The 288,358-nt window shown below is 47.2% G+C and overlaps 3 protein-coding genes, 1 long non-coding RNA gene and 1 pseudogene across 11 annotated transcripts; 1 reads left to right on the top strand and 4 right to left on the bottom strand.

Annotated features, from left to right (window-relative positions):
* The first annotated feature begins 105,304 nt into the window (after positions 1-105,304).
* On the top strand, positions 105,305-212,446 carry LOC146170995 (uncharacterized). 6 transcript variants are annotated; one of them, XM_084586569.1, is made up of 4 exons: positions 105,305-105,882; positions 176,451-176,582; positions 211,210-211,249; positions 212,220-212,446. In XM_084586569.1, exons 1-4 carry the CDS (start codon positions 105,568-105,570, stop codon positions 212,342-212,344), a joined length of 612 nt encoding a protein of 203 aa, XP_084442695.1. In that variant the 5' UTR covers positions 105,305-105,567; the 3' UTR covers positions 212,345-212,446. The 6 variants fall into 6 exon arrangements, 4 of the variants coding, with proteins under 4 accessions (XP_084442695.1, XP_084442698.1, XP_084442696.1 ...); XM_084586572.1 differs by lacking the exon at positions 211,210-211,249 and having other exon boundaries at positions 212,220-212,442; XM_084586570.1 differs by lacking the exons at positions 211,210-211,249; positions 212,220-212,446 and adding an exon at positions 198,907-199,517.
* Positions 140,897-168,496, bottom strand: LOC146170998 (uncharacterized). Of its 2 annotated transcripts, none has more exons than XR_014702987.1 (4): positions 168,223-168,496; positions 166,180-166,332; positions 152,554-152,798; positions 140,897-141,274 (listed from the first exon to the last, which is right to left on the bottom strand). It is a non-coding gene; the product is annotated as an uncharacterized LOC146170998 (long non-coding RNA). The 2 variants fall into 2 exon arrangements; XR_014702986.1 differs by having other exon boundaries at positions 140,898-141,277; positions 168,223-168,493.
* LOC146170997 (uncharacterized) lies at positions 193,844-196,309 on the bottom strand (annotated as a pseudogene).
* Positions 199,752-210,081, bottom strand: LOC146170996 (uncharacterized). Of its 2 annotated transcripts, none has more exons than XM_084586574.1 (4): positions 209,952-210,081; positions 204,744-204,778; positions 200,699-200,838; positions 199,752-200,248 (listed from the first exon to the last, which is right to left on the bottom strand). In XM_084586574.1, the coding sequence occupies exons 1-4, from the start codon at positions 210,007-210,009 to the stop codon at positions 200,023-200,025; spliced, it is 459 nt and encodes a 152-aa protein (XP_084442700.1). In that variant the 5' UTR covers positions 210,010-210,081; the 3' UTR covers positions 199,752-200,022. The 2 variants fall into 2 exon arrangements, with proteins under 2 accessions (XP_084442700.1, XP_084442701.1); XM_084586575.1 differs by having other exon boundaries at positions 199,753-200,245; positions 209,952-210,079.
* Positions 212,447-217,529: 5,083 nt separating the features above from the next.
* LOC146170994 (uncharacterized) lies at positions 217,530-250,995 on the bottom strand. The gene is made up of 17 exons (XM_084586622.1): positions 250,980-250,995; positions 246,173-246,225; positions 245,661-245,708; positions 245,067-245,094; positions 244,856-244,988; positions 244,671-244,761; positions 244,434-244,579; positions 244,113-244,183; positions 242,770-242,843; positions 242,569-242,669; positions 238,663-238,780; positions 233,380-233,530; positions 232,264-232,300; positions 222,567-222,606; positions 222,372-222,464; positions 222,045-222,157; positions 217,530-217,733 (listed from the first exon to the last, which is right to left on the bottom strand). Exons 1-16 carry the CDS (start codon positions 250,993-250,995, stop codon positions 222,119-222,121), a joined length of 1,239 nt encoding a protein of 412 aa, XP_084442748.1. The 3' UTR covers positions 217,530-217,733; positions 222,045-222,118.
* Between the last annotated feature and the right edge of the window lie 37,363 nt (positions 250,996-288,358).

Genomic DNA, 288,358 nt, shown 5'->3' with positions numbered 1-288,358 from the left:
TATAGGCAAGGTAGGACTCCGTGGGGGATTGGGTGCGAGTGGAAAGTTACCCTTGAGGATATGCCCTATCTTGTCACTTTCTGGCATGGAGCGGTTCACCTTGCGGCACAACGAAAGGACGTCTTGACTATAGGCAAGGTAGGACTCCGTGGGGGATTGGGTGCGAGTGGAAAGTTACCCTTGAGGATATGCCCTATCTTGTCACTTTCTGGCATGGAGCTGTTCACCTTGCGGCACAACGAAAGGACGTCTTGAATATAGGCAAGGTAGGACTCCGTGGGGGATTTGGTGCGAGTGGAAAGTTACCCTTGAGGATATGCCCTATCTTGTCACTTTCTGGCATGGAGCGGTTCACCTTGCGGCACAACGAAAGGACGTCTTGACTATAGGCAAGGTAGGACTCCGCGGGGGATTGGGTGCGAGTGGAAAGTTACCCTTGAGGATATGCCCTATCTTGTCACTTTCTGGCATGGAGCACCTTGCGGCACAACGAAAGGACGTCTTGAATATAGGCAAGGTAGGACTCCGTGGGGGATTGGGTGCGAGTGGAAAGTAACCCTTGAGGATATGCCCTATCTTGTCACTTGCAGGCATGGAGCTGTTCACCTTGCGGCACAACGAAAGGACGTCTTGAATATAGGCAAGGTAGGACTCCGTGGGGGATTGGGTGTGAGTGGAAAGTTGCCCTTGAGGATATGCCCTATCTTGTCACTTTCTGGCATGGAGCTGTTCACCTTGCGGCACAACGAAAGAACGTCTTGACTATAGGCAAGGTAGGACTCCGTGGGGGATTGGGTGTGAGTGGAAAGTTACCCTTGAGGATATGCCCTATCTTGTCACTTTCTGGCATGGAGCTGTTCACCTTGCGGCACAACGAAAGGATGTCTTGAATATCGGCAAGGTAGGACTCCGTGGGGGATTGGGTGCGAGTGGAAAGTTACCCTTGAGGATATGCCCTATCTTGTCACTTTCTGGCATGGAGCTGTTCACCTTGCACCACAGCGAAAGGACGTCTTGAATATAGGCAAGGTAGGACTCCGTGGGGGATTGGGTGCGAGTGGAAGGTTACCCTTGAGGATATGCCCTATCTTGTCACTTTCTGGCATGGAGCTGTTCACCTTGCAGCACAACAAAAGGACGTCTTGACTATAGGCAAGGTAGGACTCCGTGGGGGATTGGGTGCGAGTGGAAAGTTACCCTTGAGGATATGCCCTATCTTGTCACTTTCTGGCATGGAGCTGTTCACCTTGCGGCACAACGAAAGGACCTCTTGACTATAGGCAAGGTAGGACTCCGTGGGGGATTGGGTGCGAGTGGAAAGTTACCCTTGAGGATATGCCCTATCTTGTCACTTTCTGGCATGGAGCGGTTCACCTTGCGGCACAACGAAAGGACGTCTTGAATATAGGCAAGGTAGGACTCCGTGGGGGATTGGGTGCGAGTGGAAAGTTACCCTTGAGGATATGCCCTATCTTGTCACTTTCTGGCATGGAGCTGTTCACCTTGCGGCACAACGAAAGGACGTCTTGAATATAGGCAAGGTAGGACTCCGTGGGGGATTGGGTGGGAGTGGAAAGTTACCCTTGAGGATATGCCCTATCTTGTCACTTTCTGCCATGGAGCTGTTCACCTTGCGGCACAACGAAAGGACGTCTTGACTATAGGCAAGGTAGGACTCCGTGGGGGATTGGGTGCGAGTGGAAAGCTACCCTTGAGGATATGCCCTATCTTGTCACTTTCTGGCATGGAGCTGTTCACCTTGCGGCACAACGAAAGGATGTCTTGTCTACAGGCAAGGTAGGACTCCGTGGGGGATTGGGTGCGAGTGGAAAGTTACCCTTGAGGATATGCCCTATTTTGTCACTTGCTGGCATGGAGCTGTTCACCTTGCGGCACAACGAAAGGACGTCTTGAATATAGGCAAGGTAGGACTCCGTGGGGGATTGGGTGCGAGTGGAAAGTTACCCTTGAGGATATGCCCTATCTTGTCACTTTCTGGCATGGAGCGGTTCACCTTGCGGCACAACGAAAGGACGTCTTGACTATAGGCAAGGTAGGACTCCGCGGGGGATTGGGTGCGAGTGGAAAGTTACCCTTGAGGATATGCCCTATCTTGTCACTTTCTGGCATGGAGCACCTTGCGGCACATTGAAAGGACGTCTTGAATATAGGCAAGGTAGGACTCCGTGGGGGAGTGGGTGCGAGTGGAAAGTTACCCTTGAGGATATGCCCTATCTTGTCACTTGCTGGCATGGAGCTGTTCACCTTGCGGCACAACGAAAGGACGTCTTGACTATAGGCAAGGTAGGACTCCGCGGGGGATTGGGTGCGAGTGGAAAGTTACCCTTGAGGATATGCCCTATCTTGTCACTTTCTGGCATGGAGCTTTTCACCTTGCAGCACAACGAAAGGACGTCTTGAATATAGGCAAGGTAGGACTCAGTGGGGGATTGGGTGCGAGTGGAAAGTTATCCTTGAGGATATGCCCTATCTTGTCACTTGCAGGCATGGAGCTGTTCACCTTGCGGCACAACGAAAGGACGTCTTGAATATAGGCAAGGTAGGACTCCGTGGGGGATTGGGTGTGAGTGGAAAGTTGCCCTTGAGGATATGCCCTATCTTGTCACTTTCTGGCATGGAGCTGTTCACCTTGCGGCACAACGAAAGGACGTCTTGACTATAGGCAAGGTAGGACTCCGTGGGGGATTGGGTGCGAGTGGAAAGTTACCCTTGAGGATATGCCCTATCTTGTCACTTTCTGGCATGGAGCTGTTCACCTTGCGGCACAACGAAAGGATGTCTTGAATATAGGCAAGGTAGGACTCCGTTGGGGATTGGGTGCGAGTGGAAAGTTACCCTTGAGGATATGCCCTATCTTGTCACTTTCTGGCATGGAGCTGTTCACCTTGCAGCACAACAAAAGGACGTCTTGACTATAGGCAAGGTAGGACTCCGTGGGGGATTGGGTGCGAGTGGAAAGTTACCCTTGAGGATATGCCCTATCTTGTCACTTTCTGGCATGGAGCTGTTCACCTTGCGGCACAACGAAAGGACGTCTTGAATATAGGCAAGGTAGGACTCCGTGGGGGATTGGGTGGGAGTGGAAAGTTACCCTTGAGGATATGCCCTATCTTGTCACTTTCTGCCATGGAGCTGTTCACCTTGCGGCACAACGAAAGGACGTCTTGACTATAGGCAAGGTAGGACTCCGTGGGGGATTGGGTGCGAGTGGAAAGTTACCCTTGAGGATATGCCCTATCTTGTCACTTTCTGGCATGGAGCTGTTCACCTTGCGGCACAACGAAAGGATGTCTTGTCTACAGGCAAGGTAGGACTCCGTGGGGGATTGGGTGCGAGTGGAAAGTTACCCTTGAGGATATGCCCTATTTTGTCACTTGCTGGCATGGAGCTGTTCACCTTGCGGCACAACGAAAGGACGTCTTGAATATAGGCAAGGTAGGACTCCGTGGGGGATTGGGTGCGAGTGGAAAGTTACCCTTGAGGATATGCCGTATCTTGTCACTTTCTGGCATGGAGCTGTTCACCTTGCGGCACAACGAAAGGACGTCTTGACTATAGGCAAGGTAGGACTCCGTGGGGGATTGGGTGCGAGTGGAAAGTTACCCTTGAGGATATGCCCTATCTTGTCACTTTCTGGCATGGAGTAGTTCACCTTGCGGCACAACGAAAGGACGTCTTGAATATAGGCAAGGTAGGACTCCGTGGGGGATTGGGTGCGAGTGGAAAGTTACCCTTGAGGATATGCCCTATCTTGTCACTTTCTGGCATGGAGCTGTTCACCTTGCGGCACAACGAAAGGACGTCTTGAATATAGGCAAGGTAGGACTCCGTGGGGGATTGGGTGCGAGTGAAAAGTTACCATTGAGGATATGCCCTATCTTGTCACTTTCTGGCATGGAGCACCTTGCGGCACAACGAAAGGACGTCTTGAATATAGGCAAGGTAGGACTCCGTGGGGGAGTGGGTGCGAGTGGAAAGTTACCCTAGAGGATATGCCCTATCTTGTCACTTTCTGGCATGGAGCTGTTCACCTTGCGGCACAACGAAAGGACGTCTTGACTATAGGCAAGGTAGGACTCCGTGGGGGATTGGGTGCGAGTGGAAAGTTACCCTTGAGGATATGCCCTATCTTGTCACTTTCTGGCATGGAGCGGTTCACCTTGCGGCACAACGAAAGGACGTCTTGAATATAGGCAAGGTAGGACTCCGTGGGGGATTGGGTGCGAGTGGAAAGTTACCCTTGAGGATATGCCCTATCTTGTCACTTTCTGGCATGGAGCTGTTCACCTTGCGGCACAACGAAAGGACGTCTTGAATATAGGCAAGGTAGGACTCCGTGGGGGATTGGGTGGGAGTGGAAAGTTACCCTTGAGGATATGCCCTATCTTGTCACTTTCTGCCATGGAGCTGTTCACCTTGCGGCACAACGAAAGGACGTCTTGACTATAGGCAAGGTAGGACTCCGTGGGGGATTGGGTGCGAGTGGAAAGTTACCCTTGAGGATATGCCCTATCTTGTCACTTTCTGGCATGGAGCTGTTCACCTTGCGGCACAACGAAAGGATGTCTTGTCTACAGGCAAGGTAGGACTCCGTGGGGGATTGGGTGCGAGTGGAAAGTTACCCTTGAGGATATGCCCTATTTTGTCACTTGCTGGCATGGAGCTGTTCACCTTGCGGCACAACGAAAGGACGTCTTGAATATAGGCAAGGTAGGACTCCGTGGGGGATTGGGTGCGAGTGGAAAGTTACCCTTGAGGATATGCCCTATCTTGTCACTTTCTGGCATGGAGCGGTTCACCTTGCGGCACAACGAAAGGACGTCTTGACTATAGGCAAGGTAGGACTCCGCGGGGGATTGGGTGCGAGTGGAAAGTTACCCTTGAGGATATGCCCTATCTTGTCACTTTCTGGCATGGAGCACCTTGCGGCACATTGAAAGGACGTCTTGAATATAGGCAAGGTAGGACTCCGTGGGGGAGTGGGTGCGAGTGGAAAGTTACCCTTGAGGATATGCCCTATCTTGTCACTTGCTGGCATGGAGCTGTTCACCTTGCGGCACAACGAAAGGACGTCTTGACTATAGGCAAGGTAGGACTCCGCGGGGGATTGGGTGCGAGTGGAAAGTTACCCTTGAGGATATGCCCTATCTTGTCACTTTCTGGCATGGAGCTTTTCACCTTGCAGCACAACGAAAGGACGTCTTGAATATAGGCAAGGTAGGACTCAGTGGGGGATTGGGTGCGAGTGGAAAGTTATCCTTGAGGATATGCCCTATCTTGTCACTTGCAGGCATGGAGCTGTTCACCTTGCGGCACAACGAAAGGACGTCTTGAATATAGGCAAGGTAGGACTCCGTGGGGGATTGGGTGTGAGTGGAAAGTTGCCCTTGAGGATATGCCCTATCTTGTCACTTTCTGGCATGGAGCTGTTCACCTTGCGGCACAACGAAAGGACGTCTTGACTATAGGCAAGGTAGGACTCCGTGGGGGATTGGGTGCGAGTGGAAAGTTACCCTTGAGGATATGCCCTATCTTGTCACTTTCTGGCATGGAGCTGTTCACCTTGCGGCACAACGAAAGGATGTCTTGAATATAGGCAAGGTAGGACTCCGTTGGGGATTGGGTGCGAGTGGAAAGTTACCCTTGAGGATATGCCCTATCTTGTCACTTTCTGGCATGGAGCTGTTCACCTTGCAGCACAACAAAAGGACGTCTTGACTATAGGCAAGGTAGGACTCCGTGGGGGATTGGGTGCGAGTGGAAAGTTACCCTTGAGGATATGCCCTATCTTGTCACTTTCTGGCATGGAGCTGTTCACCTTGCGGCACAACGAAAGGACGTCTTGAATATAGGCAAGGTAGGACTCCGTGGGGGATTGGGTGGGAGTGGAAAGTTACCCTTGAGGATATGCCCTATCTTGTCACTTTCTGCCATGGAGCTGTTCACCTTGCGGCACAACGAAAGGACGTCTTGACTATAGGCAAGGTAGGACTCCGTGGGGGATTGGGTGCGAGTGGAAAGTTACCCTTGAGGATATGCCCTATCTTGTCACTTTCTGGCATGGAGCTGTTCACCTTGCGGCACAACGAAAGGATGTCTTGTCTACAGGCAAGGTAGGACTCCGTGGGGGATTGGGTGCGAGTGGAAAGTTACCCTTGAGGATATGCCCTATTTTGTCACTGGCTGGCATGGAGCTGTTCACCTTGCGGCACAACGAAAGGACGTCTTGAATATAGGCAAGGTAGGACTCCGTGGGGGATTGGGTGCGAGTGGAAAGTTACCCTTGAGGATATGCCGTATCTTGTCACTTTCTGGCATGGAGCTGTTCACCTTGCGGCACAACGAAAGGACGTCTTGACTATAGGCAAGGTAGGACTCCGTGGGGGATTGGGTGCGAGTGGAAAGTTACCCTTGAGGATATGCCCTATCTTGTCACTTTCTGGCATGGAGTAGTTCACCTTGCGGCACAACGAAAGGACGTCTTGAATATAGGCAAGGTTTGACTCCGTGGGGGATTGGGTGCGAGTGGAAAGTTACCCTTGAGGATATGCCCTATCTTGTCACTTGCTGGCATGGAGCTGTTCACCTTGCGGCACAACGAAAGGACGTCTTGAATATATGCAAGGTAGGACTCCGTGGGGGATTGGGTGCGAGTGGAAAGTTACCCTTGAGGATATGCCCTATCTTGTCACTTTCTGGCATGGAGCTGTTCACCTTGCGGCACAGCGAAAGGACGTCTTGACTATAGGCAAGGCAGGACTCCGCGGGGGATTGGGTGCGAGTGGAAAGTTACCCTTGAGGATATGCCCTATCTTGTCACTTTCTGGCATGGAGCTGTTCACCTTGTGGCACAACGAAAGGACGTCTTGAATATAGGCAAGGTAGGACTCCGTGGGGGATTGGGTGCGAGTGGAAATTTACCCTTGAGGATATGCCCTATCTTGTCACTTTCTGGCATGGAGCTGTTCACCTTGCAGCGCAACGAAAGGACGTCTTGAATATAGGCAAGGTAGGACTCCGTGGGGGATTGGGTGCGAGTGGAAAGTTACCCTTGAGGATATGCCCTATCTTGTCACTTTCTGGCATGGAGCTGTTCACCTTGCGGCACAACGAAAGGACGTCTTGAATATAGGCAAGGTAGGACTCCGTGGGGGATTGGGTGCGAGTGAAAAGTTACCATTGAGGATATGCCCTATCTTGTCACTTTCTGGCATGGAGCACCTTGCGGCACAACGAAAGGACGTCTTGAATATAGGCAAGGTAGGACTCCGTGGGGGAGTGGGTGCGAGTGGAAAGTTACCCTAGAGGATATGCCCTATCTTGTCACTTTCTGGCATGGAGCTGTTCACCTTGCGGCACAACGAAAGGACGTCTTGACTATAGGCAAGGTAGGACTCCGTGGGGGATTGGGTGCGAGTGGAAAGTTACCCTTGAGGATATGCCCTATCTTGTCACTTTCTGGCATGGAGCGGTTCACCTTGCGGCACAACGAAAGGACGTCTTGAATATAGGCAAGGTAGGACTCCGTGGGGGATTGGGTGCGAGTGGAAAGTTACCCTTGAGGATATGCCGTATCTTGTCACTTTCTGGCATGGAGCTGTTCACCTTGCGGCACAACGAAAGGACGTCTTGACTATAGGCAAGGTAGGACTCCGTGGGGGATTGGGTGCGAGTGGAAAGTTACCCTTGAGGATATGCCCTATCTTGTCACTTTCTGGCATGGAGTAGTTCACCTTGCGGCACAACGAAAGGACGTCTTGAATATAGGCAAGGTAGGACTCCGTGGGGGATTGGGTGCGAGTGGAAAGTTACCCTTGAGGATATGCCCTATCTTGTCACTTTCTGGCATGGAGCTGTTCACCTTGCGGCACAACGAAAGGACGTCTTGAATATAGGCAAGGTAGGACTCCGTGGGGGATTGGGTGCGAGTGAAAAGTTACCATTGAGGATATGCCCTATCTTGTCACTTTCTGGCATGGAGCACCTTGCGGCACAACGAAAGGACGTCTTGAATATAGGCAAGGTAGGACTCCGTGGGGGAGTGGGTGCGAGTGGAAAGTTACCCTAGAGGATATGCCCTATCTTGTCACTTTCTGGCATGGAGCTGTTCACCTTGCGGCACAACGAAAGGACGTCTTGACTATAGGCAAGGTAGGACTCCGTGGGGGATTGGGTGCGAGTGGAAAGTTACCCTTGAGGATATGCCCTATCTTGTCACTTTCTGGCATGGAGCGGTTCACCTTGCGGCACAACGAAAGGACGTCTTGAATATAGGCAAGGTAGGACTCCGTGGGGGATTGGGTGCGAGTGGAAAGTTACCCTTGAGGATATGCCCTATCTTGTCACTTTCTGGCATGGAGCTGTTCACCTTGCGGCACAACGAAAGGACGTCTTGAATATAGGCAAGGTAGGACTCCGTGGGGGATTGGGTGGGAGTGGAAAGTTACCCTTGAGGATATGCCCTATCTTGTCACTTTCTGCCATGGAGCTGTTCACCTTGCGGCACAACGAAAGGACGTCTTGACTATAGGCAAGGTAGGACTCCGTGGGGGATTGGGTGCGAGTGGAAAGTTACCCTTGAGGATATGCCCTATCTTGTCACTTTCTGGCATGGAGCTGTTCACCTTGCGGCACAACGAAAGGATGTCTTGTCTACAGGCAAGGTAGGACTCCGTGGGGGATTGGGTGCGAGTGGAAAGTTACCCTTGAGGATATGCCCTATTTTGTCACTTGCTGGCATGGAGCTGTTCACCTTGCGGCACAACGAAAGGACGTCTTGAATATAGGCAAGGTAGGACTCCGTGGGGGATTGGGTGCGAGTGGAAAGTTACCCTTGAGGATATGCCCTATCTTGTCACTTTCTGGCATGGAGCGGTTCACCTTGCGGCACAACGAAAGGACGTCTTGACTATAGGCAAGGTAGGACTCCGCGGGGGATTGGGTGCGAGTGGAAAGTTACCCTTGAGGATATGCCCTATCTTGTCACTTTCTGGCATGGAGCACCTTGCGGCACATTGAAAGGACGTCTTGAATATAGGCAAGGTAGGACTCCGTGGGGGAGTGGGTGCGAGTGGAAAGTTACCCTTGAGGATATGCCCTATCTTGTCACTTGCTGGCATGGAGCTGTTCACCTTGCGGCACAACGAAAGGACGTCTTGACTATAGGCAAGGTAGGACTCCGCGGGGGATTGGGTGCGAGTGGAAAGTTACCCTTGAGGATATGCCCTATCTTGTCACTTTCTGGCATGGAGCTTTTCACCTTGCAGCACAACGAAAGGACGTCTTGAATATAGGCAAGGTAGGACTCAGTGGGGGATTGGGTGCGAGTGGAAAGTTATCCTTGAGGATATGCCCTATCTTGTCACTTGCAGGCATGGAGCTGTTCACCTTGCGGCACAACGAAAGGACGTCTTGAATATAGGCAAGGTAGGACTCCGTGGGGGATTGGGTGTGAGTGGAAAGTTGCCCTTGAGGATATGCCCTATCTTGTCACTTTCTGGCATGGAGCTGTTCACCTTGCGGCACAACGAAAGGACGTCTTGACTATAGGCAAGGTAGGACTCCGTGGGGGATTGGGTGCGAGTGGAAAGTTACCCTTGAGGATATGCCCTATCTTGTCACTTTCTGGCATGGAGCTGTTCACCTTGCGGCACAACGAAAGGATGTCTTGAATATAGGCAAGGTAGGACTCCGTTGGGGATTGGGTGCGAGTGGAAAGTTACCCTTGAGGATATGCCCTATCTTGTCACTTTCTGGCATGGAGCTGTTCACCTTGCAGCACAACAAAAGGACGTCTTGACTATAGGCAAGGTAGGACTCCGTGGGGGATTGGGTGCGAGTGGAAAGTTACCCTTGAGGATATGCCCTATCTTGTCACTTTCTGGCATGGAGCTGTTCACCTTGCGGCACAACGAAAGGACGTCTTGAATATAGGCAAGGTAGGACTCCGTGGGGGATTGGGTGGGAGTGGAAAGTTACCCTTGAGGATATGCCCTATCTTGTCACTTTCTGCCATGGAGCTGTTCACCTTGCGGCACAACGAAAGGACGTCTTGACTATAGGCAAGGTAGGACTCCGTGGGGGATTGGGTGCGAGTGGAAAGTTACCCTTGAGGATATGCCCTATCTTGTCACTTTCTGGCATGGAGCTGTTCACCTTGCGGCACAACGAAAGGATGTCTTGTCTACAGGCAAGGTAGGACTCCGTGGGGGATTGGGTGCGAGTGGAAAGTTACCCTTGAGGATATGCCCTATTTTGTCACTTGCTGGCATGGAGCTGTTCACCTTGCGGCACAACGAAAGGACGTCTTGAATATAGGCAAGGTAGGACTCCGTGGGGGATTGGGTGCGAGTGGAAAGTTACCCTTGAGGATATGCCGTATCTTGTCACTTTCTGGCATGGAGCTGTTCACCTTGCGGCACAACGAAAGGACGTCTTGACTATAGGCAAGGTAGGACTCCGTGGGGGATTGGGTGCGAGTGGAAAGTTACCCTTGAGGATATGCCCTATCTTGTCACTTTCTGGCATGGAGTAGTTCACCTTGCGGCACAACGAAAGGACGTCTTGAATATAGGCAAGGTTTGACTCCGTGGGGGATTGGGTGCGAGTGGAAAGTTACCCTTGAGGATATGCCCTATCTTGTCACTTGCTGGCATGGAGCTGTTCACCTTGCGGCACAACGAAAGGACGTCTTGAATATATGCAAGGTAGGACTCCGTGGGGGATTGGGTGCGAGTGGAAAGTTACCCTTGAGGATATGCCCTATCTTGTCACTTTCTGGCATGGAGCTGTTCACCTTGCGGCACAGCGAAAGGACGTCTTGACTATAGGCAAGGCAGGACTCCGCGGGGGATTGGGTGCGAGTGGAAAGTTACCCTTGAGGATATGCCCTATCTTGTCACTTTCTGGCATGGAGCTGTTCACCTTGTGGCACAACGAAAGGACGTCTTGAATATAGGCAAGGTAGGACTCCGTGGGGGATTGGGTGCGAGTGGAAATTTACCCTTGAGGATATGCCCTATCTTGTCACTTTCTGGCATGGAGCTGTTCACCTTGCAGCGCAACGAAAGGACGTCTTGAATATAGGCAAGGTAGGACTCCGTGGGGGATTGGGTGCGAGTGGAAAGTTACCCTTGAGGATATGCCCTATCTTGTCACTTTCTGGCATGGAGCTGTTCACCTTGCGGCACAACGAAAGGACGTCTTGAATATAGGCAAGGTAGGACTCCGTGGGGGATTGGGTGCGAGTGAAAAGTTACCATTGAGGATATGCCCTATCTTGTCACTTTCTGGCATGGAGCACCTTGCGGCACAACGAAAGGACGTCTTGAATATAGGCAAGGTAGGACTCCGTGGGGGAGTGGGTGCGAGTGGAAAGTTACCCTAGAGGATATGCCCTATCTTGTCACTTTCTGGCATGGAGCTGTTCACCTTGCGGCACAACGAAAGGACGTCTTGACTATAGGCAAGGTAGGACTCCGTGGGGGATTGGGTGCGAGTGGAAAGTTACCCTTGAGGATATGCCCTATCTTGTCACTTTCTGGCATGGAGCGGTTCACCTTGCGGCACAACGAAAGGACGTCTTGAATATAGGCAAGGTAGGACTCCGTGGGGGATTGGGTGCGAGTGGAAAGTTACCCTTGAGGATATGCCCTATCTTGTCACTTTCTGGCATGGAGCTGTTCACCTTGCGGCACAACGAAAGGACGTCTTGAATATAGGCAAGGTAGGACTCCGTGGGGGATTGGGTGGGAGTGGAAAGTTACCCTTGAGGATATGCCCTATCTTGTCACTTTCTGCCATGGAGCTGTTCACCTTGCGGCACAACGAAAGGACGTCTTGACTATAGGCAAGGTAGGACTTAGTGGGGGATTGGGTGCGAGTGGAAAGTTACCCTTGAGGATATGCCCTATCTTGTCACTTTCTGGCATGGAGCTGTTCACCTTGCGGCACAACGAAAGGATGTCTTGTCTACAGGCAAGGTAGGACTCCGTGGGGGATTGGGTGCGAGTGGAAAGTTACCCTTGAGGATATGCCCTATTTTGTCACTTGCTGGCATGGAGCTGTTCACCTTGCGGCACAACGAAAGGACGTCTTGAATATAGGCAAGGTAGGACTCCGTGGGGGATTGGGTGCGAGTGGAAAGTTACCCTTGAGGATATGCCCTATCTTGTCACTTTCTGGCATGGAGCGGTTCACCTTGCGGCACAACGAAAGGACGTCTTGACTATAGGCAAGGTAGGACTCCGCGGGGGATTGGGTGCGAGTGGAAAGTTACCCTTGAGGATATGCCCTATCTTGTCACTTTCTGGCATGGAGCACCTTGCGGCACATTGAAAGGACGTCTTGAATATAGGCAAGGTAGGACTCCGTGGGGGAGTGGGTGCGAGTGGAAAGTTACCCTTGAGGATATGCCCTATCTTGTCACTTGCTGGCATGGAGCTGTTCACCTTGCGGCACAACGAAAGGACGTCTTGACTATAGGCAAGGTAGGACTCCGCGGGGGATTGGGTGCGAGTGGAAAGTTACCCTTGAGGATATGCCCTATCTTGTCACTTTCTGGCATGGAGCTTTTCACCTTGCAGCACAACGAAAGGACGTCTTGAATATAGGCAAGGTAGGACTCAGTGGGGGATTGGGTGCGAGTGGAAAGTTATCCTTGAGGATATGCCCTATCTTGTCACTTGCAGGCATGGAGCTGTTCACCTTGCGGCACAACGAAAGGACGTCTTGAATATAGGCAAGGTAGGACTCCGTGGGGGATTGGGTGTGAGTGGAAAGTTGCCCTTGAGGATATGCCCTATCTTGTCACTTTCTGGCATGGAGCTGTTCACCTTGCGGCACAACGAAAGGACGTCTTGACTATAGGCAAGGTAGGACTCCGTGGGGGATTGGGTGCGAGTGGAAAGTTACCCTTGAGGATATGCCCTATCTTGTCACTTTCTGGCATGGAGCTGTTCACCTTGCGGCACAACGAAAGGATGTCTTGAATATAGGCAAGGTAGGACTCCGTTGGGGATTGGGTGCGAGTGGAAAGTTACCCTTGAGGATATGCCCTATCTTGTCACTTTCTGGCATGGAGCTGTTCACCTTGCAGCACAACAAAAGGACGTCTTGACTATAGGCAAGGTAGGACTCCGTGGGGGATTGGGTGCGAGTGGAAAGTTACCCTTGAGGATATGCCCTATCTTGTCACTTTCTGGCATGGAGCTGTTCACCTTGCGGCACAACGAAAGGACGTCTTGAATATAGGCAAGGTAGGACTCCGTGGGGGATTGGGTGCGAGTGGAAAGTTACCCTTGAGGATATGCCCTATCTTGTAACTTTCTGGCATGGAGCACCTTGCGGCACAACGAAAGGATGTCTTGAATATAGGCAAGGTAGGACTCCGTGGGGGATTGGGTGCGAGTGGAAAGTTACCCTTGAGGATATGCCCTATCTTGTCACTTTCTGGCATGGAGCTGTTCACCTTGCGGCACAACGAAAGGACGTCTTGACTATAGGCAAGGTAGGACTCCGTGGGGGATTGGGTGCGAGTGGAAAGTTACCCTTGAGGATATGCCCTATCTTGTCACTTTCTGGCATGGAGCTGTTCACCTTGCGGCACAACGAAAGGACGTCTTGAATATAGGCAAGGTAGGACTCCGTGGGGGATTGGGTGCGAGTGGAAAGTTACCCTTGAGGATATGCCCTATCTTGTCACTTTCTGGCATGGAGCTGTTCACCTTGCGGCACAACGAAAGGACGTCTTGAATATAGGCAAGGTAGGACTTTGTGGGGGATTTGGTGCGAGTGGAAAGTTACCCTTGAGCATATGCCCTATCTTGTCACTTTCTGGCATGGAGCTGTTCACCTTGCGGCACAACGAAAGGACGTCTTGACTATAGGCAAGGTAGGACTCCGTGGGGGATTGGGTGCGAGTGGAAAGTTACCCTTGAGGATATGCCCTATCTTGTCACTTTCTGCCATGGAGCTGTTCACCTTGCGGCGCAACGAAAGGACGTCTTGACTATAGGCAAGGTAGGACTCCGTGGGGGATTGGGTGCGAGTGGAAAGTTACCCTTGAGGATATGCCCTATCTTGTCACTTTCTGGCATGGAGCTGTTCACCTTGCGGCACAACGAAAGGACGTCTTGTCTACAGGCAAGGTAGGACTCCGTGGGGGATTGGGTGCGAGTGGAAAGTTACCCTTGAGGATATGCCCTATTTTGTCACTTGCTGGCATGGAGCTGTTCACCTTGCGGCACAACGAAAGGACGTCTTGAATATAGGCAAGGTAGGACTCCGTGTGGGATTGGGTGCGAGTGGAAAGTTACCCTTGAGGATATGCCCTATCTTGTCACTTTCTGGCATGGAGCGGTTCACCTTGCGGCACAACGAAAGGACGTCTTGACTATAGGCAAGGTAGGACTCCGCGGGGGATTGGGTGCGAGTGGAAAGTTACCCTTGAGGATATGCCCTATCTTGTCACTTTCTGGCATGGAGCACCTTGCGGCACAACGAAAGGACGTCTTGAATATAGGCAAGGTAGGACTCCGTGGGGGAGTGGGTGCGAGTGGAAAGTTATCCTTGAGGATATGCCCTATCTTGTCACTTGCTGGCATGGAGCTGTTCACCTTGTGGCACAACGAAAGGACGTCTTGAATATAGGCAAGGTAGGACTCCGTGGGGGATTGGGTGCGAGTGGAAAGTAACCCTTGAGGATATGCCCTATCTTGTCACTTTCTGGCATGGAGCTGTTCACCTTGCGGCACAACGAAAGGACGTCTTGACTATAGGCAAGGTAGGACTCCGCGGGGGATTGGGTGCGAATGGAAAGTTACCCTTGAGGATATGCCCTATCTTGTCACTTGCTGGCATGGAGCTGTTCACCTTGCGGCACGACGAAAGGACGTCTTGAATATAGGCAAGGTAGGACTCCGTGGGGGATTGGGTGCGAGTGGAAAGTTACCCTTGAGGATATGCCCTATCTTGTCACTTTCTGGCATGGAGCTGTTCACCTTGCGGCACAGCGAAAGGACGTCTTGACTATAGGCAAGGCAGGACTCCGCGGGGGATTGGGTGCGAGTGGAAAGTTACCCTTGAGGATATGCCCTATCTTGTCACTTTCTGGCATGGAGCTGTTCACCTTGTGGCACAACGAAAGGACGTCTTGAATATAGGCAAGGTAGGACTCCGTGGGGGATTGGGTGCGAGTGGAAAGTTACCCTTGAGGATATGCCCTATCTTGTCACTTTCTGGCATGGAGCTGTTCACCTTGCAGCACAACGAAAGGACGTCTTGAATATAGGCAAGGTAGGACTCTGTGGGGGATTGGGTGCGAGTGGAAAGTTACCCTTGAGGATATGCCCTATCTTGTCACTTTCTGGCATGGAGCTGTTCACCTTGCGGCACAACGAAAGGACGTCTTGAATCTAGGCAAGGTAGGACTCCGTGGGGGATTGGGTGCGAGTGGAAAGTTACCCTTGAGGATATGCCCTATCTTGTCACTTGCAGGCATGGAGCTGTTCACCTTGCGGCACAACGAAAGGACGTCTTGAATATAGGCAAGGTAGTACTCCTTGGGGGATTGGGTGCGAGTGGAAAGTTACCCTTGAGGATATGCCCTATCTTGTCACTTTCTGCCATGGAGCACCTTGCGGCACAACGAAAGGACGTCTTGAATATAGGCAAGGTAGGACTCAGTGGGGGATTGGGTGCGAGTGGAAAGTTATCCTTGAGGATATGCCCTATCTTGTCACTTGCAGGCATGGAGCTGTTCACCTTGCGGCACAACGAAAGGACGTCTTGAATATAGGCAAGGTAGGACTCCGTGGGGGATTGGGTGTGAGTGGAAAGTTGCCCTTGAGGATATGCCCTATCTTGTCACTTTCTGGCATGGAGCTGTTCACCTTGCGGCACAACGAAAGGACGTCTTGACTATAGGCAAGGTAGGACTCCGTGGGGGATTGGGTGCGAGTGGAAAGTTACCCTTGAGGATATGCCCTATCTTGTCACTTTCTGGCATGGAGCTGTTCACCTTGCGGCACAACGAAAGGATGTCTTGAATATAGGCAAGGTAGGACTCCGTTGGGGATTGGGTGCGAGTGGAAAGTTACCCTTGAGGATATGCCCTATCTTGTCACTTTCTGGCATGGAGCTGTTCACCTTGCAGCACAACAAAAGGACGTCTTGACTATAGGCAAGGTAGGACTCCGTGGGGGATTGGGTGCGAGTGGAAAGTTACCCTTGAGGATATGCCCTATCTTGTCACTTTCTGGCATGGAGCTGTTCACCTTGCGGCACAACGAAAGGACGTCTTGAATATAGGCAAGGTAGGACTCCGTGGGGGATTGGGTGCGAGTGGAAAGTTACCCTTGAGGATATGCCCTATCTTGTAACTTTCTGGCATGGAGCACCTTGCGGCACAACGAAAGGATGTCTTGAATATAGGCAAGGTAGGACTCCGTGGGGGATTGGGTGCGAGTGGAAAGTTACCCTTGAGGATATGCCCTATCTTGTCACTTTCTGGCATGGAGCTGTTCACCTTGCGGCACAACGAAAGGACGTCTTGACTATAGGCAAGGTAGGACTCCGTGGGGGATTGGGTGCGAGTGGAAAGTTACCCTTGAGGATATGCCCTATCTTGTCACTTTCTGGCATGGAGCTGTTCACCTTGCGGCACAACGAAAGGACGTCTTGAATATAGGCAAGGTAGGACTCCGTGGGGGATTGGGTGCGAGTGGAAAGTTACCCTTGAGGATATGCCCTATCTTGTCACTTTCTGGCATGGAGCTGTTCACCTTGCGGCACAACGAAAGGACGTCTTGAATATAGGCAAGGTAGGACTTTGTGGGGGATTTGGTGCGAGTGGAAAGTTACCCTTGAGCATATGCCCTATCTTGTCACTTTCTGGCATGGAGCTGTTCACCTTGCGGCACAACGAAAGGACGTCTTGACTATAGGCAAGGTAGGACTCCGTGGGGGATTGGGTGCGAGTGGAAAGTTACCCTTGAGGATATGCCCTATCTTGTCACTTTCTGCCATGGAGCTGTTCACCTTGCGGCGCAACGAAAGGACGTCTTGACTATAGGCAAGGTAGGACTCCGTGGGGGATTGGGTGCGAGTGGAAAGTTACCCTTGAGGATATGCCCTATCTTGTCACTTTCTGGCATGGAGCTGTTCACCTTGCGGCACAACGAAAGGACGTCTTGTCTACAGGCAAGGTAGGACTCCGTGGGGGATTGGGTGCGAGTGGAAAGTTACCCTTGAGGATATGCCCTATTTTGTCACTTGCTGGCATGGAGCTGTTCACCTTGCGGCACAACGAAAGGACGTCTTGAATATAGGCAAGGTAGGACTCCGTGTGGGATTGGGTGCGAGTGGAAAGTTACCCTTGAGGATATGCCCTATCTTGTCACTTTCTGGCATGGAGCGGTTCACCTTGCGGCACAACGAAAGGACGTCTTGACTATAGGCAAGGTAGGACTCCGCGGGGGATTGGGTGCGAGTGGAAAGTTACCCTTGAGGATATGCCCTATCTTGTCACTTTCTGGCATGGAGCACCTTGCGGCACAACGAAAGGACGTCTTGAATATAGGCAAGGTAGGACTCCGTGGGGGAGTGGGTGCGAGTGGAAAGTTATCCTTGAGGATATGCCCTATCTTGTCACTTGCTGGCATGGAGCTGTTCACCTTGTGGCACAACGAAAGGACGTCTTGAATATAGGCAAGGTAGGACTCCGTGGGGGATTGGGTGCGAGTGGAAAGTAACCCTTGAGGATATGCCCTATCTTGTCACTTTCTGGCATGGAGCTGTTCACCTTGCGGCACAACGAAAGGACGTCTTGACTATAGGCAAGGTAGGACTCCGCGGGGGATTGGGTGCGAATGGAAAGTTACCCTTGAGGATATGCCCTATCTTGTCACTTGCTGGCATGGAGCTGTTCACCTTGCGGCACGACGAAAGGACGTCTTGAATATAGGCAAGGTAGGACTCCGTGGGGGATTGGGTGCGAGTGGAAAGTTACCCTTGAGGATATGCCCTATCTTGTCACTTTCTGGCATGGAGCTGTTCACCTTGCGGCACAGCGAAAGGACGTCTTGACTATAGGCAAGGCAGGACTCCGCGGGGGATTGGGTGCGAGTGGAAAGTTACCCTTGAGGATATGCCCTATCTTGTCACTTTCTGGCATGGAGCTGTTCACCTTGTGGCACAACGAAAGGACGTCTTGAATATAGGCAAGGTAGGACTCCGTGGGGGATTGGGTGCGAGTGGAAAGTTACCCTTGAGGATATGCCCTATCTTGTCACTTTCTGGCATGGAGCTGTTCACCTTGCAGCACAACGAAAGGACGTCTTGAATATAGGCAAGGTAGGACTCTGTGGGGGATTGGGTGCGAGTGGAAAGTTACCCTTGAGGATATGCCCTATCTTGTCACTTTCTGGCATGGAGCTGTTCACCTTGCGGCACAACGAAAGGACGTCTTGAATCTAGGCAAGGTAGGACTCCGTGGGGGATTGGGTGCGAGTGGAAAGTTACCCTTGAGGATATGCCCTATCTTGTCACTTGCAGGCATGGAGCTGTTCACCTTGCGGCACAACGAAAGGACGTCTTGAATATAGGCAAGGTAGTACTCCTTGGGGGATTGGGTGCGAGTGGAAAGTTACCCTTGAGGATATGCCCTATCTTGTCACTTTCTGCCATGGAGCACCTTGCGGCACAACGAAAGGACGTCTTGAATATAGGCAAGGTAGGACTCCGTGGGGGAGTGGGTGCGAGTGGAAAGTTACCCTTGAGGATATGCCCTATCTTGTCACTTTCTGGCATGGAGCTGTTCACCTTGCGGCACAACGAAAGGACGTCTTGACTATAGGCAAGGTAGGACTCCGTGGGGGATTGGGTGCGAGCGGAAAGTTACCCTTGAGGATATGCCCTATCTTGTCACTTTCTGGCATGGAGCTGTTCACCTTGCGGCACAACGAAAGGACGTCTTGAATATATGCAAGGTAGGACTCCGTGGGGGATTGGGTGCGAGTGGAAAGTTACCCTTGAGGATATGCCCTATCTTTTCACTTTCTGGCATGGAGCTGTTCACCTTGCGGCACAGCGAAAGGACGTCTTGACTATAGGCAAGGCAGGACTCCGCGGGGGATTGGGTGCGAGTGGAAAGTTACCCTTGAGGATATGCCCTATCTTGTCACTTTCTGGCATGGAGCTGTTCACCTTGTGGCACAACGAAAGGACGTCTTGAATATAGGCAAGGTAGGACTCCGTGGGGGATTGGGTGCGAGTGGAAATTTACCCTTGAGGATATGCCCTATCTTGTCACTTTCTGGCATGGAGCTGTTCACCTTGCAGCGCAACGAAAGGACGTCTTGAATATAGGCAAGGTAGGACTCCGTGGGGGATTGGGTGCGAGTGGAAAGTTACCCTTGAGGATATGCCCTATCTTGTCACTTTCTGGCATGGAGCTGTTCACCTTGCGGCACAACGAAAGGACGTCTTGAATATAGGCAAGGTAGGACTCCGTGGGGGATTGGGTGCGAGTGAAAAGTTACCATTGAGGATATGCCCTATCTTGTCACTTTCTGGCATGGAGCACCTTGCGGCACAACGAAAGGACGTCTTGAATATAGGCAAGGTAGGACTCCGTGGGGGAGTGGGTGCGAGTGGAAAGTTACCCTAGAGGATATGCCCTATCTTGTCACTTTCTGGCATGGAGCTGTTCACCTTGCGGCACAACGAAAGGACGTCTTGACTATAGGCAAGGTAGGACTCCGTGGGGGATTGGGTGCGAGTGGAAAGTTACCCTTGAGGATATGCCCTATCTTGTCACTTTCTGGCATGGAGCGGTTCACCTTGCGGCACAACGAAAGGACGTCTTGAATATAGGCAAGGTAGGACTCCGTGGGGGATTGGGTGCGAGTGGAAAGTTACCCTTGAGGATATGCCCTATCTTGTCACTTTCTGGCATGGAGCTGTTCACCTTGCGGCACAACGAAAGGACGTCTTGAATATAGGCAAGGTAGGACTCCGTGGGGGATTGGGTGGGAGTGGAAAGTTACCCTTGAGGATATGCCCTATCTTGTCACTTTCTGCCATGGAGCTGTTCACCTTGCGGCACAACGAAAGGACGTCTTGACTATAGGCAAGGTAGGACTTAGTGGGGGATTGGGTGCGAGTGGAAAGTTACCCTTGAGGATATGCCCTATCTTGTCACTTTCTGGCATGGAGCTGTTCACCTTGCGGCACAACGAAAGGATGTCTTGTCTACAGGCAAGGTAGGACTCCGTGGGGGATTGGGTGCGAGTGGAAAGTTACCCTTGAGGATATGCCCTATTTTGTCACTTGCTGGCATGGAGCTGTTCACCTTGCGGCACAACGAAAGGACGTCTTGAATATAGGCAAGGTAGGACTCCGTGGGGGATTGGGTGCGAGTGGAAAGTTACCCTTGAGGATATGCCCTATCTTGTCACTTTCTGGCATGGAGCGGTTCACCTTGCGGCACAACGAAAGGACGTCTTGACTATAGGCAAGGTAGGACTCCGCGGGGGATTGGGTGCGAGTGGAAAGTTACCCTTGAGGATATGCCCTATCTTGTCACTTTCTGGCATGGAGCACCTTGCGGCACATTGAAAGGACGTCTTGAATATAGGCAAGGTAGGACTCCGTGGGGGAGTGGGTGCGAGTGGAAAGTTACCCTTGAGGATATGCCCTATCTTGTCACTTGCTGGCATGGAGCTGTTCACCTTGCGGCACAACGAAAGGACGTCTTGACTATAGGCAAGGTAGGACTCCGCGGGGGATTGGGTGCGAGTGGAAAGTTACCCTTGAGGATATGCCCTATCTTGTCACTTTCTGGCATGGAGCTTTTCACCTTGCAGCACAACGAAAGGACGTCTTGAATATAGGCAAGGTAGGACTCAGTGGGGGATTGGGTGCGAGTGGAAAGTTATCCTTGAGGATATGCCCTATCTTGTCACTTGCAGGCATGGAGCTGTTCACCTTGCGGCACAACGAAAGGACGTCTTGAATATAGGCAAGGTAGGACTCCGTGGGGGATTGGGTGTGAGTGGAAAGTTGCCCTTGAGGATATGCCCTATCTTGTCACTTTCTGGCATGGAGCTGTTCACCTTGCGGCACAACGAAAGGACGTCTTGACTATAGGCAAGGTAGGACTCCGTGGGGGATTGGGTGCGAGTGGAAAGTTACCCTTGAGGATATGCCCTATCTTGTCACTTTCTGGCATGGAGCTGTTCACCTTGCGGCACAACGAAAGGATGTCTTGAATATAGGCAAGGTAGGACTCCGTTGGGGATTGGGTGCGAGTGGAAAGTTACCCTTGAGGATATGCCCTATCTTGTCACTTTCTGGCATGGAGCTGTTCACCTTGCAGCACAACAAAAGGACGTCTTGACTATAGGCAAGGTAGGACTCCGTGGGGGATTGGGTGCGAGTGGAAAGTTACCCTTGAGGATATGCCCTATCTTGTCACTTTCTGGCATGGAGCTGTTCACCTTGCGGCACAACGAAAGGACGTCTTGAATATAGGCAAGGTAGGACTCCGTGGGGGATTGGGTGCGAGTGGAAAGTTACCCTTGAGGATATGCCCTATCTTGTAACTTTCTGGCATGGAGCACCTTGCGGCACAACGAAAGGATGTCTTGAATATAGGCAAGGTAGGACTCCGTGGGGGATTGGGTGCGAGTGGAAAGTTACCCTTGAGGATATGCCCTATCTTGTCACTTTCTGGCATGGAGCTGTTCACCTTGCGGCACAACGAAAGGACGTCTTGACTATAGGCAAGGTAGGACTCCGTGGGGGATTGGGTGCGAGTGGAAAGTTACCCTTGAGGATATGCCCTATCTTGTCACTTTCTGGCATGGAGCTGTTCACCTTGCGGCACAACGAAAGGACGTCTTGAATATAGGCAAGGTAGGACTCCGTGGGGGATTGGGTGCGAGTGGAAAGTTACCCTTGAGGATATGCCCTATCTTGTCACTTTCTGGCATGGAGCTGTTCACCTTGCGGCACAACGAAAGGACGTCTTGAATATAGGCAAGGTAGGACTCTGTGGGGGATTTGGTGCGAGTGGAAAGTTACCCTTGAGCATATGCCCTATCTTGTCACTTTCTGGCATGGAGCTGTTCACCTTGCGGCACAACGAAAGGACGTCTTGACTATAGGCAAGGTAGGACTCCGTGGGGGATTGGGTGCGAGTGGAAAGTTACCCTTGAGGATATGCCCTATCTTGTCACTTTCTGCCATGGAGCTGTTCACCTTGCGGCGCAACGAAAGGACGTCTTGACTATAGGCAAGGTAGGACTCCGTGGGGGATTGGGTGCGAGTGGAAAGTTACCCTTGAGGATATGCCCTATCTTGTCACTTTCTGGCATGGAGCTGTTCACCTTGCGGCACAACGAAAGGACGTCTTGTCTTCAGGCAAGGTAGGACTCCGTGGGGGATTGGGTGCGAGTGGAAAGTTACCCTTGAGGATATGCCCTATTTTGTCACTTGCTGGCATGGAGCTGTTCACCTTGCGGCACAACGAAAGGACGTCTTGAATATAGGCAAGGTAGGACTCCGTGTGGGATTGGGTGCGAGTGGAAAGTTACCCTTGAGGATATGCCCTATCTTGTCACTTTCTGGCATGGAGCGGTTCACCTTGCGGCACAACGAAAGGACGTCTTGACTATAGGCAAGGTAGGACTCCGCGGGGGATTGGGTGCGAGTGGAAAGTTACCCTTGAGGATATGCCCTATCTTGTCACTTTCTGGCATGGAGCACCTTGCGGCACAACGAAAGGACGTCTTGAATATAGGCAAGGTAGGACTCCGTGGGGGAGTGGGTGCGAGTGGAAAGTTACCCTTGAGGATATGCCCTATCTTGTCACTTGCTGGCATGGAGCTGTTCACCTTGTGGCACAACGAAAGGACGTCTTGAATATAGGCAAGGTAGGACTCCGTGGGGGATTGGGTGCGAGTGGAAAGTAACCCTTGAGGATATGCCCTATCTTGTCACTTTCTGGCATGGAGCTGTTCACCTTGCGGCACAACGAAAGGACGTCTTGACTATAGGCAAGGTAGGACTCCGCGGGGGATTGGGTGCGAATGGAAAGTTACCCTTGAGGATATGCCCTATCTTGTCACTTGCTGGCATGGAGCTGTTCACCTTGCGGCACGACGAAAGGACGTCTTGAATATAGGCAAGGTAGGACTCCGTGGGGGATTGGGTGCGAGTGGAAAGTTACCCTTGAGGATATGCCCTATCTTGTCACTTTCTGGCATGGAGCTGTTCACCTTGCGGCACAGCGAAAGGACGTCTTGACTATAGGCAAGGCAGGACTCCGCGGGGGATTGGGTGCGAGTGGAAAGTTACCCTTGAGGATATGCCCTATCTTGTCACTTTCTGGCATGGAGCTGTTCACCTTGTGGCACAACGAAAGGACGTCTTGAATATAGGCAAGGTAGGACTCCGTGGGGGATTGGGTGCGAGTGGAAAGTTACCCTTGAGGATATGCCCTATCTTGTCACTTTCTGGCATGGAGCTGTTCACCTTGCAGCACAACGAAAGGACGTCTTGAATATAGGCAAGGTAGGACTCTGTGGGGGATTGGGTGCGAGTGGAAAGTTACCCTTGAGGATATGCCCTATCTTGTCACTTTCTGGCATGGAGCTGTTCACCTTGCGGCACAACGAAAGGACGTCTTGAATCTAGGCAAGGTAGGACTCCGTGGGGGATTGGGTGCGAGTGGAAAGTTACCCTTGAGGATATGCCCTATCTTGTCACTTGCAGGCATGGAGCTGTTCACCTTGCGGCACAACGAAAGGACGTCTTGAATATAGGCAAGGTAGTACTCCTTGGGGGATTGGGTGCGAGTGGAAAGTTACCCTTGAGGATATGCCCTATCTTGTCACTTTCTGCCATGGAGCACCTTGCGGCACAACGAAAGGACGTCTTGAATATAGGCAAGGTAGGACTCCGTGGGGGAGTGGGTGCGAGTGGAAAGTTACCCTTGAGGATATGCCCTATCTTGTCACTTTCTGGCATGGAGCTGTTCACCTTGCGGCACAACGAAAGGACGTCTTGACTATAGGCAAGGTAGGACTCCGTGGGGGATTGGGTGCGAGTGGAAAGTTACCCTTGAGGATATGCCCTATCTTGTCACTTTCTGGCATGGAGCGGTTCACCTTGCGGCACAACGAAAGGACGTCTTGACTATAGGCAAGGTAGGACTCCGTGGGGGATTGGGTGCGAGTGGAAAGTTACCCTTGAGGATATGCCCTATCTTGTCACTTTCTGGCACGGAGCTGTTCACCTTGCGGCACAACGAAAGGACGTCTTGAATATAGGCAAGGTAGGACTCCGTGGGGGATTTGGTGCGAGTGGAAAGTTACCCTTGAGCATATGCCCTATCTTGTCACTTTCTGGCATGGAGCTGTTCACCTTGCGGCACAACGAAAGGACGTCTTGACTATAGGCAAGGTAGGACTCCGTGGGGGATTGGGTGCGAGTGGAAAGTTACCCTTGAGGATATGCCCTATCTTGTCACATTCTGCCATGGAGCTGTTCACCTTGCGGCACAACGAAAGGACGTCTTGACTATAGGCAAGGTAGGACTCCGTGGGGGATTGGGTGCGAGTGGAAAGTTACCCTTGAGGATATGCCCTATCTTGTCACTTTCTGGCATGGAGCTGTTCACCTTGCGGCACAACGAAAGGACGTCTTGTCTACAGGCAAGGTAGGACTCCGTGGGGGATTGGGTGCGAGTGGAAAGTTACCCTTTAGGATATGCCCTATTTTGTCACTTGCTGGCATGGAGCTTTTCACCTTGCGGCACAACGAAAGGACGTCTTGAATATAGGCAAGGTAGGACTCCGTGGGGAATTGGGTGCGAGTGGAAAGTTACCCTTGAGGATATGCCCTATCTTGTCACTTTCTGGCATGGAGCGGTTCACCTTGCGGCACAACGAAAGGACGTCTTGACTATAGGCAAGGTAGGACTCCGCGGGGGATTGGGTGCGAGTGGAAAGTTACCCTTGAGGATATGCCCTATCTTGTCACTTTCTGGCATGGAGCACCTTGCGGCACAACGAAAGGACGTCTTGAATATAGGCAAGGTAGGACTCCGTGGGGGATTGGGTGCGAGTGGAAAGTAACCCTTGAGGATATGCCCTATCTTGTCACTTGCAGGCATGGAGCTGTTCACCTTGCGGCACAACGAAAGGACGTCTTGAATATAGGCAAGGTAGGACTCCGTGGGGGATTGGGTGTGAGTGGAAAGTTGCCCTTGAGGATATGCCCTATCTTGTCACTTTCTGGCATGGAGCTGTTCACCTTGCGGCACAACGAAAGAACGTCTTGACTATAGGCAAGGTAGGACTCCGTGGGGGATTGGGTGCGAGTGGAAAGTTACCCTTGAGGATATGCCCTATCTTGTCACTTTCTGGCATGGAGCTGTTCACCTTGCGGCACAACGAAAGGATGTCTTGAATATAGGCAAGGTAGGACTCCGTGGGGGATTGGGTGCGAGTGGAAAGTTACCCTTGAGGATATGCCCTATCTTGTCACTTTCTGGCATGGAGCTGTTCACCTTGCACCACAGCGAAAGGACGTCTTGAATATAGGCAAGGTAGGACTCCGTGGGGGATTGGGTGCGAGTGGAAGGTTACCCTTGAGGATATGCCCTATCTTGTCACTTTCTGGCATGGAGCTGTTCACCTTGCAGCACAACAAAAGGACGTCTTGACTATAGGCAAGGTAGGACTCCGTGGGGGATTGGGTGCGAGTGGAAAGTTACCCTTGAGGATATGCCCTATCTTGTCACTTTCTGGCATGGAGCTGTTCACCTTGCGGCACAACGAAAGGACCTCTTGACTATAGGCAAGGTAGGACTCCGTGGGGGATTGGGTGCGAGTGGAAAGTTACCCTTGAGGATATGCCCTATCTTGTCACTTTCTGGCATGGAGCTGTTCACCTTGCGGCACAACGAAAGGACGTCGTGAATATAGGCAAGGTAGGACTCCGTGGGGGATTGGGTGCGAGTGGAAAGTTACCCTTGAGGATATGCCCTATCTTGTCACTTTCTGGCATGGAGCACCTTGCGGCACAACGAAAGGATGTCTTGAATATAGGCAAGGTAGGACTCCGTGGGGGATTGGGTGCGAGTGGAAAGTTACCCTTGAGGATTTGCCCTATCTTGTCACTTTCTGGCATGGAGCTGTTCACCTTGCGGCACAACGAAAGGACGTCTTGACTATAGGCAAGGTAGGACTCCGTGGGGGTATGGGTTCGAGTGGAAAGTTACCCTTGAGGATATGCCCTATCTTGTCACTTTCTGGCATGGAGCTGTTCACCTTGCGGCACAACGAAAGGACGTCTTGAATATAGGCAAGGTAGGACTCCGTGGGGGAGTGGGTGCGAGTGGAAAGTTACCCTTGAGGATATGCCCTATCTTGTCACTTGCTGGCATGGAGCTGTTCACCTTGTGGCACAACGAAAGGACGTCTTGAATATAGGCAAGGTAGGACTCTGTGGGGGATTGGGTGTGAGTGGAAAGTAACCCTTGAGGATATGCCCTATCTTGTCACTTGCAGGCATGGAGCTGTTCACCTTGCGGCACAACGAAAGGACGTCTTGAATATAGGCAAGGTAGGACTCCGTGGGGGATTGGGTGTGAGTGGAAAGTTGCCCTTGAGGATATGCCCTATCTTGTCACTTTCTGGCATGGAGCTGTTCACCTTGCGGCACAACGAAAGGACGTCTTGACTATAGGCAAGGTAGGACTCCGTGGGGGATTGGGTGCGAGTGGAAAGTTACCCTTGAGGATATGCCCTATCTTGTCACTTTCTGGCATGGAGCTGTTCACCTTGCGGCACAACGAAAGGATGTCTTGAATATAGGCAAGGTAGGACTCCGTGGGGGATTGGGTGCGAGTGGAAAGTTACCCTTGAGGATATGCCCTATCTTGTCACTTTCTGGCATGGAGCTGTTCACCTTGCACCACAGCGAAAGGACGTCTTGAATATAGGCAAGGTAGGACTCCGTGGGGGATTGGGTGCGAGTGGAAGGTTACCCTTGAGGATATGCCCTATCTTGTCACTTTCTGGCATGGAGCTGTTCACCTTGCAGCACAACAAAAGGACGTCTTGACTATAGGCAAGGTAGGACTCCGTGGGGGATTGGGTGCGAGTGGAAAGTTACCCTTGAGGATATGCCCTATCTTGTCACTTTCTGGCATGGAGCTGTTCACCTTGCGGCACAACGAAAGGACGTCTTGACTATAGGCAAGGTAGGACTCTGTGGGGGATTGGGTGCGAGTGGAAAGTTACCCTTGAGGATATGCCCTATCTTGTCACTTTCTGGCATGGAGCTGTTCACCTTGCAGCACAACGAAAGGACGTCTTGAATATAGGCAAGGTAGGACTCCGTGGGGGATTGGGTGCGAGTGGAAAGTTACCCTTGAGGATATGCCCTATCTTGTCACTTTCTGGCATGGAGCACCTTGCGGCACAACGAAAGGATGTCTTGAATATAGGCAAGGTAGGACTCCGTGGGGGATTGGGTGCGAGTGGAAAGTTACCCTTGAGGATATGCCCTATCTTGTCACTTTCTGGCATGGAGCTGTTCACCTTGCGGCACAACGAAAGGACGTCTTGACTATAGGCAAGGTAGGACTCCGTGGGGGATTGGGTGCGAGTGGAAAGTTACCCTTGAGGATATGCCCTATCTTGTCACTTTCTGGCATGGAGCTGTTCACCTTGCGGCACAACGAAAGGACGTCTTGAATATAGGCAAGGTAGGACTCCATGGGGGATTGGGTGCGAGTGGAAAGTTACCCTTGAGGATATGCCCTATCTTGTCACTTTCTGGCATGGAGCTGTTCACCTTGCGGCACAACGAAAGGACGTCTTGAATATAGGCAAGGTAGGACTCTGTGGGGGATTTGGTGCGAGTGGAAAGTTACCCTTGAGCATATGCCCTATCTTGTCACTTTCTGGCATGGAGCTGTTCACCTTGCGGCACAACGAAAGGACGTCTTGACTATAGGCAAGGTAGGACTCCGTGGGGGATTGGGTGCGAGTGGAAAGTTACCCTTGAGGATATGCCCTATCTTGTCACTTTCTGCCATGGAGCTGTTCACCTTGCGGCGCAACGAAAGGACGTCTTGACTATAGGCAAGGTAGGACTCCGTGGGGGATTGGGTGCGAGTGGAAAGTTACCCTTGAGGATATGCCCTATCTTGTCACTTTCTGGCATGGAGCTGTTCACCTTGCGGCACAACGAAAGGACGTCTTGAATATAGGCAAGGTAGGACTCCGTGGGGGATTGGGTGCGAGTGGAAAGTTACCCTTGAGGATATGCCCTATCTTGTCACTTTCTGGCATGGAGCGGTTCACCTTGCGGCACAACGAAAGGACGTCTTGACTATAGGCAAGGTAGGACTCCGCGGGGGATTGGGTGCGAGTGGAAAGTTACCCTTGAGGATATGCCCTATCTTGTCACTTTCTGGCATGGAGCACCTTGCGGCACAACGAAAGGACGTCTTGAATATAGGCAAGGTGGGACTCCGTGGGGGAGTGGGTGCGAGTGGAAAGTTACCCTTGAGGATATGCCCTATCTTGTCACTTGCTGGCATGGAGCTGTTCACCTTGTGGCACAACGAAAGGACGTCTTGAATATAGGCAAGGTAGGACTCCGTGGGGGATTGGGTGCGAGTGGAAAGTAACCCTTGAGGATATGCCCTATCTTGTCACTTTCTGGCATGGAGCTGTTCACCTTGCGGCACAACGAAAGGACGTCTTGACTATAGGCAAGGTAGGACTCCGCGGGGATTGGGTGCGAATGGAAAGTTACCCTTGAGGATATGCCCTATCTTGTCACTTGCTGGCATGGAGCTGTTCACCTTGCGGCACAACGAAAGGACGTCTTGAATATAGGCAAGGTAGGACTCGGTGGGGTATTGGTGCGAGTGGAAAGTTACCCTTGAGGATATGCCCTATCTTGTCACTTTCTGGCATGGAGCTGTTCACCTTGCGGCACAGCGAAAGGACGTCTTGACTATAGGCAAGGCAGGACTCCGCGGGGGATTGGGTGCGAGTGGAAAGTTACCCTTGAGGATATGCCCTATCTTGTCACTTTCTGGAATGGAGCTGTTCACCTTGTGGCACAACGAAAGGACGTCTTGAATATAGGCAAGGTAGGACTCCGTGGGGGATTGGGTGCGAGTGGAAAGTTACCCTTGAGGATATGCCCTATCTTGTCACTTTCTGGCATGGAGCTGTTCACCTTGCAGCACAACGAAAGGACGTCTTGAATATAGGCAAGGTAGGACTCTGTGGGGGATTGGGTGCGAGTGGAAAGTTACCCTTGAGGATATGCCCTATCTTGTCACTTTCTGGCATGGAGATGTTCACCTTGCGGCACAACGAAAGGACGTCTTGAATCTAGGCAAGGTAGGACTCCGTGGGGGATTGGGTGCGAGTGGAAAGTTACCCTTGAGGATATGCCCTATCTTGTCACTTGCAGGCATGGAGCTGTTCACCTTGCGGCACAACGAAAGGACGTCTTGAATATAGGCAAGGTAGTACTCCGTGGGGGATTGGGTGCGAGTGGAAAGTTACCATTGAGGATATGCCCTATCTTGTCACTTTCTGGCATGGAACACCTTGCGGCACAACGAAAGGACGTCTTGAATATAGGCAAGGTAGGACTCCGTGGGGGAGTGGGTGCGAGTGGAAAGTTACCCTTGAGGATATGCCCTATCTTGTCACTTTCTGGCATGGAGCTGTTCACCTTGCGGCACAACGAAAGGACGTCTTGACTATAGGCAAGGTAGGACTCCGTGGGGGATTGGGTGCGAGTGGAAAGTTACCCTTGAGGATATGCCCTATCTTGTCACTTTCTGGCATGGAGCGGTTCACCTTGCAGCACAACGAAAGGACGTCTTGAATATAGGCAAGGTAGGACTCCGTGGGGGATTGGGTGCGAGTGGAAAGTTACCCTTGAGGATATGCCCTATCTTGTCACTTTCTGGCATGGAGCTGTTCACCCTGCGGCACAACGAAAGGACGTCTTGAATATAGGCAAGGTAGGACTCCGTGGGGGATTTGGTGCGAGTGGAAAGTTACCCTTGAGCATATGCCCTATCTTGTCACTTTCTGGCATGGAGCTGTTCACCTTGCGGCACAACGAAAGGACGTCTTGAATATAGGCAAGGTAGGACTCCGTGGGGGATTGGGTGCGAGTGGAAAGTTACCCTTGAGGATATGCCCTATCTTGTCACTTTCTGGCATGGAGCACCTTGCGGCACAACGAAAGGACGTCTTGAATATAGGCAAGGTAGGACTCCGTGGGGGAGTGGGTGCGAGTGGAAAGTTACCCTTGAGGATATGCCCTATCTTGTCACTTGCTGGCATGGAGCTGTTCCCCTTGTGGCACAACGAAAGGACGTCTTGACTATAGGCAAGGTAGGACTCCGTGGGGGATTGGGTGCGAGTGGAAAGTTACCCTTGAGGATATGCCCTATCTTGTCACTTTCTGGCATGGAGCTGTTCACCTTGCGGCACAACGAAAGGACGTCTTGTCTACAGGCAAGGTAGGACTCCGTGGGGGATTGGGTGCGAGTGGAAAGTTACCCTTTAGGATATGCCCTATTTTGTCACTTGCTGGCATGGAGCTTTTCACCTTGCGGCACAACGAAAGGACGTCTTGAATATAGGCAAGGTAGGACTCCGTGGGGAATTGGGTGCGAGTGGAAAGTTACCCTTGAGGATATGCCCTATCTTGTCACTTTCTGGCATGGAGCGGTTCACCTTGCGGCACAACGAAAGGACGTCTTGACTATAGGCAAGGTAGGACTCCGCGGGGGATTGGGTGCGAGTGGAAAGTTACCCTTGAGGATATGCCCTATCTTGTCACTTTCTGGCATGGAGCACCTTGCGGCACAACGAAAGGACGTCTTGAATATAGGCAAGGTGGGACTCCGTGGGGGATTGGGTGCGAGTGGAAAGTAACCCTTGAGGATATGCCCTATCTTGTCACTTGCAGGCATGGAGCTGTTCACCTTGCGGCACAACGAAAGGACGTCTTGAATATAGGCAAGGTAGGACTCCGTGGGGGATTGGGTGTGAGTGGAAAGTTGCCCTTGAGGATATGCCCTATCTTGTCACTTTCTGGCATGGAGCTGTTCACCTTGCGGCACAACGAAAGAACGTCTTGACTATAGGCAAGGTAGGACTCCGTGGGGGATTGGGTGCGAGTGGAAAGTTACCCTTGAGGATATGCCCTATCTTGTCACTTTCTGGCATGGAGCTGTTCACCTTGCGGCACAACGAAAGGATGTCTTGAATATAGGCAAGGTAGGACTCCGTGGGGGATTGGGTGCGAGTGGAAAGTTACCCTTGAGGATATGCCCTATCTTGTCACTTTCTGGCATGGAGCTGTTCACCTTGCACCACAGCGAAAGGACGTCTTGAATATAGGCAAGGTAGGACTCCGTGGGGGATTGGGTGCGAGTGGAAGGTTACCCTTGAGGATATGCCCTATCTTGTCACTTTCTGGCATGGAGCTGTTCACCTTGCAGCACAACAAAAGGACGTCTTGACTATAGGCAAGGTAGGACTCCGTGGGGGATTGGGTGCGAGTGGAAAGTTACCCTTGAGGATATGCCCTATCTTGTCACTTTCTGGCATGGAGCTGTTCACCTTGCGGCACAACGAAAGGACCTCTTGACTATAGGCAAGGTAGGACTCCGTGGGGGATTGGGTGCGAGTGGAAAGTTACCCTTGAGGATATGCCCTATCTTGTCACTTTCTGGCATGGAGCTGTTCACCTTGCGGCACAACGAAAGGACGTCGTGAATATAGGCAAGGTAGGACTCCGTGGGGGATTGGGTGCGAGTGGAAAGTTACCCTTGAGGATATGCCCTATCTTGTCACTTTCTGGCATGGAGCACCTTGCGGCACAACGAAAGGATGTCTTGAATATAGGCAAGGTAGGACTCCGTGGGGGATTGGGTGCGAGTGGAAAGTTACCCTTGAGGATATGCCCTATCTTGTCACTTTCTGGCATGGAGCTGTTCACCTTGCGGCACAACGAAAGGACGTCTTGACTATAGGCAAGGTAGGACTCCGTGGGGGTATGGGTTCGAGTGGAAAGTTACCCTTGAGGATATGCCCTATCTTGTCACTTTCTGGCATGGAGCTGTTCACCTTGCGGCACAACGAAAGGACGTCTTGAATATAGGCAAGGTAGGACTCCGTGGGGGAGTGGGTGCGAGTGGAAAGTTACCCTTGAGGATATGCCCTATCTTGTCACTTGCTGGCATGGAGCTGTTCACCTTGTGGCACAACGAAAGGACGTCTTGAATATAGGCAAGGTAGGACTCTGTGGGGGATTGGGTGTGAGTGGAAAGTAACCCTTGAGGATATGCCCTATCTTGTCACTTGCAGGCATGGAGCTGTTCACCTTGCGGCACAACGAAAGGACGTCTTGAATATAGGCAAGGTAGGACTCCGTGGGGGATTGGGTGTGAGTGGAAAGTTGCCCTTGAGGATATGCCCTATCTTGTCACTTTCTGGCATGGAGCTGTTCACCTTGCGGCACAACGAAAGGACGTCTTGACTATAGGCAAGGTAGGACTCCGTGGGGGATTGGGTGCGAGTGGAAAGTTACCCTTGAGGATATGCCCTATCTTGTCACTTTCTGGCATGGAGCTGTTCACCTTGCGGCACAACGAAAGGATGTCTTGAATATAGGCAAGGTAGGACTCCGTGGGGGATTGGGTGCGAGTGGAAAGTTACCCTTGAGGATATGCCCTATCTTGTCACTTTCTGGCATGGAGCTGTTCACCTTGCACCACAGCGAAAGGACGTCTTGAATATAGGCAAGGTAGGACTCCGTGGGGGATTGGGTGCGAGTGGAAGGTTACCCTTGAGGATATGCCCTATCTTGTCACTTTCTGGCATGGAGCTGTTCACCTTGCAGCACAACAAAAGGACGTCTTGACTATAGGCAAGGTAGGACTCCGTGGGGGATTGGGTGCGAGTGGAAAGTTACCCTTGAGGATATGCCCTATCTTGTCACTTTCTGGCATGGAGCTGTTCACCTTGCGGCACAACGAAAGGACGTCTTGACTATAGGCAAGGTAGGACTCTGTGGGGGATTGGGTGCGAGTGGAAAGTTACCCTTGAGGATATGCCCTATCTTGTCACTTTCTGGCATGGAGCTGTTCACCTTGCAGCACAACGAAAGGACGTCTTGAATATAGGCAAGGTAGGACTCCGTGGGGGATTGGGTGCGAGTGGAAAGTTACCCTTGAGGATATGCCCTATCTTGTCACTTTCTGGCATGGAGCACCTTGCGGCACAACGAAAGGATGTCTTGAATATAGGCAAGGTAGGACTCCGCGGGGGATTGGGTGCGAGTGGAAAGTTACCCTTGAGGATATGCCCTATCTTGTCACTTTCTGGCATGGAGCTGTTCACCTTGCGGCACAACGAAAGGACGTCTTGACTATAGGCAAGGTAGGACTCCGTGGGGGATTGGGTGCGAGTGGAAAGTTACCCTTGAGGATATGCCCTATCTTGTCACTTTCTGGCATGGAGCTGTTCACCTTGCGGCACAACGAAAGGACGTCTTGAATATAGGCAAGGTAGGACTCCATGGGGGATTGGGTGCGAGTGGAAAGTTACCCTTGAGGATATGCCCTATCTTGTCACTTTCTGGCATGTAGCTGTTCACCTTGCGGCACAACGAAAGGACGTCTTGAATATAGGCAAGGTAGGACTCTGTGGGGGATTTGGTGCGAGTGGAAAGTTACCCTTGAGCATATGCCCTATCTTGTCACTTTCTGGCATGGAGCTGTTCACCTTGCGGCACAACGAAAGGACGTCTTGACTATAGGCAAGGTAGGACTCCGTGGGGGATTGGGTGCGAGTGGAAAGTTACCCTTGAGGATATGCCCTATCTTGTCACTTTCTGCCATGGAGCTGTTCACCTTGCGGCGCAACGAAAGGACGTCTTGACTATAGGCAAGGTAGGACTCCGTGGGGGATTGGGTGCGAGTGGAAAGTTACCCTTGAGGATATGCCCTATCTTGTCACTTTCTGGCATGGAGCTGTTCACCTTGCGGCACAACGAAAGGACGTCTTGAATATAGGCAAGGTAGGACTCCGTGGGGGATTGGGTGCGAGTGGAAAGTTACCCTTGAGGATATGCCCTATCTTGTCACTTTCTGGCATGGAGCGGTTCACCTTGCGGCACAACGAAAGGACGTCTTGACTATAGGCAAGGTAGGACTCCGCGGGGGATTGGGTGCGAGTGGAAAGTTACCCTTGAGGATATGCCCTATCTTGTCACTTTCTGGCATGGAGCACCTTGCGGCACAACGAAAGGACGTCTTGAATATAGGCAAGGTGGGACTCCGTGGGGGAGTGGGTGCGAGTGGAAAGTTACCCTTGAGGATATGCCCTATCTTGTCACTTGCTGGCATGGAGCTGTTCACCTTGTGGCACAACGAAAGGACGTCTTGAATATAGGCAAGGTAGGACTCCGTGGGGGATTGGGTGCGAGTGGAAAGTAACCCTTGAGGATATGCCCTATCTTGTCACTTTCTGGCATGGAGCTGTTCACCTTGCGGCACAACGAAAGGACGTCTTGACTATAGGCAAGGTAGGACTCCGCGGGGATTGGGTGCGAATGGAAAGTTACCCTTGAGGATATGCCCTATCTTGTCACTTGCTGGCATGGAGCTGTTCACCTTGCGGCACAACGAAAGGACGTCTTGAATATAGGCAAGGTAGGACTCGGTGGGGTATTGGTGCGAGTGGAAAGTTACCCTTGAGGATATGCCCTATCTTGTCACTTTCTGGCATGGAGCTGTTCACCTTGCGGCACAGCGAAAGGACGTCTTGACTATAGGCAAGGCAGGACTCCGCGGGGGATTGGGTGCGAGTGGAAAGTTACCCTTGAGGATATGCCCTATCTTGTCACTTTCTGGAATGGAGCTGTTCACCTTGTGGCACAACGAAAGGACGTCTTGAATATAGGCAAGGTAGGACTCCGTGGGGGATTGGGTGCGAGTGGAAAGTTACCCTTGAGGATATGCCCTATCTTGTCACTTTCTGGCATGGAGCTGTTCACCTTGCAGCACAACGAAAGGACGTCTTGAATATAGGCAAGGGAGGACTCTGTGGGGGATTGGGTGCGAGTGGAAAGTTACCCTTGAGGATATGCCCTATCTTGTCACTTTCTGGCATGGAGATGTTCACCTTGCGGCACAACGAAAGGACGTCTTGAATCTAGGCAAGGTAGGACTCCGTGGGGGATTGGGTGCGAGTGGAAAGTTACCCTTGAGGATATGCCCTATCTTGTCACTTGCAGGCATGGAGCTGTTCACCTTGCGGCACAACGAAAGGACGTCTTGAATATAGGCAAGGTAGTACTCCGTGGGGGATTGGGTGCGAGTGGAAAGTTACCATTGAGGATATGCCCTATCTTGTCACTTTCTGGCATGGAACACCTTGCGGCACAACGAAAGGACGTCTTGAATATAGGCAAGGTAGGACTCCGTGGGGGAGTGGGTGCGAGTGGAAAGTTACCCTTGAGGATATGCCCTATCTTGTCACTTTCTGGCATGGAGCTGTTCACCTTGCGGCACAACGAAAGGACGTCTTGACTATAGGCAATCTAGGACTCCGTGGGGGATTGGGTGCGAGTGGAAAGTTACCCTTGAGGATATGCCCTATCTTGTCACTTTCTGGCATGGAGCGGTTCACCTTGCAGCACAACGAAAGGACGTCTTGAATATAGGCAAGGTAGGACTCCGTGGGGGATTGGGTGCGAGTGGAAAGTTACCCTTGAGGATATGCCCTATCTTGTCACTTTCTGGCATGGAGCTGTTCACCTTGCGGCACAACGAAAGGACGTCTTGAATATAGGCAAGGTAGGACTCCGTGGGGGATTGGGTGCGAGTGGAAAGTTACCCTTGAGGATATGCCCTATCTTGTCACTTTCTGGCATGGAGCACCTTGCGGCACAACGAAAGGATGTCTTGAATATAGGCAAGGTAGGACTCCGTGGGGGATTGGGTGCGAGTGGAAAGTTACCCTTGAGGATATGCCCTATCTTGTCACTTTCTGGCATGGAGCTGTTCACCTTGCGGCACAACGAAAGGACGTCTTGACTATAGGCAAGGTAGGACTCCGTGGGGGATTGGGTGCGAGTGGAAAGTTACCCTTGAGGATATGCCCTATCTTGTCACTTTCTGGCATGGAGCTGTTCACCTTGCGGCACAACGAAAGGACGTCTTGAATATAGGCAAGGTAGGACTCCGTGGGGGGTGGGTGCGAGTGGAAAGTTACCCTTGAGGATATGCCCTATCTTGTCACTTGCTGGCATGGAGCTGTTCACCTTGTGGCACAACGAAAGGACGTCTTGAATATAGGCAAGGTAGGACTCCGTGGGGGAGTGGGTGCGAGTGGAAAGTTACCCTTGAGGATATGCCCTATCTTGTCACTTTCTGGCATGGAGCTGTTCACCTTGCGGCACAACGAAAGGACGTCTTGACTATAGGCAAGGTAGGACTCCGTGGGGGATTGGGTGCGAGTGGAAAGTTACCCTTGAGGATATGCCCTATCTTGTCACTTTCTGGCATGGAGCGGTTCACCTTGCGGCACAACGAAAGGACGTCTTGAATATAGGCAAGGTAGGACTCCGTGGGGGATTGTGTGCGAGTGGAAAGTTACCCTTGAGGATATGCCCTATCTTGTCACTTTCTGGCATGGAGCTGTTCACCTTGCGGTACAACGAAAGGACGTCTTGAATATAGGCAAGGTAGGACTCCGTGGGGGATTTGGTGCGAGTGGAAAGTTACCCTTGAGCATATGCCCTATCTTGTCACTTTCTGGCATGGAGCTGTTCACCTTGCGGCACAACGAAAGGACGTCTTGAATATAGGCAAGGTAGGACTCCGTGGGGGATTGGGTGCGAGTGGAAAGTTACCCTTGAGGATATGCCCTATCTTGTCACTTTCTGGCATGGAGCACCTTGCGGCACAACGAAAGGACGTCTTGAATATAGGCAAGGTAGGACTCCGTGGGGGAGTGGGTGCGAGTGGAAAGTTACCCTTGAGGATATGCCCTATCTTGTCACTTGCTGGCATGGAGCTGTTCACCTTGTGGCACAACGAAAGGACGTCTTGAATATAGGCAAGGTAGGACTCCGTGGGGGATTGGGTGCGAGTGGAAAGTAACCCTTGAGGATATGCCCTATCTTGTCACTTTCTGGCATGGAGCTGTTCACCTTGCGGCACAACGAAAGGACGTCTTGACTATAGGCAAGGTAGGACTCCGCGGGGGATTGGGTGCGAATGGAAAGTTACCCTTGAGGATATGCCCTATCTTGTCACTTGCTGGCATGGAGCTGTTCACCTTGCGGCACAACGAAAGGACGTCTTGAATATAGGCAAGGTAGGACTCCGTGGGGGATTGGGTGCGAGTGGAAAGTTACCCTTGAGGATATGCCCTATCTTGTCACTTTCTGGCATGGAGCTGTTCACCTTGCGGCACAGCGAAAGGACGTCTTGACTATAGGCAAGTCAGGACTCCGCGGGGGATTGGGTGCGAGTGGAAAGTTACCCTTGAGGATATGCCCTATCTTGTCACTTTCTGGCATGGAGCTGTTCACCTTGTGGCACAACGAAAGGACGTCTTGAATATAGGCAAGGTAGGACTCCGTGGGGGATTGGGTGCGAGTGGAAAGTTACCCTTGAGGATATGCCCTATCTTGTCACTTTCTGGCATGGAGCTGTTCACCTTGCAGCACAACGAAAGGACGTCTTGAATATAGGCAAGGTAGGACTCTGTGGGGGATTGGGTGCGAGTGGAAAGTTACCCTTGAGGATATGCCCTATCTTGTCACTTTCTGGCATGGAGCTGTTCACCTTGCGGCACAACGAAAGGACGTCTTGAATCTAGGCAAGGTAGGACTCCGTGGGGGATTGGGTGCGAGTGGAAAGTTACCCTTGAGGATATGCCCTATCTTGTCACTTGCAGGCATGGAGCTGTTCACCTTGCGGCACAACGAAAGGACATCTTGAATATAGGCAAGGTAGTACTCCGTGGGGGAATGGGTGCGAGTGGAAAGTTACCATTGAGGATATGCCCTATCTTGTCACTTTCTGGCATGGAACACCTTGCGGCACAACGAAAGGACGTCTTGAATATAGGCAAGGTAGGACTCCGTGGGGGAGTGGGTGCGAGTGGAAAGTTACCCTTGAGGATATGCCCTATCTTGTCACTTTCTGGCATGGAGCTGTTCACCTTGCGGCAAAACGAAAGGACGTCTTGACTATAGGCAAGGTAGGACTCCGTGGGGGATTGGGTGCGAGTGGAAAGTTACCCTTGAGGATATGCCCTATCTTGTCACTTTCTGGCATGGAGCGGTTCACCTTGCGGCACAACGAAAGGACGTCTTGAATATAGGCAAGGTAGGACTCCGTGGGGGATTGGGTGCGAGTGGAAAGTTACCCTTGAGGATATGCCCTATCTTGTCACTTTCTGGCATGGAGCTGTTCACCTTGCGGCACAACGAAAGGACGTCTTGACTATAGGCAAGGTAGGACTCCGTGGGGGATTGGGTGCGAGTGGAAAGTTACCCTTGAGGATATGCCCTATCTTGTCACTTTCTGGCATGGAGCTGTTCACCTTGCGGCACAACGAAAGGACGTCTTGAATATAGGCAAGGTAGGACTCCGTGGGGGATTGGGTGCGAGTGGAAAGTTACCCTTGAGGATATGCCCTATCTTGTCACTTTCTGGTATGGAGCACCTTGCGGCACAACGAAAGGATGTCTTGAATATAGGCAAGGTAGGACTCCGTGGGGGATTGGGTGCGAGTGGAAAGTTACCCTTGAGGATATGCCCTATCTTGTCACTTTCTGGCATGGAGCTGTTCACCTTGCGGCACAACGAAAGGACGTCTTGACTATAGGCAAGGTAGGACTCCGTGGGGGATTGGGTGCGAGTGGAAAGTTACCCTTGAGGATATGCCCTATCTTGTCACTTTCTGGCATGGAGCTGTTCACCTTGCGGCACAACGAAAGGACGTCTTGAATATAGGCAAGGTAGGACTCCGTGGGGGGTGGGTGAGAGTGGAAAGTTACCCTTGAGGATATGCCCTATCTTGTCACTTGCTGGCATGGAGCTGTTCACCTTGCGGCACAACGAAAGGACGTCTTGAATATAGGCAAGGTAGGACTCCGTGGGGGATTGGGTGCGAGTGGAAAGTTACCCTTGAGGATATGCCCTATCTTGTCACTTTCTGGCATGGAGCTGTTCACCTTGCGGCACAGCGAAAGGACGTCTTGACTATAGGCAAGGCAGGACTCCGCGGGGGATTGGGTGCGAGTGGAAAGTTACCCTTGAGGATATGCCCTATCTTGTCACTTTCTGGCATGGAGCTGTTCACCTTGTGGCACAACGAAAGGACGTCTTGAATATAGGCAAGGTAGGACTCCGTGGGGGATTGGGTGCGAGTGGAAAGTTACCCTTGAGGATATGCCCTATCTTGTCACTTGCTGGCATGGAGCTGTTCACCTTGCAGCACAACGAAAGGACGTCTTGAATATAGGCAAGGTAGGACTCTGTGGGGGATTGGGTGCGAGTGGAAAGTTACCCTTGAGGATATGCCCTATCTTGTCACTTTCTGGCATGGAGCTGTTCACCTTGCGGCACAACGAAAGGACGTCTTGAATCTAGGCAAGGTAGGACTCCGTGGGGGATTGGGTGCGAGTGGAAAGTTACCCTTGAGGATATGCCCTATCTTGTCACTTGCAGGCATGGAGCTGTTCACCTTGCGGCACAACGAAAGGACATCTTGAATATAGGCAAGGTAGTACTCCGTGGGGGAATGGGTGCGAGTGGAAAGTTACCATTGAGGATATGCCCTATCTTGTCACTTTCTAGCATGGAACACCTTGCGGCACAACGAAAGGACGTCTTGAATATAGGCAAGGTAGGACTCCATGGGGGAGTGGGTGCGAGTGGAAAGTTACCCTTGAGGATATGCCCTATCTTGTCACTTTCTGGCATGGAGCTGTTCACCTTGCGGCACAACGAAAGGACGTCTTGACTATAGGCAAGGTAGGACTCCGTGGGGGATTGGGTGCGAGTGGAAAGTTACCCTTGAGGATATGCCCTATCTTGTCACTTTCTGGCATGGAGCGGTTCACCTTGCGGCACAACGAAAGGACGTCTTGAATATAGGCAAGGTAGGACTCCGTGGGGGATTGGGTGCGAGTGGAAAGTTACCCTTGAGGATATGCCCTATCTTGTCACTTTCTGGCACGGAGCTGTTCACCTTGCGGCACAACGAAAGGACGTCTTGACTATAGGCAAGGTAGGACTCCGTGGGGGATTGGGTGCGAGTGGAAAGTTACCCTTGAGGATATGCCCTATCTTGTCACTTTCTGGCATGGAGCTGTTCACCTTGCGGCACAACGAAAGGACGTCTTGAATATAGGCAAGGTAGGACTCCGTGGGGGATTGGGTGCGAGTGGAAAGTTACCCTTGAGGATATGCCCTATCTTGTCACTTTCTGGCATGGAGCACCTTGCGGCACAACGAAAGGATGTCTTGAATATAGGCAAGGTAGGACTCCGTGGGGGATTGGGTGCGAGTGGAAAGTTACCCTTGAGGATATGCCCTATCTTGTCACTTTCTGGCATGGAGCTGTTCACCTTGCGGCACAACGAAAGGACGTCTTGAATATAGGCAAGGTAGGACTCCGTGGGGGGTGGGTGCGAGTGGAAAGTTACCCTTGAGGATATGCCCTATCTTGTCACTTGCTGGCATGGAGCTGTTCACCTTGTGGCACAACGAAAGGACGTCTTGAATATAGGCAAGGTAGGACTCCGTGGGGGATTGGGTGCGAGTGGAAAGTAACCCTTGAGGATATGCCCTATCTTGTCACTTGCAGGCATGGAGCTGTTCACCTTGCGGCACAACGAAAGGACGTCTTGAATATAGGCAAGGTAGGACTCTGTGGGGGATTGGGTGTGAGTGGAAAGTTGCCCTTGAAGATATGCCCTATCTTGTCACTTTCTGGCATGGAGCTGTTCACCTTGCGGCACAACGAAAGTACGTCTTGACTATAGGCAAGGTAGGACTCCGTGGGGGATTGGGTGCGAGTGGAAAGTTACCCTTGAGGATATGCCCTATCTTGTCACTTTCTGGCATGGAGCTGTTCACCTTGCGGCACAACGAAAGGATGTCTTGAATATAGGCAAGGTAGGACTCCGTGGGGGATTGGGTGCGAGTGGAAAGTTACCCTTGAGGATATGCCCTATCTTGTCACTTTCTGGCATGGAGCTGTTCACCTTGCACCACAGCGAAAGGACGTCTTGAATATAGGCAAGGTAGGACTCCGTGGGGGATTGGGTGCGAGTGGAAGGTTACCCTTGAGGATATGCCCTATCTTGTCACTTTCTGGCATGGAGCTGTTCACCTTGCAGCACAACAAAAGGACGTCTTGACTATAGGCAAGGTAGGACTCCGTGGGGGATTGGGTGCGAGTGGAAAGTTACCCTTGAGGATATGCCCTATCTTGTCACTTTCTGGCATGGAGCTGTTCACCTTGCGGCACAACGAAAGGACGTCTTGACTATAGGCAAGGTAGGACTCTGTGGGGGATTGGGTGCGAGTGGAAAGTTACCCTTGAGGATATGCCCTATCTTGTCACTTTCTGGCATGGAGCTGTTCACCTTGCGGCACAACGAAAGGACGTCTTGAATATAGGCAAGGTAGGACTCCGTGGGGGATTGGGTGCGAGTGGAAAGTTACCCTTGAGGATATGCCCTATCTTGTCACTTTCTGGCATGGAGCACCTTGCGGCACAACGAAAGGATGTCTTGAATATAGGCAAGGTAGGACTCCGTGGGGGATTGGGTGCGAGTGGAAAGTTACCCTTGAGGATATGCCCTATCTTGTCACTTTCTGGCATGGAGCTGTTCACCTTGCGGCACAACGAAAGGACGTCTTGAATATAGGCAAGGTAGGACTCCATGGGGGATTGGGTGCGAGTGGAAAGTTACCCTTGAGGATATGCCCTATCTTGTCACTTTCTGGCATGGAGCTGTTCACCTTGCGGCAGAACGAAAGGACGTCTTGAATATAGGCAAGGTAGGACTCTGTGGGGGATTTGGTGCGAGTGGAAAGTTACCCTTGAGCATATGCCCTATCTTGTCACTTTCTGGCATGGAGCTGTTCACCTTGCGGCACAACGAAAGGATGTCTTGACTATAGGCAAGGTAGGACTCCGTGGGGGATTGGGTGCGAGTGGAAAGTTACCCTTGAGGATATGCCCTATCTTGTCACTTTCTGCCATGGAGCTGTTCACCTTGCGGCGCAACGAAAGGACGTCTTGACTATAGGCAAGGTAGGACTCCGTGGGGGATTGGGTGCGAGTGGAAAGTTACCCTTGAGGATATGCCCTATCTTGTCACTTTCTGGCATGGAGCTGTTCACCTTGCGGCACAACGAAAGGACGTCTTGTCTACAGGCAAGGTAGGACTCCGTGGGGGATTGGGTGCGAGTGGAAAGTTACCCTTGAGGATATGCCCTATTTTGTCACTTGCTGGCATGGAGCTGTTCACCTTGCGGCACAACGAAAGGACGTCTCTAATATAGGCAAGGTAGGACTCCGTGGGGGATTGGGTGCGAGTGGAAAGTTACCCTTGAGGATATGCCCTATCTTGTCACTTTCTGGCATGGAGCGGTTCACCTTGCGGCACAACGAAAGGACGTCTTGACTATAGGCAAGGTAGGACTCCGCGGGGGATTGGGTGCGAGTGGAAAGTTACCCTTGAGGATATGCCCTATCTTGTCACTTGCTGGCATGGAGCTGTTCACCTTGTGGCACAACGAAAGGACGTCTTGAATATAGGCAAGGTAGGACTCCGTGGGGGATTGGGTGCGAGTGGAAAGTAACCCTTGAGGATATGCCCTATCTTGTCACTTTCTGGCATGGAGCTGTTCACCTTGCGGCACAACGAAAGGACGTCTTGACTATAGGCAAGGTAGGACTCCGCCGGGGATTGGGTGCGAATGGAAAGTTACCCTTGAGGATATGCCCTATCTTGTCACTTGCTGGCATGGAGCTGTTCACCTTGCGGCACAACGAAAGGACGTCTTGAATATAGGCAAGGTAGGACTCCGTGGGGGATTGGGTGCGAGTGGAAAGTTACCCTTGAGGATATGCCCTATCTTGTCACTTTCTGGCATGGAGCTGTTCACCTTGCGGCACAGCGAAAGGACGTCTTGACTATAGGCAAGGCAGGACTCCGCGGGGGATTGGGTGCGAGTGGAAAGTTACCCTTGAGGATATGCCCTATCTTGTCACTTTCTGGCATGGAGCTGTTCACCTTGTGGCACAACGAAAGGACGTCTTGAATATAGGCAAGGTAGGACTCCGTGGGGGATTGGGTGCGAGTGGAAAGTTACCCTTGAGGATATGCCCTATCTTGTCACTTTCTGGCATGGAGCTGTTCACCTTGCAGCACAACGAAAGGACGTCTTGAATATAGGCAAGGTAGGACTCTGTGGGGGATTGGGTGCGAGTGGAAAGTTACCCTTGAGGATATGCCCTATCTTGTCACTTTCTGGCATGGAGCTGTTCACCTTGCGGCACAACGAAAGGACGTCTTGAATCTAGGCAAGGTAGGACTCCGTGGGGGATTGGGTGCGAGTGGAAAGTTACCCTTGAGGATATGCCCTATCTTGTCACTTGCAGGCATGGAGCTGTTCACCTTGCGGCACAACGAAAGGACGTCTTGAATATAGGCAAGGTAGTACTCCGTGGGGGATTGGGTGCGAGTGGAAAGTTACCATTGAGGATATGCCCTATCTTGTCACTTTCTGGCATGGAACACCTTGCGGCACAACGAAAGGACGTCTTGAATATAGGCAAGGTAGGACTCCGTGGGGGAGTGGGTGCGAGTGGAAAGTTACCCTTGAGGATATGCCCTATCTTGTCACTTTCTGGCATGGAGCTGTTCACCTTGCGGCACAACGAAAGGACGTCTTGACTATAGGCAAGGTAGGACTCCGTGGGGGTATGGGTTCGAGTGGAAAGTTACCCTTGAGGATATGCCCTATCTTGTCACTTTCTGGCATGGAGCTGTTCACCTTGCGGCACAACGAAAGGACGTCTTGAATATAGGCAAGGTAGGACTCCGTGGGGGAGTGGGTGCGAGTGGAAAGTTACCCTTGAGGATATGCCCTATCTTGTCACTTGCTGGCATGGAGCTGTTCACCTTGTGGCACAACGAAAGGACGTCTTGAATATAGGCAAGGTAGGACTCTGTGGGGGATTGGGTGTGAGTGGAAAGTAACCCTTGAGGATATGCCCTATCTTGTCACTTGCAGGCATGGAGCTGTTCACCTTGCGGCACAACGAAAGGACGTCTTGAATATAGGCAAGGTAGGACTCCGTGGGGGATTGGGTGTGAGTGGAAAGTTGCCCTTGAGGATATGCCCTATCTTGTCACTTTCTGGCATGGAGCTGTTCACCTTGCGGCACAACGAAAGGACGTCTTGACTATAGGCAAGGTAGGACTCCGTGGGGGATTGGGTGCGAGTGGAAAGTTACCCTTGAGGATATGCCCTATCTTGTCACTTTCTGGCATGGAGCTGTTCACCTTGCGGCACAACGAAAGGATGTCTTGAATATAGGCAAGGTAGGACTCCGTGGGGGATTGGGTGCGAGTGGAAAGTTACCCTTGAGGATATGCCCTATCTTGTCACTTTCTGGCATGGAGCTGTTCACCTTGCACCACAGCGAAAGGACGTCTTGAATATAGGCAAGGTAGGACTCCGTGGGGGATTGGGTGCGAGTGGAAGGTTACCCTTGAGGATATGCCCTATCTTGTCACTTTCTGGCATGGAGCTGTTCACCTTGCAGCACAACAAAAGGACGTCTTGACTATAGGCAAGGTAGGACTCCGTGGGGGATTGGGTGCGAGTGGAAAGTTACCCTTGAGGATATGCCCTATCTTGTCACTTTCTGGCATGGAGCTGTTCACCTTGCGGCACAACGAAAGGACGTCTTGACTATAGGCAAGGTAGGACTCTGTGGGGGATTGGGTGCGAGTGGAAAGTTACCCTTGAGGATATGCCCTATCTTGTCACTTTCTGGCATGGAGCTGTTCACCTTGCAGCACAACGAAAGGACGTCTTGAATATAGGCAAGGTAGGACTCCGTGGGGGATTGGGTGCGAGTGGAAAGTTACCCTTGAGGATATGCCCTATCTTGTCACTTTCTGGCATGGAGCACCTTGCGGCACAACGAAAGGATGTCTTGAATATAGGCAAGGTAGGACTCCGTGGGGGATTGGGTGCGAGTGGAAAGTTACCCTTGAGGATATGCCCTATCTTGTCACTTTCTGGCATGGAGCTGTTCACCTTGCGGCACAACGAAAGGACGTCTTGACTATAGGCAAGGTAGGACTCCGTGGGGGATTGGGTGCGAGTGGAAAGTTACCCTTGAGGATATGCCCTATCTTGTCACTTTCTGGCATGGAGCTGTTCACCTTGCGGCACAACGAAAGGACGTCTTGAATATAGGCAAGGTAGGACTCCATGGGGGATTGGGTGCGAGTGGAAAGTTACCCTTGAGGATATGCCCTATCTTGTCACTTTCTGGCATGTAGCTGTTCACCTTGCGGCACAACGAAAGGACGTCTTGAATATAGGCAAGGTAGGACTCTGTGGGGGATTTGGTGCGAGTGGAAAGTTACCCTTGAGCATATGCCCTATCTTGTCACTTTCTGGCATGGAGCTGTTCACCTTGCGGCACAACGAAAGGACGTCTTGACTATAGGCAAGGTAGGACTCCGTGGGGGATTGGGTGCGAGTGGAAAGTTACCCTTGAGGATATGCCCTATCTTGTCACTTTCTGCCATGGAGCTGTTCACCTTGCGGCGCAACGAAAGGACGTCTTGACTATAGGCAAGGTAGGACTCCGTGGGGGATTGGGTGCGAGTGGAAAGTTACCCTTGAGGATATGCCCTATCTTGTCACTTTCTGGCATGGAGCTGTTCACCTTGCGGCACAACGAAAGGACGTCTTGAATATAGGCAAGGTAGGACTCCGTGGGGGATTGGGTGCGAGTGGAAAGTTACCCTTGAGGATATGCCCTATCTTGTCACTTTCTGGCATGGAGCGGTTCACCTTGCGGCACAACGAAAGGACGTCTTGACTATAGGCAAGGTAGGACTCCGCGGGGGATTGGGTGCGAGTGGAAAGTTACCCTTGAGGATATGCCCTATCTTGTCACTTTCTGGCATGGAGCACCTTGCGGCACAACGAAAGGACGTCTTGAATATAGGCAAGGTGGGACTCCGTGGGGGAGTGGGTGCGAGTGGAAAGTTACCCTTGAGGATATGCCCTATCTTGTCACTTGCTGGCATGGAGCTGTTCACCTTGTGGCACAACGAAAGGACGTCTTGAATATAGGCAAGGTAGGACTCCGTGGGGGATTGGGTGCGAGTGGAAAGTAACCCTTGAGGATATGCCCTATCTTGTCACTTTCTGGCATGGAGCTGTTCACCTTGCGGCACAACGAAAGGACGTCTTGACTATAGGCAAGGTAGGACTCCGCGGGGATTGGGTGCGAATGGAAAGTTACCCTTGAGGATATGCCCTATCTTGTCACTTGCTGGCATGGAGCTGTTCACCTTGCGGCACAACGAAAGGACGTCTTGAATATAGGCAAGGTAGGACTCGGTGGGGTATTGGTGCGAGTGGAAAGTTACCCTTGAGGATATGCCCTATCTTGTCACTTTCTGGCATGGAGCTGTTCACCTTGCGGCACAGCGAAAGGACGTCTTGACTATAGGCAAGGCAGGACTCCGCGGGGGATTGGGTGCGAGTGGAAAGTTACCCTTGAGGATATGCCCTATCTTGTCACTTTCTGGAATGGAGCTGTTCACCTTGTGGCACAACGAAAGGACGTCTTGAATATAGGCAAGGTAGGACTCCGTGGGGGATTGGGTGCGAGTGGAAAGTTACCCTTGAGGATATGCCCTATCTTGTCACTTTCTGGCATGGAGCTGTTCACCTTGCAGCACAACGAAAGGACGTCTTGAATATAGGCAAGGGAGGACTCTGTGGGGGATTGGGTGCGAGTGGAAAGTTACCCTTGAGGATATGCCCTATCTTGTCACTTTCTGGCATGGAGATGTTCACCTTGCGGCACAACGAAAGGACGTCTTGAATCTAGGCAAGGTAGGACTCCGTGGGGGATTGGGTGCGAGTGGAAAGTTACCCTTGAGGATATGCCCTATCTTGTCACTTGCAGGCATGGAGCTGTTCACCTTGCGGCACAACGAAAGGACGTCTTGAATATAGGCAAGGTAGTACTCCGTGGGGGATTGGGTGCGAGTGGAAAGTTACCATTGAGGATATGCCCTATCTTGTCACTTTCTGGCATGGAACACCTTGCGGCACAACGAAAGGACGTCTTGAATATAGGCAAGGTAGGACTCCGTGGGGGAGTGGGTGCGAGTGGAAAGTTACCCTTGAGGATATGCCCTATCTTGTCACTTTCTGGCATGGAGCTGTTCACCTTGCGGCACAACGAAAGGACGTCTTGACTATAGGCAATCTAGGACTCCGTGGGGGATTGGGTGCGAGTGGAAAGTTACCCTTGAGGATATGCCCTATCTTGTCACTTTCTGGCATGGAGCGGTTCACCTTGCAGCACAACGAAAGGACGTCTTGAATATAGGCAAGGTAGGACTCCGTGGGGGATTGGGTGCGAGTGGAAAGTTACCCTTGAGGATATGCCCTATCTTGTCACTTTCTGGCATGGAGCTGTTCACCTTGCGGCACAACGAAAGGACGTCTTGAATATAGGCAAGGTAGGACTCCGTGGGGGATTGGGTGCGAGTGGAAAGTTACCCTTGAGGATATGCCCTATCTTGTCACTTTCTGGCATGGAGCACCTTGCGGCACAACGAAAGGATGTCTTGAATATAGGCAAGGTAGGACTCCGTGGGGGATTGGGTGCGAGTGGAAAGTTACCCTTGAGGATATGCCCTATCTTGTCACTTTCTGGCATGGAGCTGTTCACCTTGCGGCACAACGAAAGGACGTCTTGACTATAGGCAAGGTAGGACTCCGTGGGGGATTGGGTGCGAGTGGAAAGTTACCCTTGAGGATATGCCCTATCTTGTCACTTTCTGGCATGGAGCTGTTCACCTTGCGGCACAACGAAAGGACGTCTTGAATATAGGCAAGGTAGGACTCCGTGGGGGGTGGGTGCGAGTGGAAAGTTACCCTTGAGGATATGCCCTATCTTGTCACTTGCTGGCATGGAGCTGTTCACCTTGTGGCACAACGAAAGGACGTCTTGAATATAGGCAAGGTAGGACTCCGTGGGGGAGTGGGTGCGAGTGGAAAGTTACCCTTGAGGATATGCCCTATCTTGTCACTTTCTGGCATGGAGCTGTTCACCTTGCGGCACAACGAAAGGACGTCTTGACTATAGGCAAGGTAGGACTCCGTGGGGGATTGGGTGCGAGTGGAAAGTTACCCTTGAGGATATGCCCTATCTTGTCACTTTCTGGCATGGAGCGGTTCACCTTGCGGCACAACGAAAGGACGTCTTGAATATAGGCAAGGTAGGACTCCGTGGGGGATTGTGTGCGAGTGGAAAGTTACCCTTGAGGATATGCCCTATCTTGTCACTTTCTGGCATGGAGCTGTTCACCTTGCGGTACAACGAAAGGACGTCTTGAATATAGGCAAGGTAGGACTCCGTGGGGGATTTGGTGCGAGTGGAAAGTTACCCTTGAGCATATGCCCTATCTTGTCACTTTCTGGCATGGAGCTGTTCACCTTGCGGCACAACGAAAGGACGTCTTGAATATAGGCAAGGTAGGACTCCGTGGGGGATTGGGTGCGAGTGGAAAGTTACCCTTGAGGATATGCCCTATCTTGTCACTTTCTGGCATGGAGCACCTTGCGGCACAACGAAAGGACGTCTTGAATATAGGCAAGGTAGGACTCCGTGGGGGAGTGGGTGCGAGTGGAAAGTTACCCTTGAGGATATGCCCTATCTTGTCACTTGCTGGCATGGAGCTGTTCACCTTGTGGCACAACGAAAGGACGTCTTGAATATAGGCAAGGTAGGACTCCGTGGGGGATTGGGTGCGAGTGGAAAGTAACCCTTGAGGATATGCCCTATCTTGTCACTTTCTGGCATGGAGCTGTTCACCTTGCGGCACAACGAAAGGACGTCTTGACTATAGGCAAGGTAGGACTCCGCGGGGGATTGGGTGCGAATGGAAAGTTACCCTTGAGGATATGCCCTATCTTGTCACTTGCTGGCATGGAGCTGTTCACCTTGCGGCACAACGAAAGGACGTCTTGAATATAGGCAAGGTAGGACTCCGTGGGGGATTGGGTGCGAGTGGAAAGTTACCCTTGAGGATATGCCCTATCTTGTCACTTTCTGGCATGGAGCTGTTCACCTTGCGGCACAGCGAAAGGACGTCTTGACTATAGGCAAGGCAGGACTCCGCGGGGGATTGGGTGCGAGTGGAAAGTTACCCTTGAGGATATGCCCTATCTTGTCACTTTCTGGCATGGAGCTGTTCACCTTGTGGCACAACGAAAGGACGTCTTGAATATAGGCAAGGTAGGACTCCGTGGGGGATTGGGTGCGAGTGGAAAGTTACCCTTGAGGATATGCCCTATCTTGTCACTTTCTGGCATGAAGCTGTTCACCTTGCAGCACAACGAAAGGACGTCTTGAATATAGGCAAGGTAGGACTCTGTGGGGGATTGGGTGCGAGTGGAAAGTTACCCTTGAGGATATGCCCTATCTTGTCACTTTCTGGCATGGAGCTGTTCACCTTGCGGCACAACGAAAGGACGTCTTGAATCTAGGCAAGGTAGGACTCCGTGGGGGATTGGGTGCGAGTGGAAAGTTACCCTTGAGGATATGCCCTATCTTGTCACTTGCAGGCATGGAGCTGTTCACCTTGCGGCACAACGAAAGGACATCTTGAATATAGGCAAGGTAGTACTCCGTGGGGGAATGGGTGCGAGTGGAAAGTTACCATTGAGGATATGCCCTATCTTGTCACTTTCTGGCATGGAACACCTTGCGGCACAACGAAAGGACGTCTTGAATATAGGCAAGGTAGGACTCCGTGGGGGAGTGGGTGCGAGTGGAAAGTTACCCTTGAGGATATGCCCTATCTTGTCACTTTCTGGCATGGAGCTGTTCACCTTGCGGCAAAACGAAAGGACGTCTTGACTATAGGCAAGGTAGGACTCCGTGGGGGATTGGGTGCGAGTGGAAAGTTACCCTTGAGGATATGCCCTATCTTGTCACTTTCTGGCATGGAGCGGTTCACCTTGCGGCACAACGAAAGGACGTCTTGAATATAGGCAAGGTAGGACTCCGTGGGGGATTGGGTGCGAGTGGAAAGTTACCCTTGAGGATATGCCCTATCTTGTCACTTTCTGGCATGGAGCTGTTCACCTTGCGGCACAACGAAAGGACGTCTTGACTATAGGCAAGGTAGGACTCCGTGGGGGATTGGGTGCGAGTGGAAAGTTACCCTTGAGGATATGCCCTATCTTGTCACTTTCTGGCATGGAGCTGTTCACCTTGCGGCACAACGAAAGGACGTCTTGAATATAGGCAAGGTAGGACTCCGTGGGGGATTGGGTGCGAGTGGAAAGTTACCCTTGAGGATATGCCCTATCTTGTCACTTTCTGGCATGGAGCACCTTGCGGCACAACGAAAGGATGTCTTGAATATAGGCAAGGTAGGACTCCGTGGGGGATTGGGTGCGAGTGGAAAGTTACCCTTGAGGATATGCCCTATCTTGTCACTTTCTGGCATGGAGCTGTTCACCTTGCGGCACAACGAAAGGACGTCTTGACTATAGGCAAGGTAGGACTCCGTGGGGGATTGGGTGCGAGTGGAAAGTTACCCTTGAGGATATGCCCTATCTTGTCACTTTCTGGCATGGAGCTGTTCACCTTGCGGCACAACGAAAGGACGTCTTGAATATAGGCAAGGTAGGACTCCGTGGGGGGTGGGTGCGAGTGGAAAGTTACCCTTGAGGATATGCCCTATCTTGTCACTTGCTGGCATGGAGCTGTTCACCTTGCGGCACAACGAAAGGACGTCTTGAATATAGGCAAGGTAGGACTCCGTGGGGGATTGGGTGCGAGTGGAAAGTTACCCTTGAGGATATGCCCTATCTTGTCACTTTCTGGCATGGAGCTGTTCACCTTGCGGCACAGCGAAAGGACGTCTTGACTATAGGCAAGGCAGGACTCCGCGGGGGATTGGGTGCGAGTGGAAAGTTACCCTTGAGGATATGCCCTATCTTGTCACTTTCTGGCATGGAGCTGTTCACCTTGTGGCACAACGAAAGGACGTCTTGAATATAGGCAAGGTAGGACTCCGTGGGGGATTGGGTGCGAGTGGAAAGTTACCCTTGAGGATATGCCCTATCTTGTCACTTGCTGGCATGGAGCTGTTCACCTTGCAGCACAACGAAAGGACGTCTTGAATATAGGCAAGGTAGGACTCTGTGGGGGATTGGGTGCGAGTGGAAAGTTACCCTTGAGGATATGCCCTATCTTGTCACTTTCTGGCATGGAGCTGTTCACCTTGCGGCACAACGAAAGGACGTCTTGAATCTAGGCAAGGTAGGACTCCGTGGGGGATTGGGTGCGAGTGGAAAGTTACCCTTGAGGATATGCCCTATCTTGTCACTTGCAGGCATGGAGCTGTTCACCTTGCGGCACAACGAAAGGACATCTTGAATATAGGCAAGGTAGTACTCCGTGGGGGAATGGGTGCGAGTGGAAAGTTACCATTGAGGATATGCCCTATCTTGTCACTTTCTGGCATGGAACACCTTGCGGCACAACGAAAGGACGTCTTGAATATAGGCAAGGTAGGACTCCATGGGGGAGTGGGTGCGAGTGGAAAGTTACCCTTGAGGATATGCCCTATCTTGTCACTTTCTGGCATGGAGCTGTTCACCTTGCGGCACAACGAAAGGACGTCTTGACTATAGGCAAGGTAGGACTCCGTGGGGGATTGGGTGCGAGTGGAAAGTTACCCTTGAGGATATGCCCTATCTTGTCACTTTCTGGCATGGAGCGGTTCACCTTGCGGCACAACGAAAGGACGTCTTGAATATAGGCAAGGTAGGACTCCGTGGGGGATTGGGTGCGAGTGGAAAGTTACCCTTGAGGATATGCCCTATCTTGTCACTTTCTGGCACGGAGCTGTTCACCTTGCGGCACAACGAAAGGACGTCTTGACTATAGGCAAGGTAGGACTCCGTGGGGGATTGGGTGCGAGTGGAAAGTTACCCTTGAGGATATGCCCTATCTTGTCACTTTCTGGCATGGAGCTGTTCACCTTGCGGCACAACGAAAGGACGTCTTGAATATAGGCAAGGTAGGACTCCGTGGGGGATTGGGTGCGAGTGGAAAGTTACCCTTGAGGATATGCCCTATCTTGTCACTTTCTGGCATGGAGCACCTTGCGGCACAACGAAAGGATGTCTTGAATATAGGCAAGGTAGGACTCCGTGGGGGATTGGGTGCGAGTGGAAAGTTACCCTTGAGGATATGCCCTATCTTGTCACTTTCTGGCATGGAGCTGTTCACCTTGCGGCACAACGAAAGGACGTCTTGACTATAGGCAAGGTAGGACTCCGTGGGGGATTGGGTGCGAGTGGAAAGTTACCCTTGAGGATATGCCCTATCTTGTCACTTTCTGGCATGGAGCTGTTCACCTTGCGGCACAACGAAAGGACGTCTTGAATATAGGCAAGGTAGGACTCCGTGGGGGGTGGGTGCGAGTGGAAAGTTACCCTTGAGGATATGCCCTATCTTGTCACTTGCTGGCATGGAGCTGTTCACCTTGTGGCACAACGAAAGGACGTCTTGAATATAGGCAAGGTAGGACTCCGTGGGGGATTGGGTGCGAGTGGAAAGTAACCCTTGAGGATATGCCCTATCTTGTCACTTGCAGGCATGGAGCTGTTCACCTTGCGGCACAACGAAAGGACGTCTTGAATATAGGCAAGGTAGGACTCTGTGGGGGATTGGGTGTGAGTGGAAAGTTGCCCTTGAAGATATGCCCTATCTTGTCACTTTCTGGCATGGAGCTGTTCACCTTGCGGCACAACGAAAGTACGTCTTGACTATAGGCAAGGTAGGACTCCGTGGGGGATTGGGTGCGAGTGGAAAGTTACCCTTGAGGATATGCCCTATCTTGTCACTTTCTGGCATGGAGCTGTTCACCTTGCGGCACAACGAAAGGATGTCTTGAATATAGGCAAGGTAGGACTCCGTGGGGGATTGGGTGCGAGTGGAAAGTTACCCTTGAGGATATGCCCTATCTTGTCACTTTCTGGCATGGAGCTGTTCACCTTGCACCACAGCGAAAGGACGTCTTGAATATAGGCAAGGTAGGACTCCGTGGGGGATTGGGTGCGAGTGGAAGGTTACCCTTGAGGATATGCCCTATCTTGTCACTTTCTGGCATGGAGCTGTTCACCTTGCAGCACAACAAAAGGACGTCTTGACTATAGGCAAGGTAGGACTCCGTGGGGGATTGGGTGCGAGTGGAAAGTTACCCTTGAGGATATGCCCTATCTTGTCACTTTCTGGCATGGAGCTGTTCACCTTGCGGCACAACGAAAGGACGTCTTGACTATAGGCAAGGTAGGACTCTGTGGGGGATTGGGTGCGAGTGGAAAGTTACCCTTGAGGATATGCCCTATCTTGTCACTTTCTGGCATGGAGCTGTTCACCTTGCGGCACAACGAAAGGACGTCTTGAATATAGGCAAGGTAGGACTCCGTGGGGGATTGGGTGCGAGTGGAAAGTTACCCTTGAGGATATGCCCTATCTTGTCACTTTCTGGCATGGAGCACCTTGCGGCACAACGAAAGGATGTCTTGAATATAGGCAAGGTAGGACTCCGTGGGGGATTGGGTGCGAGTGGAAAGTTACCCTTGAGGATATGCCCTATCTTGTCACTTTCTGGCATGGAGCTGTTCACCTTGCGGCACAACGAAAGGACGTCTTGAATATAGGCAAGGTAGGACTCCATGGGGGATTGGGTGCGAGTGGAAAGTTACCCTTGAGGATATGCCCTATCTTGTCACTTTCTGGCATGGAGCTGTTCACCTTGCGGCAGAACGAAAGGACGTCTTGAATATAGGCAAGGTAGGACTCTGTGGGGGATTTGGTGCGAGTGGAAAGTTACCCTTGAGCATATGCCCTATCTTGTCACTTTCTGGCATGGAGCTGTTCACCTTGCGGCACAACGAAAGGATGTCTTGACTATAGGCAAGGTAGGACTCCGTGGGGGATTGGGTGCGAGTGGAAAGTTACCCTTGAGGATATGCCCTATCTTGTCACTTTCTGCCATGGAGCTGTTCACCTTGCGGCGCAACGAAAGGACGTCTTGACTATAGGCAAGGTAGGACTCCGTGGGGGATTGGGTGCGAGTGGAAAGTTACCCTTGAGGATATGCCCTATCTTGTCACTTTCTGGCATGGAGCTGTTCACCTTGCGGCCACAACGAAAGGACGTCTTGTCTACAGGCAAGGTAGGACTCCGTGGGGATTGGGTGCGAGTGGAAAGTTACCCTTGAGGATATGCCCTATTTTGTCACTTGCTGGCATGGAGCTGTTCACCTTGCGGCACAACGAAAGGACGTCTCTAATATAGGCAAGGTAGGACTCCGTGGGGGATTGGGTGCGAGTGGAAAGTTACCCCTTGAGGATATGCCCTATCTTGTCACTTTCTGGCATGGAGCGGTTCACCTTGCGGCACAACGAAAGGACGTCTTGACTATAGGCAAGGTAGGACTCCGCGGGGGATTGGGTGCGAGTGGAAAGTTACCCTTGAGGATATGCCCTATCTTGTCACTTGCTGGCATGGAGCTGTTCACCTTGTGGCACAACGAAAGGACGTCTTGAATATAGGCAAGGTAGGACTCCGTGGGGGATTGGGTGCGAGTGGAAAGTAACCCTTGAGGATATGCCCTATCTTGTCACTTTCTGGCATGGAGCTGTTCACCTTGCGGCACAACGAAAGGACGTCTTGACTATAGGCAAGGTAGGACTCCGCCGGGGATTGGGTGCGAATGGAAAGTTACCCTTGAGGATATGCCCTATCTTGTCACTTGCTGGCATGGAGCTGTTCACCTTGCGGCACAACGAAAGGACGTCTTGAATATAGGCAAGGTAGGACTCCGTGGGGGATTGGGTGCGAGTGGAAAGTTACCCTTGAGGATATGCCCTATCTTGTCACTTTCTGGCATGGAGCTGTTCACCTTGCGGCACAGCGAAAGGACGTCTTGACTATAGGCAAGGCAGGACTCCGCGGGGGATTGGGTGCGAGTGGAAAGTTACCCTTGAGGATATGCCCTATCTTGTCACTTTCTGGCATGGAGCTGTTCACCTTGTGGCACAACGAAAGGACGTCTTGAATATAGGCAAGGGTAGGACTCCGTGGGGGATTGGGTGCGAGTGGAAAGTTACCCTTGAGGATATGCCCTATCTTGTCACTTTCTGGCATGGAGCTGTTCACCTTGCAGCACAACGAAAGGACGTCTTGAATATAGGCAAGGTAGGACTCTGTGGGGGATTGGGTGCGAGTGGAAAGTTACCCTTGAGGATATGCCCTATCTTGTCACTTTCTGGCATGGAGCTGTTCACCTTGCGGCACAACGAAAGGACGTCTTGAATCTAGGCAAGGTAGGACTCCGTGGGGGATTGGGTGCGAGTGGAAAGTTACCCTTGAGGATATGCCCTATCTTGTCACTTGCAGGCATGGAGCTGTTCACCTTGCGGCACAACGAAAGGACGTCTTGAATATAGGCAAGGTAGTACTCCGTGGGGGATTGGGTGCGAGTGGAAAGTTACCATTGAGGATATGCCCTATCTTGTCACTTTCTGGCATGGAACACCTTGCGGCACAACGAAAGGACGTCTTGAATATAGGCAAGGTAGGACTCCGTGGGGGAGTGGGTGCGAGTGGAAAGTTACCCTTGAGGATATGCCCTATCTTGTCACTTTCTGGCATGGAGCTGTTCACCTTGCGGCACAACGAAAGGACGTCTTGACTATAGGCAAGGTAGGACTCCGTGGGGGATTGGGTGCGAGTGGAAAGTTACCCTTGAGGATATGCCCTATCTTGTCACTTTCTGGCATGGAGCGGTTCACCTTGCGGCACAACGAAAGGACGTCTTGAATATAGGCAAGGTAGGACTCCGTGGGGGATTGGGTGCGAGTGGAAAGTTACCCTTGAGGATATGCCCTATCTTGTCACTTTCTGGCATGGAGCTGTTCACCTTGCGGCACAACGAAAGGACGTCTTGAATATAGGCAAGGTAGGACTCCGTGGGGGATTTGGTGCGAGTGGAAAGTTACCCTTGAGCATATGCCCTATCTTGTCACTTTCTGGCATGGAGCTGTTCACCTTGCGGCACAACGAAAGGACGTCTTGACTATAGGCAAGGTAGGACTCCATGGGGGATTGGGTGCGAGTGGAAAGTTACCCTTGAGGATATGCCCTATCTTGTCACTTTCTGCCATGGAGCTGTTCACCTTGCGGCACAACGAAAGGACGTCTTGACTATAGGAGAGGTAGGACTCCGTGGGGGATTGGGTGCGAGTGGAAAGTTACCCTTGAGGATATGCCCTATCTTGTCACTTTCTGGCATGGAGCTGTTCACCTTGCGGCACAACGAAAGGACGTCTTGTCTACAGGCAAGGTAGGACTCCGTGGGGGATTGGGTGCGAGTGGAAAGTTACCCTTTAGGATATGCCCTATTTTGTCACTTGCTGGCATGGAGCTTTTCACCTTGCGGCACAACGAAAGGACGTCTTGAATATAGGCAAGGTAGGACTCCGTGGGGGATTGGGTGCGAGTGGAAAGTTACCCTTGAGGATATGCCCTATCTTGTCACTTTCTGGCATGGAGCGGTTCACCTTGCGGCACAACGAAAGGACGTCTTGACTATAGGCAAGGTAGGACTCCGCGGGGGATTCGGTGCGAGTGGAAAGTTACCCTTGAGGATATGCCCTATCTTGTCACTTTCTGGCATGGAGCACCTTGCGGCACAACGAAAGGACGTCTTGAATATAGGCAAGGTAGGACTCCGTGGGGGAGTGGGTGCGAGTGGAAAGTTACCCTTGAGGATATGCCCTATCTTGTCACTTGCTGGCATGGAGCTGTTCACCTTGCGGCACAACGAAAGGACGTCTTGACTATAGGCAAGGTAGGACTCCGCGGGGGATTGGGTGCGAGTGGAAAGTTACCTTTGAGGATATGCCCTATCTTGTCACTTTCTGGCATGGAGCTTTTCACCTTGCGGCACAACGAAAGGACGTCTTGAATATAGGCAAGGTAGGACTCAGTGGGGGATTGGGTGCGAGTGGAAAGTTATCCTTGAGGATATGCCCTATCTTGTCACTTGCAGGCATGGAGCTGTTCACCTTGCGGCAGAACGAAAGGACGTCTTGAATATAGGCAAGGTAGGACTCCGTGGGGGATTGGGTGTGAGTGGAAAGTTACCCTTGAGGATATGCCCTATCTTGTCACTTGCTGGCATGGAGCTGTTCACCTTGCGGCACAACGAAAGGACGTCTTGACTATAGGCAAGGTAGGACTCCGCGGGGGATTGGGTGCGAGTGGAAAGTTACCCTTGAGGATATGCCCTATCTTGTCACTTTCTGGCATGGAGCTTTTCACCTTGCGGCACAACGAAAGGACGTCTTGAATATAGGCAAGGTAGGACTCAGTGGGGGATTGGGTGCGAGTGGAAAGTTATCCTTGAGGATATGCCCTATCTTGTCACTTGCAGGCATGAAGCTGTTCACCTTGCGGCACAACGAAAGGACGTCTTGAATATAGGCAAGGTAGGACTCCGTGGGGGATTGGGTGTGAGTGGAAAGTTGCCCTTGAGGATATGCCCTATCTTGTCACTTTCTGGCATGGAGCTGTTCACCTTGCGGCACAACGAAAGGACGTCTTGAATCTAGGCAAGGTAGGACTCCGTGGGGGATTGGGTGCGAGTGGAAAGTTACCCTTGAGGATATGCCCTATCTTGTCACTTGCAGGCATGGAGCTGTTCACCTTGCGGCACAACGAAAGGACGTCTTGAATATAGGCAAGGTAGTACTCCGTGGGGGATTGGGTGCGAGTGGAAAGTTACCATTGAGGATATGCCCTATCTTGTCACTTTCTGGCATGGAGCTGTTCACCTTGCGGCACAGCGAAAGGACGTCTTGACTATAGGCAAGGCAGGACTCCGCGGGGGATTGGGTGCGAGTGGAAAGTTACCCTTGAGGATATGCCCTATCTTGTCACTTTCTGGCATGGAGCTGTTCAACTTGTGGCACAACGAAAGGACGTCTTGAATATAGGCAAGGTAGGACTCCGTGGGGGATTGGGTGCGAGTGGAAAGTTACCCTTGAGGATATGCCCTATCTTGTCACTTTCTGGCATGGAGCTGTTCACCTTGCAGCACAACGAAAGGACGTCTTGAATATAGGCAAGGTAGGACTCTGTGGGGGATTGGGTGCGAGTGGAAAGTTACCCTTGAGGATATGCCCTATCTTGTCACTTTCTGGCATGGAGCTGTTCACCTTGCGGCACAACGAAAGGACGTCTTGAATCTAGGCAAGGTAGGACTCCGTGGGGGATTGGGTGCGAGTGGAAAGTTACCCTTGAGGATATGCCCTATCTTGTCACTTGCAGGCATGGAGCTGTTCACCTTGCGGCACAACGAAAGGACGTCTTGAATATAGGCAAGGTAGTACTCCGTGGGGGATTGGGTGCGAGTGGAAAGTTACCATTGAGGATATGCCCTATCTTGTCACTTTCTGGCATGGAACACCTTGCGGCACAACGAAAGGACGTCTTGAATATAGGCAAGGTAGGACTCCGTGGGGGAGTGGGTGCGAGTGGAAAGTTACCCTTGAGGATATGCCCTATCTTGTCACTTTCTGGCATGGAGCTGTTCACCTTGCGGCACAACGAAAGGACGTCTTGACTATAGGCAAGGTAGGACTCCGTGGGGGATTGGGTGCGAGTGGAAAGTTACCCTTGAGGATATGCCCTATCTTGTCACTTTCTGGCATGGAGCGGTTCACCTTGCGGCACAACGAAAGGACGTCTTGAATATAGGCAAGGTAGGACTCCGTGGGGGATTGGGTGCGAGTGGAAAGTTACCCTTGAGGATATGCCCTATCTTGTCACTTTCTGGCATGGAGCTGTTCACCTTGCGGCACAACGAAAGGACGTCTTGAATATAGGCAAGGTAGGACTCCGTGGGGGATTTGGTGCGAGTGGAAAGTTACCCTTGAGCATATGCCCTATCTTGTCACTTTCTGGCATGGAGCTGTTCACCTTGCGGCACAACGAAAGGACGTCTTGACTATAGGCAAGGTAGGACTCCGTGGGGGATTGGGTGCGAGTGGAAAGTTACCCTTGAGGATATGCCCTATCTTGTCACTTTCTGCCATGGAGCTGTTCACCTTGCGGCACAACGAAAGGACGTCTTGACTATAGGAGAGGTAGGACTCCGTGGGGGATTGGGTGCGAGTGGAAAGTTACCCTTGAGGATATGCCCTATCTTGTCACTTTCTGGCATGGAGCTGTTCACCTTGCGGCACAACGAAAGGACGTCTTGTCTACAGGCAAGGTAGGACTCCGTGGGGGATTGGGTGCGAGTGGAAAGTTACCCTTTAGGATATGCCCTATTTTGTCACTTGCTGGCATGGAGCTTTTCACCTTGCGGCACAACGAAAGGACGTCTTGAATATAGGCAAGGTAGGACTCCGTGGGGGATTGGGTGCGAGTGGAAAGTTACCCTTGAGGATATGCCCTATCTTGTCACTTTCTGGCATGGAGCGGTTCACCTTGCGGCACAACGAAAGGACGTCTTGACTATAGGCAAGGTAGGACTCCGCGGGGGATTCGGTGCGAGTGGAAAGTTACCCTTGAGGATATGCCCTATCTTGTCACTTTCTGGCATGGAGCACCTTGCGGCACAACGAAAGGACGTCTTGAATATTGGCAAGGTAGGACTCCGTGGGGGAGTGGGTGCGAGTGGAAAGTTACCCTTGAGGATATGCCCTATCTTGTCACTTGCTGGCATGGAGCTGTTCACCTTGCGGCACAACGAAAGGACGTCTTGACTATAGGCAAGGTAGGACTCCGCGGGGGATTGGGTGCGAGTGGAAAGTTACCTTTGAGGATATGCCCTATCTTGTCACTTTCTGGCATGGAGCTTTTCACCTTGCGGCACAACGAAAGGACGTCTTGAATATAGGCAAGGTAGGACTCAGTGGGGGATTGGGTGCGAGTGGAAAGTTATCCTTGAGGATATGCCCTATCTTGTCACTTGCAGGCATGGAGCTGTTCACCTTGCGGCAGAACGAAAGGACGTCTTGAATATAGGCAAGGTAGGACTCCGTGGGGGATTGGGTGTGAGTGGAAAGTTACCCTTGAGGATATGCCCTATCTTGTCACTTGCTGGCATGGAGCTGTTCACCTTGCGGCACAACGAAAGGACGTCTTGACTATAGGCAAGGTAGGACTCCGCGGGGGATTGGGTGCGAGTGGAAAGTTACCCTTGAGGATATGCCCTATCTTGTCACTTTCTGGCATGGAGCTTTTCACCTTGCGGCACAACGAAAGGACGTCTTGAATATAGGCAAGGTAGGACTCAGTGGGGGATTGGGTGCGAGTGGAAAGTTATCCTTGAGGATATGCCCTATCTTGTCACTTGCAGGCATGAAGCTGTTCACCTTGCGGCACAACGAAAGGACGTCTTGAATATAGGCAAGGTAGGACTCCGTGGGGGATTGGGTGTGAGTGGAAAGTTGCCCTTGAGGATATGCCCTATCTTGTCACTTTCTGGCATGGAGCTGTTCACCTTGCGGCACAACGAAAGGACGTCTTGACTATAGGCAAGGTAGGACTCCGTGGGGGATTGGGTGCGAGTGGAAAGTTACCCTTGAGGATATGCCCTATCTTGTCACTTTCTGGCATGGAGCTGTTCACCTTGCGGCACAACGAAAGGATGTCTTGAATATAGGCAAGGTAGGACTCCGTGGGGGATTGGGTGCGAGTGGAAAGTTACCCTAGAGGACATGCCCTATCTTTTCACTTTCTGGCATGCAGCTGTTCACCTTGCAGCACAGCGAAAGGACGTCTTGAATATAGGCAAGGTAGGACTCCGTGGGGGATTGGGTGCGAGTGGAAGGTTACCCTTGAGGATATGCCCTATCTTGTCACTTTCTGGCATGGAGCTGTTCACCTTGCAGCACAACGAAAGGACGTCTTGACTATAGGCAAGGTAGGACTCCGTGGGGGATTGGGTGCGAGTGGAAAGTTACCCTTGAGGATATGCCCTATCTTGTCACTTTCTGGCATGGAGCACCTTGCGGCACAACGAAAGGATGTCTTGAATATAGGCAAGGTAGGACTCCGTGGGGGATTGGGTGCGAGTGGAAAGTTACCCTTGAGGATATGCCCTATCTTGTCACTTTCTGGCATGGAGCTGTTCACCTTGCGGCGCAACGAAAGGACGTCTTGACTATAGGCAAGGTAGGACTCCGTGGGGGATTGGGTGCGAGTGGAAAGTTACCCTTGAGGATATGCCCTATCTTGTCACTTTCTGGCATGGAGCTGTTCACCTTGCGGCACAACGAAAGGACGTCTTGAATATAGGCAAGGTAGGACTCCGTGGGGGATTGGGTGCGAGTGGAAAGTTACCCTTGAGGATATGCCCTATCTTGTCACTTTCTGGCATGGAGCTGTTCACCTTGCGGCACAACAAAAGGACGTCTTGAATATAGGCAAGGTAGGACTCTGTGGGGGATTTGGTGCGAGTGGAAAGTTACCCTTGAGCATATGCCCTATCTTGTCACTTTCTGGCATGGAGCTGTTCACCTTGCGGCACAACGAAAGGACGTCTTGACTATAGGCAAGGTAGGACTCCATGGGGGATTGGGTGCGAGTGGAAAGTTACCCTTGAGGATATGCCCTATCTTGTCACTTTCTGCCATGGAGCTGTTCACCTTGCGGCACAACGAAAGGACGTCTTGACTATAGGCAAGGTAGGACTCCGTGGGGGATTGGGTGCGAGTGGAAAGTTACCCTTGAGGATATGCCCTATCTTGTCACTTTCTGGCATGGAGCTGTTCACCTTGCGGCACAACGAAAGGACGTCTTGTCTACAGGCAAGGTAGGACTCCGTGGGGGATTGGGTGCGAGTGGAAAGTTACCCTTGAGGATATGCCCTATTTTGTCACTTGCTGGCATGGAGCTGTTCACCTTGCGGCACAACGAAAGGACGTCTTGAATATAGGCAAGGTAGGACTCCGTGGGGGATTGGGTGCGAGTGGAAAGTTACCCTTGAGGATATGCCCTATCTTGTCACTTTCTGGCATGGAGCGGTTCACCTTGCGGCACAACGAAAGGACGTCTTGACTATAGGCAAGGTAGGACTCCGCGGGGGATTGGGTGCGAGTGGAAAGTTACCCTTGAGGATATGCCCTATCTTGTCACTTTCTGGCATGGAGCACCTTGCGGCACAACGAAAGGACGTCTTGAATATAGGCAAGGTAGGACTCCGTGGGGGAGTGGGTGCGAGTGGAAAGTTACCCTTGAGGATATGCCCTATCTTGTCACTTGCTGGCATGGAGCTGTTCACCTTGTGGCACAACGAAAGGACGTCTTGAATATAGGCAAGGTAGGACTCCGTGGGGGATTGGGTGCGAGTGGAAAGTAACCCTTGAGGATATGCCCTATCTTGTCACTTTCTGGCATGGAGCTGTTCACCTTGCAGCACAACGAAAGGACGTCTTGACTATAGGCAAGGTAAGACTCCGCGGGGGATTGGGTGCGAGTGGAAAGTTACCCTTGAGGATATGCCCTATCTTGTCACTTTCTGGCATGGAGCTTTTCACCTTGCGGCACAACGAAAGGACGTCTTGAATATAGGCAAGGTAGGACTCAGTGGGGGATTGGGTGCGAGTGGAAAGTTATCCTTGAGGATATGCCCTATCTTGTCACTTGCAGGCATGGAGCTGTTCAGCTTGCGGCACAAAGAAAGGACGTTTTGAATATAGGCAAGGTAGGACTCCGTGGGGGATTGGGTGTGAGTGGAAAGTTGCCCTTGAGGATATGCCCTATCTTGTCACTTTCTGGCATGGAGCTGTTCACCTTGCGGCACAACGAAAGGACGTCTTGACTATAGGCAAGGTAGGACTCCGTGGGGGATTGGGTGCGAGTGGAAAGTTACCCTTGAGGATATGCCCTATCTTGTCACTTTCTGGCATGGAGCTGTTCACCATGCGGCACAACGAAAGGATGTCTTGAATATAGGCAAGGTAGGACTCCGTGGGGGATTGGGTGCGAGTGGAAAGTTACCCTTGAGGATATGCCCTATCTTGTCACTTTCTGGCATGGAGCTGTTCACCTTGCAGCACAGCGAAAGGACGTCTTGAATATAGGCAAGGTAGGACTCCGTGGGGGATTGGGTGCGAGTGGAAGGTTACCCTAGAGGATATGCCCTATCTTGTCACTTTCTGGCATGGAGCTGTTCACCTTGCAGCACAACGAAAGGACGTCTTGACTATAGGCAAGGTAGGACTCCGTGGGGGATTGGGTGCGAGTGGAAAGTTACCCTTGAGGATATGCCCTATCTTGTCACTTTCTGGCATGGAGCTGTTCACCTTGCGGCACAACGAAAGGACGTCTTGACTATAGGCAAGGTAGGACTCCGTGGGGGATTGGGTGCGAGTGGAAAGTTACCCTTTAGGATATGCCCTATCTTGTCACTTTCTGGCATGGAGCTGTTCACCTTGCGGCACAACGAAAGGACGTCTTGAATATAGGCAAGGTAGGACTCCGTGGGAGATTGGGTGCGAGTGGAAAGTTACCCTTGAGGATATGCCCTATCTTGTCACTTTCTGGCATGGAGCACCTTGCGGCACAACGAAAGGACGTCTTGAATATAGGCAAGGTAGGACTCCGTGGGGGATTGGGTGCGAGTGGAAAGTAACCCTTGAGGATATGCCCTATCTTGTCACTTTCTGGCATGGAGCTGTTCACCTTGCGGCACAACGAAAGGACGTCTTGACTATAGGCAAGGTAGGACTCCGTGGGGGATTGGGTGCGAGTGGAAAGTTACCCTTGAGGATATGCCCTATCTTGTCACTTTCTGGCATGGAGCGGTTCACCTTGCGGCACAACGAAAGGACGTCTTGAATATAGGCAAGGTAGGACTCCGTGGGGGATTGGGTGCGAGTGGAAAGTTACCCTGAGGATATGCCCTATCTTGTCACTTTCTGGCATGGAGCTGTTCACCTTGCGGCACAACGAAAGGACGTCTTGACTATAGGCAAGGTAGGACTCCGTGGGGGATTGGGTGCGAGTGGAAAGTTACCCTTGAGGATATGCCCTATCTTGTCACTTTCTGGCATGGAGCTGTTCACCTTGCGGCACAACGAAAGGACGTCTTGAATATAGGCAAGGTAGGACTCCGTGGGGGATTGGGTGCGAGTGGAAAGTTACCCTTGAGGATATGCCCTATCTTGTCACTTTCTGGCATGGAGCACCTTGCGGCACAACGAAAGGACGTCTTGAATATAGGCAAGGTAGGACTCCGTGGGGGGTGGGTGCGAGTGGAAAGTTACCCTTGAGGATATGCCCTATCTTGTCACTTGCTGGCATGGAGCTGTTCACATTGTGGCACAACGAAAGGACGTCTTGAATATAGGCAAGGTAGGACTCTGTGGGGGATTGGGTGCGAGTGGAAAGTAACCCTTGAGGATATGCCCTATCTTGTCACTTGCAGGCATGGAGCTGTTCACCTTGCGGCACAACGAAAGGACGTCTTGAATATAGGCAAGGTAGGACTCTGTGGGGGATTGGGTGTGAGTGGAAAGTTGCCCTTGAAGATATGCCCTATCTTGTCACTTTCTGGCATGGAGCTGTTCACCTTGCGGCACAACGAAAGGACGTCTTGACTATAGGCAAGGTAGGACTCCGTGGGGGATTGGGTGCGAGTGGAAAGTTACAGTTGAGGATATGCCCTATCTTGTCACTTTCTGGCATGGAGCTGTTCACCTTGCGGCACAACGAAAGGATGTCTTGAATATAGGCAAGGTAGGACTCCGTGGGGGATTGGGTGCGAGTGGAAAGTTACCCTTGAGGATATGCCCTATCTTGTCACTTTCTGGCATGGAGCTGTTCACCTTGCACCACAGCGAAAGGACGTCTTGAATATAGGCAAGGTAGGACTCCGTGGGGGATTGGGTGCGAGTGGAAGGTTACCCTTGAGGATATGCCCTATCTTGTCACTTTCTGGCATGGAGCTGTTCACCTTGCAGCACAACAAAAGGACGTCTTGACTATAGGCAAGGTAGGACTCCGTGGGGGATTGGGTGCGAGTGGAAAGTTACCCTTGAGGATATGCCCTATCTTGTCACTTTCTGGCATGGAGCTGTTCACCTTGCGGCACAACGAAAGGACGTCTTGACTATAGGCAAGGTAGGACTCTGTGGGGGATTGGGTGCGAGTGGAAAGTTACCCTTGAGGATATGCCCTATCTTGTCACTTTCTGGCATGGAGCTGTTCACCTTGCGGCACAACGAAAGGACGTCTTGAATATAGGCAAGGTAGGACTCCGTGGGGGATTGGGTGCGAGTGGAAAGTTACCCTTGAGGATATGCCCTATCTTGTCACTTTCTGGCATGGAGCACCTTGCGGCACAACGAAAGGATGTCTTGAATATAGGCAAGGTAGGACTCCGTGGGGGATTGGGTGCGAGTGGAAAGTTACCCTTGAGGATATGCCCTATCTTGTCACTTTCTGGCATGGAGCTGTTCACCTTGCGGCACAACGAAAGGACGTCTTGAATATAGGCAAGGTAGGACTCCATGGGGGATTGGGTGCGAGTGGAAAGTTACCCTTGAGGATATGCCCTATCTTGTCACTTTCTGGCATGGAGCTGTTCACCTTGCGGCAGAACGAAAGGACGTCTTGAATATAGGCAAGGTAGGACTCTGTGGGGGATTTGGTGCGAGTGGAAAGTTACCCTTGAGCATATGCCCTATCTTGTCACTTTCTGGCATGGAGCTGTTCACCTTGCGGCACAACGAAAGGACGTCTTGACTATAGGCAAGGTAGGACTCCGTGGGGGATTGGGTGCGAGTGGAAAGTTACCCTTGAGGATATGCCCTATCTTGTCACTTTCTGCCATGGAGCTGTTCACCTTGCGGCGCAACGAAAGGACGTCTTGACTATAGGCAAGGTAGGACTCCGTGGGGGATTGGGTGCGAGTGGAAAGTTACCCTTGAGGATATGCCCTATCTTGTCACTTTCTGGCATGGAGCTGTTCACCTTGCGGCACAACGAAAGGACGTCTTGTCTACAGGCAAGGTAGGACTCCGTGGGGGATTGGGTGCGAGTGGAAAGTTACCCTTGAGGATATGCCCTATTTTGTCACTTGCTGGCATGGAGCTGTTCACCTTGCGGCACAACGAAAGGACGTCTCTAATATAGGCAAGGTAGGACTCCGTGGGGGATTGGGTGCGAGTGGAAAGTTACCCTTGAGGATATGCCCTATCTTGTCACTTTCTGGCATGGAGCGGTTCACCTTGCGGCACAACGAAAGGACGTCTTGACTATAGGCAAGGTAGGACTCCGCGGGGGATTGGGTGCGAGTGGAAAGTTACCCTTGAGGATATGCCCTATCTTGTCACTTGCTGGCATGGAGCTGTTCACCTTGTGGCACAACGAAAGGACGTCTTGAATATAGGCAAGGTAGGACTCCGTGGGGGATTGGGTGCGAGTGGAAAGTAACCCTTGAGGATATGCCCTATCTTGTCACTTTCTGGCATGGAGCTGTTCACCTTGCGGCACAACGAAAGGACGTCTTGACTATAGGCAAGGTAGGACTCCGCGGGGGATTGGGTGCGAATGGAAAGTTACCCTTGAGGATATGCCCTATCTTGTCACTTGCTGGCATGGAGCTGTTCACCTTGCGGCACAACGAAAGGACGTCTTGAATATAGGCAAGGTAGGACTCCGTGGGGGATTGGGTGCGAGTGGAAAGTTACCCTTGAGGATATGCCCTATCTTGTCACTTTCTGGCATGGAGCTGTTCACCTTGCGGCACAGCGAAAGGACGTCTTGACTATAGGCAAGGCAGGACTCCGCGGGGGATTGGGTGCGAGTGGAAAGTTACCCTTGAGGATATGCCCTATCTTGTCACTTTCTGGCATGGAGCTGTTCACCTTGTGGCACAACGAAAGGACGTCTTGAATATAGGCAAGGTAGGACTCCGTGGGGGATTGGGTGCGAGTGGAAAGTTACCCTTGAGGATATGCCCTATCTTGTCACTTTCTGGCATGGAGCTGTTCACCTTGCAGCACAACGAAAGGACGTCTTGAATATAGGCAAGGTAGGACTCTGTGGGGGATTGGGTGCGAGTGGAAAGTTACCCTTGAGGATATGCCCTATCTTGTCACTTTCTGGCATGGAGCTGTTCACCTTGCGGCACAACGAAAGGACGTCTTGAATCTAGGCAAGGTAGGACTCCGTGGGGGATTGGGTGCGAGTGGAAAGTTACCCTTGAGGATATGCCCTATCTTGTCACTTGCAGGCATGGAGCTGTTCACCTTGCGGCACAACGAAAGGACGTCTTGAATATAGGCAAGGTAGTACTCCGTGGGGGATTGGGTGCGAGTGGAAAGTTACCATTGAGGATATGCCCTATCTTGTCACTTTCTGGCATGGAACACCTTGCGGCACAACGAAAGGACGTCTTGAATATAGGCAAGGTAGGACTCCGTGGGGGAGTGGGTGCGAGTGGAAAGTTACCCTTGAGGATATGCCCTATCTTGTCACTTTCTGGCATGGAGCTGTTCACCTTGCGGCACAACGAAAGGACGTCTTGACTATAGGCAAGGTAGGACTCCGTGGGGGATTGGGTGCGAGTGGAAAGTTACCCTTGAGGATATGCCCTATCTTGTCACTTTCTGGCATGGAGCGGTTCACCTTGCGGCACAACGAAAGAACGTCTTGAATATAGGCAAGGTAGGACTCCGTGGGGATTGGGTGCGAGTGGAAAGTTAACCCTTGAGGATATGCCCTATCTTGTCACTTTCTGGCATGGAGCTGTTCACCTTGCGGCACAACGAAAGGACGTCTTGACTATAGGCAAGGTAGGACTCCGTGGGGGATTGGGTGCGAGTGGAAAGTTACCCTTGAGGATATGCCCTATCTTGTCACTTTCTGGCATGGAGCTGTTCACCTTGCGGCACAACGAAAGGACGTCTTGAATATAGGCAAGGTAGGACTCCGTGGGGGATTGGGTGCGAGTGGAAAGTTACCCTTGAGGATATGCCCTATCTTGTCACTTTCTGGCATGGAGCACCTTGCGGCACAACAAAAGGATGTCTTGAATATAGTCAAGGTAGGACTCCGTGGGGATTGGGTGCGAGTGGAAAGTTACCCTTGAGGATATGCCCTATCTTGTCACTTTCTGGCATGGAGCTGTTCACCTTGCGGCACAACGAAAGGACGTCTTGACTATAGGCAAGGTAGGACTCCGTGGGGGATTGGGTGCGAGGTGGAAAGTTACCCTTGAGGATATGCCCTATCTTGTCACTTTCTGGCATGGAGCTGTTCACCTTGCGGCACAACGAAAGGACGTCTTGAATATAGGCAAGGTAGGACTCCGTGGGGGGTGGGTGCGAGTGGAAAGTTACCCTTGAGGATATGCCCTATCTTGTCACTTGCTGGCATGGAGCTGTTCACCTTGTGGCACAACGAAAGGACGTCTTGAATATAGGCAAGGTAGGACTCCGTGGGGGATTGGGTGCGAGTGGAAAGTAACCCTTGAGGATATGCCCTATCTTGTCACTTGCAGGCATGGAGCTGTTCACCTTGCGGCACAACGAAAGGACGTCTTGAATATAGGCAAGGTAGGACTCTGTGGGGGATTGGGTGTGAGTGGAAAGTTGCCCTTGAAGATATGCCCTATCTTGTCACTTTCTGGCATGGAGCTGTTCACCTTGCGGCACAACGAAAGGACGTCTTGACTATAGGCAAGGTAGGACTCCGTGGGGGATTGGGTGCGAGTGGAAAGTTACCCTTGAGGATATGCCCTATCTTGTCACTTTCTGGCATGGAGCTGTTCACCTTGCGGCACAACGAAAGGATGTCTTGAATATAGGCAAGGTAGGACTCCGTGGGGGATTGGGTGCGAGTGGAAAGTTACCCTTGAGGATATGCCCTATCTTGTCACTTTCTGGCATGGAGCTGTTCACCTTGCACCACAGCGAAAGGACGTCTTGAATATAGGCAAGGTAGGACTCCGTGGGGGATTGGGTGCGAGTGGAAGGTTACCCTTGAGGATATGCCCTATCTTGTCACTTTCTGGCATGGAGCTGTTCACCTTGCAGCACAACAAAAGGACGTCTTGACTATAGGCAAGGTAGGACTCCGTGGGGGATTGGGTGCGAGTGGAAAGTTACCCTTGAGGATATGCCCTATCTTGTCACTTTCTGGCATGGAGCTGTTCACCTTGCGGCACAACGAAAGGACGTCTTGACTATAGGCAAGGTAGGACTCCGTGGGGGATTGGGTGCGAGTGGAAAGTTACCCTTGAGGATATGCCCTATCTTGTCACTTTCTGGGATGGAGCTGTTCACCTTGCGGCACAACGAAAGGACGTCTTGACTATAGGCAAGGTAGGACTCCGCGGGGGATTGGGTGCGAATGGAAAGTTACCCTTGAGGATATGCCCTATCTTGTCACTTGCTGGCATGGAGCTGTTCACCTTGCGGCACAACGAAAGGACGTCTTGAATATAGGCAAGGTAGGACTCCGTGGGGGATTGGGTGCGAGTGGAAAGTTACCCTTGAGGATATGCCCTATCTTGTCACTTTCTGGCATGGAGCTGTTCACCTTGCGGCACAGCGAAAGGACGTCTTGACTATAGGCAAGGCAGGACTCCGCGGGGGATTGGGTGCGAGTGGAAAGTTACCCTTGAGGATATGCCCTATCTTGTCACTTTCTGGCATGGAGCTGTTCACCTTGTGGCACAACGAAAGGACGTCTTGAATATAGGCAAGGTAGGACTCCGTGGGGGATTGGGTGCGAGTGGAAAGTTACCCTTGAGGATATGCCCTATCTTGTCACTTTCTGGCATGGAGCTGTTCACCTTGCAGCACAACGAAAGGACGTCTTGAATATAGGCAAGGTAGGACTCTGTGGGGGATTGGGTGCGAGTGGAAAGTTACCCTTGAGGATATGCCCTATCTTGTCACTTTCTGGCATGGAGCTGTTCACCTTGCGGCACAACGAAAGGACGTCTTGAATCTAGGCAAGGTAGGACTCCGTGGGGGATTGGGTGCGAGTGGAAAGTTACCCTTGAGGATATGCCCTATCTTGTCACTTGCAGGCATGGAGCTGTTCACCTTGCGGCACAACGAAAGGACGTCTTGAATATAGGCAAGGTAGTACTCCGTGGGGGATTGGGTGCGAGTGGAAAGTTACCATTGAGGATATGCCCTATCTTGTCACTTTCTGGCATGGAACACCTTGCGGCACAACGAAAGGACGTCTTGAATATAGGCAAGGTAGGACTCCGTGGGGGAGTGGGTGCGAGTGGAAAGTTACCCTTGAGGATATGCCCTATCTTGTCACTTTCTGGCATGGAGCTGTTCACCTTGCGGCACAACGAAAGGACGTCTTGACTATAGGCAAGGTAGGACTCCGTGGGGGATTGGGTGCGAGTGGAAAGTTACCCTTGAGGATATGCCCTATCTTGTCACTTTCTGGCATGGAGCGGTTCACCTTGCGGCACAACGAAAGGACGTCTTGAATATAGGCAAGGTAGGACTCCGTGGGGGATTGGGTGCGAGTGGAAAGTTACCCTTGAGGATATGCCCTATCTTGTCACTTTCTGGCATGGAGCTGTTCACCTTGCGGCACAACGAAAGGACGTCTTGACTATAGGCAAGGTAGGACTCCGTGGGGGATTGGGTGCGAGTGGAAAGTTACCCTTGAGGATATGCCCTATCTTGTCACTTTCTGGCATGGAGCTGTTCACCTTGCGGCACAACGAAAGGACGTCTTGAATATAGGCAAGGTAGGACTCCGTGGGGGATTGGGTGCGAGTGGAAAGTTACCCTTGAGGATATGCCCTATCTTGTCACTTTCTGGCATGGAGCACCTTGCGGCACAACGAAAGGATGTCTTGAATATAGGCAAGGTAGGACTCCGTGGGGGATTGGGTGCGAGTGGAAAGTTACCCTTGAGGATATGCCCTATCTTGTCACTTTCTGGCATGGAGCTGTTCACCTTGCGGCACAACGAAAGGACGTCTTGACTATAGGCAAGGTAGGACTCCGTGGGGGATTGGGTGCGAGTGGAAAGTTACCCTTGAGGATATGCCCTATCTTGTCACTTTCTGGCATGGAGCTGTTCACCTTGCGGCACAACGAAAGGACGTCTTGAATATAGGCAAGGTAGGACTCCGTGGGGGGTGGGTGCGAGTGGAAAGTTACCCTTGAGGATATGCCCTATCTTGTCACTTGCTGGCATGGAGCTGTTCACCTTGTGGCACAACGAAAGGACGTCTTGAATATAGGCAAGGTAGGACTCCGTGGGGGATTGGGTGCGAGTGGAAAGTAACCCTTGAGGATATGCCCTATCTTGTCACTTGCAGGCATGGAGCTGTTCACCTTGCGGCACAACGAAAGGACGTCTTGAATATAGGCAAGGTAGGACTCTGTGGGGGATTGGGTGTGAGTGGAAAGTTGCCCTTGAAGATATGCCCTATCTTGTCACTTTCTGGCATGGAGCTGTTCACCTTGCGGCACAACGAAAGGACGTCTTGACTATAGGCAAGGTAGGACTCCGTGGGGGATTGGGTGCGAGTGGAAAGTTACCCTTGAGGATATGCCCTATCTTGTCACTTTCTGGCATGGAGCTGTTCACCTTGCGGCACAACGAAAGGATGTCTTGAATATAGGCAAGGTAGGACTCCGTGGGGGATTGGGTGCGAGTGGAAAGTTACCCTTGAGGATATGCCCTATCTTGTCACTTTCTGGCATGGAGCTGTTCACCTTGCACCACAGCGAAAGGACGTCTTGAATATAGGCAAGGTAGGACTCCGTGGGGGATTGGGTGCGAGTGGAAGGTTACCCTTGAGGATATGCCCTATCTTGTCACTTTCTGGCATGGAGCTGTTCACCTTGCAGCACAACAAAAGGACGTCTTGACTATAGGCAAGGTAGGACTCCGTGGGGGATTGGGTGCGAGTGGAAAGTTACCCTTGAGGATATGCCCTATCTTGTCACTTTCTGGCATGGAGCTGTTCACCTTGCGGCACAACGAAAGGACGTCTTGACTATAGGCAAGGTAGGACTCTGTGGGGGATTGGGTGCGAGTGGAAAGTTACCCTTGAGGATATGCCCTATCTTGTCACTTTCTGGCATGGAGCTGTTCACCTTGCGGCACAACGAAAGGACGTCTTGAATATAGGCAAGGTAGGACTCCGTGGGGGATTGGGTGCGAGTGGAAAGTTACCCTTGAGGATATGCCCTATCTTGTCACTTTCTGGCATGGAGCACCTTGCGGCACAACGAAAGGATGTCTTGAATATAGGCAAGGTAGGACTCCGTGGGGGATTGGGTGCGAGTGGAAAGTAACCCTTGAGGATATGCCCTATCTTGTCACTTTCTGGCATGGAGCTGTTCACCTTGCGGCACAACGAAAGGACGTCTTGAATATAGGCAAGGTAGGACTCCATGGGGGATTGGGTGCGAGTGGAAAGTTACCCTTGAGGATATGCCCTATCTTGTCACTTTCTGGCATGGAGCTGTTCACCTTGCGGCAGAACGAAAGGACGTCTTGAATATAGGCAAGGTAGGACTCTGTGGGGGATTTGGTGCGAGTGGAAAGTTACCCTTGAGCATATGCCCTATCTTGTCACTTTCTGGCATGGAGCTGTTCACCTTGCGGCACAACGAAAGGACGTCTTGAATATAGGCAAGGTAGGACTCCGTGGGGGATTGGGTGCGAGTGGAAAGTTACCCTTGAGGATATGCCCTATCTTGTCACTTTCTGCCATGGAGCTGTTCACCTTGCGGCGCAACGAAAGGACGTCTTGACTATAGGCAAGGTAGGACTCCGTGGGGGATTGGGTGCGAGTGGAAAGTTACCCTTGAGGATATGCCCTATCTTGTCACTTTCTGGCATGGAGCTGTTCACCTTGCGGCACAACGAAAGGACGTCTTGTCTACAGGCAAGGTAGGACTCCGTGGGGGATTGGGTGCGAGTGGAAAGTTACCCTTGAGGATATGCCCTATTTTGTCACTTGCTGGCATGGAGCTGTTCACCTTGCGGCACAACGAAAGGACGTCTCTAATATAGGCAAGGTAGGACTCCGTGGGGGATTGGGTGCGAGTGGAAAGTTACCCTTGAGGATATGCCCTATCTTGTCACTTTCTGGCATGGAGCGGTTCACCTTGCGGCACAACGAAAGGACGTCTTGACTATAGGCAAGGTAGGACTCCGCGGGGGATTGGGTGCGAGTGGAAAGTTACCCTTGAGGATATGCCCTATCTTGTCACTTGCTGGCATGGAGCTGTTCACCTTGTGGCACAACGAAAGGACGTCTTGAATATAGGCAAGGTAGGACTCCGTGGGGGATTGGGTGCGAGTGGAAAGTAACCCTTGAGGATATGCCCTATCTTGTCACTTTCTGGCATGGAGCTGTTCACCTTGCGGCACAACGAAAGGACGTCTTGACTATAGGCAAGGTAGGACTCCGCCGGGGATTGGGTGCGAATCGAAAGTTACCCTTGAGGATATGCCCTATCTTGTCACTTGCTGGCATGGAGCTGTTCACCTTGCGGCACAACGAAAGGACGTCTTGAATATAGGCAAGGTAGGACTCCGTGGGGGATTGGGTGCGAGTGGAAAGTTACCCTTGAGGATATGCCCTATCTTGTCACTTTCTGGCATGGAGCTGTTCACCTTGCGGCACAGCGAAAGGACGTCTTGACTATAGGCAAGGCAGGACTCCGCGGGGGATTGGGTGCGAGTGGAAAGTTACCCTTGAGGATATGCCCTATCTTGTCACTTTCTGGCATGGAGCTGTTCACCTTGTGGCACAACGAAAGGACGTCTTGAATATAGGCAAGGTAGGACTCCGTGGGGGATTGGGTGCGAGTGGAAAGTTACCCTTGAGGATATGCCCTATCTTGTCACTTTCTGGCATGGAGCTGTTCACCTTGCAGCACAACGAAAGGACGTCTTGAATATAGGCAAGGTAGGACTCTGTGGGGGATTGGGTGCGAGTGGAAAGTTACCCTTGAGGATATGCCCTATCTTGTCACTTTCTGGCATGGAGCTGTTCACCTTGCGGCACAACGAAAGGACGTCTTGAATCTAGGCAAGGTAGGACTCCGTGGGGGATTGGGTGCGAGTGGAAAGTTACCCTTGAGGATATGCCCTATCTTGTCACTTGCAGGCATGGAGCTGTTCACCTTGCGGCACAACGAAAGGACGTCTTGAATATAGGCAAGGTAGTACTCCGTTGGGGATTGGGTGCGAGTGGAAAGTTACCATTGAGGATATGCCCTATCTTGTCACTTTCTGGCATGGAACACCTTGCGGCACAACGAAAGGACGTCTTGAATATAGGCAAGGTAGGACTCCGTGGGGGAGTGGGTGCGAGTGGAAAGTTACCCTTGAGGATATGCCCTATCTTGTCACTTTCTGGCATGGAGCTGTTCACCTTGCGGCACAACGAAAGGACGTCTTGACTATAGGCAAGGTAGGACTCCGTGGGGGATTGGGTGCGAGTGGAAAGTTACCCTTGAGGATATGCCCTATCTTGTCACTTTCTGGCATGGAGCGGTTCACCTTGCGGCACAACGAAAGGACGTCTTGAATATAGGCAAGGTAGGACTCCGTGGGGGATTGGGTGCGAGTGGAAAGTTACCCTTGAGGATATGCCCTATCTTGTCACTTTCTGGCATGGAGCTGTTCACCTTGCGGCACAACGAAAGGACGTCTTGAATATAGGCAAGGTAGGACTCCGTGGGGGATTTGGTGCGAGTGGAAAGTTACCCTTGAGCATATGCCCTATCTTGTCACTTTCTGGCATGGAGCTGTTCACCTTGCGGCACAACGAAAGGACGTCTTGACTATAGGCAAGGTAGGACTCCGTGGGGGATTGGGTGCGAGTGGAAAGTTACCCTTGAGGATATGCCCTATCTTGTCACTTTCTGCCATGGAGCTGTTCACCTTGCGGCACAACGAAAGGACGTCTTGACTATAGGCAAGGTAGGACTCCGTGGGGGATTGGGTGCGAGTGGAAAGTTACCCTTGAGGATATGCCCTATCTTGTCACTTTCTGGCATGGAGCTGTTCACCTTGCGGCACAACGAAAGGACGTCTTGTCTACAGGCAAGGTAGGACTCCGTGGGGGATTGGGTGCGAGTGGAAAGTTACCCTTGAGGATATGCCCTATCTTGTCACTTTCTGGCATGGAGCTGTTCACCTTGCGGCACAACGAAAGGACGTCTTGAATATAGGCAAGGTAGGACTCCGTGGGGGGTGGGTGCGAGTGGAAAGTTACCCTTGAGGATATGCCCTATCTTGTCACTTGCTGGCATGGAGCTGTTCACCTTGTGGCACAACGAAAGGACGTCTTGAATATAGGCAAGGTAGGACTCCGTGGGGGATTGGGTGCGAGTGGAAAGTAACCCTTGAGGATATGCCCTATCTTGTCACTTGCAGGCATGGAGCTGTTCACCTTGCGGCACAACGAAAGGACGTCTTGAATATAGGCAAGGTAGGACTCTGTGGGGGATTGGGTGTGAGTGGAAAGTTGCCCTTGAAGATATGCCCTATCTTGTCACTTTCTGGCATGGAGCTGTTCACCTTGCGGCACAACGAAAGGACGTCTTGACTATAGGCAAGGTAGGACTCCGTGGGGGATTGGGTGCGAGTGGAAAGTTACCCTTGAGGATATGCCCTATCTTGTCACTTTCTGGCATGGAGCTGTTCACCTTGCGGCACAACGAAAGGATGTCTTGAATATAGGCAAGGTAGGACTCCGTGGGGGATTGGGTGCGAGTGGAAAGTTACCCTTGAGGATATGCCCTATCTTGTCACTTTCTGGCATGGAGCTGTTCACCTTGCACCACAGCGAAAGGACGTCTTGAATATAGGCAAGGTAGGACTCCGTGGGGGATTGGGTGCGAGTGGAAGGTTACCCTTGAGGATATGCCCTATCTTGTCACTTTCTGGCATGGAGCTGTTCACCTTGCAGCACAACAAAAGGACGTCTTGACTATAGGCAAGGTAGGACTCCGTGGGGGATTGGGTGCGAGTGGAAAGTTACCCTTGAGGATATGCCCTATCTTGTCACTTTCTGGCATGGAGCTGTTCACCTTGCGGCACAACGAAAGGACGTCTTGACTATAGGCAAGGTAGGACTCCGTGGGGGATTGGGTGCGAGTGGAAAGTTACCCTTGAGGATATGCCCTATCTTGTCACTTTCTGGCATGGAGCTGTTCACCTTGCGGCACAACGAAAGGACGTCTTGACTATAGGCAAGGTAGGACTCCGCGGGGGATTGGGTGCGAATGGAAAGTTACCCTTGAGGATATGCCCTATCTTGTCACTTGCTGGCATGGAGCTGTTCACCTTGCGGCACAACGAAAGGACGTCTTGAATATAGGCAAGGTAGGACTCCGTGGGGGATTGGGTGCGAGTGGAAAGTTACCCTTGAGGATATGCCCTATCTTGTCACTTTCTGGCATGGAGCTGTTCACCTTGCGGCACAGCGAAAGGACGTCTTGACTATAGGCAAGGCAGGACTCCGCGGGGGATTGGGTGCGAGTGGAAAGTTACCCTTGAGGATATGCCCTATCTTGTCACTTTCTGGCATGGAGCTGTTCACCTTGTGGCACAACGAAAGGACGTCTTGAATATAGGCAAGGTAGGACTCCGTGGGGGATTGGGTGCGAGTGGAAAGTTACCCTTGAGGATATGCCCTATCTTGTCACTTTCTGGCATGGAGCTGTTCACCTTGCAGCACAACGAAAGGACGTCTTGAATATAGGCAAGGTAGGACTCTGTGGGGGATTGGGTGCGAGTGGAAAGTTACCCTTGAGGATATGCCCTATCTTGTCACTTTCTGGCATGGAGCTGTTCACCTTGCGGCACAACGAAAGGACGTCTTGAATCTAGGCAAGGTAGGACTCCGTGGGGGATTGGGTGCGAGTGGAAAGTTACCCTTGAGGATATGCCCTATCTTGTCACTTGCAGGCATGGAGCTGTTCACCTTGCGGCACAACGAAAGGACGTCTTGAATATAGGCAAGGTAGTACTCCGTGGGGGATTGGGTGCGAGTGGAAAGTTACCATTGAGGATATGCCCTATCTTGTCACTTTCTGGCATGGAACACCTTGCGGCACAACGAAAGGACGTCTTGAATATAGGCAAGGTAGGACTCCGTGGGGGAGTGGGTGCGAGTGGAAAGTTACCCTTGAGGATATGCCCTATCTTGTCACTTTCTGGCATGGAGCTGTTCACCTTGCGGCACAACGAAAGGACGTCTTGACTATAGGCAAGGTAGGACTCCGTGGGGGATTGGGTGCGAGTGGAAAGTTACCCTTGAGGATATGCCCTATCTTGTCACTTTCTGGCATGGAGCGGTTCACCTTGCGGCACAACGAAAGGACGTCTTGAATATAGGCAAGGTAGGACTCCGTGGGGGATTGGGTGCGAGTGGAAAGTTACCCTTGAGGATATGCCCTATCTTGTCACTTTCTGGCATGGAGCTGTTCACCTTGCGGCACAACGAAAGGACGTCTTGACTATAGGCAAGGTAGGACTCCGTGGGGGATTGGGTGCGAGTGGAAAGTTACCCTTGAGGATATGCCCTATCTTGTCACTTTCTGGCATGGAGCTGTTCACCTTGCGGCACAACGAAAGGACGTCTTGAATATAGGCAAGGTAGGACTCCGTGGGGGATTGGGTGCGAGTGGAAAGTTACCCTTGAGGATATGCCCTATCTTGTCACTTTCTGGCATGGAGCACCTTGCGGCACAACGAAAGGATGTCTTGAATATAGGCAAGGTAGGACTCCGTGGGGGATTGGGTGCGAGTGGAAAGTTACCCTTGAGGATATGCCCTATCTTGTCACTTTCTGGCATGGAGCTGTTCACCTTGCGGCACAACGAAAGGACGTCTTGACTATAGGCAAGGTAGGACTCCGTGGGGGATTGGGTGCGAGTGGAAAGTTACCCTTGAGGATATGCCCTATCTTGTCACTTTCTGGCATGGAGCTGTTCACCTTGCGGCACAACGAAAGGACGTCTTGAATATAGGCAAGGTAGGACTCCGTGGGGGGTGGGTGCGAGTGGAAAGTTACCCTTGAGGATATGCCCTATCTTGTCACTTGCTGGCATGGAGCTGTTCACCTTGTGGCACAACGAAAGGACGTCTTGAATATAGGCAAGGTAGGACTCCGTGGGGGATTGGGTGCGAGTGGAAAGTAACCCTTGAGGATATGCCCTATCTTGTCACTTGCAGGCATGGAGCTGTTCACCTTGCGGCACAACGAAAGGACGTCTTGAATATAGGCAAGGTAGGACTCTGTGGGGGATTGGGTGTGAGTGGAAAGTTGCCCTTGAAGATATGCCCTATCTTGTCACTTTCTGGCATGGAGCTGTTCACCTTGCGGCACAACGAAAGGACGTCTTGACTATAGGCAAGGTAGGACTCCGTGGGGGATTGGGTGCGAGTGGAAAGTTACCCTTGAGGATATGCCCTATCTTGTCACTTTCTGGCATGGAGCTGTTCACCTTGCGGCACAACGAAAGGATGTCTTGAATATAGGCAAGGTAGGACTCCGTGGGGGATTGGGTGCGAGTGGAAAGTTACCCTTGAGGATATGCCCTATCTTGTCACTTTCTGGCATGGAGCTGTTCACCTTGCACCACAGCGAAAGGACGTCTTGAATATAGGCAAGGTAGGACTCCGTGGGGGATTGGGTGCGAGTGGAAGGTTACCCTTGAGGATATGCCCTATCTTGTCACTTTCTGGCATGGAGCTGTTCACCTTGCAGCACAACAAAAGGACGTCTTGACTATAGGCAAGGTAGGACTCCGTGGGGGATTGGGTGCGAGTGGAAAGTTACCCTTGAGGATATGCCCTATCTTGTCACTTTCTGGCATGGAGCTGTTCACCTTGCGGCACAACGAAAGGACGTCTTGACTATAGGCAAGGTAGGACTCTGTGGGGGATTGGGTGCGAGTGGAAAGTTACCCTTGAGGATATGCCCTATCTTGTCACTTTCTGGCATGGAGCTGTTCACCTTGCGGCACAACGAAAGGACGTCTTGAATATAGGCAAGGTAGGACTCCGTGGGGGATTGGGTGCGAGTGGAAAGTTACCCTTGAGGATATGCCCTATCTTGTCACTTTCTGGCATGGAGCACCTTGCGGCACAACGAAAGGATGTCTTGAATATAGGCAAGGTAGGACTCCGTGGGGGATTGGGTGCGAGTGGAAAGTAACCCTTGAGGATATGCCCTATCTTGTCACTTTCTGGCATGGAGCTGTTCACCTTGCGGCACAACGAAAGGACGTCTTGAATATAGGCAAGGTAGGACTCCATGGGGGATTGGGTGCGAGTGGAAAGTTACCCTTGAGGATATGCCCTATCTTGTCACTTTCTGGCATGGAGCTGTTCACCTTGCGGCAGAACGAAAGGACGTCTTGAATATAGGCAAGGTAGGACTCTGTGGGGGATTTGGTGCGAGTGGAAAGTTACCCTTGAGCATATGCCCTATCTTGTCACTTTCTGGCATGGAGCTGTTCACCTTGCGGCACAACGAAAGGACGTCTTGAATATAGGCAAGGTAGGACTCCGTGGGGGATTGGGTGCGAGTGGAAAGTTACCCTTGAGGATATGCCCTATCTTGTCACTTTCTGCCATGGAGCTGTTCACCTTGCGGCGCAACGAAAGGACGTCTTGACTATAGGCAAGGTAGGACTCCGTGGGGGATTGGGTGCGAGTGGAAAGTTACCCTTGAGGATATGCCCTATCTTGTCACTTTCTGGCATGGAGCTGTTCACCTTGCGGCACAACGAAAGGGCGTCTTGTCTACAGGCAAGGTAGGACTCCGTGGGGGATTGGGTGCGAGTGGAAAGTTACCCTTGAGGATATGCCCTATTTTGTCACTTGCTGGCATGGAGCTGTTCACCTTGCGGCACAACGAAAGGACGTCTCTAATATAGGCAAGGTAGGACTCCGTGGGGGATTGGGTGCGAGTGGAAAGTTACCCTTGAGGATATGCCCTATCTTGTCACTTTCTGGCATGGAGCGGTTCACCTTGCGGCACAACGAAAGGACGTCTTGACTATAGGCAAGGTAGGACTCCGCGGGGGATTGGGTGCGAGTGGAAAGTTACCCTTGAGGATATGCCCTATCTTGTCACTTGCTGGCATGGAGCTGTTCACCTTGTGGCACAACGAAAGGACGTCTTGAATATAGGCAAGGTAGGACTCCGTGGGGGATTGGGTGCGAGTGGAAAGTAACCCTTGAGGATATGCCCTATCTTGTCACTTTCTGGCATGGAGCTGTTCACCTTGCGGCACAACGAAAGGACGTCTTGACTATAGGCAAGGTAGGACTCCGCCGGGGATTGGGTGCGAATCGAAAGTTACCCTTGAGGATATGCCCTATCTTGTCACTTGCTGGCATGGAGCTGTTCACCTTGCGGCACAACGAAAGGACGTCTTGAATATAGGCAAGGTAGGACTCCGTGGGGGATTGGGTGCGAGTGGAAAGTTACCCTTGAGGATATGCCCTATCTTGTCACTTTCTGGCATGGAGCTGTTCACCTTGCGGCACAGCGAAAGGACGTCTTGACTATAGGCAAGGCAGGACTCCGCGGGGGATTGGGTGCGAGTGGAAAGTTACCCTTGAGGATATGCCCTATCTTGTCACTTTCTGGCATGGAGCTGTTCACCTTGTGGCACAACGAAAGGACGTCTTGAATATAGGCAAGGTAGGACTCCGTGGGGGATTGGGTGCGAGTGGAAAGTTACCCTTGAGGATATGCCCTATCTTGTCACTTTCTGGCATGGAGCTGTTCACCTTGCAGCACAACGAAAGGACGTCTTGAATATAGGCAAGGTAGGACTCTGTGGGGGATTGGGTGCGAGTGGAAAGTTACCCTTGAGGATATGCCCTATCTTGTCACTTTCTGGCATGGAGCTGTTCACCTTGCGGCACAACGAAAGGACGTCTTGAATCTAGGCAAGGTAGGACTCCGTGGGGGATTGGGTGCGAGTGGAAAGTTACCCTTGAGGATATGCCCTATCTTGTCACTTGCAGGCATGGAGCTGTTCACCTTGCGGCACAACGAAAGGACGTCTTGAATATAGGCAAGGTAGTACTCCGTTGGGGATTGGGTGCGAGTGGAAAGTTACCATTGAGGATATGCCCTATCTTGTCACTTTCTGGCATGGAACACCTTGCGGCACAACGAAAGGACGTCTTGAATATAGGCAAGGTAGGACTCCGTGGGGGAGTGGGTGCGAGTGGAAAGTTACCCTTGAGGATATGCCCTATCTTGTCACTTTCTGGCATGGAGCTGTTCACCTTGCGGCACAACGAAAGGACGTCTTGACTATAGGCAAGGTAGGACTCCGTGGGGGATTGGGTGCGAGTGGAAAGTTACCCTTGAGGATATGCCCTATCTTGTCACTTTCTGGCATGGAGCGGTTCACCTTGCGGCACAACGAAAGGACGTCTTGAATATAGGCAAGGTAGGACTCCGTGGGGGATTGGGTGCGAGTGGAAAGTTACCCTTGAGGATATGCCCTATCTTGTCACTTTCTGGCATGGAGCTGTTCACCTTGCGGCACAACGAAAGGACGTCTTGAATATAGGCAAGGTAGGACTCCGTGGGGGATTTGGTGCGAGTGGAAAGTTACCCTTGAGCATATGCCCTATCTTGTCACTTTCTGGCATGGAGCTGTTCACCTTGCGGCACAACGAAAGGACGTCTTGACTATAGGCAAGGTAGGACTCCGTGGGGGATTGGGTGCGAGTGGAAAGTTACCCTTGAGGATATGCCCTATCTTGTCACTTTCTGCCATGGAGCTGTTCACCTTGCGGCACAACGAAAGGACGTCTTGACTATAGGCAAGGTAGGACTCCGTGGGGGATTGGGTGCGAGTGGAAAGTTACCCTTGAGGATATGCCCTATCTTGTCACTTTCTGGCATGGAGCTGTTCACCTTGCGGCACAACGAAAGGACGTCTTGTCTACAGGCAAGGTAGGACTCCGTGGGGGATTGGGTGCGAGTGGAAAGTTACCCTTTAGGATATGCCCTATTTTGTCACTTGCTGGCATGGAGCTTTTCACCTTGCGGCACAACGAAAGGACGTCTTGAATATAGGCAAGGTAGGACTCCGTGGGGGATTGGGTGCGAGTGGAAAGTTACCCTTGAGGATATGCCCTATCTTGTCACTTTCTGGCATGGAGCGGTTCACCTTGCGGCACAACGAAAGGACGTCTTGACTATAGGCAAGGTAGGACTCCGCGGGGGATTCGGTGCGAGTGGAAAGTTACCCTTGAGGATATGCCCTATCTTGTCACTTTCTGGCATGGAGCACCTTGCGGCACAACGAAAGGACGTCTTGAATATAGGCAAGGTAGGACTCCGTGGGGGAGTGGGTGCGAGTGGAAAGTTACCCTTGAGGATATGCCCTATCTTGTCACTTGCTGGCATGGAGCTGTTCACCTTGCGGCACAACGAAAGGACGTCTTGACTATAGGCAAGGTAGGACTCCGCGGGGGATTGGGTGCGAGTGGAAAGTTACCTTTGAGGATATGCCCTATCTTGTCACTTTCTGGCATGGAGCTTTTCACCTTGCGGCACAACGAAAGGACGTCTTGAATATAGGCAAGGTAGGACTCAGTGGGGGATTGGGTGCGAGTGGAAAGTTATCCTTGAGGATATGCCCTATCTTGTCACTTGCAGGCATGGAGCTGTTCACCTTGCGGCAGAACGAAAGGACGTCTTGAATATAGGCAAGGTAGGACTCCGTGGGGGATTGGGTGTGAGTGGAAAGTTACCCTTGAGGATATGCCCTATCTTGTCACTTGCTGGCATGGAGCTGTTCACCTTGCGGCACAACGAAAGGACGTCTTGACTATAGGCAAGGTAGGACTCCGCGGGGGATTGGGTGCGAGTGGAAAGTTACCCTTGAGGATATGCCCTATCTTGTCACTTTCTGGCATGGAGCTTTTCACCTTGCGGCACAACGAAAGGACGTCTTGAATATAGGCAAGGTAGGACTCAGTGGGGGATTGGGTGCGAGTGGAAAGTTATCCTTGAGGATATGCCCTATCTTGTCACTTGCAGGCATGAAGCTGTTCACCTTGCGGCACAACGAAAGGACGTCTTGAATATAGGCAAGGTAGGACTCCGTGGGGGATTGGGTGTGAGTGGAAAGTTGCCCTTGAGGATATGCCCTATCTTGTCACTTTCTGGCATGGAGCTGTTCACCTTGCGGCACAACGAAAGGACGTCTTGACTATAGGCAAGGTAGGACTCCGTGGGGGATTGGGTGCGAGTGGAAAGTTACCCTTGAGGATATGCCCTATCTTGTCACTTTCTGGCATGGAGCTGTTCACCTTGCGGCACAACGAAAGGATGTCTTGAATATAGGCAAGGTAGGACTCCGTGGGGGATTGGGTGCGAGTGGAAAGTTACCCTAGAGGACATGCCCTATCTTTTCACTTTCTGGCATGCAGCTGTTCACCTTGCAGCACAGCGAAAGGACGTCTTGAATATAGGCAAGGTAGGACTCCGTGGGGGATTGGGTGCGAGTGGAAGGTTACCCTTGAGGATATGCCCTATCTTGTCACTTTCTGGCATGGAGCTGTTCACCTTGCAGCACAACGAAAGGACGTCTTGACTATAGGCAAGGTAGGACTCCGTGGGGGATTGGGTGCGAGTGGAAAGTTACCCTTGAGGATATGCCCTATCTTGTCACTTTCTGGCATGGAGCACCTTGCGGCACAACGAAAGGATGTCTTGAATATAGGCAAGGTAGGACTCCGTGGGGGATTGGGTGCGAGTGGAAAGTTACACTTGAGGATATGCCCTATCTTGTCACTTTCTGGCATGGAGCTGTTCACCTTGCGGCGCAACGAAAGGACGTCTTGACTATAGGCAAGGTAGGACTCCGTGGGGGATTGGGTGCGAGTGGAAAGTTACCCTTGAGGATATGCCCTATCTTGTCACTTTCTGGCATGGAGCTGTTCACCTTGCGGCACAACGAAAGGACGTCTTGAATATAGGCAAGGTAGGACTCCGTGGGGGATTGGGTGCGAGTGGAAAGTTACCCTTGAGGATATGCCCTATCTTGTCACTTTCTGGCATGGAGCTGTTCACCTTGCGGCACAACGAAAGGACGTCTTGAATATAGGCAAGGTAGGACTCTGTGGGGGATTTGGTGCGAGTGGAAAGTTACCCTTGAGCATATGCCCTATCTTGTCACTTTCTGGCATGGAGCTGTTCACCTTGCGGCACAACGAAAGGACGTCTTGACTATAGGCAAGGTAGGACTCCATGGGGGATTGGGTGCGAGTGGAAAGTTACCCTTGAGGATATGCCCTATCTTGTCACTTTCTGCCATGGAGCTGTTCACCTTGCGGCACAACGAAAGGACGTCTTGACTATAGGCAAGGTAGGACTCCGTGGGGGATTGGGTGCGAGTGGAAAGTTACCCTTGAGGATATGCCCTATCTTGTCACTTTCTGGCATGGAGCTGTTCACCTTGCGGCACAACGAAAGGACGTCTTGTCTACAGGCAAGGTAGGCAAGCGGTGGCCTTGTGGTAGAGCATCCGCCTCGCATTCGGGAGGTACCGGGTTCGATCCCTGGTGCCGCCGGGTACCCACCGGTTTTTAAATGGGTACAAGCTATCCCCCGGTCTGGTGCTCGGCTCTTCTGGGGTGAAATGCTTGGGAAAAGGGGTCACGGCCCAAATAGTTTCGATCCCTAGTGCCGCCGGGCACCCACCGGTTATAAAATGGGTACAAGCTATCCCCCGGCCTGGTGCTCGGCTCTTCTGGGGTGAAATGCTTGGGAAAAGGGGTCACGGCCCAAATAGTTGCGCCGATGTGGCAGTGATTCGTTCCGCCATCGGCCAACAATAAGTCCGCCTTGCGCGGCAACAGCCCATTATGTGGCCCTTTAAGACCGAAGCGGTGGCCTTGTGGTAGAGCATCCGCCTCGCATTCGGGAGGTACCGGGTTCGATCCCTGGTGCCGCCGGTTACCCACCGGTTTTTAAATGGGTACAAGCTTTCCCCCGGCCTGGTGCTCGGCTCTTCTGGGGTGAAATGCTTGGGAAAAGGGGTCACGGCCCAAATAGTTGCGCCGATGTGGCAGTGATTCGTTCCGCCATCGGACAACAATAAGTCCGCCTTGCGCGGCAACAGCCCATTATGTGGCCCTTTTTAAACCGAAGCGGTGGCCTTGTGGTAGAGCATCCGCCTCGCATTCGGGAGGTACCGGGTTCGATCCCTGGTGCCGCCGGTTACCCACCGGTTTTTCAATGGGTACAAGCTTTCCTCCGGCCTGGTGCTCGGCTCTTCTGGGGTGAAATGCTTGGAAAAAGGGTCACATAATGGACTTATTGTCCGATTGCGAGTGGAAGGTTTGCGAGTGGAAGGTTCCACTCGCACCCAATCCCCCACTCCGTGGGGGATTGGGTGCGAGTGGAAAGTTACCCTTGAGGATATGCCCTATTTTGTCACTTGCTGGCATGGAGCTGTTCACCTTGCGGCACAACGAAAGGACGTCTTGAATATAGGCAAGGTAGGACTCCGTGGGGGATTGGGTGCGAGTGGAAAGTTACCCTTGAGGATATGCCCTATCTTGTCACTTTCTGGCATGGAGCGGTTCACCTTGCGGCACAACGAAAGGACGTCTTGACTATAGGCAAGGTAGGACTCCGCGGGGGATTGGGTGCGAGTGGAAAGTTACCCTTGAGGATATGCCCTATCTTGTCACTTTCTGGCATGGAGCACCTTGCGGCACAACGAAAGGACGTCTTGAATATAGGCAAGGTAGGACTCCGTGGGGGAGTGGGTGCGAGTGGAAAGTTACCCTTGAGGATATGCCCTATCTTGTCACTTGCTGGCATGGAGCTGTTCACCTTGTGGCACAACGAAAGGACGTCTTGAATATAGGCAAGGTAGGACTCCGTGGGGGATTGGGTGCGAGTGGAAAGTAACCCTTGAGGATATGCCCTATCTTGTCACTTTCTGGCATGGAGCTGTTCACCTTGCAGCACAACGAAAGGACGTCTTGACTATAGGCAAGGTAAGACTCCGCGGGGGATTGGGTGCGAGTGGAAAGTTACCCTTGAGGATATGCCCTATCTTGTCACTTTCTGGCATGGAGCTTTTCACCTTGCGGCACAACGAAAGGACGTCTTGAATATAGGCAAGGTAGGACTCAGTGGGGGATTGGGTGCGAGTGGAAAGTTATCCTTGAGGATATGCCCTATCTTGTCACTTGCAGGCATGGAGCTGTTCAGCTTGCGGCACAACGAAAGGACGTCTTGAATATAGGCAAGGTAGGACTCCGTGGGGGATTGGGTGTGAGTGGAAAGTTGCCCTTGAGGATATGCCCTATCTTGTCACTTTCTGGCATGGAGCTGTTCACCTTGCGGCACAACGAAAGGACGTCTTGACTATAGGCAAGGTAGGACTCCGTGGGGGATTGGGTGCGAGTGGAAAGTTATCCTTGAGGATATGCCCTATCTTGTCACTTTCTGGCATGGAGCTGTTCACCATGCGGCACAACGAAAGGATGTCTTGAATATAGGCAAGGTAGGACTCCGTGGGGGATTGGGTGCGAGTGGAAAGTTACCCTTGAGGATATGCCCTATCTTGTCACTTTCTGGCATGGAGCTGTTCACCTTGCAGCACAGCGAAAGGACGTCTTGAATATAGGCAAGGTAGGACTCCGTGGGGGATTGGGTGCGAGTGGAAGGTTACCCTAGAGGATATGCCCTATCTTGTCACTTTCTGGCATGGAGCTGTTCACCTTGCAGCACAACGAAAGGACGTCTTGACTATAGGCAAGGTAGGACTCCGTGGGGGATTGGGTGCGAGTGGAAAGTTACCCTTGAGGATATGCCCTATCTTGTCACTTTCTGGCATGGAGCTGTTCACCTTGCGGCACAACGAAAGGACGTCTTGACTATAGGCAAGGTAGGACTCCGTGGGGGATTGGGTGCGAGTGGAAAGTTACCCTTTAGGATATGCCCTATCTTGTCACTTTCTGGCATGGAGCTGTTCACCTTGCGGCACAACGAAAGGACGTCTTGAATATAGGCAAGGTAGGACTCCGTGGGAGATTGGGTGCGAGTGGAAAGTTACCCTTGAGGATATGCCCTATCTTGTCACTTTCTGGCATGGAGCACCTTGCGGCACAACGAAAGGACGTCTTGAATATAGGCAAGGTAGGACTCCGTGGGGGATTGGGTGCGAGTGGAAAGTTACCCTTGAGGATATGCCCTATCTTGTCACTTTCTGGCATGGAGCTGTTCACCTTGCGGCACAACGAAAGGACGTCTTGACTATAGGCAAGGTAGGACTCCGTGGGGGATTGGGTGCGAGTGGAAAGTTTTGTTTTTGCTGCGAGAGCCCGCCCATTCGGCTTTCCGAACAAGTCCTAGCTTTTGTTTACAGATTTCCCAGGTCACTAACCTGACCAGATAGAATTGGCATTGATATCAAAGCTAATCAATAGGCGCAAGGTGGCCGATATAAGAAAGTATAACATGGTGAAAATTGAGCATGCTGTAAAGAACGGGGGAAGCCTTAAAGAGGTAAAGAAATTGGGCATAAGCAAAAACCAGATGTATGCGATAAGGGACAAGGCTGGCAACGTCATCACGAATATGGACAAGATAGTTAAACTTAATTAGCCGAGGAGTTCTATACAGATCTCTGCAGTAGCCAATGTAGTCAGGACCGTAATGAGATTGGCGGTAGGGAAAAGCAGTCAGACGTTCCACCAGTGACGAAGGACGAGGTCAAGAAAGCACTAGAAACTATGAAAAGGGGGAAATCAGCTGGAGAGGCTCAGATAACTACAGATTTGCTGAAGGACGGGGGGATATCGTGCTAGAAAAACTGGCCACCCTGTATACGCAGTGCCTGGTGTCATCGACTGTACCGGAACCATGGAAGAATGCAAACATTATCCTCATTCACAAGAAAGGGGACTCTAAGGACCTTAAAAATTACAGACCAATCAGCTTACTGTCTGTTACGTATAAGGTATTTACTAAGGTAATCGCTAATAGAATCAGGACAACCTTACACTGAAATCAAACAAAGGATCAAGCAGGGTTTCGGTAACGGTACTCTACTATATCGATCATATCCATACCATCAATCAGGTGATAGAAAAATGCTCGGAATATAACCCGCCCTTATACATAGCATTCATTGATTACGAAAAAGCATTTGACTCAGTTGAAACCTCGGCGGTGATGCAGGCATTGCGAAACTAGGGGGTAGACGAGCCGTATGTGGAAGTGCTGGAAGATATATATAGTGGCTGCACAGCAACCACAGTTCTGCATAAAGAAAGTAACAAAATTCCCGTAAAGAAAGGTGTTAGGCAAGGAGACACAATCTCCCCAGTACTATTCACAGCTTGCTTAGAGGAAGTATTCAGAGACTTGGAATGATAGCAGTTAGGGATAAGGGTAGATGGAGAATACCTCCGTAATCTGCGATTTGCTGATGACATTGCCTTGCTAAGCAACTCAGGGGATGAACTGGAAATAATGATTGATGACCTAGACAGAAGTAGAAAAGTAGCCTTTTAAATCAATATGCAAAAGACTAAGGTAAAGTTCAACAGCCTCGGGAAGGAACAGCAGTTTACATTCGGTAGCGAAGTACTGGAAGTAGTAGGCGAATATGTCTGCAATTTGGACAGGTAGTAGCCGCAGATCCGGACCATGAAAAGGAAATAACAAGAATAAGATTAGGATGGAGGGCATTTGGCAAGCACTCGCAGATTATGACTAGCTTACCGGTATCGCTCAAGAGGAAAATATACAACAGTTGCATCTTACCTGTACTCACCTATATATGGGGCTGAAACGTGGAGGCTAACAAAGAGAGTTCTACTTAAGTTGAGAACAACGCAGAGGGTTATGGAAGAAAAAGGGTAGGGGTAACATTAAGAGATAGGAAGCGTGCAGAATGGGTCGCAGAAATAACTCAAGTTACTGGCATTCTAGTGCAAATCAAGAAGAAGAAATGGGCATGCATGGGCAGAACATGTAGAGCGAAGAAAGGATAACCGATGGTCGCTTAGGGCAAAACACTGGATGCCAAGGGAAGGAAAGCGTAGCAGGGGGCGGCAGAAAATTAGGTGGGTGTATGAGGTTAAGAAGTTCGCAGAGGTCAAGTGGATGCAACTAGCACAGAACCGGGTTAATTGGAGAATTATGGGAGAGGCCTTCACCCTACAGTGGGTATAGTAAGGCTGGTGATGATGATGGTGATTAACAGCAAAAGCCATATTCGCCGCGAATTCACTTCAATGCATGCATTAAGAAGATCATATGCTTGATTGGTATACCATATCTTGAGCTATTTAAGAAGCTCTTTTGTGCTTGCCCGCCTCACAAAAATGCAGCCGTTCGACATCATACCTTAGTCCAGGCAGGAGCTGGACGTATTGCAAGTCTGGAAGGCCTAGCTTGTAGATGCCGAACTAGAACCTCGTCTGAGCTTTTTAGATGCTTATCTTTTAACTACAAGAAACAGCTTGAAGAACCGTGAAGAAGCGTTAAGCTACACTCTCACCTCTCCTAATGTGCGGTTTGGTGCTGCCTGGCTGGGTTATATATCTGTGTTTTTGCAATAAACTTCAGTTGTGAGTTCAACGCCCGTCCTGTCTGTTCTTCAACTCCGTCCACGTCTTTTGCGCTGTTTTTCTATCATGTCTCCTAACTCCCTAATTACCCAAACAGCGGCCGAGAGTTATATCCCTTTAATCAAGTGAAAGCTTTATTCAATCATTATATGTTTTTCTTTTTATTCACAGCTGCCGCAGCTCGCTGCGTTTTCTACGCCGCATGCTCAGTTATTTTAAAGATATTTTAATTTTTGTGGTAGTCTTGCTTGTTGAATTTCTCTGCAGTTTTTATGATGTCTCCTCTCTTCGCATTAGCTCTGATTTGGAAGCCCCGTGTACAATTTCGCGTCATTGACATGCTTCAGAAGAGCTGTTCAACGCTCAATTCATATGATATGAGAACTTTATGCACAACATATCATTGCCGTGACAATTAACCGCGCAATGACAAAAGTCTTCTCAACAAGCAAATTTCCTCGCCCTCATGGCTCGTCTATTTCCTCTTCGCGAAAATACTCAAATTTCCTTCGAATTGGTGGTACTGCGACGAACTCAAAATGATCCTAATCAAATTCCCTTTATGCAGCAAGCTCTGCTGTCAGATTTGCGCTATGTACACTGATAGGCTATTGGAATCTTGCAAGTTCTCTACTGGCATTGCTGTCGAAACACACGGGGCAGCGCGATTATTAGGGTGCTTTCTCTTCGGTATATAATGCATTTTGCGTTCGAAATATGTCTCAGCAAGAAAATAAGGAGCCTTGCTACAGGAACTATCACGTGAGTACTTGAATATGTTCCTTTTCTAAATGCAGATCAGAAATTCTTCACTTCGGAGCAAGTTATCTCTTAAGCTTGTGTCCACCTTTTAATCTCGAGGAAGCATATCAGTGTGACACGAACAAATGACGGACTTCCAAGTAATCGTTTCAATAGGCTTCGTTGCCGCCGGTGCAAAGCATGCAGGCCGGCATGAAGAGGGCTGATGTAAACAAAAGTATAGCAGAAAGCTTCGTATTACGAGAGGACGCGATAGCGCCTTTAACGCCGTCTCTTCATTACGCCAGTTTTAGGCATCTAGAGGCTGGCACTTAGTTGGCAAAGCGTACGTCTATTTGTTTTTGATTTTAGGGTAAAGACGCAGCATCTTCTCGGCGCACACCATATATGTTTTTACAGTGAACGGCATAGAATTGGAGGCACACATGTCGGCGGCTTGAATCCCTGTCACAAATTGGACGGAAACTGGAAAAGAAGGTATATGTTAAATAAGAAGCGAAAAATTGCATGACAGCAAGCTGAATGTGCGCAGTGAACGCGTCTACGTCATAATTTAATACGAAATGACTTGCGCGTCACATAATCGCGTAAAAACTAGAACGCTGGCTCTGGCGAGCAAGTCGACAACGCTGTCACACATGTTTCACGGCATTAAATTTCGCATCACACCAACGCGTTCTCTGAGGAAATGCATGCCTTCGAAGCCAGAACTGTCATAGCGTAGTCATAACTGCACTGCGTTCGTGTAGAGTGCAACGGCAGCACTGCTACGCGTACGCCGGCCGCTTCATGCTTCCGTGTCGCTTCCGTAGTTTGTTCTATTATAGTAAAGCGAAAACCTGGGGTAGCGAGGTGGCTTTTGGACCAAACGAGCTGTAAACGCTTCGCATGATATATATACTTATTAGTGCCCCATATACAGTGAGGAAAGACAGTGTCTATGCCGTGCGCTGGAGCATCTAGATGGACGCCCATTGACTGAAATTAAGATTTTAGGTCCCTGGCCGCGGCGATCGTCTGCGGTGAAGGCCTCCCAGACACTGCTCCCCTTTATGAAAAGCACAGGCCTAATCGAAACACTATGATTTTGCTGTTATGTTATGTGATATGACTTTGACGCGATGTGATGTGACATGTCTGTACTAACTTCACCCATCCCTCTCTCACAACTTTTATATCCTCTCACCCCTTTCCCCCAGTGCAGGGTAGCAAACCGGTTTCTTCTACAGGTTAACCTCCCTGTCTTTCATCCTCATCTTCCTCCTCCTCATCTGGATCCGGTGAACTTTGCCCTGCGACCCTCAACTGCTTTGCGTGCATCTCTAGAACAGATGGACAAAATATTTTTGTGAGAAGCTTGCAGCAGTTACTATGTGGATCAATTGGTTTTTACCTCTTGAGCTCGAGGCCACGGGCTTTAGTCGAGCTGCAGAGGCCGCATTGTGACGGAAACCAAACGCAAAAACGGAAATGTGCTTTGCGATCGATATGCCAGCCCGAGGAATAACAAATATAATATATACGTACGTCGTGCTATTTTGGATAAATGAAGCTGCAGGTCATGTACATTGTACTGCGCCCGACACTTACTTTATGTGCAAGATATTCGGATAAAAGAAACATACATTCCCTCCAAACCATATTTTTTTCATGGAAAGAACAACACCCGCTGAGTGTCCAGACGAGGGCTTCACAGAAGCCGTAGAAAAGAGAAAAAAAAAAGAAAAAAAAAGAAAAAAAAAAGCAATCTCGACGCTTCTTGAACGACGGGGGAAATGGGAGAGGGGTGGGGAGTAAGTCAAATTACAGCTGATTTTCTTCGATCGACAATGTACTGCAACTAATTATGTATTGTTTTGAAACTTATGCGCATCTTGTTACTGTAAATGCATATTTTGTAATTGGTGTGCGCGCCTTGCGCTGATCGTGCAGGAAGACTACATCAGCCGATCTGGAAACTGGCTGCGACAGTGGAAGCTCGTTTCGCCGAAGCCTGAGGTCCTTGGTCTCATCTACACCAAAACGCTGGCCTTTCACTTCTTCATGGCAGTGCACTTACCGGACAGGTATTAGCGCTGATTTTGTTCGGGAAATTCAATGTTAAACAGGGCACCAAAAATTATCCGACTCACATCGATTGGACGCGTGCAACCCAGTTAAATGTCAAATGCTATCACTGATAGAAATATTGCAGCACCCCTCGCCATAGGAGCGATCAGAAGCTCTACAAGCATCATCGTTGCTGCCAAGCCGAAGCTCTGTACCAGGGCTGAGTACAAGATTTATGAGAAGTAGCTGGGATTTTTTTTTTTTTTTGCTGCTGTAATGATATCTGTGCATGAAAATTGATGATTGAGCGATGCGGCATGCTGTCAAGGCAAGTGTGCCAGCGCATTGATATTATAAATTTTGGAATGATATATGTGGTGCACACAGAATGAGCCGCTTTACACTGCCATATGATTGATTTTGCTCTGTGCGCTTCATTTCTGGGCAAGCAGTTGTATTCTCGTCATGCGGATTACTTCCTGCTGCTCACATGCTCATGACGTGTTCAGCTAACTTGTGCCAAGCTTTAAAAAAACTACAACTGGTTCTATAAGCTTCTGTGAGTTGGGCTGTCTGATAAGGTCTGATAAGATTATTTTTTTATATAATGCAGGGTTGTTAAATAACAAAGATAAGCAGATGACTTATCGCTAAATATTCGAACGCTTTTGCTGTAAAAGTTGCGCGCTGTTAGAGAAACTTAAGCTGTTTTTCTTTTTTGTAAATATCGCGGGAACTGTTTGTTCTGTCGCGTCGGAATCCATCATAAGCGCCCCGACATAGAAACATAGTTAAAAAAAGACATAATCAATAAATCGGCTGCCTTTCATAGTGATGTTTCTATGACAAGCGCAGACACTTGGTATTGCTAGTTAAACTGCAGCATTGGCACGCAAGAATGCGCGTCGGCAGGATAAGCTTTGAGTGCGCTACGGTTGCAAATTGCAGCATGACTCAGCAAAACGAAGTGCCTGCGCCTTTCTCGCGGATTCATGGATCCTAATTAGAGACTTTTAGTTTAGCGCTACCGCGCGAGCGTCAGTACGCATGCGCAGATTACTCCGATGGTGACAGATGGCGCCAGGTTCCTGTCAAATTTCGGCGGACGCCGCACGCGGGGACCAATCAGCGCGTGCTGTGCTGACGGTGCGCGGTAGACGGCCGCGATAAGCGGCAGCGATAAGCTAAAAGTCTCTACTAAAGACTTTTAGTTTAACGCGGCCGTCTCCCGCTACCGCCCACCGTCAGCATAGCACGCGCTGATTGGTTCCTGCGTGAGGAGAGAGGGGCTTTAAATTTGACTAGTGTTCCTGTATATGCTCCCTAGGGAGCATATACAGGAACACTAAATTTGACAGGAACGGGGCGCCATCTGTCGCTCTCAGGGTGATCTGCGGATGCGTGATGTTTTATTATCTATTGCGGCTTTGCGTTATTGCGTTTTCAGTCGGGTAGCATGAAAGTCAGGCGCATAAATTATATTGATGTGATCGAGGCAAATGCAGCACGAGTCAGACCTTGTCATTCTATTAAAGCTTAGCACACTTGTTGGCAGTGAGCAGATATTATATATTCTACCTTTCAACCCTATATTTGCCTGGAATGTAAAACTCACCGAAAATTAAATATTTAATTAAAAACTTGTCTTCGTGCAGCTGACCAAGATGGAACCCGCCGCAGATCAGGCCTGTCGCAGACATCAAGTGATCTACAAGCTGCCAGAAGAAGAGGACCAAGCATCAAGCCCATATTCCACATGGAGAACACGCGTGTTCCCCATGCCAGTCATGTATCCATGCTTATTAAAAAGCAAATCGCGAGCTTTTTCTGAACGCTTTTGAGAAATAAATTTTTCACCAAATACTGCAGCTGCTTTAGTTTCTTGATGGCATCAGAAACGCTGCTGCTTTTCTTGATGCATTTGCATGTGCTACCACGTTATATATGCATGGGCCGCTGTATATTAAATGCATGGTTTTGAGCCGTCTGCCGGCCACTAACCGACGTCGGGAAGCAACCGGCCGACGTACGGCCTGTCATCAGCAAAACAGCCTGGGCAGACGAGCAGCCGACCATTCAGGAGTACGCTGGCAGGTGGCCGGCCTACGTGCGGAAGGTGGTTGGTCACGTCGGGTCAAGAGGTCGGGCTGTTTCGATTGCCGAAAATCAGCCGACGTTAGGTCACTGTCAATCCTCGACGCCGGCCCTCAGTCGGGTGCCGAGGGTTGGCCGGGCCCTTCTTGGTCGGCGAGAGTTGTCGGCCGTATACCTTTTGCCAAGCACTTCTTTTTTTGCTTGGGACTATATTTAAATATACGTATAAGTATCCAATAAATCTATGCAACTAAGCAAGGTCACTGTATATAATGCGTCAAACAAGGGAAATAAACATGTTGCGCAATCACAAATAGTAAACTTTACGCACAGAAAGAAAGATGATTCGACGAGCGTGGGTATGAAAGTAAGGTGGAACATTTTCAGACCGCTAGAACTAAACAGACAAAAATTCAACAAGCTCAAAGTTTTGAAAAAGTGATAACCATCAGGAAACAACTTTAAACCAATACTAAAAAGATAAGTTATGGTGAAGTATATAAATGTTTCGTAGGACAAATGTATTATTGGAGCTTAGCACTACTTTTCCAAAATATTTATGTACTTCGCGCCCCTGGTTGTTTTTAAAGCACCGGTCATTCCAACGCGAAGACAGCAAAATTGTCAGTCAGTCATGAGTGGCATTTCGAATCGTGAAGCTGACAGTCTTTTTTTTATGGTAGCCAAAACAAGTAATTATCGAAATTATTTCCCTACCTTATAAATAAATGACTTAATGGGCAAATGGTGTGGTTTCAGGAGCTGTGGGGCATGTTTAGAAAAAACAATTTCACCGGAAAAGCGAAGTAATTAACGCGATAGCAACACATGGAGAGCCAACTCAACAAGCATGGCAGCATGCGCGCACAAACATAAACACGTCTCATTACACGACGGCGGGCGCTCGCTGTGAAGCGCACGGGTGAGCAAGCTTGGACGAAGCAGCAGCTGCCACTCGCTTCAGCTCAAACGGCCATAGCCTGAAAGTATTCAAAGGGCTGCTGGGCAGAATTCACTCGGCCAGATAAAACGAACGCGCACTGAAATGCGCCGCGCAGTGGTCGGGGCAACACAAGAAAAACGCATGCGCTATTGCTGGCCTTGCCAGCCCCCGAGTTACGGGAACAAGAAAATTGAGAAAGGGTTTCAATGTGTCCTCTCGCGAAGGAGTCAAAGTAGAAAAAATAAAGAAGAACGGAGTTACCTTTGCTGGGCTTCAGTGTCTTGGCATGGACGCTTTGGCGCAGGTGAGAGAGAGAGAGAGAAATAACATTTATTGCACCCGTCAAAAGGTTGGTGAGGATCCGAGGCGAAGCTCTGTCCCAACCATATCCTCCCCCTCAGCCGTCGACCTGGATCCCTTGGATCTGAGCAGCGGCCAGAGCAAGACGGATGACTTCTCGTTGCCATTTTCGTCCTGCTTGAGAAGTAGTGCCTCCCAAGACTCATCTGTTCGGTCAGGTTCTCCAAATCTAGGACGCGTCCATATCATAAAGATCATGTCCGCTATGCCATCGCAACGTTTGCACCAGGGGCTAAAAATTTCCGGGTGCCACTTGCTGTAAAGCTCGGGGTTAGCGAATACTCCAGCCTGTAGCTTACGCCACGTAACCTACTCGCTTTTGGTGAGTTGCTTACACGCTTTTGGTAGTACTGATCTGCCTAATTTTTAATGATTTAGGATATCTTGGTAGGTGTTAAGGGAATCGTCGAACTGTAGGGGCTCCTCATCGCGCAAGGGGTACGGGGTTGCGCATAAGTCGTTACTGGGATCCCGGAATGTAGCTAATCCTCGGGCCAGTACATGCGCTCTCTCGTTCCCCCTCAACCCCTGGTGCGCCGGTGTCCAAATGAGCGCGGCCTGCTCTGCCGGTGGTGGACCACTGGCCAACACTCTTGCTGCTATGGCCGAAATGCGGCCCGCGTCAAAGTTTCTAATCGCTGATTTCGAGTCTGTAACTATAATTTTGACCTGTTGTTGTGTTAGAGCTAGCGCGATGGCTACTTCTTCCGCCTCCGTTGTGGTCGAATTTCGGGTGCGGCAGCAAACTACCGAGTCTTCTCTAGTTGCTACTGGAACACGTCCCCTACCGTTCGCGCATTGTGCGGCATCTGTATATAAGACGTCCCTCAAAACGGGCTTGCAGCGCTGTTGCTCTATCACTCCTCCGGCTCTCATGGGAAAAGGGGTGCATGTTTTTGGGGAGCGGAGGTATTTTTAATTTGTCCCTAACCTGTCTAGGTACTTTTTCTGTTCGTCTGGAGCATGCTTGCGAAAATTGTGGATATTCTTTTCTGTGAATGATGGCCTCGCTGCGTGCTTTGAAGGGGGGCGCCGTTGGTTTGCCTGGGATGCCTCTCGCCGGGCCGAAATTCCCGGATCTTGGCTCGGAAGGCTGCTACTGCGGAGTGACGATGAGCAGGGATAGGCTTCGAGGTGGAGGAGATGATGTGATCGGGGTTCGGGGGCCTATACTTGACCGCAGTGGAATCATGAGGAGCCGAGAGAAAGGAGGAGTAGGAGCAGCCAGGGAGTAGAGGCGAAGAAATGCTTTATGCAACTCTTTACATGATGAAATATGTACAAGTTAAAGGACGAAAAATGAGCTTTCTGCGGAGACAATTTACGCCGTTCATATATGGTCGGTTATCCCCACTTCCCTAGCTGGGAAACAAAGTTCAATCTGAACAGTCCAATCAGCGGGGCACAAGCAAGGACTTGAGATGCCACCCACTGCAGATGGTGGTGCTTGAGCCTCCTCGCACATCTTTCGGTTGCGAGGGCTAGCTTCTCCGATGTGGATGACGATCTTGTGCATGCTGGCGGTGGAAATCCTTCACCAAGGCGAAGCAGCCGGAGAACTCGTTCGTTGGCAGAGGTCATTTCCCCGGCGTTACTTCTCAGAAGGTCATGCACCTGCCTCGAGAAGTCGGCGAGCAGGGTCAGTGCTGATCGGCGACGCGCCTCCGAACCTTTCAACAAAAGGTCAGGTTCCCGTTGTCGCCGCAGCGGGCGCCAAGGAAGATTAAGGCCTGAAAGGGCAGCTCGTCTCCGTCCCGAAAGGGGAGGCTTGGATGCAGGAGACAAAGGGTTACTCCGCCACCGTCGGCGCCGCTTCGATGCCTTTGGTCGCGGTCGCTTACGGGCGTGCGCTAGGTCCGTTTCTGTTTCCAGTTGCTGAAGAATCTGCGCGAAGCTCGGCTGGAACCGAAACGGAGCTGTGCGGACAGAACCCTTTTTTGCCTGCGCAGCGGCGTAGCGGAAAAAAACGAGATGCAATAGAAAACCAAATCACCTCTGGGCCACAGTGTTCGACGCCTTCTCTTCTGCGCGCGGGTACAAGCGCGACAATGAAAAAACGACAACAAACAAAAAGCGCAACCATGGGGAGAGCATAGTGTACGGAGAGAGGGCGAGGGAGTGCCATAAAGAGCTGCTACAGCATAGTGAGGATCCGCAGAAGGCACGAGAAAAAAAAAAGCACCAAAATAAACATGCTGCAGTCAAGAGGGGCTGAGTGCAGTAGGAGAGAGAGACAGGTATTTAAAGCAAGCGGGGATTCTAAGACGAGGAAAATACTGCCTTTGATTTTGAAACACGGAATGGGAATGAAAAGCGGGCTTCGACGCTGTGCTGTTTCGTCCACCCCCAGCCCCTCCGTGGCCGCCGCGAGTGACGCGACGAGTCCGCTCGCTCTCCAAGCGCCCTTGAAACTTTGTGCTCGGAAGTGGCTTCTTGCTTTAAGTGATTCCAGCTGCATGGGCGTTGCTATGAAATGTAGCTCACGTTCTTAATGTTCATGCCGAAATGTCTTTTCGAACCGGAAAATGATATTGTAGACAAAATGCAGAACGCTTTCCTGCGTCGATGGTTGTTTTGAGGCGGGGGGGGGGGGGGAGCCCCATAACCCCCCACCCCCCCACCCCCTCTTCGGCTAAGCCCCAGCCCACGCGTCGTATAGCTTTAGCCCAGCCTTATATCGCCTACACTAGCTTGCATGAAGCGTACTCAGCTTAGATTTAAAACCTATAGCCCAGCTTTTTCCATCTCCGCCTCCCCGCACTTCTTCAACACAGGGTAGTCAACGGGAACACCCATCGGGAACACCAATCTCGCACTTGGCGCTCTTAGCTAGCCTACAACGCTTTGGTTTTCTTCCGCCGTTGCGCTCGCTTCAGCCGCATGGGCCATAGCTGCCAGCGAAACCACGCTGCGGAAGCCACCGCGGAACATTTCCCGCGCGCTCCGCTGTTCGCATTTCTTTTCATCGCGATATTACACACACTACTTTGTATTCCTTATCCTGTGCTCCCGTTATCTCACCGATACTGCACTAGCACATAGTGACCATTAAGCTACCGCACTATGTGAGAGACCAAGGACATATATATGAAGCCAGTTTTAACCATGGGGTACGAACGAATACGCGGTGCTAAAGAGTTGCTTGTCTGCTCGTGATGCGACGGTCACGGATGATGCTGTACCCATCTCGCCTTCTCGTATCAAAGAAGGCACCCAAGTTGGCAGCTCCTGCCATCTCGACCTCGTCACGTGGTTTCTTGACGTCACACAACCCGATGGCCAGTCAACTAGCACCACAGGCATGCTCGTCATTTGCCGCTCACAAATTCAACGCTGACGCAGGATTTCCTGGAAAACGTGGTCTTTAACACTGCGTGGCGTTTAAATATTTGTGGCGCCGGTACGTCCCAAAGTTTCAAATACATTCTCACAGTGTTGAGAATCATCCGAAGCCATGGAGTTACCAAAACACATATTGCACAGTTTGATCGTGACGCGGAGTAGAGTTTCACAATATACGCAATGAGACTTGACTGCGCTGTTTGACGCTACCTAACAAAACACTGCTAGCGGTAGAAATCCAAACTGATACAGACTGTATCACTAATCGTAAGCTTCACCAGTGGACAGTACAAAGGTGTCATCACAATAGAGTAGAAACCGGTTATAGCGAATTTTGATATAGAGATTAGCACTCTACGTTGTGTGGTCGCACCTGCAGCAATGTTTCCTGCGAAGATTCCCGATACGCCTGTAAATAACAACTGGCATCGTTGCTTGCGAAGTATACAATTTTTTTTTATAACGAATCAGACTAGAAGAATATGTCTTTTACTACTTCTACTGTTTGAGCTGAGAAGTGATCGGTTCTGGCCTTGCCCGGTGGTGATCGCTAGCAATAGTTCCACGACCAGCTTCGTTCTCCTTTCGTACACAAGCCGCTTGATGGCGCGACACTTGACAGCCGAGTGGCAAGCAAATATTTGGACAGTGGTAGGGGGACCAGCCAGGAATGATCAGTTAAGAACAGGGATGGATACCAAATCAGCACTGGAGATGTACAGAACTTTCAAGCAGGAAATAGCCTAAGAAAACATTTACGGTAATTCTAGGGGCAGCTCATTGTTGTTCGAGGCTAGGACGGGAGTACTGCGGACTAGACGTACCGAGTCAAGCACCAAGGGATAGACACGCTGTGCGGTGTGTGTGAAGAGGATGAGAAAACGGCTGAACCCTTAATAATTTCTTCTAAAGCGCTCCACCCTAAAGTTCAATGCAATAGGGCAGATTTAGCCAAAGCGTTGGGGTTTAAGGATAGTGGAGGAAAAATAGAAAAGCCAAACGAAGGTTAGCTGATTGGTGGCCGAAATCAAGGCAAGAATGAGTCCAAATTATATTACTTTTAACGGCTAGACGGCCTGTGACGCCGCCGCCTGATTCAAAGGGTTCAGCATCCATCCATCCATCCATCCATCCATCCATCCATCCATCCATCCATCCATCCATCCATCCATCCATCCATCCATCCATCCATCCATCCATCCATCCATCCATCCATCCATCCATTAGTTCTTCCGTCCGTCCGTCCAATCACCCACCCGCCCGCCCGCCCGCTCACCCATCCATCCATCCGTCCATCCATCCATCCATCCATCCATCCATCCATCCATCCATCCATCCATCCATCCATCCATCCATCCATCCATCCATCCATCCATCCATCCATCCATCCATCCATCCATGCATCCCTCCCTCCCTCCCTCCCTCCCTTCTAAAGTGCTCTAGAGCACTTTATCCATTCTTCCATACCGACTCACCTATCCGTCCATCCGTCCGTCCATCCATCCGAGTTGAGTGCCTTTGGTGCCTCGATTAACATTCGCCCCCGTACCGGAGAAACGCGGAACTATCGGAGCACCACAGTCGAGTTAAAATTATCTGCATGTTGATGTGGTTTGCGAGATTTCTTTAAAATATGATCCATCCATCCATCCATCCATCCATCCATCCATCCATCCATCCATCCATCCATCCATCCATCCATCCATCCATTCTAAAGTGCTCTAGAGCACTTTATCCATTCTTCCATACCGGCCCACCTATCCGTTCATCCGTCCGTCCATCCATCCGAGTTGAGTGCCTTTGGTGCCCTCGTACCGGGGAAACGCGGAACTATCGGAGCACCACAGTCGAGTTAAAATTATCTGCATCTTGATGTGGTTTGCGAGATTTCTTTAAAATATGATACGTGTATTCGACTTGGCGTAAAAAAGGTCATGGTGGATAATAAACTTCAGTTAATTGTATTGGCATCAGCCGTGTTGTGTGTGTGTGTGTGTGTGTGTGTGTGTGTGTGTGTGTGTGTGTGTGTGTGTGTGTGTGTGTGTGTGTGTGTGTGTGTGTGTGTGTGTGTGTGTGTGTGTGTGTGTGTGTGTGTGTGTGTGTGTGTGTGTGTGTGTGTGTGTGTGTGTGTGTGTGTGTGTGTGTGTGTGTGTGTGTGTGTGTGTGTGTGTGTGTGTGTGTGTGTGTGTGTGTGTGTGTGTGTGTGTGTGTGTGTGTGTGTGTGTGTGTGTGTGTGTGTGTGTGTGTGTGTTTTACTTTGAAGCTACTTAATTTTCCTAACTACCATGCCCCAACAGTCTAGCGAAAACCAAATATTATTGCAAATTTTATTTTATTTCGTTTCTAAGCGGCCATGTTCTAACCGGTAAATGTGTTTCTGCATGTTAATGTTTTTAGACAAAGGGCTGTGTAAGGCGGAGGTGAACAAAATCAATCACAGTGAACGCGCCCATTCGAAACTGCTGCACATTTTATTGCACCAATACTAGGTAGTGAGACGACATCTTAAAATGCTATCAGGAAGCACAAGTTTACACAAAAATATCTGCGGTTGTGAACACGTTGGTGTTCAGTTCACATCGAAAAAAAGGAATTTTGGCAGGACAAGGCAGGTCAAGTGCGGAAAGCAAGCCGGCAAATCCGAGTCGCACACCCGCGCAACATTTGTGTGCAAAGCGCTGAAACGCGCAAGCGTAAATAGCAGCGCTGATCGAGTGTCAGCGAACATGCATGCGACATAGAAAAAGGCAGGTGTTGCGGTTGAACGAGAAGAGAGGATTACATAAGATTGGAAGCCGCGAAGGGCAAGAAAAAAAAATATCCCGAGATCAAATGGAGGCTTCAGGGATTTGCTGTTAGAGTATTTTATTTATTTATTTATTTATTTATTTATTTATTTATTTATTTATTTATTTATTTATTTATTTATTTATTTATTTATTTATTTATTTATTTATTTATTTATTTATTTATGAACACTTCAGTCCGTTAAAACGGTAAACTCAGTCCAGCATGTTTATACACGTAGCGCATATAATAGGGTAGAGACGCTGTAAAATAAAAAAAAAAGAAATTGAAGTATTCCGCAGCGAACGCAACACAATTGATCTAGAGCATCATGTGACATCGATAGCTGTTAGAAATATGCTGAAGTGCTCAATGCACTTTTTCTCCTTTTTCCAGTGGCGGACTTTTCTTGCGGCCGCCATGCCAAGTCTCACGGGACGGGTTACCGAGGCTCCCTCGCATATTTCCTGCTGAGATTCGTTCACAATAGTGGGGTGGGCTTTCTTTTCAAGATGTATTTGAATGCATGACTGGTCTCGTCTAGTCTGTGCAGAGACACGTGAGTCATCTGTGGACACACCACTGCACACCTCCCCCACCCACCCCAACCAACGCTCTAACCCATGACAACAGGACGCTGAAGAACCTGGCCGTGACTTCACTATTTAGGCGAGGTGGTAGGCGGCGACAATAAAATGCGTGCATTCTCAAAAGCCTCGAAGGTGCTGGGTACTGCGCGAAATTAATATGCAGCAATTCGTCGTACCGATAAAGCGAGGGACGTCGTTTCGTGGAAAAGCATGTGTAGTGAACTCCTCCCCCTTTTCGTCCGCAAAACCGGTAAAAATGGCGGCCGAGAAGGCTTCGCGCATGCGCAGTAGTCTTACTGGAATAGGTCCACTGTCCGGGGAAAGACCTGTTTTTGATGATTCTTGATTGGTGGGTGAATACAGGAGATAAGGTAAATAAATGTTACATGGTAAACTCAATTAACGATGCAATACAAGAACTTCAGTGAATCCACGTGACAGCACAGCCCACGCGGATGGGTTAGATTCAATGTGGACAAGGCACAAGAAGGTGAAAAAAGCGATCGCATCGATGATATATGATCCTGAATACTTTTTTTTTTAATGCTCTCGATTATGTCAGTTTCAGTGTTTATTAAGGGTCCATAGTAGAGACGCGTATTCACTTGCCAGACTATAATTAATGCATGTGCACATTAATATCGTAGTTCCTTTTGGGGCACTAGGCAATGCTCTCAAATACCCAAGCTTAGTGCTTTATAGTGTAAAGCAAATTACATGCTTTGTCTATTACGTGTTATTGTTAAATATAACGACAAGGTACTTATACTCGAAAGTCCTGTGCAATGGTAGATCGTAGAAAGCATAATAAAACAGCGAAGAGGGCGTGCTGGTAGTAAAATACATCACTACAGTTTGAGTTAACTTTTTCTTTTGCCAGGTATTACACCAGCGTGAGAACTAGTAAATGTTGCGTTTAGTTGTAGGTGATCTTCGGGTATATTAAAGCACAGTCGTCTGCATCGTCTGCATATAGGCGTATTTGTGACGTGACACGGCCAGGTAAGCCATTAATGTACAAGGAATCATAAAGGCCAAGCTCCGAACCTTGAGGAACGCCAGGTAATAAATCGACAGAACAGCTGTATTAGGTGATTTACAATAAACGGTAACCAAGAGAAGATTAAAAAAAAATGGTGTTTTAAAACAGCGCATGTAGCCCGAATGTCTTAATTGCTGCAAGCTCTCTTACATATGAAACCATGTTTGCCTGCATACATTCCCCTTGTGTGGTAACCACTCAGTACTCTCCAACATCTCGCGAGGCTGCAATGGTAAATTATCACGCCTAAAACCTCCACACTCATCATTCGAGCAGTGCGAGGCCAGCCCAGTCCTGCAATGATCCGAAAGATCAACACAGGCTCATAAATTTGTCACGGCGGCAGTGGCAGCCTCCAGAATTCATAAATGAGGATACCGGACACTGACTCTTCAAGTGCTGTATTTCGCTCAATGAAAATTGTCAATTAATGCTGGAGCAGATGCGTACGCTCGCCTTTTCGGGGAGCCTTTCACGTTACCGTGAGAAAGCTTCCATGTGGCGAAACATATACAAATAATTATTGTTATTATTATTTTCACCTCAAATGCCCATGTGAAGGGGTTTTACATGAGGGATGGGTCTTAGGCGATGCAGATGAGTTTTTCAATGAAGTGCTTGAAGTTGACGTGATTGCAGTGGCTAACAGCAGCAGCAGGAAGGTCATTCCAGTCCTTTGATGTCCGTATAGGTTTTAGTGACCGTTCAAACCGAGAAAGAATAAAAATTTCCCAACTTCTCTTTATTGCATGAAAAAGGCACCGATAAACTGTGTCCAGTTTATTTTGGAGATGCCGGCGCTAAGCTCTTAAGACGAAGAAAAAAAAAAAGAACACTGCAATGTGCAATCTGTTATTGTATACCGTCATGTGAAAAATTTGCAGCGATTTGAAGTTGGCCCGATTGAAATTCCGGCTGGGGAATCTGCCCATGGAAGTTGCCGGTGGCGTGGACTGCGCTAGGCCGCAAAGCCGCACCACGAAGCGATGTAACGATGGGCTGGAGCTAGGGGCACTCGGTAACTCGCATGCGTATAAAGAAGCAAAAGTAGGGGCAACTGGCGCCGTCAGTGCCTAGAGTTGACTGGCGCCTTGTTTCCCTTTTTAGCGCCGCGCTCTACCTAAGCGAGTCACCCGGTGTCCCTAGGTGTGGTGTGTGTTTCAGCAGCACACGTCGCTTTTACTAAACCATCGAGTGCCGCATTGAAGTCGAAATAAACGCATGCGTATGCTTTTTCCCGCACTCTTACAGTTTCCTGCACAAATACAAGGTTTCTCTACGTAGGAACAATGGGCGTCTGAATTGCCAAGCTTGTTGTTCCCCACGGGGAATCCTCGGATGATTCCCTGAGCACGCCATTTTGTATAATCTGCAACCTCTTTGGCGGTTGTGTTTTTCGCCCGGCTCTTTGCAAATGGGCGTCTTTCATAGCGAGAGTCGGTTTGGGACGTTAACTCCCATAAATCATCTTTGCAAATGGTATGCTACGCCTGTATGCTGTGTCGCCCGCCAGCTTTGCGTGATCTGGTGATTATCATGACGAGAAGCCAGCGTTCCCTTCGACACAAGCGCACAGGAAGCATCGCCTTCATCGCAAAAGTGGCCCGTCACCACGTGCAGTGTGAAGACGCAGTGCAGTATGGCGGTGGCATTGTTATTGTATGTGATAGTGACCCAAAGAACCTTGTTGACGACAGCAGGAGACAGGGCACACGTGCACATGACTGCAAGCTTCGGGACTTCGTGCCGCACCGCCATCGCGTTTGTGGAAATAACAGCCCGTCCCGTGTGGTAAGTTTTGTTTACCGTCATTCACTTCAGAGATGAAATGTGTCTGAAAAGAAAAACGTCAAGAATTTTTTTTTCTCGTTCCGTTTCTGTCAGGAAGATTATTGTCCGCGTATTTTGCTCGCAAAGAGGCTGCCGTACGGTGCCTATATATATATATATATATATATATATATATATATATATATATATATATATATATATATATATATATATATATATATATATATAGAGAGAGAGAGAGAGAGAGAGAGAGAGAGAAACTGATAAGCTTCGGTGATTATTATTTCTATACAAACCACGTTAATAATGCACAATAAGATTGCAACGCATACGCAGCGCTTCTGCATGTGCTATTGTTCGCGCAACCTGATTGAATTACTACCTAATAATGCCTGAACGTAGGGATATACTGTCAGTGAAAAATACATATATTCTTTTCGCACGGCCTTTCCGGGTAATGGTACTGTCCTGTAAATACGTACAGTGTACGTACTGCCTCAAACGTTCGCAGATGAGTGAAATAGGTGCTAGTGAAACTTTTTGTTAACCTCTTATGCAGAACCGATCACGGAGTGTTGTCACGATAGTGCGAGGAAAAAGCATGGATTGGAATTTTTTTCTTCTTACAGGGAGTAAACAGTGCGCAAACGGAGGCGAAGCGAACGCTCGTGGTGCACGTAATTAGCGACGGGGCTACAGGGATATTGGGTGATATTAAACGCACAAAAGATGACTGAGTAAAATACGTTTGGAAGAGTCAGCAGTAGAATGAACAGCAAAAGCGTCATGTTTGGCTGATGCTGAAGTTTCCCGAGCCCTAGCTGTGACCCGTGTGTGGCTGAGTGCGTGTGGCGTATCTCGGTGTGCAACGGCGGAGAACTTGATCCGGTTTCGTTGTAGCGAAATATTATCGAGTGTGTAGCCCCAGTGGACAATGGAGTACATGCCATATGTCACTACACTGGCCTACTTTTTGAGGTCCGGCACGGCCAGCGGTCCGACTGTATACAGTACGACCCAGGTTCGGCTCCAGAGGCCTGATTTCGGCGGAGAGCTCGTACCAAATTGTGAGCTTATAGGGTGGACGGATGGAGCGCAGGAGACTGTGGTTTTCGTGCAGGGAGGCGAACACTACGACCCAATACAAGCTCCTTCCTTCCCAGTTAATTTGGCCGGCTTCTAGACACCCGAACTTCACTAATAGATGGAAGAGATAGCAAAATCAACGACATAGAGAGATTGCATCAGAACGATTATGCACGTCAACTATAGTACGTACCATGAATTCCACTTCTAAAAAAAGTGATGCTTCAACTTTAGGGGCCTATAAATAAAAACAGACTTAAAGCTCAAAAATTAATAGCAAATTAACATGTCACGAATGCAGCGAAAAAATTATCATTCATATCATTGTAATGCTACATGAACACCGCTCAAATATTTCACGAAGCGATTTTTATTGATTTGGCGGGTTTTAAAGTCTGACAACCTACTAAAATATTGTGGAGCGCCAGACCCTCATTTTTCGCCCAAAACTTCAAAATGCATGGTTCCAATGGGATCACCACCTATCCCCAACGGTCTCTCCAAGAATGACCGATAAATGCGGGCTTGATTCGCTGCACGTGCTGATTTATAGGTCGCTCCAGGGACGGTCACATTTAAATTTACCACGTATTTCATGCTTTTTGTGGGAGAAAAAACAATGCAATTCAGCATGCTTTTCGTATGTAAAATTTTGTCTTGAACGGAGGGAGGGGACAATCGCGACCGGGCCCCTTTATTCCATTCCTTGGGAGGTGCGCGATCCTTTGCAACGTTACCGAACACCACGTACGTCATGTTTGCAAGGAGTCATTTTGAAATTTATGTATGCAAAAAATACAGACGGCGGTTTAACTCTGTTTATCATAGAATATCGTGCAGCAGCAGGCCGTTCTGACAAGATTGTTTGCTTTGCCTCAAATGTTAAACGTTATTTTGCAGTTTTAATCTGGCGACCATGCTTCCAGACCGGTCTGTAAGAATCGCACTTTGTACTGTAGTTTTTCAAGCACCGTTACTGCGCATGCGCGAAGCTTCCTCGGCCACCATTTTCTCCGGGATGCCATGCGAAAATGAGGGGAGCAGTTCGCGGCACATGCTGTTCCACGAAACGACGTTCATAGCTTCGTTGACGATACTAGCTGCTGCACAATAATTTCGTGCAGTGCTAGCATCTTCTAGGCCTTCGGACTGCACGCAATGCATTTTCCCCGCCTGCTCTAGCTCGCCTCAAGCGAGAAGACAGGGCCAGGTTCGCCACCGTCCTGTTGTCATGAGTTAACAGGGCGCGCGCGCGCGTGTGTGTGTGTGTGTGTGTGTGTGTGTGTGTGTGTGTGTGTGTGTGTGTGTGTGTGTGTGTGTGTGTGTGTGTGTGTGTGTGTGTGTGTGTGTGTGTGTGTGTGTGTGTGTGTGGCAAGGGGGGGGGGGGCGGAGTGTTTAACAGTGTGTCCACAGATGACTCACGCGTCTGTCCAGGCTGGGCGAGACCAGCCCTGCACGCAACTAGTGCTCCGAAAATATGCCCATTCCACTATGGTTGGTAACCCGTCCCGGCAAACGTACTTCGCCTGGCTCACTTTAGCCTGGCAGCCGCAAGAGAGGTGCGCGACTAGAAAAGGGTAAATTTCGTGGTCAGTGAAAAAGTTTGACGTGGCCCTCCACAAGAACATAATTTTGAAATACAGATAGGTCTCTGCAGCTGTTCTATTGCCCTTCTTATTGGCTTCCTGCTGACTTTTTTAGAGCGCAGCTCTTTGGCGTCCGTTCCTGGGTTTCGCGGCGGTGTCGGCCTCGTAACCAGTTCCGCCCCCATTTCAGCCCCCAGTTTGAGCCGGCGCTTCGGCAACAGGACCCTCGCAGGAAGAGGGGGGGGCACACTCAGCGGCGATCGAGGGGGGCAGAAGCGCGCGCAGCAACCGAAGAGCACGAGGAAAGGGAGGGGGCGCCGGAGGCAGCGCTAGCAGCGACCGCGCTAGCAACACCGTCGCCGTCATGCAGAAAGAGGAGGAGGGGCTCCGCCTCTCTTCATGTGTGGCGGCGAGGGTGCTCTGCTGTTGCCGAAACGCCGCGGCTCGTTATCAGCGGATCACGGTGTGTGCATCCAACTCTCACTCGCTTCATTCGCTAGCGACGTCAGCGGCATCAGTCAGTCGCTGCTATCTGTTCGTCGCGCAACGTTCCCATGGGCCACCGCGTTGCTTCCCGCAACCTTACGTTAACTCAATTGCACTTCTCCGACCACAAAGCTTCTTTCATGACAGCCAAAAACTGTTAGTGGAGCGTTTCTTGACGGAATACGGGCGAAAAAAAAAAGCTGTCTATAATTGTACATTCGTGTCTTGCTCGAAATCTTTGCCTCAATTTATCACAAAGATGAAACAGGTTATGAGCTGCGCTCAAATTTCGCATTAGGATGTAACGTAATCGTGGGCAATTTTTATGTGCATATCGCTTCATGCATCCACATGTTTCTTTATCTTAGCCGAGACGACTTCCGTTGTTTCCTACAGCCGCTGCCTTGCCCGCTGTTAGTCATACAACCGGATCGGCCCCGGTTACCCTCCGTTGTAAGCCGAGAAGCAGAGCAGTGACAGAAATCAGTCAAGAGCGCCAAGCAGTGAATGCAAATAAGCGGGGCGAGCTACATCCCCTAGTGTCTGAGCGCCGTAGCTTTGGAGCAGAAGCCTTCTAGCTTCGCTGCTGAACCGGTTTCGCACATGTCGAGCATTCCTCTAGGGTGGCTAGAATTCCTCCACCGCCCTTTCTCCCTCAGTACGCGTCGCAGCCTTTTCTCTCCTTTCTGCACTAGTTCAAGCTCTCTGTGTGACGGATCTGTGTTCCTTCTCCTGTTACCCATCCCTCGGAAAGGTCAGAGGTGAAAATCAGCTTCAGACATCAGGTTTTTGCGAAAGCACTAAAAACGCAGGCATGATATCATCAATGCGGTTATTTGCCCGTGTAGTCGCGCTCAAGTCTCGTAATAGTACATTGAAGATTTTTTTTTATTCAAGCAAAGTCAAGAGCGATTCGTCAAACTTGAAGCTTTTTTTCCCGAGAATTGCTAAGGTCTGGTGAAAGAAAAACAAACAAACAAAAAAAAGCTTTATTCATGTGTGTGTGTGTGTGGGGGGGGGGGGGGGGTAAGAAAAAAATTATGCGCGGTGAAAGTAAACAGCTCCAGGCGAAAAAAGGTCGGTTCCAGCTGGATTATGGAACCGAAAATTAAGTCCAGCTGGAATGTGCCGGTTTGTGGAAAATTTACACTTCCAGCCAGGCGCTGGAATGACTGCAGCTGCAATCGCATTCCCTTCCAGCTGGGAACAGGAAACCTGCTTTTCCAGCTACGCCTAAAGGAAAGCCTGTGCTGAGTGTCGATGCTCTCTTTTTTCAAGCTGAGTGGCAAAAGTTTGCACCTTCCGCCAGCTAGTAAATTAAATTGTAAGACCGACAACAAATAGCGCATTTCTTTTTTCTCGTCTGCAAATGTAAAGCTTGCATTTACGTGTCCAGCACCTTTGGTCAATTAATTGATGCTGCGCAGGAGGGTGGACACTGCCTGCATCGAACCCTGCATGAGCATGCATGCTCATGCGTTTGTGCTATACATATACATACAATTAAGGCAGGCCCACTCGATCTCAGGGGCCGGATTTTTTGAAGTTGCCAATATATATTTGCGTACAATTGTTTCATAAAAGAGCGTATATAGAAAGCCAATCAAACTATAAGAACGGAAGAGGTAATGGAGCCCTGCCCTTCGGGGTGGTACAGTGGTTACTGCGCTCGACTACTGTTCCCGAGGACGCGGGATCGAATTCCGGCCTCGGCGGCCGTTTTTCGATGGAGGCGAAAAGCAAGCTAGGCGCCCGTGTGCTGTGCGACGTCAGCGCACGTTAAAGAACCCCAGGTGGCCGAAATTTCCGGTCCTCCACTAAGGCTTCTATCATAACCTGAGTCGCTTTGGAACGGTAAGCCTCGTAAACCAAAAACCAAAAGGTAATGGACAAAGTGCGGGCACATAATATTGCCACGTGCCTAGCGCCGCGCGACAGCCGTGTTTGGTGCCGACGACGACGAAGCGGTGGTTGGCACGAGCGGCGCGCTGGTGCTGGACTCTGTGACTCTGTGTTCCGAACTACAAGCCGACCTTATTCTCGGGTCCTCGGCTACGTGTACCTTCACGGCTCCCTCTGACTTCAGTCGTGACAATATATATCAGTTGTATCAGTCACAATACAAAAGCGGATGAAACATTCGAAGCATGCCAGCTTTTCATCACGACCCATTTTCCAAGCTCCAAAAAACTGCATATGGCACAAATGCGCACACCATATCAAATTTTACTCTCAACTGACTGAGGTGACCGCATATCGATCGATATGATAGAACCACGTGCTGTCATATTTTTCGTACTAAAGGAAGCGTACCAGCCAGTAAACGCACAGTATATGTACCGAATGCAGAGCACGTAAAAGAAAAAAGACAAAAAAAAGAAAAAAAACTTCCATTAGTAATTGTGCACCGCGGTTCTTTTTTTTTTTTTTTTCCTTACAAGCTACTGTTCAGTATGGGCAGAACATCCTAAACGCACTGCCATGCCTGAGCGCAGGCACCGCGTCGATCGCGTTCAGCGGGCGGGAGATCTCCGTTATTTTCGTGGCGGGTGCCTAAACCTAGGAAAAAGCTATCGTGTGTCTGTGGAATGTGTATACACAACCTGCGTCGTTTAATTAAGCTGCAGAGGTCAAGGAAAAAAAATGCCGAGAACGAAACCACAGAGGTCGTGCTCCGTTTGGCACGGTATAGTTTCGTTTCTCTTTGCGATTTTGATTGTTCGCGCTCGCGTTAATTGCAGTGGTTATCGATCTGCCCCGTGAGAAGGAGCAAAATTCACGTCGTTCTGAGCGTGCGAGGCTTCAGTGCGAAACAGACAGAGCATTTCACGCCATCCAAGCGCCGATGGAGAGTATATCGATCGAAATGACGGCATGCTGTCAAACGGCCGCATTAGCGAAGTGCGACCAGGAGCACTGCCACAATTAATTGCGAGGTAGCAGTTTAAACCACCTGGTTCCTGAACCAGCTGGCACTGCACAGTACACGGGGGTCTGCGCTTCGTTTCCGCAGAAACGCGGCCTGCGACTTTAGGATGATCAGTTGAGCACCCTAATCACTGAGCCACCATGTCAGAGGGAAATGTAACATTCGGAAATGTAGCTATGCCGGGGGCGGATCTATGGGCCACTCTTTGAAAGAGTGACCGCGGGGAATGTATATCTCGTATAAATTTCTTGGGATTTTTTCTTAGGAAAAAAAAAATGTGGTGTTCAGCCTGGTTTTTCAGTCTAAAATTTTCACTAAGAAACAAATGGGAAATATCTTCACTTTCATAGCCCATCCTTCTTATACATTTTCTGCCCATAATTAAGATGCTGTACATGTACTGTATACCCATTCTAAAAGCCTGCGAGAATATACAGCAGAAGCTCTTTCTTCCTCTCTTTCGTTCCCTTTCTTTTGCTACTAGTAGTGCTTAGTGAAAATGCAACCGCCTGCATCCCAAGCACATCACTGTACCTTTCATCCTTATCTGCCCTCTGCGTCCCTATATCCACCTTATCTCTGACTAGGAGTTTTTCTAGGAACTTAAATTAGGATTGCTTGTCTAACATTTTGTGTTGTGGTGGTAGGCAGGCATTTACGGGAAGCATTAGTAGAGTGTAGGGTGACCATGCACCACCTGTTAGCTAAATGCGGGACATGCTGACATGGGGGGGGGAGATTACATATGTAGCAGGATCGGATATGTGCTCCACATCAGGAACTTGGCATCCTGGATAGCATTCACGTTCTCGCAGGTCTCTAAAATTGCCCACTTCAACTACCCATCCAATATACCAACAAGCTACATCCCCTTGGTAACGGCTCCCTTCCCTTCCCACCCATGCGCAATGCCGCTTTCTTCCAGTTATTTGTCCTGTGCATTGCATACATGCCTAGACCATTTTCTCCTCCTGTCTAATGAGGCAGTAAAATTTACAGAAGACATATATTCCACCACCGCTGCAATGTATAGTGCTGTACACATTTGTTTTAAGGTATGAAAATACCATTTTGGTTCACCACTGCGCATTTACTTTGACTACTGAGTTGCCTTTCTTGACAAATTGCTTAACTGAGCAACAAGACCAAAAGATAAATTTCTTAGAACTATAAAACTTGCGCCACTTAACATTCTCGGAACCGTCTTGGCAAATATTTTTACCGGTCGAGGCGGGAAAATTTTCCAAGACGGTTCCGATAAAGTTGCAAAACACTATAGTGCTCAAGAGCCATAGCAAAGACACAAAAGTGAATGCTAAGTTTATTGGTTAAACTATTGTAACAGCTCATTTACAAAATGGTACCACAATTGGCAGGGTAAACAATCAGCATGACATTCTCAGCATCCATGAAAATGTTAAAAGGATAAGATATAGTAAATCGGATCATGCTGATGTGGCATACATACCCGAGCCTGCTGTTGCAACATTTATTAACTCTGCTGATCCAAGGATACAACTGAATGCTTTGTTTAAATTGCTCACTCAGTACAACAGCGCGCACTCTGTACAGGTCAGTGCAGATTGATTCATTCACTAAAACTACACCCAACATCAAAGTTACGGTGTTTCATGTTGTAATATGGACTGCATACAGCACAAACAACCCTGAAATAACAAATAAACCACATGTAGTTTGGATTGCAGCAGTAACATGATGAGACTGTCTCGGCTTAGTGTCATTACATTATTGTGTGTTTGTGGTTTTGGCATAACTGCCACCATTAGCCACTAGGAGCAGACAACTCCCTGTGACGGTGGATTTTCACTGTGTAGGGGACCTGAGGCCAATGAGTGCCAAGCACAAGATAAGTGGATAACTCGCGTCAGTAAAATGTGCTGGGTTTGAAGCTTTCAGAAGATGATTAATATCAATAGCTCTAAAAGATTAATTCGAAGTGTATAATGAGATCTGTAAAAATGACTAAGCTGACATGAGGTTAAGATGCCTCAGTGGCAGCCCTTGCCTGGGCAAATATGGTGAGGCCTGTGATGTGTGGGCTTGAAAAGAAAAACAAAGCATCTTTTCAGGATTGGGAAAGAGGCTGAGGTTTAGGCTGGTAAAATTTTAATGTAAAAAACCTACATCCTGAAAAAAACTTCCTCTTTTCAAACGAAACATTTGATGGGCACTACTGAGAAAGAAGGATCTGTGTATGGGTATCTGATTTATGTACCACTCTGGAAAGAGAAGCCTTCTTTCTTATTCTAGCCTTCAACAGATGAATAAAACATGGATGACAGCCGGTCATGGCTTTTGCAGAAATGTGGTGGCAGGGCATTACTTAGAAGATATAAATGTGTTGTGTGTGTGCGTGTAATATCATCAGCCTGTACAAAGCCACTCCTTTAAACCGGTCTGATTTTTGTACGTACCATTTCTTGTTTCTGAATTCTGCGAATTGTGTCCCCAACGGGCGGTTTGAGGTTTTAGTGTGGTACTTTTTCTCAATGTTCGTAGTACTACGGAGAGTGGCAGACACAAGCAGTCTGTTGACTGCCTCATTTCTAGGCATGTTATGGCAATGTAGCTCCCAGCACACTGTATGTAGTTTCAAACTTGGATTTGCAAGCATGACATGAAGTTTTTGAAAAGAAATTGGTCCATCTGTTCTGATGGCATTTCACAGAGAATAAAGGCAGTTGCCACACTTAAGTGACCCACATTTTTTTTTTTTTCTATGATGTGTCTTGCAGCTAATAGGATGCCACAACATTAGGCAGTAAATGTGCATTTTCTTTGTTTTTGATTTGGAGAACCGGGGCCCACATGCTGCACACAAGACCCGAAAACTTGGAGGATCTGTGTAAAACTCCTGGCACCCATACTCTGCCTGCAAGGACATAAAGTCATATCATACGGCAGTTGATAGCATATATTTTCCTACCTCGAGGAATATGCTACAATTAACAGCCTGCATTTCCAAGCAGTTGAACTTTATGTGGAGGCCATTTAAGACTGGAAACCAGAGTGCACAGCTACGGTCTTCATTTGTTTTGTGCTTTACCTGATATCTCTCTAATATTTCCGTGCACCTTTTATGTTATGCAGTGTCACCAATGATTGAAATTAATATGCACTTAGTTCAGTGGTTCATGAAGAGGGCAATGCAGAGAGTTTCACGAGGTCTAGTCAGCAGCATGTTCTTTAAACTTCCTAAGATATTCATGCCTGGATTGTTTTTTGGTTTAGAGAAATGGGAACTGGCCACTTCCATAGAGATTAATAATAGCCTCTTCAGTGGTAGCAAAGAGATGTCGACAGCCAACGAAAAGGTCTATTGCTGCTTACGTATAGTGGGATATGTTGTAGTATGCTTTCTCTTGCTTGTTCAATAGGTTTTCTATTATTAGAGCTTGTGGGTCGGTTCTTGGACATCTCGACAATAGATAATGTGCATTAAAGCTTGCAACTAACAAGGATGGCTCTGGTAGCTGGTCAGTTAGTTTTTCCCCTTCGCTGCACAGCCTATAATCCAGTGGAGTGTCAACACATTGTTATAACAAAAATAAAGGCTCGTACTACCACCACCCTTGTAGATTGCTATATATAGAGAAATTTCAAAATGAAACGTGTTTCTGATTTACAATGGTACATCACCTGATTGGTGAGCTCTTCTCTGCACTGTGCGGAGAAGTCTTCGGACATCTACCACATGGTGTGGGCTTGCCCATCCAGCCCAGCTATTCCTCCTCACCCCAACCCCACTCGGGAGGACTGGGAGGCGACCCTGCTCGGCTGCTGTGACCTGCAGACTCAAAAGACCTTGGTCGAGCGCACCAGGGCAGCGGCCGACGCCACTGGAGTCCCGTACTGGGGTCCCCACCTAGTATCTGTAAGGGCTGGATCTTCAAAGATCCGGCTGATGCATACCTCCACTCCTTTTAAATCATTAAACGTTTGTCACCACCACCACTGCTTCATCCTTGCGGAATACATTAATAGTCACAAAACTTGTGCGAGTCATTTTGTGTTTCTTGTAGGCAAAGTGCTGGTGCTTTATAAATATTGCCGCGAAACCTTCAAAACAGTATTTGTTGTTTTTTTAACAGCCGCCGGCATACAGGCTTATCACTCTGATTCCGGACCGCGTATCAGTTCCGTAATTTTTGTTTGTTACTGCTCGATGTCGCGAGTCACACCTTTATCAGTTTTGTTGTAGCGCAAGACGCACCGAGATCTGTCTCGAAGGTTCCGGCCACTCGCTTGTCTTTCCACAATGTTCCAGCCCGTGCTGGTAGCTGTTTGCGACGTTATCTAGATTCTTCTGTGCAGCCTTTAAATTGAGCGTTGCCGAGTGTGACGAGCATTCTTTGTTCGACGATCGACGAGCACGTTTGTTTCTATCGCCGCCGCCGAGTTGCTTATTTCTTTTGCGGGCGCAAGTCAGCCCAAATAAAGAGTTTCTTTAGTGCAATCATCGACCCCCCTTCATTTGTGTCGCCAACCTTGTCGCCACTACGTGACAATATATAATATATAAAAATTAAGTTTTTCAACACCTTCAGAGGTTCCAATGGATGATGCTCTCAGTAGGCATGATAATAAGTGGGGAAGAGGGAACGAGCAGCTATAATTTAGACATTGTCTTTTATGCAATAGCTGGACTGGAGGCTGCTTTTTGAGCTTGTGGCAATTGAGAAGGTAACACCTGTTTTATGGCTATCCTTAGTCTTCACTGACTTCGAGAAGTCCATAGTCACCTCCAGCACCTGCGGTGGAGACTCGGAGGCCAATAGGGAAATGTCACCAGGGGCCAGACAGTCCCCACAGGTTGTCTTTTTAGAACCAGAGGCCTACGAGTTAGCCTATGGGACGCTATAGATTGGTGCAGCCGCTGGCCACTTGATGGGGAACTAAGGCTCTGGTGAGAATCATAACTGGTGCAGCTAGCTTATGGAACAACTCCCACTGAGCTTGATCTCGGCTAAGGGTCCGTGATGGTGCCGAGTGCTATTATTCTCGAGACTCAAAGTGCCCTTGCTAGCATAGGATAACTTCTTAAATAATTAGGCAGCATCAGTTAGCAAACTGACTGGCAGTGCCACGCAAACGAATTTATTCAACAATATATAAAATGAGTTTTATGTGTGTGTGTGTGTGAGAGAGAGAGAGAGAGAGAGAAGAAAACTTCCGTCGGACCAATATGAAGATATTCGCACATTGAGTTTGCCCTGTTGTCAGTTTTCCCTCCATTTTGAAGCTAATTCCGCGTGCACATACACACCGTCACCAGCAGGAGAGTCGCGCACGGTAGACGCAGAAAAATGATCAGCGTTCCAACGGCGATGGTGCCCGAAGGCTACGTTCGTGCAGTCAGTCCACACTGCAACGGAAGCAGCAGACCCGAGCTGCGGGTCGAGCACAGGATGTACCGTAAATGAGTAGCTGCTGCACTTGGGTATCCTCTCCAGTAAGGAAGAGAAGATGCAACACGATTCCTCGACTACATCGCTGGGCCTACGGTCTCATCAGCACTAGGCAGCACGGACCACAGACAAAGTGTTCTAGAAGGCTTCTATTCTAGAAAGTACAAGAAATTTCAGCAATCCACCAATAAACCAGACTTCATTTGGTCAGAACGTGGTCTGAGCGTCACTTCTGGTTTATGACGTCATGTCTGATTATGACGTTGATTCCGTGCGTTAAATTAGCCAATTAACCACTGCCTAAGCCACGACCTGTTAAGCTTGCCAGCAGTAACCTTGATGTAGTAATTGTTGACTTGTCTCTGAACGCTACTTTTTTGCAAAATAATAAAATTGTCTGTGGTGTTACGAGATGGTCAAATATCCTGCAAATATTTTGATTTTTTTACGTTGCCAGGTTTTTGTGAAACTACATTGTGGCCAACATTTAAAAAAAATAGAAATATTTTGTGGTCAGGTTTTCTATTATTTCAAGGCTTTCGTGTTCAATAAAGTTACAATTAAATTTCTTTTATTGGCAAATCGAAGCAGGTGTTTTCACGCTAAAACCCAAAGTTTTTGTGTTGCCAGACGTTTAAAAAGTACTTATGAACAATGTTGTCCGATTTTCATGATTTGCATAAAATAGCCAATGCGTTGAATGGTTATAAAAGCGCTTCACTACAATATTAAAAAATCACTACAAAAAGGTTATTAAAACCTGTATGTGTTTTGGTGGAGTTTATGTTATGAAGATGCTTAGCAATGTGCGTTGCCTGCTTTGCTAGGTACGCCGTAGCCTAGTTAGGTAGGCGCTTTCTGATGTTAACCAAAAATTGAGTGAAAAAGCATATCCGTGTGGAAGACCCAGGTGCCTGGACAATTTCTGTTCGTCTGCGTACTTTGCCGATTCACGGGCGATCTTGCGCTTCGGAGGAACCAGCTCGGGGTCACTGTACGCGTTTCTCTCTCTCTACCTCTCTCTCTATTTTTCACGGAGTTCGCCTTTGTATATACTATGGGCCTAGTGCGCTGGTATGGAGGCGCCACTGCTCCGGAACAAGTAGCGCCACCTCCCGCCGGCGCACCCATATGTGGTATGTCTGCTCGTCGAAGAGAGGCGGCGGAGTGAACGCGAAGTCTACTCTTCTCGGCAGAAACCTTGTGAGAAGAAAACTTTTGTCGGTCATTTCCTGCCTCTTGTCACACGCGTACATAACAGACACATGTACCATGTGTGCGTGTTGAAAAATAAACCAAAAACAAAGCGAAGAAAGCCGCTACCCATTCATGCCGTCTGGGAGACGGCAGCCGGCGCTTTGGGCGCAGCGCATCGTCGGCGCGCGAGCGCTTCTGCTGGCGGCTCTACGGTTGTTTTTTTTTTCCTTTGAAGTAGGAATTCGGAACCCGAACAATATGGCACTTTGAAAGTAAAGACATAAATAAAACAAAAACTAAGCCAGTGTGCAATGCGCAGCACTGGCTTTTCCCCTCGGTGGCAGTGTATGTGGAAGCGGCATGCTAGACCCCCCAGAAGCGACAGCCGAGAGCTGGGCTCCGTTGGTCAATAGAAAGGCTCTTAAAAAAAAAAAAAAAAAAAAAATCAACGGGACGAGCAGGCTGTATATGGAGATGTACCCTAAGGCGTCGGGCCTTGCGTGCACGTGCTTTTTCGGCGCTCGGCAGTTCTACCGTAGTTTTTATTTTCTACTCGATGCGTCGAAATAAGTGGTGACGGTTCAGTGCGCGGAAAAACAGCCATAGCTGAGCAAGCTCCACAGCGCGTGCTGTTCGGGGGATTTTGCGTGATCGGGAATGTTGAGACTTGATTTAAGAATAACTGCTTGGTGCGCGGTCAGAAACTTTACGAAGCCAGCACGTGCGTGGAGTGCGCGGGGAACTTCACAGTGCAGAAGGGCCTTCAGAAAATGCGCTAACGAAATGAAAACCGCCTTCTACGAAGTCAGCTTGGAGGTAAGTTTTATTCGGCCCTTTCGGCGTCTTTTCACCACATATGTAATTCATTTTTTTTATGTAGTTGTTGGCAAACCCACGCAATATGACGGGTGCCAGTTGCATCTGCAAGGCCGGGTGCCACTGTTAACGATGCGACACATCGCTCTCGTATGATTTCCAAGGAAACCGCAAAAAAAAAGAAACAACTTGATTTTCGATTGCCTCTCGACGGTTTTTTTTTTGTACCTATTATGACACCCATAAACACAACAGCAGATCGAGCTGTTAGTTTAAAAGGACGTTTTCTCTTTGCGGGGAGCCATGAACGTGTGTGAAGTCAGCAAGCGCGCACTCCTGCAATGTACTTCGCTCTCCATGTCGTGCTTCTACGTCTTTTACGTCAGGCTAGGCTTCCCAAAAGCGAGCACCGATAACAGCTGGAAACTATCATTAGGAAGTCGTTAGAAGAAAAAAAAAAAAAAAGCTCCCGTTGGGCAGGAAGGCTCCGCGCTCTCTACAACACAGGCTGTGTCCGAAGACCTGCCAGCGCTGGTTACAACAACTTTTAGAGCTCGAGTTGGGTCCAGAAGTAAAAAAAAAAAAAAAAAAAAAAAAAAAAAGACCCGTTTTTTTTTGTGTGTATTTTTCGCGTGTTGCGCGCTCGATACAAAGAAGCGATCGCTCGTGCATGCTTGAAAGAAACCTAGCGTCAAGTACTGTACAAAAAAAAAAAAAAAAAGTGGGAAATGCGCAGCCGAAACGAAAAGCAATGGGTGCGATATGAGATTCGAAATGACTAAGTAAGTACAGGCCCTTGTTTTAGTCGCTGTTTATTTTTTATTCTTACGGGGAACCAAAAAGAAATCGGAACACAGCGTCGGCGCTACCCCCGGTTGCGGATCCAGACAGCCGCCTTTTACAGCGGCGCCTCCCAGACGGCGCCACATGTTCGGCCAAAGCTGCAGCGCACCAGGCCCATAGCCTTTGGGCGAAGCTTGACATCCCAGCAGAGAAAAAAAATAATCAAAAGAAAAACTTTGTCGGGAACTTTTCATTGCGCTGCGATAGAGTAACAGCGGAAACAGCTTTAAGCCACGGCGGCATTTTGTAATCGAAAAGAAAGAACTAACGGATCGGTTCGCATTTAGCACGCTTCTCCGCTCGCGCCGCACCCCCCCCCTCCCCCCCTCCTTTCTCTCTGTTTTTTTTTTTCGCAAACAACCTCATGACAATAGCCGCATCCATGCGCGCGCGCTAAAAAAACTAAAGTAATTAAGGTCCTCCGCGATTTTCTCACATGGGCATTTTGCGCTTTATAAAAATTGGAAGTATCCGCATTGCTGTCTCCTTGGTTACCCAGTGATCTTTTATGATCGCTGATAATATAATTCAAGAGTGTAAATGGTTAGGCTATCTAGTTGGTTTGCAAATTCTTACAAAGATGTAACCATGTGAAGACAGAATAAAATGTAGGCTCATCATTTGCGCTCTCTCAATCGGGGCCAAGTTGCAGACTATTGCAGATCGAAGCCTCAGCTCATGGTCTGCTGCCAGTTACCCAATGCTGCTCTGGGTAGATGTAGACCCAGTCTGATATTATATATGTTGCTGTCATTTGTTCGACTTTGATGTACAAGACAAGAACCACTTGTCACCTCAGCTTAAAGCATTCCTGCCTATGAATGGCTGTGTAGTCACCTAGCTCCACCGATGTAAGTGGCTGGACAAGCAAATTCAATTCCTCATTTCGAGGAGTTTAACCTGCCTTCACCACAATTGCAAAGTAGTAGTTGTGGCTAGAAACAAATCTGTACCCACGATCAGTGCCTTAGCTCTGATCAGCTAGGTATTGCGGAGGTGGAAGCATTTATCAAAACTCATTTTATTCACAGGAAAATGGTGCCACCTGATTCAGCAACTGTTTTTTGAGGTGGGTCACCACTGCAACATGGATCCTGTTTGTTTGTTTGTTTTTTCATGAGCACAGTTTTGTTTGGAACGGGGGAAGAGCAGCACACGCAGTAAATCATGTGAGTTGGAATCGTGGAGTTCATTTGTTGACCTTGAAATAAAAGTTTCATTTGCCCTCTCATGCACACTTCTTTTTATTTTTTTTCTAATCATAGTTGTTGTCCTCATGGTTGGTGCTTCTCTTGGTGCCCATCCTGTACTCAGCCACTGCCAAACAGCAGCATATTAATTGGAACTTATAGAGTATACCTGCGGCCGTGCACAATAGGCTTTAACTTATTGCAGTACTTGGAATAGTGGTGCAGCGAGATTGCTGCTGGTAGCGGGTTGATTTTTTCTTGCTCACTCGTCTAGTTTTTGTGGTTTTTGTGCACACAAAGTACACTTCAAGGTGGCGAGTCAGAAATCACAAACAAGTGATTTGTGTTTGTCTCAGCCATGGTAAAGGAAAAAGCTTTACGCTCGTCGAAATTTTGCAATTGGGGTCATGCGCAGTGTGATTATTAGACAGGGGCCTCTCGCAAGAGGGTCCATGGGGCAATGTAAGACCACTTGGCAATTTAGTTTCTCTGGAACAGATGTCTCCAGTAAAACACTGTTAAACACACAGCGTGTTTTGCAATTACATCAATATTGTAGAATGCTTCTCTCAGCTGCACTGGAGAACTTTACGTTTGAGCTCAAATTTTGTACAGAAGCGGCATTTGCTTGGCAGTATTGTTTCATACCACATTTGTTTGGGGCAATTGCTTGATTCAGTCTGAATTTGAATATTCGATTACATTGTTTGCGGGGATGGCAAAGCGAAAAAAGTCTCTGCCGGCGTCCCTCCCTTTGTGAAATTTCTGTAGCAGAGACAAACAAAATAAGATGGCCTCACCAGTACCATCACTGGGACAGTGGATTGCTGCGCCGTGATTGAGTCAGGCAAGTTAGCCAAACAAATGTTGTAGAGGACAGTATATTGCCAATCAAATGACATTTTTGTGCGAAATTTGAGCTTGAACAATGCATCAGCTTTACAAGGAGAAGTATTCTACGGGGCGCATACAATTGTGGAACACACTGTACTTCAAAACATTTATCCGCACTTTATTGGATGTTGACTGTGTAGTTAATGAAATCCTCCAGGTTGGATTGGGTCCTGGATGAACGAATAGTAAATTACCATTCACCTAGCTGACTTGGACACACACTTGTATTGAACCCCTAGAATGTGAATGTTTCTGCGAAAAAGCAAGGAGGAAATGAAGGAGGGAAAATTAATGTCCACAAGTTTTAACAGAGTAATGTTACATACCAGCAACCACTGTCACCTTCTCAGGTGCCAGTTGCTTTGTACACCATCGCTCTGGTACTCCTTGGTGGCTGGCTTCCCGGCGTGTGTTCAGCCAGTCCCTCAAAACCCCACAGTATTCAATTAAGCCATGTCCTTGGCAATCAGTGCTGGCTGTGGGTTTTTTCATTATCTTCGCATCCTTTATAATACTGATAGTTCTTTCCCAGTACTGTGCAGTTTGAAGAGCACAAAGCATTAATGCAACTATAATCATGCTATAATGATCATTTCATGCTTGCTCTGCCAGTATTTTTGAAGAGGGTGCTCCGAGCAGCTCGTGAGTCGGCCACTGAAGTGATATGTCTGATAAGCGTTCTCGGCCAAAGAGTAGAAAACATTAATTCTACAGAATACTCAATGGCCCAGAATGACTAAACATTTTCCATTGTTTTTAGTTATAACCAGTTGTGTTTATTTGCATGGTTTTTGCCGAGATTCCTGGGTCTTTCATCATTGTTCCTTTTGTGCTGTTGCTGTGTCTCGGAGGGTCTCTCAGAGAAAAGAAGTTGAGGCTTTTAGCGGAGGGCTTTCAGATCCCAAATCCAAATCTGATGGCTTTGGAGGACTCTCAGAAGGGCTTCTGAACATGTTGCAATATGGCCTTTGCAGGCTTTGCGCAGCTGTATGAAGAATGGGCCGGTACGATGTACAGCCTGAAACAAATGTACCATGTGTTTTGCAAAAGTGTACAACAGTTCACGGTGACAGCATTGAAGTAGTGCTGGAGAGATGAACAGTGTGTACATGCTCAAATTCAACTGGCAACTGTGCATTGTACCCCCCTTTCTTCCTTGAATATGCATGAGGACAGGATATATCAAGCGTATGCTAGAAGACATTTACAGAAAAAAATGATACAAGACTGGATGAATAAGTACACAATGTGTACTTGCAGGTAACTTTAGAATATTGTTAACCCAATCAATCCAGCTAACAGGCACATGACTTTTGCAGAATAATTTTCCCACAGAGCAATGAAAGCATACTTTGCCAAATGCAGAAAGGGTGCTCTGTGCTACCAAATCAAATTAATTATTCCAATAGCCTGTCATACTGTGCTGAATACCATTTTAGCCAAATTATGAAGTAATGAAAAATAAGGCAAAATGACCGTCTCAGAAAGGGAATTTGTCACAAGCACAACTCATAAATAGTCTTTTTTTTTTTTTTTTAGCTGGCAACAGCTCGGCTTAGTTCATTACATCGTTGAATAAGCAATTATAACAATTCATTGCATGCAGAATCAAGGGACTGTGCAAATTCGTGCAATACAAGCCGTTTTTTCTGCAAGTGACACTGCTATCGCCACCACAGTTAAAGACTCTGCTAGCTTATTATGCTTCTGGGCCAAATACCGAAAAGGCTTGGCTTACTTGGTTAATTTACACTGCAACTAGGGGAGGGCACTGAGAACTGACTGTGGTCACTAATGCCTTTCTTTTCTTTCTGTTCGGAATATAGAGCACAAAGTTGCCAAATTGCGTAAAATGATGCCACACTGGTATGAACATGAAAACCGTTCACCAGGCCAGTCCCATGGCTACATCAGTAGCACGGAACTTGAGCTGCAAATGATAAGTTTCTGCACAGTTTACTTTTTACACATTTACCTTTGGATCAAAAGCCCAGGTATGCTAAGGCACAGCCTATGCCTGCAGTGTTTAAACTGACTGAAAGAAAAGGCCAAACCCATTATCAATAGCTATAACTGTCTCGCAGCAGTAACTTCCGGTACAGACATATTTAGCGGCGTTTGTTGACACATTCACAGTGCTGCACAGTGAACTCCTTGAGCGTGAGCAGTGAAGGTCATCATGGAAGCAGACAAAATACCAAGTAACAGCAACTTGTCCCAACAAACTGCAACAGCCGTGAGGGATGAGCTACCCAAGACTGACCTATGGGCAGTGTAACCGTGGCATTCGCAAAGTCAGATGATGAAGGGCGACCTTCCTAGCTTCCACCAAAAAACAGGTTCCAATAGTCCACATTCGTCCATCTAGGCAAAACTCATTCCCGCTGCTGTCAGCACAAGCAGAACAGCCTCTAGGACATGTCGCCATAAAATAAAACACCAAATTTTTTTGACGCTGTGCTCACCACACCACTGAAACGACTTCTTTTTCCTCATGTTCTACCTTTCCTTGCATACCGGTGAGAGGGTGCAGCTTTGCAGTATTTTTTGGCGTTGACGTCAATGAACCACCAAAGAATATGCTACTTGCATTGCCCAAAAGTATGAATGCTTATAAGGTGCAGAGTTTCTAGCAGATGACCTAGAAAACAGTATATTTTAATGTAACTAATTCCGATTTATTTCAACAATCTCCGGTACTATCCCATCTTGGAAGAACACCAAATTTGTGGAATTCTGCACGACAGCAGTAGTTTTCTGCTGTCCACCACACCACACCACGAACAGCCCACCAATGCACAGTGGTCGGTGCAGCCAAACAGGATCAAGTGTGGGAGCCAACATGCTTGCCAGAGAGAGCAGTGTTTACTCCTTGAAAGCAGCTGGCTACTGAGGCACCCTACCTGTTGCTTCATTTAATGCAGCTTCGAGTCATATTCATGTACCAACCATCTCTTAACAGCACTCTTTCACTATAACTTACAGCTGCCTTTCACCATCACATTTAGTTTGTAGTTTTACTATTGTTCACCGTTGTCGCCAATTGAGCACCACACCTCAGTGGCTAAATGCGTTTAGATTTGTAAATGATTTATAGTTTTCGTTGCCTATGGCATGAAATGTTTTTCTGCTTAAGCAAGATAGGTATGTTTTTATGTTTCCTAAGTGCCTCAAACAATTAGTACTGACACACGAAGTCATCATCATCAGCCTGAGTATACCCACTGCAGGGCGAAGGCCTCTCCCATATTTCTCCACTTAACCCGGTTCTGTGCTAGCTGCATTCACTTGACCCCTGCGAACTTCTTAATCTCATCCGCCCACCTAACTTTCTGTCGCCCCCTGCTACGCTTTCCTTCCCTTGGAATCCAGTTTGTTACCCTAAGCGACCATCGGTTATCCTCTCTTCGCACTACATGTCCTGCCCATGTCCATTTCTTCTTCTTAATTTCCACTACAATGTCGGTAACTTAAGTTATTTGTCTGACCCACTCTGCACGCTTTCTATCTCTTAATGTTACCCCTACCATTTTTCGTTCCATAGCCCTCTGGGTTGTCTTCAACTTAAGTAGAACTCTCTTGGTTAGCCTCCACGTTTCAGCCCCATAGGTGAGTACAGGCAAGATGCAACTGTTGTATACTTTCCTCTTGAGCGATACCGGTAAGCTGCTAGTCATAATCTGCGAGTGCTTGCCAAATGCGCTCCATCTCAATCGTATTCTTCTTGTTATTTCCTTTTCGTGGTCCGGATCTGCGGTTACTACCTGTCCTAAGTAGACATATTCGCCTACTACTTCCAGTATTTCGCTACCTAATGTAAACTGCTGTTCCTTCCCGAGGCTGTTGAACATTACCTTAGTCTTCTGCATATTGATTTTCAAGCCTATCTTTCTACTTTTCCTGTCTAGGTCATCAATCATTATTTGCAGTTCATCCCCCGAGTTGCTTAGCAAGGCAATGTCATCAGCAAATCGTAGATTACTAAGGTATTCTCCATCTACCCTTATCCCTAACTGCTCCCATTCCAAGTCTCTGAATACTTCCTCTAAACAAGCTGTGAATAGTACTGGGGAGATTGTGTCTCCTTGCCTAACACCTTTCTTTATGAGAATTTTGTACACACGAAGTACCGTAAAATAATTTAGTGAGGTTTTTAGACAACACTACATTTTTCAAAGGGACTCAAAAACTGAGCCCTTCAGCCCATGGGCAACAGAGGCAATCCTTGCTGCCTTTCCACACTGTGCACTGAGAGCAGGCTAGAGAGGAATTGTGAAATTGTACTTTAATATCAGCACTCTCAATGATGCAGTGCCTCTCTAAAGCAGGATACCAGCCTTCACTCTCAGTGTCAGTTGTTGAACACCTAGTAAAAAGGGTGGACAGACAAGCCAGTAAACTGAGAAAAGTGGTCAGAGAGAAAGTAGCAGTTATCGTGCATCTTCAGGGGCTCTTTCACAGCCTCAAGAAAGTTGGCAGCAGCAGGGGTAGAGTGAAGATCCTTTTTCTGCACCTGATAAGCTTTCCAGAATCTGCAGGAGAGTAGACACTGTGACGGCAGCCATCGCATGCTCAAAGTGACTCCAACAGTGCTTCATAGCATTGCACACAAGGGGTAATTTATTCCGTAACGCTGGCCTCAAGTAAGTAGTATCTCACCAAGGCAGGGAGGTACCTTAATAGTGGGCAGCATATTTTTGAACGCATTTAAACACCACAGTGTTATGCAAAAGCAGAACACGACTGGACAGGGGAACGAATGAAGCTGTCAGAACTGAAAAAAATTAGGGGACACCTGAGTATCCTTAACAGTGTTGCTTTAAGAGGTTACAGTGATGTATACTTCACTAGTGTTCCTTGTTGTATAGAGTTTTGTAGTAGGTATCACTGCTGCCGCTTGTCTTCACCAGCAACCACACCTTCACCGGAGGTTCCCCACATTTCTCACCATGTATGAATTGCATTATAAAATGTGCATATGTCCCGCTGCATTTTACTGCACAAAAGGGCACGGGGTATATGCATACTTTTATAAGCAACTCAAACATCTTGCAAAAATATATTTGCAGGCTAGCTGGTGCATGAGTGCCACACCGTTAGTGCTGAAAGGTGAGGCACAATGTAAATAAAGTAGGTGAAATGAGATATCAACTCAGATTTTATTTAAAGGTCACTGTTTATACCACACAGCAACTGTTCTACTTCTCCAGCACTACAGCTTCTGCCGAGGTTCCGTGTTTCTCATCAAACAGCAGTGAATGAAACTTGCGAAGCAGCTTTCTTGGCCTTGCACTTTTCTGCACTATGGTCTCCCCTATTAGTTTGTGTGAATTCTGAGTGCAGACTTGTTGGTTCTTCATCCTGAATGTGGCAGCGCAAACGGATGCTGTAGAAGGGATGGACAACACATATGCACACTTCAGCACTGAATGATGGATCGAATCTGTAATTGACCTAGGTAATATTTGCGATCTCTTAGGTTGACATGTGGCCACTTGGATAACTTTTGGGGCACTGCCTTTTGAGCAGTGGCTGTCCCAAGACTATATTTTTCTTCGAGAGGGGGAGGAGTTTCTACCAAAAAGAATAACAATTCCTTTGTTTACTTTTCATTTACATACCGCTTTTTGTGTGCTTTTGTTGTTGAGTAATAGCTAGCAAACAACACAGGTGTTTTATCATAAGTCATGCTTTGATTATTAACGGTTTGGTTACGTTAGCAGTATTCATGTATAATCATTTTCTATTTATCTTAAAATATTTTACTTTAATGAGAGTGCCAGTCGTGAAGTGCAAAAGTAAGTACAAGTAAAACACCGATGACATAGGTATCGTTTCTTCTTGCTTTTAATAATGCAACACTGTTGCTCATTTTTCAAAGGAAAATAAGTCCTCCATTGTTTTTTTTTATCAAAGCAGTTAATGACACGAGATGTGTCAACACGAACATCCTTGTAGGCGTTGAGCGAATGGATGATTATTAGCCAATATGTAGTGCAATAAACACTACTGACCCTTTCGTTGTTTTTTACTAATTTTTTTTCTTTGTGTTTGTGTGTGTGCTGTGGACCAGTACTTTGTAATTAATTTTTTAACATTGTTTCCTTCAAGACAATACTGTTTTGAGCTGCCGAGTGTACATATAAGTTAGCACTATCTTGGCCCTCTTGGGTCACCTACACACAGGGGACAACTGGGAAAAGGTCTTCCCTATGGTCCATCGTGCTCTGTGGCCATCCAGAAAATAGGACATAACACTAGGCAGGTAATTGACAAAGTTGAATAGGCCACGTCAGACCACCGTATTACAGCCAACATCCAATGTTGACTTCAGGATGCCTAAAATAGGCTTTGGAGCAGCTCCTGGAGCAGTAAAATATGTGTTTTGGAGCAGTAATAGAGCAGGAAATGTATGCTCTGTAGCAGCTACGAAGCACAAATATAAACAGTTAGTAGCAGTGATAACAGCATTTTGCAGCAACATGAGAACATGCCTGTGGTCAAATCTTCATCAAAACGGTGACGGCATGCACTACTGTCTTTGCAATCCAACCCAGTAAAAGTGGTGCCTGCTTACGAATGGCCCTCTCACGTTTTGAGGATAATTCACTGCACTGACTGTAAACAGCGCATGCCCAGCGTGCAACTTAAGCGCATGAGGAGCAGCGCATGGATACAAGCAATGGGAATATGCGAAGGAGTGAGAACACGTGATGCCATGCGCAAAAAAAAAAAAGAAAAAAGGCTGCCATAAATGACCGAACAAGCGCACCACACTTCCTCGCAAGCCACTATTACTGCCAAAATGGAGGGGGAGTGAGGGGGGCTATCCCAAGCCTGCACCGAACTTCAAAATGATGACGACAAAATTTTCCCGTCAGCAATAACGAGAACTGAAGCGCAGTGAACATGGATTCAAATTTCACTTATCTCTTAATCAGTAGGGCTTAGCGGTGTCTGCCAAGTGTTCTCATTACGGCGCCTCCAGCGCATTCTTAAGGTGCATCCTCTGCCTGAGAATACGCACCCAAGCACCATGTCGCTTGCCGCAGGGCACGTGCAGAAGCTCTTCACAAACACTATGGCTTCCAGCCAGAGACCGTTTGCGTAGACGCTGCCTCATATCCCTCCCGCCCTGCGTTTGCCCTCAGCGCTGTCTCCACCTCTTTGCAACTGGTCACGGCCGGTACAACTTTTGCCTCCACTTCCCTGGAGGTGGAGGAGGCGGCGGTTGCCTTGCCATATCTACTACTCAAGCCACCACCATCTTTAGCAACTCTAAATCCGCCGTACGAAACTTCGTCTGCAGTCGGATCTCTGGCCCAGCCTTCCAGTTCCTCGCCTCCCTCCCCCCACCCGAACACCTTATTCAATTATATTATGGGTGCCGCTCATACAGGTCACCCAGGCAACGGAGCAGCTCACTCTTTTGCTCGAGGATACGTCAGCCGAGCAGAGACTGCCACTGCCTGGGGACATGCTCACGAGTGCATGGTATCCTATCTAGAAATCTCTCTCCATTACCATGATCAACGAACCGTCTACCCTCCTCCTCATAAATCTCTGACAAAGCTACAACAGGTGACGTGGTGCCAGCTTCAGTCCCGTACATTCCCATCCCCTGCTTTCTTAGCTTTGATCCATCCAGGACTGTTCCCACCGCAGGACTAGGCTTTGGGAGTCGCTGGGAAGCACCAGCTTCCGGCGACAACACGCAGCCAAGAGCCAACCTGTCATTAGGATGTAATCACTTGAGGCTCCCAACATAGCATTAAGTTTTTCACCACCACCACCAACACAGTTTTCTCTCGGCGCAATGTTGCTATGTTAGCGGTCGTCTCATACTTTGTCCATACTGTAACGAGTACAAGGCAGCGAACACTGAACCGATCAGTTCCACCCACTGCTCTGTTTCGTTCCCTTCTTTCTCGGTTCCGCGAGGCACGCAGCACATTGTCGGACGGCACAATGAGAAGAAAGGTTTCCTAGTTATGCTGAAAGTTTCTCGTATATAGGACGCGATTGCGAATGTGTAGGAGGATAAACCCCGTGTGAAAGCACGTGGGACAGCTACATCAAGGCCTTCGAGGACAGCTACATCAAGGCCTTTGCAACTGGTCGTGGCCGGTACAACTTTTGCCTCCACTTCCCTGGAAGCGGAGGAGGCGGCGATTGCCTTGCCATATCTACTACTCAAGCCGCCACCATATTTAGCAACTAAATCCGCCGTACGGAACTTCGCCCGCAGTCGGATCTCTGGCCCGGCCTTCCGGTTCCTCGCCTCCCTCCCCCCACCCGAATACCCTGTTCAATTAATATGGGTCACCCAGGCAACGAAGCCTTTTGCTTGAGGATACGTCAGCTGAGCAGGGAATGCCACCGCCTGGGGAGATGTTTGCGAGCGCATCGTATCCTATCACGAAATCTCTCCATTACCGTGATCAACGAACCCTCTACCTCCTCCTCATAAATCTCTGACTAAGCTACCGTAAATTCCCATCCCTTGCTTTCTTAGCTTTGATCCACCCAGGACTGTTCTCGCCACAGTGCAGCCTGTGTGAGGCACCTATAGCTGATTTTGAACACATTAAGATCAAATGCTCGGAATTCCACCCTCCCGCCACTTGGCAACTCTCCGACCTCAAGCGATGGGAGGCTGCGGTGTCCAGCTCTGACCCGGCCATTCAAAAGCGGCTGACGGACTGGGCTTTGGGATTTGCTGGAAAGCACCAGCTTCCGTTCACAGCCAAGAGCCGACCCGTCATTAGGATGTAATCACTTAAGGCTCCCAGCATTGCTTAAAGTTTTTCACCACCACCACCGTTTTCTCTCGGCACAATGTAGCTATGTTAGCGGTCGTCTCATACTTTGTCGATATTAGTAATAGGTGATGTCCACGTTTTGGCGGACTTTGCGTCACGGCTAGGATTTATCACGTGAATTTTGACTTCCGTGTCGTTTTTGTGGTTCGGTGTCTGCTGGCATTGCTTGCAGGTGTGCAGTTTCGGCCTTTATTCTCTTGATATTTCCACTCAATGTGCTGGGAATATGGTGTTGTGCTCGACTTCCAACTACGACAACTCAACTAGAATGCGATGCAAGATGTTCCGAGTGTCATCGAGTGTTTTGAACAGCGAAAACAGTTGGCCGTTGCAATCCGCTGGCTGACCGTGGACAGCGAGCTGCACATGGAACACGAGGCTTTATTTCGAGTATTTTGTCAATGGCAGGTGTTGGATAGCACTGTGAAAGCTAGAAAATTTTGTGAGGTAGGTTGTTTGCTCTCATTCAAAAGTATCAAGTTCTCTCTCAGGCGACTTTGGCTATATGCTACAGCTGTTTTCGCGTACGACTCCAAAAGGTTTGCAAATTGTGTTGTTTGGCCTCCTTCAGTACAGCATGATATGATATTATAAGTACTGATCAATTTTATCCCCTATCATTTCTGCTAAATGAAAGTTTCTAGAACCACGGCGAGTGCTTGCCAATCAGCTGTCGATGGTTGGTCTCGTTGCCCGACTAGGACAGCGTACGTTAGCGTACGTTTCACCGTTAGCAGTTGTAAGACATACATTGTTGTGTAAGCAATTATTTGCTGATTTCACTCCATATAATGAAACCTATGCTTTCACCAGCGAAGCAATCAGCGTGAGCACGCAGAAATTGCGGAGAAATACAAGCAAGATTGATAAAGTTTTCCGCTTGTGCTGTGGTGTTTATTCTTGTCTTGTGTAGAAACAGAGACAGTTAAAGACTGTTGAAGAGATAAAAATTAATAGCAATTTTCTATACTCTCTGTCAGAGTCATGAAATCTTCATTTAAAGTGGCGGATCTACGGTCGCCATCTTGGAAGTAGTTCAGATTCTGCCACCAGGCTACGCCACTAATCCATGACTGAGAATTGAGTACCCAGCCACCCAGCCCTCTCAACTTGAACTGCCTGAACGCTTTTCTTGTGTTTGCTGTGTGGACTTTCAAAGGTTTTTGTGAACTTTCAAAGGTTTTTGCGGCTCCACAACAGGGGAGGGATTTTGTCCCTGTCCTGCCATTCAAGTCCCCTCTTCACCCCACGCACCACTACTTCGAACAATACGCGCCCTGACAATTGGACAAGAGCCTTCCCTCTCTTGTCTATACTTGTCTCACAAGATGTTTGCAGCACAGGGAAAAGCAGAGGCACCCCAGCCTGTCCAACCAGGATCAGGCATACAATAGGCAATTGTGCTTCTAAGCGCCTCTGGCCCCCCCAAATTGGCTGGGGTGACAGTAGGAGCACAATTCTCTATTATAGTGCGCACAGGCGAGAGGCACTTAGGAGCGCAATTGAAAGGGCTCCTCTGCCTTTCGCAGTGCTGCAGTTATCTTGTGAGAACATTGCTCCTACCCACGGAGCGTGAGGGGGTTGGACTGGACTGCAGTAGGCTAGCTTGACTGAACACAAATAAAACAGGGTGTCAACATGATTGCACAGTGCAATCTTAGTACCAGTGAAAAGGAAAAGCGAATGGCATTATTTCTGCACACTTCGTCAATGAACCTTAGTTGAAGTCGGCGCCTGTCTTGTGTTCTTTTGATCCTCGTCTTTTGGGCTGTGCAATCGAGTGATCATTAGCGAGCTTTAGAATACGGCGACCCTATCCGCACTATAATAGAGAATTGTGCTCCTACTGTCACAGGGCCCCTAAGCGGTAGGGGTACCATATTCTGAACCTCCCTATTGTTGATGCCATAGATATAGTAAGGATCGGAACACTCCTTGACTGTGGAAGCTGTCAGTTCTTGCGGTCACCAGAAATTTGCTTTATCAAACGTGATTACAGATATGATAACGTAGCTATAATTAGCTGAACTTCAGTCAACAGTCGCCCTTGTTTATTTTTTGTTCGTGCTTGTCCAATCTTGGAAACTAGAGCTGGTAAGTTACAATGTGCAAATAAGTGAATGATTGCCAATTTTTTCTTTTTGAGATGAATCGATATTCCGAAATAGATGTGAAATCCACCAAGAGGCTATTTATCGCGCAGGAGGCCGGAATGTATTCATGTTCTCTTCGGCACTGAGGAGGCGCATTCACACTAAACTATGTGGGAAATGGAGGAAGGGGAGAAGGGGTTGTAAAGGAAGGTTGCCAGAAGAAAGGACCTAACGGGGACAGTTTTGCAGGCGCTTATGGCGGCCACTTCCCCACTCCCAGTTGGATGCTCCACAGTCTTATTTTATTTATTCGCTCGCGCGCGCGTGCGTGCGTGCGTGTGTGTTTGTGTGTGTGTGCAATTAAAGGAACACAGTATTTTCATGCAATTAGAATAAAATTTTAACAATCAATCTCCTAGAAACATTTTTCTCCTGCAGAATTTCACTCGACACTGAAATCTGATGTGAAAAGTAGCATGCTATGAAAGACGCTGACCTGTCCTGCTGCAGCTTCCCGTGATGATGCATGCGCTTTCTGAATCAATATGTTGGGTGGACTACTGTAGCTTGTAGCCTACTTTATTGTACTAATTTCACAGGGCACACACACGTATGCAACAAGTATACTTTAGTGTTGAGCCCGCCTTTCGGCTTTATGTATTGGTAGTAAATAATTTCGTGATGTGGCACTTGTACATTCACACATTTGCAACATAATAATCAGAGCCCAATTTTTACTCCATGCAAGAGCGCCCATGCTTACCAAATGTTTTCCTGCAAATGCCAAACGATTAGACGCATCGATCAGATCGCGTTCGGTCAGATTTGGCATGTGCTATAATTTGTGAATTTTTCCATACCAATGCAGTACAGTGGTTTTGCTTCATGTGGTCGAACGGAAGCACGTTCTTTGTATGCTTCGAAATTCTCACACGCTTCTATGTCACTTTGCTAACATGATCGGATACCTTTCAGAGCACAGGAAGTCGAGCTGCTTCAAAACAAGGTTCAAATATAAAGTCAACAAGTTGGGCTTTGAGACGGTGGGTGAGTGGACGCCTGGGTGACACGGTATCTACCTTACTCGAGATAAGGACCCCATTCTTTTGGAAACGCTCTGCCTGCTGACGGGCTTTTAGAGCGTTAGCTCTGTTGCTCACTTGCGTGAGTGGTGCGTTTTTCTAAGAATCGTAAACACTGCCATCACCATAGCAACATCGCCGTCTTCACTGTGCCCGGGCAAAATAGACCGAACGCTCCACGCCCCCGGCCACAGCGGCAAAGCGCGGTAGCAGGCGATGCTAGGCAGGTATAGCATTATAGCAAAATGAACACCGAACCAGCTTCCCTGCCGAATGCATCAACGGTTTACCCTAGACGCCGTAATGCTTCGGACAATCCGCGGTATATCCCCCTTCACGAAGCGGAATTAGCTGGGAAGAGGACGGGACATCATGCACGTATAAAATAAATAAGATAAGCGCAAATAAAAGCATCAAACAGGAAACCAATTCAGTGTTTTCTCTCATAAAAAATTTTAAAAAATATACATATATAGGGCCACTGATCAAGTCAAGGTATTTGGAGAAGATATAAACTAGTGCTTTTTGTCTGGTTTCTCCATTGTGAACAACGAAGCTGTAGGGCTGTCGAAACGATAGTACGTTTTCATGAAACTTTGACTTGGCCAGTGAGCCTGTATATTTTTTTATGCCACCACCTGATCAGACTGCATTTCGTCGAACTCTTCATTACAGTATTTTCTCTCATTTGAGCTAAGCTCGACATTCGGTTCAGAAGCGTTGAGCCTCATCGTTGTTTTTTTAATTTTTAGTCGTTTTTTTAATTTTTAGTCAGGGGAATGACGGAAATGCAGTGGCAAAACCCGATTCAACATCACATTTTTGTATTGTAGAAGCTTCACATGGCTGTTTCCTACTTGCCCATTCACCGAAAACATCCCCGGCAGCTACTGCGGCACCTTTACTATCATCACCGGAACGCAACATTCAGAAAAAAAAAACAAAAAAAAAAACATGATGAAACGCTGGTGATTTTCTTCGGCTGCCCACTATATCATTTTTTCTCCTTTTCTTTGGAGCCTGCACTGCTTGCGCTATATAGGAACTTCAGTGGGAAGGTTGAAGAGGCATGCTTGTGCATGTTCAGGTTTTCAAGTTGTACTTGGCAGACTGTCGAAACATTTTATCTGTACCAGTAAAGTGGCAGAGGGTACAAGTATTCGTGCAATTTCTCCTAGGGAGACACTCTTTGAAATTATATTATATTAATTTATGCAGTGTTATAGTTCCGTGCCCTACTATTCATTTTATCGTAGAAAGGGGAAGATATTTTTTCTTCTTGCCACTGAAAAAATAAAAAGAGTCTAAATTCCATATCTTCACAATATATGCTAACACCGCGAACATCTGAAGATAGCTTTGTGACGGAGCTAAGACGAGAAATAACCAGCTCCGACAGCGTTCGGGTTCGAACTGTTTTTTTTTTTTTCGCTGCTTGCACTGAGACGCTTAGTGCCAAATTCTTCTTTGTCCAGCGCCGTGCCATTGTTTGTGATAAAAGCGCGGCGCGAGGGGCGCTACTAGACTACAAAAGAAAACCAGAAAAAAAAATTTCAATGTCTCCGCCACGATTATATCTTGCTGAGTAAGTAGAGTAAGTAAGTAGCGCGAGAGCCTTAGCTGGCAACGTTTCGGCACACAAACAGTATGACACACTTAATTTGAGGCGATAAATAAATCTCAAAGCAAGCAAGTGTACATTTGTCAAGGGACCATTTTCAAGTAGCGCTACTGCGCATGCGCGAAGCACCTGCACCTCAGTTCGACCCGACTCGCCAGTGCTTACCTCTCTCGCCCGATGGAAAGGAAAGGGCAGAGGGAAAACGTTGTAGAAGCACAATATCCTCTCGTAAATACCCCTCGATTCAGGGTGTTTGTGGTGCCATCCTCGTAATTTTTCTGAACTTCGACATTTTAGTGCACATAAAATTTCATAGATGGCGCTACCTACTACGTTTATCCTACGTGTATTGCGGAGACGAAGGGGACGCTCTAGGCTTCAGTTTCAGCGCAGTTAAGTCGGGTCTGATGATTTTCAACGGCTCAACTGATCAGGGTCTTAAAATTCAAGGCCTTGAAATACCTAGAGTAGCAGAATATAAGTATTTGGGGGTATGGGTAAACGAAGGATTGGCATACATTGGAAAGCATGAGCAATCACTTAAGGCCAAAGGGCGAAGGAATGCCAGGATAATGAAGCATAAAGCATTGTGGGGATACTATAGGTATGAGGTATTGAGGGGTATTTGGAAAGGAATTATGGTGCCCGGATTTACTTTTGGAAATACGGTTTTGTGTCTGAAATCAGAGGTACAGTCGACATTAGAAATAAATCGGAGATCCGTTGGACGATTAGCACTAGGTGCCCACGGCAAAACTACAAATGAGGCGGTACAGGGAGATATGGGCTGGGCATCTTTCGAAGTACGGGAAGCTCAGAGTAAAATATTATATGAGGAACGCCTGAGGAAATTGGACAGTAACAGATGGGCAGCTAAAGTATTTAAATACCTGTACCTAAAAAGCGTTGACTCACAGTGGAGGAAAAGAACTAGGAAACTAACTAGTAAGTATGCTAGTAACAAGGACGGAGAAATAAAGAGCATTAAGCAACAGGTGAAAAACACAGAAGGTAAAAATTGGATAAATTCGATGGAAAAGAAACAGAGTGTGGAATTATACCGAAAGTGGAAAATGCTGATCAGGAAGGAAGATTTCTTTGATAACTCAAGAGGCAGTGCCCTACTTTTTGAAGCTAGATCAGGGTGCCTTAGAACACGCAGCTACAAAAAGAAATTTAACAATGGAGATGACGCATGTGCTGTATGTGGAAACTCCAGTGAAACAATTGACCATATTATACTCGAATGCAATGGTATCCATCCGGAAGTTGATGCAGGCGCAGCCACTGTTCCTGAAGCTCTGGGGTTTAGAGATAACAGTGGCCGGGTGAATAAACCGGCGGTGGAAACTAGCAAAAAACGGCTGGAAGATTGGTGGCTTAAAAGTAGAGAAGTGACATAATGTTAGTAATGTAGGAGCAAAATTTAATAAATAGAATGATGGTTTAGTTAACCATTCTAAATCAATAATTAAGATATATGAAGAAAAATGAGCATGATAGCTACTGCTACCACCCCGTTTCAAAGGGGACGCTCCTATATTCCATCCATCCATCCATCCATCGCACGTGGCTCTGTTATTGCACTATTATTTGCTTTTTGTACACTTTGTAGTTGATAATTGTTACCGGTTGAATAAAGGAACGAAAGCCCGAACCTTTAAGTTATATTCGCCAGAAACAAACAAGCCGTGGAGCATTTCAATCATGTTTAAAATATTTCATGAAGAGCTCGCGCGCTTCAAGTGAACCACGAAAAAATTAGCTGAAATCATCCTGACAGTGCACATTCCTCGAGAGCCGAACAAAACCGATGCTTATCCTCTGACAGCGAGGTGTAAAGTTTTTCCATGCGAAATTTCAGCACAGATAAAAGCTTATTACTTGAACAGTTTAGCATTTACTTTTAGCCATTTTGCAAAAAACGCAAAGTTTGATCACAAATAACTTTTACACTAAATGAAGCAGACAGATGATATTTTCAGGAAAAAGCGAACTATGTACGACCTCCAACTGCTCAAAAAATTTCAGCAGCAGAATGCATATCTTGAAAGTTATTGTATGTATAATTACCTGTTTTATACACTTTTCACAGGCGCGTGGCTAATAAACTATGCGATACACAGTAATAAAAATGCTAAACTTTGTTCATTAACATCTAATCTCAAAACACCTCGTACGGTTTTTTTCTAGGTGCAAAAGATTTTGCACAATTTTGCTTTTCCCGAGACAAGTAGAGCTGAAAAGCCGTTTCTTACCTTTGTGTTTTCCTTTACAGCTTAAACATCGTTGCAGCTATTTATAAACCAAATGCACCATTAGAAAGGAAAGGAAATAAACTTTACAAATATATTAAAGTCACATTTATAAACTAAACTAGTGAGGCGCAGTAGGCGTATGAATATCGCCAAAAATGTCGTCTCTTCACCGCTGGAGTGGGCTGGGTGGAGTCGAGAGGGCTGGGTGGCTGGGTACTCAATTCCTCAGTCATGGATTAGTGGCGTAGCCTGGTGGCAGAATCTGAACTACTTCTAAGATGGCGACCGTGGAACCGCCACCTTAAGGACAGCAATAACATATTGTCCAGCTATTTTTCCTCTTTCATAACATAGAAAAGCTGACAGCTGAGATGCGTGGTATCAAACCAAATTTTGCTGTTCAGCAAAGCAGTTTTATAATGGCCTAGGTGCTGCATGCGAAAATTAAATGGATGCATCTACATAAGCTACTTGTGATGCATATGCAAGATACCTGCATACGTGAAGTTTATGTGTTAAATTTTCATTTGCTGTGTGGCCTTCATATGGAAAACAGGGTGCTAGGGGTCATTGGCTATCTCAAGAAGTGCAAAATTCTGCAAGGTAGGCAGGGGCTGGTCTAGCTAGTAGGTTTTATGTCTAAGGATAAGAAGTATGAATTTTGCTGAGGCGAGATATCTGTGCTCTGTACTATGCATTTTCTTAGAGCTTGCTGTTACTTGCCAACAGGTCTATTGAAGCTCATTTCTACTAGGCATTTTGTCACAATTTACTATACCTAACTCCCAGCCTTGCTTGGAGGTCATTAATTACATGCCGTAAAAAATTTGCTGCAAAAGTTCTGCTGGATTACAGTATGAGAACGGTTTTCCATTTCCAAGAACCTTTGCTTTTTCATGGATGTATAATAAAGACTAGTCACTTTTACCTTTGCCTTTTTTCTTGTGCCTGACTGTTTCTCTTGGTGCCAGTAGCAAAGCTGTGCTAAGCGTTGATACGTCTTTCAGTTGATGTTTTTATTATGAAGGACCACAAGACAAGTTGACTTTATGCCTGGCTTTCCATATTTGACTCCTTTACTCAACAAATTGCATATAGTGCAGAAGTTATACATTCCAGCATTTCAGTATGTATGCATTAAAAGTTTATATGTGCCTACTGGAAACATCTGAATGTATATACACAATCTGGTTTTTCTGTCCAACCAGACCCCAAGCACAAAGTACACAACAGCAGAATAGTTACAGGCTCTTCCCTGCTTTGATTGGAAGAAATAATGGTTTCGCATTCTGATTCTGAAGCTTCTTTAGGTTTCAAGAGATGCCATTAAAACAAAGTTTTTGTTTTAATATTTTTATGTTGTGCCACCTTATTCCGGTTGCTTCAAACCTATGGATTAGCTTTGATAACTCAGTTCTATCCTGTGTGTTAGGTTGTAGGCTTTCATACTTTGGCGTTTCTAAAATTATTCGTCTGCTTCGATGATTTAACGGCATCCTCTCTAACTCTCCTACTGCCTGCTTCCACCAAGCACGCAATAATTATAGCTCTTATTGCTCTGAAATCAACATTCGTTGCTTATACTGTAAACTTGTCTTACTTGGTTAAAGCTTAATTATGATGCCTGCCCCCCCTCATTAACGCTGTACAACTCATCTGTGTTACCCGCTGTAAGCTTACTGACAGAGCCCTGCCCTAGGTCCCATTTCTCCACATCTGTTGTGCTATTGAGTTATGTATGCATTCTCCATGTATAGTAGTTTGTTATTGAGGCTTGCCTTGACAATATAATACATACCTCCCTTTTAGTATAGTATAGCCTCCTAGACTCACTAAGACTTATGATATCCCATCTCATGTACGCAGGTTCCTTGAACAACTCTGTAAAACTAGCCTCACTAGCTAGGATTGCAGTGTGAAACGTTGCCAGGGTCAGTTTCCGATAGTGGCTTGTCCAGAGCCACAGAATCATAGCCCCCTCCGCTGCATCACAGCTCTGACCGCTGCCGTGCTCAGTTGCATCGCAGCCGCTGGGGACTGAGGACCAGGGATTTGTTGGAGTATTCAATTGGAGGTTGCAGCCAATTTCTACACGAGGGTGGCCAAATCCTGTTCTGGTGAAGCACTGCACATCTAAAGGTGTTCACCGGCAACAGTTCGCACCCCAAATCTATTTATGCAATTCCATCGACACACCAATTTTTTATTTTTTTTTATAATCCAGTGGAGAATTGCGTGGCACCAGTATTTGAACCAGGGTCCTTTTTGCACGTGAGATGGGCGTTCTAATTCTACACCACAGCTGCCTACTGACCCTTTGTTCTTAAAAAAGGACTAGGGTGATCCTGACGTTCGTGTGTGCATTGATTTACTTATCTTCAATGAGGTTTTCCACATGAGCCCACAAATCAAGGCACTGAAAAGCCCTGTAAGTACTGTGAGCACCATTTTCACATTCTAGCCAACTCCTTATCAGAGATGATCTATGTGATCTAGCGGGGCAAAATGTCGCAGGTGCAGTCAGGCCACCTTTTTTTTTTTCTTCTCCACCTCCAAGAAATGCTCCTAAAAACATTAAACCCTGTGTAATCTGTGAACATAAATAATATGTACTACTATGCAAAATTTCAACTTTTTAGACATTACAATGTTGAAGTTGGGAATGTCACGAAATCCCATGTGGCCGAGCAGGAGGGGAGGGGGTACATTTGTATGAAAAAATAAAATAAATAAAAGCAGTCGTTGACCAGTGAAAAAACTGATTTCTATTGATGTTTTGGCGCATGGGGGCCGAAACATCAACAGAAATCTGTTTTTCCACTTGTCTCTGACAATATATGCAGCAGTTAAAGTCACAAAAACTTGGTTCTTAATGAACTTGGTCCTTAATTGAGGGAACAAACCGGGGAGAACAAATGGCTCAGTCCATACCAGCAACACTTCCAGTTTCCTTGAGGCACAGTCCAAAGAAGTGGTGTGATAGCTGGTGTCGCACTCGTCGCAGAGCAGCAACATACTCTCATCCTGTGGCTGGTCCCAGACCGTGCACTCCAGGTGGTGCTGCTGAAATGATAAAACTAATTGCAAAATACCTCGAGATAGTGCACGACTACAAGTTTAACTGTCCTGCTGACACCTTCTATCAGACGGGGCCTGAAAACAAGTAGTAGTGTGCAAAAAGGAGAAGAGCGAGGCATTTTGCTTAGTGCATGAGATTTTTGCCTGCAAATAGGAACAGTGTCATCAAGAAAGTATGCTCTTGTACTGCAAATATATGTATTATTGAGTATGGCCCTGTGGGGGAGGGTCTCTGTAATAGGTTTGTGGGGCTTAACGTCCCAAAGGAACTCAGGCTGTGAGCGACGCTGTCTCTCATAAAAACAACTGTGGACTTTTATTCCATGAAGCGGATTTCACTGTAGATGGGCATGGCACCCAGCTGCGCAACATCTAGTAACAGTGAAGAGAAAAAAATAATCGTTCACCATTGCATTGCATTGCAATGGTCGGGCACATACAAAGTTGGAGCGAATATTCCAAGTCTTAAGCTCTTACTCAGCACAATAGTGCATTTAGACCTCTTCAGAACTGCACTGTAAATGGCACGGAAATTTATAACTTAAACCGAAAAGTCAATACAGTAAAGCCCGGTTAAAATGTACCCGTTTTAGTAGTGGTTTCGTCTTAAAAGTAGTAAAGTAAAGTCCTCGACCTGGCGCCCATTGAACATAATCATTTTGCATCCGCATAAACCATACCAGCTTATGACGCATGTATCAGTTAGCACATACCATTTTCAATTTTCGTCGTTCAATTCACGGCGGTAGTACTGCTTACTGCCTCACAAAAGACTGTTCGACCAGAGATGTGACAAACTTCCATAAATGCAACCGATACAATGGCAAGCTACGTGGCCAATGACAAATGCAGCTGCAATGATGATGATAATACAACTATCACCATCTTCGTAGTTTCCTCTGCAGCAGCGACAACTACCCTTAGCCAACATGGCCGCCTGGATTGGCACGCTTGGCGGGCGCGCCAATCAAGGCTGTGAACAAGCTGTGGCCCCCGAGCGGTGCGCCGCCGGAGCTGATCACAGAGTCACGTCCATCTGCTTCCCCCCCCCCCCCCAGCGGGCTCTATTTTCGTCCAGTCCGAGCGACCACCCCTTGCACCTCAGTAATGGCGATTCCCACTGATCGACTGGAGCTGGGTGCCCAAACCAGAATAGAGCGACCTCAACCGCTACAGAGCAAATTGCTCTTGGTCGGCCAGCGGAATGTGCAGAGCGTGCGGAGCAAGTAATGCTGATCCAGTTCCACAAGTTGAAGTCGCCTCCCTACAGCGAAATTCTTGCGGTTGATAAATAGGCAGGAGTGCGGCCCTCTGCAACTTTCTTTCGCATAATTTTAATGCTGCAGATGTTTTTCAATAGACGCACTTTGACATGTTAGCGCAAAAAAACGATAATGCCTAGTATTCTCTTCCGATATCTCTGAAACCGCTAAAAACAGCCAAAAAATTCAGGAAATGTGACATTACCGACTAGAACCTCCAGTGAGATCAGACTCTGGTCGGCGGATCGAGCTAGAGTGCCCCGAGTTACTCCAGACAAACAGCAGAATATGCACAACCTATCCCGGTCGACCAGCGGTATTCAAAATTGTCATCCCAAGGCAAGAAAGCATGCACCGGAGCAATTAGTGTAAATTGCTATAAACGAGACCTTGGTTCCATTTTCTTTAGAATGTGCGACGAGGTGGCCTTAAGCGGAGTGCATTGCAAGTTCTCCGTCCACATCATGGTGAATGTTGGACAAAAGCACTAGGTGCTCAGCATAAATGACAAATTAGAGATTGCCCTTGCCATCGAGAGGGAGATAGAGAAATCTGTACTTACACACTAGAGAGACTTGCTGCTGACTACTGTGTGTGGCATTTGGAATGCCAGGGAAAGGCTGCTCGTCAGTGCTGCCGCGAGAGCCAAGAGATCTCGTATACAAGGCTGAACATTTCCAGATGTGGAGGAGGCGCTGATGCGATGGATGAAAACAGCTCGGTCAAAAAACCTGCCAGTCAGTGGACCTCTCCTTGTTGAGAAGGCCCTGGTTTTTGCAGTGCAGCCCAACCATGCCGACTTTGTATGTACCAGTGGCTGGATATCCAGATCAAAGTGTGGCACGGCATTAGCACGAAGACCGTAGCTGGACAAGGTGGGGCTGACATTGAAGGTGTAGAATATTGGAGGAATGGTTAGCTGGGAGTTTTTTGAAAGACTACACGCCTGATGATATATTTACCCTGGATGAGTCCGCACTGTTTTCCTAGCTGCTGCCGAATAGAATGCTTGCATTCAAGGGAGAGCTGTGCACTGGCGGGGTGTGCAAGGAACAATAATTTCAGAGATATCATTACTGAGTGCGCGGTAGAAGTAGGCGGTAGGATAGTTAGAGAGGATACCGGTAAGCTGTCTAAGGAGACGAAAGATTTCATTAAGAAACGCCAGAGTGTGAAAGCTTAAAATCCAACAGACCAGATCGAATTGGCCGAGACATCAAAGCTAATCAATAAGCGCAAGGTGGCCAATATAAGGAAGTATAACATGGAGAAAATTGAGCATGCTGTAAAGAACGGGGGAAGCCTTAAAGCGGTAAAGAAGAAATTGGGCATAGGCAAAAACCAGATGTATGCGATAAGGGACGAGGCGGGCAACGTCATCACTAATATGGAAGAGATAGTCAAAGTAGCCGAGGAGTTCTATACAGACATCTACAGTAGCCAAAGTAGTCAGGACCGTAATGAGATTGGCGGTAGGGAAAAGCAGTCAGACGTTCCACCAGTGACGAAGGATGAGGTCAAGAAAGCACTAGAAACTATGAAAAGGGGGAAATCAGCTGGAGTGGATCAGATAACTACAGATTTGCTGAAGGACGGGGGGGATATCGTGCTAGAAAAACTGGCCTCCCTGCATACGCAGTGCCTGGTGTCATCGACGGTACCGGAACCATGGAAGAATGCAAACATTATCCTCATTCACAAGAAAGGGGACTCTAAGGACCTTAAAAATTAGACCAATCAGCTTACCGTCTGTTACGTATAAGGTATTTACTAAGGCAATCGCTAATAAAATCAGGACAACCTTAGACTGCAATCAAGCAAAGGATCAAGCAGGGTTTTGGAAACGGTACTCTACTATCGATCATATCCATACCATCAATCAGGTGATAGAAAAATGCTCGGAATATAACCAGCCCTTATACATAGCATTCATTGATTACGAAAAAGTATTTGACTCAGTTGAAACCTCGGCGGTGATGCAGGCATTGCGAAATCGGGGGGTAGACGAGCCGTACGTGAAAGTGCTGGAAGATATATATAGTGGCTGCACAGCAACCATAGTTCTGCATAAAGAAAGTAACAAAATTCCCATAAAGAAAGGTGTTAGGCAAGGAGACACAATCTCCCCAGTACTATTCACAGCTTGTTTAGAGGAAGTATTCAGAGACTTGGAATGGGAGCAGTTAGGGATAAGGGTAGATGGAGAATACCTCAGTAATCTACGATTTGCTGATGACATTGCCTTGGTAAGCAACTCGGGGGATGAACTGCAAATAATGATTGATGACCTAGACAGGAAAAGTACAAAGGTAGGCTTTAAAATCAATATGCAGAAGACTAAAGTAATGTTCAACAGCCTCGGGAAGGAACAGAAGTTTACATTAGGTAGCGAAATACTGGAAGTAGTAGGCGAATATGTCTACAATTAGGACAGGTAGTAACCGCAGATCCGGACCATGAAAAGGAAATAACAAGAAGAATAAGATTGGGATGGAGCGCATTTGGCAAGCACTCGCTGATTATGACTAGTAGTCTACCGGTAACACTCAAGAGGAAAGTATACAACAGTTGCATCTTGCCTGTACTCACCTATGGGGCTGAAACGTGGAGGCTAACCAAGAGAGTTCTACTTAAGTTGAGGACAACCCAGAGGGCTGTGGAACGAAAAATGGTAGGGGTAACATTAAGAGATAGAAAGCGTGCAGAGTGGGTCAGAGAAATAACTCAAGTTACCAACATTCTAGTAGAAATTAAGAAGAAATGGACATGGGCAGGACATGTAATGCGAAGAGAGGATAACCGATGGTCGCTGAGGGTAACAAATTGGATTCCAAGGGAAGGAAAGCGTAGCAGGGGGCGGCAGAATGTTAGGTGGGCGGATGAGATTAAGAAGTTCGCAGGAGTCAAGTGGATGCAGCTAGCACAGAACCGGGTTAAGTGGAGAAATATGTGAGAGCCCTTCGCCCCGCAGTGGGTATAATCAGGCTGATGATGATGATGATGATGATGTGCACCGGCGACAAGCATGCGAAGGATCGCATTTCAGTTTCTTTCGCATGTAACATGCTTGGAAGTGAGAAACTGTCGCTTCTCATCAGTGGCAAGTCAGCCAAGCCAAGATGCTTCAAAGGCGCCCCACTGTCATCAAGCGTCCTCCATAGGAACAACACAAAGGCATAGATGACTTGAAAGCTCTTTCAAGAGTGTCTGCGGCTCTTTGACCGCCATATTTGGGTGAAAGAAAGAAGTGTTGTCATTATTCTTGGCAACACATTAGCGCACGTTGCAATGGTTGGCCTCAAGGCTCTGAAGTTGGCCTTTTGTCACCAAACATGACAGCAATTGCCCAGCCTTTGGACCAAGGCATCATTAGAGCTGTTAAGCAGGTCTACAGAATGAATATGCTGCGCGGAATGCTGCTAGCAATGGAATGCGACAAGGTGTGCACCACTGATCTACTGCGAGCGATTCATTTGCTGGAACACGCATGGCGGCAAGACAAATCTGCGACTGTGCATATCTGTTTCAAGCGTACAGGTTTCTGTGAAGTGTACGCGAGTGACGCAAACGATGCAAGCAACATCACCAGCGCCCTGGACCGACCTTGTGAGAGCTTGCTAATTGAAGTCCTTGAAAGGACTTCAATTCGGAACGCTGCTCCTACAGGGTGACTGGCCGTTCTTTTTGCTTTTCTTGGTGCTTGATTTTTATATGAACTGCCGGGCCTTTTGGCATCAATGTTGCTAGGCGGGGACCGGTTGGACAGGGATAGCAAGATTGGTCCCTCAACCAGGGCAGTCCTCTTGCCTCTTATCTGTGCCCTGTACCGCCACACTGCACACTTTTTCGCGTGTGCTGTCGCCAAATTGAACCATTCCCAAACACTTCGGACCTCTTTGGCTGCGCGAGATCATGAACTGAGTGTCCTCCGAACGCGGCTTGCTGGGGTGACTACCACGGACACCACGGCTGCGGTGCACCTTTCCGGCGGGAGACAACAGCCCCAGGTCCCTAGAACATATGCTGCTGCAATGGGTGGCTCTTCAATATCTCCTCTACAGGCAGATGCAGCCATTGTAGCCCCTACTGCGACCTCTGACTCGTGTGGGTATCCTGCTTCCGGAGATTCCTGCACTAATCCCCAGCCGCACCAGATGGTCTTAACTTCTGCTGCATCTTCGGACCACGTCGTCAACGAAGTGGTGGCTCTCCTCAAGGCAAACATTGATCCCGAAGTCGAGGGAATTGGGGCTGTTACTATGCGGGCCTCCCGTCACGCCCTGACGGTTACCTCCAGGGATCCTGAGGACCTCCATCGCCTCAAGTCTGCCATCTCGCGGATCGAGGCCACGCGGACCTCCGTCAACGTCCGAATCTCCGAGCAGCGGAACCCGCACATTCGACTGACTGGGGTTGACCCCGATATCAGGCAGGAGGAGCTTATTCCTGCACTCAATCATCGCAACCCGACTCTTCATCTGGACCCCCTCTTCCTGCAAGGTCAGGCTATCTTTTCTACAACACTCCGGACAGTTCGTTCACGTCATTGAAACAGACCCCCCCGCTTTTGCCCGTCTCTGCAAGGCACGTCGAGTAATCATAGGGTGGACTTCCGTCGAGGTGTGCGAGGACCTGCATGTACCTCTGTGCACATTTTGTGCCAAGTATGGGCACGTTTTGAAAAAGTGTAAGCTGAGGAATGACCCTTCGAAGGCGCGTTGCACCCGTTGTGCGGGGTCGCATGCCTTGGCAGCTTGCCTGAGTTCCATCCGGGATCTCAACGTTAAGTGTGCCCCTTGTGCTGCCGCCGGTCGCCCATCAAATCATCACGCGGGATGCGTGTCGTGCTCTATTTTCAATGAACTCTCGTACAAGATCCGTGCACGAACTAAGCATGGGCCGTGCACGGAACACACACACAGCGAAAATGGCACACAATAGGAAGACGCGTCGGTCTGCAGCCTCGGGCATCACAGTCTGGCAATGGAACTGCCGTAGCTTCAGATGGAAAAGGGCATCCCTACAACTCTACATTCAGAACCACGCAACTACTCCGGATGTCATAGCCATTCAGGAAACAGGCTGCTCTCCCACTTTGACCGGATACAATACCACCTCCCTATCTGCACGCACTGCGATTCCCGTCAAAAACATTCTCACGGCCATAGCCCATACACTCAGCAACCAAGTAATTGAGCATACGCTCACTGAAATACTGCCGACTACACCAGCCTTTTCATAACGAACGTTTACGACCCACCCCGAGCCAAAGGACACAGCTTCCTCACATTTCTGGCCGACATCAAATGCATATCTGGTTCAAATACACTGATAGTAGGCGATTTCAACGCCGGACACACAGCCTGGGGATACCTTAAAAACACTCCCAAGGGCACACATCTGTACAACGTGTTTATGCAACACTCTCTCACCCTCATCACGGACCCCAACGCCCCTACCCGAATCGGCACTAGCACCACCAGAGACACCACCCCAGACATTACACTGACCAACATTCGCTCTCCCATTTTCTACAATGTACTACCAGACACACTGGGCAGCGACCATTATATTATCAAAATTCTAGTGCAATATGACGCAAAACAGTTCACATCCAAGAGCCAGCATCTCACTAATTGCAAAGAATTTCGTGAGCAATTAGCGGTAGTCACTTCTGAGGACAGCAATCTCCCACTGGACGCCTGGGTGGATAAGCTCCAGTCTGCACTCAAACGCACCACTAAACACATCAAAATCACTCCGCAAGCACCTCAAATCGATCTTCATCTTTTGCATCCCTGGGAGGCAAGGCGAAGCCTCGTTAAGAGATGGAAAAGACAACGACACAACAGAAAACTCCACCTCCGAATCGCACATATTACCACTGAGGCCATAGAGTATGCTGCCAATCTGGCAAACTCTAACTGGCGAAACCTCTCCAATAGCCTTCTGGGTACTTTAGGCACGCGAAAAACTTGGAATATTCTCCGAACCCTGCTCGACCCCACAGCCACCAAACAACTGACAGCCAACAACACGCACCGCCTCATTCACACTGCAGCACAACAAGGCACAGACATCCTTCAATACCTCACACAGCGATACATTTTGCCCCCCCCCCCCCCCGCCTTCTTCCACGCCCCCATCCCCTCCCCCACCTAACCCAAGGCTGGATGAGGACATAACCACCACGGAGGTTCGGGCCACCCTCGCCCACATCACTCGTAGCACCGCACCCGGGCCTGACCAAATTACATACAAACTCCTTCGATACCTTAATGATACATCTCTTTCTCAACTCACAGCTTACTACAACCAACACTGGAGGGAGGGCACTTTACCAGCCTCTTGAAACCACGCTGCAATCAACTTCATTCCTAAGCCCGGAAAACCCCTTTCCTTAGATAACCTACGCCCCATTTCTCTCACAAGTTGTCTTGGCAAACTCTATGAACATGTATAATCCTTAGACGGCTTCAACCTGAAGTCGAATCTACCGCATTTTTTGCTCACTCTCAATTCGGCTTCCGCCCACATATCTGCACCCAAGACATTCTACTGCACCTGAAAGAGACCATCCTAAACAATACCCTCCATAAATATGCCACACGGGCCATACTTGCAATTGATATACAAAAGGCATTTGACAACGTGAGCCATGACCACATTTTGTCTACTCTTGCCACAACTAACTGCGGGCTACGCATCTGGCGCTACGTTGAGGCATTCCTAACCAAACGCACGGCTCATATCACACTCGGGTCCTACACCTCCCCGATCATCTATTTACCCAACCGAGCCACACCGCAGGACTCAGTCCTCTCACCCATCCTCTTTAACATCGCCCTAACTCCCTTAGCCTGGATACTCGAAACTATACCTGACCTTCAGCCCGCAATATACGCAGACGACATCACACTATGGACTACTAAGGGTTGCCCTGGCCAAGTTGAACATGCTTTGCAACTCGGTACAGATGCCATCCACACATATACACAGGCTATAGGTCTTGCGTGTGCACCGCAGAAATCTGAACTCCTAGTCATCAAGCCTTCCCCAAGGGCCCCAACCATCACCGTACTGCTTGACAACGCTCCGATTCCCAAAGTACCACGGCTCCGACTGCTTGGTCTCCACATTCAACAGGACACTAGAGCCACCTACACCATACACCTCCTGCAGCGCCAAATCAACCAGATAACACATCTCATTCGTCGCATTTCAAGCCGCAATCATGGCCTCAAGGAAAAAGACACTTTAAGACTCGTAGATGCCCTTATCGTTAGTCGACTAGCTTACCACCTCCCCTACCCTCACATCACCAAAACCCAACTCAATAAACTTAACGCCCTAAACCGCTCAGCCATTGAAGCTGCCCTCCATTTACCTCGTCATACTAGTATGATTCGGCTCATTCAATTAGGCATTCATAACAATGTTGAGGAGATCATAGAGGCGCACCTCTCCAGCCAACGTCGACTCCGCACAACATCTACACTCATCTCTTGCGCTTAATGGGCTACAATACCCCTGATCCCTCACCTCATACTCATATAGCCATCCCTCGCATCTGCGGAGCCTCCTCGAGCTCAAACCCCTCCCACGAAATATGGATCCCGAACACCACAAAGGCCGTCGCGCAGCCCGTGCCTAATTTTTTTCCAAACAGTACTCTACACGCCAGGACATCATCTACACGGATGCTTCACACAATCCGGGCATTCCTCACATCTGCACTGCTGTATTCACGAACATTCGCCGCTCAACATTCAATGCTGCCTCCATCCACTGCACTAGCATCACCGAGGCCGAATGCTTGGCCGTTACACTCGCAATTGCACACATCAGTCAGTTGCAAACTCAGCACACCACAATATGCACAGACTCCCAAACAGCATGCAGATATCTACTGCGAGGAACCCTCCCACACTCATCTGCTAAAATATTATATACCTATCCCTCCCGATCCCATCGCCATCACATGGGTTCCTGGGCATGAGGACATCCTCGGAAATGAGCGCGCTCATGCGTTTGCCCGAGAACTAAGCTTCAGGGCGCCGGTGGATGTCCTTCCCAACCCTTCATTATACACCACCATCGATCCTCTTGACTACAATACAATTGTTCACTACTATCGTCGTTGCCGTGCCACGTACCCACCACCACATCACACGCTTTCTCACATCGACAGCACGTACTGGCGACAACTACATTCGTTTCCATCTCCTCAATTTGCCCACATATTTCACCCCACGGACTTCCCACCATACTGCACCACATGCAACGCCACCCCACCGACCCTCTACCATTACTTATGGGAATGCCCACATCCCATCCGCGTTCCTCCCGTCAAACACCCGACCCCCTCCTCCTGGGAGGTTGCCCTTCTAGCCATGCAACCTGCAGATCAGTTGCGGCTGGTTGAGCGGGCTAAACTAGAAGGAACAGCCACAGGGCTCCTGGACTAAGAGGTCCTCCTGGGAGTGTTTACATTTTTTTTTCTAATAAAGTTTTTTTCCTCCTCCTTGAGAGGGAAGGTGCTTCAGAGGGCATTGCCCTCTCTGATTTCAAGGACGTCGACAGGAAAGTGGAAACTTCACCAGAGATGTCCGACGAAGCCATCATTGCCTCAGTTGTGGCCAAAGTGTCTCCAATTAACAATGATAACGATGACACTGTAAGTGTGGAAGCTCCGCGCACAACTGGGGCGGAAGCAGTGTGTGCTGTAAGCGTCACGCGGCTGATCGCCGAAAAAAGGGGTCTGGCTGAGAAGCTGGCTCGCGGCTTGAATAAGTTTGAGGCTGCTGTTGTTGCTGCTAACTGCGGCATCAGACCAAGTTTTCTGTCCTTTCAGTGCAAAATAACGGATGCATTCTTTTTTTTTCTTTCAACCTACTGCCAGGTAAGTGCGTGATTTTACGCTACTCCTGTTAAGCCGTAGTACCGTGTAGTACATACTTTTTCTGAGTTGCGGCCAACTACGGTTTAACGAGGTTTTGCTGTATAGGCAATTGCTAAGCACTTCGACTGGCTGCAACCTCCACAAGATATTTTCCATTAAAAGACATGCACTACAAAAAATTTCCGTTTTGTACATACAAGACATATTCAAATATTTTAAACAAAGCAGCACCAATACTTTTATCTCCTCTCCTGCAATTTGAACACTGGAACCACTGTACCCTTTTAGTAGCCTCTCCGAGCCAGTGTCGAATAGGAAGATACTGTTTCTGCACAGAAAGTTTAGCATATGCTTCCCACTTACATTTCTGTCAATGTAACCTTGCTTGCTGTGCTTCATTGTTTTGTCTTTGAAATAGACTTTAATGTTAAGATGAAACACAGTCTTGAAACTCTTCATGGTGCTTTCAGATGCTGTGCTTCACTTTTTTTATGACTAAGTGGCCTTGAATACTCTCTATGAAAGAAGCAGCGCTAGATGTGTTCAGAATTAGAGCTACTTTGAGCTTTCAACCACAAAGTCCTCTTGTTCATTAGCGATGCAAATCCATGTATTTGTATGCTGTAACGGTATAGGAGGCAAAATGCACAGCCCTGCCTGCAGGAGGATCAGACCTTCTGTGCCAGTTCTGATATGCTGTTCAACACGGCAACTAACTTAAATGTGGACATCCCGCTAGCTGAGGTACAGTGCCGTGCGAAAGTAGAGAGACCATGCAATATCCGATACGATTGCTGGTTTTGTGTATAAAAATGTGCACCTCACAAAAGTTACTCAGGCAAGCATCTGCCCAGATCTGCATAGGGTGCCCCCTATGCAGATCTCACTGCACCGTCGAGAGATGGTCACACAGTTTTGCCAAATCGCCACACCTTTCCACTTTTGCACAGCGCTGTACATATGACGAGGTTACCAGGTAGATGCCACAGGGAAGTGCTGTTGACAGGTGCGGTAACTTCTACATTTGAAAGTGTATATGAAGAAAGTTTAGTGAACCAATTAGGCCTTGAAAAAATTTCACATTATTAGTTACTCACTTTTCGCTGTCACTAGTTAACTACACGGTTCCTCATGTCTTCTTGGTCCATTACTTTTCCATTTTCGGCTCGTCAGCAAACTTGGAGCTTTTCCTGACCAGTGCAGTGAAGGTTTGTGCAACCAGTTGCATGCTGATGATTTGTTGCTGGCATTGAATATGAGCATTCCGAAATTTGTTTGCTGTCTGAAAACCTTTTGCTTCTTGCCGTTCTTGATACTTCTCAATGAATTCCCTTTAGACTAACTGAAAATAGAAGATAAGCAAAATACATTGCATTACAAATGTTACAAATTACACTTTATCAAACCGGAATATCTTACTTCAAATTATACAGATTTGACCAGAATTTTCTTTCAGAAGCCGCAAAAAATATGCCAGTGTGGCCTGTGCTGGTGGTTTGCATAGCATAGATTATTTGCATGGGTGTGCAATAAAAGATGTTATATAAGTGCAATTAATTAGACAGTTTTTTTTTTTATTTAGAGCACAGCATTATATACCAAAATTCAATGCTGAAAATGCAATTTATAGAATTTGCAAATTGGCAACATAAGTTGAAATATTAAATGTCAGACACATGCCTCCAGTCAAAAATGCACTGCACATTGCAAAACAAATTTGAGGGTTTCAAAGCTGCAGAACTGAATGTGGAGCGAAAAGTTTGGCTGCAGGCGATCGAGCGTTGCATCGAACACAACCGGCGTTCCGTTGAGCGCATTGAACTTCACCGGAGTTCGTTTAGGCAGATTACCAGGGCTCGAACCCATGCCGCTGGTGGCTGTATTTCGATGGAGGCAAAACGGAGAGGCGTCCGTGTGCTGTGCGATGTCTGTGCACATTAAAGATCCCCGGATGGTCGAAATTACTCCGTAGCCCTCCATTATGGTAGGGTGGCTAGAAGGAGAGGTGTGATGAATGCGGCGCGCTTTCCATAGAGAGAGGTGGCCCTCTGAGCGTGACAGCCGCTGGGGCCAAATGGAGTGCCGAGTCTGGGGTGCCGTCAGCATTCCGAAGGACACTTGAACCCGTCCATGGAACGCCATGCGACAGGAGTGGTGGTGTACCGTCCAAACACATTTGCCGGAGAAAGTGTGACAGATACTGCGCCTTTCTTTTCCTGTAAACCAATTATAATTATATGCAGCACTGCAACGAACGCTGATAAGAGGCAAACAATGAGAAGCAAATGATATGAGAGGAAGGGTGGCCTCGGCGGGCCAGGTGTGCACCGTGTGACGTCACTCCCTTCTGGCACATGCGCAGTGGCGGTGGCACTTCTGAGCAACGTTCTTCCTCTGAGTCAGCCGTGGAGCGGAGAAGTCGATGACAGCGTCTCCAACGTGGCTATCCAGCTGTGCTTCATGTGACGTCACTCGCTCCTTAAGCATGTGCGGTTGGGGCTCTCCGGGGCTCCGTAAAATCACTCAAACATAGCGTAGTGTTGCTTTCGCAACAAAATGGCATCCTGTTAGTGGCATTGTCATAAAAATCATATATATGCCTTCTACATCATTAAAGATGTAAACTGGGTCTGTGTTTCATTGATTTAGCACCATTTTAATGCACAGGTTGGGAAAGCGAACTTCAACAGCCTTCAAAATTATTTTCGGCGTTCAATATTTCGAAAACCACGATGCCTCTCCTGAAATTTTCTGGAATGGATTCATCTTCACTGTTAATTCAATTTTGAAATGAAATCGTTCCCTAAAACCAAAAATTTTAACGTTTAATGAATTTTGGTTGATGAACCGTCCTCTTATTGCACAGTACAGTGCATAAGTTAACTGTCCTAAACTCGAGTCGACCTGCACAGACCGCACTGGCATATCTTTCATGGCTTTTGAAAGAAAAATCTGTGTTGAATACGGACTTGAAACACTCAGTTTATTCATTTCAGTCTCTCCCAGGAAATTTCTGAGCAGTAGTTAAATTTCAAGCAATGAGCAGCGTTGAATATCAAGGATATGATCATTCACTGATTGCAGGAATGGAAGAAAGCCACCACAAAAAGCTCAGTTTTGGGAATGTGCCATCTAATTAGCTTGTACACGGATACCTTTGCAGCAAGGCCAAAAGCAACATACAGCAAATGTTATGTCAGCTGCTTTTTACTGGATTCATTGTTAAGGAGTACATGCCCTTAAGGTATTTACATCAACAGCCATCAGCACAAGTGCATCACCAGATAGCAATGTCTCACTTGTATTCAGTGGAATACCGGACTGTTGCAGCAGTTGGCATAGCCGATTTTTTTTCTAGTCTTGGATTTTGTCGTGAACATTTTCCTGATGGCCCCCTCCTTTTTTTAGTTTATATTAATGACCTTCCTAACTGTGTGACTTTCCCTATCCACTTATTTGCCGATGGCTGTGTTAATTATCGCGAGATTGCTGAACCCGCCGATGTTTCTGCTTTACAATCTGACCTCAATAATATAACTAAATGGTGCAGCACATGGTGTATGGACCTAAATGTTAAAAATGTAAAGCTATGCGAGTGTCGCGCACTAATCTCACCCCTGCTTGCTATGTATTGAATAGCACTCCTTTAGATACTGTTTCTTCGTACAAATATTTGGGTGTGCATATCACTAATGAGCTCAGCTGGAAGCAGCATATTGATTACATTATTAACAACAGTAACCGCATGCTTGGGTATATGAGCCCTAACATTTCAAAGGCACCTTTTTCGACTAAAATGACTATGTACAAAGCATTGGTACGTTCAAAGATTGAATATGCTTCTGCAATCTGGGATCCCGGTTTCACGAACATGAAATCCTCACTCGAGATGGTTCAAAATAATTCAGCGCGTTTCATTCTTTCCAATTACAGTTGCACTAGCAGCATAACTTCAATGAAACTAACGCTATCTTTGCCATCTCTCGAGCTTAGAAGGAAAATTTCACATCTTAGCCTTTTTCACAAAATTTATCATCATAACGAATTGAGGCATACTTTCATTTCGCAGCCATCGTATCACTCCTCCCGCGTTGATCATGCTTACAAAGTAAGTGTTATAACTTGCAATACTAATGCCCTTTTTCATTCCTTCCTACCTCGTACGTCAGTAGAGTGCAATCACCTTCCGCCCGATATCGCATTAATCCAAGATTCATTTCGCTCATCACTGATGCAATATCTTGAAGCTGATCCGTGACACTTTTTTTTTCCTGACTATTATCTTATTTCAGTTTTTGGTTTTTCATGCTTGTTTGCTCCCAGTGCTGTTGTTCTTTTCGCTGTATAATGCTCTTTTCTCACCGCTTATGATTGCTTTCAATTTATTCCACTTTATAACTTTCTTTATTGTAAGATTGTTTTCGTTGTTCTGTATTCCCTTGTTTGTTTAGCCTTTGTTATGTTTTGTTCATTTAATGTTCTATGCTTTCTATCATATATGATGTGCCACTCCCCTCTGTGATGCATATGCGCTTGAGGGTAATAAAATGAAATAAAATGAAATGCCATCTAGCAATAATCAGATAACAAAGCTGCTGTCTTTCATTTTTTTCAATTGGTAAGGGCCACTTATAAAGCAACTTTCTTTGATAGAGACAGTTGAAAAACAGTGTTGGTGTGCAGCGCAGTGTTGTGGGCCCAAACAATCGCCTATTTGACGTCAGCCAGTCTCAAAATGACCGTAGCGCCCCTACATCCCTGTTGCGGTGGATGGTGAAAGTGGAAATTGTGAAAGCTACTAACCCTCTTCTTTTAAAAACGCAATGAAAATAAAATGCGTCTGCGATTTTAAACACACTTTTGTACGCATATGAAGGCCACCACGTCTACTGACGCACAAGCAAAAAGTTTGCAGACGCGGCTCACGAGTGTCGTCTGCTGCCTGCCTGCTTGAGATGCATCTGCAAATGCGGTGGCTTTTCATGCGTACAAATGAGTGTTTAAAACGCAAGCACAGTTTTATTTTCTGTTGCATTGCTGAAGGAAGAGGGTTAGTAGCACTTAAAATTTCCGCCTTACCCATCCACTGTAGCAGCGTTGGAGGGGCGCTGCGTTTTTCGGATTTGCTGACGTCATAGTATAGGCGATTGTTCGGGCCCACTCAGCACCGCGCAGTTTTGCCATTGTCTCTTATCTAAGAACATTTTTATAAAGGCAGCTCACACATCAACCATACTGAGCCAACTGTAAATGGCCAGCTGGGGCATGGAAAACATGGTGGCTAATGAGTTGTGGTGAACGTTTGGCAACCAAAAATGCAATGCTTTGGTCAAGTTCATGTTCTCTCCTGTCTTTGTCATGGCGCTTTGGGTTTGTTTAGCTCTAGCTTTCTGCAAGCTGTCGTGGCAGCTCTCCAAATGCCTTCAGTATTGCCTGTCCATTCAGACCAATCAAATGAAGTGTCATTTCATCAAGGAAACTTTTATGGTCAGTTCCTTCCTTTTTTTCCTTTAACTGTCTTGTGGCCAAATAAAGCTTCCTCCACTTAAAGCAAATGGCTTTTAATGATTCTCTACAGATCATCAGTTCTTAGAGATTCTAAAGCAGTGCACTTTTGATTGCGACTCACTCCTTTTGTTTTGCCTGAGCTTCTCAGAAACAGCGTTGTCTGTGGAGAATACAATGCTGTGTCAGCACCCAACATCTCTAATAATCTGATGTGCGCGTTGTGTGTCGCACCTTCATAGCTGTTTTGAACAAGCTGATTGCACCCTGCTATGCATACTTCGCCTTTCAACAAGGACAGGTGTAGACACCACCTTAGACAACAAATGTGTCAGAGGAAGTAGTGTTCTTTTTATCTGTTGCATACCACTTGAAACTATTACCAGGCCGCCAGAATGAAGCTCAGACAGCAAAATATTTTTTCTCCGCTTTCAATTGTACTGTACGCCCCGTGCACCGCCTTTAGCGGCTGCGGGAAGCAGACGTAGGGCACAGTCCCCGGCTGTCCCGTTACTGCAGCAAGAGTGGAAGAAATTCGCACATGTTATCTACCATTTGTGCGGGTGTGTGGCAATTATTTTCACTGCGAAAGCATCCGAAAACGAATTGCTTTAAGGAGGACTTCGGTCCAAAGCCGCAGTCGGACCTGATCTGTGTTCATGCGAGATGGTTGCCGCAGACAAGCATGCCACAATTAAAGACCGGCTACGCCGCAAAGCTTATCATGAGTACCGTCCCTTTTTTGGCGCTTTAAAATCAATACCCGAGTTCAGAGAAAAACCTGCGAGCTCCAGTTTGTTTTCTTAGAGTGCAACATGGTGCTGTTCTGTACGTCCGATCAAGTGGCCGTCGTCAGGTTAGTGGAGCAGGCGCTTTGGTTGTGCACTTGTGTACAGGCAAGCATGCTGGACTGATTGTAAATAATTTGCATCATCTTTATTGAATTCGACATGCCTGTAACGCATCGTCGAAAAAGCGAGAGTGCACCGTTTCTAGTTCAAACCAGGACTATTTTAAGAAGGGCTAGTTTTTGTTGGGACTGCCTCCCTGCATGCTGTCCCCTCTCGAGCTCCGTTAGATACTGTAGTCGAGAGCTCCGCTTCACTGGACCGCCAACACGGCGGATGAAAATCGCAGACGACATCACGATTGTGGCGTTATCTATTACTGCTTTTGAGTGTAAGGTTAAGAACCAAGTGCGGCAACCCCGGCTGCTCAGAGGTAACTTCTTTGGCGGTCCTAAGAATATTTTTTTCTCACATATGCACACTTCAGCACTGAATGGTGTATCGAACCTCTAATTGACCTAGGCAATATTTGTGATCTCATAGGTTGCCATGTAGCCTCCTGGATAACCTTTGGGCAATGGCGGTCCCAAGAATATTACATTCTTCGAGGAGGGGACGAGTTTAAAATAACAAATTTTTTTGTTCACTTTTCATTTGTACACCAATCTTTGTGTGCTTTTGTTGTTGAGCAATAAATGGCAAACAACACAGATGTTTTATCATAACTCATGCTTTGATTATTAACGGTTCGGTTACGTTAGCAGTATTCATATACAATCGTTTTCTATTTATCTTACAATGTTATAACTTGAATGAGAGCCTGCCAGTCGTGAAATGCAAAACACAGATAACATAGGCATATTTTCTTCTTGCTTGTAATAATAATAATAATAATAATAATAATAATAATAATAATAATTTATTTTTTCTTTAATACAAGGAAAGGAAAGGAGCAGCCGCTAAAAAGCTGCTTTGAAGAGCAGCTTGACGGGGCGCGCCTGCCCCTGTATACGAGTATATGAGTACAGAGAAGTCACGCTTACACAATGAATAAATAATGAATGGAGAAATATTTAAATTACAAAAAATCACAAGGTAAATCAGGAAAAATATGTGAAAATAATACAGAGACACGCTGCAAGTTAGAACACTTAATTTAAAAATATCTATTCATAGAAACAATTCGCGCATTAATTTAATGGGAGGAAAAGAGAAATCTTGACCACTATTAAGAAAGTATTGATTTAATATGGTAGGAGGCATCTGCCTGCCATAGTTCGCCCGGCACGCTGCAACGTGCCAATGCTCCGGATTACGGGTGTCGTATGTGTTTATGTTGTCTTGAAGCACTGCTATGAGTGTTAGTGTGTTGTCCTTTTTAGTTATTCCTTGTTTATATAATCACAAAAGCCTGTAGTTATACAAAGATGTTACTTCAACCATTTTTAGCTGCTTAAATATTGGTCCTGTATATTCGAGGTAAGAAGCTTTAGCAATATTTCTTATTGCACGTTTTTGAAGGACTAGTAACTTTGTAATGGTTTCTGCTGTTGTTGTCGCCCATACTAGCAAGGCGTTGTTCAGAATGAACGAAAAGAGTGACTTATAAAGCATAATGTTAATGGTTAAGTGGAAATACTGGGAAATGTCGGCGTAGAGAACCTACTGTGCGTGATAGTTTGTGGAATAAATATTCTAGGTGAACATGTGCTCTGAGAAGTACATGCCTAACGTTTTCACAGAGTGAGCAATTTCTATTTTAGTGCCACAAGAGAAGGCAGCTCGAATGCTCTATTTCTGGGATGGAAGAGAACGGCTTTTGTTTTATTGACATTGAGTTTTAGACTGTTTTGACACGCCCAGTGTTCAATGTTTTCCAAGGTTATGTTAGCCCGACTGGATAGCTCTATGCCTGAGTGACCAGAGAAAAACAGACTTGTATCCACAGCGTAAATAATGTGTTTTGCAGATGAATCTATGGAAACAAGACTATTTATGTAGAGTTTCTTTTCTTCAAAATTATTTATATATATACTCTCTTTGAGCGAAAAGGGCAAGCTCAGTAGATCTCTTTTTCCGAAACCCGAATTGAGCGGGGTTTAAAATATTACGATTAATAAAGGACGTAAGACGAGCAAGAATTAACTTTTCAAATCCTTTTGAGAAGGTAGGCAGGATAGAAAATGGGTGATAGTTGGAAAGGTCGTTTATATCGGCTTTTTTGTATAATACTGTGACCCTCCCATACAATACTGTTGCTCATTTCTCAAAAGAAAATGAGTTCTCCATTTTTTTTCTTTTTTCAATGTGGTTAATGACACGAGATGTGTCAACACGAACATCCTTGTAGGCGTTGAGTGAATGGATGATGATTAGCCAATATGTAGTGCAATAAACACTACCACCTGGCCCTTTCGTTGTTTTTTGCTAATTTATTTCTTCTTTGTGTTTGTGTGTGTGCTGTGGAACAGTACTTTGTAATTAACTTTTTCGCATTGTTTCCTTCAAGACAATACTGTTTTGAGCTGCCAAGTGTATATATATATGTTGGCACTGTGCGTCTACCTTGGCCCTCCTGGGTCACCTACACACAGGGTATGACTTGGAAAAGGTCTTCACTATGGTCCATCGTGGTCTGCGGCCATCCAGAAAATATGACATAACACTAGGCAGGTAATTGACAGAGTTGAATAGGCCACGTCAGACCACCGTATTATGGCCAGCACCCAATGTTGACCTCAGGATGGCTAAAATAGGTTTTGGAGCAGCTCCTGGAGCAGTAAAATATGTGTTTTGGAGCAGTAATAGAGCAGGAAATGTATGCTCTGTAGCAGCTACGAAGCACAAATATAAACAGTTAGTAGCAGTGATAACAGCATTTTGCAGCAATGCCTGTGGTCAAATCTTCATCAAAACTGTGACGGCATGCACTACTGTCTTTGCAATCCAACCCAGTAAAAATGGTGTCTGCTCATGAGTGGCCCTCTCATGTTTTGAGGATATACAGTCGAACCTCGATATATCGAACACGGATATATCGAATTATTGATTATATCGAACACTTTCTATATCACGCGGAAAATCGCATGCATTTTTAATTTTTTATTTCGAACGGCGTCGGTTGCCAAATGGATAAATCGAACTCCGCCACCCCAAACCATCCCCAAACCATGTGCACTCTGTTGACAGGAGGCGAGCTTTCCCTCAACGCCCTCGAAGATAGCGGCGGCGCGATGGGCGTTACCAACTGCTGCGCACGATCGCTGCATACATCGGTCGTGCCGAGGGCGCCATTTGAACGTAGCGGCGTATGCACGCGAAATGGTGAAAAAAAGTCAAGCGTCGCCGAAGCTTTCAGCATACCGAGGAGCACTTTGAGCACTCTGCTGAAAAACAAGAGTGACATAAAGGCCAAGGCGGAACAAAACCAGCACTCAGGCGCGCGGCGGGTGTGCAAAGCTGGCTTTGAAGACGTTGAGAAGGCGCTGCACAAATGGTACATCGACGCAAGGGCCCGGAATATTCCTGTATCGGGACCGATGATACAACAGAAGGCCAAGAACTTTGCGTTCATTCTCGGTGCCGAGAACTTCAATGCCAGCAGCGGTTGGCTGCAACGTTTTAAGGCCCGCTTTAACATTGTCCGGAAGACAGTCTCGGGGGAAAGTGAGGACGCCAATGAAGGCGAGATCGAGAAGTGGCTTGAAGAAGAATGGCCTAAGATTCTCGTCAAGTATGAGCCTAGCAGATATTCAATGCTGACGAGACGGGCCTGTTCTGGCAAATGCTTCCGCGACAAACGCTCGACACGCGCGGAGACAAGTGCCACGGCGGCAAGCAAGGCAAGGCTGGTATTACAGAGATTGCGGCGGAAGTTACTGCTGAGCGGCCAAACGAAGACGCTGCCGAGGTTGATCCCGTAAGCGCTGCCCCGCTCCCGACTGCAACTGAGGCTGTAGCTGCTTTGGACCTTGTACGCCGCTACTGCGGCGCAATAGAAGGCGCTGGACTATCGCTTGTGGACCGTTTAGACTACGTTGAGGACGCCGTGGTTAAGCACGCGGTTGCCAATTTGAAGCAAGCTACGCTGCTACAGCACTTTAAGCCAAAGGAATAAATACTTTGTTTGAAACTTCAAGTGAGTATTTATTGCGCCACTGTGCCACGATTGGTTCATTGATTGATTTGTACTAGTTTTTGACGCGTTTTCTACGTGATTTTGTATATCGAATTCCGGCTATATCGAACTATTTTGCAATCACCGCGCTGTTCGATATATCGAGGTTCGACTGTAGTTCATTGCACTGACTGTGAACAGCGCATGTAGAGCGTGCAACTTAGGCGTACTAGGAGCAGTGCATGCATGCAAGCGATGGGAATATGCGATGAAGTGAGAACACGTGATGCCATGCAAAAGAAAGAAAAAAAAAAATACCACTGTAACCTATCGAACAAGTGCACTCCCCCCCCCCCCCCCCCTTCCCGGCCAAAATAAAGAAGGGGGGGGGGGGGGGGGCACTATTCCGAGCCTGCACCGAACTTCAAAATGATAATGGCACAATTTTCCCGCCAGGAATAACGAGAACTGAAGCACAGTGAACATGGATTCAAATTTCACTATCTCTAATCGATAGGGCTTAGACGTGTCTGCCAAGTGTTTGGGCTATGCTGCCACCAATGTTAGCACATGCATCGAACTTTTGCCTAAGCCTGGTTTCCTCTTCACTGATTTCAGGCTATTGCCATTTTTTAGAGCATGTGTGATTTTTTTCATGCTGTACCTCCTTATTTCGGATGCTTTAAACCTATCGATTAGCTTTGAAAGCTCAGTTCTATCCTGTCCATGTACTCAATAATTATAGCTCTGAAATTATCATTTTTAGCTTATACTCTAAAGCTGGCTAACTCATTTAAAGGTTAAAGGGGCGATGTTCAGGGTCGGTCGATGTATTGCCATTTCTTACGTAAATAATATACAGGCCTGTGATTCAACCCGCGGAGTTCTAGTGCCTAGCAAGCGGCGCATATTACAAAAAAACGCAATAGAAATCGGAATCGAGAAGCTCCTCCCACCGAGAATGACCGCCATTTTGAAATGCTCGTGTGATGTCGCAGAGGATACGTGGCGGAGCGTCATCTGCAATGAAGGCTGCAATATAAAAAAACACGTCTCTCTTTCTCTTGCTTTCTTTTTTTTTTTCTTCTCTCTTTTTTTACGTTTGAAACAGTGGTTGTGCCTCATGCAGAAGTGCTCGATGAAGATGTTACCGCAGGAAAGCGATATAGAGCAAAGCATTTTTTTTTTTCCGTATAAGGCACGGTCACAGTCATTGAGCTACACGGTTAGGTTCCTCAGCTACTTATCCACACACTGATGTGTTGCATTACACCGCAAATGCCGCCAGCGCGATCAACCCTATCACTGTCACGTGAGGTTTTCGGCACCGCGACGCCTTCGGAACTGATCAGCGGACAGTCGCCCGACCTGTTTTGGTCGGATCGGAGGCCGAGCGAGAACTTGACACCCGATAAGTTAACGGCTTGAACAGCTGCGCTTGTCTGAAGCTTAACCGTGTAAGAAAAATAAGAAGAAGCAGCTGCACTTTATATGTTCTCCCTTCTCATCAGCAATGACCTTGGCCAGAAATGTTAGTCCGTGATTGCGGCCCGTTCCACGACTAGTAGGCCTAGCACAAGTATGCGGGGTTTGGGTCTAGAGTTTCGGCGATTACGGAGCGCACGCATTCACAAGCTTTAGCAGTTCAATGTGGCCATCGAGTGTAGTTCTGACAGTAGTGATTCTAAATTGACGACTGCTTGCATCACAAAGCGCAAGCACATTGAGCGGGAAGCGTCTATGTGACCCTGTCTGGTAAGCGCAGCCGGTAGCTGTCGGCGCTGCTTGTCGGTAAACAAACACACAGGGAGCGCAGTCGTAATCTGTGAATCGGCACATTCCTGCGGGAGTTTAGGGTTCACATACTAAATACTAAATGGTGTATGTTTACTGTGTTTACGCTGAAGCCCTCACAAGGCGTCATTTGGGCTCGGGAGCCGGTCTGCAGTTGCACGTGTGGCTGCGGGAAAGGCAGAGACGGCGGCAGATGGGAGGCTCTTGTTCGGTGCGGACATAGAAGCGCACTCGAATCGCGATGGATTTTACGATGACGGGACTGAAGCGGCGGTGGTGGCGCATGCTTTTGTGTGCTGGCTGTGGCCAAACTGAACATAGTTTTGCAACAAAAAACAAAGAATGCTTTACTAGCTGAGAATGAAGTTTGACTAACACGTGCATATAACAGTAAGTCAAGGGGTACCGCTTCATTCAAAAGTATTGTCTGCTTCTCTATTGTCGCAAGGTATGCTCTCGCACTAACGTATGCTTGTTTGGGATTTCCTCTTAGTTTTGGACTGAAAGAGCGACGGGCAATAACTTAGAAATCAGTAACACAACGCTAACCCTTCCCCTTTCGCCGCACACATTGCGGAAGGAAACGTTGGACGTGTGCCTTTTTATATGCGGGAGCGTTTTGTTGCTATACAAGCGAACTCTCATAACTAAAGAATAATATGCTTCTGATTGTATGCCTAAATAATACAGCATAAGGCCATCGATTTCGGCCTCCTCGACATTCTCTAGACAAAATCACTAAGGTCGCATATTATAGTGAAGGCTTGTAAAAGAAAAGGAATGAGCGAAATAAATTTTTTTTTTAAAAGAAAATAAAAGTCTCTTAGTGGCCACCGTCCACGGCGTGCAGCAGACGACATGCGGACGAGATCTCGTTGTGACGTTAGTGGCTACCGGTTGCCACACCAGAAAGCTGCTTTCGATATTAATAATAGAAATTCATTTTAAAGCTATCTACTGAACCGAATGAGTTCAAATTTCAAGGATCTATAATTTTACGTGTGTGGAGTGAAACGCAATAATCAGTTTATGTTCAAATATTAGCTGTCATGACTCCACTAATGACAATGCCTGCCATCCTCTCATTAATGCTATACAACTCATCTGTGTTACTTGCTGTATGCTTACTGACAGAGCCCTACCATAGCTCCTATTTCTCCACATGTATTATGTTATTGAGGTATCTATGCATTCTCCATGTGTAGTATTTTGTTATCGAGGTTTGCCTTGACGACACAATACATACCTCCCCTTTAGTACAGTACGGCCTCTACTAAGCCTTATGATATTGCCGCAATGTTATTACTGGCACCTCCCATGTGGCGAGCTCGGGAGACTGGCACGCGCTCGTCAGTTAGTTAGCCAGCCGTGCCTTCTTTTGCTAGTGCTTTTGCGTTGGTGTAGTAATCCTGCCTACCCAGTTCTGCTGGCATCTGTGACAATATCCCATTTCATGCCCGCTAGTTCCTTGAACAGCTCTGTAAAACTAGCCTCACTAGCTAGGATTAACGTAAAACGTTGCCAGGGTCAGTTTCCGATAGTGGCTTCTCCAGAGCCACAGAATCATAGCCCCCTCCGCTGCATCACAGCTCTCACCGCCACCGTGGTCAGTTGCTTCGCAGCTGCTGGGGACTGAGGGCCAGTGGTTTGTTGGAGTATTCATTGAAGGTTGTGGCAAATTGCTACACGAGGGTGGCCAAATCCTGTTCTGGTGTAGCAGTGCATTTCTAAAAGTGTTTACCGGCTTCAGGTCACACCCCAAACTTGTTTATGATATTCGATCAACACACCGATGGATGGAGAACACCGGTGGAGAATTGAGTGGCACCAGTATTTGAACCAGGGTCCTTTTTTGCCCGTGAGGTGGGTGTTCTAACTGTACACCACAGCTGCCTCCTGACCCATTGGCACCATTCTTCAAAAATGACCAGGGTTATCCTGACGGTACCTCTAAATTTGTGTGTGTATTGATTTACTTATATTCAATGAGGTTTTCCACATGAGCCCACAAATTCTGGCACTGAGAAGCCCTGGAAGTACTGTAAGCACCATTTTCACATTCTAGCCGACTCCTTATCTGATCTTGATCTAGCGGGGCAAATGTCGCAGGTGCAATCAGCCCAGACTTTTTTTTCCTTAAATAAATAATTTTCTTAATAAAAAAATTAAACCATGTGTAATCTGTGAACACAAATAGTATTCACTAGGCGAAAGTTCAACTTTTTAGACATGTATAATGTTGAAGTTGAGAATGTCATGGAATCCCATTTGTTCAAGCAGAAGGTGGGGTACATTTGTATGGAATAAATAAATAAAAGCAGTCGTTGACCAGAAATAAAACAGATTTCTGTTGATGTTTCGGCCCCCATGCGCCAAAACATCAACAGAAATTTGTTTTTCAACTTGTCGCCGACAGTATATTTAACAATTGAAGTCACATAAACTTGGTCCTTAATGAACCTGACAAGAAGCCCAACAAGAGGGAATAAAACGGGGAGAACAAATGGCTCAGTCCATACCACCAGCACTTCCAGTTTTCTTGAGGCACAGTCCTAAATGGCGGAAACTCGGTAAGTTTGGTAGCTTATGTCGCACTCGTCGCAGAGCAGCAACATTCTCTCATCCTGTGGCTGGTCCCAGACCATGCAATCCAGGTGGTGCCATATGTACGGCTGTAACAAGAAAACAGTTATTGCAAAACACCTTGAAATAGTGCACTACTACAAGTTTAACTGTCCCGATTTTCTAATTACCTCCTGCAATTTGCTCCAAAAATTTAGTGCCCCCTCTGCCTAAAACATGAACCCGGAACGGGATGGAAACCACAGAAGAGTCAGGGCGCAAGCCTAACACAGATAATATGGAGAAGACCCCAATGTAGCATATGCAGATGCAGCCACTTATGCAAACGCCCATCGGAAGGTACTAGCATTTACAATCATGCAAAACTTCTCTCAGGTTGCTCAATTGTCACTGATTCTACAACAGAGGGGGAGGAGGCAGCCATTGCACTAGCCATGACACCTACGGCTGCCACGAAAATCATCTCGGATTCAAAATCGGCCGTCCTTAAATTTGCCAATGGTTTACTGTCCCCCAACACCCATCGTCTCTCGCTTTTTTGGCAACCCCGACTTCTTTACGCCAGTTCAGCATGGCTTTAGAATGGATTTTTCCTGTACCACCCAGTTACTTGAGTTCAGTAATGATCTGTTTTCCTCTTTTGACCACGGATATCATATTGATTGTATATTTCTGGATTTTAAAAAAGCCTTTGATTCTGTACCTCATGTGCTATTATTACATAAGTTACATTGTCTTGGTCTGCATTACAATATCATCGACTGGCTTCATTCATATCTCCAGGACCGCATGCAGCGTGTTGCAATTAATGGTTGTAACTCCGATTCCGTAAACGTCTCCTCAGGTGTGCCCCAGGGGTCTGTCCTTGGACCCCTTCTTTTTTTCATTTTTATTAATGATATTGTTCTTGACCTCACCTGCCAAGTTCGGCTATATGCTGACGACTGTGTGCTTTACCATGTTGTGGAAAGTTCTTCTGACGCATTAAAACTTCAGCGAGACTTGCATTTTATCCAGTACTGGTGCTCAAAATGGCAAATGTCTTTGAAAATTTCAAAATGCAAACTTGTCTCGTTCACTCGTAAGCGTTCCCCTCTACAGACCTGTTACTCATTAAATAATGTTCCCCTGCAAAAAGTTTCTGAATATATGTATCTCGGCGTATATTTCACACCTAACCTTACGTGGACGAGGCAAGTTGAGCATATTAAATCGAAAGCCTGCAGAACGTTTAGTTTTTTAAAGCGTAATTTCAACAAAGCGCAGTCAAATGTCAAGCAGCTCCTGTGTTTCACTTACATAAGGCCAATTCTTGAATATGCATACTCTGTATGGGATCCCCAGTTTACTTATCTGACATGCTCGAACGCGTCCAAAATAATGCTGCCAGATTTGAGTCTAACAGTTACAACTTTTCATCTAGTATCACGTCTATTAAACATCATCTTGGTTGGGAATCTTTAGCTCACCGCAGAAAACATTTCAGATTGCAGATCGTGTATCGCATTTATTTTGAAAAGCTCAGCATTGATAAAGACCGGTACCTGCTTCAGCCTCACTTTTTATCTAGCCGACTTGATCATCAGTGGAAGATTCGAGAAATAAAATGTCGGACAAATGTATATATAACATCGTTCTTTCCACTGACGATCAGTGAGTGGAACCGACTGCCAGCTAGCATCACTGAGTGCAGCACGGAAAATTTATTTCGGGCTTTTTTATCAAATGTGTGACGTAGCGCTCAGTTCTCTTGCTTGTGTTTTCTTCATCACTTTGTTCGTCGCGCAGTTGCCCCCTTTAGATGCATGTTTCTCTTTCTGCATTATCACTTGTGTCGTTTTATTTTCTCCATTTTTATGTATTTTTATTGTACTACTGGCGTTTCTACAAATGTTATTTGTCATCTCCCCCCCCCCCCTGCAATGATGCCTTTGGGCGCTGCAGGAATCTGTAATAAATAAATAAATAAAATCTGTCACCCTTATTTGGACATCTGCATATGCGGGCCTTCCCGGTAATGAGGAGTCTCACTTCCTGGCCCGAGGTCTCACTTTCCAGGCTGGGGAGGAACGGCCTTCCTCAGATGCTGGGGAGTGCCTGCTGTCCTTTTGTGACATCCTGAAGGGGGGAAGTGGGGATCAGATCGCAAAAATCGCAAAGAAAGTTGATTTTAGAAAACTTAAGTTTTCAGCATCTACAACACTCATTCTGTGTTGTACTAAAATATTTCACTGAAAAACAAATTTTAAGTGTTGCAAATAAATATACAGATAGTGTAAGGTATATAGGCAATGTATTCTAGTTCAGAACATTCAGGCTTGTTTTCTCAAAAATTTGTTTTGAGCATTTCACCTTGCTCGTGATAAGTAGTATAGCTCCACAAGGATGCACGGATTTTAATGACGTTTGTTTTTTAATTGCTGACACATGCCCTGTATCAAGGCAGTCTCAGATTTACCACTAGCTCTCATTTTTTTTTTATTATTCAGTAATTGGGTCATGATGCAATCTAAACATTCGGAGAAGGTGCATGCTATGTCGTTTAAAAAAAGAGCAAAGAAATTAAAATGAAATGTCTTGATTTAGATGGTCCACACTTCTTAGTAAATATTAAAACTATTTACAAGCCCTTAGCCCGTTTTATTGCCGTACTAAGCTTCCCACTAGTAGGCAACATGTGTACAACATGAAAACAATGATATTGAAGATCTCATTGTGATATTGAAGGTATCATTGTGAAACATTAAATCTGACTGTTTGATGCTATATCAAGTCTCTGTGCTAATTTTCATCACCCTATGGCAAAAAATAAGGAAGTTAGCCTTCGATCCCCTCTTTGCCCCTTAACTACTACCACGAAAATAGATCTTACACAACCCCTGGCCCGACTCACAATAACATAAGCTACCCATTGGTGCAAGCTACAAACGTGTACAGCCCCATACCCCATCCTTCTCCATGCCCACTTTCCTGATCAATTTCCTTCTTCCTGCAAGCTCTGTGGCACACCTAGTGACATTTTAGACACAGTACTCACCTGTCCCTCATTCACACATCCTCCTTCTCCAGAGGTGGCCCTAAATTACTGGAAACACCTACTCACCAGTACCTCCGGTCAGGACCAGAGCAAGATTATTACTAGCGCTCTCGCTAGGATAGCCTTCCAAGGGCTTTCCTTTGCTTTGTGCTTATACCGTGTAGAAGGCTGCACCCCCACCTTCTGTAATATTGGCAATAAATGTTTCTACTGCCACCACCATCTGGCCGAGCAGGGGGGGAGGGCAGGGAGTACATGTTTATAAAAAAAAAAGTAAATAAATAAAAGCAGTTGTTGAACAGTGAAAAAACAGGTTTCTGTCTATGTTTCGGCGCAGGGGGGTCGAAACATAAACAGAAATTTGTTTTTCCACTGGTCGCCGACAGTAAATGTAACATTTGAAGTCACATAGACTTGGTCCTTAACCTGACAGGAAGCCCAACAAGAGAGAGCTGGGGAGAACAAAATGGCTCAGTCCATACTAGTAACACTTCCAGTTTCTTTGAGGCACAGACCAAAGTGGTGGAAACTCGGTAAGTTTGATAGCTGGTGTTGCACTCGTCGCAGAGCAGCAACATTTTCTCATCCTGTGGCTGGTCCCAAACCGTGCAATCCAGGTGGTGCTACTGGAACGACAAAACAGTTATTGCAAAATACCTCGAGATAGTGCACTACTACAAGTTCCACTGTCCTGCTGACACCTTCTATCGTATGGGGCCTGAAAAAAGTAGTGGTATGCAAACAGAAGAGTGAGGCATTTTGTTTAGTTCATGAGATTTTTGCCTGCAATTAGGAGCAGTGTCATCAAGAAAGTAAGCTCTTGTACTACAAATGTCCATATTATTGAGTATGGCCCTATTGTCTCTGTAATAGGTTTGTGGGGTTTAACATCCCAAACTGTAATAAAAAATTACAAAGGTTCAATGCTGCTGAACCAAATATTTAGCGAAAGCATTAGCTGCGGGTGACCGAGCGTTCTTCTCTTTTTCTTCTTCCTCAGCCCACATATAAAGCTCCGCTTTAACCAAGCCGTATAACATGCCTTAGTGGCCTATAGAGGTAATCTGAATGCCAGGGTCCTAGCAGGCTGATTCTGACATAACCGTCCCATGTGAAACGAGAGACCTAAGTTGGCAGCTCCTGCCAGCCCACAACCTAGTGTCATGTGGGGTGTGATGTCACAGCGTCACGTGGGTAAGACGTGGCTACCGGTCGCGCTACGCTGAAGGCTCCAAACCTAGAGTAGTATTGCTGTCGCAATAAAAATGTGTGTTGAGCTTTGCATTGTATAGCAATGGCCGACCACAAACGAATTTGGAGCAAATATTCCAAGTCTTAAACCCTCACTCAGCACAATAGTGCATCTAGATCTCTTCAGAACTGCACTGTAAACGGCGCAGAAATTTGCAACTAAACTTTGGTTTTGCATGACCGGGCAACAATGTGGTTCATGCACAAATCCGGTGAGAACGGTGTGTGTCCTCTCCCTGGTGGTACTCATCGCACATCGAATGCAGTGGCACCTTACATGGTGTTTCATTCCGTGTCTTTTGTATTTTTTATTATGCTGGTTTTGTAGGCAGGAAAGAAGGCTGGGTATCTATTTCGTTACTCAGTGGAGAGAGACAGAAAGTAACATTTTCTTGAAGAGGAATTCGGGCCTCCCAGGCACCCTTGGTCTCTAGCCCCGTAAGACTCATTTGTTCATGCCTAAAATGTCCATGACGCTGGCAGCCCGCATGGCAACGATCTCCTGCCTTGCCGGATCCTTTAAGCGTAGTGATGTGTTCCACTACTCCCATGTTTGGAGTGGTAGTGATTCACCGGCTGGAGGCGAAGCCAGATAGGAATACAGTAAAACCTCGTTAAAATGTACCCGCTTTAGAAGTAGTTTCGTTTTAATAGTAGTAAAGTCAAGTCCTCGGCCTGGCTCATTGATCATAATGCATTTTGCATCCGCATAAACCATACCAGCTTATGAAACATGTATCAGTTAGCACATTCTATTTTCAATTCACGACGGTAGTACTGTGTACTGCTTCACAAAAGACTGTTCAACTAGCAATGTGACAAACTGCTGTAAATGCAACCGATGTGATGGCAAGTTACATGGCCAATGATACATGCAGTGGCAATGATGATAAAACTATCACCAGCTTTAGAGTTTCCTCTGCAGTAGCAACAAATATCCTTGGCCAACATGGCCACCTGGATTGGCACGCTTGGCAAGCGCGCAAATTCAGGCCGTAAACTAGCTGTTGCCTCCGAGCGGGGCACCGCAGGAGCAGATCACGCAGTCACATCCACCTACCTCCCACCCAGCCGGCCCTATTTTAGACCAGTCTGAGCATCTCAATAATGACTATTTGCACTGGTCGACTGGAGCTGGGTGCCCGAACTGGAATAGTGCGACCTAAACCTCTACAGAGCGAATCACCCTTGGTGAACCAGCGGAATGTGCAGAGCGTGCGGAGCAAGTAATGCTGAGCCAGTTCCACAAGTTGATGTTGCATCCCGGCGGCGAAATTGTTGCAGTTGATAAATAAGCAGGAGTGCAGCCCTCTGCTACTTTCTTTCACATAATTTTAATACTGCAGACATTTTTCAATAGGCGCATTTCGACATGTTAGCGCAAAAAAAAAAAAAAAAGAAACAATGATGCCCAGTGTCCTCTGCCGATATCTTCAAAACCGCTGAAAGCAAACAAAAAATTCAGGAAGTGACGACATCACCGGCTAGAACCTCCAGTGAGATCTGACTCTGGTCAGCAGATCGACCTAGAGTGCCCCGAGTTGCTCCAGATGACCAGCGAAATACACACAACCTATCCCGATCAGCCAGTGGAATTCAAAATTGTCATCCCAGGTCAAGCGCCCTCCAGAGCGACCAGTGTCATCATCATCATCATCAGCCTGATTATACCCACTGCAGGGCGAAGGCCTCTCCCGTATTTCTCCACTTAACCCGGTTCTGTGCTAGCTGCATCCACTTGACCCCTGCGAACTTCTTAATCTCATCCGCCCACCTAACTTTCTGCCGCCCCCTGCTACGCTTTCCTTCCCTTGGAATCCAGTTTGTTACCCTCAGTGACCATCGGTTATCCTCTCTTCGCACTACATGACCTGCCCATGTCCATTTCTTCTTAATTTCTACTAGAATGTCGGTAACTTGAGTTATTTCTCTGACCCACTCTGCACACTTTCTATCTCTTAATGTTACCCCTACCATTTTTCGTTCCATAGCCCTCTGGGTTGTCCTCAACTTAAGTAGAACTCTCTTGGTTAGCCTCCACGTTTCAGCCCCATAGGTGAGTACAGGCAAGATGCAACTGTTGTATACTTTCCTCTTGAGCGATACCGGTAAGCTGCTAGTCATAATCTGCGAGTGCTTGCCAAATGCGCTCCATCCCAATCGTATTCTTCTTGTTATTTCCTTTTCGTGGTCCGGGTCTGCGGTTACTACCTGTGCTAAGTAGACATATTCGCCTACTACTTCCAGTATTTCGCTGCCTAATGTAAACTGCTGTTCCTTCCCGAGGCTGTTGAACATTACCTTAGTCTTCTGCATATTGATTTTCAAGCCTACCTTTCTACTTTTCCTGTCTAGGTCATCAATCATTATTTGCAGTTCATCCCTCGAGTTGCTTAGCAAGGCAATGTCATCAGCAAATCGCAGATTACTGAGGTATTCTCCATCTACCCTTATCCCTAACTGCTCCCATTCCAAGTCTCTGAATACTTCCTCTAAACAAGCTGTGAATAGTACTGGGGAGATTGTGTCTCCTTGCCTAACACCTTTCTTTATGGGAATTTTGTTACTTTCTTTATGCAGAACTATGGTTGCTGTGCAGCCACTATATATATCTTCCAGCACTTTCACGTACGGCTCGTCTACCCCCCGATTTCGCAATGCCTGCATCACCGCCGAGGTTTCAACTGAGTCAAATACTTTTTCGTAATCAATGAATGCTATGTATAAGGGCTGGTTATATTCCGAGCATTTTTCTATCACCTGATTGATGGTATGGATATGATCGATAGTAGAGTACCGTTTCCGAAACCCTGCTTGATCCTTTGCTTGATTGCAGTCTAAGGTTGTCCTGATTTTATTAGCGATTGCCTTAGTAAATACCTTATACGTAACAGACGGTAAGCTGATTGGTCTAATTTTTAAGGTCCTTAGAGTCCCCTTTCTTGTGAATGAGGATAATGTTTGCATTCTTCCATGGTTCCGGTACCGTCGATGACACCAGGCACTGCGTATGCAGGGAGGCCAGTTTTTCTAGCACGATATCCCCCCCGTCCTTCAGCAAATCTGTAGTTATCTGATCCACTCCAGCTGATTTCCCCCTTTTCATAGTTTCTAGTGCTTTCTTGACCTCATCCTTCGTCACTGGTGGAACGTCTGACTGCTTTTCCCTACCGCCAATCTCATTACGGTCCTGACTACTTTGGCTACTGTAGATGTCTGTATAGAACTCCTCGGCTACTTTGACTATCTTTTCCATATCAGTGATGACGTTGCCCGCCTCGTCCCTTATCGCATACATCTGGTTTTTGCCTATGCCCAATTTCTTCTTTACCGCTTTAAGGCTTCCCCCGTTCTTTACAGCATGCTCAATTTTCTCCATGTTATACTTCCTTATATTGGCCACCTTGCGCTTATTGATTAGCTTTGATGTCTCGGCCAATTCGATCTGGTCTGTTGGATTTTAAGCTTTCACACTCTGGCGTTTCTTAATGAAATCTTTCGTCTCCTTAGACAGCTTACCGGTATCCTCTCTAACTATCCTACCGCCTACTTCTACCGCGCACTCAGTAATGATATCTCTGAAATTATTGTTCCTTGCACACCCCGCCAGTGCACAGCTCTCCCTTGAATGCAAGCATTCTATTCGGCAGCAGCTAGGAAAACAGTGCGGACTCATCCAGGGTAAATATATCATCAGGCGTGTAGTCTTTCAAAAAACTCCCAGCTAACCATTCCTCCAATATTCTACACCTTCAATGTCAGCCCCACCTTGTCCAGCTACGGTCTTCGTGCTAATGCCGTGCCACACTTTGATCTGGATATCCAGCCACTGGTACATACAAAGTCGGCATGGTTGGGCTGCACTGCAAAAACCAGGGCCTTCTCAACAAGGAGAGGTCCACTGACTGGCAGGTTTTTTGACCGAGCTGTTTTCATCCATCGCATCAGCGCCTCCTCCACATCTGGAAATGTTCAGCCTTGTATACGAGATCTCTTGGCTCTCGCGGCAGCACTGACGAGCAGCCTTTCCCTGGCATTCCAAATGCCACACACAGTAGTCAGCAGCAAGTCTCTCTAGTGTGTAAGTACAGATTTCTCTATCTCCCTCTCGATGGCAAGGGCAATCTCTAATTTGTCATTTATGCTGAGCACCTAGTGCTTTTGTCCAACATTCACCATGATGTGGACGGAGAACTTGCAATGCACTCCGCTTAAGGCCACCTCGTCGCACATTCTAAAGAAAATGGAACCAAGGTCTCGTTTATAGCAATTTACACTAATTGCTCCGGTGCATGCTTTCTTGCCTTGGGATGACAATTTTGAATACCGCTGGTCGACCGGGATAGGTTGTGCATATTCTGCTGTTTGTCTGGAGTAACTCGGGGCACTCTAGCTCGATCCGCCGACCAGAGTCTGATCTCACTGGAGGTTCTAGTCGGTAATGTCACATTTCCTGAATTTTTTGGCTGTTTTTAGCGGTTTCAGAGATATCGGAAGAGAATACTAGGCATTATCGGTTTTTTGCGCTAACATGTCAAAGTGCGTCTATTGAAAAACATCTGCAGCATTAAAATTATGCGAAAGAAAGTTGCAGAGGGCCGCACTCCTGCCTATTTATCAACCGCAAGAATTTCGCTGTAGGGAGGCGACTTCAACTTGTGGAACTGGATCAGCATTACTTGCTCCGCACGCTCTGCACATTCCGCTGGCCGACCAAGAGCAATTTGCTCTGTAGCGGTTGAGGTCGCTCTATTCTGGTTTGGGCACCCAGCTCCAGTCGATCAGTGGGAATCGCCATTACTGAGGTGCAAGGGGTGGTCGCTCGGACTGGACGAAAATAGAGCCCGCTGGGGGGGGGGGGGAAGCAGATGGACGTGACTCTGTGATCAGCTCCGGCGGCGCACCGCTCGGGGGCCACAGCTTGTTCACAGCCTTGATTGGCGCGCCCGCCAAGCGTGCCAATCCAGGCGGCCATGTTGGCTAAGGGTAGTTGTCGCTGCTGCAGAGGAAACTACGAAGATGGTGATAGTTGTATTATCATCATCATTGCAGCTGCATTTGTCATTGGCCACGTAGCTTGCCATTGTATCGGTTGCATTTATGGAAGTTTGTCACATCTCTGGTCGAACAGTCTTTTGTGAGGCAGTAAGCAGTACTACCGCCGTGAATTGAACGACGAAAATTGAAAATGGTATGTGCTAACTGATACATGCGTCATAAGCTGGTATGGTTTATGCGGATGCAAAATGATTATGTTCAATGGGCGCCAGGTCGAGGACTTTACTTTACTACTTTTAAGACGAAACCACTACTAAAACGGGTACATTTTAACCGGGCTTTACTGTATTGACTTTTCGGTTTAAGTTATAAATTTCCGTGCCATTTACAGTGCAGTTCTGAAGAGGTCTAAATGCACTATTGTGCTGAGTAAGAGCTTAAGACTTGGAATATTCGCTCCAACTTTGTATGTGCCCGACCATTGCAATGCAATGCAATGGTGAACGATTATTTTTTTCTCTTCACTGTTACTAGATGTTGCGCAGCTGGGTGCCATGCCCATCTACAGTGAAATCCGCTTCATGGAATAAAAGTCCACAGTTGTTTTTATGAGAGACAGCGTCGCTCACAGCCTGAGTTCCTTTGGGACGTTAAGCCCCACAAACCTATTACAGAGACCCTCCCCCACAGGGCCATACTCAATAATACATATATTTGCAGTACAAGAGCATACTTTCTTGATGACACTGTTCCTATTTGCAGGCAAAAATCTCATGCACTAAGCAAAATGCCTCGCTCTTCTCCTTTTTGCACACTACTACTTGTTTTCAGGCCCCGTCTGATAGAAGGTGTCAGCAGGACAGTTAAACTTGTAGTCGTGCACTATCTCGAGGTATTTTGCAATTAGTTTTATCATTTCAGCAGCACCACCTGGAGTGCACGGTCTGGGACCAGCCACAGGATGAGAGTATGTTGCTGCTCTGCGACGAGTGCGACACCAGCTATCACACCACTTCTTTGGACTGTGCCTCAAGGAAACTGGAAGTGTTGCTGGTATGGACTGAGCCATTTGTTCTCCCCGGTTTGTTCCCTCAATTAAGGACCAAGTTCATTAAGAACCAAGTTTTTGTGACTTTAACTGCTGCATATATTGTCAGAGACAAGTGGAAAAACAGATTTCTGTTGATGTTTCAGCCCCCATGCGCCAAAACATCAATAGAAATCAGTTTTTTCACTGGTCAACGACTGCTTTTATTTATTTTATTTTTTCATACAAATGTACCCCCTCCCCTCCTGCTCGGCCACATGGGATTTCGTGACATTCCCAACTTCAACATTGTAATGTCTAAAAAGTTGAAATTTTGCATAGTAGTACATATTATTTATGTTCACAGATTACACAGGGTTTAATGTTTTTAGGAGCATTTCTTGGAGGTGGAGAAGAAAAAAAAAAAAGGTGGCCTGACTGCACCTGCGACATTTTGCCCCGCTAGATCACATAGATCAGCTCTGATAAGGAGTTGGCTAGAATGTGAAAATGGTGCTCACAGTACTTACAGGGCTTTTCAGTGCCTTGATTTGTGGGCTCATGTGGAAAACCTCATTGAAGATAAGTAAATCAATGCACACACGAACGTCAGGATCACCCTAGTCCTTTTTTAAGAACAAAGGGTCAGTAGGCAGCTGTGGTGTAGAATTAGAACGCCCATCTCACGTGCAAAAAGGACCCTGGTTCAAATACTGGTGCCACGCAATTCTCCACTGGATTATAAAAAAAAATAAAAAATTGGTGTGTCGATGGAATTGCATAAATAGATTTGGGGTGCGAACTGTTGCCGGTGAACACCTTTAGATGTGCAGTGCTTCACCAGAACAGGATTTGGCCACCCTCGTGTAGAAATTGGCTGCAACCTCCAATTGAATACTCCAACAAATCCCTGGTCCTCAGTCCCCAGCGGCTGCGATGCAACTGAGCACGGCAGCGGTCAGAGCTGTGATGCAGCGGAGGGGGCTATGATTCTGTGGCTCTGGACAAGCCACTATCGGAAACTGACCCTGGCAACGTTTCACACTGCAATCCTAGCTAGTGAGGCTAGTTTTACAGAGTTGTTCAAGGAACCTGCGTACATGAGATGGGATATCATAAGTCTTAGTGAGTCTAGGAGGCTATACTATACTAAAAGGGAGGTATGTATTATATTGTCAAGGCAAGCCTCAATAACAAACTACTATACATGGAGAATGCATACATAACTCAATAGCACAACAGATGTGGAGAAATGGGACCTAGGGCAGGGCTCTGTCAGTAAGCTTACAGCGGGTAACACAGATGAGTTGTACAGCGTTAATGAGGGGGGGCAGGCATCATAATTAAGCTTTAACCAAGTAAGACAAGTTTACAGTATAAGCAACGAATGTTGATTTCAGAGCAATAAGAGCTATAATTATTGCGTGCTTGGTGGAAGTAGGCAGTAGGAGAGTTAGAGAGGATGCCGTTAAATCATCGAAGCAGACGAATAATTTTAGAAACGCCAAAGTATGAAAGCCTACAACCTAACACACAGGATAGAACTGAGTTATCAAAGCTAATCCATAGGTTTGAAGCAACCGGAATAAGGTGGCACAACATAAAAATATTAAAACAAAAACTTTGTTTTAATGGCATCTTGAGAAATGGATATTGAGAAAACGGGAAAATCCGATCGTTATAACCGATTATCGTTATATCTGGACCGGCAAAAAAAAAAAAGTAAAGAAAAAAAAAAAGCAAGAGAGCGCACATACATTTGCCCGTGCATGCAGACTTACCTACTTGCCAGCGATGATTCAATCGGATAAAACAAAGCTAGTCACTAAAGAACACTCAGCACTTTATTGCTGTACTATATATAAAGGGAATAAATAACTTAATCTCGCTTAAAGAAGTCTGAAATCCGCGCTTGCTTGAGCGGCAGCTGACGCTTGATAATTTCAGTCTGCATAGTCTCCAGTTGTTGCGCGTACATGTGCGGCAGTCCTGTAGCATGGATGAAGCCTATCAGCGACTGGATGGACTGTACGGCACTTCGTGACGACAATGGAGCTGGCGTGGTGGTGTCACTGCCATCGTTGTCCATGGTGCCGTCATCGTCGTCACTATTTTCACCATCGCTCGATGCCGCTTTTTGTCGCTGCTCCTCGGCAATGGCCTCATCGGGAAATTCCTCACACGAAGCAGCAGCGCTGTCAGCGTTTAAAAAGTCGTCCAAGAGCGCTCCGCCGGCATTGTCGGAAGATGCAACATGATCCCATAGTGCACACACATCGGCAGTTTCGGGGAGCAAGTCATCTGTATCTGTCCCTTCTGAGACCGCACAGTCGTGGCGCACGAAGCCTGCTTTTCTAAAGCAGTTCTGGATTGTGGACTGCTTCACTTCGTACCACGCACCATACACAAACCGCACCGCTTCGATCAAGCTCACCTTCAGGTGAGCAGGCCCGGAAGCATCCTCTGGCGATCCCAAACGGTCTATTTTTAAGATCAGCCATTCGAGCATACGACGTCTATAGAGGGCCTTGAAATTGGCAATTACGCCTGCGTCCATGGGCTGCAGACCTGCCGTGGTGTTCGGGGGCAGGAAGAGCAACTCGACAGACGTCAGCTTCACGCTGACGCTGTGTGCTGTGCAATTGTCGAGGACTAGAACCACTTTCCTCTTCTTTTGCTCCATTAGGCCGTCAAATTCAAGCAGCCATTCCTGAAACAGGTCGCGAGTCATCCACGCTTTCTTGTTATTCCGATAGCGGACCGGAATGTGTTGGTTCCTGAAGCAGTGGGGCCTCTTCGATTTCCCAATCACAAAAGGCTTCAGACGCTCGCTACCGTCCATGCTGGCGCACAAAAACACAGTCACTCGGACCTTGCTGTGCTTCCCACCGCTGCACGGATCTCCTTTGAGAGCGTGCGTCCTTGAAGGCAGCATTTCGTAGAAAAGCGCTGTCTCGTCCCCATTGAAAATGTCCTTCTGTTCATAGCGCTCCAACAGCTCGGGCAGTTTCGTCGCCAGCCACTCGTCTTTCGCCAACACGTCCAGCGAGGCAGCCTCCTCGACCACGTTTCTATAAACAATGCCGTGGCGATCTTTGAATCTTTGGATCCATCCACCGCCGGGCTCGAAGTTTTCTCGTCCCAGAAGAAAAGCGAATTTCTTCGCCTTTGCACAAAGAATCGGTCCTGTGATGGGAACATTCTGGTTGCGAGCGTTCAGAAACCACTGGTAGAGAGACTCTTCCACATCACTGTACAAAGGGTCTCTAACCCTCTTTCGCTGGTCGTCGTGGCCGCTGGAGCCGGCTTTCTCGAGGACATCTGCAGCCTTGATTATGGTTGAAACCGTCGACTGCGAAAGCCCATACTTTTTAGTGAGGCTTCCCACCTTGAAGCCCTGCCGAAAATCCTGGTGAATTTGGTGCTTCACCTCGAGAGAGATTGCCTTCCGCTTAGTCGGCGCCATCTTCCACGTACAACGGCCAAGGACGCGCTCCCCTTCTCCCCACCTTCTCTCTTCAGCGATTGCGATGATGATGGCGCTCGCTTCCAAAGGCCGTACGCATCGCCTCCTTGCGGATTTCTCCACAACGGTCTATTTGCGGCACTTTTCGCGTCATTCTAATCAAATAATTTTATTTTTCGCAAATATTTATACGAAATTTGCTAGTAAATATTTTCCAGGCGGTCAAAATTATATCGTTGTATCCGATATATCGCCGATAATCGTATCGTTATATGTGGTTTATTTTTACATAGGGGCAATGGGAAAATTGATAAATCTAAATTATTTGATCGTTATAACCGATATATCGTTATATCTGGTATCGTTATAAGTGGATTACACTGTACCTTATACGTAACAGACAGTAAGCTGATTGGTCTGTAATTTTTAAGGTCCTTAGAGTCCCCTTTCTTGTGAATGAGGATAATGTTTGCATTCTTCCATGGTTCCGGTACCGTCGATGACACCAGGCACTGCGTATACAGGGTGGCGAGGTTTTCTAGCACGATATCCCCCCCGTCCTTCAGCAAATCTGTAGTTATCTGATCCTCTCCAGCTGATTTCCCCCTTTTCATAGTTTCTAGTGCTTTCTTGACCTCGTCCTTTGTCACTGGTGGAACGTCTGACTGTTTTTCCCTACCGCCAATCTCATTACGGTCCTGACTACTTTGGCTACTGTAGAGATCTGTATAGAACTCCTCGGCTACTTTGACTATCTTTTCCATATTAGTGATGACGTTGCCCGCCTTGTCCCTTATCGCATACATCTGGTTTTTGCATATGCCCAATTTCTTCTTTACCGCTTTAAGGCTTCCCCCGTTCTTTACAGCATGCTCAATTTTCTCCATGTTATACTTCCTAATATCGGCCACCTTGCGCTTATTGATTAGCTTTGATATCTCGGCCAACTCGATCTGGTCTGTTGGATTGGAAGCTTTCATACTCTGGCGTTTCTTAATCAAATCTTTCGTCTCCTTAGACAGCTTACCGGTATCCTCTCTAACTATCCTACCGCCTACTTCTACCGCGCACTCAGTAATGATATCTCTGAAATTATTGTTCCTTGCCTCTAGGGTAATGTCGCCAACCTCAGTTAGAGCTGAAAACCTATTGTAGCGAGATCCTGAACTCTTCTGCCCTCCCCCTCACCGCTAATTCGTTGATGGGTTTCTTTCTTACTAATCTGTTGCGTTCCTTCTTCAGGTTTATGCTAATTCGGGACCTCACCATCCTGTGGTCACTGCATCGCACTTTCCCGATTACCTCTACATCTTGCATAATGGCGGGGGTTGAACACATTATGAAGTCGATTTCATTTTTAGTCTCTCCGTTAGGACTTTTCCATGTCCATTTCCGGTTCTTCCGTTTGCTGAAGAAGGTATTCATGATTCGTAGCGACCAGTGTAAATCACTATAAGTCAGGCCTTGGTTCATTTTCTTTCGCACGTGTGACAAGGTGGCCTTGAGCGGAGTGCATTGCGAGTTCGCCGTCCACATCATGCCAAATGTTGGACAAAAGTACCAGGTGCTCAGCGTAAATGACAAATAGATATTGTCTATGCTATCAAGAGAGACTTGCCGCTGACTGTGTGTGTGGCATTTGGAATGTCAGGAAAAAGCTGCTCAGCAGTGCTGCAGCGGCTGCAAAGGGATGTCACGTACTAGGCTCAATATTTGCAGATGTGGTGGAGGCGTTGGTGCAAAGGCGGAAAACAGCTCGGTCGAAAAACTTGCCAGTCAGTGGACCTCTCCTAGTTGAGAAAGCCCTGGTTTTTGCCTCGCTGCTCAACCATGCTGACTTTGTGTATAGCAATGGCTGGCTAGCTATATTGAAAGCGATGGCATGGCATTAGCACGTAGACCGTAGCTAGAGAAGGTGCTGCGACTGACACTGAAGGGGCAGAAGGTTGGAGGAATGGTCAGCTGAGAGTCTTTTGAAAGACTACGAGCCTGATGATATATTTAACCTGGATGAGCCCACACTTTTTTTCTAAGCTGCTGCCAAGCAGAATGCTTGCGTTTAATGGAGAGCTGTGCAATAACAGCAAGCGTGCGATGGATGGCATTTCAGTTTTTGTTCGCATGTAACCTGTATAGAAGTGAGAAACTGCCGCTTCTCGTCAGTCGCAAGTCAGCGAAGCCAAGGTGCTTCAATGGCACCCAAGTGTCATCAGAAGTCCTTCATGGAACAACACAAAGGCATGGATGACTTGAATGCTCTTTCAAGAGTATGTGGGCCTCTTTGACTGCCGTATTGAGGTGAAACAAAGAAGTGTTGTCATTATTCTTGACAACGCATTGACACACGCTGCAGCGGATGGCCTCAAGGCGCTGAAGTTTGCCACAGAACATGACAACAATTGCCCAGCATTTGAAACAAGGCATCAATAGAGCTGTTGAGCAGGTCTACAGAAAGAATCTGCTGCGCAGAATGCCGCTAGCAATGGAATGCGACAAGGTGTATGCCATTGATCTACTGCGAGCGATTCACTTGCTCGAACATGCATGGCAGCAAGTCAAATCTGTGACTGTGCGTATCTGTTTCAAGCGTGCAGGTTTCCGTGAAGTGTATGTGAGTGACGCAGACTACGCAAGCGGCATCACCAGCGCCCTGGTCCGAGCTTGTGAGAGCTTGCTAACTGAAGTCCTTGAGAGGCAAGGTGCTTCAGAAGGCACTGCCTTCTCTGATTTCAGGGGCGTCGACAGGGAAGTGGACACTTCGTCACAGATGTCCGACGAAGCCATCGTTGCTCAGTTGTGGCCAACTGACAGTGAGAACGACGACACAGAAAGTGTGAAAGATCCGCGCCCAAAAGTGGCATAAGCTGTGCGCGCTGTAAGCGTCATGCGGCTGTTTGCCGAAAAGAGGGGTCTGGCCGAGAAGCTGGCACGCAGCCTTAATGATGAAGACCTATAGCGCTCGGAAACACAAACGAAGGCATCTCCTATCACACTGCAATCACTAGTGCAACAGATTCTAGTTTTTGTTTGTGCCATCAAGAAAGAGCAATTCTTTTCTTGATAGTGATACAGAGGGCATGCTCACACATCTCACACATTTCCTGTTTAGGCTTTTTATCTATCTTGCCTCCATGATCTCTCTTGTTACCTGCTTCCTGTTTTTGTTAATGATGACATTTTATAAAGTCCGGCTTGCACTCTACTGGGTGTTCAAGCAGATTACCTTTACCATTTTTTAGGTTCTCGTAGCAGCTGTCATTTAGAAATCTTCCTGTCTGACCTACATAAAATTTACCACAAGACAGTGGCAGGGAGTAAACAACACTTTGTTTGCACTCAACAAGTTTCTTCCTGTGCTTCTTCGTGCGGGCCTGAGTGAGTTTGAGGTCCTAGTAGCGCTTGGAATCGTGTGCCACGTCTGGATTGTGCAGGGTAGAAATGACAGTAAATGGCATAAGGTGGGTGGCCCGCTAGATGGCCTTCGTCCTTATAGCAAAGCCCGGCATCCCCTTCAGACGCATACAGCTGCTACAAGAAAAGCTCAAATTTGCCTGCAGAAAGTGTGCTTGACAGCTTTATGAAAAAATTTAGCAGCTTTGTGAGCTACTGCCTTAATCCTTCAGCTTTGGGCAACGCTAATGAGAGGGACGAGGCCAAGCTTCTACTACATTCCCACATCCTGTTTATTTCAAATCCGAAGTTCCTAAACAAGGAAGGGTCGGTCAGGCCAGAGGCTGCACTCCGCCAGTGTATTTATATCATGGCTCTCAACAGGCCATGCGACCACCTTGCTGTCAGCTGTAACTGACCACCTGTCGTACCCATATATGACCTGCCTACTCTACTTTTTCCCTTTAATTTTCTTAAAATACATTCATCTCACACTTGTTCTCTCATTCATGCTGTACTCCTTCTTTGTAAAACTTACCTCTCACCCTTTTTTTCTTAGTTGCCATACCTTGGCCTCATAGGGGACCAAATGGCAGAATGCGCTTAATGTGCACTTTTCAAGATATTTCCAACTTACTGTGGATATCACATGAGAAATGTACACCTACCTGCCGGCAACAAAAAGTCGTACTATAACGCTTTGTCTGTTCTTCAACATATCGAATATGAATATCGCGGATTTTGCCGCTCGCCAGCTCTTGTTGTGAACGCAGCAAAGGCAGCCTACGCAAGCTAGCAGCTTGAAAAGCAAGCTCTGTAACCACTTACTATCACATCAGCGAATAATATATTAAAGTCATTATAGTTACCTCAACGGTGGTGAGAACGAAGGAAGAGCAAACCGACACGCAAAGGTCATCAGCAGTTCATCACCTCCACCTTCAGACTTCCTCCATGCCTTCAGAGCACGCTTCTCGCTGAGGGAGGGGGGGGGGGGGCTTGCGCGAGTTTTTGCAGTCCCTCTGGTGGCGCAACAAGCAAAGCCGCCGTCAGTTGATATATGGCGCTGTATATGGAATAAGGTATATATACATGTATGGAACGCATGGAGGAAGGAAAGAGTTTCCAGACGACCAGTTCAGCCACCATGGGCGCTCAAAGCATCAACCGTTGCTCTAATACATTATCTAAGAATGCAACTTCTTTCTTGTGAAGATAAACCAATGGCTTCGCTACACATGTGTCCTTCGCTTTACGGATATAGTAAGCCTCGACAACCTCTCGGCAGATTTGTTGATTACTCTTATACACAACTGATGTTCCAAGCAAATCAGGTATACACGAAAAAACCTCGTGGGCCGGAGAGCTACCGAGTGCAGAACTACAACTTTTGGCCAAAACTAGTTCAAAGATAAATGTTGTTCTACCGTAGATAATGTCCTAACATTCAATATTGTGACTACAAATTTTAAAAAGGGAGATAAACAGCATGTCAGTGTGAGATTTATCCAATATAAGCGGTGGCTCTTTCTCCTATCGGCTTAGTTTTGAGCAGCACAAATACCAATATTTCGCACTTAATAGGCACACTTGAAGGGGAAAAAAAATTTTTGTAAATATTTATGGTTGTGCAATTAAGGTAGTTTTTAGTGGCATTTCGGGAAACAGAAACCTTTTATGGCGACGTCTACTTTTGCGCCTTCGCTACTATGGCTCACGGTGGCTCACCGTGCTATGGCCAAAGAAGTATTAACTCTATGGCTATGGCTTTTCACCTCGAAATGATGATGATGATGAAAAAAAACATCATAGTAATGCCTATTTATGCATCCGAGAAAAACCGACTGTCCCGCAACAAGTAGCACCAGTCCAGTTCAGTCGAGTCCGACTCTTCGTGACCCTATGGACCATGTCACGCCACGCTTTCCGGTCTCTCACTATCTTCCTAACATCACATAACTTCATCTGCAGTGCCTCGAGGATGCCATATCTATAAGCATCGCGTTTGCTGCCTACCCCTTCTCCGGCGACCCGCAACCTTTCCCAACATCAAATCTTTCTCCAGCGTCTCCTCTCTTCTCATCAGATGACCAAAGTAGCTGAGCTTTAACTTTAGAATTTGACCCTCCAATGAGCAGTCAGGGTTTATGGTCGACAATATCGACTGATTTGATCTTCTGGCAGTCAAAGGAACTCTCAAGAGTTTCCGCCAGCACCACAATTCAAACGCGTCAATTCTTCGGCGGTCAGCCTTCTTTCCATACATCACAACTGGAAAGACCATAGCACGAGTTATACGGATCGTGGTTGGCAGACTAATGTCTCTGCTCTTTACTATAGGCGGTCAAGGCTAACCTCTCTTTCCCAGAGGCAGGCGTCTCCTAAGCACATAAGCCGGTGTGCTACTTATTGTATTGTAACCCTATGGCCAGTCACAATAACAAGTAGCACACCGGCCCATGATTCTTAGCGCGCCCATGGTGACTGAAGTGCAGCGCCCTCAGCTTTCCCTCTAGTTAGTGCACGGAGTAAGATAGACAGGAGCGGCGATTCAGGCGCGCTGCAATGCATTCGGCGTAGGCCGATTTTGCTACACGAACGCCGAGTCTGCGTCCGGCGCTCAGCTTCGGACTGTACTCTCTTCCTCCGCTCCCCTTTCCTCGCCGACGCGGCTTTGGTCACACTTTCCTCCTCTCTCTATCCTCCTTGCTAGTCGGAAAACGCACAAGGGGAATCGTGGTCATCACCAACCTGTATCTTTTTTTACGATAAAACTTCAAGATAAAGCTCTGCCAGTGTTTTCTTGTTTTGTTTTTTGTCGTCTGCGTATTCCCTTAAGCATGAGTTGACAGGGGCACGCAGACGACAAACCACGCAGCGAGATCACCAGTACGCAGACGGAACGGCACACATCGCGACATGTGTGTGAGGAGCGCATGCTGTGCATTGCTTCTTTTTTTATATGCGGATGGCAAGGTAGGCGATGAATTGTTTCGTCGTTGGATGTAATTCAGGGTACGGCAAAGGAAACAAAAAAGTCCCCTTGTTTCGGCCGCCAACTGATTCAAAGCTTTTCGATTCTGCCACCGATGCTGCATCTACAACGTTGAGCAGAGGAAATGTAATAAACACGCAGATTATGCGCTCGCTGTGGAATGTCAGCGCATATTCAAGAGCCCTAGGTGGTCTAAATTGATCGAGAACCATCCACTTCGGCCTCTGTTCGTCTATGCGCAGCGGCCGGAGACTGAACTTAACATCGCGTACTGTTTTTCTAATCGTAATACTCACACTTTCATCCACAGGAGAAAACAGAGAGGTGAAACGCGCTGTCTGCATGAGGATCTTTGCAAATAGGAAGGAGTCAGCAGGACGCGGCAGGTGAGCTGTATGAAGCAGATGAGTGCCACGGGACTGAAAAAGATATATGCCAACGATGAGGCAGGCAACACGTGACACCTCTGTACAGCTCGAAGATGCAGACAACACAATTTCAAGGGATATATTCCCCGCGGCGATGCAGGCGATACATATTCCCGCAGCGATGCAAGTGATACGCAAGTGCAGCGACATGAAGCAGACGACAGACGCGGCGGCAGCACGGAACCGCCGGAGCGGAGCACGCTGCAGCAGCATCGATGATGATGATGATAATGATTTGTGACTGTACCCTTTGTATCGGGTGGGTTCAGTAATGTGCCCTAGCCTGGTGAAATAGATAAACTAAAAAGGTACGAGAAAAGCAAAAAGTAAGAGATGACAAAAGTCAGTGACAAATACTAGCTCCATCTATCGGATCCGCCACCAAGCTTTCTCCGACGTAGCAAAATTTCGCCCTTCCAAAGCGGAGTCGGCGCTCCTGTCTATCTTACTCCGTGAGTTAGTGTAAGAAACTCTATGGTGAAAATATTTATTATATGTACAGAGAGGTATATACACTAGGTTGGATGCCCTTGGGATGCGTAGACAGGCACTCCATTGGCGTTTGCCGCAGCCCGGGTGCTCTGCGTTAAGACCTTTTGGGCTCCTAGGGTGCAGCAGCCGGACAGGGTCGCCCCCAGTTTTCTCGGGTGGGGTTGGGGATAGGGGGCAAAGATGGGTTTTTCTGGCAGGCCCACACCATGTGGTAGGTGTCAGACACCACCCCACAGTGCGAGCACAGCCCGTCAAATTGCGGATCGAAATGTTTTAGAGCAGCCGGGCATAACATTGTATTGGTGAGCAGGCGCAGGAGCACCCGCTCGTTAGCCTTCCCCAGCCCTTTGCACGGGGTGGGAAGAGTTTGGTGCGTGTATCTGCAATATTCACATATTTCTTTAAATTTGTAAGCTGGGCTGAAATCACAATCCTGGTCCGCGTCGGGTCCCGTGGAAAATGCAAGGAGAGAGAGCGCGTGGGCGGCGGCTTCGGCTGCCTCATTCCCATGGAGACTTTGGTGACCTGGTCGCTGCGTCCCGCAAAAGATTTTCGAACTGCGCCGGCAAGTAGGTGCCGGATGGAGAGGTAGCTGCAGAGGAGAAACGCTGTCTGCGCCGTCTACGAGAGATTCTTCAGTTTCGGTTTCGATACCTCGTTTCCGACTGTTTTGATGATGGTGATGGTATTAATAAAAAATTCAGTCTTTAAAATTTTGAACCCGACTATTTTAAAGATGTTGTTTTGATAGTTTTTATTATATAGCACGTCATGTATTGGTTTCAAATACTTTTGCAAGATTGTAAAATGTTGCCTTTTTGTGACTGCGTCATTCGTAGGGTTACCTACTTTGTGTGTATTCGTTTCTAATTTTTTAGTAAAAAAAATTTGTGATAACCAATTGTTTTGATGATGGTCGCATACATTCATCTTCGTTTTTTTCGTGCGTCAGTGTTATATGCGCAGAGTTTGGCAGGTGCATAGGTGTAATATATACCGATTACGTAACGGTATGCTTGTCAATGTATCTATTTCGCTTTAATCATATTTTATTTCTAGAATTGATTTACTGCAATCCTTACTCTTCCTAGTCAAACGCAATCATAACTTCCACCTGAAGTTTCACGTGTCTCACCGAGCTGGTGGAGTCCACCGAGTTAATACACACCCTTCATGCCATCATGCTTCAATCACCAGGGTACTTGCAACAGATGTGACTAGCTTCACTTTTTTTTTCTTCTCTGCACGGTTGTGGGACATTTGATATTCAAACAAAACAGAGGAAGAAAATAATTACAAGGACTGAAGGCCTAAATCTGTCCGGATTTTCATGTGTATAAGAGCAGCAGGCTGGGACAAGTGCAAGGATTTCCAACCTTCTACTGCTCAAGCCTTTGTTAGCAAAGGTTTAAAATCTAGATTACCGTAAGCAAAACAAGCCGTTTCAATGCAAGCAAAAGACCAAACAAACGAAAAAAGGCAAAGGGTCTTTTCAACAGAGGAGGCCATCCACATGCATATCAAGCCTGCTATTTAAAGGGACAGTTTCAGTGCCTTCAGCTATCAAAGAGAAACAAACAAACTCTGGGACCTAACTAGCAAATATCAGAGGTACTTGAGAAAAAAACGTCCTTATGGGTTTTACTGACAGGAGACTGCATGGAAATACCTCGAAATGTTAACACAGTTACGTTCAGGTAGAAATGGAAAAGGAACATCAAAAACATAACGGAACATGAAAAATTGATCAGCATCGTAGATGAAGTACAAATTTATGGTCAATTTTGTGACTAGACACGACAAAACAGCAAATTGTTCCACTATTGCTTTTGTCCTGTATGACCTGCAGCTACATTTGTAATGTTTTCATCACACAGTTTGAAAACTGCTTCCATCTCCGAGGCTTTTCAGCAGTCAGTGGTGTCTTAAATTCAAGCCAGAATACTGTTCAAATAGTCGCACAGGAATGCACTGTAGGGCTCTTTTCATGGAAGCTGTGCTGCAATTCATGGTTTTTACAAAGTATATAGGAATGAGGGAGGCCTGACACTTGCACCATTTTTACTGATGAAGCACTCATCCTCCCGTGGAGCATAGTTTTCAAGAAAGAAATGAAGTACCACATAACCAATGTCGGGCTTACGAACATTGGAAGAATGAGAAGTTCAAAGTTTGCACCAAGAGTAGGTAGACTAGACAAAGAAATCGGTAGGAGCGAGCATAGCCAAGCAACACAAAATGCTGGAAAACTGCCCGAATAGATTCCAATCTGTCTATAATGTTGCCTAAATGTTGCTAATAGTCCATACAAACATCCAGAAGAGCTAAGGATGTTTGTATGGATAGGGTGGCTGTGGCAGGCACAGGAGTGGAACACAAAGCACTAGGAAAGGCTCTTGCCCTGTAGTGGATGTAACTACTTATTAACAGTACTCACGGTCCCACATGGAAGCTTTCCTCCATTTTGGCACGGACGATTCTTCCCCCACCTTTTTCCTGTCCTTGGCCTAGCCAGCAGGGCAGGACATATTTGTCCCCACTCGGTTAAGGTGCTAAGTGCTGGCAAACTGAATACTACCAAACTATAAATTAAACCATTCAGTGTATTTTTATCTTTGGCTAATTAGTGTGCTTGGTGTTTTGCACATTTTTACATTGGTTGTACAATACTGGGCAGACCATTTTGGCATGAAAAATATTTGATTGTGCAGCTTACCTTTTTTTCAATAAGTCAGCTGCCTCTTAATACTACTTGAAGCCTAGGCGTGTACAGGGTTCTGCATTAGGAGGAGAGAAGTTTCACAGCAGTGCCCCCCTCCCCCTTCAAGACTCCAACAGCCAAAACACAAAACAAAGATGAAAGGAATGGTTATAAAACATTTATATTGAGGTGATGGAGTAGCAACATAGCAACACATTCAAAATATTGTGCGCTTAAGAAACAAAACAAGCATCGGCATGGATGCAGAATTAAAATTTATGACGCCTTTCAGAGTCCCCGGCATTCCGGGAAGAAAAGGTGGCTTGGAACACAACAGCACGAATGCTCGGCAGCCAGTATAGCAAAAAAAAAAAATCTGTATGACATAACCCTGCACTTTTAGAAATGACTGCGCAGATCCGACAGAGTGAAAGTATGAAGGTATGATGAAGGTATGAACTTAGTGTCCCCCTGCCCCCCTCTGTGCACACCTATGCTTACAGCAATTTTCAATCCTAATCCAAGCTGGTGAAAATGAAGTAGTTACGAATATATACATTACATGCTCTTTATCAAGTGTTAGATAGTAGTGGTTTAACAGTTTCTAGTAAAAAAAAAAGCTTGTGGTCAACACTGCCTGACAGAGGAATAATTGTTTCTAGAGCTTCTCGGAGTGCGGTTTTATCATTTGTATCTACGTGACATGCGCATGCAGCTTACATCGTGTGGAGGGTTAAAGCAGTGATAAGCTGCCTCAAAAATGTAAAAAAAAAAAATTTGTTTTTTTTTTAATTCACAGTATACAGAACACCACTACTTGCAGAGAGAATTGAGAAATTATTTGAAACAGCCCCATGCCCCATTTGCTTTTTACTGCACATATGGGAAATATTCAAAACTGCTGTAGACTAGAACAGTATCTAATCCTTGCAGGCTCATGTCAACAAATCACAGAAGCGTCCTGTACAAAACCAAGCCCGAGCAAGAGGATGATGACAGGGACCAAACAGTGGTGCATTATCACGCATGTCATGCCAAATCACGCAGCACTGTATGTGACTCGGCCCGAGAGACATGCAACAGTAAAAAAACACACTTCAGCACATCCTTGACCACTGTGCATACGACACATCTGGAATTTCACCTGAAACTCTGCAGATCCGTGTGCAATGCACTGCAGGCAACAATCATTTTTCGAGAAGTTTCACCCTTCTATCATTGGCAGTATTACAAAAAAAATGCATTGGCATACAAGATGCTTCCATGCATTAAGAGCTATAAAATCACGCTGAAATTCCCTTCATCGGAAACTGCGACTAAAAGAGGGCGTGGAAACTAGAGCGGCAAATCTCAAAGTCTGGCCAGCATGCCTTCTTGAATTTACCTTTCTGTTGGCTTCATCAATTGGAATGTTCTTATGGCTTTGGCCAGTTTTGGAAAACTTAAGAGATTTAAAATGTGCATCATTGCTGCTACCCTTCACATGTGAGCATAACACAGTTTCAAATTCGGCACTGCATTCATTTGACCCAAACGTGCACCATGTTGTCAAGTTCCCACATTCAGTCTTGTTGCGAAGTTATGTTCTGTACAGGAGGTAACGTTTTTTTTCCCCCTCTTGTATGTATTTCTTTTGCAACATTTGCTGCTCATGTCAAAACATGGTGCACACGGCAGCACATCACTTTTCACCATAAATATGAGGGGATATCTAAATGTTACACAATTACACAACTTGGCTATGACCAAGCATCTCAATGATGACCCTTTACCATTTGTTTAGCCAGATCATCTTTTGAGCCAAGCAGGAGCTCATCATCAAACCTTCCACAGTTGGGCCCCCTGGTGTGCACCAGTAAATTAATTAGGAGTCTTGTCACGTTTAGAAATTTGTGTACTGAAGCGTGAGGTTTTCGACAGAAGTATGTTCCACCTAAGAAACTTGCACTAGACTGGTGAATGTGCATGGCAGTATGTTCAAGAAACTGGAGTTTTAAAAGGGCCTCGTGGATATGTGTAAGACCACCCTCGTTGAAAATAGATCAGCACTTCGAAACTATCTTTGCATTGTCGATCCACAACTGAGAGCCTTTTCATTAAAAACAGTTGAATTAGGCCGAAAAATAGGATCTAACATTTCCTTCCAGCACTGGTTTCAGAACCATTCATCACGTTTGGTACTGTGGAGGGTGCTGCCAGAGGCACCACAAAATCTCTACCAAAGTTGACACCACAATGTGCATTCACCTACGGAAATTTCCCATCTTTATTCAAGCCACCCAGAAAAGATCTTGTTCATGGCTTGTGATGGGATAAGACATGGTTATTCATGTGAGATTGAGAAACAAAGCGGCAGTCTTTGTGGTGGAAGCATTGTGATCTTCGAAAAAATTAAGCCCTAAACCTCCAGGAAGGAAGTCATGGAGAAAGTATTGTAGCGAGAGCTATATTCGGCTACCAGTCCAGCATTTCACTATTGAACCGCTCTGGAATATGTGCAATGCGCCGCGGAGAGGAGGAGCAGGTGCAAGGGGCGCGACATAAGAGAGTAACTGCCAGGTGCAGCCTCCGCTGCCGCGTGTGCAGTCACGCGAATGCCATGTGCTAGCTACGCGTATAACTGTGCATGCGCAACTGCGTGTATAAACGGAGGAGAGAAACGGTAACCGCAGCACAGTTGTTTCGCATGGAGAACGAATCAGACCACTGCTCAACGGCAGTATCGACAGGAGAGGCTCAATTCCTCTGATCCAGTAGTCGCCTGGCAATTGGCCATTCAGTAGTGAAAGAATGAATACCGAAAGGCCAAGCGGGTAGCAGAGACCCCTGAACAGAGAGAACGTCTCACCAAGCGAACACGACAGAATGCAGAGCGCAACAGGCGGCGTACAGCAGCTCAGATGGAGCCTTCGAAAGATCAAGGGGAACAGATGACAATGAGAGAAGAGGATGTAAAGGCCCATACATTCAAAATTCTGCATACATTCAATCGAATCGGCCGCGTGTTACTATACTGATCACCGGGCCATCTTAGTTTCTGTGCATGAAATAGAAAACATTTTGTGTGACGACTAATGTGCCTTCATTGCTAACCAACATAAGCTCAACAATAGGCTCTGCAAAATGCCAAAACCAGAGTAACGTAGCTCTCGCTAGTTATATTCTGGCATAGCCGAGCTAAGCCACTGCCAATTTTTCGGAATGCAAAGACCCTGCTCATTAACTGGGAAAAAGCACCAGAGTAAAAAGGGAACATTACGCTAATGCTCTCCAAAAACTGCACAAGGTCATCGTGGACGAAGTGTCGAAAATTTTGCAAATGCCCCAGTTCACAGGTGTTGTACTGCTGAGGGCGGCATAAGAGTGTGGCTTTGAAGAGCTGTGCCACACACACTTCATTTATGTCCTGGGCATTAGTAACTGAATTTATAAACCGCAATAAGTTGAAAGAACAAGGCTTTGTTACCTGGAACAAAATCAATCTGCCACAGAAGGGTGGTTTGGCAACTAGAAAGATGGGAAAACCACATGAGCGCTATTGCCGTGAAGGTAGCGAGGGGTACTGGCAGGGTTCATAGCCACCGGGAAGGAAAAAATTCAAGGGTTTTTAAGGACTTTCAAGGACCTAAAAAAGAATTTTCAAGGACTTGAAACAAGACTTTTTGAGATGATAGAAAAAGACCACAACATGCTTACAGCAAGGAAGCACATCTTTTACTGCACACAAGCAAAAGTAGGCACATTTTTCACAATAAATACCTAACTAGTTTCTTTTCTCAGACATATTGCACACACCCACAAAAAGAGGACCATTCTCAAACAGTGGACTCGTGATTATGTTCCTGAAGCTTTTCCTTCAACTTGTCATCAATTTCTGCAAGCCCCAGTCTTTTCTTTTGCCGTTTTTCTTAAACTGATGGACTTCACAATGAAGGTGATGTCGCTTGTAGCTCCTGCCCGCTCAGCGTAGTTGTCAGTACAAGCTGTTAAATCGTCAATTGTTGCCTCCTCCTCTTCATCTTCATGCCGTGTATTTCTTCTTCAATGTGGCTTCTCTTTGATGCCTTTGACTGCTCGATCGCTTCTTTTTTTTTTTTTTTTTTATCCTCCAAGTAGGCTCGATAGCGGTTGTGTGCGGCCAAGACAGATCTATGCAACTCCTTTGTTATTACAATGTTCACTACCACTAATACTCACAACTGCTGCGGACACAATTTTGCGTGCTTTGCCTCTAAATAATTACAAAATTAGCGACTGACCTAATTATTTTTTCGAACACAACATTATGTCACCCTCTATAGACGAACTCTACCCAATAAACTTTACCACTTCTCAATTACAACAGGATGCCACCAGCCTTGTTTACTGCACCGTAAACGATTCGCTGCGACACATATGAGATCTCCTTCAGGTTTTCGACAGAGACGTGGCAATTCACACAAGCCTCTTTCGACAGTTGCCTGCCCGTGGCTTAAGACGAGAAGTCTCACAACTTTCCACAAGTGCTTATAGGATGAGTCAACCGTCAAAAGCTCACGGTAGAACTCGTCTAGGCTAATAGAGTGTTTGTCAAACTGCTGCAGGTTGTGTTTCTTCTCTTGCAGAAGTTCTGCGTATTTGCCTAGGACCGAATCACGCTCATGCTCACCCGATCGTCTAACTGCAATGAGGGCGTCTAATACTTTCCTGAAGCCAGTGAGGCACTCATCTGGCTTTGAGGTCATTTGGAGAGGGTCTAGCGAAGACAGGCTCCTAACTAGATGATATGTCAGCGGGCTCTTTTGCAGAATTTTATTGGCAGTACTAATAAGGAATTGTTTGCATTCCAACCTGAAGGCAAATACGTCTTTGGCGCTCACCTTTGCGGCTTTGACCATTTCTTCAGCTGCATGCCCAATGTCAACTTTCTCTGAAGATACATGGTTATTTGGGTCTACGAGATCCATTTTGAGCAAGCCGACAACTCCTGTCGAAGCAGACAGCACTGAGCACTTCATGAATCTTGTGAGAAGTTTCCTCACGAGACACTCCAAATCTCTTTTTAAAAAGAACATCAGCGGTTTGCCCATTTGGTATTCCGTGAGGAATGGTTTCAGAATCATTGCGATGCCGTGAACAAAGTTCAGTTTGGCCAACAGCAGTGGGTCCTGGCAAAATTCGCAGAGCTGTGTGAATGACGCACACTTTGGCAGGTTCACTTTTTTTTTTTGCACATTCCACGTACCTTTTCACATCACTCCACAGCGCAATGGCACGTTCGATCACAACAACATTTTCTACCCAGCGATGAGCAACAAAGTTCAGAAGAAATGTCATTTGGCCTGTCGCAGTAGAGAAGTCTTCCCTTCGAGCTGGCGCATCATGAAAAAAGGCACTGAGAACAAGAATCTCTATGTCCCACTTGCTGGCAACAACACCCGCCCTGTAAGCGTTATGTATTGTATGCAGTCCGCAAGTGCCAAGGTCCAAACACTGAACTTGATTCTGCTGCAAGTATTCCTGCATTTCCCTAAAACACTGTAGGTTCACATTGGGGCCATCTATAGACAGCTGGACAGCTTTCGCCAGCGGTAAATCTGCCAAGGCAGCCAGCTTCTCTTGGTCTTCGGCAGTCGAACGTCCCATGAACACCGACGTATAATACCTCGTGGTTACCCGCTCGGGCTGAGTACTCCAGTACCGCAAATGGATGTCCATTTGTTCCTTTTTTGCAGGCAATCGTTCAAAGACTCAACAAACAGAACTGTATAGCCATCAGATTTCTCTAATTCACGTTGTAGGCACGAGAGAAAAAATGGTCTCAGACCATGGCACACTACATATGCAGATTTTCTTTCACCGCAGGAAAATGACTTGGCGATTTCGCTATCCGGAAACATTTTCTTGAACAGTTCCCCTGGGTTTGATGAGTTGTAGGAATAGTGTGATGTTACCATTTTCAGGGTCCACAGTATCTCCGCGTCGGTCACACACTCGTGCGCTTTGCACAGGCTGCTCACATCCGACGACCTTGATGGAGCCGGCTCGATGCGTTGCTCACAAGCAATTGCTGTCGCGTAGCTCCGCATGGTACTATTCGCCGTAGTCGCTTTCTTGTTCGCAATGTGTTTTGCGCTCTTCATATGGCTTTTGACGGCCGACTCACCCATTGATGACACATCGAAAGTTTTCCCGCATGCCTTGCACTTTGCCCGATGCGAGTTTGACGCATCCGGAGAAATCCACTCCCTATACGCACCACTGTATAACCACGACTGCTGGAAATTGCACTTCCCGGGCATATTGCAGCTACGAAAGATGCAACAGCAACTATTCACGCACCATGCTTTTCCACATCGAAGGTAGGCTTAGCTGCGGTCGCTGCCGCCACTGTAACCACGCTACTAAAGTGAGCTAGAATTGGGTAGCGGGCTCACTCCTCAGCCGGCGCCATACATTGTGATGACGCCGCCTATGTCAACAGATTCTAGTTCTGCAAGCCTCCGCAGAGGGCCGCCACTGCCGCCTTCAATGTAGCAGCGCGCGGCACTGCGCGCTGCGCGCCGTTTGCCTTCGTCTGCCTTCGCTGCTGTATTCTCGCCATTGCGGGTTTTGTTTTGTAGTGGGCAAGGTGACCCAACGAATTATGACTTCTGATGCGAAGATGCCACCCCGATGACAAAACCATTGTGCTAGGCTGCCGGACACGCTTACAAGAAAGGCGCCAAGCACGAATCGAAAGATATATGCGACTCTTGGAAAATAATGGGAGCAACTATAAATTCTCCCTAATGGATATAAATACACGATGACCTGATCACATCAATTACACGTATACCATCCTAGGTTTTCAGTTGTATTTTATTCTATGGCCTTGTGGAAACAATAAGCCAGGGGAATTCGTGCAAGCAGGGCCAGCTAGCCGGATTGTCGACATGCTGCATCAAGGAGAAGCACAAAGCCAAATACGAATGTGAACAAAAAGGAGGACCAGTAGTTAGGAAATAACTTTATTCAACGCATTACTAAGCGTCAATAATGCGCTCGTATATCTGTTGACTACAGCCAGCATATTATAGCTGAAGTGATTATAGGCTAATATTTCACAGGCATGTTGCAAAATAGACTTGAAGAGGACAAGCTGTCGGGCTAGTTGGTTTTCCATAGTTATAGCAGCGCGTATATATATGTATATATATGACATGGCTGGCTGACTTCCAAAAATAAAGTTGCAGTTCAGCACCCCTGCGTCTCACGTGTTCCTCCGTCTTTGTCCTTGTCCGGCTACGCGCTGCTATAACTATGCAAAATAGAGTCTAATGAAATTGAATTGCGAAGCTTGTACAAGCCTGCTAACGCGGCGTCGCCGGGAGCAAACAGCTTACTCGGCACAAACTTCCGCGACAATGGAGACTCAGCTATTGTCAGTTCAGCTTTACTGCTTGTTGAGCAAGCTCGAAAATATGACGGCCTGTGGGGCGATCATTCATGACTTGAAAACTACTGTACACGGCGCAAGAAAACAAAAAACGGACACGACACATGTTGTGTCCTTTTCTTTTGTGTGTTCGTAATGCAGTTAATGGCACGCAAGAAAAACACTCCGCGAACATATTTTCGAGAAACACTGCATACGGCGCAAAGAAAACAAGAAATAAAAGGATACCATGTGAGCATGTGCTCTCCCTTTGTTTCTTGTGTCGTCTTAAATTTGCGCTGTATACATTCGTTCTCAAAAATATATGTTCACAGAGCTTTTTTCTTTCTTTTTTTCATGCCATGAAATGTATTCGGGCAGCAAATAAACTGATGCACTCGGAGTAGTAAAAGACACAGCGAGAAATCGGATGCTTAAAACATATATATGCCTCGCCTCTCTCAGTTAATATTAACACGGGTGTACTTTTTGTCAAGGAAGCAGTGGAGCCGCCGTTCATCAACCCGAGATGCCTACTAAATGCTTGTTTTCACACTCCTAGAGCTCCTGTCAGGTCCTTCTCTATCGATCAGAACACTGTCTACATGAATACAGCTAATTCGCAATTGTGCAGTTATCTGAAAATTCTCAGATATTAAACTGCTGATAATGGATGGAGGATGCGCAACTGCAAGCTTTTAAGATGTGTTCAATAATGACTTGTGGCAATTTTTATGCACCTTTCTTCCATAAACAGTGTCGACAGTAAATTCACAATCCAGAAGGCAGGTGCGACAAAAAGATGCTGACAGCTGCGGCCTATTAGGAATACGAATACAGCTTTACACGTTACCCGTGCAAACCTGTGTGTCTCTGTATTCTTTATCATCGCGGCTGTGAATCACAAACGTCAGAAAATAGGGCTATCTAGCGCCGCAGTCATTTTCATACAAGTGCCTCAATTCACTTTTCGCCAAGGACGCCGGAGAGAAATCGGGCACGCGTTTGCAGTTAGAAACCTCTTAGCTTATCGTATAGCACCAGCAGTAGCACAACTTGCTAATATATCCAACATCTGCATAGCTGCAACACGCAAATCTAAAAAGTGTGTACGAAAACGCTGCGTTTTTCTAAAGTGAGAAGGCCGCGGTCGCACGAACGCAACCCCTCAACCAGCAGAGCGCTACATTGAAGTCTCCGGTGGCGCCACCTAGTGCATATAACACACTGCGTCAGGGAAGGAGCCCCTGTGAGCCCACTACCCCATTCTAGCTCACAACGCTACTGTACTGCGCTGTGGCTACAGAAACGGATTGGATTGGATGCTTTGGTTGGCTCGAGTATGTAGTTGCCAGTCATTCAAGAGGCATCCGCTAAAAACCGGCTGAACTAAAGCCTATCCAAGAAATTCAAGGATTATTTGAGGACTTCAAAATAATTAAGGGTTTTCAAGGCCTTGAAAATGCTATTTTTTAATTCCAGGGTTTTCAAGGGTTTCACGGACCGCTACAAACCCTGACTGGGATCGATATCCAGCACCTTCACCAGATGTCACGTGGTAGTGGCAAGGCCATAAGCATAAAAGATAAGAAACATACAACAGCACTGAAATGAACTCGTTATTAGGCTCACTTGTGCCCAATAAAGAATTAAAAAACTCAGCGGAGGACATAGCAGCAAACATGCCCGCTGCATGTGGCAGTACTCAATTTACAGTCGGCGCAGAAAGATCTAGATATACCGTCCAGAAAGGGTACTGGGAAAGCCTGGAGCACAGAAACTGTTGTGCTTCTACCATTCCAGACTAATCTCGGCGCATCTAGCACAGCAAAGCAAATGATAAAGCACCGTTTCAAGACACTGAGCATAAACACATGAGCACAGAATCGTCCCAACGTGCTGCAATCAAAGATAAGGCCATATGCAAACAACTGCTGAAAACAACAAATAAAAATCTGTACCCTTCGGGGCATTACACAAGGTTATGTTGACAAAAATGTTTCAAAGAACTGGCAGTTTTCTTTATACATAGATTGCAAACCTTTCTGATCACCCCTCATATGTATCATTACTGTTAAAAATACAAAATTGAAAATTTAGACAAAAAGAAGCTGTGCCTTATACACCAAGAATTATAGTAAACCAAACAGGACGACAAATGCTGCACCCATTTGGAAAAGGTATTCACATTTTATTTAGTGAATAACAAGCACTCGGGAAAATGCATCTCAGTCCCCTCGCAGCAACCAAATATGAAAACTCAAGCGGAAGGAGGCAAAACACAGTTGGAACCAGTTGAATTTGAGTTGGCTCCAATCAGTTCTGACACCTTCCAATTGTTTATTTAATTAGAATGCGCGTAGAGGAAAAATTCTGCTAAGGAACTATATTATTCACCGGCATTTGAAGGCTTTGCCAGGTTAGAACAGTTCGTGCTAAGCCACTTGCAACGAAATTGCTGATGTTTATTATGAACAAAAACTATACAAAACGAGACTTCGTCGAAAAATCAGCATTTCAGCCTTAGAGAGCAAAATACTGACAAACGAAGTCTCGGATGACAAAGTGGTGTCACAATGAATGGTCTGCTCACAAGAATCAACGAAACGTAATAAGTTCTTCTTGGCAGAACTTGTGATAAGGTGGTGAGCTCATAAGATAACAATCAATGGTGGCATTTAGAGCACAGCCATGACAGATGGTCAAAAGATCTTCGACTGCGGCAAGCGCACACCAGTTGAGTAGAAGGATGTCGCGGCGACCATTCACTACCCTCTCTGCAATCCTGTCTGCGCTGCAACCGCCTTCCATCATCGCTTCTCTGCTGGAACAAGGAGAGAAGAAAACCACCATGTTGGCTTCTTCACTTGGCAGTCACGGTGGGGATAATTTTTGAAAAATGCCGAAGGCCCTGAGGCACCCAAGACCGTTTGTACTTTTTAAAAGTTACAGCAAGAACAGAAAATAAAACTTGCTCTGAACAGCATGAGGCTGACAAGTTATGTGTAAAAAATACAAGCTTTGAGCCAAGTCCGGTCTTAGGTCAACATACTGCGAAGTTTTAGACTGACACTGGCAGGATAGATGAAAGATTAATGAGGGGAATGGGTTTAGAAAGAATCTGGGAAACCTGCTGATGGATTCTTCTTTCAAAACCCAATACATATCCCATAAACAAAAGCTTGAGCAGCCCCCCACAACCACAGAAAAAATACTTTCGAGCAGTAAATCTCCGAAATCCACAAAATAACAGAAAGCTACAGTACACACTTACCCAAGCATGGGGCTGGACTTTGTTGTGCAACTGATGGTGCACAAGTGATCACTGTCCTTCAAATGACTGCACAGGTCGTCCATGCTCAAGCCAGAACTTGCGTCGACAAAGTCTTCCTTGATGATATTTTCAGGACGTACCTGCGCAGAAAGTACCCAATCAGCCAGCTTCAGAATCATCGTGGACAAAAATGGGCACTGGTTAGAGGTGTCTGTGCCGAATTGAAGGAATGCTGGAAGACAACTGCATGAATGAGCCAACTCAATGAGTCTTATTTGCTAAACTGTCTCTCTGGCCAGCCTTAAGTTAAATTACAGTTTGTGGCCAGTTTGGTACAAAACATAGGTTTCAACTGAATTTGAAAACCTGCACAGTGCTTGTATTTTAACCTGCTCCAGCAAGGCTAGGTCGTCTACATATGTTGAAATGTTATTACACAGCTGCTAACTGTGTGGTTCATGCTTCATATACTAAGGTTTCGGATTCTTCCAGCCATACCTACCAATAATTGAAGCTGAGTGGCATCAATCAATCACCCAGTCAAATGACGTCCTAAAGTATGAACAGAAGCACCCCTTTGAAACAAACATGCTTAGTTCTACATTGGCCACAGATCCTCATCTGAGCTGTTCAACGACCGCTTTAATGTCAAGTTTTACAAGTCCAGCATCGGAAACTTGAGCCTTGCAGATGTATTCCCATTGTGGTTACAGTGCACCTGTCGCATTGAGGGTGGCAAGACAAATTAAATTACCAATTCAGAGGTATCTTCCAACCCTCACTTCATCTATTTTCTTAACTCTCTGCTCTTTACCTGCATCGTGCCGAAACGTTAATAAAATGCTTACGGTAAATATTTAAAATATATCTTTTTTAATTGAACAGTGGTCATATTTATGAATAAGTCGTACTTGTGATGGCCCCAGCACGCGAATTCAATGGACTTCAGATGACAGAACACAACCTGTCTTAGTATTACCATTAAGTGGAGAAAAAAAGAACAAAGCTTCTATCAGTTACAAAGCCTTATTCTTCTGATCAAGATCCCAAATATGTGAGGCAGCCATACCAGGCAAACACGGAGAAAAAAACCTTTGAGGCTGATTTTCTCATCTCTTTTCAGGCTATTGCTATTACTCATCGTTGCAGCATTTCAAAACCAGCGACAGAAAGATCCTGTTTGCTATGACTCCAAAGAATTTGAAGAGTGCAGTAAGGCCTTTAACGATTATGCCTATAATATTCTTGAAAATGACTTTTGAAAAACAGTCGTTAACTATCCATAAGTTGTAACCTTTGTTTCTAAATATGTCCTTTTTAAAAAAACGTTTCATTGTACATAGACCGCTGCAAAAATGTTGAACTGCCAAATGTGCGCACTTTAAACTGATTATTTATCACCCCAGGGATAACTTTAAGAAGATGTTAATTCGTAAGTACTCAACAGCTGTACCAGCTACCCTAATTTAAATTCAAATCTGAAAAAAAAAACAGCTAAGAATCTACATAACCATGCCAAATTTGGTTACATTTCGCTCGCAAATAGCGAAAACAGCCTTAATCGTCACATCACTCTAAAGACAGCTTTTACGGTCAGTAAATATAAAGCAGGATAAGCCACTTTGCTGCAACAGCATACTGCTTTCTTGCAGATAAGAAACTATTCAGAATAATGGACGCTTTTCAACAGTGCGCTCTCTATAACCTGCAAATGGTTTTCTTTGCAATGAACGGAGGGATACAAGGACAGATTGTTCATTAGTGTCATTCCGCCAAACTATTTGATCACAAGATGGTGCTCTCACCAAAAGCACACATTGGTGCCAATGTAGCTGATGCCATTTACTGAAGCTACTTCTAACTAGAAGCACCAAGCAATTTACTCCTAATAAGAAAAAAAATTTTTTTTCTTCAATTTCTAACATTAAATGTTCGCAGCTGTGTGCAGATAAAAGCTTTAAAAAATTCTGAGAGCACTGCCGAATCTACAATGGAAAAATGCGAAAGCTTGAGCGTTGCTGCTGCCACATGGTACAACATGCTACCCTTGTCGAACGCAGCCGATGTTCTGTTGAACACATCAAAGTTCACCAACATTCTATAATTTGTTTACAGGAAAGAAAAGGTGCAATATATGTCACTCGCATGATCTCTCAGACACATCTTGTAGACAAATATCGGCAACGCTAGATTTCGACACTCATTATACACATCTGATCACTATCACTATTTGGCTCAATCCAATTCCAGTTGACGTTGCTTCACATCCCTTGGATGTTGACATTTATAATATAGCTATTTCAACACGTGATCGATTTTACTTTTACATTTTTGGGTGTAATTAACTAACCTATTCACTTAATTCCACCACTGCAGTATGCTGACATCATCCTCTACGATTCAAAACAATTCGTTTCATCCTAACTCTTGTAAGAACGACAACGGCTGCGGACACGTCCTGTACATGCGACCTTGCCAGCGTAGCCTAGTAATGCTTTCGCATTAATAATCAATGCTGACAATTTGCTATTGTCGTATATACAATATACTACAATATGCAATACAAGAAGAAACCAATAACAGCAAACTGACTTCACTCTGCTGCATGGGGGAAAAAAAAAGGAGGGAGTGCTTAATTTCCATATCCTCTACTCTAAAGGCAGAAAAAAGTGCCATGGTGTAAGTAGCGGCCCGTCGCTGTACGATTACGGGACCAGGCCTAGCTATACTTCGTTTCATACATTAGGTGCAACGTTACGAAAACTAGCGCTCCTGTTTAAGTAGCCTGTGTCCGTGACAAAGAATAGTGTGTTGCCTGTGGTGCACAAAAAACAAATGATTTCCATACAGGCTCAATACAAGGCATTCGTCATTAGCTTCAAAAAAAATTAATTTCCAGCAAAATGACCAGAATCTGAATTAATACTTTGCATTTGCTGTTTAGTCCATTGCTGATCTCTTCATGGAGAGTAGATGTAAGCAGAAAATGTATTGGAGGAAAGGCTCACCGTGCTCAAGAGTGGCTAATTTCTCCTTTAGCATGTCTCTTCTGAGCACATTTTAGGTGCCCACTGGGAAGCTAGACAGTTTTGTGCTATTCAGTTCTGCACCATGAAACCACCACGGAGCGAGTAATTTCTCCACTTTTTGTTGCGAACTACTTGCGTAGCCTCTGCAGTACTACACCTAATGTTTGAAACTGAGTATCGAAATCCTTCGCTCTGCAGTGGCAGTCCTGATTACCATTACTATATATTTACCAATGGTAACTGAAAGGGTTTTGTGTCTGTCCTGCTGGTGTGAGGCTGCAAATGCCTTTACTGTGCAAACCCTCCTGCAAAGGTCCAGTGTAGGAATCAAGACTGCTAACAACCAGCTTTGCAGACTGAGCGGTCACTCAAAACTGACTTTGCCACGCAAAGTGCAGCGGGGTTAACAGAGCTTCACCTAAGCGCACTGCTCCGAAGAAAGCCGGTTACCTAGACGGGGGCTTTTTGTACCTGATTCTACCAGTGGGTGTCCTTCAGAGGGCTTAGAAACATCCATCTTCCACAACCCACACGGGCGACCTAACTACTAGGCCATGTTTTACACATACCATGCAACATTTTTCCTATCCGTACGAAGTGTTCTATACACGAGGTTAGCATGGAATGCCAGAAAAAACTGGAACCTGGCTTCCTTGTGTAGCAAGGAAGCCAGTTGCAGTGTGAGCTCACATCAGAGAAGTTATTAGTAGTGCTGGCACCATCTAACCTAAGACAACATGCCAGCAGTATCCGCGGATGCATTATCAGTGTAGCACCTGATTTGCTCAACCCCTAATGCAAAGATGCCAACAAACCAGATCTACTATTGCATCATTAGTCGAGCAAATGTTGGCGACAACGAATGGAGGTTGAGAGCAACCTCAGATGAGAAAGCAATGCAGATTCACAACATATTACTTGGGAAAAACTCCATTATTCTTCCCTATGACCCCAGAAAAATGCACAATAGTGTTGGTTAGTACAAAACTGCATACTTGGCAGCGAGACCACTTTACCTTGGGCTGGCAGCCAGAAGCACGGGAGAGAGCACCTGCACGAGTATAAACAAGGCATTGCTTGAAATACATGACAACACATTTATTTTGCTTAGATAAAACTGCAGGGGCCGTATCACTGGCCACTCTATAATTCAGAGCGCTCTAAAACGCCCGCTCCTATTGGTCGCTGTCTCCATCTTGAAACAGATGACGTCGCACACCTAATTATGCCCGTGGTTTTAGACTGTTTTTGTAAAGCGCGATGAGACGGTCTATAACATTTTAGAGCATTTTTAGAGCGAAAATGGCGGCGGCGTCCGCGGTGGAGTGGTGTGAGTGATGGCTGCGGCGCTGAAGCGGCAACGACGAAGGGCGGTGTGTGAGAATGCGTTCTATTTGTTCGGCGAGTTGTTCCGACGCCTATTTCGACTGGAAAATGCGAAAGCAGAATGGTGGTGCGACGATTGCGCCGATGAACTGTGATGAAGCTCGCAGTCGACCGCTCTGACGGTGCGGTGCGGCTGTCATGCGTGCTCCGATCTTTATTTTTTATTTTTTTTTGCCTCCGGAGGATTTGTCTCCGCTGGTAGTCGGCCTCTCATAACTGACCGTGAGCAAGTGCGTGCGTCAAATGACTGAACTCAACTGCTGCAAAGTTGGCGCTGAAGGGTGGTTGGGCTCCCCAGTGCGCCCAAAGCAAAAGGCGGAGGCGACATACAGTGCAAAACGAATAAAAACGAGCGAGGTTGGTAGTGTATGCTCAACCGCGTTCCTTTTCCCCGTGCGCGTTCTAACTGAACCATTTGTGTGTGAGACGCTCGTGCGGACATAAAAGTTTCTTTTGCCTGTGCTCCGCGGTCGATCTTTCTTTTGTTTGTTTCTTAAAGAAACATAAACAAAGCCCCGATTACACTGCTTTCGATATGATTTCTCCGCGCATTTAGGACCATCACACAGTACCTTGACTTCAGATGATGCGCAAAAGCCGGCACTAGCTGTGGAATCAGCTGTTTTACTGAAAAGCGCCATTTTTACGGTTTGATGATGATGATGATATAACGGTCGTGCCCTTTGCAACGGGTGGACGTCGGGCTAACCGAGTCCGACCAAAATGAAAAATTAAAGTACAACACTAAAAAAAAAAAAAAAAAAGTATGTGCTGTGCTAGCGGTGCTCCTGGCACCATCAGTCAACACCACGCACCACGGCCCACCACTCAGCCAGGCGGCGCTTGCAGGCTGCTACTGCTGCCGGTTTAACCTGTTCAAACCCGAGAGCTTCTGACAGCGTAGCGCCCTCGAGGGGCGGTGTCTCGAGTCCGCGACAATGGAGGACGAGGTGCTCCACTGTTTCTCCCGCCACTCCACACGCCCGACACTGCGTGCACAACACTGCTGTCTCGAAGCGGCTGCGGTACTGCAGCGTACGGAGAGCCCCAGCCCGGGCCTCGAACAGGAGGCTGCTAGCACCGCTGTTCTCATATAGCGGCACAGGCGCGATGTCTGTCTTGTGCAGGTGGTAGAACAAGAGAGTAGACTTCTTCTCCATATTTGCAGCCCACACCTCCCGCTCAATGTGCTGCACACGATCACGCACTTCAGCCGTCCACTTCGTCACGGTGTCGGCCACAATTCGATCTCGAAAAAAGCCGCAGTCCTTTTCTATCGCGTAGAGGCGACGTGTCCATGCCGTGCGGACGCATGTTGCTGCCAGGTATTCAAACACACGGCGGGCCCACCGGTCTCGGGGCAGGAACCGCAGGCGGCCAAGGTAGACCAACTTGCTCTTGGCCTCCCGGGCTTTGAAGGTCGACCACCCCAGGTCGCCTTGAATGGCCTCGTTCGCCACCCGGCCATGGCATCCGAGTGCGGTGCGGCCCACATCTCGCTGTCGCCGCTCCAACCAGTCCCGCGTCGCCGCCGAGAGGCATACCACCGTGTTGGCGAATGTAAGGCCCGGCACATGCACCAGCTTCCACAGATCTCGGACCATGATGTAGCGGTTGTATCCCCAGAGGCAGCGGCGGCGAAGTATGGACTGTGCCTTAAGAGCGGCCTGTCGTAGGTGCGCCTCGTGGAGGTCGTACAAGCCCGCTCCTGCGCTTAGCCATACTCCAAGGTATTTAAATGCCCTGCACACCGGGATACTCTCTCCGCCCAGTGTGAGATCCGCAGCTTCCGCATCTCCTCCCGCCAGCCAAACGACGGCAGACTTCCGGCTGCTGAACCTCAGGCCGAGGTGCTTGATTTCGGCGGAGCAGACGTCCAACAGAGCTTGCATGTCCGCCTGCGATTCCGCCGTTAGCACCAGGTCATCTGCGAATGCCAGGCCCGGCAACCGGTGGTCCTCGTCACAGCCGCTGGTCGAGTACGGCAAGCGGAAGCCAATGTGTGCCTGCAGCAGGGCCCGCTCAATGCTCGTGGCATACAAAATGTATAGGAGTGGGGAGAGGGGACATCCTTGGCGTAGGCCCTTTGCTACGGTGATGGGAGCCGATACTGCGTCGCCGAAGTGCACGACGATTTCATTTTTGTCGTAGAGGCGACGAATGGTGCGCAGCAACTCTTCGGGCATCCCCAGCTCCGACAGGCGTTTGAACAGGGCAGCATGCGGAACATTATCGTATGCCTGCTCCACGTCAAGGAAGCAGCACAACAAAGAGCGCCCCTCCCTTCTAGCAATGTCGGCACACTGAGTGAGGACGAAAAGGTTATCGTCCAACCGGCGGCCCGGGCGGAAGCCGTTCTGAAGTTCGGTGAGGATACCAGCTGCCTCGGCCCACCCACTTAGCCACTCCTTCATGACACGCACGAACAGCCGATACATGACACTCGTGACAGTGATTGGGCGGTATGATCGAAGACTGGCCGCGTCCCCTCCTCGCTTGTGTATGAGGGTGACTCTTCCGTGACGCCAGTCTTCAGGCACCGGAGCCCCCTGAATTATGCCCGTAAAGATGCCAGCCAGTTGTCCTCTGGCCTCCGGTCCAAGGCCTTTTATCAGGCTAGCGGGGAGCCCGTCAGGACCTGAGGAGGAACGGGCACTCAGGCGAGAGATGGCTCGGTCGATCGTGCGTTCTGAGACGGCCCATCGTGGTGGTGTGCTGTCCGGTTCTGTCTCTTCATGAGAAACTTCAAGGTCCTGGTCTGTGGAGATAGGCGGATCCTCATCACCTGGTCTCCCATACAAGTGAGTGAAATGCAGGGTGAGGTGCTCTCTGACCTTGGTGACCGGCAAACCAGTTTCCGAGTCTCTTAGTGTGGGTGGCCTTGGAGCACTTCTGTCCAGGGAGTTGACATATCGCCAGAACCTCTGGGCCGCAGACTGCCCTTCCGCCCTGATAGACTCCATGAGTTTGCGGTTGTGCTCTGCAATTCTGGCTTGTACGAGCCGTTGCATGTCATGTTTACGGTTGAGGTAGTGTTGCCATGCAACCATACATGACCTAGCATCGCCGTACTTACGGGCCCTGCGATGATCACGGTTGGCCTCGCGGCGTGCCCGCCATGCATTCTCAACCTCAGCATCCCACCATGGATTCTTGGGTTTCTGCGACGGCCTTGCTTCCCGTACCATGTGGCTGTCCATGATGGTTCGCAAGGCTGATTGTTTACCTCTGCCAGCGCGCCCTCGCGGCAAAAGAAGGTACCCACGAGAGCGTTTAATTGCAAAACTGTAGCTGCTTCATGATTTCTTTGATGACGTTGACCTTGAAATGCGGCTTCATGAAAAAATAAAGCTTTAGTTAATTTATTCACATGCTATATCTATAAAAAAGATAGCAAACGGCTCCTTGACTTGCGAATAAACCGCACCCTGGCGATCATTGATAGATTCAGATTTTCGTCACGCGTTGACGTCTCGCCGAGGCGTCACGGCGTCGTCAATTGATGTCACGCTCTATAACTTTAGAGCGAGTCCCGTAATTCGCCCCCCAGGCTTTGCAAATTGACCATGAATACAGAATTTTGGAAATATTTCTTAGTTTTTCTGTTCTGACTAACAGGCTCGCCAAATGCTACTTCGACCTGCATACTTTGTCATTGCGCTTTGTTGTGTTAACTATGAAAGTTTTATTTTGGTAAAAAGAGTTCCTTGACCACTATTCACATACAACTACCAACCACTTAGGTATATCACGATATCATACTTCCAATAACAATATAAATACCATAATCTGCACAGCAGGTTTTTGGCTACAACCATTTTGACCAGAACTAAAGAATACTGAAAAGTCTTCCATAAGAAATTATGCTTCTTTTATTTCCCCATAACATGGGAACTATTGCGATATCCTGAAATTAGAAAAAAATATATATATTTTGTTGTCTCTCATAATAAAACTTTCATTTATGACCAATACCTTATACTTGGAATGTGATGCTACTCTGCACAAATGTGCTGCATTCAGATTGAAGACTCGAAGATAAACTGTCAATACTACAATTTAACAAAGCAAGTAAATGGCTGTAGATGCTATATTTAGAGAACATACATGCTAGCCAGTTAGCTACAGCAATTAAACTCGGAAAAAAAATTCACTTTTCTACCAGTAGTTTTACATGGCAGAAAAAAAAAAGGGAGAATACAGAAGTAGCATTTTAATGTGGCTATTCGCCAGAGACGAAACTTTTGACTTGCACTTTTGATTTCAAGCAGCTTTCCCACTTCTGGTATAAAAGCGTTGCACTGTTAAATTAAGGCCGCACTCACATGCAATCAAGCGTTCACGCATGGCAGTAGTGACACAATGTGTACCTGTGGCCTCATTTCACACTGTAAGCATTTATTTGATTAGGTTGCAAAGTTACACATCAGCTGCAGTGATGCGAGCAAAGATAGATGGATTTATTGAAAGGAAAAGGCAGAGAGGTTGGCCCGAATAATTCAAATCTGGCCTGCTACTCTGCACTGGGGAAGGGGAACTTATCACAGGTAGGCAAGCAGGACTGCACACGTAGGCAAGCAGTAAGCCTCGCGTTGATTGCCTTTGTAGCTCGAGACCAAACAAGGGCATATGTCTCTTCCCTTGTGAAATTCATACTTCCACATTTCGAATTCACAAGTTTGCGAACCACTAACAAATGAAGACCTCGAATACAGACTATGGTTAGGGCACGGTTAGGGCAGAGCTTTTCAACATGCAGCAGTTCATTCAAGGCTTGGGCTCTTACCTCAAGAGCGTCGAAAAATGATACGCTGTAGGCGTCTGCGGACGATACTTACAACAATGGGCGTTTTCTGCGGCATCACTCCATGAGACAACCCGTTGGGTCAGCGCCATGACTTTCTATTTTGGTACTGAACTTCAGCACAACTTTGGACGCTTTGGTGGTTTCCGAACGCACAGTAGTCAAGGTAGTGGCAGCAGTTAAGTCAGTTGCGTAGCACTGCGCTTGCCTAAATGGCAGCAATGGAAATGCCGCATGCGTCACTCAAAAATAAAACACAACCTTACGTTTCGTTTGAGAATAAAGCGAAATACAGAAACTGAAATGAAATAATAATGAAATAATTTTATGTATTAAAATTACTTACTGTAAAGAGCGTGATACGATACCTTGCACCATAGGGTTTTGTCTTTCCTTGCACGATCGCTCGACTACAGATCGCTAGGCCTACGGTCTCATCAGCACTAGGCAGCACGGACCACGGACAAAGTGTTCTAGAAGGCTTCTATTCTAGAAAGTACAAGAAATTTCAGCAATCCACCATAAACCAAAGACTTCATTTAGTCTGAACCTGGTCGGAGCGTCACTTCTGGTTTATGACGTCATGTCTGATTATGACGTTGCTTCCGTGCGTTAAATTAGCCAATTACCACTGCCTATGCCACGACCTACTGTTAATCTTGCCAGCAGTAACCTTGTTGTAGTAATTGTTAACTTGTCTCTGAACGTTATTTTTTTACAAATTAATAAAATTGTCTGTGGTGTTACGAGATGGTCAAATATCCTGCAAATATTTTGATTTTCTTACGTTGCCAGGTTTTTGTGAAATTACAATGTGGCCAACATTTAAAAAAAATAGAAATATTTTGTGGTTAGGTTAGGTTTTCTATTTTTTCAAGGCTTTTGTGTTCAAAAAAGTTACAATTAAACTTATTTTATTGACAAATTGAAGCAGGTTTTTGCATGCTAAAACCCAAAGTTTTTGTGTTGCCAGATGTTTAAATAGTATGTATAAACAATGTTGTCCGATTTTTATGATTTGCATAATATAGCCAATGCGTTGAATGGTTCTTCAAGGCGCTTCACTACAATATTAAATAATCACTAGAAAAAGGTTAATAAAACCTGTATGTGTTTTGGTGGAGTTTATGTTATGAAGATGCTTAGCAATGTGCGTTGTCTGCTTTGCTAGGCACGCCGTAGCCTAGTTAGGTAGGCGCTTTCTGATGTTAGCGAAAAATTGAATGAAAAAGCATATCCGTGTGGAAGACCCAGGTGCCTGGACAATTTCTGTTCGTCTGCGTACTTTGCAGATTCACGGGCGATCTTGCGCTTCGGAGGAACCAGCTCGGGGTAACTGTACGCGTTTCTCTCTCTCTACCTCTCTCTCTCTATTTTTTACGGAGTACGCCTTTGTATATACTATAGCCTTTGGGCGAAGCTTGACATCCCAGCAGAGAAAAAAAAATAATCAAAAGAAAAACGTTGTCGGGAACTTTTCATTGCGCTGCGATAGAGTAACAGCGGAAACAGCTTTAAGCCACGGCGGCATTTTGTAATCGAAAAGAAAGAACACTAACGGATCGGTTCGCGTTTAGCACGCTTCTCCGCTCGCGCAGCCCCCCCCTCCCCCCCTCTTTCTATATATACTATAGCCGCATCCATGCGCGCGCGCTAGAAAAACTAAAGTAATTGAGGTCCTCCGCGGTTTTCTCACATGGGCATTTTGCGTTTAAAGAAAAAATCGAAAGAATCCGCACGCTGTGTCCTTGCTTACCCAGTGGTCTTTTATGATCGCTCATAATATAATTCAAGAGTGTAAATTGCTAGGCTATCTAGTTGGTTTGCAATGCTTAGAAAGATGCAAGCATGTGAAGACAGAACAAAATGTACGCTCATCATTTGCGCTCTCTCAATCGGGGCCAAGTTCCAGACTATTGCAGATCCAAGATCATCAACCTCTGCTCATGGTCTGCTGCCAGTTACCCAATGCTGCCCTGGGTAGATATAAACCCAGTCCGATATTATATATGTTGCTATCATTTGTTCGACTTTGATGTACAAGACAAGAACCACTTGTCACCTCAGCTAAAGCATTCCTGCCTATGAATGGCTTGTTGCGTAGTCACCTAGCTCCACCGATGTAAGTGGCTGGACAAGCAAATTTAATTCCTCATTTCGAGGAGTTTGACCTGCCTTCACCACAATTGCAAAGTAGTAGTTGTGGCTAGAAACAAATCTGTACTCACGATCAGTGCCTTAGCTTTGATCAGCAAGGTACTGCGGTGGTGGAAGCATTTATCAAAACTCATTTTATTCGCAGGAAAATGGTGCCACCTGATTCAGCAACTGTTTTCTGAGGGGGGTCATCACTGCAACATGGATCCTGTTTGTTTTTTCATGAGCACAGTTTTGTTTGGAACGGGGGACGAGCAGCACACACAGTAAATCATGTGAGTTGGAATCATGGAGTTCATATCTTGACCTTGAAATAAAAGTTTCATTTGCCCTCTCATGCACACTATTTATTTTTTTCTAATCATAGTTGTTGTCGTCATGGTTGATGCTTCTCATGGTGCCCATCATGTACTCTGCCACTGCCAAACAGCAGCGTATTAATTGGAACTTATAGAGTATACCTGCGGCCGTGCACAATAGGCTTTAACTTATTGCAGTACTTGGAATAGTGGTGCAGCGTGGTTGCTGCTGGTAGCGTGTTGATTTTTCTTGCTCACTCTTCTAGTTTTTGTGGTTTTGTGCACACAAAGTACACTTCAAGGTGGCGAGTCAGAAATCACAAACAAGTGATTTGTGTTATCTCAGCCATGGTAAAGGAACAGGCTTTACATTCGTCAAAATTTTGCAATTGGGGTCATGCGCAGTGTGATTATTAGACAGGGACCTCTCGCAAGAGGGGCCATGGGGCAATGTAAGACCACTTGGCAATTTAGTTTCTCTGGAACAGATGTCTCCAGTAAAACACTGTTAAACACACAGCATGTTTTGCAATTATATCAATATTGTAGAATGCTTCTCTCAGCTGCACTGGAGAACTGTACGTTTGAGCTCAAATTTTGTACAGAAGCGGCATTTGCTTGGCAGTATTGTTTCATACCACATTTGTTTGGGACAATTGCTTGATTCAGTCTGAATTTGAATATTCGATCACATTGTTTGCGGGGATGGCAAAGCGAAAAAAGTCTCTGCCGGCCTCCCTCCCTTTGTGAAATTTCTATAGTAGAGACAAACAAAATAAGATGGCCTCACCAGTGCCATCACTGGGACAGTGGATTGCTGCGCCGTGATCGAGTCAGGCAAGTAACCCAAACAAATGTTGTAGAGGACAGTATATTGCCAATCAAATGACATTTTTGTGCGAAATTTGAGCTCGAACAATGCATCAGTTTTACAAGGAGAAGTATTCTACGGGGCGCATACAATTGTGGAACACACTGTACTTCAAAACATTTATCCACACTTTATTGGATGTTGACTGTGTAGTTAATGAAATCCTCCAGGTTGGATTGGGTCCTGGATGAACAAATAGTTAATTACCATTCACCTAGCTGACTTGGACACACACTAGTCTTGAACCCCTAGAATGTGAATGTTTCTGCGAAAAAGCAAGGAAGAAATGAAGGAGGGAAAATTAATGTCCACAAGTTTTAACAGAGTAATGTTACATACCAGCAACCACTGTCACCTTCTCAGGTGCCAGTTGCTTTGGACACCATCACTCTGGTACTCCTTGGTGGCTGGCTTCCCGGCGTGAGTGTGTTCAGCCAGTCCCTCAAAACCCCACAGTACTCAATTAAGGCATGTCCTTGGCAATCAGTGCTGGCTGTGTGTTTTTCCATTATCTTCGCTTCCTTTATAATACTGATAGTTCTTTCCCAGTACTGTGCAGTTTGAAGAGCACAAAGCATTAATGTAACTATAATCATGCTATAATCAGCATTTCATGCTTGCTCTGCCAGTATTTTTGAAGAGGGTGCTCCGAGCAGCTCGTGAGTCGGCCACTGAAGTGATATGTCTGATAAGCGTGCTCGGCCAAAGAGTTGAAAACATTAATTCTACAGAATACTCAATGGCCCAGAATGACTAAACATTTCCCATTGTTTTTAGTTATAACCAGTTGTGTTTGTTTGCATGGTTTGCCTGGGTCTTTCATCATTGTTCCTTTTGTGCTGTTGCTGTGTCTCGGAGGGTCTCTCAGAGAAAAGAAGTTGAGGCTTTTAGCGGAGGGCTTTCAGATCCCAAATCCAAATCTGATGGCTTTGCAGGACTCTCAGAAGGGCTTCTGAACATGTTGCAATATGGCCTTTGCAGGCTTTGCGCAGCTGCATGAAGAATGGGCCGGTACGATGTACAGCCTGAAACAAATGTACCATGTGTTTTGCAAAAGTGTACAACAGTTCACGGTGACAGCATTGAAGTAGTGCTGGAGAGACGAACAGTGTATACACGCTCAAATTCAACTGGCAACTGTGCATTGTACCCCCCTTTCTTCCTTGAATATGCATGAGAACAGGATATATCAAGCGTAAGCTAGAAGACATTTACAGAAAAAAATGATACAAGAATGGATGAATAAGTACACAATGTGTACTTGCAGGTAACTTTAGAATATTGTTAACCCAATCAATCCAGCTAGTAACAGGCACATGACTTTTGCAAATTAATTTTCCCACAGAGCAATGAAAGCATACTTTGCCAAATGCAGAAAGGGTGCTAAAACTGTGCTACCAAATCAAATTAATTATTCCAATGGCCTGTCACAGTGTGTTGAATACCATTTTAGCCAAATTATGAAGTAACAACGAAAAATAAGGCAAAATGTCCGTCTCAGAAAGGGAATTTGTCACAAGCACAACTCATAAATAGTCTTTTTTTTTTGTTTTTACCTGGCAACAGCTCGGCTTAGTTCATTACATCGTTGAATAAACAATTATAACAATTCATTGCATGCAGAATCAAGGGACTGTGCAAATTCGTGCAATACTAGCCGTTTTTTTTCTCAAGTGACATTGCTTTCGCCACCACAGTTAAGACTATGCTAGCTTATTATGCTTCTGGGCCAAATACCGAAAAGGCTTGGCTTACTTGGTTTGAGAACTGACTGTGGTCACTAATGCTTTTCTTTTCTTTCTATTCGGAATATAGAGCACAAAGTTGCCAAATTGCGTAAAATGATGCCACACTAGTATGAACATGAAAACCGTTCACCAGGCCAGTTCCATGGCTACATCAGTAGCACGGAACTTGAGCTGCAAATGATAAGTTTTTGCACAGTTGACTTTTTACACATTTACCTTTGGATCAAAAGCCCAGGTATGCTAAGGCACAGCCTATGCCTGCAGCGTTTAAGCTGACTCAAAGGAAAGGCCAAACCCATTATCAATAGCTATAACTGTCTTGCACCAGTAACTTCCTGTACAGACATATTTAGCGGCGTTTGTTGACACATTCACAGTGCTGCGCAGTAAACTCCTTGAGCGTGAGCAGTGAAGGTCATCATGGAAGCACAGACAAATACCAAGTAACAGCAACTTGTCCCAACAAACTGCAACAGCCGTGAGGGATGAGCTACCCAAGACTGACCTATGGGCAGTGTAACCGTGGCATTCGCAAAGTCAGACGATCAAGGGCGACCTTTTTAGCTTCCACCAAAAAAACAAGTTCCAATAGTCCACATTCGTCCATCTAGGCAACTCATTCCCGCTGCTGTCAGCACAAGCAGAACAGCCTCTAGGACATGTCGCCATAAAATAAAACATCAAATTTTTTTGACGCTGTGCTCACCACACCACTGAAACGACTTCTTTTTCCTCATGTTCTACATTTTCTTGCAGACCAGTGAGAAGGTGCAGCTTTGCAGTATTTTTTGGCGATTGACGTCAATGAACCGCCAAAGAATATGCTACTTGCATTGCCCAAATGTATGAATGCTCATAAGGTGCAGAGTTTCTAGCAGATGACCTAGAAAACAGTATATTTTAATGTAACTAATTCCGATTTATTTCAATAATCTCCGGTACTATCCCATCTTGGTAGAACACCAAATTTGTGGAGTTCTGCGCGACAGCAGTAGTTTTCTGCCGTCCACCACACCACACCACGAACAGCCCACCAATGCACAGTGGTCGGTGCAGCCAAACAGGATCAAGTGTGGGAGCCAACATGCTTGCCAGAGAGAGCAGTGTTTACTCCTTGAAAGCAGCTGGCTACTGAGGCACCCTACCTGTTGCTTCATTTAATGCAGCTTCGAGTCATATTCATGTACCAACCATCTCTTAACAGCACTCTTTCACTATAACTTACAGCTGCCTTCCACCATCACATTTAGTTTGTAGTTTCACTATTGTTCACCGTAGTCGCCAATTGAGCACCACACCTTAGTGACTGAATGCATTTAGACTTGTAAATGATTTATAGTTTTCGTTGACTATGGCACGAAATGTTTTTCTGCTTAAGCAAGAGAGGTATGTTTTTATGTTTCCTAAGTGCCTCAAACAGCTAGTACTGACACACGAAGTATCGTAAAATAATTTAGTGAGGTTTTTAGACAACACATTTTTCAAAGGGACTCAAAAACTGAGCCCTTCAGCCCAGGGGCAACAGAGGCAATCCTTGCTGCCCTTCCAGTCTGTGCACTGCGAGCAGGCTAGAGAGAAATTGTGAAATTGTACTTTAATATCATCACTCTCAATGATGCAGTGCCTCTCTAGAGCAGGATACCAGCCTTCACTCTCAGTGTCAGTTGAACACCTGGTAAAAAGGGTGGACAGACAAGCCAGTAAACTGAGAAAAGTGGTCAGAGAAAAAAGAGAGAGAGAAAGTAGCAGTTATCGTGCATCTTCAGGGGCTCTTTCACAGCCTCAAGAAAGTTGGCAGCAGCAGGGGTAGAGTGAAGATCCTTTTTCTGCACCTGATAAGCTTTCCAGAATCTGCAGGAGAGTAGACACTGAGACGGCAGCCATCGCATGCTCAAAGTGACTCCAACAGTGCTTCATAGCATTGCACACAAGGGGTAATTTATTCCGTAACGCTGGCCTCAAGTAAGTAGTATCTCACCAAGGCAGGGAGGTACCTTAATAGTGGGCAGCATATTTTTGAACGCATTTGGGAATGGTGCAACTCGAGCCTTGAAGTTAAAAACTCCACAGTGTTATGCAAAAGCAGAACACGACTGGACAGGGGAACGAATGAAGCTGTCAGAACTGAAAAAAATTAGGGGACACTTGAGTATCCTTAACAGTGTTGCTTTAAGAGGTTACAGTGATGTATACTTCACTAGTGTTCCTTGTTGTAGAGTTTAGAGTTTTGTAGTAGGTATTACTGCTGCCGCTTGTCTTCACCAGCAACCGCACCTTCTCCTGAGGGTCCCCATATTTTTCACCGATGTATGAATTGCATTATAAAATATGCATGTGTCCCGCCCCATTTTACTGCAGAAAAGGGCACGGGGTATATGCATACTTTTATAAGCAACGCATACATCTTGCAAAAATATCTTTGCAGGCTAGCTGGTGCACGAGTGCCGCACCTTTAGTGCTGAAAGTGAGGCACAATGTAAATAAAGTAGATGAAATGAGATATCAGCTGAGGTTTTATTTAAAGGTCACTGTTTATACCACACAGCAACTGTTCTACTTCTCCAGCACTACAGCTTCTGCCGAGGTTCTGTGTTTCTCATCAAACAGCAGTGAATGAAACTTGCGAAGCAGCTTTCTTGTCCTTGCACTTTTCTGCACTATGGTCTCCCCTATTAGTTTGTGTGAATTCTGAGTGCAGACTTGTTGGTTCTTCATCCTGAATGTGGCAGTGCAAACGGATGCTGTAGAAGGGATGGACAAGACATATGCACACTTCAGCACTGAATGATGGATCGAATCTGTGATTTACCTAGGTAACATGTGGCCACTTGGATAACTTTTGGGGCACTGCCTTTTGAGCAGTGGCTGTCCCAAGACTATATTTTTCTTCGAGAGGGGGAGGAGTTTCTACCAAAAAGAATAACAATTTCTTTGTTTACTTTTTATTTACACACCGCTTTTTGTGTGCTTTTGTTGTTGAGTAATAGCTAGCAAACAACACAGGTGTTTTATTATAAGTCATGCTTTGATTATTAACGGTTTGGTTACGTTAGCAGTATTCATATATAATCATTTTCTACTTATCTTAAAATATTTTACTTTAATGAGAGTGCCAGTCGTGAAGTGCAAAAGTAAGTACAAGTAAAACACCGATGACATAGGTATCGTTTCTTCTTGCTTTTAATAATGCAACACTGTTGCTCATTTTTCAAAGGAAAATAAGTCCTCCATTGTTTTCTTTTATCAAAGTAGTTAATGACACGAGATGTGTCAACATGAACATCCTTGTAGGCGTTGAGTGAATAGATGATTATTAGCCAATATGTAGTGCAATAAACACTACTGACCCTTTCTTTCTTTTTTGCTAATTTTTTTTCTTTGTGTTTGTGTGTGTGCTGTGGACCAGTACTTTGTAATTAATTTTTTAACATTGTTTCCTTCAAGACAATACTGTTTTGAGCTGCCGAGTGTACATATAAGTTAGCACTGTGCGTCTATCTTGGCCCTCCTGGGTCACCTACACACAGGGGACAACTGGGAAAAGGTCTTCCCTATGGTCCATCGTGCTCTGTGGCCATCCAGAAAATATGACATAACACTAGGCAGGTAATTGACAAAGTTGAATAGGCCACGTCAGACCACCGTATTACAGCCAACATCCAATGTTGACCTCAGGATGCCTAAAATAGGCTTTGGAGCAGCTCCTGGAGCAGTAAAATATGTGTTTTGGAGCAGTAATAGAGCAGGAAATGTATGCTCTGTAGCAGCTACGAAGCAAAAATATAAACAGTTAGTAGCAGTGATAACAGGCTGCATACTGTCGCCCTGCCTATTTGACTTATATGCTGAGTGCATCATGAGGAAGGCCGGTCTGAACGAGTCTTCAGCTGGAGTGAAGATTGCCGGGAAACATAACAACCTTAGATATGCGGATGATACCACTTTAATGGCAGAAAGTGAAGTGGAACTCAAGAGACTTCTGATGCGCGTACAAGAAGAGAGTGAGAGGTTTGGGCTTAAACTGAACATTAAAAAGACAAAGATCATGGCGTCTTGTCCTATCACGTCCTGGAGCATCAAGGGACAAGAAGTGGAAGCTGTGACAGATTTTCTCTTCTTGGGCTCCAAGATGTCCCCGGAAGAAGACTGCAGCCATGAAATTAGGAGACTCCAGCTTCTGGGAAAGAGAGCCATGGCTAGCCTTGACCGCCTAGTAAAGAGCAGAGACATTACACTGCCAACCAAGATCTTTATAACTTGTGCTATGGTCTTTCCAGTTGTGATGTATGGATGCGAGAGTTGGACTGTGAAGAAGGCTGACCGCCTAAGAATTGACACGTTTGATTGTGGTGCTGGCGGAGACACTTGAGAGTTCCTTGGACGGCCAGAGGAGCAAATCAGTCGATATTGTCGACCATAAACCCTGACTGTTCATTGGAGGGGTCAAATTCTAAAGTTAAAGCTCAGCTACTTTGGTCATCTGATGAGAAGAGAGGAGTCGCTGGAGAAGGGGTAGGCAGCGATCGCGATGGTTAGATGGCATCCTCGAGGCCCTGCAGATGAAGTCATGTTATGTTGGGAAGATAGTGAGAGACCGGAAAGCGTGGCGTGATATGGTCCATAGGGTCATGAAGAGTCTGACACGACTGAACTGGACTGAACTGGTGCTACCTGTTGCGGGACAGTCTGTTTTTCTCGGATGCATAAATTAGCATTACTATGATGTTTTTTCATCATCAGCAGCATCATTTCGAGGTGAAAGGCCATAGCCATAGAGTTAATACCTCTTTGGCCATAGCACGATGAGCCACCGTGAGCCATAGTAGCGAAGGCGCAAAAGCAGACGTCGCCATAAAAGGTTTCTGTTTCCCGAAATGCACCTAAAAACCTCCTTACGTAATTGCACAACCATAAATAACCGATATATAATATATATATACATATATATATATATAAAAGTTCAGTTCAGTTCAGTCGTGTCCGACTCTTCGTGACCCTATGGACCATGTCACGCCACGCTTTCCGGTCTCTCACTATCTGCCTAACATCACATAACTTCATCTGCAGTGCCTCGAGGATGCCATCTAACCATCGTGTTCGCTGCCTACCCCATCTCCGGCGACCCTCAACCTTTCCCAACATCAAATCTTTCTCCAGCGACTCCTCTCTTCTCATCAGCTGACCAAAGTAGCTGAGCTTTAACTTTAGAATATATATATATATATATATATATATATATATATATATATATATATATATATATATATATATATATATATATATATATATCAGAAGGTGTTCTCTTTTTAAAAAATGGAGTATGTTTCACTGTCATATGGAAGTTATAGCCTCCACAATAAATGCTTTATTTATTTGGGTTATGGCATCATGGTGGCGTCTCGCCAAATGGCGGCCGCTTGCCTCAGCTCCGATTCTTCATTACCGCTGCATGATATTGTGCATTCATGGCAAACAAAAGGCATACGAAGCTTGTGCAATGCCTCAAGATGCCCGCATTACCAAACTTTAACGATAAATGCACCATATTTTCTGCGCCTCGTTTGGTTGCCATGGAGACCAAACGTCAGAAAGCACGGAAAGTTCAAATGAGGCTTCCCAGCTCAGCCTGGATTGCCTAAGATTGGCCGTATTTCGTGTTGTCTGAAGAAAATGGTTTACACCCTTTGTAGTTTCATACATATAGTCATATAGTTTCATACAATAATAACACAATTTGGTGAATAAAATAGCATTGTTAGCGTTTACATATTTAAGCGCTTTTTCATGGTTTACTACAGGGGTGCTGCAATCGATGCGGCACCGCTGCATTGGGGAAACCCCTCGGCGGTCGCCTCGTACTGTGTGCCGGGGTGCGCTATTTTTCTAGGCCCCTCAAGCCTTGGAGGCTCATTGTTATCTTCAAACACGAGTCCTACTTATCAAGACCAGTTCTCTTCACTTCAGTTTGCCAGTGACAAACTAGGCTCCCTGATCGATTTTGGTCTTCTTTTCAGTGCCAAAAGACAGTGAAAGCAGGCAAAAAGGAAATTAGAAATTTCAGCACATGTAAAATAACGAGGACGATAGCAAGGGTCACACATTCCTGCAAGTTTCTTCGCTTTAACCGATTCAGCACAGTCTTACAGTAAATTCAGAGAAAACCTGGGCAATGGCCACCTGCTTTCTAGATAAAACTACACGGCATATGACAGTCTTTCACAGTTCCGTCAAATGCTTGGCTGTGAGCACACTCGAGGATGTCAAAGAACTGTTCAAAGTGCTCTCGTTTTCAGTGACTTATTGCTCACAGTAATACAGTAGCAGTGGTGTAGCTGCGTGTGAAGGAGTCGCAGAGCACTAAAAGCGAACAGCCCTCAACACTTCAGCACACTGGACAAATCGTATGGATGAGAGCAAGGAAAATGCTTTGAGAAGACAAATGCCTCCTAAAAAGGCGGGCGACGCTCCAGGCAACATACAAACGACATGCAGCTGGGCTGGCTGGCTGGCTGGCCGATGCACGGCCGATGCAGGGCAGACTCAAAGCTCGGGAAAGCATAGTGAAATTAGCGGACAAATAATCCCTTGCAGACAGGGCCCTTCAGTCACCGTCATGCCTGCCACTGTGCGTGCATCAGAGATCCGCAAGCAACACTGCACCATAAAATTCAGTATTGAGGAGGGATATTTGACCGAGTGCTAGCCATGAGGATCAGTACACAGGCTTTTAGTAGACAATGCATCACTGGCAACTTGCACAGCTGCCTTTCCATTAATGAGCGTCAGATTCCATAGACATGTACGGGCACTGGGCACGACAGTGGGAGCGGTACACGTTATCCCGATTTAGAAATTAATGATCCAGTTAGCGAGCTTTTCAGTGTTGCCTTATTTCCTCTCACACTTAACAGAGGCATATAGACTAGAACTATGAAGACATACACAACGCCACACTATACAAGGCACACATCTGCCCAAAGCCTTCAGTCTCCTTGCACACCTCAATAATTTCATCACAAAAAGGAATAAAGACGGCAGATTTAGCCGCTCACCTTTTCCGCCAGCACAGTCCTGTACAAGTACAGGACTTGTACAGGCCGCCAATCAAGTCCTCGCAGGATTTTTTTTAAAAGTCCAACATGTGCCCGTCACTATCAGCTTTTTTCTGCAAGTTGAGAAATTACACGTTTTCTTGCACTCTGTGAGGAAGCACAACAGTTTCTACAAAAAAGTAGGCAAAAAAAAAAAGACAGTGAGACGAATTATTTTCCACACAGGAGCGAAATTTGGTACCCCGCCACCTCCCCAAACACACACACACACACACACACACAGGCATACTGTTGGCCATAGCCCGAGATGGTGTGTGTAAAACAAACCAATGTGCTTGCTTGCTGTGAGGTGGCCTTGGGTTGAGTGGCAGATGGAATTGTCGCTACATCAGAGTCCGAATCCAACACCAGGTCTGGAACCTTGATTCAAACAAGAAAGGTGCAGCCATTTAGAAAACTGCCCTTACGTAAACTTTACCCCCCCCACCCCCCCAAATTATAAAAAAATATAAAATAACTTACAGCTGGCTTAGTCTTTGCCTTGTTAGCTGCCGAATGGTTACTGAAAGAAAGCATCATTTTAATTCAGTCTTGAGAGCAGAGGCAATGAAAATCATTATGACCGTGTCATTAAATATTCATAGCCACGGAAAAAAAAATTGGCACAAGGTTTACAGACAACATAACTGTGTCGCTTGAAGCAAGACGTGAATTCAGCTCGTTTTGATGAGGTGACAAAATCCAGCAAGAGAAACACAATGTAAAAGTAACGAAAGCGAGCCACAATTTTGGTTTAACAGCCTAACAAACATTTTCTTTCATAAACTTGAATACCTATACTTTTTTTCATACATCAGGTGCAACGCAGCGAAAGCTACACCAGTAGTCCGCAAGAAAAAAAAAAGGAGGCATATCACTACCGCTCGTTCTGTGGCCGAGTGGTTTCTGTGGGAATGGGCTCTATTCTGAGCATACACGTTAGCAATAACTTGCTTCGCGTGCTTGCACATCGCAGTACGAATCTTACAGAAAAAAGTCCACTTCGAAGAGGCAGTCAAGGTCGCTGTTTTGAAGCCATTTAGATGTGCAGTGCGGAGGCCACAGCTGACAGGGTTGCGGAGCAGCGAAAACGCGACACGAATGAAAACGACAAACAAACACACAAATTACCGAATCCGATTTTTTTCTCCCTAAAAAAAAATGCCTTTTATGAAGTTGATGGCAAATGTAAGATGCATTAGACTTGCAGGCAAAACAACTATTATTTCCTGTCGGCAAGAGCGGGCACTGTTTTTCATCGCGAATGCGAGAAACGCAAACAAGAGCTCTAGCTCCGGCAGGGTTGCACTTGATGTATGAAACGGAATATACACTACCATTTCTGAGAGAGAGAAAAAAAAACTTTGAAGTCCCATTTGCTCCAAACCGGACATGAAGTACCACGAAAAAAAGTAATAATAATGAGCTGGCCTCCTACGGAGCCAGAAGTGACAATTGGCTTATGACATGACATGCCTGGCTTTTCCAAGTCCACTAGGGAAGTTTTACTACACTTCAAGAACAATCAAACGCCTCGTTCTCAGACATTCTGTCCCACACCAATCATTTCCACATATAATATATGCTGGTGTTCATGATCCCTGGAACGTTTTCTTAATGGAACATTGAATTTTAGGTGGCCAGTTTTTTTCGTTTTTGTTGCGCAATGAAAACTTGCTGTCTAAAGTAATCGATTGCAGAACAGTTTTGCTAGAAATAGTGTACCAAATTGTAATTATGAAACCTCTTTTCTTCAAAACTACAGTGCTCAGTCTATATACTATAAGGCAAGACTTTTTATTAAAATTCCAAATATGAAAACTTGGGTGCTGGCTGAGTTTCGAACATTTTGTCCTGCCATGCAAGTGGCGGTGCGACCGTGCGCGCACTCCCCTAGTCTGGCAATGGTGCCTCCAGCAGACTTACGCCTGTATTCACAAACACGCCTCGACTCGACGCTCCACCTCCACTCCGTGTAGAAGAGCGAACAGCCGCTCCTCCACTCCAGGGCCGATTCGGATTCACGAACGCCCCTCGGCGTTTCCTCCTCTGTCTCCTCGAGAATACCCCTTCCACTCGAAGCAGCGCAAATAGCATACAGGGACGAGATTAAGGAGAACTTTTGGCCCGAAAACTGCATGCTGGAGTGTGTAACAAACTCATTTTTTCATGTCGGGTCTTCTAAACAACCTTCACCAGCATTATCGACGTTAACAGCGTAGTAGAACTTGTTTTGTGAGCTGGATGAAAAAGGCGGCTGTGAAAAATGCCCAAAAATGCATTTGCATCTGGCAACAGTCCCTGCTGATGACGAGAGTTTACGCAGACCATGACGTAGGCTTTGAGAAATGGTGTGAATACTTCGGCTTATTTTATGCACCCTTCTTACCATGAAGGAAGGAGGAAAGCTAGGGCAATAGCTCTACACGAAAAATATGCAACAAGCGAAGGAGCCGTCTGTGTTAACGCGGCAGAATACGCAACAAGAGGAGCGTTCGCACTGGCGGTGGTGGACGTGCACGGACGGCTGCAGGCATCAGGGTCTGTAGCGACAAAATCTTCGAAAACCACGGAAGAGGCAGCTGTGGCACTAGCCATAGCTAGCACCGACGCTGATACAATCTTCTCCGATTCTAACTTTGCTGTCCGTAGCTTTGCAGGGGGCAGAATCTCAACTGCAGCGCAGAAAATACTGAAACTGACCAGGCAATCATACAGAGAAATTGAGGTGATATGGGTGCCAGCTCACTCGGGGAATCCGGGAAATGAGGCGGCCCACAACATGGCTCGAGGTTTCGTCAACCGAGTCGGTGGGTCCTTCGTATCCATGGGTTACTCCAAGGAGGGGCTGGCATCTTTTCACGATATCACAGGTCATTACAGATTGGAACGGCACAAATTTCCACCACCTGACAAAACGTTGGATAAGGCACAGGAGACCGCTTGGAGGAGACTCCAGACAAGATCCTTTCTTAGCCCTTACCTATTAGCAAAAATGTACTCGGATGACTTTAACCCCGCGTGCAGGTCCTGTGGCGAATCAGCCACGTATGATCACATACTATGGCAATGTAAAGAACAACCTCCACTGGAAGATCTAGTACAAATTCCTTCTCTTGAGCGATGGGAGGCCATTCTGGTCAGCTCAAACTCGGGCATTCAAGCCTTGGCCACCGAGTGGGCCACTGAGGTCGCCGCTAGCCATGGACTGGAGGTCATCTAGAGCGGACAGTCTGCATCTGCATTTTGACGAAATAAATGTTTTCCAATCCAAAAATCGGCTTATTTTTGGTGTGAGATCTATGCTTGCCCTTTGCTGCTTTGCCTTTTTTTTATTGTCAGGCTTTGACAGACTTTTTTTTTTTATTGCCAGGCTTTGACAGACATCAAAATATATTGAAGAAAAAAAAAAAAGTAAAAGCCACCAACTCCTACAAGCATGGCCCTTGCCTTCATAGGGCCCAGGAGACGAGCGGTGAAAACATGCGTGCTGCTTTGCAATGCGTTTCATCTCATGCACACTGAATTCAACTCTCCGGAAGCAAATGCAGCACGCAGTTTTCAAACAAGTTGGGAGCCCTAACTGAAAATGTGCTTGAAAAGCCATGCCTTTCGTCAGCAGCGAATATCCCTCTGTAAGACAAGCACACCAACGCACTCCCTTGACAATGTCGAGTGTCCGAAGACGTACTATGTACCCTCGTCGGACAAGCCATTGATGTGCAGGGTGCAGCACAGATGTCCGCACAGTCCCATCGGGCCTCCAGTGCCCCCCAGCTCATTGCACGCAACACGCTGTTCCCTCACAAGTTCGTTCCCGTCTGCGGACCCCAAAGGGCAGGGCGAGCCACGGAAGGAGTGCTTGACTGAGTCTGGCTGCGGGCGAGCTCACCATTAACGGTCAAATCGCGCCTCAACCCTACACTCTGTAGGCTTTGAAAAGTTGTCCACTTTTCTGGCGACGACTTGAAATGTGCCCGCACCACAGAAGCGTAATGCAGTGATCAACTACAGCACTGGTGTTGGCGGCTGATCACGGTTATCCATGCTCGGCGTGAGTGGCAGGAACAGCAGGAAGCTAGCCACAGCCGCACCCGTAAAACGATAACGTGCCAGAAATCCGGGGTAGCTGTCACTCCCAGCCTATGCTTTTAGAGAAAGGTGCGGTACATCCCCGTAGCATCTGCTTTCGTGAGAAGTTTGATATACAAGTAGAACGAAGTACACACAGCGAGAGCCATGTTTACAAGTGGAGTGGCGGTCGAGTAGCAGCCAAGGAACAAAAACAAGCCTCGAGGGCCACTTGGAGTAGAAGTTCAAGTGAAGGCGTGTTCGTGAATATGGCGGTGAGATTCCTTCGCCATCCCCCACCACATCCCCTCTCCCCAATCCACTAATAGTCTCTTTGTACCAGCCAAGGCTGAGCTGGGTACTACTGCTGCAGTCACGTGCGCCCTCAGCACGACCGTGAAACACTTCACACCTTCTATAACTTCAAGTAATAAGGATTTACTGTAAGCACTTTAAAAGTAGTTTTTCCTAGATTTACTTTTTTGGTTTCCATTCTGCATTGTCCTTTTGAGTACACATAAAAAAAAAAAAGTAATAAAGAAAGAGAGTTCGACCGTAACAGGTGTATGATTAATGGCGTTAGCTCGAGTATTACACAATTTATTCCTAGGTCTCAATTCCAGTACCAATGTGCACACCACGTAACTGAAGCTGATTGTTTGGAACCACCCGCACCCCTCTACCGCTACTGGTTCCCCCCCCAACGAAGGTCACACCCCATTATGGTTTCGAGGACCAAAGGTCGTCTGTGCGAATCTCTTACAGGTTAGGATCCAACTTGAAAAAACATTCAGTGCACCACACCGTGCCGATTCGTCTGACACTACTCAGAACATTGGATCTCAACCGAGTGGACTACAATTTTTGCCACCAATGGTGATTGCAAGTGACGACACACACCCTTTCCCAGATGGAGTATATGGCTTTGTCAATAGCCTAGCAGGGGGGGAGGGGTAGCTGCTCCTGGCCCTACAGGGCTGGGAATGGTAGGCTCCGCTGCTAGCCTGTCATAGGCCGTAACTGCACCAACCACCGTAGCCACCGCTGGCGGACGGACGGCTTTTGCAACATGTCTTTCTCTCTCCCTTTTCTTCCTTTCTCTTTTCTTTCCTCTGTCTGCATGAGGCAGCCGTCATTGCACTAGCCACCAAAGCCACCGCTTCAGTGGCGGACGACGGCTGATGCAACACAGACACGTATCTTTCTCTCCCCTTTTCATTCTTTCTCTATTTTTCCCTCTGTCATCACGAGGCAGCGGAGGTGGCTCAGTTACAGAGCCAGTCGCAGGACCGTGCCTTTTTTTTTCCTTCTTCTAACTGTCGCAACAACACTCAGCACAATAGGTAATGCAGTGGTGGCAGAGGGCCTTCGGGTCACGTGGCTTTGGGGAATCATGACATCACACATGGTGGACCAGGTGGTGGATTCCATTGCATGGGTGGTCTCGTGGTAGCTAAGAAATTATTTGCAATACTGTAGCTATGATCACGTGACTTGGCCGCTATCTTGAATCTTTCTTAAAACTACATACGACAAAAAGTAGATAAAACGAAAAATCATGGACTTTTCACAACTTCGTTAAAGCTAAATTTAAATGTACCTTTGTTCTACTCATGCAAATAGTCCAAGTGAAGCACACACAGTGTAAAATGCACAATACTGAAATTGAATAAAGTAAGGATGTGCGTACATCGAAATTTTCGAATACGAATTGAACACGAATATGGAAAAAAAAAATGCCTTCAAATATTGAATCGAATATCTGATCAGTGAACAAAATGGAAAATTAACATCTTGTTAATTTCAGAATTCATGTCCCCGCTGACATATTCCCTGTTAATACTATTTCCCGTTTTATATGGTCCAAGTAGATATGTTCCCGGATAAGACTACCGTATTTAAGGTTCGTTCGATTCAGAACTGGTTCTCGGCACCAATTCTGAAAAAGTTCCGCCGGTGCCAGTCGGGTGCCGGTGAGGTGCAGTTCCAGTTTTGTGGTTCAGGTGCAGGTGCAGCTTGCAGCGCGTCAGCAGCGCCACTTCAGAAGAGCTAGTCGTCTGCTCGCGAGTTCCCGTGCGCCGCGAGCTTTAGGCCCCAATATAGTCTGACGTTTTCGACGCGACTCGTTGAGTCGGCGACGTCGGCCACGGCACGTCGGCTACGGCGGGTGCGTCAAAAAACTGCCGCTTCTACAGTCTGGCGCGGCTGGCGTGCCCGGTGCCGCGTCGCGCATGCGCACAAGACGCCCTCTAGGGCTGGTACGTTTTCGGTGTGCATTTTCGAGCAGACGACAGGTCACCTACAGGGACGAACTGGCTGCCTATCGAGGCACTAATTATTGTTGTGATCAAGGCAATGATGCGGTGTGTTTACTGCGAATGTTCACATGGCACAAAGCATGTACAGTCAGCCGTGGAGACGCCCAGCCCAGCAACGGTCTGAGCCCGCGTCGACGACGGCTACAGACGGAACGATGATTGTGTACGTGCGTGTTTTACTGAAACCTAATCATAATTTAAGTATCTGTACGAATACAGAAGAGTTAAAGATTACACAGTAATGAGGATCACTTTTTCGGCCGGCCGCAGTTTCTGTAGAATTCCATAAATTTCGCAAATTCCCTGGTTGTTGAGCCGCTGACGTTCCATGTGGCCAAATCGAGTACGGCCTTCGATTCCGGCGTGTACAGGTCACAACTCTATGCGAAGCCGCTTCCACAGATTTTGCTATTTTTCCACTGAATGTACTGCATATAAGTGAAACAACACCATCGTTACACCTCCTAGAGCAATGCATTAAAACGTGTATGGCACACGCACCGCAGCGAAGAACTCACAGCTGTGCCCGGCCGCTCTACTGACAGTTTGCATCCCAGGCATTTTTCTTTCCTCTGAACGTCTCTGTAGTCAATCCGCTTGGTATCATAGACGCAGGGCTGCCCTCGAATGCCTTCTAGCAGCTTTTCCGCAACAGTGTCTGAAATGCGCGCGCGGTCGCTGTCTACATGCAAGCCGCCATCTTCACTGCGCGTGAGGAATGCTGGGATGCGTGGCCGACGCGTCTGACGTGGTCGACGAGAAATAGGCGAGATTCTATTTGCGCGTCGGCGACGTTGGGCCGTGTCGGCTCGCGCTCGCTACGTCCATCACGCCGTGACGTTGGACTATAGACCTCGGTTTTTCGCCGACGTAACGTCGCGGAGACGACGTGCGCGCGCGCGTGCGTTACGTCAGACTATATTGGGGCCTAAGTTTTCGCGGTCCGTCACGACGTCGTGGACGACAACATCGTCGAAGTCAATTTTAAGGAATTTCTGGAGTCCTTCGACAGTGAGGATGAGAAGCCCTACGCCGTGCTTTCCTTCGAGGCAACATCGTTGTTCAGACCGAGACTGACTGGTTCAGACAGACCGCAATAACCGAGTTCCCGTACAACTGAAGCAATGTTGCCAGATATTTCAGCTTTGAACTCGAGAGGGTATTAAGGTTGTCACGAGAGACCTTAGAGGAACTTGCCATTTCACAGAGAATGACGCCGGATCCGTCGACGACGGGAGAAAATGTCCCTAAGTCGATAATCGATGTTTTTAAGCATCTCATTGGCAGCGCGCGTCGTCTGCTAGCGCCGTCAACACGTGCACCACTTTTCTGCACCTCCTCCTCGGAGGGTGCCGTGGTTCTTTGCACCACAGCGGCACCACGACTGCACCTAAAATCAATCGCGGACAGTGGTGCAGGGAATGCTGTGAATCGAGCGCTTTGGTGCAGCGCACCGTGAACCGGTTCCGGCGGTGCAGAGAACCACGGCTGAATCGAATGCAGCTTTACTTGCATAATGCTCGCACTTTTATTCGCGGAAAATTGATGCCAAGTTGGGGAGGTGTGATAATTATGCGGGGAAAATTTTCGAGCAAATATTTTGGAGCGCTGAAAGATTATTTAAATAGGTGCGAATCTGGATTCTTAGGTCAGCTATTGTAATTATAACCATATTATTTTCAAGCAGCAGTACAAGGTCACCAAAAGCACTTTATTTACCGCACGCAGCCTCATCATTACTCCCCGCATTCCGTGGTATAATGCTCACAGCAGACTATACAGTTCTACTCTCGATCAGAGACTTGATCCGAGTCCGTATCGGCACAGCAATCGCTGTCTCCAGTAGCGCACTACGCAGAACTGGTTGACGTCGAAATGCATGCTGGCAGCACGGTTCCTATGCTGTAGCCCGTACTCGAAAGCTTTCAGCTTAAAAGCAGCTGTATAACTTGCGCACCGCCCCACCGCGATGTGGCACCAAGAACACGGTAGACGGTGGAACAAAGCAAGCAACACGGACGGAACGAAGGAACAATGACAATGAGACGCGGAGAAACCATGCAAAACGGCGACGACTACGAGCATCATGGAGGGAAAAAAAGAAGACTAGCATAACCGGCGATGATGATCTACACCAGCACGCTATCGCCGTCTGGTAGCGCGTGCACACGAGGCCAGCTAGGTTCAGTAGCACTCCAAAGACGGCGCTTGTTACTACTAGCAGACGACTCTCGCGATGGTAATATTGGTGGTGCGATGATTATGCAGGGAAAACAATTCAGATTTTTGATGCCCAATGTTAGTGGTGCGAGCATTATGCAAGTAAATACGGTACTTCCTGGTTTATATGTTCAAAATTCCAACAAACTGTGGTCGTATAACACGCTTTGCAATCAACCGGACATATGCTAATGAGCCCTCGCTACACGAAAAACTGATCAGCGGTGTTCAGCCGCCCCAGATGCTTTCCTACACTGCCAAGGTTCAAAGGGACAGCATCAAAGAAAACAAACGAGCCAACATACGAGGTGCCCGTTCCCATGAAAACAATTTCATGAAAAGCAACGCAGTGACTTCTTTGCGGTGCCTAGGGGCATAGGAGTGAACCACTTGATAACGACAACCATTCACCTGCTTACGAGTGGGCTGAATCTGGGGGACGCGACATGAGCAAAAACACAACTGTAAGCCATCGTGATGGCTTCTCCACATGTAACTGATGTAAGGGAGCGAAGGATCCAGAAACAACCAAGGAAATGATCCTGGCTCGCCATTACCTTCTACGAACCGGATTTGCGCTTAGGACAATGCAAATAGGGACTCAATTCTGCGAAGCTAAAAAAGGAGCTGTGCATACTGGATGTCTATAAATGCTAATCTACACTCTTATGCCGTGAAAGTAAATTCCAAATATTTGTACCTCCTTTGCAATATCAGGCTATTCGGATGACACATTCTCCCGGACAATGTGATTTTTTCCCCACATTTTTCTTTCAGCTAATCCGAGGTTCTACTGTACTTACAAATAAATTTACACTAGAATTGCCCAGAAGTGTGTACTCGATTGAGAAATCCAGTATAAATTTATACAGAATTCTGTAAGCTGGTTTTCTGTACAAGAACCTGCATGAAACCGGGTGGAGATGCTATATCCCTGCCGAAAAAAGTAAAATCTAGTTAAATCGGGCTGAAAATACTGCTGAAAAACATTTATGTGACAGTAACTTTAGCTGAACACCTGCACGGTGGTTGTGTGCATTTGAGATGAATCAAAGTCAGAATGATGTTTTTTTTTCCCCACAAGAAGGTCCTCATCACGAAAGGGGAACGCCCCTCTTCACTAAGCAACCACATCACGTTTCGTGAGGCGGGACCTTCCCTTTTGTAAATAAGGCCTTGCCGGCACTACAAGTCCACACGGTCAAGCACCGCAGTGAAGCGTACAGTGGGGTGAAATTGCGGATAATTCGACAATTTTTTGGTGCATTCGAGTATTCAAAATTCTGAATGTTAGAATATTATAAACAATAATTAATATTAATTAATAGAATACAAATATATTATATAGAAAAATATAACATATATAAAATAATATATATAATAAATACATAAATAAATACAAAATAAAATTATTAAAATGTTATTATTAGAAATATTAGAATAGAAGTTAGAAAAATTAGAAATAAATAGTATATTAAAATTAGAAATTAGAATTGGAAATTTTCTCAATGAATGATTGTTAGAATATTCGCACACCTCTAGAAGAAAGCTGAAATTTACAAGGAACTTACTTCTTCGCGTCTCTCTTTCCATTCTTGCTTTTTTCTCCTGGACATAAACAACAAACATTCACTTACACTTAGCTGAGTTGATACGTTTCTTACAAAGTTTATGACCGTTTGATATGGCAGAGCTTCCCTGTTTATTGTTCGCCTGTTCATAACTGCAACGCAACAAGTGCAACTTTTTCCAACTACAACTATTGTTACTTCATTACACGCATTCAGGCTGTCAACCCTCCATTAGGCCAAGATAGAAAATTGAACAGAGAAATTAATACTTACTAGGCATGCATACCAGTCAACAACATGAAGATTATACTTTGCAACATGCTATGCATGGCTTCCAACATAACCTAGCATGTGTGATACATCCCCATATGTATTGCTTTTGTCGCTACCTTTTCCCCTAAATTATTAAAACACAAACTCGTTAGACCATCAGATGCATTTGCCTTTGTTTTGTTCCAAACACATTTGTGTTGTTGCCAAGCTAAATGAAGAAATAGATCGGATCACAGGACGGAGGAAAGAAAGCCTGCGCTGGTGACAAGACAAGCTGAAACAAAAGATCTTCCCGGAATATGATTCAACAGATGTCGAGGACACAATCAAGCTGACTCAATGCCACATTCTAATTGCAAGGAGGCTACTTTCACCGAAAGGAAACTTTACAAGCCATAAAAGCTATATATATATATACATATATATATATATATATAAAAAACGTATTAGCTACAGGTACCACCTCTCTACGCTGCCTGCAAGAGCGAAATCTGAAGATGCACCCACAATCATCCTCCTCCAACCAGCAGTAACCAAAATTTGTAAGTTTAACCCAGTGAAGATAAAAAAAAAATATGCTGCTTTAAACTCCACATCTCTCGGCGAAAAACACCATTTTTTGCTCCCAAACAAACAACAGGGCCCCAAAAAGATTAGGATTTCATGAACAGAACTTTCACGAAATTCAGCTCTGTGACAATTTTAACTAAGCCGCCATACAAGAAGCCTGTAACTGTGCATGATTAACTAGACATCACATCCTCACTCCAACAAAAAAAAAGAATTGAGCAGAAATAAAGCAAAAACAACTTTTCGTAATACTAATAAGCGACTGGCACTTGCCTGCCTCAGCAAGCCTCTTGTGGAGGTCCAACACCACACGACAGATGTTAATGGCCAAGAAAGTGCATCGCTTGATGTAGTACTCGACCACATTCATTGCACGACTGCTCTGCTTCTGGTTTTCGTAGACTTGAGCCATTTTGAAGTAGCCCTGTGTTAAAACACACATTTTCGGTGCATTTCAATAAGACCGCCGCAAGTACATGCTACTGCAGAGTGTAACACTGAGAAACCTTCAGTAGCCTTTCACGCTTCTAAGAATCAATCTCAGTTATTTTGTACACAACCTAAGACGTAGCATGCTTAGTGCAGGACCAGCTGCAGTTGAACCTCGTTACAACAAAGTCTGATTGGGCTGCAAAATTTATTCGTTACATCCGGTATTCATCTTAAAAGCACACACAAAAATTCACGCGTACAAATGAACTATAATAAACCCAAGAAAAGCGTACTGTAATATGGACCACACAAAGCTGCGAAATGGTATAAAAATGAAATTTCGCCTTTCATTCATGTCGGCAAGCAAAAATGCAACACAAAAAAAGACATTGCCCCCTGCATCGAACAGTTTTACAGTCAAATCCGGTTATAACGAACTGCGTAATTTAACGCGATTTGTTCGCTATATAAAGTATTTCGCTATAACCGAACTTGTTTATAACGAACTTCAGTACCAAATTCGTTATACACAATGCCCAGAACAGCGCAGCGAAAACGCACTAACTAAAGAAACACCGTGCCGCTCACTATGAATCTACAAAAGAAATTTATTGCAGATAAATGCTCACTTATTTACAAGTAGGCAGTAATTTTCGCCTGAACACTGCGTTTAACTCCATCAGCGAGAATCACACTTTCCACATGCGACATTTCCACAAACTCCAGTCCGCTTCCCTGTATTCCGGAGCAGTATCGGCGCAGCAGATCGGTAGCAACGAGGGCTTCGTGCAATGTCGGGCGAGGGCGATCGTCTTCCGGCAGCGGCTCCTCGGTCTCCTAGTTCGCACCAGATGCCAGCATGTCGGCAACAATTTCCGAGTCCAACGGGCTCGCTGTCACGGCTACATTGTCGTCAACAGTGAGAAAATCCTATAGGGCAACTTCTTCGGGCACAGCGTCCGGAACGTCAGCGAGTTCTCCCCACAGCGTGGCAACATCGCTGTTATCTTGCAGTGCGCGCTTCACTACCAGCTTCTGCATCCTCTCGACATAGTCCAGCATGGTGGAAGCAGTTGCGGATTGTGGATTGCTTCACGTCTTGCCAGGCACGGTTAATCATTTCTATTGCGGCCAGCAAATTAATCTTGAGCTCGTCGTTAACCCACAATTTCGCCAATAGCCGCTCATAACGCGTTTCCTGTAGCCCAGCTAGAAAGCGCAGATGATCCCCTGATCGAGGGGCTGCAAAACCGCTGTTGCATTCGGTGGCAGGAAACGAAGCTCGATGTTCTTCAGCGTGACGCCGCAGTGGTGCGCAGAACAGTTATCGAGGAGGAGGCAAATCTTGCGCCCGCTCATTGCAAGTTCCTCGTCCCAGCCACGCAGCCACGCTTCGAACAACGTTCTGGTCATCCAGGCCTTAGAATTTGAGTTGTATGTGACTGGGAGTGAAGTGCATCCTCGCAGGCACATCGGTGACTTGAACTTGCCTATGACAAGCGGCCGTAGCTTTTGTCGTAAGAAGAACGGTGACTCGGGCCTTATTCAATTTACCGCCATGGCACTTCTCATTTTTTACCGCCAAGGTTCTGCTCGGCAGCAGTTAATTGCCAAAACAAGGCAGTCTCGTCGGTGTTAAAGATACTGCACGGTTCGTATCTCTCCGTGACAGCACGCCACACGTCTTGCACCCACTTCTCAGCACTCTCAGCATCCACTGCTTGGCTTTCACCTGCAACCACCTTTCCGGTGATGGAGTAGCGGTCTTTAAATCGTTGGAGCCAACAACTGCCCGCCGTAAACCCCTCGACGTCCAGGACGAAGGCAAAATTTTTTGCCTTCTGTTGCCGCATGGGGCCAGAGACAGGCAGATTTCGCGCGCAAACGTCCAAGAACCATTGGAACAGCGCTTTCTCTACTTGGTCGTAAGCCAGCTTGCGGTGGCGAAAGCCATCACCATTTGGTCATTCCTGTGCATTGCCTCTGATGGCCGACTGGTTTTTCAAAATGGTGCTCCGCGGAATTTTGAAATGCGCGGCAACGTTGGTCAGACTTTTTTCCGCCGCGGCCAACGCAGCGAATTATCTCGACGTATGCGCTGTGTGAGACCTTGGGGAACGGAGCCGTCGCCAATCCCCCCTCCCATCTGACATCGGCATGTGCTAGAAGTATTACGGCCCGGCGGCATGGGCTGCCCGGAGAGTACTCGGAGCCGGCACAAAGGCCCGCCCATTGGCGGGCGTTTGGCGATCGATCGCGCGCGCTGAGTTCGCTATATGCGATGTGTAGTTCGTTATGAAAAATACATTTTATATGCATAATGCTAGCGGAAATTCGAGTGTTCAATATAAAACATAATTCACTCTATCCAAGTTCTTTATATTCGGGTTTGACTGTATTTTTAAAAACTGGAGGGGTTATCTGGAACGCATTATAGTGTGAAATCTACGGAAGCTGCAGTTACAGCTAAACGTAAGGTGCCCTCTGGGAGCTGCAGTGTCAAATGGCGAAAGTTTAACCGTGGCCTCCGAAATCAGCTCCGGTGCAACGGCGCTCTTGATCGTGGAGGCCACGAGTCTGCTGCATCATCTGGGACCCATCGCATCAAATGACTTATGTTTTATCCTACGTAGAACTGGTTATAACGAGCAAAAGCACCCGCCACAGTCGTTTAATGGTTCAGATGCTCCACCTCTGAAAAACCTGTACCTGAATTCAAACCAGACTAGTTCTAATCCGCTTTATAGCGTGAAAGCACAAGAGGTAAAGGTCAATCCACTCTCTCTTATCTGGCAAGCTTGACAGACCTGTAGTAAAGACTTACACATTAACAAAGCTATGCCAGACTTGGTTTGAACTGCCCGTGTGAGGTCATGTGGTTGTGACCTCACAAAAATAGCTTAGTCAATTAGAGTGACGGCACAAACAAGATCAGCGGACAAGATTCTTAGTTGTTATTGATGAGTGTACAAGTGCTTTTGGCCAGAAACAGCACAGCCTTGGCCAACTGACGGCCTCTAAGCTGTTAACAGCTTGATCTCTTTCCGGTTTCTCGTGAAAAGCACAACTTGCATCGGTTTCGGAAATCAGCTAATCAACGATTTATGGTCGGCCACTTCGAGAACCATAGCGCCCCAACAAAACTCATCAACAGTGTTAATGAAATCTTCAGATGTAACATTCGGAGGAAGCATCAGTTAAGGCGGTGACAAGGCCAATGTACTTCTGATCATTCTTCACGGTGCTTTTAGAGTGGATGTCTTCCAATCTTTTTGACACAGTGCTGAGCGAAGCACTAAAAGTCTGCTTTCATGTCCTTTTCCTGTGCCCACTCTCAGCCGTACTGTCTCTATGGTCGCCTTGAGCAAAACTGCCTTGCGCACGGCTCAGTACAGGCTTGGCAAGGCAACTATCTGATCACGTGGTGGCCACATGCATATCAGCTGTTGATGCTAGTTTTCTGTCGCTGCGTCTAGATGGCACGGCATGCAATTTAAACATGGTTTGGCGGTGGGCAATTCAAATGACCGTAATATTGACTTTTTGAACATTTTTTCCGGCTCTTTTAGATATTTTTTGCCCTCCGATTGCAAAAGACTGCTTCTGTATAACTGATAAAGTGTAAAATTATATATTTTTTTTTCTGCTATACACATAGAACTCTTGCAGAAATAAAGCATGCAGCGACCAAACTTTGCCTTTTATCCGATAATTCACTATATATCCGTGTTCACTATAACAAGGTTAGCTTGCACATGCTTATCTTCATCTCCAGGTCTGTGTGCATTTCCACGATAGCACTCACAACATGCATTCTACAGATAACCAACATTATTGCCAAAACAAACATACTCCCTCTTGCTCTGTATCCCCGATCCCCAAGTAGTTATCAGTAGTTACCATTAAGTATATGTGGAGGATAGTACAGTAAGAATTATGGTTGCTACCATTTGGGATGACACAAATTTGTGAAATTTCTTGGCCAGAAAAATGCTGCCGCGATTTTGACGATGTTGCAGGGTATACACCCCGAGTAGCAAGTGGTGGCAGGCATCGATGTGCTTCTGCATTACAATTCCATTCGTTTTGGATGATACATATTATCTTTTGCAATCCTGCCAGATCTGTGCCACTAAGGTTCCACTGTATGCATTATCCCTCTTTTGCAGTTTGCCCTTCAATTTCAATCCATGTAGCAAAATGCCTTTTTTTTTTTTTAAGGCTTGTGCAATAATTCGAAAGTTTCAAATATTGAAGCGAACACAGTATTTGATTCTGGCTTCAAACTAAGTGGCAATTATTGGAAACCTCAAAGATTTTTAAAGTATTTCAATGTTCTAGAATTGAGCAAAATAAATATAAAAGCCGATCATCATACGTTTGCTCAGACACCGCCGTAAAATTGCACCACTCAAGATATCAGCACACATCACATATGCACACGGCATGGCAGCCATGTTTTAAAACTAAGCCTTCGACAACCGATGAGGCACAAAGCCAAGATGCGAAAGTGCACGCTATGGCAGAAACCGCACTACATTGGCCTCACAGAAGGCGCAAGAGACGAAGGTGATGAAGACAAGAATGCAGAGCTATATGACTATGATATAGTCATATGGTACAATAAGGTAGAACTGTGCCTCAAGGAATTATGCAAACATCTTTTGGCAAAACTGCCTCTGTCTTTTGCTACTTCGTTTCCAGTGATGAACTACTTATAAGCATTGATTTAAAAATATCTGCTTTGCTTCAATACTATCTGAACTAAACAGCTATTCACTTCGTCTCGCTCCAAACTGATCATTCATTATTTACATGTTTACTTTTTTTCCAATAAGAAGAGAAGCACACCTTCATGCAGCACATATCCACACAGTCACACATCGCTCCCAGCTGAGTGAGATAACACAAAGTAAGCTTAGCATTAAAGCAGAAATCAGACCTTCTTAACACTTTCCATTTGAACCAGGCATTTCTTACACTTTTTTCATCAACAAAACGGGGTTCAGGCTATTTTCCTCAAGTTAAATATTACTTGGAGAGTGAGCGTCCCTCCCAGCCCCTTCACAAATATTACCTTCTCACTACAATGTGTGTGAGATAATAAAATAAAGAAATGTCCACCTTTTTAAAGTTAGGGTTAAGGATGATAACTCGGCGTGCATCCAGTTCCACCTCTCGATACTTCTGCAGTTGAAAAGCGCTCAGTGCCCGGTTGCTGTACAACAAATGGTTGTAACGCCTGCCGGCAGAAAGAAAGAATAAGCTGCAAGTCACCAAAACAGGCTACAACAGATAAAAGGCAAAAACATCACAGCACCTCAACAAGATGACACATGAAACTGCGATTAAACTGCCACCCAGCAAGGGTGTCATGACTATGCATGACTGAAGTTGCATGTGCATGTGCAATGTGAAGCATGTACACTTAAGGAATAAATATAGGGTTGCCCAGCCCATACTGCCAAAAGCACAATGGGCTTATGTGTGACTGTCACCACTATGTCGTGACAGTCTAATCTCAGGCCAGATGCGAAAAAAGCCAACAGTAACTGAAATAAAGGAACGTTAAGGGAGTCAACAGCCACTGATGCAAAGGAAAGCGTGTATGTACATTGCCAAATGTGTGAAGTAATGTGTAATTATGAAAATGATTAAAAAGAAAAAAAAAAACACCTCTCCGGTCAGATCCAAAGCTATCACCTCTGAATTTCGCGTCTGGTGTCCTACCACTGAGCTACGGCGACGTCTGTTTAATCTTTCATTTTGTAAGGTATTCATGCAGCACGTAACTTATTCTTGAGAGTATTCGCCAGCGTCGCCTTCCTCCATGGTGTAAGAGGGTTGTTACAGCCTGCCGCCCTTCCCCTTAGATCACCTTCTATGTGGAACTCACAGGAACGTCACTATGCAGGGGGGTGGCAGTGGTAAACACTCTCAAGAATAGATTACAAGCAACATAAACACCAAAGAAAGTAAGATTCAAAAGCTGTCGCCGCAGCTCAGTAGTAGAGCACCAGATGTATTAGTGGTTGTTGGCTCCTTTCTTATGTACCTCGTAATGAAGCCCCTCATTGTCCCTGAATTTGTTTGTGAACAACAACAAAAAAAAAAGCATCTTCATAATAGCCATGAATCACACATCACACCATAAAACTCGTTTGCAGTCTTTTCATGTGATACCCTATTTCAGCACAAGTACTCAGTTCTTGATCCGGCGATCCCTGTGAATTTGCTGCCCCATGTTGGTGCAACTTGCTGTAGGTTTAGTGACAAGCATCTGCTAAATTTTGGTAGGGCTGCCTCCATCTAGTGGTCACAACTCATGACACAGGCCTGGAGCTCAGCAAAGCAGGCAAAAGCCACACACGCACATGTAGTTCAGGAAGATGCAAAATCATGCCAGCCTCATCATAAAGCGACATAATGCACAGATTTTTTAATATGACAGACTGATATTTAAGTGCGAGCATTGGTAATACATATATTATGATGAGGCTACCCAAAAGTTATAGATATTGCCTCTGCCCGTGCCAGCATTGGTAATATAGTGTAAACCATTCATTTTCAGCTAAATTCCCTTTCACAATCATCTTATTTATAAGTGAATGAAAAACAGGCTACTAAGTCCGCTGCACGCTTAGATTAGCATACCGTGCAGATGCCCACCGCGAAAATTAGAGTGACCGCTGCCGCGGAACTGCGCATACACTTATGATGCTCGTTAAGGTAGTCGCGCTAACCTCCACAATTACGCTACACGCGGTATGCAGAATTTCACTTGACTCTTCTTCTTTCCCACAGAGAATGCGAGGTGTCTTGGAACGAGACCTTTTGGTTGGTAAACAAGTCTCGCGGTGAAGCTGACAGTATTTAGTGCACTGTTGAGGCAGCCCACAACATTGTGTAGCTCCGTTTTGCTAGGGCGGGAGCGCTTTGTCACCACGAAATATCTCCTCTCACAAATCGTTCAGCGCACGTCCCAAAAAGCCAGCAGAGTGTCTGTTCAAGCGGCACGCTGGCGTTTCAGTTAGCCGCCGTGAGAGAAATGCAGTGCTGCCGTCATGCGACCAAACTTGAACGAAGACACTATCACAATGAGCAAGAACCCCTCACTCTTTTACGAAAAGAGCGATATGTGAGTGAAAGAAAGCATTTAAGATGCCATGGCAAGAAAATGTGATGCAACCCAGATGCATGGAAAGGAGAAAAGCAAAAGAAGGAAAAAAGTGGCTGCTGCGTAATCTTGTGCAAGATGGGAGCAATGCGTGGAGACTGAAGAAACGAGCAGAAAGCACGCCTGGAGCGTACACTTGTGTTGCGCCCTAAACACATGGTGCGATGTACTCTGCTGTGCAGGGAAGTGCACTCGCTGTTCCGCGCTGTCGCCAAGCAGACTTGAAAACTGCGCATTACAGACATTTCGCTTCGCATGACCATATAAACCAGTATGACTTTACATCGAGTCCCATAGGGGGCAGACCACTGGCCAGCAAAAACTGCAAGATAACAGGCTCCTCACTATAATCTGTTACGTTGTAAGTGGTCTCCACTGTATCTTAGTAATACCAAGAAATCATAGTGGTGGTATCCTGCGAAAGCAGTGAATAAAAGTAATGCGTAAGCCGCCGTGCAGACAGCACAAAAGAGTGCTTGGCGTGGGCCTTTTAAACATTTCAAGACACCTTTAAATTTTTCGTACGCCTAATAAAGCATCCATTTCTGTGTTATTTTCCAAAACGAGCAAGCCCAATTCTTTTCACCTTTAAATTCTTTGCCCTTCTCATGAAGCTCCTTTTTTGTGCTGTTATTTTCCAAAAAAGAGCTAGCCCAAGTCTTTATACTTAGCTGAATTCACCAACTAACTGAGCTTTATACCAGAACAATGCAGGCACCAAGAAGACTGATCCCCTAGCACTCCACTACAATCTATGGCCCAAGTTAAAGGTACTGATACACAAAACACAGCATATCCATATGCAAGAAAATCTGCTCCAGTGAGCATGCAATGGCTGCAGTAGTAACACAGATGAGGTGCAGAAACCTGTGGACAAACAAGCCACCTATAACCGTACATTTAAGATGACTCAGTTGTCTAGTCTGCCAAGATTGATCAAAAAATAAAAGCAATGCTCATCAACCTTGAATTTTCAATATGGTAAACGTGGCACCTTCTCGTGAGCCACGTGTCTTAAGCAGTCCCAGACCAGACTGCAAGAACAGCACTCAGAGATGCCACAGACAGTTTGAAATGAATAGAGATGTGTTCATAAGCCACTTATGGTGCTTAATTTGCCACTGCCATGTGTAATTGAGCAAACCAAGCGTGCTAGCCAACCCCCGTTAAAAATATCACACATGCATGGCATAGAAGCAAAATTAACGACAAAATCAATTATCTGAAAACGCAGCTCCTGAACTTGGCCCATTTTCTTTAGATTTGCAAGCTGCTACTCAAACTAGTGAATGGGAGTTACAGTGTTATGTTTCTGTTAAACAGGACCATACTGCTAAGCTTTATTTTTAACCTATCACCGTGAAAAATGTAGGCATATCTGCAATCCTTGTACAGTGCATGCGAAAATTTACCAGCCTTATACAACGTTTTTTGTCCTTACTGCCTGCAATAGCATACACTTTTTTCAGGAACTGCCCTTGAATAGCAGTTCCAGAAATGTGCCATGAAGGCCTTCATCAGTGTGCTTTAAGGAAACCATCTTATGGCGTAGCAATGCTGTAAATCTACTACACCTGTACTGTTAACTGAAGAATGTAATTCCAAATTTTCTCCTCCAACTACACCTGAAGGCTAAATAATAGGTGCAATTAAGCCTAGATTTGCTATTTTAAGTCAAACTAACATTTACAACACAGAAAACTACTATAGAGAAAGGTTCTAGCATGCCATCTTGCACTCAGGAAGAGGAAACAAAAAAAATAAAATAAAGCTCGACAAATTCATCTGCAGGCCTACACTTTCCATCAATAACAAAATACACCACGAAGAGCTTAATAAGTTTAAACACTTACATTTCTGCGATTGCCTTGGTGTAGTACTCACATGCCGCTTCGAACGATTTTTCCTTATACTTTTGATTTCCAAACTTTTTAAGCTCATCTCCTCGGCTTCCCTACAACAACAGTAAATGAGGTATTCATAGTGTGAATCCTTCACAAGTCGCCTTTAAGGCAACTAGAGAATTTGAATACATTGCAATAATTGTGTATTACCTCTCCATTTTTTTCGCAGTCTCGCTTTATGTATGCCAGTATCGTGTCGAGGGCACCGTGGCAATGGGCGATCGCTGTTGGAGAGAAGTAGGTAGTCTTAAATAAATTGCGAATTGTGGTTTCCAACGTCCAAAAGCAACACACATATTAGGCTGTGAGGGATGGAGTACTAGAGCGCCCTCGATTACCGTACTTACCCGATTCTAATGTGCACCTTTTCTCCGAAAAATAAACCATCAAGTAGCATGCGCATTAGAATTGGGTACGAAATCGAAAGTGCACGAATTTTGTCGTGCCCTTCATCATTGTGATTTTAACATGGCGACAAAGCTGTTCGCATGCGTCAGCAACAACGCTGTTTGTTTTGTGGTATGAAAATCATTGAGCTTACGAATAGGACAGAGGCAACCGCAAATGTCCGCCACTTCCACTACAAGGCCAGTTTCTAAAAGGAGTCCTGAACGCTTGGGTTTTGCCAATAAGTGGGAAGGCAAGGATTCCAAGGGAAGGTAAGCTTAGCAGGGGGCAGCAGAAAATTAGGTGGGTGGATGAGATTAAGACGTTCACAGGGGTCAAGTGGATGCAGCTGGCACAGGACCGAGTAAACTGGAAGAAAATGGGAGAGGCCCTGCAGTGGGCATACAGTCAGGCTGATGATGGCAAGACAAAACATTTTTAAGCAAGCAAGTTCATTAATGAAGTAACAATTATGAAACATTCAGAGAACAGCTAATTCCAAATATGCCATTTACTTAAGTAAAACAAGTCTGTGTGCAGCTATGCATCACATTATGTTCGGTATGTCTTTCAGAACTTGCAGTATTTTCACACACACATTTCACACAAGCTACAAAGTAGGACTGGATTGGATTCTGTATGGGGCTGGTGAATGTTGCTAGGGCAAGGCGCATGATAAAGGTGGGGAGCAGGGAGGGCACTTTGCTGCAGCAGCACGGAAATGCGAAATTAGCAGTGAAGTTACAGGAAGGGCTCATGCATAGTTTGGGGCACTTGCCCGGACTTCTAAGGTGTCCATTATGGAATTCATTAGCCTACTCTATTTGCCCTAGCTCCTCGTTTTCCTTGTGTATGGTGCGAAAGAAAAATTATCAATTGTGGCAACCGCAAGGAGAATGACTAGGGCTACCAACGTATATGCCTGCATCAGTCAGAGGTCACTACAGGGCCATCACTTTCCCTCAGTGCTGAGACACTGCAAATGTGCAAAGAGGCCTTGAGCTAGATGTGTCTCCAGCGGCTACCAGTATCTTAAAAACCTTCTTTCCTAATAAACACCATGGATAACTTAACCAACCTTGAGATTCAACTCTGCAATTACTTACACACTTTCAGAGCAATCATGAAACAGCCAATTATTTGTTCTTCTCTCAGGAATGAAATGGTCAGCTTTTTCCTAAAATGCAGAAAAGAAAGGCGGGGAAACATAGTGTTGCTATTCACATAATAAAAACAAATGAAGATTTTAAAAAATAATAATAAAAAGGCATTGTAAACCCTGAACAAGACAGAAGTCTGCTTTCATTATCTGTCGTACACCACAAGAGGATCAAAATTCATCAGAGCAGAATGGGACACAAGAAATTATTTGGCATTCTTAAGCAGAAGCTTCATTCAACCCAAACAATGTGCAGGTTCAGACTCACCGGAATAGTCTAAAAAAGTCTGATGTCTCAACGAGTGACCTCACATTTTCGTAATACGTTTCTTTGTCAAATTCGTCGAGAAACACTTTGTACTTGTCAGCCATGCGAATAGAAGGATACGGTGAGCCATTCTCCTGTGCCTTGCACTGGTGAAATCATAGCAAAGCAGAGGCTTTAGAGGCAAGCACAAAATGAGAATTTGTGTCAAGCCGCATTCATAAAACGAAGGCTACTTACAACCACCAGTACAAATGAAACATGATACGCTAGTGTGTCAAGAACAAGAATCGCTTCCCGAAATTCGGCATTGACGGTATCGTCGGCAAGCCTGGAAAAAAAAAAAAAAGTGTGAATCCTGTGACAAAAAAAAAATAATAATAAAAGCAACAACAAGGTACTGCAAAAATAGTGGCAACACTAACTTGGATGGATGATAGTAAATGCCAGAACTTCTTGCCCATATTTCACAATCTTTGCTGAAGAACGATACACCAAAAAGGTAAGGACCGAGACAAGCAACTCTGACGAGATGATCGTTCCCGTCTTCTGGATTCCCTGTGTAAAGACAAGAGCCTCTCCAAAACATGGCCCTTTACAGAAAGAAGGAATCGACCTAGTGCAACTGTAACTTACCTAAAGTGTATAGCAATGATTTAGCCTCCTGTAAGCACACACAAGAAGAAAACATTGATTTCAGATGGTTAAGAAACAGTGCAATGAGGCACAGCACATAAAAGAAATCCACTCTCTCATAGCACCGAAATGTTGACTTTAGCAAAAGATGAGTCCATAGTTAATCTCACAAAGCTAGCAAGACATGTTGCCATGACAGGTGATTCTGTCTGACATTTAAGAGGCATATTCAACACAGCACCAGCCCAAAATGCTCAAAGTACATACAATTGCTTCCTCCCTGATAATAAACTGAACTTAGTGCACTTACAAAGCAAAGGCCTGGCATGTAAACAATATTTCACAGCAATTTGCAAACAAACTGGCATCAAAACCGGTAAAATGTGACTGGCCACAAAGTACCTTGCTTTTAATGTGAATCATCCTAAGTCACTACATAACAGTTAGCCAGGAAGTTTATTCAAGTGTAGCCGACCAGTGAAGTACAAGTTCCACAGTGTTTTGACTAAAAATAATTTTAAAAAATAAGAAGGTTACGCCTGTGCACCTCAAGGGCAGAAGAACTCTGGGTGTTGGAGCCAAGGAAGCGCATACTTTCCTGCGGAAGCTGGCTCCAGTCCCCGCACCACATGCCTGGGATGTCTTCAGTATTGGAGCAAGAAAAAAGAAATGCAAACAGATGTTAGGCACAAAGAATGCTTCATTGCACAAGGCCTCAACTACTCAAGCTGGCTTATGAGAATGCACTTTCCACAGCCAAATAAGCATTTTTCACAGACAAGAGCACACGGACACATGCACAAAGCTGCTGGTGAGTAGAAATAAGGCTAAGCAGTGCAACATATGCAGTAATTTATTATGCATATTCAAGAATCAAAATAGAAAATCTTTCCGTCACTGCAAAGGTTCCAGTTGCAGTGGGAATGGTTTTCGCCCAGTGCAATATTGATAAAGAATGTGCATAATCAGGCACTGAGCGAGTGCTTTCATTTATGTGTTTTATGGACATTACATAGGGAAGCTGAGGGAGCACATTTGGTTATGCACAAGAAATCAGCCACTTGTCAAAGCAAGGTGTCCACAGTGGAATGTATTAGCAAGCTTACCTGCGGTGGAAAGACTGCTCTCTTTGCACAGTGTTCAAACTCAAAAATGCAAGCTCAGAACGGAATAGGTTTACAGTGGGCATACGATGCATCACCATTCGACAAACCTCGCGCCTTTTGTAACAGCCATTCGCAATTGATAAGCAGTACCCACGCTAAGCTCAAAAAAAAAAAAAAAAAAAAAAAAAAAAAAAAAGTATAAATACTGGCTAGAAATGGTGCATCTTTGGAATGTTCTCAGTTTAAAAACTAACCGCCTGCTTTCAACGCAATAATTCATCTTGACCAAAGGGGCCATCACATCATACTGCGACGATCACCTATGTTAAATCATGCTCTTTAAAATGCATGCACACCAGAATTTATGGCTCAGAAGATGGCATACGATAATAGAGCCAACTATTCCACGACTATTATCTAATGCTTATGCTGCATGCCGTGGACGCGGGTACATATACGGCTTTGCGCAAGTGTGGCACCGTCAATCAAGGTAACAGTGCTATTGACAACGTATTTACGTAATTGAACCCTAATCATTATAATCACGTCATCGTAGCAAACCATGTGAAAAATACACTGCAAACAACTACCGCGAAGTCTTGATTTAATTTTTTCTGGTCCTGGAAGATTGGGATCACTCACGGGCAGAACAGGCCACAAATTTTTTGTATATTCTGTTCAGTTACAAGACGTTCTCACAACTGTCAACACAACACGCACAATGAGTGGGATTGGAAACGTCAGCTTTAAACGCGGGAAAACGCCTTTCCAGCTCACTACAGACGAGGCTCTCGCTAAAATGCTCAACTGCGTAACTCACAATAATACCTGCTGAAGTGACCCGTAAAAGTGTTAAAAACGTGCAAGAAAGAAATATACATAAATAAAATTACTTTTTTCTGCCTTCACACTAGCAAAAATAACAGAGAACGGTTTACAATGTACTGAAATTTGCTGTCAACGGCACAAAACGCGCCTATCAAAGCTAATAAACATGCTTCCGCACTCCACACGCTGTCGAACGCTACTGTAGCTAAAACGAAAGTGCACATGCAGCAGCTAATAAAAACAGACAAATGCCAATTACTCTTGTCGCTGACAATCCCGCTTCTGAGAACACCTTTCATACGTGTTATTCTGGACACGTTTTCGGTTTCGTTCTTTTGTCTCTCGCTGTTGGGGTGTACTTCTTTAAATTAAAACTATGTACACAATCGATCATTACAGAAATAATTCCACAGTGTAAAACAAAACGTATCGAGGCTCTTAAGTTACTGCATTCTTATACATCTCTGTCAAATTTCAAATTGGCGGTGTGTTTGAACCATTGAACTCCGTAGCGGAGAGCGAGCATCTGAGGTTTTCTGAGTCGCAGTACTTTTCGTTTGCTTATAAATTTATCTCCCTTCTTTCTTTCTTAACAAAGTGCTTCTTCGCCTTAGCGCTTCACTAAAATAAATTTATCAGGCAGGGAAATTCGCTTTTTCAGGGTCACGATCCCAAAATTTGTCTAGTATGTACTCGGAAGACGGCACCACGGCAATCAGCACTGTGTGGTCGAGAACGCATAGCCAAAAAGATATCCAGCAACTAGAGGCCCTTCCGATCTGCATACAGGATTACAGCTTGAGTCAAGGGTAGACTGCTTGCACACACAGCGGGTACTCACGCTGGTAGGTAGCTTTCAGTATACGAGCCGCACCTCTGGCGAGACGTATTCGGGCGAGTGGTTCCAGAGAACAGAGGCCACATCGACAATAATCTTTCTCGTCTTTCAGCACGCGCCTCGAGCTAACCACTGCGCGACACGTGGTTCCACACACAATCCTTTCAGAACGCGTACGTGTTGTCGGGGTCAAATTGTTTTTTTATGAGGAAAGAGTCGACGACAGCGTGATATTTGTAGAAGCAGAAAAAAAAAAAAAAAAATTAGAGGGTCTCTTAATGTCTCTTGCGGAAGCCTACCCTTCCTAACCTATAATTTGCCTCCCATCGTTAGCCTCTTGTCGGCATTCGTTGCAGTGCTACATATATATAATTATAATTGGTTTACAGGAAAGGAAAGGCACAGTATCTATCACACTTTCTCCGAGAAGTGTGTGTTTGGTCGGTACAATATCGCTCCTGTCGCGGCGTTCCTTACCGCGCGTTCAAGTGTGATTATAGGGACGCATCTCAGCCAATCAGAACGCCGCAGTAGCGGGACACACTTTGTCCACGGCAGCATGAGCCATTAAAGGCCTGCCTTGAAAAGCATTTACGAGGTTCATGTGGGACGCAGCCTAGCAAGGCCCTCTCACTGCCCTTGTGGTATGGGGCAGATCTCTGAAGACGAAGAAGGAAAAGAAAATGCATGGGCCTGCTACTGGCTCTGTAGCTGAGTCAACTCCGCTGCCTCATGCGGACAGAAGAGAAAATAGAGATTGGAGCGGATGCAAAACATTTATTTCGTCGCTCAAGCAGGTCTAAGGAGAGACGTACTAGATGGCCGCTAGTCCATGGCTGGCGGCGACCTCATTAGCCCGCTCGACGGCCCGTAGTTGAATCTTCGGGTCCGAGCTGACCAGCACGGCATCCCACTGCTCAGGAGAAGGGGGCTGTATTAATCCACCGCAGGTGGATCATTTGAGCAGTTCGAGAATGTGATCGTATGTCGCTCTTTCACCGCATTTACTGCAGTTTGGGTTGTGCTGGCCTGGGGACATCAGGGTAGTGGTGGTGCATGGTTAAAACATTTATTGAATGTTTGATCAAATTTGACCAAAATTGGTGTCCAACCTAATTTGCGTATGGCGAATTCAGTGGTTACCTCCAAACTTAGGTGGGCCATTCCAAAATGTTAGCCCTCTCGACCCCCGAAGTTTAACCTCGTCCGAATTTGACCAAAATTGGTTTGATTTGTGGGGTTTAACTTCCAAAGCGACTCCGGCTATGAGAGATGCCGTAGTGGAGGACTCCGGAAATTTCAACCACCTCGGGTTCTTCAACACTCACATCGCAACGCACATGGGCGCCTTGCATTTCGCCTCCACCGAAATGCGGCCGCCGAGGCCGGGATTCGATCCCTCAACCTTGGGAACAGTAGTCGAGCGCCGTAACCACTGCTCCACTCCACCGGGATTGACCAAATTTGGTGTCCAGCCTAAATTGCGCATGACAAATTCAGTGGTGACCTCCAAACCTAGCTGGGTCATTCCTAAAATTTAGTCCTCTGGGCACCCTAAGTTTGACCTCGTCCGAATTTGACCAAAGTTGGTGCACGACCTTTTTGAGTATGAGAAATTCAGTTGTGACCTCCAAATTTAAGAGGGCCACCCCTGAAATTCGGCCCTCTGAATCCCAAAAATTTGACCTGGTCCGAATCTGACCGAAATTAGTGTCTATAACCTAATTTGAGTATGGCCAATTCTCTGGTGACTTCCATTTTAGGTGGGCCGCCTCCTTAAACATTTGGCGAGTTAACGGGCATCATGTCCATTTTCATTCCAGAGAGACAAAGGTTTGGGTACAGGCCACCTAAATTTGGAGGTCACCATTGAACTGGCCATACTCAAATTAGGCTACTAATTGGTCGAATTCGGACGAGGTCAAATTTACGTTTTTATTGTGCAGTTTGGATAAAAAAAGGCCTACGTGGTCCTTCCTTCGTGGCTTGTTGATAAAAAGTACTGCCATGCTACTCTATGCCGAGGAATGATTTTGGGAGAAACAGTGCCAGTAAAGACCAGTGTCTTAAGTGCAAAACACTGTATCTACAAAAATACTGTTCTGTCCCAAATGCACGTTCCCTATGAAGCTTTTTGGCGTGAGGCAGCTAACCATAATTATTTTCATACCTGGCAGTGATAGAGCTTAAATCCAGGTGAGGCTGCTGGCAGTGTGGTTCAGGTGTGAGGTGTTGCCTGCATAATAATATCGACTCAGATTGGCACGTGCCGTCATGTTCCCTATGGTTTGTTTCGAACATTTCTCACGTCTTCGTACTGACGTTTAACCATCTGGCCAAATTGCTTGCTATTTCCCTATGTAGACCATCACGCAATGCTTCCGCATGAACCTTGGCATTAATATGGAACCGAGCGCTCCTTAACTAGGTGTAATATCAACATACCATTGTTTTTTTAGGGAAGCAAGCACAAATCTAAACAGCGCGTTGGCACGCGACATTGAGAAAAATGTTCAAAGAAATAGATGCAATGTCCTAGAAAAGTTCTTCAACATGCGCATTAAAAGTCGTTTTTAGTAATCACTAAGTATTTATGATCACCACGAAGTTCCTTTCGTATAAATGTACGACCCGCTCGTGCACATCGCATGTGCAACTGAATGAATCTAGCATGAAGTAGCAAACGGAAAGATTTTACCTAATTACTCTTAATAGTCAATAACAAATCCAGATTCGCTTCATCAGAAAGTTTATGAGAGTTTCCAGCCATACAATTGCATGCCTCATCGACTTTCATGCGCTCGTCCTGGCAAGTTCAGAGTGCTCCCGGGGACTTCATGGCCTCTTATATACGTTTACTTTTTCTCTGCGTAGCGTGATTTTAATTCGTACAGCTTTCCGCGGCAGCGCACGCTCAGCTTTTTCCTTTTTCTCTTTTTTTTTTCATGCGCGCCAGTCTGAAACAGCTCCCTCATTACTCCTCTATGATTGAATTACGTCGACCTGTCCGAAATCTAGCTGTCCCATTTCCGGATAGCTTCGTTGCTTCCTCGTAGAAGCCCATTTGCTCACTTTCATAGTTGCTCGTTTTTCATTCTTTTTATTCTCGCTAGATCTGTGGTAATCGCAATCGCTGTTTACCGAGCCGCTCAGGCATGGCGCACGCGACCTTTCGATGACGAGACTGCAGCGATCTCCCCCCCTGCGACTGGCCCTCCTCGTCTCGCTGAACGTCTCACCAAACTTGATGCAGGCAAAATAAAGAGTACATCCGCTAAGTGAGGACGCTCCAGGTGTTCTGGACGCTTACAAACACGTCCACTTCTTGTGGAGCTCGTGTCCTGCAACGGTTGCAGGTGTCTTGCTTCTCCTCTGTCGGTTTGTACAACGTACCTTGGTTCTGATGTTGGCTGTGCTACCACGCCATGTGATGCAGCTCCAGCGAGGATGAGCTCCGCTGTGCCTGGTGGTAAGCGCTCTCGGCTCCGTACCTTGTGCCGGGTGTCATACGATCGTTTTGCACAAGCTCTGTAGGCTTCATTATTTTGTCTGAATTCGCTGTCGTCCCACTTCGGGGCTAGCAGCTTCGAGGTGGTTGGTACTGTGGTGTTTAGACGACGACCCATTAAAAGTTCTCCTGGTGAAAACCCTTCCACGCTGGGTGTGGCCCTGTAGGCAAGCAGCACTTCGTGTATGTTGGAAGACTTCCTCAAAAGCTGCTTTGCTGTCTGCACAGCCCTCTCAGCCATACCGTTTCTCTGCGGGTAGTAAGAGCTTGAGGTTGTGTGTGAGGCTCCCCAGTAATGCACTAGTTCTTTGAACTCTATGGAAGTGAACTGCGGCCCGTTGTCTGTGCGTATTGTCCGTGGAACACCGTACCGTGCAAACATTGGCTCCAAGACTAGGACTATGTTTTTTGTAGCTGTCCTCGGCAGCTGTTCTAGCTCGAAAAATCGGGAGTAGTAGTCTACTACTACAACATACTCTTTCCCCTCCAGCGTGAAGAGATCCATGCCGACTGTGTCCCAAGGGTGTGCTGGCAATGGTGTTAGAAGCAGGGGTTCTGTTTCTGGCTTTCTGTGCTCTCTGCAAGTTGGACACTTTTCCACGTAGTCTTCAATGTGCTTGCCTATGCCTGGCCTTCATATGCATTCTCTTGCCCTCGCTCGGCACCTCGTTGTGCCAAAGTGGCCTACATGGAGTTTTTCCAGAACCTCTACTCTGATGTCTGGCGGGATGATTATTCTGTCGCCTTTGAATAGCAGACCATCAACGAGCGAAATCTCACTATAGCCACCTCGACATACATTTTCAGGTCAGGTGACAACCCGTGCACAGTTGGCCAAGATGTAGTGCAGAAGGTAGCCACCCTGGAAAGTGTTTCGTCTGACTGGATGCTTGCCCTGATTCTGTCCAGCATTTGGTTTGAAGCAGGGAGCTGTTCAAGTGCTAATTCTTCAAACTCGTGCACTGCACTCTCGAGAGTTCTTTGTCTGCTGGTTTCCCAGATGGCTTCCGGGACAGAAGGTCAGCTGTGTACAGCTTTTTGCCGGGAGTGTGGGACATGCTGTAGTCGTACTCCAAAAGGCGCATCCTGAAACGTTGAAGGCGAGGACTCAGCTCGTCAAGTCGTTTAGTTGTCAGCAGCGGTATTAAAGGCTTGTGGTCCGTTTCCACGTGAAAGGTTGATCCCAGCAGGTATTTGCGGAAATATTCGCAAGCCCATGTGATTGCCAGTGCCTCCTTTTCGATTTGGGCATATCTTTCTGTATCCGCAAGGGAGCGTGATGCATATGCCGCAAGTAGGAGCTTTTCATGCGACTGCTGTAGATGTACAGCCCCAAGACCGTATGAGGAAGCATCCACAGACACTGTGTGAGGCGAATGAGCATCGTAGTGAGTGAGAATCGACGTCCTGCTTAAAGCTTGTTTGAGTTTGTCAAAACTCTGCTGCTGAACTGGGCCCCAGTGCCAGTCGGCGTCTTGGTGGAGCAAGTCTCTGAGAGGCTTCGGAAAGTCTGCTAGCTCTGGAAGAAATTTCGCTAGGTGGTTTGCAGAGCCCAAAAAAGACCCGACTTCTGACACATCACATGGTGGGTCGAGCTGGACTGTGGCCCTGACCTTTTCCGGCACCAGCAGTAGGTTGGTGTCGTGTTCCTCAGTTGTCTTCCCTGAGACAATGATGTCATCTTGTAGACAACTCACACCATCTAGTCCTTCTAGCACACGGAGCATTTCTCGTTGGTAGAACTCTGGCGCTGTGGAGATTCCGAAGGGAAGCCTCAGGAACTGGAACCTGCCAACTGGTGTAATGAAGATTGTGTATTCGTGAGAGTCCTTGGACAGTGCCGCCTGCCAGTACCCTGGTAGTGCATCTAGGCAGCTGAAAACTGTTGCACCTGCTAATTTTGCAAGACACTCGTCCACCGTAGGCATGAGCACACGTTCGCGTATTATTTGTTGGTTGAGTTGACCATAGTCCACACAGATGCGCAGCTCATTGTTCTTTTTTCGTGCGACAACCATTGGAAAACACCACTCGGTTGCTCGCTCGATCTTCTGGATGACTCCCAAGTCTTCCATCCTTCCTAGTTCTTTCTTCACAAGTGGAAGCAGTGGAAGAGGCACGCGCCTAGGATAACTGACTGCATATGGCTCAGCTTCCTTTTTGACTTTGATGCGGTACTCAGTCTTCATGACTCCAAGCCCAGGCGTTATCTTTCGGTATGACGCCAAGAAGTATGGGGACATCAGTTGATTGTGCGAGGGTTTCGTCTAGCTCAAGAGGGTGCTGTAGAATCCCAAGTGATTCTATAGCTGGTCGACTGAGCAGCGGTTCTTTTAATCCGTTGATGATGAAGACTGGTTCTTGGACTTCAGTGTTGCGCCAGGTGACTGTTGCATCGATGTAGCCAACAGTGGGTATCGCTGTCTGGCCTGGGCCTATCAACAGCTGTTGCGTTGACTTGATGGGTCTCATGACGGTTCTGTCGTACCGGTCGTGTGCGATTGCAGTCACATCCGCGCCGGTGTCGACCTTGAAGGTAAAAGGCAAGTTGTTCACGGTAGCAGTAATCCTCCATGGCGTGTTAACTCCCACTTTGATTTCGCCTAGATATAGCTCTCCGAGATCTTTTGGTCGTTGTCGGATACTCTAGGTCTCGTCCTTCGGCTTAGACATGCAGACGCAGGCGTAGTGGCCTTTTTCCCCGCACTGGTTGCACGTCTTGTCTACCGCGGGACACTGTGTCTTTGTGTTGTCACGCACACCACCACACCACTTGCAGCGTTCGTCTCCCCTCTTGTGTGTATGTTGAGGGCGCGACTTGAAAGGCAACTTCGTTTCATAGGAAGTTTCGATCTTTTACTACCTCTGATAAAACCATTTGGAAAAGTGTATTTGATATAGCATGTCCAACTCCAAGTTACACCTAGCTGGCAAAACGAATAGCGCACTTCCCCACGGCCCTAACAAGCCACTTCCTGGTTTCAGTGGCAGCATGGAGGAAGGAAACAACTTAGGAGAGGCCCTTGCCATTCTCAATGCATTGGAGAAAGTGTGGCGGAAGTGACGTCAAAATTTAGGGTTAGCCAAGTCGGGCCATTAGCAACGGCGACGCTGTTGCTATGAAAACTCAGGCCACTAGCAACAGGACACCATAGCAACAGCGAACAGGAGGAGAGACATAGCAGCGTCCGGTCATGTCCGGTCGCGGCGCGGCCGCGCCGGCTTCAAAAAAAAAAAAAAAAAAAAAATGACGTCAGGGCCTCTCCTAAGCTTTCCTAAGTGGCAGTAAACGGCAGCAACCATCCTAGCGCAGAAGCTCTTACACGTTAGATATTATGCTAGTTGGAATATATTTTATTACATTCACGAATATGCAGCTAAATGAAATTCGCTTCGTTCCGGCGATTTTTGACGTCTGTCTGGCCGCGAACTTCTCCCATGTCGAGAGCTGGCTGTTCGATGGTGAGAATTTCCTTGTGTTGAAGTTTCTCGCTCTCTGAATTGCGGGCAGCTGTGGTTGCTTTTTCTAGAGTGAGTTCTGCGTCAAGCTGCAGCCTCAGGCGATTTCCACTGGTCGATCGGAGCGAATCAGCCTTGGTCGACCAGCGGAACGTGTAGAGCGCGCGGCGGAAGTAAAGCTGAGCCGGTTTCGAAAGTTGTAGCCGCATCCCAGCGCCAAAATGTTTGCGGTTGATAAATAGGCAGGAGTGCGGCCCTCAACAACTTGCTTTCTCATTTTTTTTAACGCTGCAGACGTTTTTCGATAGACGCACTTCGACATATTCGCGCAAAAAACGATGACATCCAGCGTCCTCTGCCAATGTCGCTGAAACGGTCAAAAACAGCCAAAAAAATTCAGCAGCATCCGGAAGTGACTGCGTCAGCGACTAGGACTTCCGGCGAGATCCGACTTCGGTCGGCGGATCGAGCTGGAGCGTCCCGAGTTGCCCCAAACCACGGTGTAAGAATATCTTGCACCGTGCCCCAAACGGCCAGCGGAATACGCGAAACCTATCTTGGTCGACCAGTGGAAATCGAAATCGTCGTCCCGGAGCAAGAAAACGTGCTCCGTAGCGACCAGTGGAAATCGCCAGTTTTACGTCTCGCAAGCCGACCACGAGCCTGTCCCGAATCAGTTCGTCTTTGAGAGTTCCGTAATAGCATCTTTCGGCCATTTTGAACAGTTCAGTTGCAAATGCGTCGACGTTTTCATGCTGCTCTTGTTTCCGAGAGTTAAGTCGCGCTATCTCATAGATGACATTCTTTCGAGGTAGGAAATGCTTTTCAAAAGCAGAGCACGTCCTCCCCTTTTTCGCCTATGGCGTAGAGCAATGTGTTGATTTGCGTCGTCTTGTCCTGTCCTGTCCTGTCAGACCGGAGATGAGTCGGTAGCGTTCCCACCTGCGGTGCCATCGTGTCCAATTTTCGGGCTTGCTGAAATCGAGCTTTGTCGGCAGTTCCACGGCGAGCGGGTTGAACGTCATTCTCGGAGTGCGAGCCGTTCGCGCCGCGAGTGTCTGGCATGACGCTGCGGCCGCTTACGTTGGGCTCGCTGTCCTTCTGGGTGTCATGCTGCGTTGGTTATCCCGCCGCTGGCACCATATGGTAGACGTAGCTGGTATAACAAGAAAAACTGTTTATTTATACATCAGTATGGCCATGTATGGCGCTCCAAGCAGAGGCAAAACACCTGAACTTGCAGAGAGCCAGATGCTCAGCCGCCCAAAGTACAGTGGTACAGCCAGTACAGCACTGTACCCAAAGTATGGCCCAAAGAAGGAAGGCTGGCGCGCTTTTCAGACAACGAGCATTTGCGCTTTGCGAGCCCTAGGCACCCTAGGCTGTCTTTCATGCGTCGGTCTGCTGCATATGCGGGCCATCATCCCGGTAAATGCAAACTCGGTGATATGCGGATTCAGTTCGTGGATTATAGCCTTGAATTCAAGGGCGCAGCCCTCGGTGCAGTCCTACTTGCAGCCTTCTGACTGCGGTGAGTCGTACATACATGCCCGCGAACTCGTAAAGCATTTGTCGTCTTTCTGCCATCGCCTTCCTTGCAGCTTCTTTAACAAGTTTTTGCATGGCAGCGCAAGCATGCGTTAGCCTCAATTATTGACGCGGCGTAATCGCGCGACAGTCTCCGGGCGAAGGCGTGAGAAGACGAGGAGACTGCGTAATGGCGTCCACGATCTCGTTTCATTGCGCTTGGAACAACTTCCATACCAGGTCATCCTCCAGTATCTCTCGATCGGCCCTTCGTCCAGTTTCCCTGACGCCAACAATCTGCAAGTTTTACGAAAACATTCTCGCCACTCACTTATCGTGGTGGTTGGAATCCTATGATTGTTATCCAGAATCCCAAATTGGCTTCCGCCCGCAAATAGGAACGGAGGACGGTCTTGCTACTTTGGCTGCTGACATGCTTCACCACTCTCCGCACAGTCATCTTGTCAGAACTGTGATCGCTACAGATATAACAAAGGCATATGATAACATCCTTCACTCAGCCATTCTTGCCTCCCTACAAACTCTTGGTCTTCCTCACAGGTTTCTCCTCGCCATTCACGCCTTTCTAACAAATAGAACATTCAGTGTGCGTGTCCATGGAAAGCTTTTTGGTCACTTCCCCTCAAACAGAGGAGTGCCCCAGGGCTCCGTTCTCGCCCCTACATTATTTAATGTGGCCTTCATTCCACTTGTTCGAGCCCTAGAGGCCATCCCTTCTATACGCGTGCTTGCGTATGCCGATGATATAACCTTATGGTGCTGTCACCCAGATACGTCTGTCCATCAGGCGGCCCTCCAGCATGCGCTGGATGTATTGACATTTCGCCTCCCTCCTTTCGGCCTAACTCTTTCGCATACAGAATTCTGTTTCATTCGAATTGGAAATAAAGCTGGCTTACGGAAAGCTCCCACTATAAATTTTATGATAGATAATACCCCAATTCCTCAGGTACAAACCGTTCGCATTCTTGGTCTTCTTCATTCCTCTGGGACTGGCACCCCGTGGCTGACAGCCATCCGTAAACCGCTCACGCTACTTTAGGTCTCATTCGTCGCATAGCTATGCGCTCTGGCGGCGCGCGTGCTCACACGGCCCGCCAGCTTGTTCGCTCTGTCCTCCAGCCACGTATAATATATCAGGCACAGTTTCAACGTCTCACCCGCAGACAGTGAGACTCCCTTGAGGCCATCAATCGTGAGGCTATGCGTGCAATTACATATCTTCCCTGCCTAACACCCATACCAGTACTTCAGGAGTATGCCCAGCTAAATACGCTCACTGAACTCGTTGATCAGCGGATGGCAAACAGAGCTCGCAAACAGTCTTTACAACTACATCATTTAAAGACACTACCTCCATGGTCGTACTGCCAGCTCACGGACAATCGCCCCACTGCTTCCCCGTCGGTATCATCCGCACATCTGCCTGAAGGGTGCATATTATATATACCGATGCATCACGTACTGCAGAGCGAGGAGTTACTTCTGTGTATAGTCCCTCTCATCCGCATCTCAACACTCACGTGACATATACCGCGGATACGTGCACCCCTCTGACACTGGAACTTCAAGCAATTTACAATGCCATACATTCCCTTCCAACAGTTCCTACATTCAATGCAGTTCATCTTTACACAGGCGCTCTCACTGCCCTTAAACAGCTTAAGGCCGTTCGATGCACATTCCAAATAACGCAGTCCATACATTTTCTATGTTCAAAGTACCCATATCCTATTCGCATATACTGGATTCGCGGCCATGCTCGCGATCCACATAACATACAAGCAGATGCTATGACGCATATAAACACATCAGACGATCCACCACCTTCCCCTCTTCCCCGAGATCCGTTCCTGTCCCACGTTTTCGATTTGCAAGTTCTGCGCCAGCGAACACGCGCTCTCATTCCTCCGTGTTCGCACCTTCTCCCCCGTAGTCTTACTCGGCAGGAGGAGGTGACAGTGCGCCGGATCCGGGCAGGGGCGGCTCTGACCCCATCTGTTCGACATCGATGGCGGGAAAAAGATCTACAAGTGACTGACAGGTGCCCTCACTGTGAGACTCCACCTGACGTCTGCGATGTGCGTCACTTGTTGTGGACGTGTCCATCAACGACTAATATTAGGCACCGGATAATCATGAAGGTGGGCCTGCGGTGGAATCGCGATAGTGATTATGAGAAATGGACAATGGACAATCGCTATACTGCCAACCTTCTCGAATACATAAGCACAACTGGACTTCACTCCTTCTTTTAACTTTCTATCTCCTGCATCCCATTCCCCTTTCTCAACTTATGCCTTGTGGCAAACTCTTCGAAAAAAAAAAAAGAATACCTGCTGCTGTGCACCGATCGGTTACTCTTGTCTTTCGGATGCACTGGAGTATTGGGACATATGAGGAGATTAAAAGATAGCGTAAAACTATTTCTGAGTTGCTTATATTTGTTTGGGCAGCATAAGGCATTTTTGCTTGCTCCAGCGTGAACGCGCTGGTTTATAATCAGGAGGTTTTATTGCCTTCTTCGCAGCTTCAACCGATGGAGCAGCTCGGCCCATAGAAAGTGTCGGGCTTCTTTCGGAAAACTGTTGGAAGGTAAGTGGCACTCATCTGTACAGACCATACGTGGTAGTGCTGCAATACATGAGTAATATCTGCGGACTACTAAAAGGGGGGTTGCGGGCCAGCTGAGAGATGGTTTAAACGTAAGTTGGCCCTGTGCGGAATGAGCCTCGAAGTGCAACAAGCCTACTGCACAGGATGAAATGGCTACAAAAGTATGGTCATATACATGACCGAATTCATGTGCTTATTTGCTCAGACCGCCCACTGTCAAGTACTCATTTCGGTGTATGCAGCAGTGAGGGTGACTTCATTACTCCTCAGCTAGCATAGGTTCATGCCTGTGACAATATCTGTCCTTTTACTGCCGAAATAACTGCATTGGTGGAACTCACTGAGCTTGTTTATATAGATTTAACACTTTGGATGCATGTTGCTACCGCAGAGTTCCCTAATATATATATCTTTTGCCTCCTCCAACATAAATAGTTTGCAGTGCTTGGCTTCAAGCTGCTGCCAAGGCCGTTGACTGCTTATTTGAAAACAGAGCAATAATTAATCTGAGCTGGCATGTTTTGTGGGAGAGTGAGGCACCATTGCGAGTACCTCGTAATCCTGCCAAAAAGCTTGGCGGTTGCTGCTATAAGCAGTCTCCATTGCAGTTCCATGCAAGCCGCAGCATATTGGGCACTTACTGCTCAAGTGATTTAACTTGGATTCTCTTTGTTGCTATTTCAGTGTTTTGTAAGTGTGCTAAATATTTGTATTTGTGCTAGCATTGACAGCCAGTCTCGTTACTACCTTTTTCCTTCTGCAGCAGGCACTCTCACTTGCTTTACTCGAACCAAATTCTATTGTGAGTGAGTTTGCTGAATTTATGCAAGTAATTGCAGTATTACTCTCATTTATTTACATTTGCAGAGGCAACGAATTCTTGGTGCCGACGAAAGAGTTCCCTCCGCCAGTTCGATTACACCGCCACCTCAGTAGTGCAGTGAGCTGCGACTGGTGTGACCCTCACTGCTTCCACAGGTTTAGAGCGTGCTCTATGTTAAGCTTAAAACACCTTGCTTGCAATGTATTTAATCTTGTTGTGTAATATTGTCACCCTTGCATTTGCTGATATGGTATTATTTGAAAATCATTCTGGGTGGTTTGGAACACATGATTTGCAGTGGGGGGAGGTGGGAAGCACAAATGTGTGACTGCAATGTTTTGCCAGTCTAGCTTCTAGCCTTGCAAATTAAAGTATCGGATTAATACCTGAACAGACCTGACATTTATTGGAGAGTTTGTCATATAGAAGAAAACTTGATCCCTTGTGGAGGTAACACAGATGTGGTTCTCCGAGAAAAAGTTATCCGTGTGTGATGGTGTCTAAAACATGGCATTGTCTTAGGTAACTTGACATGGAATCGGCCACTTCTTGTACTCTGCAATTTGCTGATGACATTGCCCTGAAGCAGTCACAGCAGCAGCTGAAGCAGTCAGGATGACGGGCAGTAATGTGAGCAGGTTGTACGTCATGCTGGTCATGGAGGAAGTAAAAAAGCCTTAGAAGCAATGCAAAGGGGGAAATCGGCTGGTATGGATAGGCAACTGCAGATCTTTGAAGAATGGTAGGGAGATTGTGCTAGAAAAACTGCTTGCTTTGTGTGCGTAATGCCTCACAACATTAAGCGTATTGAAATCTTGGAAGGATCCTAACAGTACCATAATCTATAAGGAAGGGGCTGTCAAGCACTTGCAAACTTAAACTGATCGGGTTACTGTCCATTGTCTACAAGATAATAGAATTGGGAAAATCTTGGACTTTCTATGAGCTGAAGGAGCAGCTGGCTTTCGTAAGGGCTGCCATGTTTTTTAATGTATCTGCCCTGCCGCTGTTGTGTGCTGGATTGTAGCCTACATCCACATCGGATAGGAGGCTGTGCAAACAAACTGCTCTTTACAGAAGGGACATAATTTGAACTGCCCATATCATACAATGCAGCAGCAGTGGTGAAAAGTGCTCCACAAGAAGTGACTTATTGTAGAATGGCTGCTTTATTGCGGTAGCGTAAGAGGCGTCACCCTTGAGAAAAATCACAACCATGCCTTTGGCAGGTGACATGGCCATGCACTGATTGGTTGTCTGGTTCTGCGATGTCATGAGGCCACATGATATGGCCGAACTGGCTGGACCTCATATTGTGGAAAAGCGCAAAAGAGACACAGGATCGAGAAAAGAGAGGACGACGCTATCTGGAGCTGCTAACTCAGGCAGCTCCTTTGAGGTGAGAGGGTGAGGTGGAATAGAACCCTCCGAGACCCTTGGATCTAGTATCAGACATGCAACTCCACATTCATACAGCTCAGTTAAAACAGAGCTTTATACCCATTTTGGGTGGTCTTGGGCACAATGTGGTAGATTATGGTTGTATGCTGATGATTATGTGTGAGATAATACCGGCACAAATTAAAGGATTAGGGCTTATACCTTTCAGGACCGCTTTAAGCCAATCGTTCATATATGAATGATGGTTCTCACACACTAGCAGACGTAAATTTTTGTGTTTGGAACATGTAGCCCCATTTAGGCCGATAGTATGACAAAAGTATTTATAGTAACTAGTTCACAGGAATGGAAAGGCACAGAATCTGTCGCTTGTTTCTGTGGGCACCTGAACTATGCCGTAAGGGAAGGAAGGAGGGAGTCAAAGTGGAAAGACAGAAATGGGTGCCGTAGTGGAGGTCTATGGAGTAATTTTGACCACCTAGGGATCTTTCATGCGCGCTGACATCACACAGCACACGGGTGCCACTTCGTTTGCATCGAAAGCAGCCGCCAGCGATCGGGTTCGGACATGGGTACTTCGGCACAGTAATCTAGCATCTTAACCACTGCACTACCGCAGTGAGGCAATTGTGACAACGATAGTTTCTGTTTGTGTGCAGCTAGTTTGTTTTTTTGTTTTTGTTCTTTCTGGCACAGTGTGACATTTAAAAAATTATTCGAAATAAAGAGGTCTTTGGCGCCATTCACACGATTCTGCTGCTTCTACTATAGTTTTCTTCTTATGAGAGCAGTAGCGAAGTCTCTTGAAGACAATTTTACTAGCTCTCAGTTCAGCTCAGATGATGAATCAGTCAAATGTCAGCCTCGAACTTCAGCTAGTGGCCAAGAAAAGCTTAGTTTCAATCTCTAATCACTCTTGGTCAGTTACACGTGCTCATTTTGTGTTCCCACTGTTCTGTTTCCATTCGCTGGGTTTCAACAGCAATGAAAGCTTGGTACTACTTGATATGGCTTCTCCAGAACTTGTGTGCGTCATGTACAGGAAGTGTGATCAGAAAGTGTGGAACTTCTTCAAGCAAATCGAGTGGAGTTTGAACACCGAGCTCCTATTGCAGATTTTCAAATTTGATGGTGAACTCTCCCACCTTCTGGAAAACATGTCACCAAATAATCCAGTCATAAATCCTGAAAGGTTTGGAAATGCCAATGCTATAAACTGTAAAATGAGTAGAGGAAGGCCGAGCTTAAAAATTGGTGTTTTCAGCAACTTAGCTATATTTCTGAGAGAACAGCACACCTTCAAAATGAACTTCAGAACGTAAATTATTACTTCCTTGGCAGTTGGGCTTCGCTGCATTTTGTTAGTGTGATTTGGAGAATAGGTACATGAGACTCTCAACAACTGCTGCAGGAAGTCGAGAATGACCACTGCTTCCGAACAGCACTACGAAAAAAAGAAATCTGCCGATAGGTGTACCATATCTTTACCAGTAATAGAAGAGGCAGTGTAGCATATTTTTAGTATTCTGAATTATTTTTCTTGCTGTCTTATTTTGATATTCATGCCCCCTTTTCTTTCACTTTTTGGATTTTTTGTGCAAATTTCGCAGAAAAAGCTTTTATGTTATGTATAAAGCCAAAACAAAAACATGGGCATTTATTTGAGCATCTAAATACCTGCGTTTTAGTATTATCTAATAGCAAGATTGTGTAAATATTTCATTTAATAAACAAATTACATGGTGCTGAAGGAGTTGAGGCAAAAAAAAAGCTTCATTTCCAAGCTGTAGTTTAAGAAATGAGCATTTTTGTGCCTTTTATATATCCTCAAGATTTTATTACAATTTCTTGTTTTTATATTCATGTTTGACAATACTTTGTGAATATTTTACCCAGTGCTGAGAATTTATCTTATGTATTATGCTTATATTATAATATTCACGTGTTTAGAGGGCATTTAAATAGCTGTATTCTAATTGGCTCATGTGCGTCATGTACAGAAAGTGTGATCAGAAATTGTCATCAAGAAACGTCCTTCATACTGGAACTTGCGTGAGAACAGCTCTGGCAGGTGCGTGCTCTGTTGCCGCGTTGCAGAGAGGAGGAAAGGAGGCATCCTGGTTGTGCAAACCGCCGCGGAGAGGTGACAAAGAGGGTAATGGCAACCCCATGCATACTCGGGCCACTTATGCACTTATTCACAGGACCTCGGAGGATGGGCGTATGTTTTTCGATCTGTCATTTGATGTGCGTAACTATAAGGCTGCATTCCCTGCACGGTACCTATTAGTCATGTATTCTAATTCTGGTGCCGAGTTGTGTTCACCTTAGCGATCTTAAAGCTCTTAAGCACTTCCTACATTTTTTTTTTTTTTTGTAGGTTGCAGCAAAGTTCTTTAAAGACGTCATTTATAAAATAGCAAGGTGCATGTATGCGATCAAGGATCCACAAGGGAAGCTGCAGACGGGAGCTGTTGACGCTGCCATACTATACTCTTAAAGACAGATCTCAAGTGTCTCCTAAATTTTTATAACAAAACGAACATCCGCACAGTGTTTGCTGGAGATGCTTACAACCCTGCTGTCCTGTCCGAAGACAGGGGTACATGCATTACTGCCCGCCATATGCAAGGCCAGCCACAATTAAACATTCGTTACCAGAGTAACATGATTGCCTGGCTTTTTTGTGTGTTCACTTCCTTAGCATACTGTAGCATAGTCATAGTAGTGTGCACCTTTCCAATAAGTGGTCACGGGGTGTCACCATATTACCTGCTGGACTGCTTTGTGCATTTGGCGCTAGCACAGTGGAAGCAGAGCCGGTTTGCAGCAGTCCAGAGAGGAGGAGCGAACAATATGGTGGCACCGAGTAACACTTATTGGAAAGGTGTATATAGACTGCTTGTTCCTGCAAGATGCGAGTTAAACCGATCTCATACGAACAGTTTCGATTCTCATTGAACTGGTTCTACATTCAACTCATTGTAGATCGAGGTTGTCACACGGCAACTGTCAAGTGCAGTCGAGCTCGAACCTGCTTGACTCAAGGTTGCTTCCTCAATCACTCTCGAGATTTCAGGCACACTCAAAAGCGGTCATTGACACCCTCGTCATCAATGAGCTCTAAAACTTGAAAACGAATAAATGCAATAGAACTGCACATAATAACACATAAATGTATTAAAAGGCATGATAGAACATTGGTAGAACGGCTAATTTTATAATATTGACACCGTAGTCCACCACCAGTGGAAGCTAAGGTGGCAATCTCTTCGACGCTTCAGCGTGGAAACTGTGGAGCGGAAGAGAAACTGCACTGTAGCATTTGACCGCTGGGAAGATAGGTTAGGTGACCTGAGGCGCCAAAAGCGGAAAGCTGCTGTGTACACTGAAATCGTGCAATCATTACCCCAATCTTAAATTTCCTTTTGAGACTCATTGCGACTGACAGCAGACGACGGACCACGTAGGAAATTTCTCAATGCTCACTGAAAACGCCCGTGTAGCACCGGATGCTTCAATCCTTCTTGAAAGCCTGAATGCAGATTGAGTTCAATGAGGATCAGAAGTGTTTGTGTGACAGAGGGATTAGTGTAGCGCAGCTAAGGCTTTGTGTTAGCTGGTGTGCACAAGTTGGGTGGCCAAGCTGTGTTAACTGGTCTTACAATGCATATTTAGAAAACAAAACAGGGCACCCCAAACGGTTTATTCAACTTCTCAGATTATTTGGCATTACACACATTGTCTTGAAAGCAGTCCACAATATGGCCAGCACAACTTATGTCCTTGCTTATTTCAGATTGTTCATTTAAGAGAGCTGACATATTCAAGGGCTACTGACCAGGCTGACATTTTAACCAAGCCCGATAAGGCGTCGGACATGGTCTCTGCGAAATACTGCAGCGATGCACACACTGGAAAGCAACAAAATGCAAACCAAAACTCTCATGGTCCTTTTCAGACAGCCAAACCTCCTCATCCTTTGCGCTGGCCATCGAACTTTGTCGATGAGGCACCAACAGATACTGCATCCATTGGTGTCTCTCTGACTGATGGGCGAGGGGTGTCACTTGGTGTGATGTCACGCACTTTTTCGTCTTGCATTTCGTTTTCACTCATGCATACATTCCCACAAGAAAGAATGCTTTTAGTTTCTTGCCCTTGTCAATGCATGCTTCAGAGTGTTCTGTGCACTGTGCTATTCATACACCAACGGCTGGACTCAAGTGGCAGCGGCACGCGCTTTCATACAGCCTGCGCATTCGCTGCAGATATAATGGCAGCTCTTCTAGGCAAGCAGTGCTCTCTTCCCCGTGAAGGGTGTGCAGGATTTACCCAAACCTGGTCACTCGCTTCTGTGGCAGCGCCCGGTGCGCACCTCCGTTCACGCCTTCAAGCGTTCAAGTATTCAGTTTACGGAGTGCGCAAAATACTTAGAAAATTATGTAGTCTCAATTCTGTGTGCACAAAAGCGATGCAGTGTAGGCTCAAGCAACAGTATTTAGCACATTTGATCGTAGTAATACTTACTTTGTCTTATTTCTTACAGTGCGCAACATGTGCTAATTACCATCTGAATACAACAGTGATTTGGGTTATCAGTCTGCAGTAAGGCAAGTAGCAGCATACTATTGTAAGATCAGTCCCATTATGCTGCACAAAAGCTGATTTTTTTCTTCCTGCTGTAACTTTGTTTCCTTCATGATATGAGGGGAACTGTCAAAAATGCATTGACATGGCTACAGAAGCACAGAATTTATCACATGAGCATTTTTGGCCTCTCGGGCCTGTTCTGCCAGGCCTGTTACAATTAGTGGCCGGGCAAGAAGGAGTACCTGTTTTGCCGACATGCATTATTTCAAATGATATGCCAGTGTGACGGCATCTTTTCGCTTTTGGGCACATTTCTGTCTGCTTCTGCACAGTTACCGAAATTTCGGGCGCCTTCACGTGTGTGCAAGTCAGGCTGGTCGTTGACCTGTTTTAAGTTGTTAGTGCAAATTAAAAAAAAAAAAAGGTAACCTGCTCTTATTGCACTTTTTGTGCACTTTGAACAGCGCATTCACTAACTGCTTTTCCTGTTCTGAGGCGTGCGCAACATCACCTCGAAATAACAGGAGACATTCATCACCATTCTCATATAAGGATAGTAGGAAAGCCTTCCGACCCTTGTCTTTGCCTGCCACCTATGTTGCTAAACTCTGCGGCTAGTTTGTAACGAAGCTAACTCTGCCACACATTTGAACTTTATTTCCTCTGAACGACGTGCACACGCCTGCAAGTTTGAAAAACTTGCGGTGTTTCCTTTCATCAATTTCCGAGTGATGGAGAACTCTGTTCTGGAGTTATCACCTCAAAAGTCCGGTTACATTCATGTTGCCAACAAGAATAGAAGAAAACAATTGGCAACGCAAAGAGTCACCCTAAAGATTGGAAATCAGGCATTGGAAGAGGTGGACGAGTTGAGAGTTCTTGGCCTAGAAATTCACAAATCCGGCAAAGGAACACAATGGCTTCATAAGGTGAAAAAAGTAGCTGCGACTTCCTTAAACTTGATAAAACGCATTTCGTCTAGGGGAAGAGGAGCTCGAGCGGACATGGCAAGACGTCTTGTACAATCAGTGTTACAGCCGAGGATACTATACCAGGCCCAATTCCAAAGACTCACGAGGCGGCAATGGGCAAATTGGAAACAATAAATAGAAACGCAATGCGCACTATCACGGCCTTACCAAAACTTACCCCTATCCCTATTCTCCAAGAGTTTGCACAGATAAATACGTTGACAGAATTAATCGAACAACGAGAGGCAACAAGGGATATAAAGCGAAAGTATGTTACGCCCATAGCATCCTTGTACAACGAAGTGGCAGTTCAAACACCACCAATGGCAGACCCCCCTCCGTGGGAATTCACGACTATTACGACAAACAAGACCACTCGGCTTCGTCGCAAAGAAAAGCTGGCATCTCGACCTCTGGTTGATGCACTTCCAGGTACCTGCATTGCATATACTGACGCATCAATTATAGAAAATGGCGGTAGAACAGCAGCTACTAGTCCAACACACAGCGAACTAAAGGTACATAAAGAATATGTTTCAGAATACCCGGACCTGCTTATGATGGAACTCTATGCAATCCGTGATGCTATGGAGGCCATAAATAAAATAGATTCCATAACAGAAGCCCACATCTATACAGACTCCTTAGCCGCCATAAAACAACTGAAGAAAGTCACGAAGACGCTATGTGTTACCCAGGAAATCCACGCACTCAATAAAAAAACAAAGATAAGCATCCAGATACATTGGACACAAGACAATGCTGAGAACGCTGAGCAGAGAAAAGTTGACCACCTCACACACGAAGTTCCAAACACTAATGCGCCCCCCACCAGGCTCCCTTTCGATGCCCGCTCCGCTGTTCCCATCTTAGCATCCACTTTAAGGAAAAGTACACGTGCCCTCATTCCCCCGTATACATTCCCACTCCCTCGTAACTTAACGAGATTGCCGGAGGTTTCCCTTAGAAGGATAAGAGCTGGGGCGGCCCTTACCCCGTCGGTAAAATGCCGATGGGAATCGCAAGCAGACATCGGACCAACCACATGCCCGAAGTGTTCCACACCAGCTGCAGAGGTGGATGTTCGCCACCTGCTATGGACTTGTGCAGGTACAAGGGCATCAAGGACACAGATTCTGCGTGAAGTGGGACTAACCACAACAAGGGAAGAGGACTTTTCTAAATGGCTCACCGACAACGCTAAGAGCGGGAGCCTGCTCCGGTTCCTCACGGAAAACCATTTACATGAGTTTATATAATATGCCTTATGGCAAGCTTGCGTACAAAAAAAAAAAAAAAAACTCTGTTCCAATAATTTAGCTATATTTTATGCGAGTTTTTCCCTGGTTTTGGCTCTTCGGCAAGATGCTGATACACAGCCAGAGCCTGTAAGGATGGCTCACGGCCGGCACACCTATCATTTATGACTCAGTACAGCGGCAAAAATCACTGCAGGTCGCTCTGAACGCTCAAGTTTATGACATCTCGTTGGCAAGAATCACAACCGGGTGAAAGTGCAGGCTTGCAGCCGCAGGCTTGGCCAGCCTCCACTTTTTTTTTTCCAGCTTGTTGCGCACCAAATGACGGCATCACTGAGTAGACGCGTCAATGCCACACAGTGCCACGATTTTGCAGCTGTAGCAGACAGGAAGCATCCTCCATGCGTAGGTCATAAAGAGCGCACCGTCGCCACTCGAATCCAGCCATGGTACACCATGCATAACCATGAATACAGAAAACACAGAACATCCATACATGCACAGGCTTGGTTTCCTAAGAAAGGCCAGAGGCCCCGCACCTATGCTTCAGCCACCCATTGAGCTCAGCCTCTCCCCCTCCTCCTCCTTATTGGCATTGTAGCTGGGTGAGCCAAAGCTCACTTCTCAACCTTCAAACAAAGGTCACTGGTGGTGCTTGGGTAGCAGAAAGCAAGGAAAAAAAAAAAAAAATCTGCGGCGGTGGCGTTTTGATGTAAGGCAAAAAGCAAGGCACCCGTGTTTGTGCGATGTCAGTGCACCTTAAAGAAAGAACTCCAGGTGTTCGGAATTGTCGGGGCCCTTCACTATGGCGTCTCTCATACCTGAGTCGCTTTTGGACGTTAAACCCCACAAACCAACCAGCAAGAAAAAAAAGAATGCCTGTAAAAGTCTGGGCCATAATGACTGCATTTGATGCGTTCTTGTAGCTGTTTTTACCCAGCATAGGGCAGTGTTTTCATTTTGTTGACCGAACCAACATGGCGGGCATAGTTTCTCAAAGCATTAAGAGATGGCGCTCCGCATTTCCCGTATTTAGGGAGCCTACATGTACCAGCCCTACGCGTATTGTCTCTTGTGGAGGCTAGTCAACCAGGGAGGAGGGAGAGACTCTTTGGTGACGGAAGGGAAGGAGAGAAACATACCAGTTTTGATGGCTGTAGCTCTGTTATTAACGAGTCTGCTGCAAAAGTATTTTTGGCCATCGCGCATTCTGAAGGCGCTGCCTCATAGACAGCAGGTTTGAACACATTTTCGAATTTAGGGTGGTTCATAAACACGTTCAGTTTATGGAATCTCACCTGAAAATGAAAGGAATGATTGAAGCAGGAGAAATGATAGCACCTTTAAATAGAAACAAAAGGTGGATGGGTTTTAAGATGCTTTGCAGCTGTTTTCCACTTGCCCAAAGGCAGTGCAGAGTTGTGGCCGGTGTGCAATGAGCAGTTGGGCGCATGGTTTTGCTGATGGCATGGCAGCTGCATGCTGGTTGGTGACATTTTATACACAAGGTCTTGCAGACTTTGTGTCTAGTTGCAAAAAAAGAGGATTGTAGCAAGTGAGAATTTATGCTGAAATAATTTTGTGAGTAGCTTCAAAGAGCAGCCTTTTTTGAAAAATGGCTGCTTTCCATGAAAACATGGCATTAGATTTTTACTTTTCTAGATGGGGTTTTAAATTTTGTTTTAGTGGTTTCTTGCAATCTTTTGCTTGTTCTTCACGACAGATGTATTTACTTCATAGCTTGCAATAAAATGCTTCCATTGCGAATAAGCATTCCTTGTGTGTTGTGCTCTTTGGTCTCATTATTTTGAACTGTAGTAGCCACGACAATCGAAAAACATTTGAGAGAACAGCATTGCATCATGTCTACATTATATTCCTGTAGAAAAAGAGAACGGGCATTGCAGTTGATGTCGATGAGACTGAAATCGACATTTGTTTCAGCTAAACTGTTTCCTCGATTTCGAATCTGGTTTGGGCTATTGCATGTCTAAGACCCCAGCCAAATATTGCCCACTGCCTCAATAACAGCACATGCTCAAGGACCTAAAGAAGCTACAAGATGAAAGTTTATTTTTCAACTCTTTGTGATGAGAGCAACACTTTACAACAGGTAGAGGTATTCATGGCACACCGGGATCGGGAATGCCAAAACCTAATGCGGTCTATGAAAGACTGCAAGCATGGGAAAGAGCTAATTAATTTTGACTGCTTCGTGTCCTTTAATATGCACTGACATTGTATAGCCCACAGGTGTCTTTACATCTTGCCTCTGCCAAAATGTAGCCGTGTATTTAATCTTAAAACCTTAGGATTAGCAGTCGAAAGCATAGCCACAAAGTCACTGTTGCACATAGGTAGGAAGGTTTCGGACGTAGGAAGGGAGTAATGTTTTTGAGCCAGGTAGTCACTCTGAATCTGAACCATGAGAAACATTTCCCCAAGAGCAAGAAGAGGTGAAAGTAAATTTGGAAGGTGCTGTACATATAATGTAATAAAAGGCAGCTTGCTATCATGTAATCAATCATCTGAAAGGCTGAAAAGTGGATTTTAAAGCATAAGTTTAAAATACCTAAGCAAAGGACAGTGTAGCAGGTTATAGAAAGTAAAATAATTTGGAAAACCTTCACAAACACAGATGTGGATTAAAGTACAGTTTCAAGGTGATCATAACAAGGAAGTAGTAATAAGCTATTATTGAAATGAGCAGGCCCTATTTGCCCTAGGCAGGTGGCGTCCTTGGTCCAAAACGGTGAGGGCATAAGCAGGTCCTCATGTGATGGTTTGTTTAGGCGGTACTTCTATGCTGCCGCAACACCATACCATATGACACAGAGTGCTGGGCATCTTGCAGTAGAGTACCTGCAGTTGAGATTGCAGCACATAGTGCACATCTTTGAGTATGAAGATGCAGAAAACTGAAAAGAAGCATTAGAGTGGGACATGTAATCCAGGAAATAGGGCTTTTCAGCTAATCGATTAGGTTTCGAGGGAGTGAAACAAGCAAGGGATACCAGACACTGGGATAAAGAGATAATGTCAGCAAATGAGCCAAGGTTGGCGGCTGCAGCTAACTCATGAAGCAGCGATGATTGCAGACCATTAATTCCCTTCAGCATACCTAGTGCAGGCAGTGATGATGATGAATCAAAACTCTGTTGCCAATTTATGAAATAACTATAGATATGTAACTGCACTGTGGGAAGCCCACTTAGCCACTTGATTTTCTTCCAAGTTTTTGTTATGAATGGACAGAGTGAAAATGCGCAAAGGAAATAAATGCCAGACTAGGAATAAGTGTAGTCAGAGTCCTTCATTGAATGGCTGTAGTGTCGCATTGCTGAACTGTGGTTTAAAAGCTACTTTTGGCAAGGTAAATGAGTCATACAGCCTCTGAGAGACTTGCAGGGAGAGCTGAACTAAGAGAACTCGAGAGAACTGCAGAGACTTGTGCGAGCACCTTACAACCCAGGTGGAAATTTTCTGCTGGTTTCTTGCTGGAAGCTACTGGTTTGTGCTGGAACCAGCAGGTAGCCTGCTGGATTTTTGCTGGTTGTACTGGTTCCAGCAGGGTGCTTGCTGGTTTTCCACTGGTCCCAGCAGGCGACCTGCTTGTTTTCCACTGGTCCCAGCAGGCGACCTGCTGGCTGTGCTGGTTCCAGCAGTGAGCGTCTGCTGGTCTCAGCAGGCAACCTGCTGGCTTTGCTGGTTCCAGCAGGGTGCTTGCTGGTTTTCTTTGCTGGTTTTAGAATTTTGCTGGTTCCCTCCTGGAATGCTACTGGAACCAGCAAGTAACCCACCCAAGTTTACAAACGCATGTAATGGAGTTCATTTACGCACGTGAGAACTTGTTGCATTCCCCTATCGCGAGCTCATTCATTCTACAAAAACGTAGTACGGAAAGTATATACTCGTTTTTACACCATGTTTCTGCTCCGTGATAAAAAATATCACCGTAGCTGCGAAAGACACCTTTTTAAAGAAGCTATGCTTTTTTTTTTTTTTTCGGCCGGTAGCCGCAGTGTTATACCGCTATGAGCTATTGCACACATCAAAGATGCAAAAAATGTTATCTGATCTTTACGAATTTGTTTATCACGGCGTAATGCACGAGGCTGTTACTGCTGTCACCTTCATCATCTGCTAGCGTAGCAGACGACGCGCCTTCGAACGATCTGGTGCAACGATCAGAGCAGAGCGAATACAATTACGTGTAAGATGGTATACAAATAGTAATATTAGCACAATTTGAAATATTTAAGGAGTATTTTTTCGTAACGTTTGACAAACGCGTATTTTCAGCGCTTACGACACTATCGTAACCAGTCTCCGGTTGACGCTCAACAAGCCAAAAGAAGCCGTTCCGAAGTTTAGACATTTACGTAGTGAGCTGTTCTGTGCTGGCTCGTGTTTGCGAATGCAGGAGTATTTTGTGCTTTTTACAATATTTAAACGTCGTCGTCAGTATGAATTATTTAAGGCATTTTATCTTAAACATCTACGTAAGTTTGAACCGGTCAAGATGGTGTAACAACTTCTGTCAAGACTGAGAAATGTGATGTGACATCTGCAAGGCCTAGGACCTGCGTGTGTTTGGTAAGTAAAAAATGCATCTCATTTCTTTTTTTTTTTTTGTAGTCCTCGCTTTGTGTAACGTCTAGTGGATTTGCGAGAGCTTATTATAGGCACGGAGGAAAAGAACAGTGAAGCAAGTGGGAACAGTGACTCAAGCGCGCACCACTGCCAGCGCATTTCGGCAGTGATGAGAGCCGCTTACTAGTCGAGTGACTAGTAATTGACTAGTAAGTGAGCTGGTAATTTTGTCGTCCCTAGTTTAAAATAGGCCATATCATTTTGCCGAAGTATCATTGGTGCTATTTTCGGCAAGTAAAGTATCTTTGTCGCCCGATTGTTTTTCGCTTTGTACGAACGTGAACAGCCAAGGATTCAAAGAACGTCTAATCGCAAGTTAACACACTGTGCAAGTTAACACACATTCGATACGATTCGTTGCAAATAGACTAACTAGACTGTCTTTCCATGCCAATCCATTTGCAGGGTATGGGTGTATGACGAGTGGCATACCAAACAAGGTTAAAAGAATATGCCGATAAACAGTCATGTCTGGCTAGCAATGGGTATACCTCTAACCTTTCTGATTTAATTTAAAGGAGCGAACAGTCTACGAGTCCAATGTAAACGTTGGGGATAATTTTTTTTTTTTTTTTAGGTTTGTTGTTATTAACAAGAATGAGTCTTATGATGATTTAGGGAGAAATAATATTGCATGAAAAGCGGCATTGTTTTTCCTTCCACATTTCATTTAATATTCTTTCTCCCTAAATCATCTTAACACTCATTCTTGTCAACATCGACAACAAACCTAAAAAGAAAAATTATCCCCAATGTTTACCTTGGACTTCTAGACTGTTTGCTCCTTTAAATTGTATCATAACGAGCCCCTCATTTCATTAACCTTTCTGGTAATACCACACCAGTTGTTACGTTGCATCTGCCTAAAGCAATGCAGACAGTTTCCTAGGAGTGGCATTCTCATGGTTGAATGAATGAAACACCATGGGTGCGTGTGGGCATTGGTGCAGTCTGCACAGGCACATGCAAAAGCTAGCCATCCACACATTAGTAGAAGCGCTGCTCATTGAAAATTTTCTCTAAACGTGGTTTGCATCACACTTGACCAGTTCCCATGTGGATTTGCACCAAATATGTGGTTCTTGGGTAGATGCTTTCAATTTCCATTATTCATATTTTATGTGCAGTAGCATGGTTTTAGTAGCATATTTTTCTGGTCTGTTTTTTTTTCCATGCAGCTACCTTCATGGCACCATCCGAGTTGGAGCTGGAGCACACCTGCTGCAGTACCACAGTCTCGAAGGAAAAATGTGTCTATGCAGATTGCAGAATTTATATGGGCATGGAAAATAAAATTAAACTATGAGTCATGACTGAAACCTCTGCTGTTGCCATTATTTTCTTTGTGCAGTCCAAGGCAGTCGCTGCACCAAATTCTCGTGGGCTGACAAGCCCCCAGAGAACCAATCCACCAAATTCTGACTATATGCAGCCCTCAGTTGAAACCTAGCAGCCAATGGTTCCAATAGCCACTGGTCCCAGTGGCTGCTGGTCCCAGCAGCTACTGGTCCCAGCAGCTACTGGTTCCAGCAGTGCTGGGTTATTAGCACATTCCCAGCAGCTGCTGGAACCAGCAGCTGCTGGGAATGTGCTAATAATCCAGCACTGCTGGAACCAGCAGGATCCCAGCAGGAAACCAGCAGAAAATTTTCACCTGGGAACCAGCCGGTTCAAATGGCGCGCCGTTGCAACGGTTGAGTGACAGCTAAAAGCCCCTCTATCTGGAAAGTAGCGAAACTCTCCTCCCTTCGGCTGCTTTCCTCCTCAATTCTCCTCTGATTTCACTCTCCCACCGGCGGGAGCGCTGCGCACGGCACGCTGAACCTGCCTGGGCTCGAGGGGCGCCGCGGAAGGGTCAATGATAGTGAATGGCGGGGGCTTTTTGTGCTGCCTTTTAAAGCGTTCTTTTAAATCTGCTTTGCACAGGTAACTACTAATCGATTTGAAAATGTTATGTTTGGTTTTAGCGGCACATATTGTTCGCAATAACAAAGAACCCAGACGGCCACTGACGTCCGACGGACAACCGAACTCGGCCGCAACTCGGCGGCCGATTTCGGACGTCCGCCGGAATTCCGGCGTACGTACGAAAGCTTACGATACTGAGCTTATGTCTCGCACTGAAAGCTCTTACCATGTTCTTAGATTATCATATTAAAGTAGCTTTAAACCCATGCTTGTTAATACAGTGATAGCCATAAATTGAATCTAGGGCATCATGCTCATATACAAGGCTTCTGATAACCGCTGGTCACATGATGTGGGCTATAGCAGAAACCTGTACCTGGTCATCTTACAAGCATTTGTGCAATTGATGCTTTTAATGTGTTGTAAGAGTTTTTGTGTCCTGTTTCTGTATGGGCATGCTTTCCTTATTGAAGACTAACATTTGGCTTGCTACAGCAAAACCTCTACCTAGTCATCCTAAAAACAGCACCGCAGTTGGTGCTTTGAGTGTGTTGTAAAAGTATTTGTGTTCTGCTTCTGTATGGCAATGCTTTTCTCGTTGAAGACTAGCATCAGGCTTCCAAAAATTTTTCAGATGCCATTTATTGTAGCCGATTTCGTAGGCCAACAGGAACCAGTACTTTGAACATGGAAAACTGTCATCCACGGGGGAAAAACAGCAACATCCCTTTGCATTCTCATTTCTTTGGTATGGCTAAAAGTGAGTATTGTATGAGTATCTATATTATTAATATTGAATCATGATTGTCAGTGTTGAAGTTGTTTGAGCGTCATGATTTTAAACACACAGGACATCCCTTCGACATTAAGGTTTTAGCTTGTTTACATGTAGGATGTAGAACTGGTTTCAACAAACTTTATGCAGCAAATTCTTTTTACATTGTCCACCATGTTACTTTTTGTCATTGTCCATTGAAGTAAATAACCAGTATTTTACGTTTACACAGTCGTCCACTCTTAGCTTGAATGGGAATGTGTGGCATGCAGTTTGCAAAATAGCAATGCATCCGTCACAGCCATGCATCAAGGCTAAGTGGCTTGTGCGTAGAGGGACCAGCCGCTCCAGCTTCACGTCATCTGCCTCTTTGCTCCGGTGTGCAGACGTGCATTGAGGCAAAGTGGATTATGTGTAGAGAAACCAGGAGCTTCTTTGTCACATCTGGCTGTTTGTTACGGTGTGCAGATGCGCATCGAGGCAAAATGGCTGATGTGTAGAGGGACCAGGAGCTGCTGCTTAATGTCCTTCGCCTCTTTACTACAGTGCACAGCCGTGCATTGATGCTAAGTGGCTTGTGAATGGAGGGCCCAGGAGCTGCAGCTTCACGTCTGCCTCTTCGCTCAGGCACGCAGGTGCGTATTGAGGCAAAATGGCTTATGCATAGAGGGACCAGGAGCTGCTGTGTGGCGTAGTCTGTATATTTGCTATGGTGCGTATCGAAGTACAATGGGGGGGGCTCATGTGTAAAGGTACCATGAGCTGCTGTGTCATGTCGTCTGCCTCTTTACTATGGTGCGCAGGCATGCATCAAGGCAAAGTGGCTTATGCATAGAAGGACCAGGAGCTGTTGCTTCACATCTGCTATGATGCGCAGCTGCGTATTGTGGGTGGTGGTGGAAAACATTGCCATCAGATACAAATACAGGAGGTTACTCACTAGCTGACCCTGAGGGGGCCTGTCCTGACAAAAACAAGGGGTCCCTAGTTTGGGACCCCAGTGGTGGTAGAGGGACTAGAGGCTGGTACTTCACGCTGTCTGCCCCTTCGCTACGGTGTGCAGCTGCGATGGATGCAGTGGCATCTCAAAAAGTGCATGCCACGCACTCGCATGTTCAGCCTGAGTGGACGACTGTGTACCTGCTATAGCTTTGTTAATCATAGAATAAACCTAGGCCAAGTTGGATAAATTATAGCTCACCTCATATGTGGTCAGCAAAGAAAAGCCACTCCAGAAAATCTGATGCATTTACTGTCATAGGATTCTTATTCATATACATGCTACTTGCAAGTCAGATTCTTCACCCTCAGAAATGCCAGAAAAACTACCAAGGGTGCGTCTGTAATAGTCTAGCTTGCTCTTTCTCTGCAGACTTGAGTCAGATGTGTGTTCCATTGCTGTGGGTGGGACAGATGTGAATCTTTGATTTTAAGCTTGCAACAAGTATGTTATTGTAGTTTAAAGGCAAAACGGTACTAATAATCGCAGCCCCCCGTGGCCTTTATCCCCTTTTAATAGTGTTGCTAGACACTGAATTATTAGTTTACTCTGCACTGTTTCTGTCTAGTTAATGTGCGGAGATGTATATATATTTATATGACTTGGAGTTGTCGACTTTGCACTTAGAAACATTGTAGCGTTATCTGATGTGTTGCTTTCATTTCTTTAATGATTTCTGTAAGGGATCGGTGGGTATGCTAGGCACCATTATTAGTCTGCTCTTTTTGGGTCACGTGTTCAATGCCCAGCTGCGGCCGTCTCGCACTTGCCCTCGGACAGGAGGCGGAGAGACGCGCACAGAGAGGCAGCTACAGCAGCTACAGTGCTTAACGGAAACGTAGGCAGAGAGGGAAAGAAGTCCCCTCTTCCGAGGACTTTGCTGTCACACTCGAAGACGCGGGGACAGGCAGTTTGTTCTCGTTGCTGTGTCATGTAGGGGGCTCATTTTTATTTAAGGAGCTTTACGAACAGTATACAACTAAGGGGTCCTTTGTACTAAGCATACTAAGGGGTCCTTAGTACGCTGACTGGACCCATCACCCGGAGGCAGCACAGCTTTGAAACGAGCACCTCTTTTGGAAGAACTGCTTATCGTTCAAAGAAAAAACACTGTCAGGTTGAAGGGTGTAAGGCCCTCTTCCTTGTTGGGGAGCCCATAAAAGTGACAATTATTCAGTGCAGGCGCGCTGAGTGGGGTCTCGTTGAGGATTCTAACCCTGGATGTCAACAATGGTGGGACATGGCAGCGTTGAAAAAGGGCAAGTGTGTAACAGTGACGGTATGATGCGGAGCGGGAAGATGTGGGTTGGCTCTTCTGATGTGGTCCACAATGGTGCTGACTCGGACGCCAATAATTGCAATAATTGCCCTGTAAAAGGAGCCGCCAAGGATGCAAGCTTTGGGCAATGGTTGCGCACGTGGGACACCGTTTTGATGGGTTCTAATTTTTTTATTTTTTTTTTTTCCTAGGGGAGAGATTTTGGCATGTGACCTAGTGAGCCAATCATTTCGAGGTCCATTCTCTAAATTCTGTTTGTTGTGAAATGAATTTGTTGTCCCTTTTGCATTGCTTGTATTAGGGAGAGGGTGAAGAATTTATGAAAGTGGAAAGACATGCCAAAATGTTTGTTAGCTAGTCATGTGTGAGTTCGTTGTCATTGGGGATGAGAAATGTGGGCGGAGTCTCGAAGTTAATGAAACGGCCCCGCGGCCAGGAGAACTTGTTCTGAGCTAGATTTTGATCTCTTTCCTCTTCGGCATAGATCATGGTCATTGTTTCACTTGTTGTAAATACGTACATACATGTACAAAATTTTCAGTTCATCTTCCTCTCCGTGTGCAAGTTGTTGTGGCCAGATGCAGTAAATTCACTATTTTCATTTCTATATAACGTGCCTTTCTGAAGATGGTGAGCTCTTTTGTCCAATCCTGTAAGAAAGCAGCAAAGCGCTCCCAAATCTTCTGCAAAACTGTGTGATATCTTTAATACTAACTGCGGCTTGGTGTCACTCAAAACATGTAGTTGAGGTAGATTTCTCCCCCCCCCCCCCTCTTTTTGTTCGTTCAAATGAGGACCAGCAGACACTAACTCTTGCTTTTGTAATGCCCTAGGCCCCGCCTTAAGGCAGTACTTCAATGTCAATACCATTTTTATAGCTATGGCTGTCCAACAGCACTAATGTCTTTTATACACTTCTTTTACTAATCTCTTACCCAAGTGGTGGCTTATACTGCGGGGGCGAAAGTCTCTGGACAGTATGTCTAGATTTTGGACTAGAATCGCGATGTAAACGAATTGTGACCTTATTTCTCTTGCACACATGAAAGAACTAACGTTAACTTTCACATCGACAAGTATGGTCCGAGTTTCCTGGTCGATGTGAAAGTTATGTGCTTTGATTGCAGTTTGTGTAGTCCACACATTTGTCCCCGATATTACATAGGGGCAAATTAGGTGCCTTTACAGGGGCAGTTTCTTTGGCGCCCACTACCTTCCCCATAAAAAAGCTACAGTGTTTCTTGCGAACAGCTGGCTGCATTTATAAATACCATTATTTTTGTAATTTGTTGTGCGTAGTTGAGAAATCCATGACATACATGCACAGCTGGTTGCCAGAATTATGCAACCATATTTCAGTAACTAACATCCATGCTGCATGCTGCCGGTAATACATCAGGAGCTTGTGGTTGTCAGCTTTTTGTGTGACTATAAGCCTTGCTATTGTAATGTCACATATAGCGCTGTGGGTAAACAAATAACTTTACTTTTAACTCTTGTAGAAGCATGAACACTGCGCAATCACTGCGGCGGGCTATGCTTCCACATTGGGCTTTAGCCACATGTCAAATGTCTATCTTTATTCTGCTGCAGCAACTTGCATGTTATCAGATAAGTTACTTCGTCGCAGCTGCTCTAAGGAGACGCTTTCTAGACGCTTGTAGCCTAGATGTTGATGTCGATATACCCCCGACACGCCCAGGCAATGTCTTCGGTAGAGGGTACTTGGAAACCAGCGAAATGTGCAGTTTACAGAACAAAAAGGTAACAATTTTAAATGATGTTATTATTGATCACTTCTTTTCAGAGCAGGAACAATGACTTTAGAAATCTGCCTGTTAAACCGCTCAAAGTGCAGGTTTTTGCCGCCAATGCGTACCTGTGTAATACTGCAATGCTCTGGCTGTGCTTCATGTTCATATACAGCATCCTTTATGCTTAGTTTCTCTGCATGTGCACTCCATGTCTTGGGCATTGCTGAGGGCGCATAGCAGCAAGCATAACATGCCATGTTTGGTCAAAGTGGCATGTTCAAAAAGACGACATAAAAACATTAAAATATTGAATGCCAGGTTCTGGTCAAACTACGTTTGTATCTTTTGTTATTCTGCATGGGTTTTGCTGCAGTTATATGACCTTTCTATATAGTATGTGACAGTTCTGAATGGAGATGCATGCGTACAGTGCCATCTGGAAAAAGCAATTGAGAGAAACTGGCAGTTGCCCTTGGAGATGTGTAATCAAAGTTCAGCACAGATAACTTGAATTTCATTTTCCCTTCTATTGCAGGAGGAGCCCAGCCTGCTCTTTCCATCTTAGGCCTGAAAGACCAGCAACAGCTGATCGAGCAAATGCACAGGATAGTAACTGCTCCTGGAATCCCGGCCTGCGGAGGCCGCCCACAGAGAACTCGATCATCTCCTCGCTAATTCCGAAATATTCGGTTTCAATAAATACCTTTTCCTCCACCACCTCCCCAAGGGAAGAGCTGTCACGGCCAAGGATAATTAAAAAAAATTCAAGTAGATTCTTAATACTCCCGTTGGCCTGCATTTTACCATGTCATTCTTTAACATCGATATTTTTTTAGTGTAGACTATTTATGCATGCAGTTTTTGCAATAAAGCCAAAAAAAAAATGCTTTTTTTTACAACCTCGCATGCTGGTATGCCTATGCACTTAGCATGTTTTCAGGAATGGTGCATTTGTGTAAAGCTCAGCTAGCATATGTGCCTCTTTGATGGAAGTTTTAATTGCACACTACTGTTCAGTGCTTTGTGAGTGAAAGTAAAGCAGACAACAGGAAACTTGAACCTGTTGCGTATTCTATTGTCTGCTTTACTCTCACGACAAAGGCATTGAGCACTAGTATGTGACTGAAATTTCCATGGCACATGCTTGCTGAGCTTTACACGAATGTTATTGGCAAGTTTTTACAACAATAGCGGGCCCTGCAAGCACGTTCCGGGAAACGTCCGAATGTCCGCCTCCGGCTGCCCGTCGGACGTCCGTGGGACGCGATCCGGATCCACGAACGATAGTCCGACGGACGTCCGCTGTACGTATATCGAACATAACCGGACTTCCGTCGGATGTCCGAAGGTCTGAAAACGGACGTCCGTCGGTCGACCGTCGGACTTCTATGGCCGTCTGGGAAGGAAGGAGAAGACACGCTCAAAACGGCAAGAAATGTTTGCACTCAGCATCGCACTCGGGTATTCTGAAGCATCAAGAACGAGGAATAAACTGAGCAGGCAATGATGGTGTCATCTGTGTTGGGTGACAGATAGATGACCCTGAATGAGAGCCAATGGCCCCTTCAGAAATCTTCTGCATCTTTGCGCGCGAGCGGCAAACCGGCGAATTCTAACATCGATCGCTTCTGGCTAACCTATAAGCAAAAGCGTCGATTGTTGTATGCTTTCATTTTCAAATCACATCTGTAAGAAAACGATGAAGCAGTGTTCCTACAGCTGCTAATCAGAGGCAGTGTAGGTGAAAAAAGTGGCTTCTATTTCTTCGCAAAATCAATTGATCAGCAAAGTGACTCATGCAAAATAGGGTCTTATTTTATTGGCACAATACTGGTTTGCCTTAAAGGTCGTAAGATGTGGCGCATACAAAATACACAGTTCCAAATACAGAAGGAATGTAGCGATAAACACTGTTGCACATTGGAACCAAGTAGCATCTTTGATTTTACTGACACAGCACTGGTCGCTTTACAAGGGTCCTATGGCGCAGGCACATTAATTGAAAACACACATTTTCAAATAAAAATAAATGCACAGAAAAACACTGTTAGACAATTGGAAGATGCTGAGAAACCTTAACGCAATGAAAATATATGAAAACGAAGTGCAAGCAAATAATTTTCGTAGAAACATTTTTCACACATGTTACAATCCAATTTTAATTTCGATGATTATAAGTTTCAGATATGCACGAGAATATCTTTAAAAAATGCAAGCAGTTACCAGAAATTTTGAACATTTTACAGATTCATTCAGGCGACAGGCAAAATATTAACTGTATGCAGATTTTCAAACCACAACTTCCACAAATTTTTCAAATTTTTCAAATTAATAAAACATGAAATTACGAATGCATACTGTCACCGAATCTGAGCTGCAGCGACCCGCATGCCTACGCTTTTGCTACCGCATTTACCACTAGTCACAGGAGATATTTTAGAGGCTTCATCTCGGACAAAAATCTGGATCCGTACTTTCACGAAAATACTCACAATCTCTTTTACAACATCGTGGCAGGCTGGGAAGCAAGATACCAATGAAATGCTATCTTTTATCCGGGCCTGCAGTTGTGCAGTGCTGATTGAATTTTTGAGGAGACCGTCTCTGTTACTGCGGAAAAAGTTCTCAGCAATGTTTACAGTTTCGATTACAGCTGGCGATGGGTTCGTCAGTGACATGTGAGACTGTGAAAAGTTCTTCAACTCAATTAACCTTCCCAGTGCCGTGTTGGTAATCAGCGAAGCACGGCAGTCGTTCTGTTCTACTATTCTATGTTCTGTTTCTGTTCTACTTGAACACTGAAACGCGCAGCAGCACGGCATCGCGTGCACGAAACTGCACGCGCGCAAGCCATAGGAACGGTACGACGAGGCAGTTTAATAATGGCGGCAGCGAGAAAATAAAAAACAAGCAAAACAAGATTTTGCGCGCGCTGAAGACGTAAGGTGACGTGATTTTCACGTCACGGGCCCGGCAGCCAACGACAGACCAGAAAACCCGCCCTCACTCTTTCTTTGGAGAGGGGAGCGTAGAGGAGCGAGGAGGAAAGCGCCGGGAGAGGGAAACGGCGGCAAAGATCTTACAATTTCGCTACTTTCCAGAGATAGAGGGGTTTAGTGGCGTGACATGGTCCATAGGGTCACGAAGAGTCGGACACGATTGAACGCCTGAACTGAACTGAGGGTGCCTCGATGCGAGAGCGGGCGCGCATCGAGGCACCCTAGATGTAGAGCCCCTAGGCATAGAGTTTCCTACTCTTACCTAGAGGGAAAGCTGGGCTGCCATCTATGGGAGTTTACATGGAGTATCCAGACGACCGGTTCAGCCACCATGGGCGCTCAAAGCATCATGGGCCGGAGAGCTACCGAGTGCAGAACTACAACTTTTGGCCAAAACTAATGCAAAGATAAAAGTTGTTCTACAGTAAATAATGTTCTAACATTCAATTTTGTGACTATAAATTGCAAAAAGAGAGAGAAACAGCATGTCAGTGCGAAATTTATCCAATATAAGCGATCGCTCGCTCTCCTATTGGCTGAGTATTAAGCTGCGCGGAAACCAAAATTTCGCACCTGTTGAGCATACCATAAAAAGAAAAAAGTTTTTGAAAATATATACGGTTGCTTATTTACTTCAAGAAGATTTTGATGGCATTTTAGAAAACCGAAACTGTTTATTGGCGCAGTCTTCTGTTGCGTTTGCACTACTGTGGCTTTTGCGCACTACGTTTGTAGTCTGCTACTGCTCGTCTGCTCGCTACCTATAAGCGCGCGGCGCGCGCTATTTGACGGCTCTCACCATGTCTTGGCGTTGTGCGTACGGACTCTGCAAAGAGAACCACAAAGTACGAAGCGGAAGCCTGTCCTATCACAAGTAAGTACCTGGCGTATATATTTACCACTGCTTATCACGTTGGTATTTCCGTGAATTCGTGAAGTCGCGTCTGCAATGCGCGCGGTGACTGCCCGGCTTCGAAATGGGTGGGAAAATTTCAACTGCGGGTAAGGTAACTGTAGCTTGTCGAAGTAATTGGCGCTTCTAAAAGGCAAGTGTCGGCACGAGAAATGTGCAGAGTTTGACAGTAGCAGGTTCTGAAGTTTAAAATTCACAACAAAAAAGCGTTCTTTCATTTTCTCACCTGTTCATTGCAGCTAGCAAGTTAACTCTAAAATACAAAAAAAAAAAAACTTTTTTTTTTCGGTTTCTCACCTGTAGCAAATGTGTTCAATGCACAGGTTCCCACTGGACAACTCCGACTTACTTTCGAAATGGCTGCAAGCGATGGGGCAACCAGACTTCAGGCCCAGCAGATACCAAACACTTTGCTCGGCTCATTTCTTAGCAAGCGATTTTAGAGCAGGGCGTCAACAATGTGTGCTTCATGAAGGAGCAGTGCCATCGCAGTTTCAACACAACACTGGATGCACACAGGTAGTTATGCACACTTGCATGTACTTTTGGGGGGTTTCAACAATTAACAAGCACGTATCTTAAAAAAGAATAGCTTGTAGAGGCCAAATGTCAATATACAGTTTCTTGGCTCGGCACAGAAAAAATGAAATTTATCTTCTTTGCCAAGATGATGCAGTGCAGGCACAGCACTAATCAGGAAGTGATGCAACTTACTGTAGTTGCCATGGAGGATGGTACCATTAATATTACCATTAATATTTAAAAACATTGAGCACATTCAGCAGGTACCTATAAAGTTGTGTGGGATAATGTGACACTACAACTTGAGACAACCTCTTGGCCTGATTTATTACAAGTGGCAATGGTCTTACACCACAGATTTTAAAGACGTATGGCAATTGCAGACAAGTAAGTTTAACATGGACGCCTTTTGCTCCCAGGAAGTACCACAGCACAGTGGATGTGCTGACACGGCTTCACAGGAACAACCAACACCACCACCAGGCTCAGGAGACATACCATATGCTGCAATCTCCCTGCCAACAGTTCAACAGCCATCAACCAGTCACCAAAACTCAGCAGTAAAACATGACCACACATACAGCCGCGAAATAACCGAGGACAGGGTGAAGCTGCTGGAAGAAGGTCTTACGTCTGCCCGAAAGAAATTGAAAGTGCTGCACGAAAAAACAACAAGATATGAGAAAAAAAGTGGAACATTACTGAATGTCATTGAGGAGATGAAGGCGAAAAATTTGATTTCCCAAGAAGCTGAAAAAAAGCTTGAAGAGTTTCAGAACCTCCCACAAGAAATTCTAAAAGGATGGGGAGAAAATGCAGCTGCTGAGCATTCCTGTCGCAGGAGGTATAATGACGAGATGAAAAAATTTTCTTCCACACTTTACTACTATTCGCCACGGGCTTATGAATACTTGGGCAGGCTGTTTCCTATGCCTAGTGCACAGGCGATCAGGAAATGGCTACAAGTTGTAAGTGGCTGGCCAGGCTTCACTGCTGAAGTACTCAATGATCTAAAGGTCAAACATGGGCAAGATTCACCACGGGAGCGACTGTGCTCTATACTACTTGACGGGATGAGCATAAGGAAGGCATGTGAGCTTGATGCTTCCAGTGGCCGTCTCATCGGTTATGTAGACCTGGGGCACTCGCCAGAAAATGAAGATGTCAATGATGCACCACTAGCAACAGAGGCACTAGTGTTCATGGTCGTTGGCATAGCAGCACCGTGGAAGATGCCATTTGGTTATTTTCTCAATGCTGGCCTCTCCGGGGAAGTGGTCAAGAACTTGCTGCTTGATGCCATCCACTGCATAACTGAGTGTGGACTGACAGTAGTGGCCGTCGTATGTGACTGCCTCAGCGCGAATGTGTCAATGGCAAAGCTGCTTGGATGCCAGGTTCACGAGCATTCATACAAAGACCTGAAGACCTTCTTTCCCCACCCAGAAAATCAGCATCAAAAAATCTTCATGCTATTTGATGCCTGCCATGGCATAAAGCTGCTCAGGAATCTCCTTGGCGACAAAGGTGTTCTAGTCAGCAGCTTCTATGGGGTAAGAAATACTATATTTTAGCAATGAGAACTGATAAGTGTATTCAGCTGTCAACAAAAAGAGAAATTTGAAGGGCACTTAAGCTACGTCTTTAAGAGTATGCTGCGACAGCATTAATGACTCTTGTCTGCAGCTGCTCTTGTGGATGCACACATTTTGTTACTCGCTCAATCACTAATTCTGTAATTTATGCCTCTATAATATCACATACACTCATTAGCATATAGTTGTAAGTTACCATACTGTACGGGTGACCAAGGGACAAAAATATAAAGCACCAATTCAACAAAGCCATATGATGTGCCTGTGTGGCCTAAGGACAGCACATTTGATTGGGAATCCAAGGGCGGTGGGTTAGATTTTCATCTCCTCCCAACATGTGGTCTTGTGATGTCACATAACCCTATCGGTGGCCCATTGTTTCACCTACGAACTCGCATAGTTGTGGCCATGACTTTTCAGCTCGCAATGCTGGCAGCAGCAATGCTAGAAATATTTGCTGCAGAATGGGACCTTTAATGGTGTTGTGTTAAAACAGCTTATGCACTGCCTCTATAAAATATATTAAATAGCCTGCTGTTCATAGTTTCCCACACAAGCTAAAGCCACTAACACAGCTGCACTTACAAATGTGAAGACTAAGGGAAGTGAAAAGAAGTTTAAATGACTGTAAATGACTAAGCTATAAGGAATAACATTCACATCAGGCTTGTATGTCTGAAAGACAATGCCCTTGCTAGTGCCAAAGCTTTGTTCATATAGCATGACTAGGCTACCGAAGCAAATAGCATAAATACAGTGGCTGCGTTTAAAATAAAAGTATGTAGCTGACGAACATTTTGCTTTTATGTCAAGCAAAAATTTCCTTTTGCTTGAATTTAAATCTTGAGTGACATTATGGAAAATAATATAAAACAAACCATTAAAGAGGCTGTGCTCACTGTAATCACTTTTCATAATAATGAACGGCCTAAGGGAAGATAGGTACAACTGTTTTGCCGACAGGCATTCATCTGTAACAAAATTATATTTGGACCAAAAGTTGTAGTTGATAGTAGTATTGCATCTTGTTTAAAAATGATTTGTTGGTTTATAGGGTTTAACATCCCAAAGCAAATGAAGCTATGAAAGATGAAATAAGGGGGCTCCAGAAATATTGACCATCTGGGTTCTTTAACATGCACAGACTGTAATCGCACACTGGCGCCTATCTTTTCGCCCCCATCGAAAAGCTGCCACCACCACCAGGAGTCAATCTCACATCATTGGGTAGTCGTGCACCCTAACCACTGAGCTACCACGACAAGACGTTTACAGAAAAAAAGATGGCCTTCAGCAAATGTACTAGCATTTGAAAATTTGCTCCCATCTAGCTTATAACCTGGTCTGCAGTGAAAGTAACCTCCTCAACATAACTATGCGGAAAGCAATAGCATAAGGCAAGTGCAATTATACTGCTGTGCTCCTTTAACGAAATCATTCATGCAATGTTTTTCTACTCAACTCTCCCTGTTCAAGGATATCCTTCACTCTGCCGCTTAACTCATGCTTTATGGTGCTTAATGTCCCAAAGTGAAGCCAGTGTAGCAGAGTTCCAGATAATTTCGACCAGATAGATTTATTTATTATGCACCAACAATGCACAGCACAAGGCTGTCTTGCATTTCACCTCCACCAAAACATGACCACAATAACTGGGGTCAGTCACTGGCCGCCCAACTCAGTGATTAAGCACTGAAACCCCCGAGCCACTGCAGCATGATATGCTTAACTCAGTAATGAAAAATTATACGGTGGTAGAAGATTAGTCAAGATTTCAACTGTGCTTTGCGGTGAATATTACCTTAGGATACTGCAGAAGTAAAACGACATGGATGTCATTTTAACACTGCAGAAACTAAAGAAAGGCAAACAAGCTGTTTAGTGTTCAAGAAACTGTAAATGCCAAGGCAGTTAAGATGGCTTTGCAATTAACCCAAAATCCTGTGCCCCTTTACTTCACAGACTGTCCGGTGGGAACACATTGTGCGCCTCCATGAGCTGCAGGATAAGGAAGGGCTACGTGCAGCCAACAAACTTTCAAGAGCCCACATTGAGTACTATCGACAGGTGAGGTAACCTCTGTAAGGTCGCCAGCAGAAGTTTAATATCCTGCTTTTTTCTTCCTTTAATAGGTGATGAAAGTTAAGCTAGCCGCACAGGTATTCAGCAGCTCTGTCAGCAAGGCCCTAGAGTTTGCCTCACGGCTGCAACTCCCAGACTTTGAAGACTGCAGTGGAACAGCCAAGTTTATTGCCATGGTTGATCGGTAAGACCTACGATAGGTTGCTTTGCATGTATTTTGTAAGGTACTGTAAACAATGGCATATGGTTAGGTTAACGCAAAAACAATTTTCAGGACATAAGGTATGCAAAACCTCTAACTGTCCCACTTTAAACAAGGAGACATAAATCAATAAGACAATGTTTTATTTACCTTAAGGCTAATTCTTAATGCTACAAGGGTCACAACTCGGACAGGTCTAGCAATGCTGAACATGTTTAAATTTCTCTGCCTGTATCCACAGATTGTGATGATTAAGGAAGCGGCTGAAATGAAAATAATCAGGATCTAAAAATAGCAATTCAAGGAAAAACAAGCCACAGTAAAATAAGAAAACGACCAACAAAATTTTATGGTGTAATGATTTCACACTAAATGGCAACCTTAAGAAGTAGTAAGCAGCAACTAACTCCAGTTACAGTCAGAGATGAAGCCTGTTCTCTGCACAAGTCCTTCATTTGTATTTGTGTGGGCAAGGCACTATTGGCATGACAGTGCGCTATTACAGCTCCGATGTCTCAACATAGTGAACACCTTGCCTTTAGCCCACCTTGTCTATTTATAGTAAGCGCTTGTTTTTTGGCTAACAAATTGTGCAGACGAAACGTTCAGACGAAAATGCTTACACAGCCAGGCAACTGGCAGATACCCTGTAAATAGCTT

This window comes from Amblyomma maculatum, unplaced genomic scaffold (assembly GCF_055883805.1).
Source record: "Amblyomma maculatum isolate TAMU_Amacu unplaced genomic scaffold, ASM5588380v1 scaffold_24, whole genome shotgun sequence".
Taxonomy (NCBI): domain Eukaryota; kingdom Metazoa; phylum Arthropoda; class Arachnida; order Ixodida; family Ixodidae; genus Amblyomma; species Amblyomma maculatum.
Note: the sequence above shows the minus strand (reverse complement) of the source record. Positions and strands in the feature narration are given on the sequence as shown.

Excerpts from the sequence above, each read along its gene's own strand:
- LOC146170994 (XM_084586622.1), bottom strand. Across the intron at positions 245,709-246,172 it reads GAGCAGTCTTTCCACCGCAG|ACATCCCAGGCATGTGGTGC; the intron begins GTAAGCTTGCTA and ends CCAATACTGAAG. Across the intron at positions 232,301-233,379 it reads CAAGAGGCTTGCTGAGGCAG|GAGAAAAAAGCAAGAATGGA; the intron begins GCAAGTGCCAGT and ends GTTTATGTCCAG.
- LOC146170995 (XM_084586569.1), top strand. The coding sequence starts at position 105,568 with ATGGTATGCTACGCCTGTATGCTGTGTCGCCCGCCAGCTTTGCGTGAT. Across the intron at positions 176,583-211,209 it reads GGAAACTGGAAGTGTTGCTG|ATTCACGGGCGATCTTGCGC; the intron begins GTATGGACTGAG and ends CGTACTTTGCAG. Across the intron at positions 211,250-212,219 it reads TTCGGAGGAACCAGCTCGGG|GAAAATGGTGCCACCTGATT; the intron begins GTAACTGTACGC and ends TTTTATTCGCAG.
- LOC146170996 (XM_084586574.1), bottom strand. The coding sequence starts at position 210,009 with ATGGCGCTGACCCAACGGGTTGTCTCATGGAGTGATGCCGCAGAAAAC. Across the intron at positions 204,779-209,951 it reads CGCAGAAAACGCCCATTGTT|GTGCTCTCTCCCGTGCTTCT; the intron begins GTAAGTATCGTC and ends ATACTCGTGCAG. Across the intron at positions 200,249-200,698 it reads AAGTCCAGCCCCATGCTTGG|CAGAGAAGCGATGATGGAAG; the intron begins GTAAGTGTGTAC and ends TCCTTGTTCCAG.